The sequence below is a fragment of the Dipodomys spectabilis genome, unplaced genomic scaffold, assembly GCF_019054845.1.
Source record: "Dipodomys spectabilis isolate Male_0828 unplaced genomic scaffold, ASM1905484v1 ptg000273l, whole genome shotgun sequence".
NCBI classification, from domain to species: domain Eukaryota; kingdom Metazoa; phylum Chordata; class Mammalia; order Rodentia; family Heteromyidae; genus Dipodomys; species Dipodomys spectabilis.
The window spans coordinates 8117291-8362140 of record NW_024870950.1 but is presented as its reverse complement, the minus strand read 5'-3'; the positions used below and the strand labels follow the sequence as shown (position 1 = coordinate 8362140).

The following is a 244850-nucleotide window of genomic DNA, read 5'->3' as shown; positions in this document are numbered from 1 at the left end:
TGTCATCCTATCTACTCAGGAGGTTGAGATCTTAGGATTGCAAATTGAAGCCAGCCTAGGCAGGAAAGTCCATGAGACTCTTATCTCCAGTTAACCAGCAAAAAGCCAGAAGTGGAGCTGTGACCCAAGTGGTAGAGTGCTAGCCTTGAGCAAAAAAAAACCTCAGAAATAGTGCCTAGGCCCCAGAGTTCAAGCCTTAGGACCAACACACACACACACACACACACACACACACACGAAAGTAGGAGGAAGAGAAGGGTGGCAGGCAGGGGGGGAAGGGGACACACTTTAATACTTTATACTTCCTCTGTGTTCTGTTAGTTTTGAATCGTGCTTGCCTTACCCATCACAGAGCTAACCTTTGAAAAATGAAAAAAAGGAGGAGAGAGGGAAGGCGGGCAGGCAGAGGAAGGGAAGGAGGGAATAAGAGATGCCGAGCCTCCAGCGTTGTCTTCGTAGTCTCCATGGAGAATGGATTCAAAGAGGGAAAGGAGAAGCATCAGTCAGCTCCTGGCAAGGGAGAGGCGAGCTCTACAGACCCACTGCAGGGCTGGGGATGAAGCTCAGTGGAAGAGCATTTGCTGGGCATGCGCAAAGCCCTGGGTTCCACCCCAGCACCAACCACAAAAAACAAAAACCCCTGGAGGAGCAAATGGTGGGCGGCCACCATGCTGTGAGCCTGGCTGCCCTTCTCCAGCCTGTACCCCCAGCCCCATGGCAGGCCGATTCATTGTTATAAAAGCTACGCAGTACATTTTAGGGTGCTTAGCAACATCCTAGACGTAACACCCCCCAAAATACCCACAGGCATGATCAACTATCCCCAGAGGAAGATTGCCCTCCCCCCCCCACACACTATGGAGAACCACTTGGGGAAGGTTTGCAGTCAGGATGGCAGGTCATCAAGCAGAAAGCAGGTACCTCTTTTGCAGGTACCTGCAAAAGAGGGAAGCGGGCCTCTTCCCCTGGACGAGGCCACGTGGCTGGAGTGGTGGCTGTAGGTACTGACACAGCCAGCCACCACCATAGCCTGGCAGGGAGAATACACTGCAAGCTCGCCTCCTCCCACTGCCTCCCCGGCTTCATTGACTCAGCCAACCCAAAGCCAGAGTACAGGGAACCGGGTGCCATCCACAAAGGCCAGCGTCCTAGGGCCCCGGGCAGGGGGTGGCAGAGGAGAGGAATGGCACACTGCATGGATCCATGGGTATCTGGTGTCCATCACTGAAGGAAAGCTAAGGACAGGAGGTACTGGTTTCTGATCTAGGTAACTCAACCGCTTAAGCCACAGTCCCACCTCTGGCCTTTAAGTAGTTAATCAGAAATAAGAGCCTCATGGATTTTCCTGCTTGAGCTCAGCCTCCTGAGTAGCTAGGATTACAGGTATAATCACCGATGCCCAGTAATGGTGCTTATTATTATTTTTTTTAATTGAAGAAGAGGGAAGGAAGGAATGAAGATGGGAGAAGTTTGGTTTTAAACTTTATCTATTTAGTATGTATTCTCTCTAAATAATTCTACGAAAGGACTTCAACCTGACGACTTATGAGTACAATGCATCTTAGCCTTTCAGATTTTGTTGTTGTTGTTGTTGGTCATGGGGCTTGAACTCTGGGCCTGGGCGCTGTCCCTCAGCTCTTCAGCTCAAAGCTAGTACTCTACCACTTGAGCCACACCACCACTTCCGGTTTTCTGGGGGTTAAATGGAGAGTCTCAGGGACTTTTCTGCCCAGGCTGGCTTTGAATGGGGATCCTCAGATTTCAGCCTCCTGAGCAGCAAGGATTACAGGTGTGAGCCCCTGGCACCCAGCTAGTCTTTCAGATTTTTTCAAACAAGGTCTACCTGTATGGCCCAGGCTGGCCTTTGAACTCATGAGCTTCCTGACCTTCTGCCTCTCTAGCACCGGGATTATAGGCCTGGACTACTATGCCCAGATCCCAGCTAGTTCAGACTATTTTGAGGATCCTATGGGATGCCCATGAAAATGCTCATGCACAGGCTGGTTCTCTGCAGATGTGGGGTGCTAGAGAGAGGACTGGGCTGCATATCAGCCAGGGGACCCCGGGAGGGAGGGACACTGGTGCCAGCTTCCCACAGCCGATGCCCTGCTTCCCATTAGAGATGGAAGGGAGAAGTCGCTGGCAGCCACAGAGGAAGGAAGAGGAAGAGCGAAGGAGAAGTAGCGGCTTCACAGCACGGAGGGGCCGCGCGCTCTTCACCCGCAGCCCTCATCGCCTGCCCGGTGCTTTCCCGAGGAGAGAAGTCAAAGCTGAGAGGGAGGTGTGAGGGTAGCTGGAGACTCACAGACCAAGGAAGAGCAGCAGGCATGCTGCTTGCTTCCCCCTTGGGGAGCCAGACACTGGGAGTGGGAACAACGCTCTTCCCACCACTGCTGCTGCTGCCTGGGACCTGACAGGCCTTGAAGTGACAAAACGTGGGCTTGGGAAGATGGCAGATTGCCGGGCCAAGTCCCAGTGTCACTCTCCCCACACCCAAGAGGTGGCAATCAGAATTTGAGTGGACATGATCATCTGTAAACTCATAAGGAGCCGGGGGGCTAGTGGCTCACGCCTGTAATCCTAGCTAATCCTAGCTAATCAAAGCCAGCTGGGTCAGGAAAGTATTGAGACTCTTTTTATTTTTTTTTGGATCCGGTCGTGGGGCCTGAACTCTGGGCCTGGGCGCTGTCCCTCAGCTCTTCAGCTCAAGGCTAGCGCTCTACCACTTCCAGCTTTTTTCTTTTTGCTTATGTGGTGCTGAGGAATCGAACCCAGGGCCTCATGCATGCAAGGCAAGCGCTCTACCACTGAGCCACCTTCCCAGCCCAGTATTGAGACTCTTATCTCCAATTAACCACCAGAAAACCAGAAGTGGGGCTGTAGTTCAAGTGGTAGTAACTGAGCAGAAGAAGCTAAAGGACAGTGCCCAGTCCCTGAGTTCAAGACCCAGTAAAATAATTAAACAGCCTGGGGGGGTTGGTGTAGTTCAAGTGGTAGAGTGCTAACCAAGCAAGCAAGATGAATGAACTCAAGGCCCTGGGTTCAAATCCTAGTACTGTATGAAAAGAATAAGATGCTGCATGGACTGTTTTGGTGCTCATGGCTCACTTAGGCCCATCATCTCTCTTGGCTCCAGGCACACTGTTGGGGCCTTCCCTTCGTCCTCCCTCTCCTCCATTCGGTAACACACTGCGGTGTTTCATGCATTCTCTCACTAATGGACTTCTGCTTTTTTCAGGGTTTTGTGTTTTTTTTTGCTATTATGAATAATGCATCTCTGAACCTTGAGTGTGTTTCCTGTTGGTGTTTTCTTTCTCTCATTAAATGCTGAGCACCAGGTGTAGGATTTGTGCATGTCCGCTTTTATTAGAATCTCACTAGTTTTCCCTCAAAGCAGCACACAAGACAGTCTGTGAACACTTGGATAAATGAGTAAAATACCTTTGTCCCTTTGTCTGAAGGGACAAAGGCTAAATGTCAATTGTCATTTATCTCTAGAGAGCAAGGTGACTTCTACTTTTCATTACCTTCTCTTTGCCTCTCTCTGTATTTGATTTTCTTTTCTACCCTGAATTGTGTGTGTGTGTGTGTGTGTGTGTGTGTGTCATGGGGCTTGAATTTAGGTCAGAGGCACTACCCCTGAACTCTTTTTGCTCAAGGCTAGGACTTTACCACTTTGAGCCACAGTGCTACTTCTGGTTTTCTGGTGGTTAATTGGAGATAAGAGTCTCATGGCCTTTCCTGCCTAGGCTGGCTTCGAACCACGATCCTCAAATCTCAGCCTCCTCATTAGCTAGGATTACAGATGTGAGGCATGAGCACCCAGCTGATTTGGCAATTTTTTTATAAAAGTAAACCTGGGCCAGGTGCTGAGTCAGAGACGATCAAAGAGGAGCCTCCAACTGCCCAGGATCACACAATAGGCCTAAAATCCAGTAGTCCTGTCTCCAGGGTCAATCCATTCAATTCTCTGTTTTTTTTAATTGTGAAAATACCATACAGAGGGGTTATAATTACATGGGCAAGGTAATGAGTACATTTCTTATCATTGTTGCCTCCTCCTTTGTTTCCCCTTCCCATCTCTCCCCCCCCCCCCCCCCCAATTCTCTGTTTCTTTTTTTTGTCTGTTTGTTTGGGTTTTTTTGTTTGTGTTTTGTTCCGTCTTGGGGCTTGAAGTATGGGCCTGAGCATTGTCTCTGAGCTTTTCAGCCCAATTCAAGCTCTCTACCACTTGAGCCACAGTGGCCACTTCCAGTTTTCTGGTGGTTAATTAGAGATCACAGACTTTCCTGCTGGGGCTAGCTTTGAACCTTGATCCTCAGATCTTAACCTCCTGGGTACCTAGGATTGCAGGTATGAGCTACTGCCCCCTTCCCGCCCCCCTCCCCCCCATCCCCGGACCCATTCAATTCTTTATTAACCAGCTATTAAGCATAATCTACTCTGTTCTGTGCTGTAGTTCAGTACCAGGAGTATCTGTCCTTAGGACCTCAGTCTCCCAAGAGGGATGAAAATCTGCTGATATGGTAGACAATTGTCACCAATTTACATATGGCTGGGTCACAGTGGACTCATTCCCAGACAAGCCTAGCTAGGAGGTTCTATTTCTGATCTCCACGATCAACCCATTTCAGAGATGGGTAATTGGAGGCACAGAGTCTGCTACTTACAGGTCTCTGGTAAGCAGAGCAGGGCTGAGTCCAGGGAGCCTGGCTCTGTGCCTTCCCCCTGCCCCATGCCCATCCGCCTCTCATTGTAGATGGCTGCGGCAGCCACAGCTTGAGCTGTGGTCAGAGTACAGAGAACTTACTGCAGACTCCGCCTCAGCATCCATGTGGGGTCAAGCCATTTGGGGCTCTGTCCCTGAGTTTCTTTTGCCCAAGGCTAGCTCTCTACCCCTTGAGCTACAGTGCCGCTTCCATTTTCTTCTGTTTATGTGGTTCTGAGGAATCGAACCCAGGGCTTCATGCATGCTAGGCAAGCGCTACATTCTCAGCCCTTGGCTTTTTTTTTTTCCTTTGGTTCGTTGTGGGGCCTGAGCTTTGGGCTTGGACACTGTCCCTTAGCTCTGCAGCTCAAGGCTAGCGCTCTATCACTTGAGCTACAGCACCACCTCTGCCTTTTTCTGTTTATGTGGTGCTGAGGAATTGAACCCAGGGCTTCGTGCACGCGAGGCAAGCACTCTACCACTGAGCCACCTTCCCAGCCCTTGGCTTTTTTTTAAAGCAAATTTTCCGATGTCTTAAGTCCTGTCTACTAAGAGGAATGCCTAGGGGAAATCAGCCTGCAAGCCAGCCCCAGCAGCTCAGGCACCGAATTGGCATGGAGAAGGGCAGAGGCCTAGGGGGCTCCCCGCAGGACTGGGGTTTGTCCACCACGTGACCAGGGCTCTCACCCAGTGGCACAGACGCTAGGCTATCATTGTGGCAACCATACCCGTCTCCAGGGAAATGGCTTTCTACACACACACACACACACACACACACACACACACACACACACACCCCTATCTTCTAGGACTGATCACAGCTTCTCTTCCCTCTCCTCCAGGTAACAGCATGCTCATTTCCCCTTAGTGGGGCCGCACAGCACCTTGCTTGGTCCAAGTGCCCTCAGGAGGCTGAAGCCTTTGTCTCACTCCATCACTCCAAGGCCTAGCCCATGACCTGGTCTTAGCTAATCAGAACCTTCTAGCAATCTCCCTGGCCATAGGGAATATGGGTAAGGAACGTGTGCTTAGTCCAGCCAGCCAGGAGAGTGAAACCTGAGATTTTTGTTGGGCCTATTGTCTATTTCTTGTGCAACACACACACACACACACACACACACACACACACACACACACACACACACACAGAGTTCTCAAGGCTGGAGTGGTTAACTTGGTAGAATAAAGCCAACATGGAGGAAAGTAAAGACAGAGTAAAGCCCTTCCCTAATGGCATCCATGGAAGAAGTCCATTTCTTCTTTCACTTTTTAGTCCATGGGTTCTACATCTCCACCGTTTTTGTTTTTTTTTGTTTTTTTCTGTAGGTCATGGGGCTTGAACTCTGGGCCTGGGCGCCATCCCTCAGCTCTTCAGCTCAAGACTAGAGCTCTACTACTTGAGCCACAGAGCCATTTCCAGTTTTGTAGCAGTTTATTGGAGATAAGAGTCTCAGGGACCGGCCTGGGAAGGTGGCTCAGTGGTAGAGTGCTTGCCTTGCATGAATGAGGCCCTGGGTTGGATTCCTCAGCACCACATAAGCATAAAAGAAAAAAGCCGGAAGTGGAGCTGTGGCTCAAGTGGTAGAGCGCTAGCCTTGAGCTGAAGAGCTGAGGGACAGCACCCAGATCCAGAGTACAGGCCCTACTACCGGACCTGAAAAAAAAAAAGAATCTCAGGGACTTTCCTGTCCCTGCTGGCTTTGAACCACAATCCTCAGATCTGAGCCTCCCGAGTAGCTAGGATTATAGGCGTGAGCTACCAGCTTGTTTATTTGTTTAGGTATTTGTGTATTGTACATTTATTTCCAAGTCAAACCAACCGAAGGACCCATGCCAGGGCACAGCGTGGAGAAGGAGGAAGTGGCTGGGGATGGGAGTCAGACTAGTATTTGAAAGAACTCTAATTCCTTGCTGTCTTCTGGGAGGAATTTAGAAGGTTGATTGGTGAAGTTTAAATCCTGTGATCTGATCTGGGTCAGAGCTCTGTAGTCCAGTCAGAGCTTAGTTTGGGACTATGCCCTGGGTTCTGTCATTAGCATAAACAAACAAATAACTTCCTGCCAGGTCTCTGGCTCTGATTGCTTGCAGAAGAGAGAGGAAACTGCTGACCATAAACAGAGCCCACTTCTGCTTGTCTTTCCCTGCCTCTTGGGATCTAACCTCTGCCTTTCCCTTTACTCCTTCCTGAGCTTTAGCAAGACTTTTTCTCTTTCTTTCTCTTTCTCTCTCTTTCTTCTTTCTCTCTTCCTTCCTTCCTTCCTTTCTTTCTTTCTTTCATCTCTCTCTCTCTCTTTATTCTTTTTTTTGTTGTTGTTGGTCATGTGGCTTCAACTCTGGGCCTGGGCGCTGTCCCTCAGGTCTTTAGCTCAAGGCAAGCGCTCTACCACTTGAGCCACAGTACCACTTCCGGTTTTCTGATGGTTAATTGGAGATAAAAGGGACTTTTCTGCCCAGGCTGGCTCTGAACCATGATCCTGAGATCAGGATTACAGTTGTGAGCGACCAGTACCCGGCTTTCTTTCTCTCTCTTTCTTTCTCTCTTTCTCTCTTTCTGGTGGTACTAAGGATTGAACCCAGGCCCTTTTCATGAACACTACACTACAACTTGACCCACATCTCTAGCCCTTGTTTTGAGGTAGAGTCTCATTTTTGCCTGTGGGAGCCTTGAACTCAGAATTCTGTCTTCACCTCTTCCCAAGAAGCTGAAATTACAGGCAGGTACCACCAAACCTGGCACAATTTAGGTTAGATGTTAATCCCACTGACCAGTTTTCCCAGCATCCTCTATGCCTCCCCATTGTACTTCCCTGGTTAATCACAGCCACTGATCCCAGGGGATGGCTCCCAAGCAGAACTACAGAGCTGGCTCTCCTCCTTGCTTAACAAAAGTCCTACTGATGCCGGCCAGACACTGGTGGCTCCCGCCGCCTGTCATTCTAGCCACTCAGGAGGCTGAGATAAGAGGATTGGTGTTCAAGGCCAGCCCAGGCAGGAAAGTCTTTGAGAGTCTTCTTTTTGATCAGTCACTAGAAAACTGGAAGTAGAGATGTGGCTTAAAGTGGTAGGGCTCTAGCCTTGTGCAGAAAAACTCAAGAACAGCACTTAGGCCCTGAATTCAAGCCCAGGACTGGCACCAGAACCAAACAAAAGACGTGCTACTGAATACTGAGTAAGCACATGAGCATGGAGGAAAAAGTTGGAGAGTCAAGAATGACTCAGAAAAATTACAGGATTTATCCTGAATCTTGATGCTGGAATTTTCTAGACCTGCCTTGCAAACCTAGCCCTTTGTCCACACTTCATTGCTGTGTGTCTCTGCCCCAGGAAACTCCTACCACCTGCTCCAACCTGGCGTCAACCTGGCCCTACCTACCATCCCTTACCATAAAGCCTGAGGATACTGCCAAGTGTGCACCTCTAAATCTCAGCACTCTGGAGGCTGTGACATGAGGACCTTGAGTTTGAGGCCCACCTGGGCTATCATAGCAAGACCCTGCTTCAAAAACATGCCTGTAATCCTAGTTACTCGAAAGACTGAGAGCTGAGGATCCAGGGCTGGAGACTGATCAGCAGTCAAGCCCACAAGATTCTTATCTCCGAATAACGGCAAAAAGTAGGAAGTAGAGCCATGACTCAAGTGGTAGAGCATGAACCATAAACAGAAAAAGCTGAGTGTGAGGCTCTGTGTTCAAATTCCAGTGGCAATGGCTCATGCCTGTAATCCCAGCTACTCAGGGGGCTTGAGTTATGAGGATCCTGGTTCAAAGCCAAACTGGGCAGGAAAGTCTATGAGACTCTTATCTCCAATAAACCACCAGAAAACTGGAAGTGGTGCTGTGGCTCAAGTGGTAGAGCATTCGCCTTGTGCTGAAGTGCTGAGAAACAGCGCCCAGACCCAGAGTTCAAGCCCTATAACCAACAACAAAAAAAAGGAAGGGAGGAAGGAAGGAAGGAAGGAAGGAAGGAAAAAAAGAAAGAAAGAAAGAAAGAAAGAAGGAAAGGGATTAATAACCTCCATCCCAAATGGACCAGATCTTAGCCTGATCGCTCTTACTACCAGAACGCTGAGGTAGCTTGGAAGTGGGTACCAGGACCCCATAGATCTCTAGGCCTCCACAATTATTCTGTGGTGCCTTATCTGTAACTTGAGACACCAAGTCCAAGGACATGTGTGTGGAGAGAGGGGCCTGGCCAGCCTCAGAGCTCAGTCCCTGCAGGAGGCCCTTGGCAAGAGCTCACTGGCCTCACGCTGGAAAGAGCCAGTTGCCCATAGTCTTGGGTTCATGCGAAAGCCTGGCCCCTGAGGAATGGGGAAATAGTAATCGTTAATGTTTACTTAGGTTATCTCACATAGTTCTTGAAACCACTCAGGGGAGCCCAAAGGGAGTTTAGATTTATTACAAAGCCTAACTGGGTTTGGTAGTTTAATTGCAGTACTTGTGAGGCTGAGATAGAACAATCAAGAGTTTATGGCTTGGGCTGGGAAGGTGGCTCAGTGGTGGAGCGCTTGCCTTGCACGCTTGAGGCCCTGGGTTCGATTCCTCAGCACCACATAAGCAAAAAGAAAAAAGCCGGAAGTGGCGCTGTGGCTCAAGTGGTAGAGCGCTAGCCTTGAGCTGAAGAGCTGAGGGACAGCGCCCAGACCCAGAGTTCAGGCCCCACGACCGGACCCCCCAAAAAAAAAAAAAAAAAAAGAGTTTATGGCTACGTGTCAAAATTCTATCTCAAAACAACAAAAACAGTGTGGCTCAAGTCAGGCACTGGTGGTTGATACCTGTAATCCTAGCTGTTCAGGAAGCTGAGATCTGATGCCCCAGGTTCAAAGCCAACCTGGGGCAGAAAAGTCAATGAGACTTTCATTTCTAATGAGTCACTACGAAACCAGAAGTAGAGGTGTGGCTCAAGTGGTAGAGTGTGAGTTAGCCTTGAACACAAAAGCTGAGAGACAGTGCCCAGAGATTGAGTTTCAGCTCCAGGACTAGCACAAAACAAAACAAAAAAACAGAACTCTTAGTTCTCTGGCCTTTGGATTATGGGATTTGTACTAGTGCCTTCTTTTTTTGTCTTCAGCTTCTCAGGCTTTTGGACTTGAACTAAGCCCTGCTACCAACTATATATCTTGTTGATTTTGGGGCTGGGAAGGTGGCTCAGTGGTAGAGCACTTGCCTTGCATACATGAGGCCCTGGGTTCGATTCCTCAGCACCACATAAGTAAAAAGAAAAAAGCCGGAAGTGGTGCTGTGGCCCAAGTGGTAGAGCGCTAGCCTTGAGCTGAAGAGCTGAGGGACAGCGCCCAGGCCCAGAGTTCAGGCCCCACGACTGGACCCAAAAAAGAAAAAAAAAAAATCAGCCTTCAGTGAATATCTCATAAATAAATAGGCGAATATCTGTTTGTCTCCATCCTGGATTACCTTATGAGCCCTAAAAAGTCAAGGACTGGCTTTTATTTATTTCTGTGTCCCTTGTGTTAAGTAGTTGACTGGGAGTGCTGAAGAAATGCTTGTTGTTTGCTGTAATGAGATGACGAATCAGGAAAGCTGTCATCCCCGAGGTAACAGACCAGGAGGTACGGGAAAACTGAACGCTGGAGGAGTCAGCTGATGGCGGCTGAATCTTAGCATCTTCAAAGGGAACATTAGACAATTCCCTGCCTCCTGATGTGTGTGGGAGGTGTCCAGCCCCACTGACGAAATGTTTTTGCCTAAAAAATATTTTGCAAACCAAGCACTAAATGGCTCTTGCCTGTAACCCTAGTTACTTAGGAGGCTGAGACCTGAGGATTGGAGTTTAAAGCCAGCCCCCGCAGGAAAGGCCTTGAGACCTTTATCTCTAATTAACCACCAAAAAGCTGGAAATGGAACTGTGGTTCAAGTGGTAAAAAAATATCAACAATGGGCTGGGAAGGTGGCTCAGTGGTAGAGCACTTGCCTTGCATGCTTGAGGCCCTGGGTTCAATTTCTCAGCACCACATAAGCAAAAAGAAAAAAGCCGGAAGTGGCACTGTGGCCCAAGTGGTAGAGCGCTAGCCTTGAGCTGAAGAGCTGAGGGACAGCGCCCAGGCCCAGAGTTCAGGCCCCACGACCGGACCCCCCCCCCAAAAAAAAAAAGAATATCGACAACAACAATAATAATCAGTGATGGCTCATACCTGTTATTCCAGCAACTTGAGAGGGAGGGATCAGGAGGGTCGTAGTTCTAGACCACTCTAGGCAAAACGTTAGTGATACCATTTCTACAAACAAGCTTAGCATGGTGTGGGGTTTCTGTCATTCCATATACACAAGAATTGCAAATAGGAGGATTGAAGTCCAGGCTGGCTTAAATAAAAAGCAAGACCTTATCTGAAAAATAACTAAAAACAAAGAAAGACTGAGGGCTTGGCTTAATTTTTTTTTTTTTTTTTGTCGGTCGTGGGGCTTGAACTCTGGGCCTGAGCACTGTCCCTCAGCTCTAGAGGCTCAAGGCTAGTGCTCTACCACTTGAGCTACAGTGCCACTTCCGGTTTTCTGGGGGTTTATTGGAGATAGGAGTTTCCCGGACTTTCCTGCCCACGCTGGCTTTGAACCTCGATCCTTAGATCTCAGCCTCCTGAGTACCTAGGATTACAGGCGTGAGCCACTGGCCCTCAGCTCAGGGCTTGGCTTAAATGGGAGAGTGCCTTCCTAGCAAGTGCAAGGTTCTGATTTCAAACCCCAGTACTGTAAACTAAGTAAGTAAATAAATAAATAATTGAATCAAATCTAATCTGTATATTTAGGAGTTTATGTTACACGTGGGATAGTAAAACTCATTTAATGACATCTCAAGGATGCATTAACTAAATATAAAATGCAAAGTATCTTATAGGACGAAAGACATTTTTTTTCTTGTCTTCTTTTGTTTTGTTTTTTTCTTTTTTTGGGGGGGGGGGGTGTTCCGGTCGTGGGGCCTGAACTCTGGGCCTGGGCGCTGTCCCTCAGCTCTTCAGCTCAAGGTTAGCACTCTACCACTTGAGCTATAGCACCACTTCTGGCTTTTTTTTTTTCTGCTTATGTGGTGCTGAGGAATTGAACCAGGGCCTCATGCATGCAAGGCAAACGCTCTACCTCTGAGCCACCTTCCCAGCCCTTCTTGTCTTCTTGACTTCTTGTTTAACTTCTGCTCTAGGCTGGTGTTTTACCACTTGAGCCACAACCTCCAGTTCTGCCTGTTTACTTGTTCATTGGGAATAAGAATCTCTCTCTCTCTCTCTGTGTCTCTCTCTCTCTCTTCTCTCCTCAAATCTTAGCTGCCTGAATATTCAGGATTCCAGGTTTGAGCTGCCAGTGCCTGGCTTGTGTTTTTTGGTTTTTGTTTTGAGTTGGGGTCTTGAGATGTTGTTCAGTCTGGCTTTGAAGCTCTTCATTCAAGCAACCTCCTGACTCTGCTTCCTAAGTGCTGGGACTACAGGCATGTACCACTGAGCCTGCATGACCCATTGTCTTAAAATAAAAATGCCTATAAATCCAGAATTATGTCAAAGTAGAAACAAACAATAGTGGCTGTGAGACAGGCTAAATGAAGAACATTAAGGCCTACAGAGCAGGAGCCAGAAACCAAGAATAAACACTATTAGTAGCTAACTTGAAATCTGTCCCTTCCCACTAGGTTATGGCCAGGGGCCATCTTCTTATCCTTGAGCTAGTGGTTTGCCTGGAGCTCTGGCTTATAGACAGCTGAGTAGATTTCTCAAGAAAAACATCTGTGGAAACTCATCTTTGGTCTGAAAGAAGATCATGTTAAAGGAAACTAAGTATCTACTAGCAATGGGCTTTTCTGTCCTAAATAAATATCTTCTAAAAGAAAATAGCTGGTAGACTTTCAAGTATTTATCAATGAAGGGAACTTAGTCTCTGGGATTTCCAAATGTATCAATTCCAAGAACATAAGATACAACTGAATGATATCAGCTGATTACTCTGCCAGAGGTGGAAACAAATAAGGTTCCACACCCCAAGCTCAGTATCTCAGCATCCCAAGTTGAGGTTCAGGCCCTTTGAAACCTCCTTGGATTAGTTTGGGTCCTAGCTCAGAAGATGGATGCATTGATTATTTTCATCATATCAAGATTTCACTGTATATGCACAAGGGGGTGAGACAGAGAGATGGGGGAGAGAGAAAGTATTTATTTTAGCATTACAATTAACAGAAGAAGAAACACATGCAATTTTATGTTTTTTGGTTTGTGTGTGTGTGTCTTTGTTTATTATTTATTTATTTTGTTGGTTATGGGGCTTGAATTCAGAGCTTGGGTGCTATCCTTCAGCTTTTGGCTCAAGGCTAGCCCTCTGCCAGTTTGAGCCATAGTGCCACTTTGGATTTTTTTTTTTTTTTTTTTTTGGTTGTGGGGCTTGAACTCTGGGCTTGGGCGCTGTCCCTGCGCTCTTCAGCTCAAGGCTAGTGCTCTACCATTTTGAACCACAGAGCTACTTTTGGCTTTCTGGTGTTTATTGGAGATAAGAGTCTCATGGACTTTCCTGCCTGGGCTGGCTTTGAACCATGATCCTCAGATCTCAGCCTCCTTAGTAGCTAGGATTAGAAGCATGGGCCACCAGTGGATTTTTTTTTTGCTCAAGGCGAGCACTCTAACACTTGAGCCACAGCACCATTTCTGGTTTTCTGGTGGTTTATTGGAAATAAGAGTCTCAAGGACTTTCCTGCCCAGGTTGGCTTCGAACCATGATCCTCAAGTCTCAGCCTCCTAACTAGCTAGGATTACAGGGGTGAGCCACTGGCACCTGGCTTTCTGGGTATTTATTGGACTCTGGTCCTGGGGCTTGAACTCTGGTCCTAGATTGGTGAGCTTTTTTTGCTCAAGGCTAGCTGAGGACCGTGGTTCAAAGCCAGACCGGGCAGGAAAGACCGTGAGACTCCTATCTCCAATAAACCACAAGAAAACTAGAAGTGGCACTGTAGCTCAAGTGGTAGAGCTCTTGCCTTGACCTGAAGAGCTGAGGGACAGCGCCCAAGCCCAGAGTTCAAGCCCCATGCCCCATGACCAACAAACAAACAAAAAAAGGCTAGCACTCTATCAATTGAGCCTCAGTTGGACTCCCACCTTTTTTGGAGGTTAATTGGAGATAAGAATCTCATAGACTCAGAGACTGCTTGGCCTCAAACTATGATCCTCAGATCTTAGCCTCCTGAGTAAGACTACAGGTATAAGCTACCAATGCCTGGCAACATTATTTCTTTAATAAGAGATTACATCTAGCTGGGCGCTCCCCTGCATAATAGCAGGGATTCAGTAAGATAAGGACTGGAGCCTTGACTCACACTATGCTGGATTGGGTTGTATTCTAGTAACTCCAATTTCCCTGGGGTTTCCTCTCCCTTTGGCTGTGAAGGATAGAGGAGTGACACCCTTCCATGTCTGGACACCTTTAATTACAGCCTCCTGGCCATGTGATGAAAGGGACAAGGACACCTGTGCGGATTAATCATTAGCCTTGGGGGAGACCAGTCTCCAGATACCCAGGAATAAAAGTCGCCAGAGAGAAAGCCTGGAGTAGTGACACCTTAGAAAGCAGCTGGGTTGGCTCTGGGCAGGGGGCTCTGTTTTCCTGGAGGGGTCTCCAGGTTCTGGCAAGGCTTGGACACATTTGTTTTCTTGATGGGGGTCTAAAAAAATCCCAAGATCTTACCTCCTGGCTTTCTCATTTTCCTTTCCCTCCTTCCTCAGTTGAAAAATAAAGAAATGGATGGGCCTGGCCACCATTTGCATTGACAGGGCAGCTAATACCCTTGGGGTAGGGGTGGGGGGGTCGTAGACCTCCCCCCCACCCCACCCCCCGCCCCCAACTCCAAGTTAAACACCCAGGACTGACTTTATTGCTCCAAGGCTTTTCTTCCTTTTGAAAGAAGTAAGGTCAGCCCTAAGTGCTCTCTTTAAAATGCAAACAGCCCTGACTTCCTGGGGCCTGCCAGCCCCAGCAAAAGTCTCCAGCTTTGTGCAGTGGGGGTGGGAAAGGGGAGGGGTGGGGGAGGCTCCCGGCCCGCTCAAGATTTTGCCTGAAACCAGGAGGGAAAGACATTGGGTAAAGTGCTGCCACTGGGGAATTTTTGCAGCGTGCTTACCAGAACCTTCGGAATTGAGCACTAGCAAAGCCACTTCTACTGCCAGGGTTTGGGGGTAGGGGTGGGGAGGGGCGCAATTGGCAGGGTCCCTGCCTAGCAAGTGGAGATCTTGTGTCTAAATTCTTTTTTTTTTGTCGGTCGTGGGGCTTGAACTCTGGGCCTGGGCGCTGTCCCTCAGCTCTTCAGCTCAAGGCGAGCGCTCTACCACTTGAGCTACAGCACCACTTCCTGTTTTCTGGTGGTTTATTGGAGATAGGAGTCTCACGGTCTCTCCTGCCTGGGCTGGCTTTGAACCGCGATCCTCAGATCTCAGCCTCCTGAGTAGCTAGGATTACAGGCGTGAGCCACCAGCGCCCGGCTTGTGTCTAAATTCTAAACCAAAGAAAGGGATGGAAGGAAGAGAGGGAGGGAGGGAGGGAAGGAAGGAGGGAAAGAAATGCTGGTAGCCCATACCTGTAATCCTAGCTTCTCAGGAGGCTGAGATCTGAAGATTTTAAATGAATAAAAAGGACTGGGAACGTGGCTAAGTGGTAGAGTGCTTGCCTTGCATGTCTGAAGCCCTGGGTTCGATTCCTCAGTACTGTTAGGATCCATCACGAGCATCCCAGGGGACCACGTGGAGGCAGGCAGGCACAGGACAAAGATTATTATAAGGTTTATTAGAGGGGCCATATATCCCCTGGAGAGGGAGCAATATGGCATCTGCCCCCATCCAGGTGAGTAGCTCTGGGACAAGTGGCATGGGCAGGTAGGTCTGGGGGGAAGAGGCAGTGGCCAAGCAGGGAGGAGCTCAGGTCTGGGTGGAGCTGAGAACCAGAGGTAGGGATAATGCTAACAAGTACCAAGTATATAAAAAAATGCCAGACTTGGCTCAAGTGGTAGAGTGCTAGTCTTAAGCAAAAGAAGCCCAGGGACAGTAGCCAGGCCCTGAGTTCAAGCCCCAGAACTGGAAAGAAGAAGGAAGAAGGAAGGAGAAGGAGAAAGAGAAGGAGAAGAAGAAGAAGAAGAGGAGGAGGAGGAGGAAAGAAAGAAAGAAAGAAAGAAAGAAAGAAAGAAAGAAAGAAAGAAAGAAAGAAAGAAAGAAAGAAAGAAAGAAAGAAAGAAAGAAAGAAAGAAGGAAAGAAAGAAAGAAAGAAGAAAGGAAAGAAAGAAAGAGAAAGAATAAAATTCAGATGTTCCTGCCGAGGCAGGCTATAAACCATGATTCTCTGATTTTAGGCTACTGAGTAGCTAGCATTATAGGCATGAACCACCAGCACCTGGTTAAAAAAAAACAAAACTTTTTTATGGAGCAACAAGAACTGGGAGAGCTGAGGTGACCAGGTTCCTCAGGCAGCCAAAGCCAGTATTATAATTTGAACTCAGGGGGCTGGGAAGGTGGCTCAGTGGTAGAGCGCTTGTCTTGCATGCATGAGCCCCTGGGTTCGATTCCTCAGCACCACATAAGCAAAAAGAAAAAAGCCGGAAGTGGCGCTGTGACTCAAGTGGTAGAGCGCTAGCCCTGAGTTGAAGAGCTGAGGGACAGTGCCCAGGCCCAGAGTTCAGGCCCCAATCGGACCTCCCCCCCCCAAAAAAAATTTGAACTCAGCACCAGTCTCTAAGACCAAAGGCCCTGAGAAGAGTAGCTAGGCAGGGACAGCACAGGCCTGCCATGCTGGCTCAGTGATCCTCACACCATGTATCCTCGATTCATTGAAGAAGAAACTGAGGCAGTGCCGCACTGTGCCCAGCCCTTTTGTCTGCAGCTGAGGATGGGGCTAGAGCCCCTTCTTGATCTTCCCTGGAGATTGGAGAAAGACTTGCAGAGAAGCTTGAAGAAGGCATGAGGCCTGACCTGTCCTTGCTCCTAACTGTCATCTAAAATCCTTTTTATCGAATTATCGGAGTATAATGGGAGGAGGAGTCAGAGAGTATGCCTGGAAGTTCCAAAACCAGGGCTTTGCTGGGGCAGAAGAAAATAAAGCCCCAAAGGCTCCCTGGGACCAGTATGAAATATGTATTTTTACATAATTGAGAGAAGAAAAATAAGCGGACCAGGCTGTCCCTTGAGGAATACGCCTTGCTCTGTATTTCCATTATCTTGTTTAATGCACAGTTGGGCGGGAGCCTTAGTGGGAAAGAAAATACGGAGCCTTCTCCCTCTGAGTCTCCTGGTGGGTTAAGAGACGGAAGGAGCCAAGATGTAGAAATCCAAAAGGCTGGGTGTGTGCTCCATTAGAAATGGAGGGGTCAGCCTGCTGGGAGAGGATGACTGAGCCTCTCTCTCTCTCTCTCTTTCTCTCTCTGCTCTCTATGAACTTTGATTCACCAGTAGCTCTGGGGTAAATAGTCCAAGTATGACCAGTCCCCAGAGTTAGGAAATAGGGATGGATTTTTCTAAAGAGCTGCATCTAGACCAAACATTTATTTACTGAGTATGTCTTTAAGTATGTAGCTAGTGATGGTTTGCGCATTAGCCCACACCAGTTGTTTCTTTTCTTTTCTTTTTTGGTTGGTCATGGGGCTTGAACTCTGGGCCTGGGCACTGTCCCTGAGCTCTTCAGCTCAAGGTGAGCGCTCTACCACTTGAGCCACAGTGCCATTTCTGGTTTTCTGGTGGTTAATTGGAGATCAAAGCTCAGAGGCTTTCCTGCATGGTCTGGCTTTGAACCGCAACCCTCAGATCTCAGTCTGCTGAATAGCTAGGATTACAGGCATGAGTCACCAATGCCCAGCTGTTTCTTTTCTTTTATTCTTTATTTCATTCTTTAACTATTCTTATTCTTTTGTTTGCCAAGGTTACCCTGCTACTGAGTGGCATTTGCATTATTTTGTTGTTTACCAGGCTTGGATGAAACGAAAAGAAGGGTTTTTGTAAGCATGTAACCAAATGGCACAGACATGAAGACCACAGATAGATAGGGAAGCTTCTTTACCTTTTTTTTTTTTTTTGGTCAGTTGGTCTTGAGGCTTGAGCTCAAAGCCCGGTGCTTCCCTGAGTTTTTTGCTCAAGGCTAGAGCTCTACCACTTTGAGCCACAGCACCACTCCAGTTTCTGGTAGTTATTTGAGATAACAGTCTCACAGATGTTCCTTCCTGGTCTGGCTTTGAACCACAATCCTCAGATCTCAGCCTCCTGAGTAGCTATAATTACAGGCATGAGTCACCAGCACTCATTTTTTTTTGTTTGTTTGTTTTTGTTTTTTACTAGTCCTGGGGCTTGAACTCAGGGCTTGAACACGGTCCCTGAGCCTCTCTGTGCTCAAGGCTAACACTCTACCATTTGAACCATAGCACCACTTCTGGCTTTTTCTCTGTATGTGGTAAGGAATCAAACCCAAGTCTTCATGCATTCTGGGCAAGCACTCTACCACTAAGCCACTTTTTTTTTTTTTTTTTTTTTTGTCATGGAACTTGAACTCTGGGCCTGGGCACTGTCTTTGCTCTCTTCAGCTCAAGGCAAGTGCTCTACTGCTTGAGCCACAGCGCCACTTCCGGCTTTTTTCTTTTTGCTTATGTGGTGCTGAGGAATGGAACCCAGGGCCACTGGCATGCAAGACAAGCGCTCTACCACTGAGCCACCTTCCCAGCCCTCACTTTTTTTTTTTATCATATATTTTATTTGAGAAGATGCTAGTGACCTATAGTGCGGCTGTGGCATTAAAAATTCCAACCTGGGAGTCAGGTGATCTTGGATCCTGGTCTTGGCTATGACATTGACTTGCTATATGACATTAAAAACTTTATCTACAAGGGCTGGGAAGAAAGTGGCTCAGTGGTAGAGCGCTTGCCTTGCATGCCTGAGGCCCTTGGTTCGATTCCTCAGCACTACATAAGCAAAAAGAAAAAAGCCAGAAGTGGCGCTGTTGCTTAAGTGGTAGAGTGCTAGTAGCCTTGAGCTGAAGAGCTGAGGGACAGTGCCCAGGCCCAGAGTTCAGGCCCCACGACCGGACCCCCCAAAAAAAATAATAAAAAAAAACTTTATCTACAAGTAATTGGACCAAATATAGGAAAAGAAAGAGATCCTCTAATGTATCTCTTCCAGTTGAGCACCTGTGGCTCACACCTGTAATCCTAGGCATTCAGAAGGCTGAGAACTAAGGATCGTGGTATGAAGCCAACCAGGGCATGAAAAATCTATGAAACTTATCTCAGTTAACCATCAAAAGGCCCGAAAATGAAGCTGTGGCTCAAGCAGTAGATTGCTAGCCTTGAGCTAAAAAGCTAAGGGACAATGTCCAGGTTCTGAGTTCAAGACCACCCTAATACACACACACACACACACACACACACACATACACACTGGTTTCTTTCTTTTTCTTTTCTTTCTCTCCTCCCTCCCCCATCCCTTCCATCCTAGGGCTTGAACTAAGGGCCTGGGCACTATCCCTGAGCTTCTTTTACTCAAGGCTAGCTCTCTACCACTTGAGCCACAGTGCCACTTCTGGCTTTTTCTGTTATGTAGTACTGTTTTTATGTAGTACTGAGGAATCAAACCCAGGGCCTCATGCATGCAAGGCACACACTACCACTAAGACACATTCCCAGCCTCAGCTCTCCTTCTGGCTTTTGCTGGTTAACTGGAGGTAAGAGTCTCATAGACTTTCCTGCCAGGGAGAACTTTGAACTGAGATCCTCAGATCTTAGCCTCCTGAGAAGTTAGGATTACAGGAATGAACTGAGGGTGTCCAGCTGGTGCCTCACATTTGTCCAGCTTTTAGACCTCTGATTGTATGGGCTCCTCACAACAATGAGACATCTGTGATCATTATTTGAGGTGGAGAAACCGAGGCTTGGAGATATGGTTCTGAGTCAGTGAATGATTTTTCTGACTCACAAACCCGTGAGGAATGGCAGTTATAAAGAGCAGATATTGAACTGGAGGCGTGGCTCGGTGGACGTGTGCCTGCTTAGCAAGCACAAAGGTTAGTGTTTAAACACCAGTAGTGCCAGGAAAAAAAAATGATACATTTTGAACTCAGGTCTTCGTGACTCGTTCGCAGGGTCGGGATTCGAACGTGGAGGAGCCATAGCCCGGGAGGGAGGGGGGGGCGCGGGGGTCAATAACCCTCCCTCCTACCCAGAGCGGACCAGTGAAGTCCCTGCCGAGGCTGGGGTGGGTGGAGCCTGTCCCGGAGCCCGCCCCTATTCCGCGGCTTGCGCCAATCATTGGCTGTGGCCCGCAGGTGCACCCTCAGCCAATCAGCGGTTCCGAGGGCGTGGCTTTCGAGGCACACCTGGGCGCCGCTGCCCTGCCTAGAAGCTTACTGGCGTCGGGAGCCGCAGAGCACCTGTGAGCACACGGAAGCCCCGGCCAGGCTGCAGCCAGTCCGGACCTCACCGGACCTCACCGGACCTCCGCCGGCGCTCGGCACCCGCCCGCCCGCCCGCCATGGGCGCTCCGTGCCGCCGCCTCTTTGCGCTCCTGCTTCTGCTGCTGCAGGTACGTCGGGTTCCCTGCCTTGGAGGAACACTTTCCGACCCCGCGCTCGGTGCCCCTCGCCCGGTTTCCCTTCATCCCCGTTTCTCTTCTTCCAAGAAAGTTTTGACTCGGGAGATCGGGAGGCTGCGCGGGGTCCGCGCGCGCGCGGCTTTCCCCCCACCCCCCGCCGGCGCCCAGGTGCGGGGAGGGCGGCGTCGCGGTGCAGGCCGGGGCCGGCCGGGGGGTGGGAAGAGGGGGACCCCAGGTGCTGCTGCATGGGCTTGGGGGAGGACCGGGGCGCGTGGAGCAGGACCGGGCTCGGCGTGTGAAAAAGGGAAGCCCCGATTCAAGTAAACGGGGGGGGGGACGGGAGTTGTGGGGCCGATCGTAGAGGTTGGGGAAGTCAAGGCACCTGCCGCGTGGGGAGGGGGTGCGTGGAATTAAGGCACCTGCTGTGCTCGTAGGACTAAGGGCGCCCTGGGCTAAGAAAGAGGGCGGAAGGCGTTCGGGGAACGGGACGGGGAAGTGGGATTGAAAGCGATCTTGTTTGGAGGAAAGTGTGGAGGCCGCGAGGAAAGAGTGGGCTGGGTCGTGGGCGGCGGGCCCGCGGCCCCCTCGGTGGGAGTTCCTGGGGGAGGTGGGGGCAGGTTTCGGGGTGGGAGCGGCTGACGTCGCTGTCTGCCCCGGGATGGGGGGCGGGGGGAGCGGATTCCCATAGTCCCGACGCCCGGGGCGAGGGAGGCGCGGCCCTGTTGGTTTCGGTGTGGGTAGGAGGGAACCCCCCCCCGCAAGTCACCTGGCTCTGTACCTTTCCCCCTCTCCCCCGCTAGGTCTCTGCGAGTCTCTGCCAGGAGCCCGGGCCCTGCTACCCTGGCTTTGGTGCCGAGAGCTACACGTTCCTGGTTCCCCGCTGGCATCTGGAGAGAGGCCACGTCCTGGGCAGAGGTGAGGGCGGGGCGCCGGTGTGTCCGGGCGGGGTGAGGTGGGGTAGGGGAAGGGGCCTGGAAGTTGGTCACCCGGACGCTTGGATTGGAGTGCGCTCGCCTCCCGCTGAATCCAACGACGGCTCCTTGGAATTTACACAGATTTGTTGCTGTTGTTGTTTGGGGGGGGGGGGGGGTGTCTAAACTTTGGCGGGTGTGGTTGAGATCGCCCTGTCTGGACAGCTGAGCTGTAAAGGGGCAAAGGTGGGTGAGAACACTGCCAGGTCATCCCTACCCCTGGTAGGATCCTGGCCGCGTAGATTGCAAAACCTGTTGGGTGGAACCGTGGGACGGGAGCGTCCTGTGTTTCATCGATGATGGGAGAAACTCAAAGCAGGAGTCCACTTGTTCCAGGGTCATGTAACTGGGCGGATCAGGCTGCTGGGGCCCCTTTGTGTACTCTGGGGGTGGGGGTGGGGTGTTCGCCGAGAAACCTGCTCTTGGTTACCAGGACTGTGGCTTTTATTCATAGAGATGGAAACATTTTGATATAGGTACTATTTCACCAAAGAATAATGACAAGTTTTTTTTTTTTTTTTTTTAAGCAGAAAAGCTCTGACTCAGGTTGAAAATGCATACAAACACTCAATGTATTTCAGGCCTTATCACAGTGATAATCTAGAGTTTTCTTTGTTCCACTTCACTGTTGGGAAGTACCAGGAGCTAGGGAAGGGACTAGTATCTTGTCTGGATGCATTCATTCCCAGGTGCTTACTTTTGTATCAAAATCTTTATTTCTGATGCTGGGGTAAGTATCAGAACAATGAAAGGTACTTTAAAAAAAAAAAAAAAAAAAAAAAGGAGAGGGGCTGGGAAGGTGGCTCAGTGGTAGAGTGTTTGCTTTCCATGCATGAGGCCCTGGGTTCGATTCCTCAGCACCACATAAGCAGAAAAAGCCAGAAGTGGCGCTGTGGCTCAAGTGGTAGAGTGCTAGTCTTGAGCTGAAGAGCTGAGGGACAGCACCCAGGCCCAGAGTTCAAGCCCCACGACCGACATAAAAACAACAACAACAAAAAAAAAACAACCCTTACATTTACACACACACTCTGGGAACTTCCTGATCTGTTTCTTCTTCTAGCCTTTGGCCATATGAGAAATCAGTGTGGTCACATCTTGGTGTTGGATAAAATTTTGTTTTGAACATGGGAAGTTGTTCCAGCATTGGGGATTGTGCTTTACTGATGTTGAAGCTTGACTGATTAACTCTGAGACTAGGCTGTGCCCTGTGGGATCTGAAAGGCAGTGTTATCCTGTCTGCCCAACACTGGAATGGTCAGTGATTTCTCAGCCAGTTTCTCTCTACTCTGCTTTATATTGGCTGGCCCAGGAGTAAGCTGAGACATGGAGACAGGGACATTCCAGCCCAGCCCTTCTAATCCTATGTGCTGGCAGGTTGTCCTAGGGTCCCCTTAGGAGAGTAGGCTGTGGGACACAGGCAAGTGAGGGGAAAGGTACAGAGCCAGGTAGGGCGGTCTGGGCTATTTTGAAGGGCATCAGTGGGTAGTGACAAGCAGTCTGTAGAAAGAGGCCATGTTGGCCCAGGTGAAGGAGTAGGGTAGGGCTAGAAAGGGGAGTGTGTGTGTGAGGGTATGTTGGAAGTGTCTCTGTAAGTGATGGGTACTTTGTCTTCCAGGTGCCAGGACATTTGGTAGTATCCAAGGTGGGGTTAGCCTGTTTTTTGTTTTGTCCTGGGTGGTGCTCTAGGGATCAGAACCAGCCAGGGTGTCAAGCATGCTACCAGGTGCTCCTCTCTCTACTGCTTTGGTTTTTACTTTGCCCATCTAAGCTTTTGTGTCTGATGAATATTCACATAATATTTTATTAAGAATAACAACTAGTATTCACTTTGCTTCCCCCTTCCCCCCCACATCTGGGGTAAGCTGGGGTAAGTCATATTTTACCTGAGTCCATCTTTACACATCCTCCAGAGGATGGATACCGAGAGACATAAAGTGATTTTCTAATTTGCCAAAGGATCGGCAATTAGTCATTTACTTCCTCTTTCCTTTTAATTATCTAAAGGGGGGGAGGGAAGGAGGAAGGAAGGAAGGAAAAGGAGGGAGTTTGGGAAATTAGTGTCCATTGTGAAATAGAGGACCCAGGTGTTGATGGAAGGGGCCTCTGAGAGCAGGTGGTGGAAATGGAGCAGTTCCTGGTGGAGGCATGGCCTGAAGCTAGTGGCTTGGGCTAGAGAAGCGGCCTCCACAGGGCATCCCACAAGTCTGGGTGTCTATGTGGCTAGTTGTAGTTCCTTTAAGTCTATAGCTCGCCCCAACAAATTTCTTCCTTTTTGGGGGGGGGGGGTCCAGTAGTGGGGCCTGAACTCTGGGCCTGGGCGCTGTCCCTCAGCTCAAAGCTAGCGCTCTACCACTTGAGCCACAGTGCCACTTCTGGCTTTTTTCTTTTTGCTTATGGGGTGCTGAGGAATCGAACCTAGGGCCTCAGGCATGCAAGGCAAGCGCTCTACCACTGAGCCACCTTCCCAGGCCCTCCTCCACCCCCCCCCCCCAACAAATTTCTTGACATTGAACTTTTCTTGGTCTTTCTGCCCTGTGGGCTCTCCTTGGGCCTATTGAATGAAAACACTCTAGGACAGACGTGTTCTTCAGCCAAAATCACACATTTGATGTCAGGAATTGGCTTTGAGATTTAACTAGGCTAGATTTTAGGAAGGTGGCCGCACTCTTTGGATGGTCAGGGGAAATGTGACAGGGAGGAAGGTGACATTGGTACCAGGTTTAGCTGTAGGCTTTCATGGAAAATTTGCTGCCTGAGAGTTTGAAAACGAGGAACCTGCCTCCCAGGCCTCAAGTTCAAATCCCAGTGCATACATGCAAGCACGTGCACGTGTACACACAATAACACAGCACAGGTAGCTGAAGGGCCACAAGTAGTGTTTGGGCTGAACTAAGAGGACTCTGGGATGATTCCTTTGCTTAATGAATGACTGCAGTTTTGGTTTCTTGTTTATTCTCTTGGTTTTTCTTCAGTTTCTGGAGCAGAGACTATTTAAAAAAAAAAAAAAGCACAAGCTGTGAGTGGCTCATACCTATAATCTAGCACTTTGGAGGCTGAGGTCTCCTGATCATGAGTTCTAGGTCAGCCTGGGCTACTTAGGGAGACCTTGTCACAACAGCATAGACCAACAGCTTCACTATAAAGTGATTCTTTAGAGGTATTGATCATTTTCGTTTTTCTTTGCCCAGACAGGCTGGAGAAGGCAGGTTAATAGACAATTTGGGAACTCGGAGGTCTTAACCTAAAAACTGAGGATTTTTAAAAAATTTTTTCTTTTCCTACAATCTGATTTCAGACACACAGGACCCAGATTTTTGGCTCAGTCTTTTGACTGCTTGATGGTTGAGCTGGCTCACAGGTGTGGATTAAACCCTCTCCCCGCACCCTGCCTCCCTTCTTAAAGGCTGTGTTGAAAGCGGGTGTGAATGGCACACAGGCCCCTTAATTCAGCTGAAGTTGACAAAGTCCAACAGGGAAACCTGCCCTGGGATCACCTTACACCATCAGTCTCCACTCTGTACCCTCAGACTTCTACTCCATCTCCCCAGTCACGGGTGTCTGTGTCAGGGTTGATGCATAGTTTCTCAGGAAAGGAGACATTGGGCTATACTCCCACCCCTCACCCTGGGTTTCCTTCTACAGTGCTGGACACACACAATCCCAGGCCCTGCAAGGCCATTTAAGGAAAGGCGGCGGCTGCTTGCAGCCAGGTGGCTATGAAAATCCCTGTTTGCTATCTGGGCCTTTCATTGGTCCAACCTTTTCTTCTAAAAGACTCACCTTGGTGTCTGTTACACGCTGTCTTCCAAGCGCAGCCTCAGATAAGCCAGACGCTAAGCAATCACCTCCCACATCTTCCAGAATCTGCCAAAACCCTAAAATCCCCGAGAGGCACCTGCCACAGTCCAGACGGTTTCTACTCTGTTGTGCCCGCCCTCCCGCTCCTGTCAGAGCTTGAGGCTTTCCAAAGGAGAATGAAGTCAGTATAGTTTACGGTAGTTCAGTGAGCATATGCAGGTTTGAGGTGTAACTACTAGCCAAGTGACTTGGCATTTACCACTTCACTGCTGTGAGGCCCAGTTTCCTCATCTGTAAAATGGGTGTTGTCTTTGTGTGTGTGTGTGTGTGGGGGGGGGGGGTGTCTTGGGGCTTGAACTCAGGGCTAGGGTACTGCCCTGAGCTGTTTTGCTCAAGGCTAGTACTTTACCACTTGAGCCATAGAGCCCCACTTCCTGCTTTTTTGAGTAGATTATTGGAGATAAGAGTCTCATGGACTTTCCTGCCTGAGGCTGGCTTCATTCAAACCCCGATCCTTAGATCTCAGCCTCCTGAGCAGCTAGAATTGCAGGTGTGAGCCACCAGTGCCTGGCTTGGGTTGTCTTCATCTAGCTAAGATTTGGGGCATTTGGGGGGTGAAAGGATCCATGAAAGGATCCATCACATCCATGCCAGGGGACCATGCAGAGGAGGTAGGCAGGCACAGGAGAAAGATTATTGCAAAGTTTATTAGAGGAGCCATATTTCCCCTGGAGAGAGAGAGAGCACATGGCAGCCTCCCCTATAGGTAGCAGCAGGGTCTGGGGGGTTAGGAAGTGAGGTAGATGGGAGTTCAGGTGGGTCTGGGTGGAGAGAGGGAGGGGCCAGCTGTAAGGTGGGAATACCAGGGCAGGGAGGAGCTCAGATCTGGGTTGAGCTGAGGACCAAAAGTGGGCATCATGCTTACAGAGGGTCCACATTCATTTAAGTTGACAAAGCCAGTGCCTATTTTATATTAACAGTAGGCTTAGGTAGATCCTCGGGTTAAGAATGAATAAAGAAGCTATGGCCAAAGTGGTGCTGTAGCTCAAGTGGTAGAGTGCTAGCCTTGAGCTGAAAAGCTGAGGGAAAGCGCTCAGGCCCAGAGTTCAAGCCCCACTACTGACGACAACAACAACAACAACAACAAAAAGATATGGCCAAACATAAGTGCAGCTTAGAGTGAATTCAAAGAAAGCATAAAAAAAAATCATTAAGTAAGGCTCACCCCTGTAATGTCAGCACTCAGGAATCTGAGGTAGGAAGATCAAGTTAAAGGCTGGCATGGGCAACATCACGAGACCCTGTCTCAAAAAAATAAATAAAGGGAAGATCATTAAATGATGGCTAGTATTTATAGAGCTATAGTAAGCACCCATCTTGTTTTGAGCAAATGAGTAGCCTGGTGAATAAATATTTCCTGCTTTGTCCTTAAACTCTGCTCTGTGGTCTCAGTGTCCCTGGAGGTTAATTGGAAAAGAGCAGGAAGAGTTGGTTTGTTGGAAGGTTCTTACTTGCTTGGAGGGGCTCTGAAAAGCTCTGTGTCCTTAGGCAAACTAGTTTATGGAGGCCAGAGAAGGGAGACCTCAACCCTGAATGCCATTTGTAAGTCATGGTTGTGTGTGTGTGTGTGTGTGTGTGTGTTGTTGTTGTTGTTGTTGTTTATCTTTGATAAATTAGAAAGGAATTGATGGCTGGGCACTGGTGGCTCATGCCTGTAATCCTAGCTGCTCAGGAGGCTGAGATCTGAGGATCGAAGTTCAAAGCCAGACAGGTGAGGGAAGTACAATGAGACTCTTAACTGGAGAGTTAACTAACAGAAAACCGGAAGGGGTGCTGTGGCTCAAAGTGGTAGAGCACTAGCCTTGAGCAAAAGAGCTCAGGCCCTCAGTTCAAGCCCCATGACAGATTGAAAAAAAGAAATTGAAGGTCCCCTCCCAACAGCTGCCCCCTTGTCGGTTTCGTTTTCTTGTCTTCCTCCTCCTCCCCTTCCCCTTCCTCTTCCTCTTCCTCTTCTTCTTCCTCCTCCTCTTCCTCCTTTTTTTTTTTTTTTTTGCCAGTCCTGGGGCTTGAACTCAAGGCCTGGGCACTGTCCCTGATGAGCTTCTTTTTGCTCAAGGCTAGCACCCTACCACTTGAACTTCTGGCTTTTTCTGTTTATGTGGTTCTGAGGAATTGAACCCAGGGCTTCATGCATGCTAGGCACGCACTCTACAACTAAGCCACATTCCCAGCCCCTGCCCCTCTTTTGGTAAGTTTCCCTTTACCTTTCTTTTTTTTTTTTAAATCGGTTGTAGGTCTTGAACTCTGGGCCTGGGCACTGACCCTCAGCTCTTCAGCTCAAGGCACAGTGCCACTTCTGGTTTTCAGGTGGTTAATTAGAGATAAGAGTCTCATGGACTTTCTTCCCGGGCTGGCTTTGAACCATGATTCTCAGATCTTAGCCTCCTGAGTAGCTAGGATTACAGGCATAAACCACTGGCACCTGGCTTCCTTTTACCTTTTATATTCCCAGCTTATGTTTGCTACAGTTGGTAAGATGTTGGATGGATTTTCAGTGTGTCAGTTCCTGGAAGAATTACTGGGAAATGTCTGTATTTGAAACTCTAGGAGTGACGAGTGGTAGAGTGCTTAGTAAGTGTGAGGCTTCTGTTTTCTCTCCTGGTTGGAAAGTTCCCCATTTGCTTTCCCCTGCTCAGCAAACCAGCCAAACCAGTTTCCTCACTCTCCCAACAGCTCTTGTGTTAAGCAAACACTGCTGAGCTAACACAACCAGTACCGCCCTGCACCCTGTGCCTTTGTTGGAAAGGGAGAGTCTGTGCCTTTTCCTTGCTGGCCACCAGGCCACATACATGCACAGGGCAGCTCTGGTGTGGGTTCGCTGCGGACTGAGGTGGGGAAGTTAGATTGGCTTAGTTGGTCAGTGCTGCCTGGTTTTGAGAAGTGTTTCATCATATACAAGGATGCTGTTCTGCTTTCCTATTGCCAGAATGCTGTGGCTCACAATCTGGGTGAGGAACAAGTCACCTGGGAGGTTTCACAAGTGCATACTCACCCTCCTGTAAATTCTTTAACTTTTTTCTTTTTTTTCTTGCCAGTCCTGGGGCTTGAACTCAGGGCCTGGGCACTGTCTCTGAGCTTCTTTTTGCTCAAGGCTAGCACTCTACCACTTGAGCCATAGCAATACTTGGGCTTTTTCTGTTTCTGTGGTACTGAGGAATGGAACCCAGGGCTTCATGCGTGCCAGGCGAGCACTCTACCACTAAGCCACGTTCCTAGCCATCCTGTAAATTCTTAATCCTGATCTCTGAGGGCTTTCTGTTTTGGACTTAGCTTTTTGTTTTTAAGGAATTATCATTCATTAGTTGTTCTTTGGAGTTATTTATTGTGACATTTCCATCTATCCATATAACATACCTCATCAAATTCCTATCTCAGCCAAGTGCTGGTGGCTCATGCCTGTAATCTTAGCTATTCAGGAGGCTGAGATCTGAGAAGCTCAGTTCAAAGCCAGCCAGGGCTGGAAACTCCATGAGACTTTTTTTTTTCCCCTGGTCCTGGGGCTTAAACTCTGAGCCTGGGTACGGTCCCTGAGCTTCTTTTGCTTAAGGCTAGCACTCTACCACTTGCCACAGCACCACTTCCTGCTTTTTCTGGGATTAATTGGAGATAAGAGTCTCACATACTGTCCAGCCTAGGCTGGCTTTAAACTTCGATTCTCAGATCTCAGCCTCCTGAGTAGCTAATATTACAGGCATGAGCCACCAGCACCTGGCTGGTGGCTCTAAGTGGTAATGGGCTAGCCTTGAGCGAAGTAGCTCAGGGCCAATGCCCAGGCCTGAGTTTAAGCCTCATGACCTACAAAACAAAATCAAAAGCAAAAAACAAAAACACCTAACTCTTCTCTCCCTCCCCCTTAAACCAATTTCCACAGGTTTCACTGTTCTATTTTCATACTTCAACCATATTCACCCTCTTTCACCCCCACCCCACCCTCCAATATGGCCTAGTTTACTGATTCTCCCCCCTTCCCCTCCATTTTAAAGCACAGAATAATTTTGCAAAGGGGTTTCACCGTAATAATTTGTACATGCGCGTATTATAATTTAGTCAGATTCACCTCATCTATTGCTTTGTCTTTCCTGGTCCAGTCTCCACAATCCTGCTATTACTCAGTAGCTGTTGGTGAGTTTTCCTTATGCTATCTCTATACCTTTGTTTGAGACTGGGTCTCTCTGTCAGTCTGGAAGCAAGACTGACCTCCAGCTCTCCTCCTGCCTCTTTCCTCAGTGCCTGCCACCCATTCTTTGCCCTGGAAAACCCCAGGGTTTAGGTCACAGGTATTTGATGAGTAAATACCCGGTGCCAGCTAGGTGTGGGCCTCTGGTGGCCAGCCAAAGATCCAAGGGCGCCTTTGACCAGAAGGAATAAAGTGACCATGTCCCTCTGAGTGTTCTGAGGACACACAGTTGAATGGATGGGGTGGAGATGGGCCACCCAGAGAAGCAGGCTGTGTACCCCAGACTTAGATCCAGCCTCTGCCCCAGGTAGATTCCAGAAAAGTCTATGAACAGAGACCCTTCGTCAGATCATTTCTGTATACTGTGAAAGGCACATCTAGTGTTGTGCGTGTGAGCATGTGCGTGCTGGCCAGTAGTGGGGACTGAACTCAGGACCTCTCACTTAGCCTTTTTATCTCAAGGCTGACATTCTAGCTCTACTTCCTACTTTTTGCTGGTTAATTTGTCTGGATAGATACTGAGAGGGAAAGGGACTCCAAGGAAAGGAAATGGATTTCCAATAATTCATCCCCAAAGAAAGGATCTGGATCTGGGCCTTCCTAGACCAGGAGAGAGAGGGTCAGGTCCTCTGCTCACTTAGTAGGCAGAGTTTAATTTGAATAAAAGAGTACAAAAATATTTCTTCTCAGAAGCTGGGTGTGGTGATGGCTGCTTGTCATTCCAGCACTTGGAAGGTAGGGGCAGAAAGATCTACGTAGATAGTGAAGAAAAGTTTAAATATGGCTCAGAGTGAAAACTCTCTGTTCAGACCAGGTGAAAACCCAGCTCTTTCCCAAGGCGCAGGTAACAAGTAATTTCTGTTACCTGACTGTATTTGTTGTGTATTCCTTCCAGGGTTTCCTTGTAGAAATAACAAAGTTCGTCTTGGGGTGTGGTTCGGTGGTAGAGTGCTTGCCTACCATGCACGGTGCCCTGGGCTCCATTCCAGCACCAAAGAAAAGCAAACACAAAACCTTTATCCATCTCTCCATGGTGCCTAGACTTTGCAGGTCTCCTTCACCCCTGTCTCCTACCCCTGCCTACCTCCCAAACTGACTTTTGCATCTCCCTAATTTTAATTGTGAAATTAAAGTTCAGTCTTATTTATCTAGCTATTTTTGACCTGTTCTCCTTCCCTCCCCCTTCCCTTCCCCCCTCCCCCCTTTTTTTGTTGGTCATGGAGCTTGAACTCTGGGCTTGAGCACTGTCCCTCAACTCTTCAGCTCAAGGCTAGCGCTCTGTCGCCTGACCCACAGCCCCACTTCCGGTTTTCTGAGTGGTTTATTGGAGATAAGAGTCTCACAGACTTTCCTGCCCGGACTGGCTTTGAACCCCGATCCTCAGATCTCAGCCTCCTGAGTAACTAGGATTACAGGCCTGAGCCACTGGCACCCAGCTTCCCTCCCCCCTTTTTTTGGTGCCTATACCGAGGCTTGAACTCAGGACCTGGACATTATGCCTTAGCTTTGTTTGTTCAATGCTGGCACTCTAGTTGAGCCACACTTCTGCTTCCAGCTTTTTGGTGGCTAGTTGGAGATAAGAGTCTCATAGATTTTTCTGCTCAGACTGTCTTCGAACCTTGACCCTTAGATCTGAGCCTTTTGAGTGTCTAGGGTTGCAGGTGTGATCTACTGGCACCTGGCTCTTCTTTTTTCTTTTTCTTCTCTCTCTCTCTCTTTCTTTCTTTCCTTCTTTCTTTCTTGCTTTCTTGAGGCAGATTGTCATTGTATAGATCAAGCTGACCTGGACTTCCTCAGACTCCCACTCCTAAGAGTCCTTCTTGGAGGAGAGGCTTCCAAGGGAGAATGTGTCTGTGCCCCAGGAGCTCAGGAGCCAATGGGGCCCGCTGGAGTTTTTGAACCTGTTCCCCACAAGTAAGATTGTAAATAACAGTGGACATATAGCCTAGTGGTGTAATTTGCCATGTCCTAGATAATAATTAGTTAGGTTTGTAATTAAGAGAGCTTGTAATAAGCTGATAGCTTTTCAGATTTATTTTAACTGGGCAAGTTCAAGACTAAGAGGAATACCTGTTTTTGTGGTTTGGCGCTGGAGCATGCAAGTATATCTGATGTGTTTCCAAAGGGGATGGTGAAGCTGTGGCTGCAGCTGCTTTCTGGTCTCCCTTATTCACCCTGTCCCAACAGTCTCTTTTCCTAGTATTCCAAGTGACTTTTTCTTTTTACCAGTCCTGGGGCTTGAACTCAGAGCCTGGGTGCTATCCCTGAGCTTCTTTCACTCAAGGCTAGCCCTTTGCCACTTTGAGCCACAGCACCACTTTCAGTTTTTTGGTGATTAACTGAAGAATCTCATAGACTTTTCTGCCTTGGTTGGTTTTGAACCACGATCCTCACATATCCTCACATCTTAGCCTCCTGGCATGAGCCACTGGTGCCTGGTGACTTTTTGTTGTTGGTGGTGGTCGTGGGGCTTGAACTCTAGGCCTCGGCACTGTTCCTGAGCTGTTCAGCTCAAGGCAAGTGCTCTAGCACTTGAGCCACAGTTCCACTTCTGGTTTTCTGGTGGTTAATTAGAGATAAGAATTTCACAGTTTTTCCTGCCCGGGCTAGCTTTGAACCACAATCCTCAGATCACAGTTTCCTGAGTAGTTAGGATTACAGGCGTGAGTCTGGCTTTCTTATTATTTTTTTAACTCTTAAAAAAAATTATTATAGGACTGGGAAGCTGGCTCAGTGGTAGAGCGCTTGCCTTGCATGCATGAGGCTCTCGGTTCGATTCCTCAGCACCACATAAGCAGAAAAAAAAAGCTGGAAGTGGTGCTGTGGCTCAAGTGGTAGAGTGCTAGCCTTGAGCTGAAGAGCTGAGGGACAGCGCCCAAGCCCAGAGTTCATGCCCACGACTGGACCCCCCAAAAAATTATTATAAAGCTGATATTCAGAGGAGTTATAGTTATGTAAATTCAGGTAATGGGTATTTCTTTTTGGATAATGTCACCTCTTCCCTTGCTCCTAGTTTTTCCTTCCCATCTCCACCCACAGTTGAGTAGTTCATGTTCAACAAAAGGTCTACTTTTTTTTTTTTTTGTACTAGGTTTGAACTCAGTAGGCTTCACTATTGGTAAACCGGTGCTTTACCACTTGACCCTTTACTTCAGGGCCTGAGCTTCTTTTGCTCAAAGCTAGTATTCTACCACTTGAGCCACACCTCTACCTCTGGTATTTTGGTGATTAATTGGAGTCACATGGACTTTCCTGGGCTAGGTTCAAATCCTAAGCCTCTGATCTCAGCTTCCTGAGTAGCTAGATTACAGGTGTGAGCCACTGGTTCACAGCACCCGGCTCTAAAAGGTGCTTTTTTTTTTTTTTTGTTCAGTCCTGGGGCTTGAACTCTGGGCTTGGGTGCTGTCCCTGAGCTCTTCAGCTCAAGGCGAGCGCTCTACCACTTGAGCCACAGCACCACTTCCAGTTTTCTGTGGTTTATTGGAGATAAGAGACTCACTTTCCTGCCTGGGCTGGCTTTAAACCCGGATCCTCAGATCTCAGCCTCCTGAGTAGCTAGGATTTCAGGCGTGAGCCACCGGCTCCTGGCTAACAGGTGCTTTGATATAGCACCCTCATCCAATTTCTGTGAGCTCTGCACACTCCTGGGGTAACCTTACCTAATTGTCTTGTCACAAAGCAACTTGTGGTCCAGCATGTGAAGGTCAGGCGAGCTCCTTCTGCCCCACACCTCTGCGTGTAAGGAGGCACCAGATCAAAATCTCAACAGACACCTGAGCCAGCCAGCCAGGCCACCTGTTTGCTTTCCTCTGGTTTGTTAACACCTTCCTTGAGCAAGAATGTGTAGGAGACTGCAGATAAGCCAGCACCTCCCACCTGCTATCTCCTGCATCCCTTTCCCATCAATTGTTTAGAACCTGGCAGTCCTTCTGCTGGTCCATCTGGCAGGTCTCTGCACTTCAGAGGCGTCTAGAAGAAGCATGGTGATATAGAAAACCTGAGCACAAAAAGTTTAAAGCTAACTAAATCAGATAGCAGCAAAGGTAAAAATCTTATGTTCCCAAACCCATGGAATCAATAAGTATCGGTTAAGAGTACTGTCAGACAGTATCTTCTAGATGTTCAGATAAGGTATGGCTCCTGGCCTTCAGTAAGATGCCTGCCTCGTGAGCATGGCTGCCAGATTCAGCAAATAAAAATCCAGGATACCCAATGACATGAAGATCAAATAAACAATGGCTATATTTTTAATATGTTTGTCTCATGCAATATTTTACGTATACTTACTATTTTTTCCTTTAATTTGGTAAGATTTTATTTGGCCTATATTGCATCCTAAATACATTTCTTGTTTTTTAATTAAAATTTTTTATAATCAATTTATTAAAATAGAAAATTTTTTTTTTTTTTTTTTTTGTCGGTCATGGGGCTTGAACTCTGGGCCTGGGCGCTGTCCCTCAGCTCTTCAGCTCAAGGCGAGCGCTCTACCACTTGAGCTACAGCGCCACTTCCGGTTTTCTGGTGGTTTATTGGAGATAGGAGTCTCACGGTCTCTCCTGCCCGGGCTGGCTTTGAACCGTGATCCTCAGATCTCAGCCTCCTGAGTAGCTAGGATTACAGGCGTGAGCCACCAGCGCCCGGCCAATTTTTGTTATTTTTTGTGTGAAGACATTGCTTTTAAAAAAATTTGCTGGGCTGGGAAGGTGGCTCAGTGGTAGAGCGCTTGCCTTGCATGCCTGAGGCCCTGGGTTCGATTCCCCAGCACCACATAAGCAAAAAGAAAAAAAGCCGGAAGTGGCACTGTGGCTCAAGTGGTAGAGCGCTAGCCTTGAGCTGAAGAGCTGAGGGACAGCGCCCAGGCCCAGAGTTCAGGCCCCATGACCGGACCAAAAACAAAACAAAACAAAACAAAACAAAAAAAAATTGCTTTATTATAAAGATGATGTACAGAAGGGTTATACATAGTTACATGTGAGGTAAAGAACAATTTTTTTTTTTTTTTGCCAGTCCTGGGGCTTGAACTCTCAGGGCCTGGGCACTGTCCCTGAGCTGCCTTTGCTCAAAGCTAGCACTCTTATCACGTGAGCCACAGTGCCACTTCCAGCTTTTTCTGTTTATGTGGTACTAAGGAATCAAATCCAGGGCTTCATGCATGTTAGTCAAGCATTCTACTGCTAAGCCAGATTCCCAGCCCAAGAGTACATTTCTTTTTGGACAAGCTCACCCCTTCCCTCACTTTCTCCCAGCTTTAATTGCTATTATAAAAGTGGTGTACAGAGTGGTTACCATTTCATAAGTCAGGTAGAGAGTACATTTCTTTTTTTCTGCCCCCCCTCCCCCGTTGGTTGGGGGGGCTTGAACTCAGTTGTGGGGCATTGTCCCTGAGCTTTTGCGCTCAAGGCTAGTGTTCTAGTGTCTACCACTTTGAGCCACAGTGCCACTTCTAATTTTCTGGTGGTTCGTTGGAGATAAGAGTCTCATGGACTTTCCCATGCTCGCTTTGAACCAGGATCCTCAGATCTCAGCTTCATGAGTGTTTAGGTTTACAGGCGTGAACCACCAGCCCCCAGCTAAGGGTACATTTCTTTCTTTTTTTCTTTTTTTGGGTCGGTCGTGGGGCTTGAACTCTGGGCTTGGGCGCTGTCCCTGTACTCTTCAGCTCAAGGTGAGCGCTCTACCGCTTGAGCCACAGCGCCACTTCTGGTTTTCTAGTGCTTTATTGGAGATAAGAGTCTCATGGACTTTCCTGCCCGGGCTGGCTTGAACCTTGATTCTCAGATCTCAGCCTCCTGAGTAGTTAGGATGACAGGCGTGAGCCACCAGCGCCCGTCTAAGAGTACAGTGTCACCCCTTCTTTCACTGTCTCCCAGTTTTTCCCTCTCATCCTTGCGCACAAGTTGTATAGTTCATTTTCAACATAGTGTCTAGTGAGTATCACTAGATATACTTATTTAAAAGAGAGTATCTTGGGTCAGGTGCCAGTGGCTTATTCCTATAATCCTAGCTACTCAGGAGACAAGCTAGGGATCTCAGTTCAAAGCCAGCCAACGCAGGAAAGTCCACGAGATTCTTATCTCCAGCTAACTAATAAAGAGTCAGAAGTGGAGCTGTGGCTCAAGTGGTAGAACTTGAGCCTAGAGCAATAAAGCTAAGGGACAGCATCCAGGCCTTGAGTTCAAGCCCCAGTATCAGCACACATACACACTTAGGACTGGAGTATGTAGTTCAGTGGAGGCAGACTTGCTTAGCAAATATAAGACCCTGGGTTTGGTTACAGGTGCCAGATTTAAAAAAAGTCTTGAGAATGGGAATGTGGCTCAGTGGTAGAGTGCTTGCCTAGCATGCATGGAGCCCTAGGTTCAATTCCTCAGTGCCACATAAACAGAAAAATGGAAATGATGTTGTGGCTCAAGTGGTAGAGTGCTAACCTTGAGCAAAAGCAGCTCAGGGACAGTGCCCAGCCCTGAGTTCAAGTCTTATCTATTCTGCTGATGAATAGCAAGGTATTCAGTTGTACTTAATGCAGTTTTGTGGGGTTTATTTTGTTTTTGTTTTTTTAAATTTTAACTTTTGGTTACTCACAGGCCTCATATTATTTGTTTATCTTCTGCCTTAAACGCAGTACGGCTGGTACTCTACCACTGGAACCACACCTTCAATTCTGACATCTTTTTCTTTTTCTTTACTTTTTTTCTTTCCTTCCTAACCCCCCACCCCCACCCCGTCTCTTTTTGCTGGTCCAGGAAAATCTCACAGACTTTCCTGCTCAGGCTGGCTTTGACTAGTGATCCTCAGAGCTCAGCCTCCTGAGAAGCTAAGCTTACAAGCATGAGCCCCCAGCCCCTAGCTAGGCCTCATATTTTCTTTCTTTCTTTTTTTTTTTGGGTCCGGTCGCAGGGCCTGAACTCTGGGCCTGAGCGCTGTCCCTCAGCTCTTCAGCTCAAGGCTAGCGCTCTACCACTTGAGCCACAGCGCCACTTCCGGCTTTTTTCTTTTTGCTTATGTGGTGCTAAGGAATTGAACCCAGGGCCTCAAGCATGCAAGGCAAGCGCTCTACCACTGAGCCACCTTCCCAGCCCTAAGCCTCATATTTTCTAGCCAGGTACTCTTTCACTTGAGCCAAGCCCCTGGTTCTTTTGTTCTTAGTCTTGTTTTTGAAGCAGGGTCCAGCCACTGTGTTTGCCTGGGCAGGTCTTAAACTTGAGATCCTCCTGTGTGTGCCTCCTGAGTAGCTGAGATTATAGGTGTGCTCCCCTGTGCCCAGCATTACTCCCTGTTCACTGAGTACTTCCTTTATTCTATCTCCTTTAAGCCTCAGGATAACCCCATGAAGTGACAACCACTGTACAAAAAGCCTAATGGGAAGTGTTTCTTGTTTTTAATTATTATTTATTATATTATTATATGTATTGTATTATTGACAAATGGGGTTGCAGCTGCGTAAGTAAGATAATGAATACCTTTAAAAATGTGTCTTGAGGTAGAGAGAAGTGGCGGGAGTGATCACTAAAAAGACTGACATTTGAGTAAAGACCTGAAGAAGCAAAGGCTCCCCAGGTCTCCCGGGACCGCCCGCCCCAGGTCTGTATTAGCAGCATTTGTTAAAGAAATAATCCTCAGGGCTAATTGCTACCAGGGTATCAGCTTCAAACCAGGCTCGAATGCTCTTTCCAAGCCAGCCCGCCTCTTGGCCTGTCGCCCAAGAGGAATATGGCGCTAGCTTTGTTTCCCACGCTTCTCCTGGCAGAGGTTGAGATGGTCCACCGGACCTCTTGGGCAGAAGGTTTTTCTTGGGGATAGGGCTACCCCGGTGATGGCTTGGTTCCCCAGACCACGGGCTTCCTCCCTCCCTCCACCATTCCTGGGCACACTTGCCTGGGACTGGTTGCCGAAGGAGCCAGAGCACTCACTCCTTTGTGGGAAAAAGTTGTGACTTTCCTATCAGGGAGGAAAAAAATAAACACCAAAAAACCCTAACGTCACCTCCTGGAATTAGCAGTGGACAAATACCTGGGCAGGGTATTTGTCTGGCACGCCGGGGCTCTGAGTCACCTCTGCGGAGGCTGTTCTGTTTCAAAGGCTGAATCAACGGTGACATCAGTCTTCAAGAGTAACAGGTAGTACAGGTGCAAAGCCTTACTCACGATCGTGTCCCACACATGGCCCTCTCTCTTCTAGCATCTCGCTAAAGGGTTTTGGAGAAATGGCCAATGTCATCACCACTCCCGTTTCCAGACTTGCAGTCATGACTAAGCTTCTGAAGGAAATAGTCTGTATTATACTCCCTGGACAAGCTGCCGACTCTCAAGTCCATCTATTTAAAAAGGAATCCTTGAGCTGCTGGTGTAGCTCAGTAATAAAGAAGCAACAGGAGGGCCTCAGTCTCATCTCCTGCATGCACCCTCCCCCCGCCCCCCAAAAAAAACATACTCTCAACTGTGTGGCTGCCTGTAATCCCAGATACTGGGTGGCTGAAGCTAAGACAGGAGGATCTTTTGAGCCCAGAAATTTGGGGCTAGTTGGGGCAACATAGAAACACTTCATTCCTTAACAGAAGGAAAGAAGGCAGGGAGGGACAGAGAGAGCCATCTGGGTGCTGATGGCTCACGCCTGTAATCCTAGCTACTCAGGAGGCTGAGATCTGAGGATCAGAGTTCAAAGCCAGACTGGTCAGGAAAGTCAATGAGACTCTTATCTCCAATTAACTACCAAAAAAAAAAAAGGGTGCTGTGGCTCAGAGTGGTAGAGTGCTAGCTTTGAGTGAAAAAGCTCAGGGACAGCACTCAGGCCCTGAGTTCAAGCCCCACGACTGACAAAAAGAAAGAAAAATAACGGAAGGCCCTTTTCTATACCTGGCAGTTGGGGTGCTTGAAGACTTGTTTGGAGTAGGGAGTATGATTCTGAAATGTCTGTATAAGTTTGTGCTGATGTTTCATTGAACTTTGGAATTTAGTTATGATACTGCTTTGTTTTTTGTTTTTGATTTTTCCTAATCTATTCACCTGAATCAATGAGTATTTGAGATTTGGGCACTTAAATACTTGGCAGGCTGTTAACCCAGCAAACCCTGTTGTTGCTTGCCAGGTGTGAGATGTCTTATCATTTGTGACTTTTCAGCATTTACTCTCTTGTAAGCTTTCAAAAGGAGTTGGAGCAGCCCTCAGAGGGAGATGAATGGGGAGAGTCGGCTGGGGGGGGGTGCGGGGGCTGGATTGTCTGGATTCCAATACTTTGGGGGAGGTTCTTGCTTGTCATTTGCCCTCTGGGGCAGTCCACCCTTCTGAGCCTCTGTGCCCTCACCTGGGAAAGGGATCAGTGATTTGGTATCCCATGTTGGGTTGTAGTGATGACGCTGTGAGTTAGCCAGGCTTTCAGTGTCCATAAATAGCAAACACCTATTATTTATTTATTTTTCTTCATGTACTAGCACTTGAACTCAGGGTTTCAAGCTGTCCCTTATTTTTTTTTTTTCTGCTCATGCTGGTGCTCCGCCACTTGAACCACACCTCCATGTCCCACTTTTTGGTTAATTGGAGATAAGAATCTCATAGTTTTGTCTGCCTGGTCTGGCTTTGATTCAGAATCCTCAGATATCAGCCTTCTGAGTAGTTAGGATTATGTGTGTAAACTACTACCAGTGCCTGGTGTAAACCCTATTTAAGGGACTTTTGCTTTCCTTTAAAATTTCTTTTTTGCTAGTCCTGAGTTTTGAACTCAGGGCCTGGGCACTGTCCCTGAGCTTCTTTTTGCTCAGGGCTAGCATTCTACCACTTGAGCCACAGCACTACTTCCAGCCTTTTCTGCTTATGTGGTAGGGAGGAATCAAACCCCAGGCTTCACAGATGCTAGGCAAACACTCTACCACTAAGCCACATTCCCAGCCTATCCTTTTTTTTTTCTTTTTGGGCTAAGGATCAATCAGACCCACTTGTTCTACAGGTTATGCCTCCACCTGTATTACCCATATCTGGAGCTTTCTGCAGGATTCTGGTTGCCTCAGTTCTCTTTACAATCATTCTTAATATTTTACATTTTTTTTCCAGTGTTTTTTTTTTTTTTTTGCCTCTTGTAGTGCTCTACCATTTTGAGCCATACCTCCAGCTTTTTTTTTTTGTCAGTCAGGGGCCTGAACTCTGGGCCTGGGTGCTGTCCCTGAGCTCTTCAGCCCAAGGCTAGCACTCTACCACTTGAGCCACAGTGCCACTTCTGGCTTTTTCTGCTTATGTGGTGTTGAGGAATCGAACCCAGGGCCTCATGCATGCAAGCAAAGCACTCTACCACTGAGCCACCTTCCCAGCCTGCTCCAGCTCTTTCTGCTTTTGATATTTTAAAAATAGAGTCATTTATGTCCAGGCAGGACTATAATCATCCTATTTATGCTTCATGCATAGCTGAGATGCCAGGCATTCTTTTTATTGGTTGACATGAGGTCTTTAGAGCTTTTTTCCCCTAGTTGGTCTTGAACTGATCTTATTGATTTTCACCTCCTGAGTAGCTAGGATTACAGACTTGAGTTACTCTGATCTGATTAGATGTTTCTTTTTCCTTTTTAGACTTTTCTTCTTCTTTTGTGCTGGTGCCAGGGCTTGAACTCAGGACCTTGAGTTCTTGCACAGCTTTTTTGCTCACAGCTGATGTTCTAACCACTTGAGCCATACATACCTCCAGTCTATCATTTTTTTGGTCAGTTAGAGAAGGAGTCTTGCAGACTCTACCCCAGGCTTGCTCACTTTAAACCATGATCCTTTTAAAGAATTTTATTAGCATATATTTGTTTTGTGTGTGTGTGTATGTATGTTTGTATGTATGTATGTATATATATAAATATATGAGTGTTTCATTGTGACACTTCTGTCTGTTCATACCATGTACCTTCATCAAACTTACATCCACCATCTCCCTCCCAAATTAGTGTTTCTTGAATTAATATCATAGACCCTTAGCCTCACCTTAACTTTTTTCTTTTTGTAGTATTAGGGATTGAACCCAGGATCTCAAACATGCTGGACAAATGCTATACCACCTGAGCCATGCTCTTAGCAGTCTCTAGCTTTACACTCAAAAGAACTGGGGCTTGAACTCAGGGCCTGCGAACTGTCCCTGAGTCTCTTTGTGCTCAAGGATTGCTTTCTACCACTTTGAACCACGGTGCAACTTTTGGTTTTCAAGTGGAAAATTGGAGATAAGAGTCTCACAGACTTTGCTGGGATCTTCAGCTAGGATTTACAGGCATGAGTCACCAGTGCCCTCCTGACTGCATTATCTTGATTTCTGTGTAGTATTCTGTTGCACGCAGTCAAACTCTTTTAGGTGGATACTAGCTGTTTCTAGACAAGCAGCATGGAGTGTGTTTTAGATGTTGTGGGCAGGAGGGTCTGCAGATGTAGGGCTGTTTTACCTCCTGAATGAGTAACAATGGTGGAGGAGCAGATTTCCCTCAGGAGCAGATGTTTCTGGGGTACTGAGCCTGACAGTAGTTTCAAAGTTGACTGAAGGTGTGAAATAGGGTCAGGATTAGCATCCACCCAGCAGGCAGCTCCTCTCACCCTAAGTGGTGGAGGGATTTCCCACTGTGCCTGTCCATGGCTCAGTAGTCCCACTGTATTCCAGGGGGTCCAGGTCCCCTGAAGCCTTCCCTGGGCTAAGAGTTCTATGGATGACTGACTCCCTGCCACCTTTGCTGCTGGCCTTTTAATGAATGTGCTTTTAAACACTTGTAAAGAGTGTCCTGTGACCCCCATGGGGAATGGAAGGAAAGCAAATGGGGCAGGCTGCATGTAACAGGACGGCCTGCAGGAAGACTGATAGCTGTTTGAGGTGCTTTGAATACGAACACATATTCCTTTCTGACCCTGATGCCTCAGCCATCTGTGGTCACCTCAACCCCAAAAATGGGTTCCAAGATGTCTGCATCCCAGAGCCCCCACCCCACTCCATGGAAGATTGAGAATTGTTTCACACTAAACAGAGAGACAGAGAGAGACAGAAACAGAGAGAGAGAGAGAGAGGCAGAGACAGAGAGACAGATAGACAGACAGACAGACAGACAGACAGAGGCAGAGACAGAGAGAAGGAGAGAGGGAGGGAGGGAGAGGGAGAGAGGGAGAGAAGGGAGAAGGAGAGGAGAAGAGTGGAGAGTGTGACTTTAGGAATCTGTTCTTTGAGGGCTATTGGAAGAAGTCTGAAGAATCTAGTTTCTAGCCAACTGTGATTTGGCACATAGCTGTAATGCCAGTTTTCAAAAATGGAGACAGAAGGCCGACTTGAACTGGGCCCTTCTCTCTCTCTCTCTCTCTCTCTATGTATGTATGTATGTATGCATGTATGTATGTAGTGTGTTGGAGGGAGGGGGAGGAGGAAGAAGAGGAGGAAGGTAAAAGAGGAAGAGAAGGAAGAAGCAGAAGAGGAGGAGGAGGTGGTGATGGTGGTGGTGGTGGTAGTGGTAGTGATAGTGATGGAGGGAAGAAAGGAGGAGGAGGGAGAGAGAAAGAAGACTAGAAGAAAGAAGAGAAGGGGAAGAGGAAAGGAAGGGAAAGGGAAAGCAGAGAGGAGGATGGGGGAGAAGAGAAGAGAGAAAACCATCTGGTTTCTTTTGTTGTTGTTGTTGTTGGTCATGAGGCTTGAACTCTGGGTTTGGGCGCTGTCCCTGCGCTCTTCAGCTCAAGGCGAGAACTCTACCATGTGAGCCACAGCACCACTTCTGGTTTTCAAGTGGTTTATTGGAGATAAGTCTCACAGACTTTTCTGCCCAGTCTGGCTTTGAACCGCGATCCTCAGGTCTCAGCCTCCTGAGAGTAGGATTACAGGCATGAGCCACCAGTGCCCGGCGCATCTGGTTTCTTAATTTGTGCCAGGACAGGTTCAGTGAGCGCCCACAGCTGGTAGGAGTCAGAACTAGAACAATAATGTCACTAAACAACCATGTTGTTCCTGTACTTGTGTACTGATTGAGATTGAACCAGCGGGTCATGTGTGAGCTTGCTTTTTAAGCCTGGCATGGTAACTTTTGAGTGGGTACTATGTAGACAATTTAACAGTAGATTCTAGAAACTGTGGACTAGCCAGGGGCCCGCAGCTAGCGAGACTGTGATGGAAAAGTGTCTGTCCACCATGCACCTGTTGCCTCCTCCCCCCATGCCCAGTAGCTCCCTTTGGGAGACCACCTATATTCTGCCTGGGATCCATGGCTCGGGTGCACCCAGGCAGCCCCCACAGCCCCATCCTGGCTCTTCTCCTTTGGGAAAAGGAGGCCTTAAGCTATGACACCCCCTCTTTTGAAAGCCTAGAATGAAAGCATGCCACTGGCCCCCTTGGGCTCCATTTTAAATCTGAATGGTTGGCTGAGGACTTAAGTTTTGCAAGCAGCCATTACAGAGCTCCATTGGTTCCTTAATTATTATTTTTTTCTTTCCCAAACTACTACCTAAGGGCTTCTCATAATCACTTTGGTGGGTGTGGGAGATGGGGGAAAGGATAAACCAGTTAACTCTTTGAGTACCTCAAACAGGACTTGAAGAAAGCCAGTCCTGGGCTGGGAGGGTGGCTCGGCAGTAGTGTGCTTGCCTTGCATGCAGGAGGCCCTGGGTTCGATTCCTTAGCACCACATAAGCAGAAAAAGCCAGAAGTGGCTCTGTGGCTCAAGTGGTAGAGCACTAGCCTTGAGCTGAGGAGCTCAGGGACAGTGCCCAGGCCCAGAGTTCAGGCCCCACAACCGACAAAAAAAGAAAGAAAAGAAAGCCTGTCCTTGGGCTTGAACTCAGGGCCTAGGCTCTTTCCCTGAGCTGCTTTTGCTCAAGGCTAGCACTCTACCACTTGAGTCACAGCTCTACTTCCAGCTTTTTTGGTAGTTTATTGGAGAGAAGAGTCATGGACTTTTCTGCCTTGGCTGGCTTTGAACAGTGATCCTCAGATCTCACCCTCCTGAATAGCTAGGATGACAGGTGTGATCCACCATGCCTCACTGAGGAAAATATTTTTTTAAGCTCTCATAATAATAATAGTAGTAATGGAGTTATTCTAAACATGAAGAGGGGTCTCTATCCATTAGAAATTAAGGGGAAGGAGGTGGGGGTGGGGTATGTAGACCACCACAAGGTGCTTTGTGTGTGAAGCTCACCCATTGTCTTGTTTTTCTTTCAGTGCCTGTTGTAGGGCTTGAACTCAGGGCCTGAGCATTAGTCCCTTAACTCTTCACTCAAAGCTGGTATTCTGCCACTTGTGCCAAAGTTCTACTTCTGGCCTTTTTTTTTTTTTTTTTGGTCAGTCGTGGGGCTTGAACTCTGGGCCTGAGCGCTGTCCCTCAGCTCTTCAGCTCAAGGCTAGTGCTTTACCACTTGAGCGACGGAGACACTTCTGGTTTTCTAGTGCTTTATTGGAGATAAGAGTTTCACAGACTTTCCTGCCTGGGCTGGCTTTGAACTGCCATCCTCAGATCTCAGCCTTCTGAGTAATTAGGATTACAGGCGTGAGCCACCAGTACCTGGCACGTATGTATGCATGCAAGTATGTATGCATGTATATGTGTGTTTTAAGTGAGTTTTCCATATATGAGAATATGAGTTATACCATAAACGAGTCTCCTGTTCCTCTTTCGTAATTCTCTGAGTACCCATTCCCCTCAGCACCCCAGTGAGGGCCTGCTGTGTGCTCTGTTGGTTGGTCACAAGCCTTCCCTGTCCTGAGGGTTTGGAGGGTGATCTGGAGGGTGCGTGGATTCCCAAGCTATCAGACAATGGGTGCCTTGAGACCCAGGAGGGGTGAGGCCTGTGTGGGCCTGCTCAGACATTGCTCTGATGGCTTCCCCTGGGGAAGCCTCCTGCAAGGAGGGGGGTGGGGGCTGCAGCTGGGTAGAAGTGGGAAAGAGTCAGCTGAGAGGAGTGAAGGAATACTTTTAGCAGGGGGTGGGGAGGGACTTCCCAGGCATTTTGGGGACCAGGAAAAGTGACAAAGGTGATGTGTGTGCCAGGAAGGTAAAACTGAGCTTCCTGCTCTGGAGTCACCACAGGAGAATGCAGGGGGGCTGTGAGGAACACCCCCCCTCTCTCCCCACCCAGCCTGGCCTCTGGGGCTGACATGCCTTACAAGGCCACTGAGCACCTGGGAGGGGGTTTTAGGGAGGGGTGTGCTGGCTGGTAGAACCTGGAAAACCGGAGGAACAACTCTTTCTGCCTCTGGCCAGAGGGTGACAATCTGGGGTAGGCCATAGAGAAGGGGAGAGAAGTGTGGAACCCCCAGGGCCCTGGGAGAAGCACCTGGCCTAGGGTGGCCCCTTGTGCTAAAACCGTGACCATTCCAGATGCTTATCTCAAACACGCCCCAATCTCGGCGGGTGGCCCCACCCACTCTGTCCAAGATTCCTTTGTTCAGTGGTTATTGACAGCTGCCTTGTCCAATCATTACTCTGATAAGCAGAGCCCCAGGTGCCCCTGAGGCCCCTCTGTCCTGGTGTTTGATTGTAATGTGTTGGAGAGAGCAGGTAAATATTTAGGACATGGCTGACTGGTGTCTAGGGAAAATGGTTCTGAATGAGGAATGGCTGCTGTGCAGCCCTAGGGAGATCTCAGGAGGGCCTCCCTGAAGGGAGATATTTAGGAAAAGATCTAGGAGAGGGGTGAAGGATCAGGCCACGTGGCTTCATGGGGAAAGGGAACAGCAGAGCAATGTCTGAGCAGAGCCAAGGAACTGGCTAGCACAAATCTGCAAGGTCAATGGGCAGAAGAGGATTAGAGAAGCATACGACGATGGCACCTTGTGAGGGCTTTGTCTGCTGCCATTTCTTCTTTGGTTTTTTAGTCAGTCCTGGGCCTTGTCCCTGAACTCTGCAGCTCAAAGCTAGAGCTCTACCACTTGAGCCACAACTCCACTTCCGGTTTTCTGGTGGTTAGTTGGAGATAAGAGTCTCATGCCCAGCTGGCAGGAATCTGCAGATCACAGCCTCTTGAGTAGCTAGGATTACAGCCACGGAAGCCCAGATTCTGCCCTGTTCTTGCTAGGCCTCCATTCCATTCTGGGTCGTGGATGGCAGCCTGGACAGTTCAGATTCCCAGCTGAGTAGCGTCCGGGCCCTTTCCCCAGCTGCTGATCTATGTGGCCCAGGTTGGGGCACCTGGGCCCTGCAGGTGCTGCCAGCCTCCCTCCCCCACTGCTGCTGGTACACCGGTACAGCCTGTCCTCTCCTCCAGGAGCACTTCCCCATGCTGGTTAGCTCACCTCCTGTTGTTCCTTCTGGGAAGCCTTCTGTGATTTCCAGACCCAGGCCCTACCCCCTGCCCTTTCCTGGGTTTGGAGTTCTGCCTTGGCCCCTCTCCCTAGCATGGTGTCCAGTGGGTCATTGGTACTGTAGGAGATGTGGCTGCCAGTTCCCAGGGGTGGGGCTCATCATCTGCTGGGGCCTTCGTGGCGTTTGCTTGAGGAAGCCACCCTCCTAAACCCTGCATTTGTTCCTCCTTCTCCTCCTTCCCCTCCTCCATCCTCTTCTCTCCCTCATCACCCCTGCCATGCTCTGATGGCATCTTCCTGGATATCTTTTTAAATAGTAATGGAAGCTTTTAAAATGTTTTATTCCTAACTGGGTATAGTGAAGCACATCTGTAATCTCAGCACTGGGAAAGCAAGGCAGGAGGAGAGTCAGGGAGATGGCAAGGCCAGCTTGGGTTTGGCCTGGGAAGACCCTCTGTCTCCCTCTCCTCTTCCCCCCAGCCATCAATCATACCACCACCAAGACTATTTGCTTCCTAAAGCTTTTTATAATGGGGGACATCTCCGTGATGGCTACTCCTGTCTGAATGCTGCTGTATATTAAACACTGGGGCCCAGACTTTGACCCTTTAACATAAGGATCAGAGCACCCCAACTTACACCTGCCCCTCCACACACCCCTGTCCCCTCTGCATGGAGTCTGTGTGCAATGAAGGGGAGGAGAGGAGAATGAAGCAGGACCGAGGCGGGCTGCATCTCAGATTTCTCTATTACCAAAGTCCTTTGACTCCACTATGCTCCCATTTCCAGAGATTTAGAGAAGTGCAGAGGATGCTGGGGCAGCGGAGAGAGGGGGCTGTGGGGGGGGGCGGGGGAGGACACTGGGGAAGGGGAGGGAAGTAGAAGATGGCAGACCTGGGAGGAGGAGTAGAGCGAGGACTAGTCACTAACACCCCTTCCCTCTCGGCTTCTGAAATGGGGATTGGTTAATTAGTAGTTGTTTACCGGGCTTCAGACTGCTTAACAGCTTAACCCTGTAATTCCTGGAAGCAGGGGTCTATCTTTTTGTCTTGCCTCAGCTTCCCAAATGCTGAGATGATAGGTGTGCGCATCTATATGCTTCAAATACACCTAAGTGTATTTAGCCTTGCCCCCAACTCCCTATCCAAGATTCTGAATTTTAATGTAATTCATCTTTTTTGTTGTTGTTATGAGGACAGAATCCAAGGCCAGAATTCTTCATGCTAGGCAAGCCCTAGAGTTCTGTTTTATTTTTGTAGGGCTTGAACTCAGGGCCTGGGTGTTGTCCCTGAGCTTTTTCCTCTCAAAACTAGGGCTCTACCCCTTTGAGCCACAGTACCACTTCTGGTTTTCTGGTAGGTCGTTTGAGATTAGAATCTCATGGACTTTTCTTTTCCTGCCTGAGATGGCTTCCAACTGTGATCCTCAGATCTCATCTGTCTCCAGAGTAGCTAGGATTATAGGCATGAGCCACCAATGTTGGCTTGTATTGCCCCCCCCCCCCTTTTTTTTTGAGATAAGGTCCAGGCTGGATTCTCACTGTACTGCTTCTGCATTCTGAGGAAGGGCTCAGTATGTTTGCTTTTATTTTTGACAGTATTGGGAATTGAACTCAAGGCCTCAGGCTTGCCAGTTCCCAATCTCCTGCATTTTGAAGTCAGCCCACTTTGTGCTTGAGCTGTGACAATGACTGGATTCCAATACAAAGACCAGATGAACCAAAGCATCGATTCCCAAACCTAGGCTAGAGTATGGTAGAAAGTTTCAAAGTGCGGGTTTTAGCCAGGTGAGGTAACTCAAGGCAGGTGCAAGGCCCTAAATTCAGTCCCCAGGCTTGTCCAAAACACACAAACGAAACCAAGGAACCAACCAAAACAACAAAAAGCCCCAAATCCAAAAAGAACAAGGTTGTCCTTCAAGGCAGAAGAAAGGAAGAAAGATAAGGGCGGCAAACTGTCCTTAAGCTTTGGAGAAACAACCCATGAAAGATTGGGACAAAAGCCCAGTCTAAGCAGCCCCCTTTCCTCTGTCTGCCTGTGTCTCTCCGTGTCCTTCTGCTCTAGTAGTCATTAGATACCTGATCTTCTAGTTGTAGCCATCTAGGCTGCCAGACCTGGGCAGATGGCTTGAATGGTCTAGACCACAGGGTAACTGGCTTAACTCACTTGGCTTTGTGCTGAGGCATCCTTTAAGAGTCTACAAAGCCAGAAAGGCTGATGGGAGGCTGAGATCTGAGGATCAAGGTTTGAAGCAGCCTAGGAAAGTGCAGGAGATTCTTGTCTCTAGTTAACCACAAATGGCCAGAAGCAGAGTTATGCCTCAAGTGGTAGATTGCTAGCCTTGAGCACAAAAGCTCAGGGACAGCACCCAGGCCTAGAGTTGAAGACCTAGGACCTGGTGTGGGGGAGGAGGGGGAGCCTGCCTGCAACTGGACTCGGGTTTATAAATTGTCCAGCCTGATAATATTAAAATGCATTGCTGAGCAGAGCTGTTGTTGCCAAGAAGCCAGAGTGAAACTTGAGCTGGGCAGAGAGCAGATCCAGCATGGAGATAAGGCACTTCAGTTTCAGCCATAGGCCTGGCCAACTGAGAGTTTCCTTCGGGACTTTCCTTGCTGTGGATGGGGAGTTCAATTGCTTTTCTATTTTTTTTGGGGGGGGCGTGGAAAGGAAGGGGATGATTTGGTTTATGATTAATTGGATACAGAGCTAATGACTGTGTAAGATGTTTCACAAATAGTGATTTGATTCTAAATGAACTGCTGAAATTTTTGAGAGGGCAGTTAGTTATGAACCTGAAGATTCCTCAGCGTTTCTTTGCTAGTTATTAAATGGGTTAGGCCCAAGATAGGTGATATTGAGCCTCTGTTTCTCTCTGATATGTCATGAGTTTAAAATACTCAATTTTGCTGGGAATTGGTGACTCACACCTGTAATCCTAGCTACTCAGGAGGCTGAGATCTGAGGATCTCTTTCGAAGCCAGCTGGGGCAGAAAAGCCCATGAGACTCATCTCCAATTAAGCATTAGAAAACCAGAAATGGCGCTGTGGTTCATAATGATACAGCACTAGCCTTGAGTGAGGGAGAGTGCACAGGCCCTGAGTTCAAGCCCTATGACTATTCAGAGAAGAGAAACAAATTAGTTTCTTTTGGTGCCTGTTCTGAGGGCCTGGTCACTGACCAGGTCAGCCTGGGAAGACAAGTAGGAGAGACTTATCACCAATTAACCAGCAAAAAGCTAGGAAGGAGGCATGGCTCAAGTGGTAGAGTGCCAGCTGTCAGTAAAAAAAGCCAAGTTAGAGCATGAGAGCTTGAGTTTAAGCCCCAGTACCATCACAAAAAAGAAAGAGCCAGCACTAGTAATAAATGCTCAAATAATATCTATTATTGTTACAGTTACTATCGCTTGTACTATGTGTTGGGTGTTGTCCTAAGCATTTATATAATATCTAATTCCCACTGATGCCTCTAACATTTTTGTTAGTACTGGACATTGAACCCAGGGCCTTGAGTATATCAGACAAGCCCACTGCTACTGAGTTACTCTCCCCTATAAGCCTTCAAACTTTTTTTTTTTGGTTGGTCATGGGGCTTGAACTCTGGGCTTGGGCACTGTCCTGCAGCTCTTCAACTCAAGGCTAGCATTCTACCACTTGAGCCACAGCGCCACTTTCTGTTTATGTGGTACTGAGCAATTGAACCCAGGGCCTCACTCTACCACTGAGTCACCTTCCTAGCCCCAAACCTCATTTTTAAATGAGAAACTGAAGCTTATTTGGGTTGTGTGGACCATGCCATGGAAGTTTGAAGGCTCTTGCTTCTGTTCCAATAATGGGAAAGTTGAAGTTCCTCAGAAATGAGAATTCTCTTTGCCTTGATGCCAAGACTTTCCCACAACAACATTCCTTTCTTAAGACTTCATTAGCAACCTGCCTCTATTGTTCTGTTTCTCCACCTTGTTCATTCCTATCTTGTGCTAACAAAGAATTTTAAGGTTTGGGGCCCCCAGACCTATGATGTAATACCCACATCTATAGCCTTAGATAGGCATAAAGACATGGACAAAGGAAAAATAGAGATGAAAGGTAAATTGAGGACAGGAGCAGGATTGCGTAGCCAGTGATTGCCTCAAGGCCTGGGTAGACATTTGAGTTACGCATTCTCCAAACAAACATTATTGAAGAACTGATTGAGTAAACTGAGGCTCAGCAAGGAAGTGACTGACTGGCCCGGGGAGGTGGCAGTGGTGCGTGCGTGCGTGCGTGCGTGTGTGTGTGTGTGTGTGTGTGTGATTTGTACCAGTTCTGGGGTTTGAACTCAGGGCCTGGTCACTCTCTGTATTCAAAGCTAGCGCTCTCTATCACTTTGAGCCACGGCTCCCCATTTCCAGCTTTTTTTGGTGGTTAATTGGAGGTAGACTTTCTTGCTCAGGCTGTCTTTGAACTGTGATCCTCAGATCTCAGCTTCCTGAGTAGCTAGGATTCCAGGTGTGAGCCACTGGCACCCAGTGGCCTGTGTGGTTTTAACCTTTGTGCTATAGAGTTCTTTCTGTTTCTAGTACTGGGATTTGAACTCAGGGTCTTGTTTGGCTTTTTTTTTTTTTTTTTTGCCTGGACTAGCTTCAAACTGCAGTCCTAAATCCTGAGATTTCAGTTTCCAGTAGCTTAGATTATAGGCCTGAGCCATTTGCCCAGCTCTTCCTGGTCTTTATACCTGGGGAAAAAGTTGACAGAATTGGCCAGGAGAAGAAATCTGAACTCTGCTTTGCCAGTAGTTAAGAATGTTCAAAAGTGATGTTATATAATTTTTTTTCCCTTTTTCTTTTTGGTGGTCGTGGGGCTTGAACTCTGGGCTTGGGCGCTAGCCCTGTGTTCTTCGGCTCAAAGTGAGCGCTCTACCACTTGAGCCACAGCACCACTTCTGGTTTTCTGGTGGTTAATTGGAGATAAGAGTCTCATGGACTTTCCTGCTCAGGCTCAGATCTCAGCCTCATGAGTAGCTAGGATAATAATCCTCAGATCTCAGCCTCCTGAGTAGCTAGGATTACAGGTGTGAGCCACTGGCACCCGGCTTGAACTCTGGGCCTGTGTGCCGTCCCTCAGCTCTACTACTTGAGCCACAGCTCCACTTCCAGTTTTCTGGAGGTTAATTGGAGTTAAGAATCTCACAGACTTTTCTGCCCCGGCTGGCATTGGTTGAACCATGATCCTCAGCTCTTAGCCTCCTGAGTAGCTAGGATTACAAGCGTGCGCCACTGGCACCTGGCGATGTTACACATTTTTAATGATGTCCAGTATGGTATAGACCTTTTCCAGTCAAAGTAGATGCCTCAGGACCTAGCTGAGTCTTGGTGGCAGCTAGAGGGTGGCCTGAGCACAGGGGAGATGCCAGGGACCCTCAGCAGAGACTGCTCACCAGCAGGCAGGCGATACTTGACAGTTGTGCCAGTGTGTCCTGGCTGAATATCGGTCCTGATCATGTCTTCAGCAAACACACAGGTGGTTTGGTTAGTTCTTATTCTAGAACTTTGCTTCATCTTTCATACTTTAATTATAAAAACCTAAATTCAAGCTGAAAAGTGTAATGAACGACCTCAATTTACATTTAACAGCCTGTAACTGCGTGTCATAAGCCAGCTACACATAGTGAAGAAGTTGAGAGTAGATTGGGTGTAGTAGTTGGGGCTGAAGTATGGTTTGGAAAGGTTGGACAGCAGGCTGCTGAGTCTAGTGCTAGTGTTCTGTTGTACCTTAGTATGGCTACAGATGGTAAGAATGTACAGTTTAGGGGGCTGGGAAGGTGGCTCAGTGGTAGAGCGCTTGCCTTGCATGCCTGAGGCCCTGGGTTCGATTCCTTAGCACCACATAAGCAAAAAGGAAAAAGCCGGAAGTGGCACTGTGGCTCAAGTGGTAGAACGCTAGCCTTGAGCTGAAGAGCTGAGGGACAGCGTCCAGGCCCAGAGTTTAGGCTCCACAACCAGACCCCCCCCCCCAAAAAAAAAAAAAAAAAAAAAAAAAAGATGTACAATCTAGATCAGAAAAGAAATTGAAAGAAAAGATGGACGTTTTACCTCCCCCAAACAAGTGAAATGTTTGAGGAGCTAGATAGTCTTAGCTTCAATGGAACATTATGTAATGGAAACATAAATCAAAGCATCACATTGTTCCATTGTTTTTTTTTTGGGGGAGGGAAGGGGTGAAATTGCTGGTCTTAGCTTGAACTCAGGGCCTGGGTGCTGTCCCTGAGCTTTGTTGCTCAAGGCTAGTAGTCTACCACTTGAGCTACTATTCTGCTTCTGGCTTTTTGGGGGCTGTTGTTGATGATGATTAATTGGAGGTAAGAGTTTTTTCAAGGACTTTCTTGCCCTGGCTGGCTTTGAACCTTGATCTCAGCCTCCTGAGTAGCAAGGATTGCAGGTGTGAGCACTAGCACCTGGCAAACAGGACAAATTTTACATCAATTCAAACAAAAAATTAAGCCAATATTCAGGAATAAAATCCACAAAACATCCAGTGTTGCTGACATCTTGCTTGCTTGCTTGCTTGTTTTGTTGTTGTTTATTGTTTTTAGTTGGTTGTAGGCAACTCAAGGCCTTGAGCTTTTTAGCTCAAGTCTAGTGCTCTACCACTTTGAGCCACAGCTCAAAGTTCTTTGGTGAATAATTGAAGATAGGAGTCTCATGCATGGATTTTGCTGCCCAGGCTGACTTCACATGTCAATCCTTAGGTCTCAGCTTCCTGAGTAGCTAAGATTATAGGCTTGAGTCGCAGGGGCCCAGCCTGCTGACATATTTCCCCACTAAAATACTTCAGCTTGCATTTCCTGAGAGTAAGGATATGCCTGCCTTGTGAGCCATAATTCTATTATCACAAGTAGGAAAATTGACAGGATCATATAACATTCACTCCTTTTTCAAATATCCCCAACTATCCCAAGAATGTCTTTTATTTAGTGTAGAATCCTACAAGCAAGCCATTTCAAACATTGCCTCTTTCCTTGAACAGTGGGGTGTATGAAAGGAGGGGAGGTGTCTTGTCTTTGGTTTCCCGCCATCCCCTTTGGTCCTGCATCTTTAGGGATAGAATGAAAGCATCTCGTAGGATCTTAGGACCAGTCAGAATTTTTGTGGTTTTGTGTTTATAAGGACATGAGTTTCCTGTAAGCTATCTCCCGGCACACAAGAGTCCCCCCCATAGAATTCAAGTTTGTAATTTAAAAAGACTTCTATAATTCTCCCTTGTAATAAAGCCGAGCTGGCATTTTGAGATCTGAGGCATTTAAGAAAGACTTAAGCTGGTAGTGTCAGCATGTGGCTTTTGCCATGAATGAGAAAGGCTTTGATGTAGTAGACCCTTCAAGGTCTATGAGCTGGGTCAGATTCGAGCATTTTTTAGCTATCCTTCCTCTCCCTTCAAAGGGGGAAATTTAGGAGAGTTAATTTATTTATTTATTTATTTCAGTCTTGAAGCTGTCTACCAGCTTTTTTTTTTCTCTCAAGTCTAATGTTCTAGTACTTGAGCCACAGCTCCACTTCCTACTTTTTTTTTTTGGGGGGGGGGGGTTAATTGGAGATAAGAGTCTCAAGGACTTTCCTGCTCAGGCTGGCTTAGAACCTCCATCCTTAGATCTCAGCCTTTTGAGTAGCTAGGATGACAGGCGTGAGCCATCAGTGAGCCAGTGGTGCTCAACATAGTCTCTTTTCAAAAACACCAAGGGGAAACTAGAATCAGTAGTGTAACATTTCCTGGTGTGTTAATAGAGTGCCTTTCCTGAGCCTGTGTAAACCCCTAACCCTGGCCCCTCCCCTCTGCAGAACTCTGTTTGCAACCTTCCTATAAGCAGATGGGATTCTGGGAAACCAGCTAGCTACCTTCCTCAATAAATCCAAGATTGTATATTCAAAAGGCAGGCAGGCCAGGCAGAATTTCCAGATGAGGCTGAGCTAATGGCTTAAGAGGGGGCATTTAGAAGAGAGATCTGCAGCCCTGCAGGTCTTGAATTCTGCCCTGTCAGCAGAAGTGTCATTGAGAAAGAAGGAGAAGTGAAGGTATGCAAAGCTGGCATCAATGGCAAGTCATGGCAAGTGATGGCTACATCATCCAGGGCTTAGTTAGTGCATGGTTTTTCCATGGAAATGACTGGGGAGAGGGTTTTGTCTTTCTGATGCCCTGCCCCTACTCCTCCTGTCAGAAGGCAGGACTTCCTCTGGGAATCACAACCAAAGGTTTGGCTCTCACTGAAGCAAATCCAAGCATTTGGGAATAGCCAGGTGGCCTCTTAGGTTTAGCCAGGGCTAACAAGCCAAGCTGTTGAGCCAACATATTTCAGCTCTGAGAACCATTCCCTGTCTGTTGCAGTCCCTGCAGACCTCATCTAAATGGGCCTTGTCAGGAGCCAGTGCCAGCATTGTCTACCCTGTCAGCACTTACTTATAACACAGGGTTTCATGAGAAGCCCCAGGGGCTTCTCTTGGAACCAAGCTGCGCCCATCTGGAAGCTGCCACCCCTATTTTATGACTTTGTACAGGGGCTGAAAAGGCAGAGCGAAGTAAGGGGCACATGAGAAGAGTAAGTTAGAGGGCAGAGCAGATGAAGGTAGAGGCGATGGGCTTCAGGGTCAAGTAGGCCAGCTCTGCCTGGTGGCCCATCTGTGTGCCATTGGGTAAGTCACTCCACCTCTGTGACTCAGTTTCTTTTCCTATCAAATGGGGCTAAATGCAGTACCTCCCCAGGAGTGTGAAGATGAGTTGCATTTCTGCGTGGTGCTTCTGGGGTTAACTTGAGGAAATGGTGCACATGCAGCCATGAGGGTGTGGTACAGTTGTAGCCAGCTTGCAGCAACCCAGAAAATCTTGACAGGCACTTCAGGCTGAGCATCCTTGCCCCTCTTCTGTTGGGCTGACCCCAAGGTCACTCGTTGTAAATATATAATAAGATGGTAAGTGCTGTGGAGAGAAAGATACAGCAGAGACCAAAGATAAGAAATGGGTATTGGAGGCCCTGAGCTTTCGTTTTAAATGATCAAGGTCTGCTAGTGGGTGACCTTAGAGCAAAAAGTTGTAGCAAAACCTAATGGATGACAGGCGGCAGCCACATTGTCATCTGGGGAAGAAAGAACATTCCACACAGGGGAAGCAGGAAGGAGCAGGCTGAGGGTTTGGGAGCACAGTGAAGTGAGAGGATCATTCACAGTCACTTGGGGCTCCATTCTTGGGATTGGGATTTGTGTGTGTGTGTGTGTGTGTGTGTGTGTGTGTGTGTGTGTGTGTGTGTGTGTGTGTGAGAGAGAGAGAGAGAGAGTGAGTGAGTGAGAGAGACAGAGAAAGAGAGGGACACACAGAGAGAATGGTGAATCTTGGAAGGATGCTCCGCTGGACTTACTGCAGAGAAAGGAAAAGTTTACTGCAGAGAAAGGTGGGTGCGGGCATGGAGGCTCATGCCTGAAATCTCAGCTATGCTGTAGATGGAGGTTGGGAAATTATGGTCCGAGAGAGCCAGGCAAACAAACCACAAGGTGGATTTGGCCTATGGAAGAAGAGCTCAGCTGCTTGTCTTCTTTCATCTCCCCCATCCCCTTTGTTTCTGTTGACTGTGGGGCTTGAACTCAGGCCTGGGCACTGTCCTTCAGCTCTTTTTGCTCTATCACTTTGAGCCACAGTGTGGCTTCCGGTTTTCTGGTGGTTGGTTAATTGGAGATAAGAATTTCACAGACTTTCCTACCCAGGCTGGCTTTGAACTTTGATCCTCAGATCTCAGCTTCCTGGGTAGCTAGGATTACAGGCCTGAGCTACCAGCACCTGGCTTATCCCCCATTTTGACTGCCTTGCCCTCACTCCTTCCTTGTGTTTTGCATTTTATTATTCTTAGCTCTCAAAGCCTGGTAGCTGGGGTGCTGGAGTTGTTCATCTGCAGGTGCTCAGAGGAGTCTGGGACATCCTTGAGAAACTGTCAGAGGCCGTGGAGCGACCCATAGCTGTCTATATCCCTACCCATGATTCCAAAGGGACCCACACATCACACCTTTGATACCCATTCTCAGATCCGACAGAGCCCTCTGAGCTACTCACTACTACTAAAACCTCAGGGAGGAGTTGGGCAAAGTAGAACAGCAACCCAGGAAACTTCCTTTTTTGGCCTGAGAAGGGAGTGGTTGGCTTGGACAGACTTTGTTCCCTGTGGTATGAAAACTTTGATCCAGGAGTGGTGGGGAAGGATTGATTTTCTCAAGTTCAGAGCCTCCTTCCAGCTCCCGGTGTGCTAGGGCGGGCTGGGCAGATCCCCATGGTGTGGGCCAAGGCCCTGCTGGGTTTTGTCTCTAGGTCTCCCAGGGCCTGCCCAGCCACCTGGGCTCTGCCTGTCCTGCGTGGCCTTATTGTCACACTGCAGGTGGCACCCTGTTTCCAGTTCTGCATGCACCACCTGCAGCTCTTAGAGGGCTCCCCTCCCCTCCCCTCCCCCAGACTCTGAGACGCACAGAGAACAGCCTTCTCTTTCGGAAAGGGGAAACTGAGGTTCAGGCTAATGAGTTTTCCTGAAGCCCCACAACTAAGACACCTAGGTTTATATACTGACTGGCTGTGCCATGCAGAGGTGGCGTCTGATGGAGCCAGTATAGAAGGAAGGGACTTTAGGAGGCTGTGGCCCCATTCTGTTTGAAGAAATTTTCATCTTTTTCCTCCTTCCTTTTTCTTTCTTCTTTCCTCCTCTTCCTCCTCCACCTCTTCTTCTTCATTCCTCTGCTCTTTTTCCTCTTCCTCCTTCTCTTCTTTCTTGTTCTTTTTTTTTTGGTGTCATTACTGGGGCTTGAATTTTGGAGCCTTGTGATCCCCCTTGTTTTTTGTTTTTGTTTTACTTCAGGCTCTGTTACTCAAGTCACACCTCTATTTCTGGCCTTTTGCTGTTTATTTGGAGATAAGAGTCTCAATAAAAAAAGAAAGAAAGAAAGAAAGAAAAGAAAAAGAGTCTCTCAAACTTTTCTCTCCTAGCTGGCTTCAAACTGAGATCTTCAGAGTAAGTTAGGATTACAGGCTTGAGCCATTGGTACCTGGCTTGACCCTTATTTATTTATTATTTATTTATTTATTTTGCCGGTGGTGGGGCCTGAACTCTGGGCCTGGGTGCTGTCCCTCAGCTCTTCAGCTCAAGGCTAGCGCTCTGCCACTTGAGCCACTGAGCCACTTGCGGCTTTTTCTGCATATTTTTCTGCTGAGGAATCGAACCCAGGGCCTCATGCATGCAAGGCAAGCACTCTACCACTGAGCCGCCTTCCCAGCCCTTATTTTTTATTTTTGTAGCACGTTTGTTTCTGCCTCTGATTTTTACCCTCTGGTACCATTGTAACCCAAGCCTAAAAGGGTCACTCATAAATCTTGTTCCTTTTCCCTTTCTGTCCTTCTCTCTTCAGAGGATTCTCCCCAACCTTCTCTCTTTGCCCCTGGATCAGCTTCAGGGATCAAAGTCCCTCGTAAAGTAAGACTCTTGGAGAGCAAAACAGCATCCATCATTTATATCCTAAGAATATTCTTACCAAACCACAAGTAGGGTCAAACAACAGAACCCACAGACGCCCGAGGCCTGAGTATGTTCTTTCTATAATGTAGCCGAGCCCGCATCCTCTGGGGTTTTGGAAGTCAGCTCATCCTGGCTTTTTTGCCTGTTGAAACTATAGTCGACTAAACACTTACCCTCCTTCAGTTCAGCTCTTTTATTATCGCCAGGAAGAATGCTTGTTATGTGAATATAGGAAAGCAAACATGAATCAACAGCAATGATACAGAAAAACATAAAAGGAAGTGTTCCTCCCATCTGTTACCCCTTCCTACAGCAGCTCTTTTCCTGAAACAAGCAGTGTCGCCAGGGTCATGTCACCCTCTAAGGACATTCTAAATCTGTTCTCAATCCCAGTTTACTCATTGCTTTAAAACTTCATTGCCAGGTGCTGGTGGCTCACGCCTGTAAGCCTAGCTACTCAGGAGGCTGAGATCTGATGACTGCGTTTCAAAGCCAGCCCAGGCAAGAAAGTTCATGAAACCCTTCTTTCCAATTAATCATCCCCAAACTGGAAGTAGAGCTGTGGCTCAAAGCAGTAGAGCACCAGCCTTGAGCAAAAAAGGCTCCCAGACAGCACCCAGGCCGAGTTCAAGCCCCATGACCCACAACACAACAAAAAACAAAAACGTTTAAAAACAACTTTATTTATTGATCCATTCATTCTTGAATGCATGCATGCCAGGGATCCATTCCAGGTCCTTTTGCTGGGAGATAAGCACTATACCATTGAACAACACTGCTCAGTTCCTTAATATTTTTTTTTTTTAAAACTGGATACTGGTGCTCATGTCTGCAATTCTAACTACTTAGGAGGATGAGACCTGAGGATACTGTTTGAAGCCAGCCTAGGCAGACAAATCCCAGAGACTTATTTCCAATTAACCAGCAAGCAATAAGCCAGCAGTGGGGTGTGGCTCAAGTGGTAGAGTGCAAGCCTTGAGTAAAGGCCAAGAAAAAACACAAAGCCCTGAGTTTAAACCTCAGTACTGGTTGTATACATGTGCGCACACACACACACAATTCTTTTTATCAGCCTGTAATAATTGTACATACTCATACATACACTATGATATTTCAACCCTTGTGCACAGAGTATATTGATCAACTCAGAGTAATTAACATTTCCATTTCCTCATCATTGCTTATTACTATTATTCTTGTTATTTGTTTATCAGAATGTCTGTTTGAGAGAGGGTCTTGCTAGTAGTCCAGGCTAGAACATGGGCAGTCATTCTTCAGCCTCAACCACTGTATCAAGTCACCTGATTGTTTTTGAATAGTTACTTTTTTTTCTCTTTAATTCTACATGATTTCGTTTTCTTTCCTTTTTTGTCAGTCGTGAGTTTGAACTCAGGGCCCACTGTCCCTTAGTTTTTCTGCTCAGGGTTAGTGCTCTACCACTTGAGCCACAGTGCTACTTCCAGTTTTCTAGTGGTCAATTGGAGATAAGAGTCCCAGGGACTTCCCTGCCTAGGCGAGCTTCAAAATGCGACCCTCAGACCTCAGCCTCCTGAGTAGCTAGGATTATAGACATGAGCTGCCAGTGCCCAGCTCTACATCATTTTCTTTTGTGTGGATGCTCATTATTTATTTGGCCCTCTGTCTATACTATTTCTACATTTTGCCACTCTGAACAAACCTGTGACGAGCCCTTGCTTCTCGGCCCTTGGGTATGTGGGCTTTGAGCCGCACACCTGCCTGTGCTGGCCCAGCTCAGCCCCTGCCCATTACAAATGAGAAAACTTAAGTCAGAGGAAGGCAAGGGGCTTGTGTGACACACTGCAAGGAGAATCTGATCACCTGACCCGGCACGTGGCACGCCTCCACTACACCAGCTGACCAGTCTCAGCCTGCTGTGCTTCTTCCATTTCTGCTCATGTGCCGGTCATCTGTTCTCACTGCCTCCTAACCCCTCCTTAACCCCTCCCCACCATGGGCTTCCACATTTGTAGAGGTCTCCATCCCCTGGGGGGACACAGCGTGCCTTCTGACTGGCCCGTGGCTTGCTCCCAAGTCCTGAACATTTGCAAAAATATAAAGTCTTCTTGTGTAGAGAATAATACGTTCTCATGTGACTTCCCCTACATTAAAATTTCTTCTTTTATGAATGGGTATTATGTTCACCTTGTTAGGAAAAATAAAACAATGCATGCAGTGCAGTGGAAAGTTCTGCGGCTGCCCTGCCCCCTGCAGCTCCCACGGCAACCCTCTCCCATACTTTCATCTTATTGGTTTTAAGTTTTTTTTATGACAAATATTTCTCGTATATCCTTTTTTTGTTTTTTTTGGGTTCGGTTGTGGGGACCTGGGCACTGTCCCTCAGCTCTTCAGCTCAAGGCTAGCGCTCTACCACTTGAGCCACAGTGCCACTTCCGGCTTTTTTCTTTTTGCTTACGTGGTGCTGAGGAATCGAACCCAGGGCCTCATGCATTGCAAGGCAAGCGCTCTAGACTGACCCACCTTCCCAGCCCCTCTTGTATATTCTTTTTTTTTTTGGGTCCGGTCATGGGGCCTGAACTCTGGGCCTGGGCGCTGTCCCTCAGCTCTTCAGCTCAAGGCTAGCGCTCTACCACTTGAGCTATAGTGCCACTTCTGGCTTTTTTTCTTATGTGGTGCTGGAGAATCGAACCCAGGGCCTCATGCATGGAAGGCAAGCGCTTTACCTCTGAGCCATCTTCCCAGCCCCCCCCCTCTTGTATATTCTTATTCTCTCTCTCCCTCCTAAGTTATGGCTTTGTGCCTTGCTTTTACCACCTAAAGTTCATTCTAATTAGGGCATAAAGAGCTTTCTCATTTATTTTATAGCTGCATAGAATTTCACTGGAAGAGAATTCCATCATTTATTGAACCAACTAATCCTGCATTGATGGATTCTTGGGCTGACTCCTATTTTTGCTACCGCAAACAACGCCTTAGTGAATAACCTCTTAGGTATGTCATTTTGTATGCGTGCAAGTTTCCAATTCTTGATCACATTGTAAAATGGGAACAGGCCAGTTGGGTGGGTCACAAAGTCTCTTGAAAGAGTTGAAGCCAGGAAAGTAAGATGTTTAACGCTGAGTGTGATCATACATGCCTATAATCCCAGCAGTTAGGAGGCTGAGGACAGAAGGTGGATAGTTCAAGGCCCAGTGTGGGCTACATAAGGACATCTTGTTCCCCCCCCCCCCCCCAAATTTTTTTTTTTTTTGAAGCCAGGCACTGATGGCTCACTCAGGAGGCTGAGAGCTGAGGATCACAGTTCAAAGCAGGAAAAATCTATAAGACTTATCTCCAACTAGCCACCAAAAAGCCAGAAGTAGAGCTATGGCTCAAGCAGTATAGCATTAGCCTTGAGCACAAAAGCTCAGGGACAGTGTTCAGACCCTGAGTTCAAGCCCTAGGACTGGCAGCCCCCCTTCTTCTGCCTCCTCCCCCTTCCCCCTGCAAAATAAAAAAAGTTTGGATTTTCATGAAGAGCATTAGCAACCTTATGTGACCTGTGGCTGGACCCAGTGTATGCAAAGTCTGCATTAAGTACCCATGGTTTGGTCTGGTCTTTGTGCCATTTTCTTTTCTTATTTATTTTTTCCTTCTCTTGTTTAGAATCTGAACACCCCAGTCTGAGATCCCCCCCCCGCTGAATTGGTTGTGGGTTTTATTGTTTGGAGTTTGAGCAATTACCTTGCAGACAGTCAGAGTGGGTTTAGCGAGGCTCTGGGAAGCAGCGGCTGCTCCCATCAGTGCTTACTTGTTCTGGATAATGAAAAGCGCTACTCACGCCATTATGGCAGAAGTCACGTCTGGTAAGCTCTCATGGACAAGCAGGTGCTTGTCTCGGAGTCATCTGGGAGGGCATGTGGCATGAGAGTAAGGGGAAGACCTCCCTTTTATAGCCTGGACTTCCAGCCTGGTGGCTTCCGGCTGTTTGAGTTTTGTTCCAAAGGTCAAAAAGAGAAGGAAAAAGAAATGATGAGTGCCAGTGGCTCACACCTATGGACCTTGCTTACTTAGGAGGCTTGAGATCAGGAGGATTATGGTTTGAAGCCAGCAGGTATAGAAAAGTCCATGAGACTCCATCCTCAACATAACCACAAGAGAGAGGGAGAGAGAGGGAGAGAGAGAGAAACAGGGAAACAGGGCTGGAGGCATAGCTCAAGGTGGTAGAGCACCAGTCAGGAGCAGAAAAGCTGAACAAGTGTGATGTGCCAGGTTCTTGATTTCTAGTAGATGTTGGCGCATTTCTGTGTCACTTGCGTTTGGAGATCAGGCTCTGGATTGTGCTAATTTCTTTTTTTGTTTGTTTGTTTTTTTTTGGGTCCGGTCATGGGGCCTGAACTCTGGGCCTGGGCACTATCCCTCAGCTCTTCAGCTCAAGGCTAGCTCTCTACCACCTGAGCCACAGCGCCACTTCCGGCTTTTTTTCTTTTTGCTTATGTGGTGCTGAGGAATCGAACCCAGGGCCTCAGGCATGCAAGGCAAGTGCTCTACCACTGAGCCACCTTCCCAGCCCCTGGATTGTGCTAATTTCTATCCCCACTGTGTTCTTCCCAGGGAATGTGTGGTTTTGGCCTCTACCTCTGAGACACACCACGCTCCGACCCACCAGTGCCCCCTTCTTCCTCTTCAAGCTAGTGCAGAGCACAGCCCTGAGTAAATCCTGAACGCCCCTTCACAGGCCAACTGGCTGTGGGACTTTGAACAAATGACTTGAGCCTTTCTGGGCCTCAGTTGCTGTCATCCAGGTGATTAAAACACCCCACCTGCTTCCTAGCAGCCTTGGAGTCAAGGGGAAATGTTTACACTACAGACCTACCCACTGAGATTATGCTGACTATGATTGTGCTTAAATTTACCATTACTGTTAATTAAGGATTATTTATGCCCCCCCCCCCCTTTGGTGCTGATCCTAGGGCTTGAACTTAGATCCTGACTGTCCCTGAGCTATTTTGCTAAAGGCTAGTGTTCTACCACTTTGAGCCCCAGCTCCGCTTCCGGTTTTCTGGTGGTTAATTGGAAATGATTCTCATGGACTTTCTTGCCCAGGCTGGCTTTGAACCATGATCCCTGATCTCAGCTTCCTGAGTAGCTAGGATTCCAGGTGTGAGCCACTGGCGCCCAGCTCCTTTGTTCATTTTTTGAGACAAGAGTTTTGCTATGTAGTCCTGGCTGGTTTCAAACTCCTGCAAACCTTTTGCCTTCACCTCCTGAATGCTGGGATTGCAAGCAGGTGCCACCACACCCAGCTAATGTGTCTTTATTCATCCATGGGACTTTGACTCATGGGGTCCTCCTCAAATGAAACCCTAATAACTATAACTATATATATATATATATATATATATATATACATATTTTTTTTTGCTGGTTCATCAAGACATAATTTACCCACCATACAATTTTTCCAGTGTAGGTAGATGTGAGATAATTTTTATAAAAGTGCACAGCTGTTTGCCCCGCCCTTATCTAGTTTTAGACTTCTGTCACCTCGCAAGTTTCCTTGGGCCTGCTGGCAATCAGGCCCTGCCTTCTCCCAGCTCCAGACCTTGTGGACCTGCTTAGTGTTTCTAGTTTTCTAGGATATTCACATATGTGGAATATGTTGTCTTCTGCTAGTGTGTTTTATTTCTCAAGTGGAAATGGAAGGCCTGGAGAGGCTTCAGGGTTGCGTTAGGGCCTAAGACCCAATCACTCCTCCCTCAGGCCTCTCTGCCACCCGCTTTCTGTGAGGGGAGGGTCACAGGAGTTGAGAGACGAGACTCAGCTGTGTAAGATGCACAGTATGGGCCTCTTCTTGGCCTCTGGAGACCCACAGGTAGCACCCGTGAGACGGCGTCTGTTCTTTCTAATCAATAAGGAACAGGTCCCGATGCTGCCCAAGCCACAAGAATGTTCCTGGGTCTTGGCCCATGAAAATAACCAGTTGGCACTTCTGTAGTTAGGTGGGCAGGGCGGAGTGTCTGTGTGTTTAGCTGGCAGCCTGAACCAATTTGGCATGGAAGTCAGAGCCCCCTCCATTGTCTTTGACCCTTTTGAGGAAGCTGAACAACTCTCCCCCTTTTGGGAGGTAGGGTCCAAGTCCCCTCCCTTCTGCGGCTAGGAGGCCCAAGGGGCCCTCCTTGCTATAATGGAGTTCAACTGCTTTTCTTGGTATGCTTGGAGACAGAGTATTTTTGTTGTTGTTGTTGGTCATGGGGCTTGAACTCTGGGCCTGGGCGCTGTCCCTCAGCTCTTCAGCTCAAGGCGAGCGCTCTACCACTTGAGCCACAGCGCCACTTCCGGCTTTTTTTTGCTTATGTGGTGCTGAGGAATGGAACCCAGGGCCTCATGCATGCAAGGCAAGCACTCTATCACTGAGCCATGAGCCTAAACTGGCCTCCAATATGGGATCCTCCTGTTTCAACTTCCCTATTGCTGGGATTACTGGTTTGTACCACTACATCCATCTACTCTCTGTGATAGGTAAATCAAGCTGAGATTAATGTCTTTGGGGAAATTAAAATCCAGCAACTGATGGCCACCTCCTGAGTTGCTGGGATTACAGGCAGAAGCCACCACCTGAGATTTCTTGTCTCTTCAACATGCCCCAGATCCATATCTAAGCAAACTGGAGGCTGAGTTGTCCATACCCTCCCATCTTGTAAAACATACAATCTAATCTTTCAGTATTCAGTAAGGCTATAATGTTTACTAACTTCACAGACCCCATCCAAGACAGACAGCATCTCAGAAGATGGTCAGCCTTGGGCCCTGGCATCTATGCAGACTCGTGGGGGCTGTGGACCCATAAAAGGAAAAACATCCCACCAACGTATATAAGACTGTCTCTCTTCCTTTCATCCACAAATTAAACTCCTGGTCTTTCATTTTCCATGTTTAAGTTAGAAACTTGTAGGGCTGGGTACACAATAGCAACGGGGCCCCTGAGTCTCAAAAAGTTCTCTGATCTTTCACAGGAAACCCTTGAAATCAAGCTAAGTGCCAGAGTTCCTGGTGTCAGCTGTGGAAGTGGCTTCTGAAGGGAGAGAGAGAGACTGTCCTTCCATAATGTCCCCCTTTGTGCGCGGCGTGGGCAGCGCTCTGCTCTCAAGCTGTGGCTTCTCAGAGGCTGCATTCCTCCACTTAGAAATAACCCAGCTCCGCTTAGCTGACTCTGCGCATGCTCAGACGCCAGGGTCTTCTGGAAAGAAGGCTTTTGAGAGGGTTTGGTTGGCACCCACTTGCATTCCAGTTACAGAGTGCCCGGAGGTGGCATTGTTGGTGGCATGTGGCCTGTGGCACGCTGGCAATTTCAAGCAAGGAATGTTACTGAGGGTTCACAGCCCACCCGTCCAGGACCAAAGGCTTCTCATGAACTTGACTTTCATTGGTATTTGAATTTTCAGGCATCTCTTCCGGAGTTTTCTCTTGAAAGCCACTACTTCTGCTTTAAAGCTTCAGGCTAGTAGATGTGGTAGGATCACAACATTGTAAGAGTGAAGGTATGTTAAAGATTCTTTCAGGGGCTGGGGAGGTGGCTCAGTGGTGGAGTGCTTGCCTTACATGCATGAGGCCCTGGATTCTATTCCTCAGCACCACATAAACAGAAAAAGCCAGAAATGGTGCTGTGGCTCAAGTGGTAGAGCGCTAGCCTTGAGCTTAAGAGCTGAGGGACAGTGCCCAGGCCCAGAGTTCAGGCCCCATAACCAACACTCCCCCCCCCCCCCCCCCCCCGCAAAAAAAAACAAACACCAAACTTGGTGGTGTACATCTGTAATCTTCGCTACTCATCAGTCTGAGATCTGAGGATCACAGTTTGAAACCAGTCTTAGTACAAGTCCAAGAAACTCCATTTCCATTTAACCAGTGGAGGCCTGGCTCCAGTGGTAGAGTGTCTGCTTAGCAAGCATAAAGCCCTGCGTTCAAATATCACCAAAAGATTATTTTTAAAAAGTCCTCTAATTGTAACTGCCAATATAATAATACCAAGTTGTGTTTTTTTTTTTTAGGGGGGTGGTCTGGTTATGGGGCCTAAACTCTGGGCCTGGGCGCTGTCCCTCAGCTCTTCAGCTCAAGGCTAGTGCTCTACCACTTGAGTCACAATGCCACTTCTGGCTTTTTTCTTTTTGCTTATGTGGTGCTGAGGAATCGAACCCAGGGCCTCCTGTGTGCAAGGCAAGCGCTCTACCACTGAGCCAGTCCCAATACCAAGTTTGTTTGTTTGTTTTGTTTTGTTTTTGGGTCCGGTCGTGGGGCCTGAACTCTGGGCTGGGCGCTGTCCCTCAGCTCTTCAGCTCAAGGCTAGTGCTCTACCACTTGAGCCACAATGCCACTTCCGGCTTTTTTCTTTTTGCTTATGTGGTACTGAGGAATCGAACCCAGGGCCTCCTGCATGCAAGGCAAGCGCTCTACCACTGAGCCACCTTCCCAGCCCCAATACCAAGTTTTGTAAGGAAAACAAATGTGTATTTTTCTTAATTGCTTCCCACCCCTACCCCAATCTCTGTTCTTTCAATCCTGCTTTGACTTTTTTCTATTTTGGTTTTCTTTTCGTTTTTGTACTAGGGATTGAACCCAGCACCTCACACCTGCCAGGCAAATGTTTTACCACTTGAACTATACCCCAGCCCTTTTAGTTTTATTTTGAGATAAGGTCTTCCTAAATTGCTTAGGCTGTCTTTGAACTTGTGATTCTCTTGAGTAGCTGGGATTATAGGTATATGCCACCAGGCCCAGCAATATTTTTTTTTTGACTGCTGAAAAGCATATCTCCATATTGCATGTAAGCAGCTAGGAAGAGCCTTCATTTTGGGGTGAGGCCGTTCAGCTACTGCACTTCCCAGTGTATAATTTAGGGAAAAGAAAATGGTGCTAATGATGTCTCCCCAAGGGGTGAATGACAGAGATTAAATCAGAAAATTGGACACAAAGAATATATGGCAGACTGGGGATGAAGGTAGGTTTAGTCTGAGGCCAGCCAGCCCTGAGATTGACCTGGGCAAAAAGCATGAGACCCTGTCTGAATAGTATGTAAAAGAAAAAACAAACAAACAAACAGGATAGGGTGTGGCTCACATGGTAGTCTAGGCTAGCAAGCTCCAATGCTCTGAGTTCAATCCCTAGCACCAATGAATGAATGAATGCAGGCACAGGGCAAAAACCTGTGTGCCACAGATAGAGGCACGAAGCTTAATCAGGATTATGAAATCGGAAACTGCCTCGGTTCAAATCCAAGCCCTGCTGCTTACTAGCTGCCTAAGTTTTCCCATGTATAAGAAAAGGTCATCAATAACTCTAACCCCAGCGTCTGGAATTTAGTGTGAAACATTTTGTAAAGTGCTTAGAAAAGAACCTGGAGCCTTGGTCAACATCTGTACATGATAGAAATGTCAAGGGGTAGTTGAAGCTTTTAGAGGGGGAGATGATGATGGTAAAGTTACTGAGCTGAGAGATTGTTCCATTTAAGAGATGGCTGGGGGAGGGGGGTGTCTTAGCTCCTGTATTAGGGTTTGATTTTGGTTCCATGTGAGCCTTTTTTTTTGTTTTTATTAATTTTATTAATTTCTTTATTTGGTCATGGGGGCTTGAACTCTGGGCCTGGGCACTGTCCCTCAGTTCTTCAGGTCAAGAAAAGCATTCTACCACTTGAGCTTCAATGCCACTTCTGGTTTTCTGGTGGTTAATTGGAGATAAGAGTCTCATGGACTTTCCTGCCTGGGCTGGCTTTGAATTGCAATCCTCAGATCTCAGCCTCCTGAGTACTAGGGTTACAGGTGTGAGCCACCCACCGGCATCTGGCATTTTATTAATTTTTAAAAATTTGATTTTAAGTAGTTGAACAAAGGGGGTTTCAATTCAACAAGTGAGATCGTGAATACAATGTGTTTTGTTTGTTTATTGGTCATGGGGCTTGAACTCAGGGCCTGGGCTCAATCCCTGAGCTCTCTGTGCTCAAGGCTAGTGCTCTACTACTTTGAGCCACAGCACCACTTCTGGTTTTTGCATGGTTAATTGGAGATAAGAGTCTCAGGGATATTTCTGCCTGGTCTGGCTTCAACCCACTACCCTCAGGTCTCAGCCTCCTGAGTGGGTAGGATACAGACGTGAGCCACTGGTGCCTGGCTTACAATGTGTCTTGATCAGCGTCATCCCTTCCTGGCTGCAGCTGGAGAGTCCCTCCCTGGCTTTCCCCTCTAATTTCCATTTATCAGCCCAGGGGATCTAGTTTTACAGAAAGGTAATGAGTCTTAATGAGCACCTGGAGCCTCAGGTTGGGGCTCCGGCACCCTTACTCTGTCACTTCTCCAGGGGCGAGGCCCCGCCACCACCAGCTTGAGATCCACTAAGTCCTTTGCAAAACCATGTTCTTTCTTTTTTTTTCTTTTAGGCTGCCATCCAGGGCAAGTGTAGGCATGCAGCTCGGATCTGTGCTGCTGGGGAAGGAATCTGGGGCAGCTCTCGCTCCTCCCTTACCAAGCCTCCGAACACAGCCCAAGCACCCCCATTATGCTGGCGGGGGCGGGGGGGGGGGGAAGGGGAGGGCTCTTTGCTAGGCATCTTGTTATGCTAGTTTTTTTTTTTTTAAACATGTTTTGTTGCTTTTTTTTTTTTTTTGGTCGGTTGTGGGACTTGAACTCTGGGTCTGAGCACTGTCCTCAGATCTTCAGTTCAAGGCTACCGCTCTACCACTTGAGCCACAGCATCACTTATAGCTTTTTCCGCTTATGTGGTGCTGAGGAATCGAACCCAGAGCCTCATGCATGCAAGGCAAGCACTCTACCACTGAGCCACCTTCCCCTTGTTATGCCAGTTTTGAGAAGTTCCTAGTTTGGCTTTAAAGGATGCTGCTGTCTGTAAGGACCTGGCCCCTCTTTTTCTGAGTGTATTGTGTCCTGGTCCCGGTGTTCATTGAGCAAATTCCTGTCCTTTCTGTCTTGTGTGCCTGAAAGTATGGAAATAATCATCTCTTCTGCCCACTCCAGCTCTGCAGCTTACAAAATGTGATTGTGTCTCTATCTTGGGTCATTTGCACAAAACCCTGATAGGCAGCCTTCTTGTTACAATAGAGCCAACAGAGGCCCAGAGAGGTTAGTTAAGCTATTGGTTCAAGGCTACCCAGCAGAAAGGTGACTGAATCTGAATCCCAGTGATCCCTGGCAGTTCTTTGTTTTGTTTGTTTGTTTGTTTGTTTTTGGGTCCGGTCGTGGGGCCTGAACTCTGGGCCTGGGCACTGTCCCTCAGCTCTTCAGCTCAAGGCTAGTGCTCTACCACTTGAGCCACAGCGCCACTTCCGGCTTTTTTCTTTTTGCTTATGTGGTGCTGAGGAATCGAACCCAGGGCCTCATGCATGCAAGGCAAGCACTCTACCACTGAGCCACCTTCCCAGCCCCCTGGCAGTTCTCTTGAGACCAGCTTTTCTCTGTGCTCCCTCCTACCCACTATTTTTTTTTCAAAATTTTTATTGTGATTAAGTGATTACATAATTTCCCAAATTTCACAGTATTGTGGGATAGTGATGCTTAGTTAAAGTCACACATTCTAACTTTCCCGGAGCAAATTGTCTATCGTGGTCTATAACACTTATGAGTTCTATGAGCTTTGCGATACAGTTATTTCTTTTATGTTGGGTGGTATGTACATTTCTTTTGTTTTGCATAGCATCAGCTGTTCCCTCTTTCCCACTTGTTCCCTCCCTCCCAGCGCTGCCATTGAGTTGCTTAGTTCATTTTGGTCAATGTCCAGTGCAGCTGATGGGTTCCGCTGTTGTATGTTTTTCCCTGATTCCCTCTAGTTCTGTGTCGTCCTCCTGGTTTCCCTCCGGTGTGCACATATATACCATACATGTGATCAGCAGCATGGGGTTATTTAGTAATGATTCGACCAGATGCGTGGAAGTCCTTTGTTTCTTTTCTTTTCTTTCTTTTCTTTTCTTTTTTTTTTGGGGGGGGGGTACTGTCATGGGGCCTAAACTCTGGGCCTGGGCGCTGTCCCTCAGCTCTTCAGCTCAAGGCTAACGCTCTACCACTTGAGCCATAGAGCCACTTCCAGCTTTTTTCTTTTTGCTTATGTGGTGCTGAGGAATCGAACCCAGGGCTTCATGCATGCAAGGCAAGCGCTCTACCACGGAGCCACCTTCCCAGCCCGTCCTTTGTTTCTTAAGTCCTGTTAATTTTGTCGAATCACCTTACATTTTGGATTTAACATCCACTTATCAGGGAGACCATGTGCCGTTTGTCTCATTGCTCTTGGCTTACCTCGCTCAACATGATTTCTTCTAGCTCCATCCATTTTCCTGCAAACGCCATTATTTTGTCCTTTCTAATGGCTACATAATATTCCATTGTGTATAGATACCACAATTTTTGGAGCCATTTATCTGTGGTGGGGCATCTGGGCTGTTCCCCCTACCCACTATTGATGATCAAACCGAGGACTTTGGTTATGCTCTACCACCAGAGCCATAACCCCCCAAGCTTTTGTGTTTTCTTTTGGAGATAGCATCTCCCTAACTTTGCCCAAGAGATCCTCCTATCTAGCATCTCAGCCTCCTGAGTAGTTAGGATTACAGGTGTGAGCTGCGCCAGGCTTGGGTTGCTTTTAACAACTTGGGAGGGAAGGTAGGTGGGTGGTTATGTGAAGGTCTGCCTCCCTTCTTAGGCTCCGCCTCTTGTTGGCATGGTCTCCATTTGGTTATTTGCCTGATAGGAGACTCTTTGCACCACAGTGGCCTCAGATTTCTACTGTTCTTTAAAAAATAGTCCAGGCTTGAGGCTGGGTATAACTCAGTGGCAGAGCACGTGTTTGGCATGTGTGAAACAGAGCCAACCCTGTGAGTAAATGACCCACGTTAAAGATGCCCAGGAGATTGTAGAGCAGACTGGCTTCAAACCTGGGATTCTCTTGCCTCAACTTCCCAAGTGCTGAGATTATAGGTCTATGCTACCACACTCAACTGCCATCTTAGTTGTATGTGTGTGTATGTGCATGCCATTCCTGGGGCTTAAATTCAGGGCCTGGGCTCTATCCCTGAGCTTATATTGCTCAAGGTTTGTACTCTACCATTTGAGCTAAAGCTCCAGTTGTGGCTTTTTTGTTGCTTATTTGGAGACAAGAGTCTCACACACTTTCCTGCCTGGGTTGGCATTGAACTTCAATCCTCAGATCTCAGCCTCCTGAGTAGCTAGGATGACAGGCATGATCCACCAGCAGCTGGCTTCCAGCTTTGTTTTCACGGGGTGGGGGTGAGAGGGGTAGGGGAAGGGAGTCTTATCACAAGACAAATTAATGAGAAAAACATGTATGTTCTGTTAATTTTTGTATCACCCAGGGATCCCTACAGGAATAAAGACTTTGTGGCTAAAACAGAAAGCTTTCTAGACAAAGAATGAGGGCTGGAAATGTGGCTTAGTGGTGGAGTGCTTGCCTAGCATGCATGAAGACCTGGGTTCCATTCCCCAGTACCACATAAACAGAAAAGGCCAGACGTGGTGCTGTGGCTCAAGTGCTAGAGCACTAGCCTTGAGCAAAAGAAGTTCAAGGAGAGTGCCCAGGCTCTGAGTTCAAGCCCCAGGACTGGCAAAGAAAACCACAAAAAAACACAAAACAAAACAAAAAACAAAGATGATGAATCTTGTGAAGAAATGAGCAGACAAGGTTCTGAGCTTAGAACAGTAAATCCTAGGGGAGGCACCAGGCACTAGACAGGTGAGGGGAAGTCTTATAATTAACTTATCCAGTTCCATGCAGCAGTATCTCATAGCTGCTGGGGCAGGGCGATGTTGGTGCACTGGCTGACTATAGTTAAGAAGCAGTTCAGACAGACCTTTCTATAACTACTGCCTCTCAGTGTGTTTGGTTCAAAAATATTTCTGTTCAAGAAGTTTCTTCGGGGGGTAATTCTGGTTCCCTTCAAGAGTCCAAAGCAACTCTGCTCTTTAATATTTAAGGAGATGGTATGTCAGTTTGTTTCTTTCTCTTTCTTTTTTTCTTTCTTTCTCTTTCTTTCTTTCTTTTCTTTTCTTTCTTTCCCCTCTCTCCCTCTCTCCCTCTCTCCCTCTCTCCCTCTCTCCCTCTCTCCCTCTCTCCCTCTCTCCCTCTCTCCCTCCCTCCCTCCCTCTCTCCCTCCCTTCCTCCCTCCCTTCCTTCCTCCCTCCCTCCCTCCCTCCCTCCCTCCCTTCCTTCCTTCCTTCCTTCCTTCCTTCCTTCCTTCCTTCCTTCCTTCCTTCCTTCCTTCCTTCCTTCCTTCCTTCCTTCCTTCCTTCCTTCCTTCCTTCCTTCCTTCCTCAGTTGAACTCAAGTCCTGGGCACTGTCCCTTAACTCTTGTACTTAAGGGTAGCACTCTAGCACTTTAAGCCACAGCTCCACTTCTGGTTTTCTGCTGGTTAATTGGAGATGAGAGTTTCACAGACTTTCCTGCCTAGGCTGGCTTTGATCCATGATCCCAGATCTCAGCCTCCTGAGTAGCTAGGAATACAGGCATGAGCCACTAGTACCTGGCATTGGCATGTCAATTTCTTAATCTTGAGCCTTTCAACATGGGGCATCCACTGGCCCTCAAATATAGTCTTACTTTCTCTAATTGGACCTTTTGCTTTAGACATGTGTATGAGAGTGCCCCCTGGTGGAAGAAATGAGACCGGCCAAATAGGCATTCAGGGTGGCTTGGGGGCTTTTTGGCAGAAATTGGATCCTCCCTAATGTAAAGGTGTCTAGACTCGTAAAATAAGCATAGCAGCAGGAATTTTTTTAAAAAAAAGAACGTGTGGACTGAAATAGAAATGTCATTGGTGGGATGAGAGAGGCTATTGTTTGAAAGGGACAAAGGCTGGCTGACTTCTGAGTTTCCTTAGAATGAACTATTTTTTTTCAGCTGTTTCCTCTGCCTGAAAAATTTCTTCGTTTCATTTCAAAAAAACTTTTTTCTTCTCTCTCTCTCTCTCTCTTTCTTCCTTCCTTCCTTCCTTTCTCGTTTTCTCTCTCTCTCTCTCTCTCTCTGTCTTTCTTTCTTTCATCTTGAGACAAGGTCTTGCTATGGTGCTTAGGCCTTTGACTCTGGGACCCAGTGCCTCTCCCATCTCAGCCTCCTGAGGAGTTGGGACTACAGAGGTACCTCACACTGTGCTGGGCTTAGGAGGCTCTTAAGCAAGGTTTCTTGCAAAGCTGACTCTGTCAGGTCTTGTATGTTTCTACCTCCAGAGAGGCCTGCATTCACTGTTCAATGTAAATTATACCTTCTCCAAACTCGCCAGCTCCTCTCTGTGTCACCTTCTTTTACTCTATCTATCTATCTATCTATCTATCTATCTATCTATCTATCTATCTATCTATCTATCTATCTATCTATCTATCTATCTATCTCTGTGTCACCTTCTTTTACTCTATCTATCTATCTATCTATCTATCTATTTATTTATGCATGCATGCATGCATGCATGCTGGTCAGGGTGTTTGAACTCAGAGCCTAGGTGCTACTCCTGAGCTCTTTTTGCTTAAGGCTGGTGCTCTACCACTTTGAGCCATAGCTCCACTTCCAGCTTCCTAGTGGTTAATAGCAGGTAAGAGTCTCACGGCCTTTCCTGTCCTGGCTGGCTGGGAACTATGATCCTTAGATCTTAGCCTCCTGAGTAGCTGGGATTATAAATGCAAAGCACTGGCCCCTAGCTAGGATAATTACTTTCTAGACAAGATCATGATTTTACTTGGAAAGTATGTGAGAAAGAAATTAGCCCCCGCCCCTCCACCCTATAACTGTGAAGCATTAACTTAAGCCTGGTTTGGCCTGTAAACAAAGGTCCTTGTCCATAAAGCTGTCCATTTTCTCACCCCTGTGCTTTCTGTTCTGCAGTGAGTTTTGAAGGCTGCACCGGCCGGCCAAGGACAGTCTACTTTTCTGATGACTCCCGATTCAAAGTGGCCACAGATGGTGTGGTCTCCGTCAAAAGACCTCTACAGCTGCATAAAGTAGAGACCAGTTTTTTGGTCCACACCTGGGACTCCACCTACAAGAAGTTCTCCGTCAAGGTGACACTGAAGGCAGTGGGACGCCACCACCACCACCACCACCGTGTATGTTGGGCTGTTTCTCTCGCTCTCTCTTTTTAAATTATAATTGTGTTGTTATTATTAAGGTGTTGTACAGCGGGGTTACCATTTCATAAGTCAGGTAATGAGTGCATTCCTCCCAGTTTCCCCCTTCCACCTCTGCCCACAAGTTACATAGGTCATTTTCCACATAGTGGAAATGTCTACTGAGTAACAGGATTGCATTTGTTTACCCTTCTCCCCTGCTACGCTCTTCCCTTTGCTCCTACCCCCCACAAAAAGAAAAGCAAATACCAATACTACCAACATCAAATCTCCCCTAAAACCAACCTTTGTTTCCATTTCCTGGGAGTATTTTCAAGAAATATTATTTTGAATGTCCGGAGAAGTTATACTATTGTGTTCCTCCCCTAAGGGGATCTCCGTTAGTCTGACACTGTGTGTGTGGAGGGAGGGGGTGGCTAGAGTACCTGTAGTCCTAGGTTTTGTCAATATCTATCTATTTTTTTTTTTGCGGGGGGGTCAGTCATGGGGCCTGAACTCTGGGCCTGGGCGCTGTCCCTCAGCTCTTCAGCTCAAGGCTAGCACTCTTATCACTTGAGCCACAGCGCCACTTTTTCTGCTTATGTAGTGCTGAGGAATCGAACCCAGGGCCTTATACATTCGAGACAAGCGCTCTACCACTGAGCCAACTTCCCAGCCCTTATCATTATATTTTAAATCCACCTTCCACACAGGAGAGAAAACATCGCCATTTGCCTCTCTGAGCTCAGCTTAGCATGCTTTGTTCTAGGTCCATCCATTTCCCTGCAAATGACATAATCTTCTTTGTAATGGATGAGTAAAATTCCATTGTGTATAGGTACTACATTTTATGGAGCCGCTCATCTATTGTAGGTCATCTGGGCAGTTTTCATTACTTGGCTATTGTGAATAGTGCAGAAGTGAACGTGGCTACGCAAGTATCTTTACTGCATTCTGACTTGTACTGCTCTGGATAGATTCCTAGGCTGGGTCCTAGTGAATGGGCTGTTTCTTTTTGTTGATTGTGGGGCTTGAACTCAGGGCCTGGGCGCTGTCCCTGAGCTCTTTTGCTCAAATGTAGCACTCTACCACTTTGAGCCACAGCACCACTCCCATTTTTCTTGTGGTTAATTAGAGATAGAGTCTTACAACTTTCCAAGCTGGCTTTGAACTGTGATCCTCAGATCTCAGCCTCCTAAATCACTAGGATGACAGGTGTGAGCCACTGGCACCCAGCGTGGAATGGGCTGTTTCTCAGTTCACTGTTTCTTTCAGGCTGCTCTGCTATCCCATTCACATGGCTCTGCCTTGGCATTATGGACGTTTGGACTATGCACTATGGGATATTGAGCAGCATCCCTGGCCTTAACCTACCACACAGCAAAAGAACCAAAAATACTTCCAAAGCAGGACGTGATCGCTCACCTCTGTAACTCTAACTACTTAGGAGGCAGAGATCAGGAGGATGCTGGGTCAAGGCCAGTCTCGGCAATAAGTTCCTAAGGTCCATCTCAACTAATAATAAAAGGCTGAGTGGGGTGGTTGAAGCCTGGATCATAGTCCAGGCTGGTTCCAGCACAGTTACAATACCCTATTCAATGGAAGCAGGTAGGTACTAGTGACTCATTCTTGGAATCCTAGCTACTCAGGAGGCTAAATCTAGGAATCATGGTTTGGACTTTTATCTCCAATTAACCAGCCAAAAAAGCTGTAAGTGAAAGTAGGGCTCAAGTTGCAAAGTGTCAGCCTTGAGTGAACAAGTCAAGGCAAGAGCCCAAGACTCTGAGTTCAATCCCAGTACTAGCACAAAAGAAAGAAGGAAAGGAGGAAGGAAGGAAAGAAAAAAAGAAAGAGGCTGGGATGTAGCTCAGTGGCAAAGCGCTTGCCTAGCAAATGTAACATCCTGGGTTCGATTGCCAGTAACAAAAAAGACAAAAAAAAAAAAAAAAAGAAAGAAAGAAAGGAGAAAAAACATGGAAGCAAATAGGGTTGGGCATTTGATAAATGATAGAGAGCCTGCCTAGCCAGTGTAAGGCCCTGAGTTCAAATCCCAATTACCTGCTCCCTTCCCTCCCCCTGCCAGTAAACCTTTCTAGATACTCTGGCTTCTGTGGAGCCATTGCACATGCCTAAATCTGAGTTGTGGGGATCAGATATTGGGCAGTGGGTGAAGGCACAGGCCCTGCCTGGGACTGAGTCCATTGACCCCAGGTAACCCAAGGGGGAATTGCTTTACTGTCACTGCATGTTTCCCTGTCTATATAAAATGATAGCAAGGACGTGTGAAATGGCAGACATGCACGGTTGGTATCCATGGGGCATTGGCCCCAGAATCCTCCTTACTCTGTATCCATACAAACAGCTGGATGTTCAAGTCCCTTCTATAAAATGGCATAGTATTTACATATAAACTATTAAAAAAATCCCTATTATACTACCTCACACAGCATAGATGCTGTACCCATCCATCATTCCACTTTATTGAAGAATGACAAGGAAAAAAAACTGTATATGTTCAGTAGAGACTTTTTTTTTTTGAGATAGGTTCTTGCTAGGTAGCACAAGTTTGGCATAAAATTTGGGATCCTACTACTCTAGCTTTCTACATGCTGGGGCTTACAGCTGTCCACCATCATAATTTTTTTTTTTGGGTCCGGTCGTTGGGCCTGAACTCTGGGCCTGGGCGCTGTCCCTCAGCTCTTCAGCTCAAGGCTACCGCTCTACCACTTGAGCCACAGTGCCACTTACAGCTTTTTTCTTTTTGCTTATGTGGTGCTGAGGAATCGAACCCAGGGCCTCTGGCATACAAGGCAAGCGCTCTACCACTGAGCCACCTTCCCAGCCCCCACCATCATAATTTAAAAGAAAAAAAAAATTAATTTACAGTTAACTGAGCCCATGGATGGGGGAGGGGACATTGTAGTAGTAGGCGCTCATTTATTGTTAGCTGTTGATGTCATTTCCTTCCTCGAGACTGGATGGAGTGAGAGGTGGTTTTTCTAGTCATTTCATTCTTCATATTTCTCAGCAGAGGCCTTCTTGGCAAAGAACGGGGAAGAAGCAGTGGAGAGCCTCTGCTCCTTCCAGACTGTCACTTCCCCATTGCTTTTAAGACCTGCCCATTCAATCCATTGCTTCCCTGGAGTCTGGCTAGCTAAACTGGTTTTGAATGGAAAGATGTGTGTCATTCTAAGTTCTTGGCAAGAATGTTTCTGGAGGTTGTTCCCCAAAGACAAATGCCTTTGCCGTGTGTGTGTGTGTGTGTGTGTGTGTGTGTGTGTGTGTGTGTGTGTGTGTGTGTGTGTGTGTAAGCTAACATAACAAGTTCAAGGCCAGCATGTGTGTGTGAGTGTGTGCGTGTCAGTGTGTGTGTCAGTGTGTGTGTGTGTGTGTGTGTGTGTGTGTGTATAAGCTAACATAACAAGTTCAAGGCCAGCGTGTGTGTGTGAGTGTGTGCGTGTCAGTGTGTGTGTGTCAGTGTGTGTGTGTGTCAGAGTCTGAGCACTGTCCCTGAGCTTTTTTGCTCAAGGTTCTACCACTTGAGCTACAGTGCCAATTAGTGGATAACTGGATAATTGGAGAGAAGAGTCTCAGACTTTGCTGCCTGGGCTGGCTTTGAACTACGATCCTCAGATCTCAGCCTTCTGAGCATTTATGATTACAGGCATGAGCCACTGACTTACCACCATTACCAGTTTAAAAACTGTTCCTATGGCACTTCCTAACAAAGTGTCTCTCCCAGGAATGTTCTAATGTATTTGCTTACTGCCTCAGACACAAGGGCTGTGCTGTTAAGTGCAAAGCCTTTAAGTGGCTCCTGGCTTAAGACTCCTAATAGTCATGGAATGGAATGATCCTTCAGGTAGGGCTCAGGTTTCTCTCTAGTGTAATTAGGCCAGAGAAAGGAGGGACTTAACACCTGTCTCCAATGGGTCCATCATTCATGTAAGTTCTTCAGGGAATTCTTGCTTGGCATCTGCCTATGGCGAAGCAGGACTGAGCCTGGCTCTTCTTCCCTCCCCACCTCTGCCTACTGGGTTTCCATTTCTGCTGTATCAAGTCTGTATTGTATAAAATCCCCAATTAGAGGAGTTTATGGGGAGTATTCTCTTTGTAAGTTGAAGAAGTTCAGGGGTAACCGCTGTGCCCAGTATGAAGACTCTACAGTCCTGAGGAGCTGAGGGTTCTTTCCTTTCTGCCCATGGCATTTGTAAGATGTTGCCTATGATGCCTAAGTTGGCCTCAAACTCTGGATCTTCCTGCTTCAGCCTCCAGAGTACTGGGGGTACATTCCTCTCCCACTGTCCCTGGCTTTTCTTCCATGCTTACATCATGATCTGTGTTGTGGCTGCAACTCTAATCATCTCTTCAGAAGTCTTTTTTTGATCAGAACAGGGGAGGTGGGCGGGGAGAGAGAAACATTGCTTTGCTATTTATCTTAATTTCTTCTTCTCCAAAGTTAAGAAACGTTGATGGAATTTTCCTGCTTATATTGTAGTAGGCAGAAGTTAGCTTCATCACATTCACATCTGGCTACAAGTGTGGCGTTCTTACCAAAGTACAGTCTTAAGCAAGGTGTGGGCTTTGAATTGCTTAGCTTGCTTCATAGCTGATACCCTTTGCTATTTAAGCCATACTTCTACTTCTGGCTTTTTGCTAATTAGTTGGAGGTAAAGAGTCTCTTGATTTGTCTGCCTGAACTGGCTTTGGATTTCAATCCTCACATCTCAGTAGCTAGTATTACAAGCATGAACCACTGGCCCCAGCTTGTAATTTTTAGGCTTTGAATCTAAACTAAAGCCTGGAAGTGAGGCTCGATCAAACTTAGCACACAAAGACCAGTGCCCATGAGTAAATATCTTCATGTCTACAGTTGCAGATGAGAGAGAAGGAAATTGCTTCTAGAAGCTTTACTGTGTTACCACTAATCACCTTAAAACACTTAAACAATTTGCTGTGTCTTTTCTTTCCATCGCAACTCTCTTATTTCTCCGAGTGTGCAGAAAGTTTGTTTGGCTTTTTTTTTGCCCATGAATAGTCTCAAGCATTCTTTTGGCTCCTATCCCAATAGTCTCTGTTAGAACAAATAGAAATCCTACAGATTAAGAGGTTTGCATTGATCACAAAGTAGTTCTTAATATCAGTTTCCAAACCGTACTTGTTTGGCTGCTGATTTCACTTTGGGGAACTATATCCCTTAGGAAAAACAAAAATAGATTGAAGCTATGATTATTCAAGCTAATGAATTATGTCTAACTTTAAGTCATTTAGAGTACAAAGTTGCAATAAAGATGACAGATCTGCTAGATGCTAGTGGCTCACACCTGTAATCAGATCTCAGAAGGCTGAGATCTGAGGATCGAGGTTCAAAGCCAGCCCAGGCAGGAAAGGCCGTAAGACTTTTTTTTTTTTTTGGGTCCGGTCGTGGGGCCTGAACTCTAGGCTTGGGCGCTGTTCCTCAGCTCTTCAGCCCAAGGCTAGCACTCTACTACTTGAGCCACAGCGCCAACTTCCGGCTTTTTTCTTTTTTCTTATGTGGTGCTGAGGAATCGAACCTAGGGCCTCAGGTGTGCAAGGCAAGTGCTCTACCACTGAGCCACCTTCCCAGCCCTGCCGTAAGACTTTTACCTCCAATAAACCACTCATAAAACCAAAAGTGGCACTGTGGCTCAAGTGGTAGAGTGCTAGCCTTGAGCTGAAGAACTGAGGGACAGCGCCGAGGCCCAGAGTTCAAGCCCCATGACTGACCAAAAAAAAAAAAAGATGACAGATCTATCACACAGCCTTGAAATAACTTGCACATTTCAGTACAAAATCCTTAGACTACCAGTGCCTCGCACCTGTAATACTAGCTACTCAGGTGGCTGAGATCTGAGAATCAAGGTTCAAAGCCTGGGCAGAGAGGGTGCCTTCCTGAGCAGACAAATCTGAGAAACTCTAATTTCCAATCAACCAGAAAATAAAAAGTCAGAAGTGGAGATGAAGTGGCAGAATGTCAGCCTCGAGCGATAAAGCCAAAGGAGAGTGCACGGGGCCCTGAGTTCAAGCCCCAGTACCAGCACACAGCAACAGCAACAATAACAAACTCTCAGATTTAGAACTGTGTGTGCATAATGATTACTTGAATTCTGGGCACTAAGAAGAATCATAAGAGAATATAGTGTTTATTATATGGACATTTGGTCAGCTTTCTGCCACTGTAACTTTCAAAGGCTCTAGGCAATTAACTTATAAAGACAAAAAAGTTGATTTTTGGTCATGGGTTAGGAGATTCTAGTCCAGCATCTAGTGGGCTTACATATTGGTCCTTCAGTGAGAGAAGCCCATCACGGTGGTTGTTTGTGACAGAACAAACCACTTATCCCAAAAGCAAAGGAGAGACTAGGACTCCCATAATCCCCTTCTAGAGCATCCTCCCATTGATTCCAAAGTCCTCTCTCTAGCTTTCACCTCCTAAAGTTTCACCTTCTAGACGGACAGGGGAAACTTTAGGAAGTAAAACCTTTAAAGGACTTTAGCACTGACAATGGTTCATTGTTTTTTTATATTATTTTCATTTTGATAAACATTATTTTATATGATTAGATGCACATGGCATTGCGCCTCTGTGCTCCAATCCTGAAGGGTTCTTTTTTTTTTTTTCTTTTTTGGTGCACATTGGGCTTGAACTCTGGGCCTGGGCACTGTCCCTCTGCTCTTCAGCTCAAGGCAAGCGCTCTACCACTTGAGCCATAGCACCACTTTCCTGCCCGGGCTGGCTTTAAACCGCTATCCTCAGATCTCAGCCTCCTGAGTGGCTAGGATTACAGGTGTGAGCCACCAGCACCCGGCGGTTCATTGGTTTTTGATTTGACTTTTCATTAAGGATAGTATATATAAGTTGTCATCTAGAAGAGACTGTGTTGGTCTATTACAACCTTACATTGTCCTCCGGAGGCTGGAGACATTAAGTAGATATGTTGGACTGTATGTCTTCTGAGTGACTTCATTTTGTATCTTCTTCTCTTTTAGGACCTTGCTCCTGAAAACAAGACACAAGTGCTCACATTTCCCAGCTCCCACCATGGTCTCAGAAGACAGAAGAGGGACTGGGTTATCCCCCCCATCAGCTGTCCAGAAAATGAAAAAGGGCCATTTCCTAAAGACCTGGTTCAGGTAGAGGAAACATTGTCTATTTCTCTGTGGAGAATATGTCAGGCTGACTGAGGAAAGAGAAAGCTTCCCCTACCGCCTTTGTGAGGATCGCTCCTTACCAATTTTCTTCCTTTCTGTTTTTGTCTTCAGATCAAATCCAACAGGGACAAAGAAACAAAGGTTTTCTATAGCATCACTGGCCAAGGTGCCGACAAACCCCCTGTGGGCGTGTTTATTATTGAAAGAGAAACAGGATGGCTGAAGGTGACCGAGCCACTGGATAGAGAAGACATCGCCAAGTATATCGTGAGTGTCTCTTGGAAGCTTGTTGATCATAGGGTAACAGATTTCTCAAATTTTTGGTCAAACCATGATTGGTCAGACATTCTGGATAGGGGAGGAGCTTAACTTAGCATATCTTGATATCCTGACGAGGGGAGAAGACAAGAGAGCCTGGGAGAGGGGGCTGGGAAGGTGGCTCAGTGGTAGAGCGCTTGCCTTGCATGCATGAGCCCCTGGGTTCGATTCTTCAGCACCACATAAGCAAAAAGAAAAAAGCTGGAAGTGGCACCATGGCTCAAGTGGTAGAGCGCTAGCCTTGAGCTGAAGAGCTGAGGGACAGCGCCCAGGCCCAGAGTTCAGGCCCCACAACCGGACCTTTCCCCCCCTTAAAAAAAATAGAGAGAGCCCGGGAGAGTGGAGGGTTGCTCATTTATTTTTCCTCTTAAGAGAAAATGTCAAGGAGAATCTTTTCATATCGTGTATCAGTTTAGGGCTAAGATATCAATCTATTCTTGGGGCTGGAAGTTCCTTAATGTAAAAGAAGAGGAAGAATGATGGTATTGGGGAACAAAATCTGTTTCTGGAAGTTGATCGCAATATGAGCTCAGGAGAGAATGTTTTAGGATTCATGTTCTTCCCTAGTTTTTTTTTTTTTTTTTTCTTTTCTTTTCTTTTCTGGTACTGGGGCTTGAACTCAGGGCCTAGGTGATATTCCTTAGATTTTATGCTCAAGGGTGGTGCTCTACCACTTGAGCTACAGTTCTACTTCTAGCTGTTGGTGGTTAATGGGAGGTTAAAGTCTCCTGGATTTTTCTATCCAGGCTGGCTTTGAACGGTGATCCTCAGATCTCAGCCTCCTGAGTAGCTAGGATTACAGGTGTGAACCACCAGTGCCCACTTTTCCCCTATTCTTGACATGGCAATGAGAGGTCTGACTTGGGGGGGGAGGGGTCCTGAGTGCTCTCCAGCCCATGGGTCTCAATTTTATGATCTACTTGAAGCAGCAGCTCATGTGGGAGAAAAGTCCCCCACTGGAGCTCCTGTCAGAGTGGGAAGAGTGAAAGCCAGACAGAGCTGCTCTGGCCAGACCCCTCCCCTTCTCCCACTTCTTCTTCCTCCAGGGCCTAAGTAACCCCTGTTGGTTCTTATAGCTCTATTCTCATGCCGTGTCATCCAATGGGAATGCAGTGGAAGACCCAATGGAGATCGTGATCACAGTGACAGATCAGAATGACAACAAGCCCGAGTTCACCCAGGCAATCTTTGAGGGCTCAGTCATGGAAGGAGCTCTTCCAGGTATTTCCGGTCACAAGGAGCCACACACTTAGACTCTATGGACCCCAAAGGGTTGGCACTAGAGCTTGGGACCAAAGGTCACTGAAGTTGACCTTTCATATGGACGGATGTTCTTTGGAAACGACTGTGTGTGTACGTGGATCACTTGAGCTATAGGAATATGCACACAATAGAAACATTTTAAGAACATACTTTTTTTTTGGGTCAGTTATAGGGCTTGAACTCTAGGCCTGGGCGCTGTCCCTCAGTTCTTCAGCTCAAGGCTTAGCACTCTACCACTTGAGCCACAGCACCACTTCCAGTATTCTGGTGGTTTATTGGAGATCAGAGTCTCACAGTCTTTCCTGCCAGGGCTGGCTTTGAACCTCCATCTTTAGATCTAAGCCTCCTTAATAGCTAGGATTACAGGCTGAGCCACTGACACCCAGCAAAAACATACTTCTTCATTAAGAAACAGATCCTTGGCTAGTACCTTCAACCCCACACAACTCTTCTCTCTGTCTCTCTGTCTGTCTGTCTGTCTCTCTGTATGTCTGTCTGTCTGTCTCTCTCTCTCTCTCTGTTTTTCTTGTGTCAGTCATGGTGCTTGAACTGAGTGCTGTTCCTGAACTTTTTTTTTGCTGAAGACTAGTGCTTTGAGCCATAGCACCACTTCCAGTCTTTAGGTGGTTAATTAGAGTTAAGAGTCAGTCTCACAGCCTTTCCTGCCTGGGCTGGCTTTGAATCTCAGTCCTCTGATCTCAGCCTTCTGAGTAGCTAGGATTATAGGTGTGAGCCACCACTGCTAGCTCACCTTCAGCTTTTTGATGGTTAATTGGAGATTGGAGATCTCTTGGACTTTCCTACTTAAGCTAGTTTCAAACCATGATCCTCAGATCTCAGGCTCTTGTGTAGTTAGAATTACAAACATGAAACATCCATGCCAGGCTTTCCTGCTAAGTTTTTAAAAAATTATTATTATAAAGTTGATATATAGAGGAGTTACACAACCTGCTCATTCTTAAAAGAATTTTGGAATTGGAGGTGTGGTTCAAGTAGTGGAGCTATAGACATGATCAAAAAAGGTTTGTAAAGATGAGATTCTTCCCTGAGTTCAAGGCCCCTCGTATAATTAGAAAGCTTTGCATGGTGTTGAATGCCAGTATGTCCAGTACTATGGAAACAGAGACAGGAAGATCTTGAGTTCAAAGCTAGCCTGGATTACATAGAAGAACATGGTCTCAAAACAGAAAAGGGCTGGGAATGTGGCTTAGTGGTAGAGTGTTTGCCTAACATGCATGAAGCCCTAGGTATAAACAGAAAAAGCCTTAAGTGGTACTGTGGCTCAAATGGTAGAGTGCTAACCTTGTGCAAAAAGAAGCTCAGGGACAGTCCCAAGCCTTGAGTTCAAGCCCCAGAACTAGGGGGGTGGGGGGAAACAGAAAAGCAAAAAACCCCTCCAATCTTAGTCACTTGTTATGTTTGCTTTTTTTCCCCTTCCACCTTGAAGATTGTGATCTCAAATGACAGTAAAATGGGGCTGAGAAGCCATGGCAGAGAATTCTGGAAGTTTCCATCCCATTCAGTTATTTATCATCCCTAGTGCTCCTCCCTTCCCCCTTTGAAACGAGGCGTGTCCAGTTCTCTATCCACAGCTTATTTGGTGTGGCATGCCTTCTGCTCTCCTAGCACTTTGGTGTGGATTTGAGAAATTAGGCCACATAGCTCCCATAGCAAAAGTCTGAAGGGTTCCTGGCATGTCACTCAGGACAGGTGCAGGTCAGCGGCCCTGAGCAAATCCACGCACATGTGACACTGTGTGCTCAAGTCTCCTCTGGTGTCTCTAGGCACCTCTGTGATGCAGGTCTCCGCCACGGACGCAGATGACGATGTAAACACCTACAATGCTGCCATTGGTTACTCCATCCTCAGCCAAGAGCCGGAGGAGCCCGACAGGAATATGTTCACCATCAATAAGGAAACAGGGGTCATCAGTGTGTTCACCACAGGGCTGGACCGAGAGGTGGGTCAGGGCTCATCAGGATCCAGTGGGAGGAGAAGGCAAACATATTTAGTCTCATCCCCTTGGACCGTGCAGAACGCTGCAGAACCAGGGGTCCATATGTGGGCTGAGGTTCTGAGCCTGGATGCCCCGTAAGCCAGCCTGGGCTGCTTCTGACTCAGGCATGTTTGGTCCTGTCTGCAGAGCTACCCCACGTACACGCTGGTGGTTCAAGCTGCTGACCTTAATGGTGAAGGCTTAAGTACGACTGCCAAAGCTGTGATCAACGTCATGGACATCAATGACAACGCTCCCATCTTTAACCCCACCACGGTAATCCTGTGTCTCCTTACTGCTTTCTGAAGGAGGGTCACAACTTGCTCCTGGGCAAACCCTTGGATAGCATTTCCAGACTGGTAGAAGTTAACCTCAATCTGCAAGGATTTATCGACAGATATTTATTTGGTGGTTAATGGGAGATAGGATTAATGGACCACTTTTCTATGCTGGGCATTATGTTATATGAATGATCTAATCACAAGATTCCTGGCTTGTGGCACTTATATTCTAGTCAGAGAGATGCGTGGCAAGTTATAGGAATCAATAAACAGAAGAATTTTAAAGCGAGGTGCTGGTGGCTCATGCTTCTAATCCTAGGTACTCAGGAGGCTGAGATCTGAGGATTGGGGTTCAAAGCCAAGTCCAGGCAGGAAAAGTCCAAGAGAATTTTTATCTCCAATTAACCACACAAAGCCAGAAGAGGAGCAGTGATATGACCTTGACCACTAACCTTGAGCAAAACAGCTTAGGGACAGTGTCTAGGCCCAGAGTTCAAGCCTGAAGTACTGGCACACACAAAAAAGAATGATGATAACAAAACAACAACAACAAAAAAAAAACACTTAATTTTTTATTCAATCACCTAGACGTTGATTTAATGTTTGTAACAGTGGCTTGGCTATTGTGGCTTAAACAGGTACAGATGACAATCCTTGGTACAAAGCACCCACAATATCACCTTGTGGCCCAAAACGACTGCTGTGGCTCCAGCTAGTCACGTCTTCTTCATTCAGGAAAGGCAGGAAGGCAAAGGTCACAAAAGGCATTGCTATTGCTTTAGTTACCCTTACATTCAGCACTTTTACATTCCTAAGACATTGCATTGGCAGCTGCCATCGGTCAGGGAGATACAGCAGTGTGGTATCTGACTGGGCACATTGCTGCCACTAGAATAGGTATTTATAGGCAATTTAGGAGCATCTGCCATCCTAACCTAGTCACTGAGTATGAGGAGGCTTTACAAAGACAGTGGGCGATATTTACATTGAGACTTAAAGCAGAAGTAGAACAGGAAAAGGATTCTCAGCAGAGGCATCAGTGTGTACAAAATGATTTGAGTCTAGAAGAAGCTTGCTGGGCATGGTAGCGCACACCTATAATCCCAGGGAGGCTGAGGCAAGGGGATCATGAATGCAAGACCAGCCTGAGCTACCTAGTAAGTTTGAGTCCACCTTGAGCTACATAGTGAGACCATGTTTCAAATGAAGGAAGGAAGCGAGGAGGCAGCTGCTCTGTGCACAGAAAGTACTGAAAAACAGCCATTGAAAGACCTGAATAAGCCAGGCGCCAGTGGCTCACGCCTGTAATCCTAGCTACTCAAGAGGCTGAGATCTGAGGGTCACGGTTCAAAGCCAGCCCAGGAAAGTTCGTGAGACTCTTATTTCCAATAAACCTCCAGAAAACCAGAAGTGGTGCCATGGCTCAAGTGGTATAATGCTCACATTGAGCTGAAGAGCTCAGGGACAGTGCCCAGGCCCAGAGTTCAAGCCCCATGACCGACCAAAAAAAAAAAAAAAAGACCTGAACATAGAGGACATTGCTGAAGTCTTCTGAGCAGAGCACAGATCACTGTAATAATCACTGTGAAGACACTGCTGAGGAGCTCAGTCTCAGGGCCTTGGGAAACCACTTGTTCAGGGCTATGGGCTCCTCCATGCCGTGATATGACGCCTTGTTTCTAGTGTTTCTGGGATGGGCACGTCCTCCTAAACCTCTGCTTGTCAGCTCACCTTGCCTTGTTATAGTTCTTATGTCTCTTCCTGCCTTGGACTTAAACCAAGAATCTATCAGTCAAGATTGATCAATTGATTGATTATTGATTGCAGTACGAGGGTCAGGTGTATGAGAATGAAGTTAATGCTGTCATCACCACACTGAAAGTGACAGATGCCGACACCCCCCACACCCCAGCGTGGCAGGCCGTATACACCATATTAAATGATCAGGAGCAACAATTCGTCATCGTTACAGACCCCCAAACCAACGATGGCATTTTGAAGACAGCAAAGGTTTGTATGAATGCCCAGAAAGATGTAGCACCCCAGGGCTGGGAATGTGGCTGAGTGGTAGAGTGCTTGCCTAGCATGCATGGAGCCCTGGGTTTGATTCCTCAGTACCACATAAGCAGAAAGAGCCAGAAGTGATGCTGTGGCTCAAGTGGTAGAGTCCTAGCCTTGAGCAAAAAAGATCAGGGTCAGTGCCTAGGCCCTGAGTTCAAGTCCCAGGGCTAGCAAAAAAAAAAGATACAGCACCCCTGTAGTGTCTCTCCCTTGTCTCCTGGAGTCTTCTCAGAAGTGGGTTAGCACTGTCACGATGAAGGTGTGGCGGCTTTCCCAAGTCTGGGTGGACCGAGGATATAGGGGTTTGCTGTGACTCTACTCTGAGATCAAAGAGGACGTAAGTACCATTGGCTCTAGCAAGTTCTTTCCACAGCCATTTGCCTTCCCTAAACCCCTTCACAAATGAGAGGGAGCAGCGTAGACTAGTCTTGGCTATTTTGTTAGACTATTTTAGAAGTCAAGCTTTTTGAAGAATGTTCTAGCTGTAGGTAAACTGGGCACTAGTAGCCCATGCCTGTAAATCAACTCTTGGTGCCCAGTAGGCTGAGATCTAAGGATTCACGGTTTGAAGCCAGCCTGAGCAGACAAATCTGGGTGACTCTATCTCCAGTTAACTCTGGCAAAAATGCCGGAAGTGGGTTTTGGCTCTCACGGTAGAGTGCTAGCAGAAGTGACAAAGCTGAGCCAGGGTGCAAGACCCTGAGTTCAAGCCCTGGTGGTGCCTTGAAGTTAGTCTGCTAAGAGATGCTTAGAGTAGCATGTTTGAAAGAAATATTCAAGGGATTTTTTAAAGTGTTTTTTACCTAGCATATCTCTTGCTCTTTATTCATCATCATTGTGTGCTGTGGGAGTCAGACTCCGGGCCTGAGTATTTTATTTGCTTTTTATTTTTTATCTCTTCTGCTTCTCCAGGGCTTGGATTTTGAGACCAAGCAGCAGTACATTCTACAAGTTACTGTGCAGAACGTGGATGCCTTTGCCGTGAGTCTCCTCACCTCCACGGCCACCATCACTGTGGACGTGATAGACGTGAACGAAGCCCCCATCTTTGTGCCCCCCGAAAAGAAAGTAGAAGTGCCTGAAGATTTTGGTGTGGGTCTGGAGATAACATCCTATACTGCCCGGGAGCCAGACGTCTTTATGAAACAGACAATTACGTAAGTGTGAGGCGACTGGGTGTGGCGGGGGAGGGGAAGACTGAGGATAGATTGTTCTTCAGCTCCATTCCGCGCGCTGTTCCTAGTCTAAGCCCACGCTTGCATCTCCCCAGGTACCGAATTTGGAGGGACACTGCCAACTGGCTGAAGATTGATCCAGAAACTGGTGCCATATTCACTCTGGCTGAGATGGACAGAGAGGACCTGGAGCACGTGAAGAACAGCACATACACGGCCCTCATCATCGCCACTGACAATGGTACGAGGCCACCAGGGGCCCTGGCTGCCTGGCCCTCCTGGTGAACCTCCCTCCTCTGCCCTGCCCTCCTTGGTCTGTGAGTTCATTTCCTACCCCTCCTCTTTCGTGATGCTGGTCCTGGGGCTTGAACTCAGGACCTGGGCACACTGTTCCTGAGCTTTTGGGCTCAAGGCTAGCCTGAGTCAAAGTCCCACTTCCAGCCTGATTCTTTTAGAAGTTAATTGGAGATAAAGCATCTCCTGGATTTTCCTGTCTGGGCTGGCTTTGAACCATGATCCTCAGATCCTAGTCCCCTGAGTAGCTAGGATTATAGGCATGAGCTACTGTCTCCTGACTATTCTTTCTCTCCTAACTTTTTTGTTTTTGGTGCTGGTACTGGAGGTTGAAGAGGAGGAAGGAGTCATTGGTGTTCCTCTATGTTTCCTTGTAGGTTCTCCAGTCGCCACCGGAACGGGAACCCTTCTCCTGGTCCTCTCCGACGTGAATGACAACGCCCCCATTCCTGAACCTCGGAATTTACACTTCTGCCAGAGGAATCCTCAACCCCAAGTCATCAACATCATTGATCCAGACCTTCCCCCCAATACTTCTCCCTTCACGGCTGAGCTGACCCATGGGGCCAGTGTGAACTGGACCATCGAATACAACGATCCAGGTGGGAACTCAAGCTCTGCCCACCAAACTTCTCCCTCCGCAGTCCCCACATCTGAGTTTCCTGTGTGGTTCCACACACCAGGCTTTCTAAGAACATTCAAAGCACCATATCAAAGGCCCCCCACCTTCCCTGCCTTTGTCTCCTGTTGCGCAGACATCACCGGCCATGCAGCTCTGCTTTCTTCCCTCTGCTCTGGAATGTCTTTTTTGGTTGGTCATGGGACTTGAACTCAGGGTCTGGGTGCTGACCCTGAGCTCTTTCGCTCAAGGCCAGCACTCTACCACTTTGAGTCACAGTACCACTTCCAGTTTTCTAGTGGCTAATTGGAGATAAGAGCCTGTGCTGGGATCCTTAGATTTCAGACTCCTGAGTAGCTAGAATTACAGGCCACCAGTGCCGGCATGCCCAGTTCTGGCATGTCTTTTTTTTTTTTTTATTTTGGGTCCGGTCGTGGGGCCTGAACTCTGGGCCTGGGCGCTGTCCCTCAGCTCTTCAGCTCAAGGCTAGCGCTCTACCACTTGAGCCACAGCACCACTTCTGGCTTTTTTTTTCTTTTTGCTTATGTGGTGCTGAGGAATCGAACCCAGGGCCTCAGACATGCCAGGCAAGCGCTCTACCACTGAGCCACCTTCCCAGCCCTCTGGCATGTCTTTAGTTCCCTAGTAGTTATATTCAAGAATGAGCCAGGAGCTGGTGGCTCACACCTGTAATCCTAGTAGCTATGTAAAAGGCTGAGATCTGAGGATCAAGGTTCAAAACCAGCCCAAGCAGGAAAGTTCATGAGACTCTTATCTCTAAATAACTGCCAAAAAGGCAGAACTGTTGCTGTGCCTCAAGTGGTAGAGTACTAGTTAGTCTTGAGCAAAAAAGCTCAGGGAGAATGCCCAGGTCCTCCTGAGTTCAAGCCCCAATACTGACTGACACACTCTCTCTCTCTCTCTCTCTCTCTCTCTCTCTCTCTCTCTCTCACACACACACACACACACACACAGAGAATAAGTTCTTTGTTATTTTTCCTTCTCTTGATCTCATTATTTATTACTTTCTCCAGCCCAAGAGTCTCTCATTTTGAAACCAAAGAAGCATCTCGAGTTGGGTGACTACAAAATCAATCTGAAGCTCATGGATAACCAGAACAAAGACCAGGTGACCACGTTGGATGTCATCGTGTGTGACTGCGAAGGGGCCGTGAACAACTGCATGAGAGCCAATTATGTGGAAGCAGGACTGCAAGTGTCCGCCATTCTGGGCATCCTGGGAGGAATCCTTGCTGTTCTGCGTAAGTACTGCCAGGCTGTCCAGCCTTTCACTTCTCAGATGGGAAGCATCATCCTCTAGAAATGACTTTTTTGGGGGGCTAGGATTCAGGGTAAACAAAGGAAAAGGCTCTCAAAGATGGTGTTTTCAATAAAATAGAAGCTTGTCTCTTACTGAAAATTACAGGGACAAGCAGCCCAGGACCAGAAAGCAGCCCTGCCCTGTTCCATGAAGTCCACAGGGAAGCCAGCCTTCCTACTATTTCATCTTTTTTCATCCTTGGGTGTTTTCCAAGCTTACTCAACTGAAGCTCTGCCACCAGAGCCATGCCTCTGGTCCAACTTTTTGCTGGCTAATTGCAGATGGAGTCTTATAGACTTCCTTTTGCAGGCTAGCTTTGAACTGCAGTCCTTGAGATTTCAGCCCCTGAGTAGTTTAGGATTTATGAACCGTTGGTGACTGACTTCTAGCATCTTTCTCATTCAGAAATTGAGTACAGGGCTGGGAAGGTGGCTCAGTGGTAGAGTGCTTACCTCTCATGCATGAGGCCCTGAATTCGATTCCTCAGCACCACATAAACAGAAAAGGCCGGAAGTGACGCTGTGGCTTTAGTGGTAGAGCGCTTGCCTTGAGCTGAAGAGCTGAGGGACAGGGCCCAGGCCCAGAGTTCAGGCCCCATGACCAGCAAAAAAAAAGAAAGAAAGAAAGAAAGAAATTGACTACATTTAGAAGATGTCTTTGCTGCACACTCCCATTTCACTGAGCTGATAAAGAAGTTTTTTGCTAATGTGTAACTTTTCTCTTTTGGTGGTACTGGGATTTGAACTCAGGGGCTTGAGGCTTGCTAGGTAGGTGCTCTACCACTTAAGCCATGCCTCCAGCCCACTAGTATGTAATATATTAGTAATTGGGCACACAGAGAAAAGCACAGCCAGGCGCCGGTAGCTCATGCCTGTAATCCTAGCTACTCAGAAGGTTGAGATCTGAGGATCGTGGTTCAAAGCCAGCCCAGGCAGGGAAGTCCATGCGACTCTTACTTCAACAAACTACCAAAAAGTTGAAAGTGGTACTATGGCCAGGTAGTAAGTACTACCCTTGAGCAAAAACAATAGTTCAGGGACAGCACCCAGGCCCTGAGTTCAAGTCTCAGGACGAGCAGCAGCAGGAAAAAAAAAAAAACAAAAAACTCCTAGGGCCATGGTCTACTTTGTTGTACAAAGTGACATGACACCATGTACATTGGTGACAATTGTCTCAAAGGCAGCCACTGGCTGTCCCTGGCCACCTGCCTGCATGAGGGCTGCTTCCTGTGGACCTGCTTGCGTCTGCCTCTCCTCACTATCCCTCCTTTTTCCACTCCAGTCCTGACCCTGCTGCTCCTGCTGTTTGTGAGGAGGAAAAGGGCCGTCAAAGAGCCCTTATTGCCCCCAGAAGATGACACCCGGGACAACGTTTATTACTATGATGAAGAAGGAGGTGGTGAAGAGGACCAGGTACATTTAAGCATGTGAAAGATGTAATAGCATTCTCTTCATTTGGAAAAGAAGCAGACATTCGCCATGACTGCTTTCCACCCTTTGTTTTTGGTGGTACCAGGATTTGAACTTAGGGCTTTGTGCTTGCTAGGCAGATACTCTACAGCTTCAGCCACACACCCAGTCTCTTTTCGTTTAGTTATTTTTTGGATAGCGTCTTGAGTTTATGCCCAAGCCAGCCCAGAGTATGATGTTCCTCATGGTGATTCCTGGAAAGCTGGGAAGACAGATGATGCCAAGCTTTTTATTGGCTATGATAAAAAGTCGTGCCTGGAGCTATGATCTTTGCTGTACCTCCATTCGACTGAGTTTACAGGTGTGAGCTCCAACACCCAGCCTCAAGAGGCTTTTAAATCTATTGAAAATACCATGTAGATTGTGTCAGTGGACAGTCACTGTAGTACTGCTGTATACTACCCAACCTCAGAAACTCAGTGGCACACAAGAAGCATGGCTTTTTTATATGTTCTAGTTCTCTGGAGAGATTGCTGAACATACGCTCAAAGAATTTGTGGGTTGGCTGGGGCTCAGCTGATCCAGGCAGAGTTTTGCTGAATGTATTTAAGTGACAAGTTATATAGAAGTCTGCTTTGTTCCCAGAGTGTCATCTCTCTCTACCAGTAGGCTCTCTGACATTGTTTGTGTGTGTGTGTGTGTGTGTGTGTGTGTGTGTGTGTGTGTGTGTGTGTGTGTGTGTGTCACATGACAAAAACATCCATGGGTTCTAATCCTCTCTCAGCAGCTAGGTTGGGGAATGAGTGGATGATTACCAAATAATAGCCTACTGATCATGCCCTAGGAAAAGTAAGAGCTAGAGGCTCGTGGCTCACGCCTGTATCCTAGCTACTCAGGAGGCTGAGATCTGAGGATTGCAGTTCAAAGCCAGCCCAGGCAGGAAAGTCCATGAGACTCTTATCTCCAATAAACTGGAAGTATCACTGTAGCTTTAGTGTAGAGCGCTAGTTTTGAGCTGAAGTGCTGAGGGACAGTGCCCAGCCAAGAGTTCAAGCCCCATGACCAACAAATAAAAGGAAGGGAAGAAGGAAAAGTGAGTAAGAGGTTGTGGTCATGCCCATCTGTAATCCCAACTTCTGAGAGGTAGAGATAGGAGAATCTAAGTACAAGGCTGGCCCAGGCAGAAAAATAAATAAATAAATAAATCACAAGACCCTCTGTGAACAAACTAAAAAGTAACTGGAAGCCTGGCTCAATTGGTAGGGTACCTGCCTAGAAAACACAAGGTCTTGAGTTCAATCCCCAGTAAAAACAACAAAAAAGTGAACAAGACACAGGAATTTATATCTATGTCCATAAGTGCTACTAATTTTCAACTGCTGGCTGGAAGACTGTTAATTGGAAAATCATTTCATGCTGAGATGGGTACAGACTGTCAAATATCACATACATGGTAGTGAGGTGCCATAGTCCTCAAAGCAGACCCAGCTCTGTGTACATGAATGTGGCTCGTTTCATGGCTCGTTTCACTCTTTGTCATCTTCTGCCTTTTTCTCCTAAGGACTTTGACCTGAGCCAGCTGCACAGGGGCCTGGATGCTCGGCCGGAAGTGACTCGCAATGACGTGGCGCCAACCCTCATGAGTGTGCCCCAGTATCGCCCCCGCCCTGCCAATCCTGATGAAATTGGCAATTTTATTGATGAGGTAAGTAGACAGAGCCAATTGCACCAGGTGCAATAGATCTTTAAACTCTGCAGTAAAAAGAAGGAAAATGTTTCAAATAGAGCCTTAGGCCAGGTGCCAGTGATGCTTGTAAATCCTAGCTACTTAGGAAGCTGAGATCTGAAGATTTCAGTTCAAAGCTAGCCTGGGCAGAACAGTCCATGAGACTTTGATCTCTAGTTAATTACCAAAAAGCTGGAAGTGGAACTGTGGCTGCAGTGATGGATAGCATCCAGGCACTGAGTTGAAGCCCTAGTGCTGGCATTTATCCTTCCAGAGGTTTCAGGGATGAAAAGCAGCCTGTATGCGCACTGTATGTATGAGCGTCTCATTATTAGCTTCTGTTCATCCTAGCTGGTGCTGTGGGATCCCTTCCCTGGTTTTGGGGAATCATCTTGATTGCCTACATTTCTTTTTTTTTTTTTTTTTTTTTTTTTTTTGGGTCCGGGCGTGGGGCCTGAACTCTGGGCCTGGGCGCTGTCCCTCAGCTCTTCAGCTCAAGGCTAGCGCTCTACCACTTGAGCCACAGTGCCACTTCTGGCTTTTTTCTTTTTGCTTATGTGGTGCTGAGGAATGGAACCCAGGGCCTCAGGCATGCAAGGCAAGCGCTCTACCACTGAGCCAACTTCCCAGCCCTGCCTACATTTCTTTTTATCTTTTTTTTTTGGCCAGTCTTGGGTCTTGAACTCAGGGCCTGGACATTGTCCCTGAGCTTTTTGCTTAAGGCTATCACTCTACCACTTGAGCCACAATGCCACTTCTGGCTTTTTCTGTGTATGGGGTACTGAGGAATTGAACCCAGGGCGTCATGCATGCTAGGCAAGCACTCTACCACTAAGCCATCTTCCCAGCCCCATTGCCTACATTTCATTTGTCATTTTGGTTTAGGGGTTACCAACTCTGCCTGTTTGCCCATCACTTTCTCTCTTCACCCTCATGTCTCCCCCCCTCTACCCCCCCACCTTTCCCCATGCCAGTTCATTAAGATGACACCCTGCAAACCGCTCTGGGGTGCTTTGTCCCATAAGGGCACCTGAGGCATCTGGCCGTGCCCTTGCTGATCCTACTGCGTTCCTCTTCTTTAGAACCTGAAGGCGGCCGACAGTGACCCCACAGCCCCCCCTTACGACTCCCTGCTGGTGTTCGACTACGAAGGCAGCGGCTCTGAGGCGGCCAGTCTCAGCTCCCTGAACTCCTCCGAGTCCGACCAGGACCAGGACTACGACTACCTGAACGAGTGGGGCAACCGCTTCAAGAAGCTGGCCGACATGTACGGAGGTGGAGAGGACAACTAGGGGACCCCGGAGTCACGTTCCTGTGCCCCAACCCCAGCCCTGCGAATGTGGAATGACGTTGCTGGAGGATGGACTTTCAGAGCTGTTCCCGGAGGTTTTCCTTCCGGAAAGAGACTGATCTGTGATGCAGTTCTATTTTAGAGCTCTCCGCTGTTAGCAAACTCCTCACGTATTCCTTGAGTCTTTTTTTTTTTTTTTTGGACTCTTTCCATAGTCATCATGTCCCGAAGCTCTCTGAATTTTATTTCAAAAGAGGAACTCCAACCTCAGGGGTTCTGCTAGCAAGTTGTAGATGATCTTGAGAGCTTCCTTCATGTGTCAAAGGAAGGAACTTCTGTTTTGTTGTGTATATACATTTTTCTCCCTTTCCTCCTTCCTTCCCTTTCCTTTTAGACAGGATTTCTCTCTCTCTACTCCTCCCTCGCCCTCCTCCTCTCTATATATACACACAGTCTAGATTTGATTCATGATCCTCTTGCTTCTGCCTCTCTAGTGCTGGGATTACAGGCATGTACTGCCTGGTAAAACAATTTTCTCTTTAAATTGTATGCACTAATGTTTTATGTTCTGCTATCCATTTATACTCCTGAATTCTGTCCCTTCTCTCCCAGATGGGAGTTTCTGGACACAGAAATGACTGGGTTCTTTTAGAGTAAACGGCTCATGTTTTGTCTGGTTGTATCTCGGCTGGTGGTGTGTGTACTTAGCCCCTTCATGAATGTCGTTTTCCAGGTCCTCAGCACTCACTTGAAATGTCTTTTCTGAGGCAGTGCTAACATTGTGTCACTACAGGCTTCCTTGCTTCCGTGCAAGGAGGCTGGGCCATAAAAGGCGCTGTTTTCAGGTGCCACTGAAATTTTCATGTGTCTTTATCACTGACACAAGATTGGTGTATTCTGAGACTCAGCAACAGTGTTCATCGTGCCACTGCCAAAGGAAGACAGGAAACGCAAAAGATGGGCGGGGGGTGAGGACAGGGCCTCTGGCTGCTATCTAGTCACCTGGTGCTGAGGTTGATGGAGGCAAATGGCTTCCCTTCCTGAAAATTCTGGCACAATGTTTCTTCTCCTGGATTCTTTTGTACCTGAAGCCTAGAATCCCCAAGTGCCTGCTTTTATGGTATTTGCAGAAAACCTGGCCACTCTATACCCAGGTCACCGAATTCCAGGTGTGTGTTGGAAATACAGGACATATATATATATATATATATATACACACACACACACACACACACACACACACACATACATACATATATATATTTAACATCAGGTATAAAACACTGTCATAGAGGGTGTGAAGAAGGGGGGGAAGCACAGATTTGAATATTCTTTTCTCTTAATTGAGAATGCACATTTTCAGATTTTGACAGCGACTGCAGAATTTTGTTGAAATTGCTTTACCTGGGGAAAAAAGGAAAAATCATACCTTCAATCAGTTTTGGGACTCACATTGCTAATTCTGCCCTTACCACTTTATCTAAGGGAGTGTGGCGTAGAGAATGTCTCTGTAGTTTTTGAGTGTATATGTGTGGAGGTGTGGATAATTTTGTATTTTCTTGGGGAGTGGAAAAGAAAAGCTGTTCCAAAGGTTGCATTTTTTAAAAAAAATAAATTTTATTAAAGAATTTTCCTAAAATCACTGTCAAGCTTGTTTGATTCCGCTGGAACTGTAAGGAAGATGAAGGAGATGAGGTGTGGAGAAGGAAGCTTCAGGCAGAAATGGCTTCTGAGGAACTTTCAGTCATGCTGCTTGGGTCAGGGAGTCAGGGAGAGACTGCAAAGGCCATGTGACTCAGGCTCTATTGTGTGGCCTCCAATAAATTATAGAGAGCCGAGGGGCAGAAGTAGAATCACAATGTTCCCAGAGAACCTTCATGGTTCAGGGGATGTTTGGCAGCTTCTGCTATTGTCAAGCCAACCCCAAGGATGCCACTAAACTACCCTGCAGTACACAGTCCCTCAAGGGTGATCTAGCTTAAAATGTCACAGTGCTGGTACTGATCATTCCTCATTCAGCTCTTCTCGGCCGTGCTGCTATTTTTATTTTTTTGATCATTTTGTTTTACTATGGTAAATATAAAATTTATCATTTGAACTTTTAAAAACATGTTTATGGTTATTATAAAAAGATGATATAGCCGGGCGCTGGTGGTTCATGCCTATAATTCTAGCTACTCAGGAGGCTGAGATCTGAGGATCACGGTTCTAAGCCAGCCCAGGCAGGAAAGTCTGTGAGACTCCTATCTCCAATAAACCACTAGAAAACCGGAAGTGGCTCTGTAGCTTAAGCGGTAGAGCACTCGCTTTGAGCTGAAGAGTGCAAGGACAGCGCCCAAGCCCAGAGTTCAAGCCCCACAACTGACCAAAAAGAAAAAAAAAAGTGGTGATATAGGGGCTAGGAATGTGGCTTAGTGGTAGAGTACTTGCCTACCTAGCATGCATGAAGCCCCGGTTCGATTCCTCAGTACCACATAAATGGAAAAAGCCAGAAGTGTTGCTGTGGCTCAAGTGCTAGCCTTGAGCAAAAAAAGCTCAGAGACATGGGGCTGGAAAGGTGGCTCAGTGGTAGAGCACTTGCCTTGCATGCTCAAGGCCCTGGGTTCGATTCCCCAGCACCACATAAGAAAAAAGCCAGAAGTGGCACTGTGGCTCAAGTGGTAGAGTGCTAGCCTTAAGCTGAAGAGCTGAGGGACAGCGCACAGGCCCAGAGTTCAGGCCCCACGATCGGACCCTAAAAAAAAAAGAAGCTCAGAGACAGTGCCTAGGCCCCCTGGGTTCAAGTTCCAGGATTGGGGATAGGAGAAGGTGATATACAGAGGTGTTACTTTTTCCCCTTGCAACAAGGCTTCACTGTGTAGCCCAGGCTGGCCTCAAACTTCTGATCCTCCTGCTTCAGCCTCCCAAGGGTTAGGATAACAGGAATGTATCACCACACCAAGTTCAACTGAACTCTTTTTTTCTGCCCTTTAGCACTTCTAGGATTTGAACTTGGCCTCATGCTTACTTAGCTGGTGCTCTACCATTTGAGCCACACCTCCAGCATGGCTGTGTCCTGGTACTGGGATTTGAACTCAAGGCCTTGTACTCTTGCTTGGCTTTTTGCTCATACCTGGTACTCTACGCTTGTGCCACATCTCCAGTCTAGCATTTTACTAGTTAATTAGAGATGGATCCTCAGACTTTTCTGTTGGGCTGGATCCAAATGTTGTTCCTCTAAGTCTCAGCCTTCTGAGTTAGGATTATAGGTCTGAGCCACTTTTTTTTTTTTTTTAAACTCTGTAGCTAATGTCATAAAGTATATGCACATTGTGTTCTGTAGTCCCAACAGTTCTCCATCTTCAGAACTCTGCAACATCCAAACTTTTTTGTTTTGGTTGGGGTTTTGCAGTGCTGGGGATGGAAACATACAAGCTTCTATCTTCCAGATGATAAAGAAGTTGAAGTCCAGAAATAAATCTCATGTATGGCCAAATGGTATTTGATAATGGTGCCCATAGCATGTAGTGGTGAAAAGGTACTTGGCAAAAAAGTTCGATGATGATAACCCAAGATGACCTTCCTTCAGTTTACCACGAACAAAAAGTATTCAACATGGATCAAAGATTTAAGGAAGTAAACACTTAGAAGAAAATAGGAAAAGCAGATGGGTGTGGCTCAAACCTGTAATCCTAGCTACCTGGGAGGTGGAGATTGCAGTTTGAAGGCAGCCTGAGTATAGAAGCTTTTAAGACTCCATCTCAGCATGGGTGTGGTAGTATTCCCCTGTATTTTAGATACAGGGAAAGCACAATGGGAGTGTAGCTCAGTGGGCAGAGCACCTGGGTAGCATTTGCGAGGTCCTGGGTTCAAGCCTTAGCATGCAAAACAAAACAAAATTCCCCAAAACCCAACCCAATAAGAAACAAGTAGAAGCCAATTATGGAAAATGGAGTGCAAACACTGGTTATTACACATGGCTTTTGAAAATGTTCAAAAAAAATTAAAAAAAATTTATCTGGGTGCTGGTGGCTCACACCTGTAATCCTAGCTATTCAGGAGGCTGAAATCTGAGGACTGTGGTTCAAAGCCAGCTGGGGCAGGAAAGTCCATGAGACTCTTTTCTCCAATTAACCACCAGAAAACTGGAAGTGGCACAGTGGCTCAAGAGAAGTAGAGTGCTCACCTTGAGCTGAAGAGCTCAGGGACAGCGCCCAGGCCCAGAGTTCAAGCCCCACAACTGACAAAAAACAAAACAAAACAAAACAAAAAACCCAACAAAACACAATACAACAAAAAAACACAGTTTGGCTGGGATCTGTTCTATGACACAGCTATTGACAATCATTGAATGCTATTAGCCTTGTTAGTTCTGGGAAAAGCAAATACCCCCAGCCTGCTTTGATGACTAGCACAGCTGTTGTCCTTCCAGTCCAATAATGGGCTCCTTGTTGGACAACTTCAAATCAATTAAACCGATGCACTCCCTGAATACAGCCCCCTCTGTGTGATGGCTCTTAGCAGAAGGCCAGACCTCACCCAGATAACTCTACTGAGGTTGCATATAATGGATGCTTAATGATACTAAGTGTCTCCTAGACAACTGAGGAGGAAGCCTGCAGACTTCACTTCCGATAAACCAGAACTCCCCAAGCTTCCATACTGATTTCTAGCAAAACAGATGTATAAGAGTCCATAGAGTGGCTAGATTGGAGGAAGCCTAAGCATGTTTCCTTCTTCAGACACAAGGATATTCAGGGGACACAGCCTGAAGCGCCCAGAGAGGAAGGGAGGGACAGATGGACAGATTGACAATATGTATGTTGGATATCCAAACTTCAGTAGAAGTACATGCATCTTTACCTCGGTGGCTTTTTTTTCTTTCTTCCAGATCTGGGGCTTGAACTCAGGGCCTGGAAGCTGTCCCTGATCTTTTTTGGTTCAAGGCTAGCACTCTACCACTTGAGCCACAGCGCCACTTCCGGTTTTCTGGTGGTTTATTGGAGACAAGAGTCTCACGGTCTTTCCTGCCCGGGCTGGCTTTGAACCACGATCCTCAGATCTCAGCCTCCTGAGTAGCTAGGATGACAGGCGTGAGCCACCGGCGCCAGGCATTTTTTTTTTGGGGGGGGGTATAGTCCAGGCTGGCCTCGAACTCCTGATCCCCTGGTTCTTTCCGGGATTACAGCCCATTTGTAACCACACCTAATAATCCTTCTCCTTTACTCGGCGGATGCAGAAGAACAGAGGAAATGAGATTATGCAAAGGGGGCGGGGCGGACTAAGATTTCCCCACCCACGCCGTAGGCCCCGCCCCTCGCGCGTCGCGCGCTTCCGGCCACACTCAACATGGCGGCGGCGCGTGTGCGCTAAGACGCCTGAAGAGGTCGCCAGCGGCATGTTCCACGCCAGTCATGGCCGCTCCGGTAGACGCTGTGGTGGGCAGAGGCGCTGTGGAGGCGTGCGCTCTGGACGAGATTCTGGAAGCTTTAAAGCTGCTGCTGAGCCCGGGAGGTGAGAAGACGCATCTCGGTGCCGGGCTGGACCTGGGCCTCTCCGGGCCGCCGCCGGTCTCCCGGGGGTGGCCCCGGCTCCCTCACGGCCCTCTGCGGACGCTTCTCCCCGTGGCCGGGAGATTTGGTCCTTGTCCAGTGCTCCAGGGAAGATGGGGCCTGCTGGATGCTTACGGTAGCCCCGAGCGCTTCTCTGTGTGCTTCTCTGTCCGCTTCCTGGTGCTCGGCGCCCTGGGAGCCGGGGACCGCCCGGGACAGGCTGCAAACGGGGCGAGGCGCCGCGAAGTGTAATGCGAGCTCCCCGCCGCTTGGCGGCGCTCGGGTAACGTGGATGTCTGAGAGCAGTACCCACCGCCGAAGGTCTGGAAGAAGGAAGCAAGGGACAGTTAGCGGAGAGTCTTGAGCAGGACCTTTGATCTTTTGTGTCGAGTTGACAAGATCTTCCCAATTTGGCATCTGAAGGGACCTTGGGAGTGGTTGAAGTTAATAATAATAGTGAATGAGTGCTTAGTTTCAATCTCCATGGTACACTGTTAATATGGATAAAATTCAGCCCTCACAACAGTCCAGTTAGAGATACTGTTTATATTCCACATTACAAATGAAGGAACTAAGGCTCAGGTGGATATATATTGGAAATGGCTCAATGAAAACTAGGTAGTGGCAGAGCTAGACTACATTGCACCAATGAAGAGTCAAAATGTGCTGGTTGTCAGTGGCTCATGCCTGTCATCCTAGCTACTCAGGAGGCTGAGACTTGAGAATCATGGTTTGAAGCCAACTGGAGTAGGAAAGACTGAGACTTTATGTATTTTTTTTATTTTTTTGGGAGGGTGGGCTGCTGGGCTTGAACTCAGGACCTGGTGTTGTCCCTGAGTCTTTTTTTTTTCCAGACTAGGGCTTGAACTCAGTGCCTGGGCACTGTCCCTGAGTTTCTTTTGCTCAAGGCTAACATTCTACCACTTGAGCCACAGTGCCACTTCTGCCTTTTTTGGTCTATGTGGTACTGAGGAATCGAACTCAGGGCTTCATGCATGCTAGAAAAGCACTTTACCACTAAGCCACATTCCCAGCCCAGCTGTGGACTCTATCTCCAAATACACATACACACACACACTCACTCACTCTAAAAATAGATCTGTGGCTGAAGTAGAGTGGGAATAGCACCCAGGCCCTGAGTTCAAGTCCCAGGACTGGCATAAACAAAAACAAGTCAAAATACAAAATACACTTTTTTTTTTGTTTGTTTTGCATTGAAATAGTGTCTTGCTGTATAGCCCTGTATGACTTGATTTTACTATGTGGTCCATGTTGTTCTCAAAATCAAGATACCTCAGCCTTTCACGTGCTGGATTATAGGTATCAACATTCCTTTTTTTTTTTTTCTGCAGTGTTGAGGGTTAAATCCAGTACCTTGTACGTGCTAGGCTACATTTCAGCCATGAAGTGTGTGCGTGTGTGCGCACGCGTGCACGCGCGTATGCACTCACGCACATGCACATGTGCATACTTAGTTGAGACAGGTCTCCAGTGTTCCCCAGGATGTTCAAACTCTGGAGCTTAAGTGATCCTCCACCTCCTTTTCTCCTTCTTTCCTTCATTCCTCTCTCCTTTTTTCTTTTAAATAGTGTGTTAAGCAGAATTCAAAGGCTGGTAGTGAAGTTTTGTTTATAAAAAATGGAGGCATCTCTATATGAATGTTCTCTTAAAAAGCTATACTAAATAGAGATTCACTGATGTGTCATTACATTTTAATTATAGGGAGAAGAGGCTGAGAATGCTGACAGCTTGTAAATCATGAAGCTGTGACACACCTCTGTTGCCTAGATTGGCCTTTAGTTCCTGGGCTGAAGTAACTGTCTTGCCTCAACCTCTCCAGTAGCTAGAATTACAGATCTGAGCCACTGTTCCTGGCCCCACATTTTGAACTTAGTGAAGAGTATCACATAGCTAGGGGTTGTTGGCTCATGCTTGTACTCCTAGCTATGTAGGAGGTTGATATCTGGAAGATTGTGGTTTGAGGCCAGGATAAGTACAAAAGTTCTCTAGACTCCCATTTCCAAAATTACCAGCAAAAAGCCAGGCTGATGGAGTGGCTTGAGTGGTAGAATGCCATTCTAGTAAGCACAAGGCTCTGAGTTCAAAAGCCCTGTATATCTAAAAGAAAGAGTACGACGTAAGTCATGACACTTTAAATTTGTTAGAGCATCAACATTTATGACTTTTCCCTAAGTGTAATAGGGATGGTTTGAGGTGAGCAGAGATGAAGCTTTTGAGTGTGAGTAGTTGAATGTAATGACACAGCTGGGTTTTGGAGCTCAGTTGCCCTGGTTGAATCCAGACACTGACATGTTGCAAGCTAGAGCCTTGGAGTTAAGCTTATATCACACTTCAATGCTGTTTTAGTGCCATGCATTGTGCATGCATTCCTGTAAATCTAGCACTGGAAAGGCTGAGGCAAGAGGATCTCAAATTCCAGGCTAGTCCCAGCTATATAGTAAGACCTTGTCTCAAAAAAAAAAAGAAGAAGAAAAGAAAGGAAGAAGGAAGGAAAGAAAAGAAAGGAATAAAGAAAGAAAAAAAACGAGGATGAATGGAGAAAGACATGTTTTACAGAAATGCCATCATTTTCAAGTACCAGAGATTTTTCATCACCAGTAGAGGGAATTAAGAGCAGAAAGGCTATTAAGGAGATTGGGGAAAGCTGTGAGCTTTTGTTTTTCATCTCTTCTGTCCCATGCTTGAGTTCATTGAGTTTGCATTCACAAGATGTCATGCATAGAGATTGATTAGTGATCTTAATGGTAGAACTGCAAACTATGAGAGCATCCATGCTCTATTTAGGTGAGTTTTTGCAGCTTTTAATGCTTATAGGTCAGAATACTTGCTCTAGACAGCTGAGAAGTGTTGCACAATTCACTTTCTTCTTCCTTCCCTTTCCTTTTTTTTTTTTGGTCGGTCCTGGTGTCTGAACTCTGGGCCTGGGTGCTGTCCCTCAGCTCTTCAACTCAAGGCTAGCGTTCTACCACTTAAGCTACAGCTCTACTTCCGGCTTTTTCTGCTTATGTGGTGCTGAGGAATTGAACCCAGGGCCTCATGCATGCAAGACAAGCATTCTACCACTGAGCCACCTTCCCAGCCCTTCATTTTCTTTTGATTTTGGTTTTGTGTGTGTGTTTATGTGTGTTCCCAGGCACTCTCCCTGAGCTTTTTTGCTCAAGGTTAGTTTCTACCATTTGAGCCATAGCTTTACTTCGGGCTTTTTTTTTTTGGTAGTTAATTGGAGATAAGAGTCTCATGGACTTTCCTCCTTGGTCTGGTTTTGAACTGCAATCCTAAAATCTCAGCCTCCTGAGTAGCTGGGATTATAGATGTGAGTCAACTGCTCTTGGTTCTAATTATTTTAAAATTACAATGCTGTTTCTTTTTTCTTTGTATAGAACTTTTAATGTTCTCTATAGCAAAGATTAGAAAATTATAAAGAAACCAAAAGAACAAAATTAAAAGTACTTTAAACTTTTTATCAGAGGTCGCCATTACTAGCATCCTGGCAACATTGTTTTTCCTTTTTATTTTATGTATAATATGCAGTTTTATAACCTTAAGTAACTTTTTTTAAGTATATAAGGAATCGTATTCACTGCAGGAAAAAAAATCCTAAAGAAACAAAACAAAACAACAAAAAATATTAAAATAAGCCAGCGCCATTGGCTCATGCCTGTAATCCTAGCTACTCAGAAGGCTGAGATCTGAGGATTATAATTCAAAGCCAGCCGGGCAGGAAAGTCCATGAGACTCTTATCTCCAATAAGCCACCAGAAAACCGGAAGTGGCACTCTGGCCCAAGTGGTAGAGCATTAGCCTTGAGCTGAAGAGCTGAGGGACAGCGCCCAAGCCCAGAGTTCAAGCCCCATGACTGACAAAAAACAAAAAACCCCAAAAATCTTAATATATAATTAGGCAAAAATCCTAAAACTACCCATGATCCTAGGACCTAGGAATCACTATTTGTTATTGGTTGTTTTTTGTTTTTGTCAGTCATGGGGCTTGAACTTTGGGCCTGGGTGAGGTCCCTGAGCTCTTCAACTCAAGACTAGTGCTCTACCCCTTGAGCCACAAGTTCCATTTTTCTGGTGATTTATTGGAGATCAGAGTCTCATGGACTTTCCTGCCCAAGGCTGGCTTTGAACTGTGATCTTCAGATCTCAGCCTTCTGAGTAGCTAGGATTACAGGCCTGAGCCACTGGCACCCAGCTTGTTATTGTTCTTAAGATAGAGCATCATCATGTAGACCAGGCTAGCATTAAACTTTTAAGATTTTCCTGGGCTGGGATTGTGGTTTAGTAGTAGACTGCTTGCCTAGCATACCTGAAACCTTGGGTTTGATTCCTTAGTACCACATAAACAGAAAAAGCTGGAAGTGGTACTGTGACTCAAATGGTAGAGTGCTAGCCTTGAGCAAAAGAAGCTCAAGGACAGTGCCCAGGCCCTGAGTACAAGCCCCAGGATTGGCAAAATAAATAAAGAAAATAAAAATAAAGAAAAAAAAAGATTTAAAAAAAGATATTCTTGCCTTAGCTTTGAGATTAGAGGTATGCACTACCATGTCCAACTTGCATCTTTTGACTTATAAAAAAAAGAAAGTACAGAGTTCTCCTATATTCCCTTTTCTACCCTAATCCCATTTTCCCTATTATTAATACTTTATGTTAGTGTGACACATTATAACAATTGATGAGCCAACATTTATACATTTTATTATTATTGTGATTATCAGTAGTGAGGTTTGAACACAGGGCTTTCTGCTTGCTAGGCAGGCACTCTACCACTTGAGTCACATCTCCTGGAATACATTATTATTAACTTAAATCCATAGTTTATGTTAGAGTTCATTCTTGGTGGTAACAGTTCAGTGAGTTTAGAGAAATTCACGTAGGATCTCTATATGATACTATTATAGTATCATAAAGGTTTTGTGGGGTGTATGTGCATGTGTGCACACACACACACACTAGTACCAGGCTCGAACTCAGCGTTTTGTGATCTTACTTGACTTTTTCCCTCAAGGATGACACTCAACCACTTGAGCCACACCTCCACTTTACAGAGTTGTTTTTTTTTAAGTTTTTGGGCTAGAGATGTGGTTCAGTAGTAGAATATTTGTGTATCATTAGTGGGATCCTGAATTCAATCTCCAGTGCTATTAAAAAAAAAAGAAAGAAAGAAAAAGCTTTACCTCTCTAAAAGTCTGAAAGTCTGTATTTTTCATTCTCTTTCCTCTAGTGCCCTGGCTGGAGTGGGCCAGGAATTTCACATAGAGGGAAGTATGGCTTGTATTCCTTGTATGTGATCTCTCTCTCTCTTTCTTTCTTTCTTTTTTTTTCTAAAGGATCAGGCTCAAGTTCACTGCAGATCACAAAACACGATGTCTTGTTGGCTGCTTTCAAATCTAATCTATCTGCCTTGGACAACAAGTTTCTGATGGGCACTCAGTGGACAAAACTGAAGCTTCTAAGAGATGAGGTGGCCAGTAAGGCAGAGTGGACACAAACTTCTGAGGACATCACTTGGAGTTTTACTGCTCAGACCTTGTTGTTGCTGCTGTGCTTGAAGGAAACCATGATCCGCCTTGCAGCTGATTTCAACCCTGGTAAACCCAATCTTCGGACTGCAGAAGCTGCCCCCGCCCTGAGCCCCGATACACTTAGCATCTCCCAGCAGAAGATCGTCCAGTCTGCTTTGCAATTTGTGGTCACCTTGGGTGTCTGCCCCTATCTCTTCCCTGGTGTTGGGATGCCTTTGAGATGTAGGACTGAGTTTGGTGCAGTGGTTCAAGATGTGGTGTGTCCCGATGCTTCCCCCCACACAGCCCGGAGACTGTACACCAGCTGCAGGGTCCTCCTAGACATTGCTCAGCATGCATCCCTGGGGAGCTTGGTTTTCTGCCGCCACTTTGGGGACATAGCTGCAGGTCTGTGCCAGCTGGGATTCTGCCCAACCAAAAGAAAATCACCAACCACTGAGGAAGAGGTAAACATTCATTGAGCAGTTGAAAGAAAGGAAGGGAAGGGGAAGGGAGGAAGAAAGAGAGGGAGAAGGTGTGTGTATATATTTGTGTGTGGTTATAAATGACAGCTTTTGCTTCATGGGAAACAAGCTGATTGAAAGATCTAGAAATCCTATTGAATGCCGAGGTATAGCCAGTGGGTAAATGAATATTGTGTGTGGGGACTGGAGATTTTATGTGGGTTGCTAATCTCCTCTCTCTCTCTCTCCCTCTCTCCCTCTCTCTTTCTCTCCTTCTCTCCCTCCCTCTCCCCGTTTGTCCCCCTCTCCGTGTGTGTGTGTGTGTGTGTGTGTGTGTGTGTGTGTGTGTGTGTGTGTGTGTGTGTGTGTGTGTCCTGGGTCTTGAACTCAGGACCTGGGTGCTATCCCTGAGCTTTTTTGCTCAAGACTGGCATTCTACCACTTCAGCCATAGTTTCACTTCTGGCTTTTTTGGTGCTTTGTTGGTAGTAAGAATCTCATGGACTTTCCTGTCCAGGCTGGCTTTGAACCATGATCCTCAGAACTCAGCCTACTGAGTAGCTAGGATTACAAGGATGAGCCACTGGGCATCCTGCCTATTTTCTCATATATATAGATATAGATATAAATCATATACTTGATTTGGTAGGTGATTTTAAAAAATAAAGGAAAATGTATGGGAAGTATTTATGCCAGATCCTCTTGGGCTTATCAGAGAGTAATTGCTGCTCATATCAGTATAACTCATATTATTCCTTTCCTACCTGTGTTAGCTCTTGTCAAACACTGCATTTGGTCCCTGCTTGGTTTCTGTTCCATTAAAGCCAAATCATATTTCTTTTAGGTTTTAACAGAAGAGGAAAGAGCCTTGTCTCGGAGGGCCTTGAGAGACATGTTGGATCAAGTGTATCAACCATTAGTGGTCCGGGAATTACTTGTCCTCCAGGGAGGCCCTCTTCAGGTACTCAGGCCTTGAACTCTTGTGGGGGATTGGCAGTGACCTTTCTTCTCCTGGAAATATGATGCCTTTACTTCCCTATTTAACTATCTGATCAAATATTACTTCATCTTTTAGTTGACAGTCGTTACTTAATTAAAAAAATGTTATTAAGGTGATGTACAGGGGGGTTGCAGTTTTTTTTTATAACATAAAATATTTATTTCCTATTTACATTTTTACATAAATAACTGTACATCATATAAAAATATGGAACACTTCACGAATTTGCGTGTCATCCTTGCGCAGGGGCCATGCTAATCTTCTCTGTATCGTTCCAATTTTAGCATATGTGTTGCCGAAGTGAGCACGAGTTGCAGTTTTATAAGTCAGTTAATAAGTGCATTTCTTTTTGGACAATATTAACCCTGCCTTTATTCTCTCCAGTTTTTCCCTCCTGTCCCCACCCAGAAGTTAGATGGTATTTATAAAACAATAATTTAAAAGACTTCCACAGGTGCCAGTGGCTCAAATCTGTACTGCTAGCTGCTCAGGAGGCTGAGATCTGAAGATCGTAGTTCGAAGCCAGCCTGGGAAAGGAAGTCTATGAGACTCTTATCTCCAATTAATCACAGAAAAAGCTGGAAGTAGCCTTTCATTATGTAGCCCAGATTGGACTCCCAACTTGTGATCCTCCTTCCTCTGTCTTCAGAATGCTTGGCCCACTCACATATTCTACTACACCTGCATGAGAGATGGTTTTTATGTTTTGTTTTTTGGTAGGGGAGCATAGTACTGGAGTCAAGTCAGGGCCTCACTTGCTAGGCAGGTGCTTTACCACTTGAACAACGTACCTTATCCTATTTGATTTTTTTTTTTTTTTTTGTCGGTCATGGGGCTTAACTCTGGGCCTAGGTGCTGTCCCTCAGCTCTTCAGCTCAAGGCAAGCGCTCTACCACTTGAACCATAGTGCCACTTCTGGTTTTCTGACTCTTATTGGAGATAAGAGTCTCACGGACTTTCCTGCCCAGGCTGGCTTTGAGTCAAGATCCTCAGATCTCAGCCTCCTGAGTAGCTAGGATTATAGGTGTGAGCCACTGGTGCCTGGTGGACCCTATTTGATTTTTAAAGGAAAGATATTGCTGATACTGGGGACAGAACGTGGCCCTGCACGTGCTAAGTACATGCACTACCACTGAGCTACATCCCCAGCCCCAAAATGTTGCTTTTTTGAAGTCTATATCATACATAGCTAATCATCAGTATGATTCAGTATTTTTAAAAAGTGTTTTTAGGTCATATCTGTGTCATTGCCACTAAATTCAGTCTTCGTTTCCTTTTAGCAGCCCTGCACAGATGTGAAGATGCAGCTCAGGTGTCGGGCCCCAGCCTGGCTTCGGCGTCTGTGTGGGCAGCTGCTCTCTGAAAGGTTAATGAGACCCAATGGTGTGCAGGCAGTAGTCCGGGGCATCTTGGAAGGAGCAGGTGGTAAGAGATAACACGTTTTGTTACTCCGGTGTTTATTTCCCTTGAGTCAGAGACATAGATGAATCACTGGGCTTCAGTCTTTTGTAAATCCTGATAGATAGCTAGAGATATACCTCAGTGGTAAAATGCTTTTATAACTTGCATGAGGCCTTAGGTTCAATCCCTAGCACTGGAAAAATTCATGCTGGAAGCTAGGTGCTAGTGGCTCATACCTGTAATCCTACTACTCAGGAGGTTGAGATCTGAGGGTCATAGTTCAAAGCCAGCCCAGGCAGAAAAGTCCATGAGACTCTTATCTCCAATTAACTGCCAGAAAATCAGAAGTGAGGGGCTGGGAAGGTGGCTCAGTGGTAGAGCGCTTGCCTTGCATGCCTGAGGCCCTGGGTTCGATTCCTCAGCACCACATAAGCAAAAAGAAAAAAGCTGGAAGTGGCACTGTGGCTCAAGTGGTAGAGCACTAGCCTTGAGCTGAAGAGCTGAGGGACAGCGCCCAGGCCCAGAGTTCAGGCCCTACGACCGGGCCCAAAAAAAAAAAAAAGAAAATCAGAAGTGGTGCTATGATTCAAGTGGTAGAGCTTGAAGAGCTCATAGACTTCACCCAGGCCCAGAGTTCAAGCCCCATGATGAACCAAAAAAAAAAGAAAAAAAATTCCAGTGTCCTGGGTTCTCTGAACTCAGAACTATGTTTTGCTTATTTGTTTGTTTGTTGACTTGGCAAGATCCCAGGCTTATTTGGGGCTTCCCTTGTTGGATTGTGACCTGTAAATTAAGATACTCATCAAGCTCATCTTTCTACTTCCATTCTCTCAGTGGTTCGTGTCCTGGCTGCCTGTTGTGCAGTATTAGGGTATATTTTGTCCAGCTTTAGAATAATGTAAAATAGTTAGGTTAAAAAAATTAAGGAGGGGCTGGGAAGGTGGCTCAGTGGTAGAGCGCTTGCCTTGCATGCTCGAGGCCCTGGGTTCGATTCCTCAGCACCACATAAGCAAAAAGAAAAAAGCCGGAAGTGGCACTGTGGCTCAAGTGGTAGAGCGCTAGCCTTGAGCTGAAGAGCTGAGGGACAGCGCCCAGGCCCAGAGTTCAGGCCCCACGACCGGACCCAAAAAAAAAAAAAAAAAAAAAAAAAAAAAAAAATTAAGGAGCCAGGCCGGGTGCTGGTGGCTCACGCCTGTAATCCTATCTACTCAGGAGGCTGAGATCTGAGGATCGTGGTTCAAAGCCAGCCCGGGCAGGAGAGACCGTGAGACTCCTATCTCCAATAAACCACCAGAAAACCGGAAGTGGCTCTGTAGCTCAAGTGGTAGAGTGCTCGCCTTGAGCTGAAGAGCTGAGAGACAGCGCCCAGGCCCAGAGTTCAAACCCTACCACCACCAACAAAAAAAAAAAAAAAAATTAAGATGCCAGGTGCTGGTGGCTCATGCCTGTAATCCTAGCTACTCCAGGGGCTGAGATCTGAGGATCTCAGGCCAGCCTGAGCAAGAAAGTCCTTGAGACTCTTATCTCCAGTAAACCACCAGAAAATCAGAAGTGGCAATGTGGCTCAAATAGTAGAGCACTCACCTTGAGCTGAATTGTTGAGGGACAGAGCCCAGGCCCAGAGTGTAAGCCCCACAATTGAAAAAAAAATAATTAAGAGCTTGGAGGAGTGACTTAGTTAGTAGCACACTAGCCAGTGAGCAAAATCCACAGGTACTGAGTTTGAGTCCCAGTCTTGAACCTAAAAAGAAAAAAAAATTTACTTAAAAAAATAAAAATAGTTGGGTGCTGGTAGCTCATGCCTGTAATTCTAGCTACTTAGGAGGCTGAGATCTGGGGATCACAATTTGAAGTCAGCTTAGGCAGGAAACTTCATGAGACTCTTATCTCCAATAAACTGCTCAAAAAAGCTGGAAGTTGTGCTGTGGCTAACATGGTAGAGTGCTCGCTTTTAACAAAATAAGCTCTGAGACAGTGCCCACGGCCAGAGTTCAAGCCCTAGGACCGATAAAACAAAAAAACAAAAAACCCAAAAAAACGGGGCTGGGAAGGTGGCTCAGTGGTAGAACGCTTGCCTTGCATGCATGAGGCCCTGGGTTCGATTCCTCAGCACCATGTAAGCAGAAAAAAAAAAGCCGGAAGTGGTGCTGTGGCTCAAGTGGTAGAGTGCTATCCTTGAGCTGAGCTGAGGGACAGCGCCCAGGCCCAGAGCTCAGGCCCATGACTGGACCCAAAAAACAAAACAAAACAAAAAACCAAAAAAACAAAAGTCAAACCAGAAAGAAAAAAAGCAAAGTAAATTACCAAAAAATAAAAAAAAAAGTTAGGTAAATCTGGTCCTTGTCCTTGTTACCTTATTACTTCTTGGCTTTATACATAGAAGGAGAGAAGAAGAAGAAGATGATGATGATGATAGTAAAATGCTGAGAAGCTATAATTGAGTAATATCACATGAATAACATCATTGCTACATTTCATGTTTTTTTTTTCTCTGAACTTTCAAGAAACCAGCATCAAAAGGAAAGCACAGAAGCGTAGATTTATTTTATAAAACAAATAATCACTTTCCAGTAAAGCAAAGAAACACTCTTTATTCTACATTTTAAGTCAGATTTCTCACTTGGGACGTGATGCAGGGAGCAGTGTGAGCATTTGACGTCTCTCTCCATTGTGACAGCAGGGGCAGCTGGCGGGAGCGATGCTGAGGTGACAGCTGCTGACTGGAAGAAATGTGACTTGATTGCAAAGATTTTGTCCTCCTGTCCTCAGCAGTCTCTTTCCCCAGAGAGTTACTACAGGCTCATCTGCCCCCAGGTAAGTGATCAGATTCATATTGCCAGTCACTTATGTACAGAAAGAACACTTAGAATGTGACTCTAAAATTCAAGTAAGAGCACTAAAAAGTTCATATTTGTTCAGGTAGGAAGCTCCTTAAATAATAACTTTTGGAGAACATCAACATAATTGTTAGGTCTAAGAATACCTCACCAGTGGTTGAGACAGAGTTCAGAGGTGGAGCGCTTAACTAGTGTGCAAGAGGCTCTGGGTCTCATCCCCACCATGACAAAGTAATAATAAAGCCCCGATTAATAAGCGAACATTCCAGCTTGCTCTCAGAGCCAGAACAGAAGTTTTATCTTGTTGATTATCTCTTCTTCCTCTGTGCTTTTTGTTGCATTTTTTTTGTTTTGTTTTGCTTTTTGTTTTTGTCAGACATGGGACCTGAACTCAGGGCATGGGCACTATCCCTGAGTTTTTTTTTTGCTCAAGGCTAGTGCTCTACCACTTTGAACCAGAGTGCACTTCTGTTTTTCTGGTAGTTAATTGGAGTTAAGAGTCACATGGAGGGGCTGGGAAGGTGGCTCAGTGGTAGAGCACTTGCCTTGCATGCATGAGGCCCTGGGTTTGATTCCTCAGCACCACATAAGCAGGAAAAAAAGAGCCGGAAGTGGCGCTGTGGCTCAAGTGGTAGAGTGCTAGCCTTGAGCTGAAGAGCTGAGGGATAGCGCCCAGGCCCAGAGTTCAGACCCCACAACCGGACCCCCTCCCGGAAAAAAAAAAAAAAAAAAAAAGAGTCACATGGACTTTCCTGTCAAGGCTGGCTTTGAACCATGATCCTCAGATCTCAACCTCCTGAGTAGCTAGGAATACAGGCTTGAGCCATTGGTGTCTGGTTCATGCTTTTAGTTTTTAAAATAGATATTGAACAAATAAAGTATATTAACAATTTAAGAAGCACAAGAGTAGACTGAAAAGTGAGTCTTCCTTCCATCCCTGTTCTCCCTTCCCTCACAAACAGTCATCTTATTTGTTTTTCAGATATAATTTATGTATTATTCATGTGTAATTATATGTAGATATGTAAGCACATGTTGGGGATGGATTTCTGGATTTGAAATTACTGGCTCAAAGGATGTATACATTTAGCTTTTTAAAAAAGGGCTAATGTGTAGCAGGGCATGGTGATGCACATTTGTAATCCCAGCACACAAATAGAAACATTGGGTAGGCACCAGTGGCTCAAATCTATAATCCTAGCTACTCAGGAGGTTGAGATCTGAGGATATCAGTTGAAAGCCAGCCAAGGCATGAAAGTCACTGAGACTCTAATTAACCAGAAAAAAAGCTGGAAGTAGAGTTCTGACTCAAGTGGTAGAGCACCATCCTTAAGTGAAAAAGATAAGGGACAGTGCCCAGGTCCCAGTTCAAGCCCCAGTACCACCAAAATAAAAGAAAATAAAAAGAAAACGTAGGGGGAGGGGGAGGATGGGAAGGGGAAACAAAGGAGAAGGCTACAATGCTTGATAAGAAATGTACTCATTATTTTGCCCATGTAATTGTAACCCCTCTGTACAGTATTTTCACAATAAAAAAAATTATATTTCAAGAACTTTAAAAAAAAAAAAGAAAACCTAAAAGGCAGAGACATGAAGATTGCAAGTTCAAAGTAAGCCTGAGATACACAGTGATATTCTATTGAAAAGGAAGGAAGGAAGGAAAGAAGAATAGAGTTAATGTTTTGCTGTGTTGTCTAGGCTAACTCTGAATTCCTGGTCTCAAACTGTCTTCCTGCCGGGCGCCAGTGGCTCACACCTGTAATTCTAGGTACTCGGGAGGCTGAGATCTGAGGATCATGGTTCAAAGCCAGCTTGGGTAAGGAAAGTCTGTGAGACTCTTATTTCCAATAAACCACTAGAAAACCGGAAGTGGCGCTGTGGCTCAGTCGGTAGAGTGCTCGCCTTGAGTTGAAGAACTGAGGGACAGTGCTCAAGCCCAGAGTTCAAGCCCCACGACTGACCAAAAAAAACCAAAACAGCAACAAAAAAAACCCACAACTGTCTTCCTGCCTGAGACCTTCTGTGTAGCTAGGACTATAGGCACATGTTACTGCACACAACCTACATTAAATTTTTTTAAATAGATGTTTATCTATTTTCCATACTTTTGCCTTAATAATGTATTATAAATCTTTTGGTCTTTGCTAATCAGATAGGTAAAATGTGGGGGTTTTTCTCACTGTGTGCTCCCTATGAAAATATATGGAATACAAGCCTTTTGGAGTACAGTCCCAAGATTGTTCCATGGTTACACTGATCTCCAGGGTTCTCATGGGTGGGCATGTCTGGGAAGAATGATCACAATGCAGGTATCTTGTTTGGAAACACTAAATTTATTATTTGCAATGATAAGTAAATATTTTCCAAAGCTTGTAACTAGTTTCTGTGTTTCAGAAAAATGATACAATCAAAGCACAGGTCTCAGGCTTGCTGAGTTTTTTTTTTTTGTCGTTCGTGGGGCTTGAACTCTGGGATTGGTTACTGTCCCTACGCTCTTCAGCTCAAGGCCAGGGCTCTACCGCTTGAGCCACAGCGCCACTTCCAGTTTTCTAGTGGTTTTATTGGAGATAAGAGTCTCAAGGACTTTCTTGCCTAGGATGGCTTTGAACCACAATCCTCAGATCTCAGCCTCCTGAGTAGCTAGGATTACAGGCGTGAGCCACTGGAGCCCGGCTTGAGCCTTTCTTTAGTGATGCCAAACACTGTTATCAGGGAGAATATTCTTTTGTCTGCAAAAAGCAGACAAGTCACTTTTTCCTAACTAATGCTTCAGGAAATTTCACATCATCCTTGTGCAAGAATCACCTTTAAGTTAGCAATCAGAAGTGATAATAGAGTAATACATATCACTGAGGAGAAGAACATGAAAAAAACTATTATGGATTGGGGATGTAGTTCAAGTGTTAGAATGCTTGCCTAAGAAACTTGAAGCCCTGTGTTCAAACCCCAGTATTTTCTCCTCCCCCCCCCCGAAAAAAAAATACTCCAACAACTCTTGACTAACTCCCGCCACACAAGAGACAAAGATTTAGATCCAGCCTGAAGGGGGAAAAGTTTCAAGGCCCCTTCTCAGACAAGGGAATCTCTAGGATTACAGAGAATTGTGGTCTGAGGCCATCCCTGAGCAAAAGCTTAAGACCATATTTGAAAAATAAACTATATTGCCTAGGCTAGCCTGAAATCCTGGATTTAACCCATCTTCCTGCCTCTGCCTTCCATAAATGGGACTGTGGGTACAAGCCACTGTGTCAGCTTGAATATAATTTGTTTTTAAGAACTTAGAACTGTATGAAAAAGTTTTAGCAGTACACAAAACTGAGTGTTAGCTGGAAATGGTGGTATTCTCCTGTAATCCTAGGACTGGGCTGGCTGAGGCAGGACGATTGTGAGTTACAAACAAAATACATCCCCTTCAACTGAGTATTAAGTGTGCTCTCGAAAAGAAAACATGAAATAGACAGAAAAAAATTGTAAAAAATATATCAAAAATATTTATAGTGATTTGATTACTCTCAAAACTTGGTTTTCTCATTTTCTTACAACAAACATGCATTTTACAAATATAATTATTTGATAAAAACAATAGTCTTTTTAGCTCTTAAACTCTTTGGTCCTGAGTTGTTAAACCCATTTGTTGAGCCAGTATCATTGCTGTAATTTTATTTTTTTGGCTTGAAGAAATAGATGTCTTTTATTTGTAGTTGCAAAACACCTGATATTTGCATCATATACTTTTTCTTGTAGATTCTGGATTTGTTTCATTTTCGAGATAAACTGACAGAACGGCAGTTTCAGAGAGTTGCTACTACCACATTCATAACTCTGTCAAGAGAACGCCCAGAACTGGCAGCAAAGTATTTGCTTCCACCAGTGTTAGCTGCTTTGCACCGATGCATGGATTCAGCGGGTAAAGAGGAAGGTCAGGTGGCTGCTCCAAAGGGGCCACCATTAGTGATTTAAATTGAAATGACCCCATGGCATTTCAGGGTCTTCATCCCTCTCCCTCCTTTCCTGCCCTCACCCCCTTCCCCAATTTTCCTCTGGAAAAAGTCACTTCCAAAAAGAGCACACAAGGGGGTTTAGCCCAGCGGAAGGGTGCCCGCCTGGCACGCACAAGGCCCTGGGTTCGGTCCTCAGCACTGGAAAAAAAAAAAAAAAAGTATTCCCAAAAAGAGCACACAGAGCTAGTTATCTTCTTTGCCTATATCAACTAGCTATCAGGCACATTTGCTTCCTTTCTCTCTTCACATACAAAAAGGAACTCCGTTTTTTTGTTTGTTTGGTTTTGTTTTTTGTTGGTCATGTGTGCTGAACTCTGGGCCTGGGTGCTGTCTCTCAGCTCTTCAGCTCAAGGCTAGCACCCTGCCACTTGAGCCACAGTGCCACTTCCAGCTTTTTTCTGCTTATGTGGTGCTGAGGAATTGAACCCAGGGCCTTATGCATGCAAGGCAAGCACTCTACCACTGAGCCAACTTCCCAGCCCTGCAACTCTGTTTTTTTGCAGTAGTTGTAGACATTAGGACATTTTATACTAAGTTCTTCAGTATACATCTCCAAAGAGGAATGTCAGTCTTTTTCTTGACTCTAAGCAGGAATCACACTAGAGGAACTTAGTACTGATACAGTACTAGCACAATACTGTGCTGTCCTTCATCTTGTTTATTTATTAACTATATGCCAGCAGTCTTCGTGTGTTAGATTACCTTGGCCATGCCAGCTCCATATGTAATCTATTGGTAACAAAAGAGACTAGATGGGAATATTAGTCATCTTACATAATCGGGTCATTCCCACTGGAGAAACAGTCTAAAGAATAAACTTTTTTAATTTTACACTTATGTTGTATTGAGATAGTAAATATGTTGTGTGTGTACAGCTATTTTTGTGTATGTGTGGTAGCTTGCTGATGCTGTGAGTGTACTTGGTGGTACTTGCCTAGCATGCAAGAGCCACAGGGTATAACCTACAACACCTCAGTAAACAGATCTTTTATTTCAGACTCTTAACAATTTCATGAATTGTGCTATCAAGCTGCATCTCACCATTGTGCTGGCTGGTAGTGAGATCACAAGTGTTTGTGCCTGCAAAGAAGTACCAGAACTTTTACAGAATAGATGTTAGTGATTGGAAGAAGACTATGAGGGCAGAAGTTGAATGGAGGACTCTTAAGATATGTCACCTGACTTGGATTGTTGGTGGTGTAATGGATAATGCAAATGGAAAAAATGTGGATATCAGTAATGGTGCTGAAATGTTTCAAAAAAGTTGGACTCTAATGTAAATTTTGAGAATTCTTTTTTTCTATTTGTCCCCATTCTTAGCTTATAGAGAGAAAGCTAAATAACCAAAACCAAAGATCCTTCTATTTAAAAACTTACAAACTGGGCCACTGGTGGTTTATGCCTGTAATCCTAGCTATACAAGAGACTGAGATCAGAGGGTTGTTGTTTGAAGCCAGCGTGGGCAGGACAGTGCATGAGACTATCTCCTATTAACCATGAGAAAACCGGAGGTGGCGCTGTAGTGTATCAAAAAGAGCTCAGGGACAGCACCCAGACCCATATTCAAACTCCGTGACCGACAAAATCACTTCTGTTTTTCTTTTTGTGACAGTCTTACTGTATAGCTCAAGTTTGCCTTTTAACTTTTAATTCTCCTGCCTCAGCCTCCCCCAGTTCTGTGATTACATGTCTGTAATCATGTCTGTGCCTAGTTTATTTTAAAACATTTTTAAAGGGAAATTTTTGAACTCATAGACACTGCAGTATGCCTGTCACCCAGAAACAACCATCAACTCTGCCATTTTCATTTTGTTTCATTCACAGTTTGGGGTGTTTTTGTTTTTGTTTTTGGTTGTAGGGCTTGAACTCAGGGCCTGGGTACTATCCCTGAACCTCTTTTTGTGCTCAAGGCTAGTGCTCTACCACTGAGCCACAGAGCCACTTCTGGTTTTTGAGTAGTTAATTGGAGATAAGAATCTCATAGGGACTTTTCTGCCTGGGCTGGCTTCAAATGGAGATCCTGAGATCTTAGTCTCCTTAGTTGCTAGGATTACAGGTATGAGCCACCGCTGCCCGCCTCATTCACAGTTTTTTATTCAGTAAATTTAAATTTATAATTTTAAGTAATATAATAGATTAATTGACAATGTTTCTTCTTGCTTAATGATACATAAAATAACATTGCTCCTTTTTGTGTATGTGTGCTAGTTAAGGTACTTGAAAATAGGACCTCATTCTCTCTCAGCTTTTTGCTCACAGCTGGTACTCTACCACTTGAGCCACCTCTCCAGTCTAGTTCATTAGAGTCTCACAGAGTTTTTGTCTGGGCTGACTTTGAACTATGATGATTCTCAGATCTCACCTGAGTAACTAGGATTATAGGTATGAGCCACTGGCACTGGCACCATGTATGATTCAGTGGCATCACAGATTCCATGAAACCTTATATATGAAGGGGGAATTGGCACTGATGGCTTATGTCTGTAATCCTAGTACTCAGGAGGCTAAGATCTGAGGATTGCAGGTCAAAGCCAGCCCAGGCAGGAAAAGTCTGTAAGACTCTTATCTCCAATAAACCACTCAGAAAACCAGAAGTGGCACTGTGGCTCAAGTGGTAGAGTGTTAGCCTTGAGCTGAAGAGCTTATTGACAGTGCCCAGGTCCAGAGTTCAAGCACCATGACCAGCCAAAAAAAAAAAAAAAAAAAAAAAAGGGGAGGGGGCAATTACAGGGAACTGTATCAATTGTCTGGTCTTAGCTGGACCATCTCACTGGTAAACCTTCTGTGTGTCATTTACTCAGTGGGACCCAGGGGCTCAGTGTGAGTAATTGTGTTTATTTTTCCTAGAGATTCCAGAGAGTGACATGGTGCCAGGGACCATTTTGGTGACAGAAGAAGAACTTAATAGGTGTATTGAGGATGTGTTTAAGGTTAGTAATTTAAATGTCTAATATTTTAAGCTAATATTTGTACTTGGTCTTTGAAACTTGTTTATTTTTGTTTATCAGTGTTTAGGTTAAACCCCAGGGCCCCATGCTAGGTAAGTGCTGTACCTTAAGATAATTTTTAGCTGGGTGCCGGTGGCTCACGCCTGTAATCCTAGCTACTCAGGAGGCTGAGATCTGAGGATCTCGGTTCAAAGCCAGCCAGGACAGGAAAGACCATGAGACTCCTATCTCCAACAAACCACTAGAAAAACAGAAGTGGCGCTGTAGCTCAAGTGGTAGTGCTCACCTTGAGCTGAAGAGCTGAGGGACAGTGCCCAGGCCCAGAGGTCAAGCCCCATGACCTACAAAAAAAAAAAAAAAGATAATTTTTTCTTTTAACAGACACTTCAAGAATTGGGATGACTAATCTTAAGCTTCAAGATGCCAAAATCTTTTCACTTTAAAAACTATAAACTGAGCTTTTTTAGTTAAAAATGTGATATAGATGGTGCCTCATACCTGTAATCCTAGCAACTCAGGAGACTGAGATCTGTAGAGCAGGTAGAAAAGCCCAAGAGATTCTCTTATATTAACCAGCAAAAAGATGGACGACAGGTATGGCTCAAGGGGTAGAGTGGCACCACATCAAACGAGACCCTGAATTCAAATCCTACTACTACCAAAGGAAAAATGTAATTTGAAACCCTATTTATCACTTATTCTAAATGTTAAAATAGGGGCTGGGAAGGTGGCTCAGTGATAGAACACTTGCCTTGCATGCATGAGGCCCTGGGTTCGATTCCCCAGCACCACATAAGCAAAAAGAAAAGAAGCCAGAAGTGGCGCTGTGGCTCAAGTGGTAGAACGCTAGCCTTGAGCTGAAGAGCTGAGGGACAGAGCCCGGGCCCAGAGTTCAGGCTCCACGATCGGACCAAAAAAAAAATAATAATAATAATACTAAATGTTAAAATAATTTGTATCTCTAACTGGCAAATAACACTGATGAGAGCGTATCTTTTGAAGAAACTGACATTTTTCAGCACTGTAAGCTTCCTAAATGTGTATGACAGTATTGAACCACCTTATAACTATCCTATTATTATTATTTTTTGCCAGTTATGGGACCTGAACTCTGGGCCTGGGCACTGTCCCTCAGCTCTTCAGCTCAAGGCTAGTGCTCTACTACTTGAGCCACAGCGCCACTTCCAGCTTTTTCTGCTTATGTGATGCTGAAGAATGGAACCCAGGGCCGCATGCATGCAAAGCAAGCACTCTACCATTGAGCCACTTTCCCAGCCCCAGTAATTTTTTTTTTTTTTTTGGTTGGTTGTGGGGCTTGATCTATGGGCTTGGGCGCTGTCCCTCAGCTCTTCAGCTCGAGGCCAGTGCTCTACCACTTGAGCTACAGCGCCACTTCCAGTTTTCTGGTGGTTTATTGGAGATAGGAGTCTTACGGTCTTTCCTGCCCGGACTGGCTTTGAACCGCGATCCTCAGATCTCAGCCTCCTGAGTAGCTAGGATTACAGGCGTGAGCCACCAGTGCCTGGCCCCAGTAATTCTTAAGTGATGATGGTGAGACATGTCTGTGATCTCAGGATTCAGGAGGTTGAGGCAGAAAGATCTCAAGTTCAAGGCCACCCTGGACAACATAGCATAAGGTCAGCATAGGACACATAGCAAAATGCTGTTTTAAGGGGCTAGGAAGGTGGCTCAGTGGTAGAGCACTTGCCTTGCATGCCTGAGGCCCTGGGTTCGATTCTTCAGCACCACATAAGCAAAAAGAAAAAAGCCGGAAGTGGCGCTGTGGCTCAAGTGGTAGAGCGCTAGCCTTGAGCTGAAGAGCTGAGGGACAGCGCCCAGGCCCAGAGTTTAGGCCCCACGACCAGACCTCCCCCCGCCCCAAAAAAAAAATGCTGTTTTAAAAAGAGTTTAAATGGGTTAGTCATAGAGTGCTTGCCTGGGTTCAAATCCTCCCGAAAGTGACTCTGTGGCTCGAGTGGTACAGTGTTAACTTGAGCAAAAAGAAGCTCAGGGACAGTGCCCAGACCCTGAGTTCAAGCTCTAGAACTGGTTAAAAAAAAAAAAGTTAAATATCTGGGTGCTGGGGGCTCTAGGTACTCAGGAGTCTTGGATCTGAGGATCATAGTTCAAAGCCAGCCTGGGCAGAAATGTCTGTGAGACTCTTTATCTCCAATTAGTCACCAAAAAAGAAGCCAAAAGACCAGCGCTGGTGGCTCACGTCTGTAATACTAGCTATTCAGGAGGCTGAGATAGGAGGATCACGATTCAAAGCCAGCCTACGCAGGAAAATCCGTGAGACTTTTATCTCCAATTAACCACCAGAAAATCAGAAGTGACTCAAGTGGTAGAGCGCTAGCCTTGAGCTGAAGAGCTAAAGGACAGTGCCCAGGCCTAGAGTTCAAGCCCCATGACATACATACGTACATACATACATACATATATACATACATACATACATACATACATACATACATACCAGAAAGTAGAGCTGTGGCTCAAGTGGTACAGGGCCAGCCTTGAGTATAAATACTAAATGACATTACGTAGGACCTGAATTCAAGCCCCTCTATCAGCAGGAAACAAACCAATCCTACCAGAACTAGTTAGCTGACACTTCCAAATCTCTTTACCAACCCTCCTCTAATCCTTTACATAGCCCCTAAACCTGTTTTCTGTCTCTGTAGATTCACCTGTAAATCAGGACATTGCATATAAATCAAATCATTCAATATATGGTCTTTGTAATTACCTTCTTTTACTTCATTGTTTGTTTTTTTTTGTTTTGTTTTGTTTTTTGTCGGTTGTAGGGCCTGAACTCTGGGCCTGGGCGCTGGGCCTGGGCGCTCTTGAGCTCTTCAGCTCAAGGCTAGCGCTCTACCACTTGAGCCACAGCGCCACTTCTGGCTTTTTCTGCTTATGTGGTGCTGAGGAATTGAACCCAGGGCCTCATGCATATGAGGCAAGCACTCTACCACTGAACTACTTTCCCAGCCCCGTCTTTTTTTTTTTTTTTTGCCAGTCCTGGGCCTTGAATTGTAGGCCGGGGCCTGGGTGCTATCCCTAAGTTCCTTCAGCTCAAGACTAGCACTGTACTACTTGACCTAAACCATCACTTCTGGCTTTATCTGTGATGAAAAAGTCTCACAGACTTCCCTACCCGGCTGACTTTGAGCTATGTGATCCTCAGATCTCATACTTTCCTGAGTAGCTAGGATTATAGGTGTGAGCGACCTGCAACTAAATACTTCATTCTCTTATAGCATTCACTTTAGTGCTAGAGTGAAAATGTTTGCTACCCTTTTAATTTCACAAACTAAAAATAGTATGTTCTTTATAGAATTGACCTAGGAAACTAATATGGAATCAAATTGTTCGTTGATAAAACATGACATGGTGAGTTTGTGAGTATAATGCAGTTTTTATTTTTCTCATTTTTACACTACTAAAAAGATGGTTTTATTTCCTGTTCTAAATATTGGAGGAAGAGGACTGTTCAGATTATAGCAAGCCAAGAACTTCTTGAAGCTAGCGCTTGCTAGAGGACAAGGCTCTGTTAATTTATAGGAGGTTAGCATTCAATCTCATTCTACTCCAATCTAAGGATGGTTGTGAGGGAAGTGATTGAGTATGGATATCAGAATTGAAAAGTACTGTCACGGTGGGGTTGGGACTGATTATAAGCAGACTTTGCTACAAACCCCACTTAGTATTTCTTGGAAGTCAGTTCACCTTTAGGTGAAAAAGAGTTGTATGTGATGGTGCATACTTGTAATCCCAGCATTTGTGAAACAGACAGGAATTCAAGGTCAGGCCTGCATAGTACCTGAAAGAGGAAAATGAAAGCAAAACAGAATTTTTTCCTGGCAAGGGAATTAGCCTGTGGAAAAAGAGAGAGATAATAAGTCTGGCCATTAATCTTATTCTTGCCCTCAAAAATAAGGCAGACCCTCATAGTTCAGTGAGCAGTAGGTGAATTTAAGACCGCTTAGAGAGGGAAGCCAACCACTGGCTTCATGTGGACTGGATTTATGCACCATAGACTGGGAGTGTCGTGAAACCAAGAGGGGTATAGAGGGATAATTATTCTCTGCAGGGTTTTGGCAGCCCAGCTGCAGTTGAAAAACAGAGGAAATGTGTATGCTGGAGGAAAATGGTAATAAACACTGTGTAGAATTGAGCAACAAAGGATATGTTGTCTTTATTAACATTCTGTTAATACTAAATTATAGAGTACAGCTCAAAGGCAGGAAATAAGGAAAACATCTGGGATAGGGGAACTGATAGAGCCACTCAGTGGGTAAAAAGAGGGTGTTTAATTTTAGAGAGGCATTCAGGAACATTTCCAGCTATAGTTTCTTGTTTTTTCTATTTGTTAACACATTTATTGAAATAAAACTCAGAACATAAAATGCACCTATTTAAAGTATGAAGTTTGGTGGGGTTTTTTTGTTGTTGATTTTTTGTTTGTTTGTTTTTTGTTCAGTGGTGAGACTTGAACTCAGGGCCTGGGTGCTATCTCTGAGCCTCTTTGTGCTCAAGTCTAGCGTTCTACCAGTTGAGCCACAGTGCCACTTCTGGTGTTTGTTTTTTTTTTTAAAGTATGTTCACAGAGTTGTACTTCTACCAGTTGAGCCACAGTGCCACTTCTGGTGTTTGTTTTTTTTAAAAGTATGTTCACAGAGTTGTACAACTATCATCCCAACCTTATTTTAGAATATTTTACCCTTAAAAAATGCCCATGTGTCCCATTCTCTCTTCTCTGACTCTAGCTCTTAGCAATCACCCATCCATTTTCTGCCTCTAGAGATGTTGCTGTTCTGGACATTTTATATAAAGGGTGGTCCTCGTCTGATCCTTTTGTTTTTGTTGTTATGTTATTTTGAGACAATATCTCACTACACACACACACACACACACACACACAAACACACACACGCTGGCCTTGAACTTGTTATGTTAGCTTATGCTGGACTCGAACTCTTCATCCTCCTCCTACCAGCTTTGATTTCAAGCTTGCACCATCAGGTTCAGCTTATGATGCTGTTTAAAAGGCAAAATTATACTAAAACATTTCCTCTTAGAAGCATTAAAATATACATTTGGTATTTAAAGAATTAGAACCTCTACTCTCTTGAATGAAACTTTTTTCCTCTTGTAAGTGCTGGGGATCAAACCCAAGGCCTCATATATGCTAGGCAAATGCTCTTCCTCTGAACTATGTCCCCAATTCTTTGAATGAGAATTTTTTTTTTTTTTTAAATTGGTGAGCTTTTCTTTTTATTTATTTTTATTTTTATTTTTTTTGGGTCTGCTCGTGGGCCTGAACTCTGGGCCTGGGCGCTGTCCCTCAGCTCTTCAGCTCAAGGTTAGTGCTCTACCACTTGAGCCACAGTGCCACTTCCGGCTTTTTTTTTCTTTTTTGCTTATGTGGTGCTGAGGAATTGAACCCAGGGCCTCATGAATGCGAGGCAAGCACTCTACCACTGAGCCACCTTCCCAGCCCCTTGAATGAGAATTTTGATGTGGGAACCATCCCGCAGGAAGTTTAACACTCACATCTTTCACATAGAGGGCCAGGAAAAGAATATCTGTATATAGGTATATGTGTGTGTATGTATGGCACTAGTTAAATTGAACTGAAAATTTGGCATACCCACTTCTATTTTATCTGCATGAACACTTCTCATATCTTTGTAGTCTGTGTGTTACATCTGGTATAACTAGGTTAGCATAAATGGGCTCTGTATTACAGATAACTTAGTTCAGTGGCTCCCAGTTCTCTCTCTGGGACTTGAGGGAGTGAAAAGGAGTAATAGAGTATGTCTTTACCTCCGATATGAAGAGAGGCCTAGATTACACAGATCTGTTCTCAGTAGGATGAGGTAAGAAAATTGTACTTTTTAAAATTTGGATAATTTCTTTCTCCTCTCTTCCCTCCTCCCCCTCTCCCCGGTCCCTCTCTCCCTGTTTCTCTTTCTTCCTCCCCCCCATCTCTCTCTCTCCCTTCCTCTCCCCACTCTCTCCCTCTCTCTCTCACTTGCCCTCTCTCCCTATCCTAGGGCTTGAACTCAGGGCTTGGGCACTGACTCTGAACTTTTTTTTCTCAAGGCTAGCACTCTACCACATAAACCACAGATCCACTTCCAGCATTTTGAACCATGATTCTCAGATCTCACTCAGCCTCCTGAGTAGCTAGGATTACAGGCTTGAGCCACCCGTGTCTCTTGCTGTAAAGAGGACTGGCCACATTCGCATAGGGTGAAACTGGTTTCCTTTCAATACTTTTCATAGTAACTGCCTGAGGCTTCCTAAGAGCAGAGGAATGTTAGAGAAGACTAGAAAGTAATTAGTTTATTTTACATGTTCTTCCTCATGTTTCCATTTTATCTCTCCCTTTCCAGATTCAAGGACTTTGACTTTAATTATCCAAGTTTTTTCCTTCATCTGATCTAGCAAATTTCTAATTATAGTTACCTTGTCAGATTGATTATTTGACTACTTTTTCTGAGTTTTTAATTAAGTTAGAATAATATAATCTTAGAACTGAAAGGAATTTTAGAAGTAATTTAGTATAACTCTTTTTTTTTTTTAATTACATACACACATACACCCTATAGTTGTCCCTTACTATCCTTGAGGATTGGTTCCAGGATCCCTGAAGACATTAAAATCCTAGAATGTTCAAGTCCTTCATGCGAAATGGTGTATCTTTTCATATAACCTACACTTATCTTTTTGTGTACTATAAATTATCCTAGATTACTTACAGTATAAATGCTACCTAGTGGTTCTACTGTATTGTTTAGAAAATGGCAAGGAAAAATATGCCAGATGCTTTTTTTTTTTTGTTCTGAGGTTTTTGAACTCAGCCTTGTACTTGCTAGGCAGATACTCTACCACTTGAGCCATGCCCTCAGACCCTTTTGCTTTAGTTATTTCTCATATAGTGTCTCGTGTTTATGCCTAGGCTTGATGGGGGGGATCCCCCATATAAATTTCCTGCATAGCTAGGATGACAAATGTGCAGCACCATGTCCAGCTATTGGTTAAGTTTGGGCTTTGCTAATTATTTGCCAGGGTTGGCCTCAGACTGTGACCTTGCCAATCTCTGCCTCTTGAGTAGCTAGGATTATATGTGTGAGCCACCATACCCAGCTGTAATTCTTTGCTCAAACATTTTCTAATCATGGCTGGGTGAAACTATAGATGAGGAGCCCATGGATATGGGGGGGGGTGCTAATTGTATTTTCAAAAGTAGTTTCAAGGGGCTGGGAAGGTGGCTCAGTGGTAGAGCGCTTGCCTTGCATGCATGAGGCCCTGGGGGTTCGATTCCTCAGCACCACACTAGCAGAAAGAGCCGGAAGTGGCACTGTGGCTCAAGTGGTAGAACACTAGCCTTGAGCTGAAGAGCTGAGGGACAGTGCCAGGCTAGAGTTCAGGCTCCACAACCGACAAAAAAAAAAAAAAAAAGTAGTTTTAAATTCATAGCTGAGTAAGCAGAAACTATATAGAATTCCCATGTACCTCTTGTTTGCAGACAGTTCCCCAGTAGCAATCTCCCCGACCAGAGAAGTACATTTGTTACTATTGATGAACCTACATTGATATATCCAGGTCATTCCTGAACAATATGCACTTTTGGTATCATGTATTTTGTGAGTTTTGATAAATTAGTCCTTCATTTTATAATAAACCAAGTCCAAAAGATTATTTGAAGTAACTTGGTCCTAATTTTCCAACTGGTAAATGGAAGAACTAGTTTACAAATCAATCTTTTCTCCATCTCTCCCTCTTGCTGTCTTATTTAAGAAATTCAAATGGCTTTGTTGAAAAAAAATCATGCAAACACACACACACACACACACACACACACACACACACACACGCGCGCGTCTTTTTCTCTCCCTGGTCTCTTTCCATAAAGGCAGTTCTTTCTGGAAATTTCTACCTGTAATTGAACTGTGACCTTGAATTTCAAATAGAAGCCCCAAAAGAAATGTCCTACAAAGATACAAGGTTAGGTTTTCTAATGCTGCAGCTCAGATCCTGTGGTACAATTCAGTAAGAAGCATCAGGACCTTTGAACCAGATAGACATAGGTTCAAGTCCAATACCAACGCTGACCACCCTTATGATTTAAGGAGACTTTTAATGCTGAGTTGCAGGGATGAAATAAGGTTACTTTTGTAGGTTCATAGCATATTGTAGCACATAAGTGCTGTCAGTTCCTTTTTGGCTCAGAGCAACTCTTTAAAAAGACTGCTTTATGCATTATGTTCTGAAGGCATGCACAGAGGAAAGCACTTACTATATTAGGTAACCTGCCTGTCTTTTTCTTCTCATGTGTCTTAATTAAACTCAGCAAGTGCATTAGAAGTTCTGGAACACTACTATCAAGAGGATCACTGTAATGGGGTAGAAGGCAGTGTTTGACTAGTTTAATCTTTAATACAGGTGTAATCAAGTGCCAGCCTGTACTGAATTTTGTATTCAGCCAGCTTATTTCTGCTTGATCCTGGATAGGCCGGTGGTGTTTATATTAAGAGGAAGCCATACATTAGGAAAACAGTTTCACTTACTTTAAGATGAAAAACATTAATAAAGAATGAATGTGCTGGATGCCAGTGGCTCATGCATGTAATCCTAGCTACTTAGGAGGCTGAGATCTGAGGATGGAGGTTTCAAGCCAGCCTTCAGGAAAGTCTGTGAAACTCTCATCTCCAGTTGACTGCCAAAAAGCCAGAAATGGAGCTGTGGTTTAAGTGGCAGAGTGTTATCCTTGAACAAAAAAGCTCAGGAACAGCACCTAGGCACTGCATTCAAGCCCTAGGACCAGCATTTTAAAAAAACAAAAAATCCCTAAGTGTGAGAAGTATATATGAGAATACCTATCTATTTTGTTTGATTTTGTTTGCTCTGAAATCTAAACACATTTTTTTTAATAATTATAGTATTTTAGCAGGGCATTGGTGGCTCACTCAGGAGGCTGAGATCTGAGGATCGTGGTTCAGAGCCAGCCCGGGCAGGAAAGTATGTCAGACTCTTATCTCCAATTATCTACCAGAAAACTGGAAGTGGCGCTGTCGCTCAAGTGGTAAAGTGCTTGCCTTGACCTGAAGAGCTCAGGGACAGTGCCCAGGCCCAGAGTTCAAGCTACATGACTGACAAAAAAAATGATAATAATAATAAAATGATAGAGTATTTTGACCAATTTCTTTCCATAAATAACTTTCTTATAAATCCTTCCAAAGAATTCCAGATTCTCAGTATAGGTAAAGCAGCCAGTATAAAAGCCAGCTTCCTTTTGTTAGTTCTTCTCTCCCTCTGTGGCTGAACTTTTGTGAATCTATGTTCAGTGAGTTAGCAACAGCTTTGAAAAAAAAAAATTAAAAATACAGAGGGCGGGGGCTGGGAAGGTGGCTGAGTGGTAGAGTGCTTGCCTTGCATGCATGAGGCCCTGGGTTTGATTCCTCAGTACCACAATAAGCAGAAAAAGCCAGAAGTGGCACTGTGGCTCAAGTGATAGAGCACTAGCCTTGAGTTGAAGAGCTGAGGGACAGTGCCCAGGCCCAGTGTTCAGGTCCTACCACTGGCAAAAAAAAAAAAACAAAACAGAAGGCATTTTAACTTCCCCACAATGATAGAGCTTTGGAGAAAATCCTTGACAATTTATTTTGTTCTTTCATTCTTTTATTCAGTCCATCTCGGACCTCCTGAGAGCCAGATACTGTGCTAGGTTTCCCAGTATGGGAACAATTTAGAGTCAGCCACTGCCTTCCAGGAAGTCCCAACAGTACAGACAAAGGGACCAAGAACGGCTGGTCCACCGTCAAGAATATCCAGAATGTATCACTCAAGGTATAGCTGTCCCCTGAGCTTAGTTGAAGACTTTTCCACAGAAACTGCATCTTTTTTTTTTTTTTTTTGGTCCAGTTGTGGGGCCTGAACTCTGGGCCTGGCCGCTGTCCCTCAGCTCTTCAGCTCAAGGCTAGCGCTCTACCACTTGAGCCACAGCGCCACTTCTGGCTTTTTTCTTTTTGCTTATGTGGTGCTGAGGAATCGAACCCAGGGCCTCATGCATGCAAGGCAAGCGCTCTACCACTGAGCCACCTTCCCAGCCCCCAGAAACTGCATCTTATGGCAGATCTGTGCAGTCAAAAAGAAATGTGGAGCTGGGCGCCGTGGCTCACACCTGTAATCCTAGCTACTCAGGAGGCTGAGATCTGAGGATCCAAGGTTCAGAGCCAGCCTGGGCAGGAAAGTCTGTTAGACTCTTATCTCCAATAAACCACCAGAAAACTGGAAGTGGCGCTGTGGCTCAATTGGTAGCGCACTTGCCTTGAGCTAAAGACCTGAGGGACAGACCCCAAGCCCAAAGTTCAAGCCCCACGACTGACAAAAAAAAAAAAAGGAATGTAGAAATCCATCAAAAGAAGAAAGAAATCCTACATTGCCAGTAGGGTGGTTAGTACTAATCCTGCTTCCATTTCTGATGTGCTCTGAATCTGTTATGGCTTTCAGATATCCATACTGGCCTCTTGGGTTTTTTGTTTGTTTATTTTTGTGTTTTTTGTTTCTTGTTTTCTTTTTGGCGGCTGTGGGTCCTGACATCTGGGCCTGGGCGCTGTCCCTCAGCATTTCAACTCAAGGCTAGTACTCTACCACTTGAGCCACGGTACCATTTCTGGCTTTTTCTGCTTATGTGGTGCTGAGGAATCTAACCCAAGGCCTCATGCATGCAAAGTAAGCACTCTACCACTGAGCCACCTTCCCAGCCCTGGTTTTTTTTTTTTTTTAAATTTCTTTTTTTTTATTGTGAAAATACTGTACAGAGGGGTTACAGTTACATGGGCAAGATAATGAGTACATTTCTTTTCTTTTTTTTTTTTTTTATCTCAGCTTTTTATTTTTTTATTTTTATTTTTTTTAATTTTATTTTATTGTAAAGCTACTATACAGAGGGTTACAGTTACATGAGTGAGGTAATGAGTACACTTCCTCTTGAACATTGTTACCCCCTCCATTGTTTTCCCCCTACCATCCCCTCCCGCCCTACCTTCCCCGAGGTTCTTTTTTTTTCTTTATTGTGATTAAGTGATTACATAATTTCCGGAATTTCACAGTATTGTGGAATAATGATGCTCATTTAAAGTCACAAGTTCATTCTAACTTTCCTGGAGCAAATTGTCTACCACAGTCTGTAACATATAACGGTGTTCAAATGTTATACACCATACATGCGATCAGCAGCATGGGAATATTTAGTAGTGGTTCGACCAGATGAGTGGGAGTTCTTTGTTTTTTAAGTCCTGTTAGTTTTGTCGTATCACCTAACATTTTGGATTTAGCATCCACTTATCAGGGAGACCATGTACCATTTGTCTTTTTGCTCTTGGCTTACCTCGCTCAACATGATTCCTTCTAGCTCCATCCATTTCCCTGCAAATGCCATTATTTTGTCATTTCTAATGGCTGCATAATATTCCATTGTGTATAGATACCACAATTTTTGGATCCATTCATCTGTGGTGGGACATCTGGTTGTTTCCATATCCTAGCTATTGTGAACAGTGCTGCAATAAACATGGAGGTGCACGTGTCCTTGTATATTGGTTCCTGTTGTTCAGGGTAGATGCCTAGAAAGTGGTATGACTGGGTCGTAAGGGAGGTCAATCTTTAGCTTTCTAAGGACCCTCCAGACTGCTTTCCAAAGTGGTTGTATAAGTGTACATTCCCACCAGCAGTGTAATAGGGTTCCTCTTTCTCCACATCCCCTCCAGCATTTGTCATTGGCTGATTTGTGGATGTGGGACATTCTGACTGGGGTAAGGTGGTATCTCAGGGTTGTCTTTATTTGCATTTCCTTCACCACCAGGGATGATGAACATTTCCTCATGTGTTTCTTTGCCATTTTTATTTCTTCATTTGAGAAGTCCCTCTTTAGTTCCCTTGCCCATTTAGTAATTGGTTTGTTAGGTTTGGGAGGGATTAGTTTCTTGAGTTCCCTGTATATACAGGATGTTAACCCCTTGTCTGATATATTGCTGGTAAATGTTTTTTCCCAATTAGTTGGTTGTCTTTCTAGCTTGGTTGCGATAGATTTAGCTGTGCAGAAGCTTTTTATTTTAAGGTAGTCCCATTTGTCGAGTCTCTCTCCAACTTGTTGTGACCCTGGACTCTGTTCAGGAAGTTCCTTCCTGTGCCTATTAGTTCAAGTGTTTCTCCTACTCTGTCCTGCAGTAGTTTCAGAGATTCAGGTTTAATGTTAAGGTCTTTAATCCATTTTGAGTTGATGTTGGTGCATGGTGATAGGCTGGGGTCCACTTTTAGTTTTCTGCATGTGGCTGCCCAGTTTTCCCAGCACCAGCGGTTGAAGAGGCTGTGTTTCTTCCATTGTATGTCTTTGGCTCCTTTGTCGAATATCAGCTGGCTGTAGGCCTGTGGATTTATTTCTGGATCTTCTATTCTGTTCCATTGGTCTTCGGGTCTGTTTTTGTGCCAGTACCATGCTGTCTTTGTTATTATAGCTCTGTAGTAGAGTTTGAAGTTCCGCGTGGATAGCTCTCCCATATTGTCTTTATCCCCTAGAATTGTTTTGGCTTTTCTAGGTCTTTTGTTGTTCCATATGAATTTTTGGACTGTTTTCTGTATTTCAGTGATGTACATCATTGGGATTTTAATAGGAATTGCATTGAATTTGTATATTAATTTTGGAAGTATTACCATCTTTACTATATTAAGTCGGCCTATCCAAGAGCATGGGAGGTCTTTCCATTTCCTAGTGTCTTCTGCAATTTCTTTCTTTAACTTTTTATAGTTTTCATTAAATAGTTCTTTTACATCTTTGGTTAGGTTAATTCCTAAATATTTTATTTTTTGGGAGGTTATTGTGAATGGGGTTGCTCCCTTTATTTCCCTCTCTTCTTGTACATTGTCAGTGTACAGGAAGGCAACTGATTTTTGTGGGTTTATTTTGTATCCTGCTATTTTGCCGAAGTGATTTATGATTTCTAAGAGTTTGGGGATGGAGTTTTTGGGATCGTGAAGGTATAGTATCATGTCGTCTGCAAAAAGGGATAGTTTAACTTCTTCTTTCCCTATGCAGATCCCTTTAATGTCTTTTTCTTGCCTTATTGCCCTGGCTAAGGGTTCCAGGACTATATTGAAGAGGAGTGGAGACAGTGGGCATCCTTGTCTTGTTCCTAATTTTAGGAGAATTGGTTGTAGCTTTTCCCCATTAAGTATAATATTGGCTATTGGTCTGTCATAAATGGCTTTTATTGTTTTTAGAAATGTTCCTTCTATTCCCCTGGTTGTTTTTTTTTTTTTTTTTTTTTGGTCGGTCGTGGGGCTTGAACTCTGGGCCTGGGTGCTGTCCCTCAGCTCTTCAGCTCAAAGCTAGCTCTTTACCACTTGAGCCACAATGCCACTTTAAGCTTCTTATGTTTATGTGGTGCTGAGGAATTAAACCCAGGGCCCATGCGAGGCAAGCACTCTACCAGTGAGCCATCTTTCCAGCCTTGGTCTCTTGTTTTGACCCTAAGCCCTTCCTACATGTGTTTTTTTTTTTTTTTTTTCTAGAAAAGGCACAGGCTGATAGAGAAGTTCAACCTTCCTTTAAAGCACCTTCTACTAGCTCTCTGCAATGCTTTTTTGAACTGAACAATTGAAAAGCTACCTTCAGAGTCTGTCTCTCCCTTCCTGGCTTCAGCCTTCCCTTAATATTGTATGTGGTGATCCCTAGCTTGAACAATACCGTGTATAACTGCCTTGAGTATCCAGAAAACTTTCAACTAAACTAATTTCATCTTTAAAGTACTAATTTCAAAGCCAGTGATTTGCAACTTTAGTTCTAGCTACTCAGGAGGAATGGTCCATTTTTTTCCCCCAACTAGTCTTACCTCTTCGTACTGAAATATTAAAAGAGTAAGAGTATAAAGAATATGAGCAAATTTGCAATTGAATCAGAATGATTAGACACAGAAGAGGCATTAAAGCTTGATTGTTCCAATCCCCCTGGTTCACAGATAAGGAAATAGACTCAGAGAAGGCAGTTGATTTAAATTATACAACTCATTAGTGGAAGATTCACATTTAACTCCATGTGTGCCATGCTCAAATTTTAGCACTAAAAAAGGAAACTTTCAGTATTGAACTGTGTTTGCATCCCTGTTTGCCTCCTGATGAGTAAGGAAGACCCCATACACATAAAAAGCGATTGCTCATAACACTCTCCAGGGAGATGTCACAGGGCCCACATATTAGGGGATGGGGCAGCAAGGCCTCGCACACAAGTGGGACACCAACCTCATGTGAGGAGATTGGAAGGAGCTAGCTTCAGTGTTTTCCCTCAGGTGTAGCTTGTCTTTGTCCATGCTGGGCCCAAGAGATTTTTGGCACAGCTTTGACTGAACAGTCACTGGATAGAAGGTAGTGATCTGGGAATCCATGTTAAGTGACTGGATTCCACTAGTGGACATAGAAGGCAATGCGAGAGCCGGGCACTGGTGGCTCACACCTGTAATCCTAGCTACTCAGGAGGCTGAGATCTGAGGATCGAGGTTCAAAACCAACCCGGGCAGGAGAGACCGTGAGACTCCTATCTCCAATAAACCACCAGAAAACCGGAAGTGGTGCTGTAGCTCAAGTGGTAGAGCGCTCACCTTGAGCTAAAGAGCTGGGGGACAGTGCCCAGGCCCAGAGTTCAAGCCCCATGACCGGACCAAAAAAAGAAGAAGAAGAAGAAGAAGGCAATGCCAGATGTCAGGTACAAGCCAATTTTTTTTTTTTTTTTTTTAATGCAGTATAAGGTTTGAACTCAGGATTTTGTGTTTGCTTGTCTTGCTTACTTGGCTGGTGTTCTGCCAACTGAGCCATGTCTCTAGTCCTGTTTTTTTTTTTTGCTAGTTATTTTTTAAATAGGGTCTAGAGAACTCTTCTGCCTTGGCTGGCCTTGAACTATGATCCTTCTGCTCTCAACCTCCCCAGCAGTTAGGATTATAGATATGAGCCACTGAGGTCTCACCAGATCTAACTGGAGGGAGACAAATTCTTTGAAATAGACTTGGCTCACCATACTCCATGTGTGCCTAGCGTACTGAACCTTTATATAAAAACAAATACTTTGTTACATATAAATAGCTGCGTAGTTTTTTCTAAATGTAAGGGTAAGGCCTGTTTCTTGCTAGAAAGCGTGAAAGAGGAAAGTAAAAAAATAGGAGGAACTTATGAACAACACACACTCAAGCTCACAAGAAATGAGCTTGACTGAGTTTATGTTAAACTTGAAGATGTTTTGGACCTGTCAAGCCAATAAATAATGGAGATTCATTCCATCTGTGTTATTTTGGGGGGTAGGGGATGGTGGTTAAAAGATGCTGGGAAGGAAGGATGGCTCCACTGGGATTACCTCTGAGAACACAGGGTCCAGAGCCAAACAATAGGCCCTTACGTTATCTGGGGAATGTCTTCTTTTACCTCCTGTAATTGCTGATACCATAATTAGGCCTGCATATTTTCTTCTGAACATGGCCTTACAAGGCACTGCATTTAGCTGGGTTTATGGAGATTAGATCATGCACAGGAAGCTGGCTCTTTGGTTATCGGGCTCCACCGAAGAGTCAAAAGGATTAAGAAGTTTGAAAAATTTGGGTAGGTTTAATGAGGCAGGGTTTGTTGGAAAAGCACAGATTTTCCCAGCCTGTGCATGTAGTACCATGGCCTTTCCTTTCATATAAACAGCACTGCCTCTGACTTTAGTGATCTATCAAGAAAAATCTTTAAGCTTCCCTTTCCTATATATCTTTAAATAGGTTTGCTAAAATTGACTTTGGTGGATTGTTGCACTATCACTGAACTAACTCCCTAAAGAATCTCCCATAATACCTGGAAGATAACAAACCTCTTGTAGTTTCTTGAACCTATATTAAGAATATAATCTTGTCAGCTCCTCCTCTTTCTCCTTTTCCATTATCATCAACCATGTTACCAGATCTGAATTCATTTATTGTAAAGTTACATTTTCAAATCCTTTTGTGTTTGGTTGGAGGTTTGAATAACATTCTAGACACTTTGTATTATCTGCCTGGAATTACTATAATTGGCTTGTTTGGGTCTTCCTGTTCCATTACAACAATCTGAGGGCCAATGGCACTAACTCACTTTGACATTTTCAGAGTGCCTGAGACAGTGCTTTGAACCAAACAATGTTCAATACAAAATTTGCTGCAGTGAATGCGTTTATGCTAGACATTGAAAGATGGAATGAAGATATATAAGCTAATCATTGCTAATAAAATTCAGCATCTCACACACTCACCCATGGAAAGCCAGGGCAGATCTAGGTATACAGTATGTCTTTTCTGAACTGGAAAGAACAGGCTCTGTTTATGGGGGCAATCACATCTTGAGAGTGATAAATGTAGAATGAGCTATGCTTTGTTTCAAATGTAGGTATTTCCTCCCTTTTAAAAAATTTTTATTTACTTTATTGTTATTATAAAGGTGATGTACAGAGGGATTACAATTACATCAGTCAGGTAATGAGTACATTTCCTTTCATATTGTGTCTTCCCTTCCCTCACTCTTTCCCAGTCCCTCTCTCCCATCTCCCCCATGAGCTAAATTATAGTTCATTTTCATTAGTGTCCAGTAAACTCCACTGCTTTACTTTTTTACCCTTTTTCCCTTGAGTTCTGTGAAATCTAGATATTTTTTGTTATTAGTACTAGGGATCAAACCCAGCTAAGCACAGGCTTTACCACTGAGGTTCAATACCTAGCCCCCTTGAGACAAATTTAATTTAATTTTTTTTTTTTTTGGTCAGTTGTGGAGCTTGAACTCTGGGCCTGGGCACTGTCCCTGAGCTCTTCAGCTCAAGGCTAGCACTTTATCACTTGAGCCACAGTGTCCACTTCTGGCTTTTTCTGTGTATGTGGTGCTGAGGAATTGAACCCAGGGCCTATGTGTGCAAGGCAAACAAACACTCTACCACTGAGCCACCTTCCCAGCCCTTAAAATCTTCTATTTGGTAATAAATTGTTAGTTCCTCATAGCAGGCCTTTAGAAGTAGTACTGCTATTGTGTAGATGAATAATGGGCAGTTTAGGAGACTCTGAGGTAGCCAGAATTAGGAAGGAAGAGGTCAAAAGACAGGCTAATGTGCCCTTTTTGTTGAACAGCTCTTTTGTTTGTGCATGTATTGGCTGAGTGCTGTGTCAGCTGAGTGCTGGTTTCATCACCATGTTGGGCACCCTTAGGGTGTGCCTTAAAAAGAGAGTTTTGTTAAAACCAGACTTCAGGCCCTGCTGTATGTCTGCTTTTGGATTCCCATGGCTCTGGCTTTGCACTTGGGTAGTTCTCACTGTGTCCTTTTCCTAGGTGTGTGTGGTGGGGAATGAGCCTCTCCCTGTGTTGCTGGATTCCCTGCTGCCCGTGCTGAGGGTGCTCTTTTCACTCTTCTGTTTCACCAGACAGAGTGTTTCTCACTTAAGGTAAACAATCAACAGAACCTCATTTGCTTCTAAATAGAATCTAACTTGTTTATAAATAATGAAGTCTTGACTTAGGCTAGTTTTTATTTCCTTTCAGCGTCAAGAAAACATTTGAGAATCCTCTCTCTTATTCTGCTGATATAGACTAAGAGAGAGCCAGGCTCTGGTGGCTCATGCTTGTAATCCTTGCTACTCAGGAGGCTGAGATCTGAGGATCGAAGTTCAGTGCCATCTGGGGCAGGAAAGCTTGTGAGATCTTTATCTCCAATTAACTACTTAGAAAAAACTGGAAGTGATGCTGTGGCTCAAAGTGGTAGAGCACTAGCCTTGAGCAAAAGACCTCAGGAACAGCAGCCCAGGCCCCAAGTTTAAGCCCCACAACAACAACAACAACAAAAGAATTTTGCAGATCAAAGGGGAATGGATATAATTTTTAGACTGACTGACTTTCCTTAGTCCATTGTATACATCACTCAGGAAATTTGTGTCTGTATATAAATACTCACTGTTTGATCAGTGAGAAATCCAGCCATTACGTGACTAGGAAGGAGGAAACAGGTTGGTCATAATGATATTTTAGGAATCTGTTTGTGAATTATGAACTAACCTAGGATTTGTTGTTACTGATTCAGTGTTTAGAAAGAAAGGATTTCTCAGTTATCCAGAAAATAAATATTGTGTGTGTGTGTGTGTGTGTGTGTGTGTGTGTGAGTGTGAGAGAGAGAGAGAGAGTTTAAGTAGAACTCGATTTGTACTGGTTATATTTTCAGTATTTATGTTGTCTCTCTCTCTCGTGGTAATGTTAATATCTTTTCTAAAGTCACAGGATATAATTTTTGTCATAGACAATAACAGCACTTTTTCATTGGGATATTGCTAAATATGTGTTAGAATATTTAATTCCTAGTAATAAGTAGTATGACTCATTATCATGGTTGCTAAGCAGTGGAGGAAGATGCTCAGTCCTGCATACTATTCTAAACTTACACCCTGCCTTTGGCTCTCTGGCTTTCAGTTTGCACGTGGCAATGTCCATAGCCATATGGACAAGAAGGAATGTAGTGGATGATGTGCATTTGTGTCCATGTCATCATTATTTTGGTTTAAAAAAAACCAATACCTCTTAGTGTGGTTATGTTCTCATAGAAGATTAATAAGGACAATTAAAGCATTTATTCCATTCCTCTCTTCGCTGATTGACACAGATACAAGGAGATGAGGAATCTGCAATATTTTGTTAGTATGTGGCATCTTGGTCCCACTGAGAATGAATGGTTTTTATCAGTATATGCTTTCATTCACACTGTCTGATCCACAGGCAGTATAGTATGCTTGTAATTAAGAAAAAGAGAGAGAGATCACATGGGACTTATGTGGTATAGCAGGTCTGCTTCTAGAGCCAAGGATTAGTCACTCATTGAATTTCAGGATATTTGCATTGTGAAATTTACAAGATGTGTACTTTCCACTCCGGAGTTTAAGTAGTCCTAGTTCAGTAGTACTAGGTAATTGTGCCAGGATTTCAAATGCAGTGGAAGCTGACAGTCTTTCTTTTTTTATGTTAGCTTGTTAGAGGCAGAGAGTAAGATGACAAGCTCTTTCATAACTGCCTTTCCTGCCAGGTCACTGTGCCAAGACATCTTATTATGGATCCTGGGGAAGTTGGAAAGGATGAAGGCAATCACTAGCCTGAAAGGATTTGCAGGATTGGACAAAACTGTGCCCTCTCTCCATCCTCAGTGCCAGTTTAGAGCTGCCACCCGAGGTGGCATTATGATTACCATCAAAGAAGCCACCAAGTAAGTTCACCCCACAATTTAATTTTACTCAATAGGCCACTCTTTGGCTCAGCCACTAAGGGGCGCCGAAAGAGAAGAAACCAGAAACTCCAGCAGCTGAAGTGATTGCTATTTATATTCTGTGAACCCAATGAGAGCCTTCAACCAGCACTCCAGGTTTTCTCCTAGATGCCAGCTAATAGTAGGCACAGTGACTGAAGCCTGGCAGCTCTGCCTTTGCCTCACAGGCCCACTTAATTCTCACAGCCTTTGCCAGGGAGTCAAAGTAAAGGGCAGCACATGTTCACCTCAACACAGAATAACCCGATTCTATTTCTGACTCATGAAGGCGTGGAGTATGTTCATAGGCTTATTCCCAAGGGAAATGCCTGACAACTATTTTGGTGCAGCTTTATGATAGGCCTTGTTTTGAAAAAAATAATGAGTATTAGTAGAATGGATAATTTATATCTCTAGTATCTTACAAGTGGTTTTTTTTTTTTTCTTTTTTTTTGGTACCAGGAACTGAACCCAGGGTCTCATGTATGCTAGGCATGTGCTTTTTCTCTAAACAGTGTCCCTCCCCCACAAATATTTTCAGTTTCAAAACTCCTTTGAATGACCTCCAAAAAATATATCTTCATATGTTCTATATATACACAAGTATATGGTGAATTTTCTGCGAGAATAGAAAATGGAAACATTCTGGGAAGATGTTACTTCAGACCCAAGTTCCTGTTGGTAATGTCTGAATGTAGTTTTTCACTGATCCAGTTACCTGATTGGATTCCATGTTACATTCAAAGTCCTACTGAATATTAATTTTTCTGGAACTAAATGTAATTGTTTTTGGGGGAAAAAAATTAGGTGCTGGTTCTGGCTTTTGAATGTAGGGCCTGGGTGCTGTCTTTGAGCTTTTTCTTTTTCTTTTTAGTCATGGGGCCTGAACTCTGGGCCTGGGCGCTGTCCCTCAGCTCTTCAGCTCAAGGCTAGCGCTCTACCACTTGAGCCACAGCGCCACTTCCGGCTTTTTTCTTATGTGGTGCTGAGGAATCGAACCCAGGGCCTCAGGCATGCAAGGCAAGTGCTCTACCACTGAGCCACCTTTGCTCTACCACTGAGCCACCTTCCCAGCCCCATCTTTGAGCTTTTTCTACTCAAGGCTAGTACTCTATCTGAGCCACAGTTCCATTTCCAGCTTTTTGGTAGTTAATTGGAGATAAGAGTCTCATGGAGGGGGCTGGGAATGTGGCTTAGTAGCAGGGTGTTTGCCTAGCATGCATGAAGCCTTTGGCATGATTCCTCAGTACCACATAAACAGAAAAAGCTGGGAGTGATGCTGTGGCTCAAGTGGTTGAGCCTTGAGCAAAAGAAGCTCAGGGGCAGTGCCCAGGTTCTGAGTTCAAGCCTGAGGGCTGGCAAAAAAAAAAAAAAAAAATCTCATGGACTTTCCTTCCTGGGCTGACTTCCAGCCATGATCCTCAAATCTTAGCTTTCTGAGTAGCTAGGATTACAGGTATGAGCCACTGGCACCGGCTTAGTGCTTTTAAAATTTAAGAGTGAGCAAAACAGTGCTTTTATAGATAATTGTCGGAAGTGATGCTGTGGCTCAAGTAGTAGAGTGCGAGCCTTGAACTGAAGAGCTGAGGGACAGCGCCCAGGCCCAGAGCTCAAGCCCCACAACCAACCAAAAAAAAAAAAGATAATTGTCATATTTTGTTAATATTTGAATAGAGTACTTTGTTTTAACAATTAAGATGGTTCATAGAAGCTTAGAAGTAACACTTGTCCATATCAACATTTCTTCAAAAACAGAATATGGTGGAATGATCATAAACTATAGATTATTCATACTACGGAAGAGTACAAAGGCCATATTATACCTGACCTAGTAGATATAGATGACCTGACCAAGGAGCTGGTCTGCCAGATTTACTTTAATTATTGTACTTTTCAGTGAGACAAACCAGTATCTGTCATCTTTTTTCTCAATTTAGTCTGAAGAATGCAGAAAGAGGAAAACAAAAATCAATCATTAGTCTATTCACTGTTTGTTATTTTACTGCTTGTTTGTTTCAGTGAATTTTCCTTACCTTTATATTTATTTATATGATATAATACTGAATCTTAGTTTTTCATTTATCAAATGAATTAAAAACAAAACCCATAGCATCTTATGAAAAGTTTTTTAAATTGTGTACAGTAATCATAGCATTCTTTTTAGAAACTTAGCCAAATTTTATTAATTGACAATCACAATGAAACCTTCCTTCCCTTCCTTCCTTCCTTCCTTCCTTCCTTCCTTCCTTCCTTCCTTCCCTTTCCTTCCTTCCTTCCTTCCCTTTCCTTCCTTCCTTCCTTCCTTCCTTCCTTCCTTCCTTCCCCTCCCTCTCTCCCTCCCTCCCTCCCTCTCTCCCTTCCTCCCTTCCTTCCTTCCTTCCTTCCTTACTTCCTTCCTTCCTTCCTTCCTTTTGTCTCTCCCTCCATTCCTCCATCTCCCTAGAACTCTGAATGTAGCCCAGGCTAGTCTCAAAGTCATGATTTCCCTGCCTCCTCCCAGGTGCTAGGATTATAGACATGAACCACTGTACCTGGCTGTTATATATTTCTTTATCTCAGCTAATTGGTTAATATGGGTTGACATTAACTGCATCTCCTCCCATGGTGGTCATGTCTTTTTTCACTCTCCCTTCAGTGACTCCTCAGGAAAAAAATAAAAATAAAAATTCCTTTAAAGAATATCCAAAGCTCTCTGGGATCTTTGCAGGCTTAATTCTTCTGTCTGTCTTGGAGAACCAGCATATTTGATTGTAACTTTTATTTCTCCTTGCTTTTGCAACTTACGAGAAAATAGTAATTCTTCAACATCCATCCTTATTTTTTATTTTATTTATTTATTTTTGTCAGTTGTGGGACTTGAACTCTGGGCCTGGGCGCTGTCCCTGAACTCTTGAGCTCAAGGCTAGTAGCACTCTACCACTTGAGCCACAGCGCCACTTCCAGTTTTCTGGCAATCAGAGTCTCACAAACTTTCCTGCCCAGGCTGGTTTTGAACCATGATCCTCAGATCTCAGCCTTCTCAGTAGCTAAGATTACAGGCATGAGCCATCAGTGCTCAGCAAGTTAAATAATTTTTTTAGCGATCTCATTAGTGATTAACTTTATTGAAGTAATGGGTTACCTTATGGGATTTCAAAAAAATCACGGGGGCTGGGAAGGTAGCTCAGTGGTAGAGTGATTGCCTTGCATGCATGAAGCCCTGGGTTCGATTCCTCAACATCACATAAGCAGAAAGTGGTGCTGTGGCTCAAGTGCTAGCCTTGAGCTGAAGAGCTGAGGGATAGCACCTAGGTCCAGAGTTCAGGCCTCACAACTGACAAAAAAAAAAAAAAACTAGGTTGGTGATGTGGCTAAGACAAATCCTAACCTTTATTGAAGTCATGAGGATGAAGATGAAGCCCTGTATCAGAAGGTGTCTTCGGAGCAGAGCCAGGTGGAGCATCTTGGGGATTTGCTGTCCCATTGCCAGGAATGTGGTTTGGCAGGGGACTTCTTCATCTTCTGTTTGAAGGTAAGACTGCATGCAGTAATTGATCAACTTTAATTCTGGGCTAGTTCTGGGAGGACCTTGGATTTTCAAGGCATTCAAAATTGCAGGTCCTAAAATCTAGGTCCCAGGTTAGTGAAATGAGCGGAGGACATGGGGTCATGTAGTGTTTTGCAAAAAGAAGAAATGTACCTTCAATGTTACTGATGGGATTTAACTACTTTCCAGGGTAACCTGCACTGAAATGTTAGAGTTAAGGAAGCTGCTACCCATCTCACAAAGGGTTAACCTTTGCTCTTTGCTGGCAGCAAGAACTCTTTTGAAGTTAATAGCAGGTTTCTCAGCTATAGATAATCCCTTATCCTTTTTGCCTGTTGTTCTGTCAGGTATTTGGGAAGGGAGATTTACCAGTTCTTCCTTTCTCAGTTCACTCTGTAGCTACTTGAAACCTTTCTGGTTTGCTTCTTAGTCCAATGGTTGTGTTAACCTCAGTCCCTCAGTCTCCCAAAGTAACTTGCTCCCATGATCACTGTCTATTATCACCAGTTGGTACCTCCAGCTCTGCCTTTTCTACTCTCCCCCTGAAGCCTTTAGAATGTCTGTGGAGTTCAAAGTTGGGTGAGTAGGTGAGCATGCAAGGAGGGAATTAGGGCCAACATTTCTAGTGCTTGACTCTGGGGACACCTTTTTTGTCGGCTTTCCTGACTCCTTTGCTTACCTCTTTCTCTGTGACTAGCCACTCACATTTGTTCCAAAATGTGTGCTTAATTATATGACTTACTTTTTTTTGTTGTTGTTCGTTGTTTTTTTAAGACAAATAAGCTGAGTGTGGTTGTACATGCCTACAATTCCTGTGTATATAAACTTGTGCACACAAGAGGCAGAGGCAGGAGGATCTCAAGTTTGAAACCAATCTGGGCTATATAACGAGTTCCAGACCATTGTAAGCTACACAGCAAGACCTGTCTCAAAAATAGATGGATGGATGGATGGATAGATAGACAGATATGAAAAGGCTTTACTCTAGACCAAGATAACTACTTTGGTATGATTGACATTCTGGCCCAGATAAATTTTTTCTTGTGAGGGGTTGTCTTGTTCATTATAGGGTACTTAACAGCATCCCTGACCTCTGCTTCTTAAATGCCTGTGTTACCCACCAATTACGACAAGCAAAGATGTCCTGCAGACATTGCAAAATGTTCCCTGGGGAGGAAAATTACCCAGCACAGTGAGCACCAGTGCTCTAAGCTGTCAGTTACTGCCTTAAAGCACTAATTGTTAGGGAACTTAAGGCTTCCCTTCCCAAGTAGCAGGTAGAAATGAATTACCCATTAGGGGAAGTTTAGTTGGAAATCTTTAAAGGGAGGCTATGAATGAATGGTCTCTATAGGATTTTGGGAAAGTTGTATGGCCTGAGGGCTTCCTTCAAGGAAGGCTAACCATAGAGATCATAAAATACTGATAAGTAAGATATCTGTTAACATTTTTAAATTGATGTTATTAAGGTATTATACTGAGGGGATACCATTTCATAAGTCAGGTAATGAGTATATTTCTTTCTGAGCAATTTTATCCCTTCCTTTGTGCTCAGTTATTAGGCAAGTTTTAAAATTGATGAAGTTTTGACATGTTGAATGGTAATCCCTTTGTACAATTACTTACAGATAATAAAAATTAAAAAATAAAGTTTAGGGCTGGGAAGGTGCTCAGTGGTATTTTTCCTTATGTGCATGAGGCCCTGGGTTCAATTCCTCAACACCACATAAGCCAGAAGTGGTGCTGTGTTTCAAGTGGTAGAGCATTAGCCTTGAGCTGAAGAGCTGAGGGACATCACCCAGGCCCAGAGTTCAGGCCCCACGACCGACCCCCCCAAAAAAATAAATAAAATTTATAAAATTTTTGACGTTTTAAAGTTTATGGTATCACAATATACATATTATTCTTGTAACAGTAATTTTATTCAATAGTCAGTCAACACAGATCTGTTGATATCCTAATACCTCTAGTTCATTTTTTAATCATTTATTTTAAATGCTGTGATAGAATAATGGCACTATTTTTTTAATTTTCTTAATATTGGATACTTAGATTGCCTATGATCTTGAATTTCTTTCTTTCTTTCTTTCTTTCTTTCTCTCTTTCTTTTTTTTTGAGTGGGTCATGGGGATTAAACTCTGGGCCTGGGTGTTGTCCCTGAGCTCTTCAGCTCAAGGCATGTGCTCTACCACTTGAGTCACAGAGCCACTAATGGTTTTCTTGTGGTTTATTGGAAATAAGAGTCTCAGGGACTTTCCTGCCTAGGTTGGCTTTGAACCGTGATCCTCAGATCTCAGCCACCTGAGTAGTTAGGATTACAGACATGAGCCACTGGCACCCAGCTTTTTTTTCTTCTTCTTCTTGAGACTAATTCTCACTTTGTACCCTGGGCTGGCTCAAATTGACAATCCTCCTTTCTTCAGATTCCTGAGTGTTGGGATTATAGGTGTGTACTATATGCAGCCAGTTTTTGACTAGTATGAATAGTGTTGCAGTAAAGACTTTTTTCACGTATGCCTTTCACATGGAGTTTTCTGGATGGATTTTGAAGCCCTTGGTTCTACTGACTTTTCCATACCTTTTTCTTTCTTTCTGTTTCCAGGAATTGACTCATCTAGCTGTGGAAAATGAAGCAGAGGTAAAAGCTGAGCCCTTCTCCAGCATAAACCTCTTGGAGTTGGAGCAAAAGCACACTCTTCTTGTGGAAAGTCAAGAACAGAAGCTGTTGGTCCTACAGTTGCTGGCTGTTCTGTGTGAAAGAATGTCTGAGCAGATATTCACAAACATCACTCAGGTCAGTGATGTTTGGACATTCCCAAAGAATGTCCAAAACTGTTGCTCAAAGGTAACTTGATGATACCTACAACAGTGTTTTCTGGTTGACATGCAAATTAAATAAATGTGGCCAAGTAAATGTGAAACCTTTCTAGATGCTGAGGTAGTCCTCAGGCTCATAAAGCTGGTAGAACTGCCTTACATATTTGTATGGTATGTCACAGGGCTTTTCAACTTTGATTGCCTGACATCTTGTGTTAAATATTGATACTCAGCCACCTTTTTGAGGTTTTGACTTGGCATATCTGCATGAAAGCCAGGGCATCTTTTCTTTTCTTCTCTTCTCTTCTCTTCTCTTCTCTTTTCTTTTCTTTCCTTCCTTCCTTCCTTCTTTCTTTCTTTCTCTCTTTTTTTTTTATTTTTTTTATTTTTATTTTTTTGTCGGTCGTGGGGCTTGAACTCTGGGCCTGGGTGCTGTCCCTCAGCTCTTCAGCTCAAGGCGAGCACTCTACCACTTGAGCTACAGCGCCACTTCTCTCTTTTTTTGTTAAAGCTCCATGTGTATATAGGATCCTGAGTTCAAACCCTAGTGCCACCAAAATAAGTGTACCATGTATTTTAAATGTAGAGAATCCACTGGGCACCGGTGGCTTACACCCGTCATTCTAGCTACTAGGGAGACTGAGATCTGAGGATCCCAGTTTGAAGTCAGTCTAGGCAGAAAAGTCTGTGAGATTTTTATCTCTAATTAACCAGCAAAAAGCTAAAAGTAGAGGTGTTGATCAAGTGATAGAGCAACTGACTTGCGTGAAAAAGCCAAGTGAGAGTGTGAGGCCCTGAATTCAAGCCCCGGTATTGGCACCAAAACCCAAAAAGAATCAAACAACAGCAACAACAAAAACCCATGGAATGACTAGAAACTCAAATTTGAAAAAAACATTCTACTAAGATTTTTTTGGATTTGGTAGGACCTCTAACTTACAGCTTTCTTCCATAGTATTCTGTTAACATTTAAGTTTTTTTAGGATTGGGATGTAGCTCAGTGGCAAAACACTTGTCTCTCAAATGCAGTGTCCTGGGTTTAATCCCAGTATCATAACAAAACAAAACAAAACAAAAAAACAGTTAAACATTAAAAAAAAAAATGTTTCTAGGGCTGGGAAGGTGGCTAGTGGTAGAGTGCTTGCCTTGCATGCATGAGGCCCTGGGTTTAATTCCTCAGCAACACATAAGCAGAAAAAGATGGAAGTGGCCCTGTGGCTCAAGTGGTAGTGCTAGCTTTGAGCTGAAGAGCTCCAGGATAGTGCTCAGGCCCAGAGTTCAGGCCCCACAACTGACCAAAAAAAAAAAAAAGAAAAAGTTTCTAAAAAACATACTTTCAGGATAGTTGTCCTTTGGGATTCAATACTTTAATTTTGTTTGTACCATGTTTTTTAAGTAGGAAATAAAAGTTACAAAACATGGACAATACAGTCTCCATATTTTACCAATTTACCAGAATTAGTTGGTGCCAGGCTGGTGCCTCATCCATTGTAAGATAGTATGGTTGTCACACTTAAATCTGATTCTCTAGCTCTTTGTATGGCTGTCATTGTCATCGCCTTCGGGTGTTGCTAAGCAGCATTTCACTATAGCTCCTGCTGAGAAAATTTGCAGTTGCCTGTCAGCTCTGACTTACCTCGCCTGGTTAATGAGAATTATGTTCATGATTTCTTTCGTGGCTTCTTATTCCTTCTGTCCACTGACTCCATGTTGCTCAGTAAGTGATTGGTTTCTGTGTTGGTAGCCCTTTCCTGAAGCCCCCCTCCTTTTTTTTTGTCAGACATGTTTTTGTCTCAGGATGCGAGTTGGAAGGGGAAATGGTCTAGCAACTGATATGACTTGCTTTTACACTTATCTCCCTTTATTCATAATTAGAGAACAATGGTGTTAGTCTGGTACCAAAATAATTTGTCCCATTAAATTGTCCTTTAGCTAAGGTTAGAATGTACCAAAACAAAAAAAAAAAACCACAAGGAAATACTAAATTACATATAGTAATCTTACTGCTAGTGATAATGTTGGCATAGTACACACACATACACACATAAATAAAAAGTAAGTTATAAGAAATTTAGTTGATATTAGGAATAAAAATTTTTAGTTTGAAAGCTATAAAATCAAAGAACTAAAATAAAAAACACATAGTATTGATTTAACTGGAAATCTTAGTGTGGATTCGTGATTAATATTTCCTTTTTAGGGGCTGGAAAGGTGGCTCAGTAGTAGAGTGCTTTGCATGCATGAGGTCCAGGGTTTGATTCCTCAGCACCACATAAGCAGAAAAAGCCAGAAGTGGTGCTGTGGCTCAAGTGGTAAAGCGCTAGCCTTGAGCTGAAGAGCTGAGGGACAGCACCTAGGCCCAGAGTTCAGGCCCCACGACCAATTAAAAAAAAATTATTTAAAAAAAATAAACATGTTAGGGTGGGAATGTTGCTTAGTGGTAGAGTGCTTGCCTAGCATACATTGAGTCCTGGATTCAATTCCTCTGTACCACATACATAGGAAAAGCCAGAAGAAGCACTGTGGCTCAAGTGGTAGAATACTAGCCTTGAACAAAAGAAGCTCAGGGACTGTGCCCAGGCCGAGTTCAAGCCCCAGGACTAGCAAAATAAATAAATAAAATAAACATGTCCAGGGTATGTGACTTAGTGGGAGAGTACTTGCCTAGCATGCATGAAGCCCTGGATTTAATTCCTCAATACCATATAAGTAGAAAAAGCCAGAAATGGCACTGTGGCTCAAGTGCTAGCCTTGAGCAAAAGAAGCTCAGACAGAGATAGTTACCAGGTCCTAAGTTCAAGCCCCAAGACTGGGGAAAAAAAAGTCCAGAAGTTGAAATGAAGCTCAATTAGTAGAGCCTGTAGCGAAAAAGCCAATTAAGAGCATAGGGTTCTGAATTCAAGCACCAGTACTGGCACAATAAATAAATGAATTTAAAAAATAAATACATAATAAAACAGATATGTCCTAGTACAGTTCACTGTCAAAAAGCAGTGACAGTTCAGTAGCAGTAATTAGCCTTTGTACCAGGTTATAGTTTTTAGATTCCATTTCTTCCCAAAGAACTCAAATATATATGAAATAAAGGATGATTCAAGATCTGGAGTAGAAGTCTTACCTTATAAGCTTCATGGCAGCCTGTTGCACCCAAATGCAAGGAAGCTGTCTGAGATTAATGGAGTCATGTTAGGAACCAACCTGAAAGGGCTCCAATTAAATAGACAAGGCAATTGCAACATTAAAAAGAACAGTGCCTGCCATGGATTAAAATACATCAAAGACATAAAAGATGTCTTATGAGAAAAAAACCTCATTATCTGTATTACCTCTAATACCTATATTCCAGTGTCATCAAATAGTCAGGTGAAGAGAAAAAATTTTGTTCATTCATTCATTAGCATACATTAGTTCTACAAGAGGAGTTTCATTGTAACAATTTCATACATAAATATGATGGATCCTGATCAGCCTCACCTCCTCTGTCATCCTTATACTATTCCCCTTTCTATACATTTCATATTTCAGTTTTCATACATGCAGATAAACTACTTCACATATTCATCCTCATTCTCATCTCTGTTAACCTTCTACTCTCCTACTGTACTTATCTTCCACCTGAACCTGTTTTCTATTATTCTTTTTATGTGTGTGCCAGCATTGGGGCTTGAACTCAGGACCTTGTGTTCTTTTTTCGGTGTTGGTAATGGGTCCTGAACTCTGGGCCTGGGTGCTCTCCCTCAGCTCTACCACTTGAGCCACAGCACCCTTCCGGCTTTTTCTGCTTATGTGGTGCTGCTGAGGAATCAAACCCAGGGCCTCATACATGTAAGGCAAGCACTCTACCACTGAGCCACCTTCCCATCCCCTTATGTTCTTGCTTATCTTTTCACTCATATTTTTCTCCACTTGAGACATACTTCCAGTTCTACCTTTTTGCTAGTTCATTGGGGAAAACAATCTCATGGATTTATCTTTGTATGTTCAGGCTAGATTTAAACAGTAATTCTCAGATCTGCCTCCTGAGTAGCTGTCTATAGATAGGAGCCACTAGTGCCCAGCAGTATTTTATATTTTATTGTATTTGCTTTATCATGTATGAATCCATGTTTCCATCTTCTATCCATCTTATTTTTCCTGTACATTTTAGTGCAGATATCAGTATGTATACCCCTAAATATTTCAGGGAAATAAGAAACACTTGAGAAGGATTCTTACCTCCAAACTATAAACTTGAACCTGATTCCAATGAAAGAAATGTGAAGGATACAAAAATAAATAATACCATTTGGAAGCAATCAGTTAAATCTAGAATGTGAGAAAGTCTGCAGCACAACTGGCTCAGAAATGACATAGAAAAGGAGCTAGATCCTGAATCAAACAAGCCAATTGAATGAGCCATTTTTGCAACACTTATGGAAGGTATTAGAAGATATCTTATAGGGCATACTCATGCTGTGGCAGTTACATCAAAAACAAATCCCATCTGTTAAAAATGGATATGATTAAATGAATAATGGATAAAAGATTGTGGATCAAAGGATTTTGGATTAAGGATTATTCAATAGCATATATTGGAGGTGGCACATCATCTGTGTGAAGGTACGGGAAGGAAGGAAGCTTGCAATGTCTGCACACTTGTGAGAGGCTTGCACCAACTCAAAGTTCTTTCATTCCACAACTGCATATTGAGAACCAGCTGTATGCCACCTTGTTGTTTTCCTCCTTCTTTTTGGTGGTACAGCATTTGAATACACGGCCTCACACCTGTTAGGCATGTGCTAAGCCAATTCTATGCTATGGATGCTGTGCCCAGCCTGCCACCTACACTTTTAGGTACCAAGAACATAGCAGTGAATAAAGCAGATGTATCTCTGCACTTGTGGAGGTGGCATTCACATAGGAGAGCAACAGTACATATGCAGAGACCCAATGTGTCAGATGGCGATCATTTCTAGAAAGAAAAATGAGAGAAGGAAAAGGATCAGTACTGTGTGTGTGTGTGTGTGTGTGTGTGTGTGTGTGTGTGCATGTGCACACATGTGTGTGTGTGTGGTGTGTGTGTGTATTTGTATGGAGAGCCACACACAGGAAGTGGCTTTTGAGCAAAGACCTGAAGGTAAGGAAGGAGCATGCTATGAAGATGCTTAGTGAAGAGTGTACCAGAGAGAGGGAGCAAACCCAGAGTGCTACAGGATCAACCAAGAGGCCCGTGTTAATACAGTGGAGTGAGCAAGATCCCCTTTCTTCCACCCTTTCAGAAAGCTGCCACCCTGTGTACCCTGCTATAATTGGAGCACTAGAATCTGTAATCAGTAGACTAGAAGTAGTTTTTTGTGGTCCTTTTTTTTTTTTTTTTTGATTGTGTGTGTGTATGACATAAGGAATACATGTTCATTGTAAAAACATAACAGTGTACACAACATAAAGAGTCAGGACTTATGGTTAAAGACAATGTGTTATTAAACACTTGTATGGGTAAGCAAACTACAGAGACTAACAGAGTAGGAGGGGATGGATAGTAGATAAAAGAGAACAGCAAAATCTGTGAGCAGGAAAGTAGTTGATTAGCAACTTGAGAAATTGGAAAGCTGAATGTCTGCATGGAGAAAAGTCAAGAAGCAAACCACAGTACCTCAATAAAGCTGTTCAGTTTTTATTTTATTTTATTTTATTAAGAAAAAGGGAAGGAAAGGGGGAAAACATATCAAGCTTCTCCCAGCAGAAGCCAGGGAGGACTGCAAGCACCAGAGAAGCTCTAAAGATGAAGTCGAATGCAAAGCCTAACACATTTTGAAGAGCTGTATAGTATTCAGAGACCCTTTGATTTCTTCTCTAACTTTATACTACCTGTTGTTTCCAGTGAAGACCCAGAGGTTGATTGGTTTGGTTTTCTGTTTTTTTAGAGACCATCTAAAAGTTTAAGGCTAGCATTGAACTGGCCATCTTCCGGCCTTAACTTTTGAGTGCTGGGGATTACAGGTTCACCACAGTGTCTGACAAAGGTTCATTCTGAAGGGGAGAGGAACCCAAGAGACTCAGAAAGTGGGAGTAGCAAGCTGAAAAACAGGAGCTTACCTTGAAATCCACATACTCAACAATGAGGCCTTTCAGCCCCTTCCACTCAGTTGTCAGCATCTTGGCAGCAAGTTTATGCATCCCCATTAAGAGGATTAAGTGAGTTAATACCTGTGATGTTTTAAGAATGGTGCCTGGGGGCTGGGAAGGTGGCTCAGTGGTAGAACGCTTGCCTTGCATGCCTGAGGCCCTGGGTTCGATTCCTCAGCACCACATAAGGAAAAAGAAAAAAGCCGGAAGTGGTGCTATGGCTCAAGTGGTAGAGCACTAGCCTTGAGCTGAAGAGCTGAGGGACAGTGCCCAGGCCCAGAGTTCAGACCCCACAACCGGACCAAAAAAAAAAAAAAAAGAATGGTGCCTGGTAAAAAGTAAATACTTAATGTTATTTATTAAACAACTAAATAATTAAAAAATGATTGCATTTGTAGAGCTGGAGTTAGGTGAAGAAAAATAACTAGGACACACTGTAAACCGTGTGTGTGTGTGTGTGTGTGTGTGCGCGCGCGCGCGCGCGCGCGCTCATGCGTGTGTGAGTGTGTGTACACATGCGCGTGAATATGTGTTACTCAAGGCTGGCACTCTACTACTTGAGCCACAGCTCCACTTCTGCATTTTGTTACTCGGAGATGAGTATCTTGGACTTTTCTGCCCCAGCTGGCTTCAAACTGGGATTCTTAGATTACAGGCGTGAGCCATCAGAACCGGACTAAACACCTTTGCTCTTAACAGGCCTCTTAGAATCAGGGAGAAGAGCCACAGTCCAACTGAGTATTGGAATTATAAGGAAGAAATCTGGCTGGGCGCCAGTGGCTCACACCTGTAATCCTAGCTACTCAGGAGGCTGAGATCTGAGGATCGTGGTTCAAAGCCAGCCCAGGCAGGAAAGTCCATGAGACCCTCATCTCAAATAAAACACCAGAAAACCAGAAGTGGCATTGTGGCTCAAGTGGTAGAGTGCTTTCCTTGAGCTGAAGAGCTCAGGGACAGTGCCCAGGCCCAGAGTTCAAGCCCCACAACTGACAAAACAAAGAAAGAAAGAAATCTGGGGATCTGGCTCCAGTGGTTCACGCCTGTAATCCTAGCTACTCAGGAAGCTGAGATCTGAGGAACATGATATGAAGCTAGCCCAGGCAAGAAAGTCCATGACTCTTATCTCCAATTAGCCACAAAAAGCTGGAAATGGAGCTGTGGCTCAAGTGGTAGAATGCTAGCCTTGAGCACAAAAGCTCAGGGATAGCACCTAGGCCCAGAGTTCAGGTTCCAGGACCAGCAAAGAAAATCTGCAGAAAAGAGTATTTCAGGGCTGGGAAGGTGGCTCAGTGGTAGAGTACTTGCCTTGTATGCATGAGGCCCTGGGTTTGATTCCTCAGCACCACATAAGCAGAAAAAATAAAAAAGCCGGAAGTGGCACTGTGGCTAAAGTGGTAGAGCGCTAGCCTTGAGCTGAAGAGCTGAGGGACAGCACCCAAGCCCAGAGTTCAGGCCCCATGACTGGACCCAAGAAAAAAAAAAAAAACAAACAAAAAAAACCAAGCATTTCATAGATGACAGTACACGATAGCTGGCCATCACCTCAAAGTTCACATCTCTCAGATTTTTGAGTCCAGTCGTGGGGCCTGAACTCTGGACCTGGACACTGTCCCTCAGCTCTTCAGCTCAAGGCTAGCGCTCTACCACTTGAGCCACAGCGCCACGTCTGGCTTTTTTCTTTTTGCTTATGTGGTGCTGAGGAATCAAACCCATGCATGCAAGGCCTCATGCATGCAAGGCAAGCACTCTACCACTGAGCCACCTTCCCAGCCCCCAGATTTTCTTTTTTGAATACATGCATATATACAAAATTCCTTTCTGAAAAAGAGTCATACTAGTTGTTTCATTACTTTATTCAAAAAAATTTTTTTATACCTCTTTACATAGTTGTAAAGAGGGCTGGTTTTAATTCTACATGCTTTGTTACTTTAAAGCATTGTGAAGAGGAACTTAGTAGTAACTTAATGATACTGTTCTAACATTTAAATATATGCACATATAAATACATAAATATATGCTATAATGTATAACTATATAAATAATTTATAATATAAATTTATATAATATAAATATAAATGTAAATATTAAAAATGTGTTAGAAAACTCTTTGGAGGTGAGGCTGGTGGCCCAGGTGCTAAAAGCACCAGCTCTTTAGAAAGGGTCAGTGCTTTTCACCTAGTATCAATAAGATCTTAGGACTGCAGAGGGTAGTGAAAATTGCCATACCAAGCAATGTTCCTTTAAGTTAATGGAACATTTATATAATTCTTCCAGTTTCCTAGCTTGCTTCAGAAGACAAGTGTTAACAGGCCATTCTCCAGGCTCTAAGCTTGCAATAAAGATTCTAGCACAGCATGTGATTTGTCCAGAGAGTTAAACATGCAAGCTTGCATGGTGTTTAGAGGCTTATTATGACCTATCTCAGCTTTCCCATTTTCAAAATGATCTCTCCCTTTTGAGCCATTAATCCTAAATAGGCATTTGTGCATGTGTACGTGCGTACCTGTGTGCATGTGTGTCTGCTGTCATTTTCGAAGGTATTTCTACTTAAGATGATTAAGCCAAGCTCACTTAAATGATGCTGACCAAATTAATTCTGTTTAAAGCTTACTTGTTAGCCAAATGCTGTATAATTTTGTATATGAACAATTTCTTTGTTAGTGTTTATTAGCTATACTAGGAAATAATCCCACACCTGTATACAGTGTATTCCAATCAACCCCTCTCCCATTCTCCCTTATCCCCTTCCCCCATTCTGGTACCATTTCCACAGGTTTCATTGTTCTAGTTCCTTACTTGCCAACAATCTGTTTAAACCACATTCATCATTTCACCGTCATTAGCCCAACCCCCTCTCCGTAGTACCCACTGCTCCAACAGAGCCTGTTTCTCTTTCCCCTCCCCCAACACCCTATTGAATAACAGCTTTCATTGAGGTTCTTTATACTGTTTTAATATATAATTATAGTGTATCTCTCAAAAGTATTCTCCCTCTAGCAAATGGGAGTTAATTTTTTAGAATAGTTTTAGTAAAATTGAACAGAGGGTGCTTCTGTATACCCTGTGTTCACACATCAGGCATCTCCCCAGCATCACATCTCCTACAGAGACCCTGTTACTTTTCTTTTTTTTTTTTTTTTTTTTTAGTGTGGTCGTTTTGCTAGGCAAGCATTCCACCACTAAGTTACAGCCTTGGACCCCTTTTTGGTATCCTTATTACTCAAAGTCTATAGTTTACATTAGGAATCAATTTGGGTACAACCCATGGACAAATGTACAATTACACGTATCCACCATTATAATGCCCTACAGAATAGTTTCACTGTCCAAAAATTCTGTTTGGTTCTCCCTCTCCCTAACATTTGGTGACCATTGTCTTCGCATACTGTTTCCATACTTTTGCCTTTTCCAAAATGCCATAGAGTTGGAATCTACAGTGTGTAATCTTTTGTGTGTGTGTGTGTGTGTGTGTGCGCGCGTGCGCGCGCATGCGAGTGAACCTCAGGGCATAATACTCTTTGCTTAGCTTTTTGCTAGTGGATGACACTCTGCCATTTGAGCGACACGTCCATTTCTGCCTTTTGCTGCTAATTGGAGATAGTCTTACAGATTTGTCTGCTCAGGCTGGCTCCAAACCTTGACCCTCACTTCTCAGCCTCCTGAATAGCTAGGATTATAGGTTTGAGCTACTGGTACCTGCCATGTTTATTTGTTTGTTTTTAATTAAAAAGAAATGGGAGTGGCTGGGAATGGTAGAGTGCTTGCCTAGCATGCATAAAGCCCTGTGTTTGATTCCTCAGTACTATATAAGCAGAAAAGGCCGGAAGTGACGCTGTGGCTCACATGGTAGAGTGCTAGCCTTAAGCAAAAGAAGCTCAGGGACAGTGCCCAGGCCCTGAGTTCAATCCCTAAGACTGGCAAAACAAACAAACAAAGGGCAATAGGAGGCTGGCAGGCTTTTTTTTTTTTTTTTTTTTAATTTAAAAAATGGGGGGCCACTGGTACTGAGTTTTATATAGTTTTTTTTTTTTTTTTTGTCGGTCGTGGGGCTTGAACTCTGGGCCTGGGCTTTGTCCCTCAGCTCTTCAACTCAAGGCGAGCGCTCTACCACTTGAGCTACAGTGCCACTTGGTACTGAGTTTTAAACTCAAGAGTCTTGAGCTTACGAGGCAAGATCTTATCACTCGAACTCTTTTTGCTTTAGTTATTTTTCTGTTAAGATCTTGTGTTTTTTTGCCCAGGACCCACATTAGACCCCATCTTGATCTTGATCTTCCAATCAGTGTTTCCTTTGTAGCTAAGATCACTGATATGCCTAGCCTGTTTGTTGAGATGGGGTCTTGTTAACTTTTGTCTGGGCTGGTCTTGAATCACTATCCTTCTGATCTCTGCCTCATGAGAAAATGGGATTACATGTGTAAGCCACCACATTCTGGCCAGTATATATATTTTTAGATGGACTTCATTTGCTTAGTAATATGCATTTATATTTCCTCTATGTGTTTTCATTGCTTGATAGCTAATTTTTTTGTACTAAATAATTCTCCACTAACTCCTTTGTACCAACTTATTTATCCTCTCATCTTAGGAAGAACATCATGATTATTTTCATGTGTGTGTGTGTGTGTGTGTGTGTGTGTGTGTGTGTGTGTGTGTGTGTGTGTGTGTGATTTGTGAACATGTTTTCAATTCCTTTGGGTAAATATCAAGTGCAATTATTCACTCATGGAGGAAATACATTTAATTTTATCTATGAATCTATCTATAGATAGAGTTTTACCTAAGTTAGGTTTTTACCCAAAGCCCAGAACAGCTTCAAACTCACATTCCTTCTACTTCAGCCTTTCTAGTATGGGATTACTGCCACCATTTCTTTTAAGAGTTGGTATTTTGTTATGTTGTCCAATCTGTCTCTTAACTCTTGGGCTCAAGCAAACACCCTGCCTTAATCTCTTTAATAGCTGTGACTCTAAGTATATGCTACCAGATTAGCCTATTTAGTTCTGTAAGAAACTACCAAACTGTCTTCCAAAGTGATCATATCATTTTGCATTCACCAGCAGTGAGTGTGAGTTCCTATACTCCATATCCTTATAGAGTTTGGCTTTTTCAGTGTTTCTGATTTTGGCCACTCTAACAGATGTGTATTTGGAACCTGCAGATACTTTTATTTGCCTTTCCTTAGTGACAGTTGCTGCAGAGCATCTGTTCATATAGCTGTCTGCCATCTATGGATCTTCTTTGATCAGATTGTTTCCTTGTTGTTGAGTTTTAAGAGTCCTTTGGATATTTTGGATAACAATCCGTTGTCAGAGATATCTTTTGCATATATTTTCTCCCTGTCTGTAGCTTTATTTTGTAGTCACTTAAGTCCATACAGAATTATTACTTTATTTTGTGAAATCCAGGTAACCACTGTTTTTGGATTGTGCCTTTGGTGCAGCGCCGGTGGCTCACGCCTATAATCCTAGCTACTCAGGAGGCTGAGATCTGAGGATCGAGGTTCAAAGCCAGCCCAGGCAGGAAAGTCTGTGAGACTCTTATCTCCAATAAATCACTAGAAAACCAGAAGTGGTGCTGTGGCTCAAGTGGTAGAGCGCTCACCTTGAGTTGAAGAGCTGAAGGATAGCACCCAAGCCCAGAGTTCAAGCCCCATAACCAACAACAACAGCAACAAAAAGTCTCCATCAAACCCTGGGTTACCTAGATTTTCTCTTTGTTATCTTCTAGTAGTTTATATTGAAGTCTCTAGTCCATTGGGAGTTAAACTACACAGTTTTTATTTTATATTCAAGAAGAGTAAAAGAAGTTTGATTAGTATATTAAAATATTTTGGAAACTGTAAAGAAGCTTTCTCCTTTCCTTAGCCCTATGTCCAGATAATCTTTTTGTTGTTGTTGTTGTTGGTTGTGGGGCTTGAACTCTGGGCCTGGGTGCTATCCCTGTACTTTTCAGCTCAAGGCGAGCGCTCGACCACTTGAGCCACAGCGCCACTTCCAGTTTTCTAGTGGTTAATTGGAAATAAAAGTCTCACAGACTTTTCTGCCCAGGCTGGGCTGGCTTTGAACAGAGGTCCTCAGATCTTAGCCTCCTGAGATTACAGGTGTGAGCCACCAGCACCCAGCTAGATAATCTTTTTGAGTCATAGACTATTTTTTTTTTTTTTGAGACAAGATCTCACTATTGTAGCGCAGGTTGGCCTAAAACTAGAGATTCTCATACCATGGCCTCCTAAGGACTGAAATTACTGTGTGGAGCTCCTGGGTTGCTGAACATGGGAAGGCCCTTGGAAGGAAGCCAGCACAGAGAATATGGAAGCCTCAAGCCCCACTCTTCATGTTTTTTGGCTTGTCTATCTCTTCATCTGAATGTTACCTATATCCTTTAGAATATCCTTTAGAATTAACTTGTAAATGTAAAAACCAAAAAACATGTTATTCATGACTTGATGTATTTGTTCTCATATTGATAAAGATGAAGTTGGAACATAAGAGGTATGGAGAATTTGTTTTGCTTTGTGTTTTTCTTAACTTGTCACTGATTCTAATTTCCCTTTTGTGGTAGGTTGTGGACTTTGTTGCAGCAACACTTCAGAGGGCATGCATAATCCTGGCCCGTGAAGCAGAGAGCACTGTGCAATCACAGACCCTAAGCATGGCCATGGGACTGGTGGCTGTCATGCTAGGAGGAGCTGTTCAGGTTAGTGACAGATAAGGAGCCAAACTTGACTCCTAGAGAGAAGAAAAGCAAAATACTTGCTATTTCCCTTCCAAATCCTAGTGAAAAATGAGAGTGGCTACTGTACCTAGGAGATACAGCTTAAACAAGTTGAGGTATTAATAAGAATTGTCTGCAAAGTAGATGACAAGAAAAGTATACTACGTCCACTTAGGTATCTATAAAACTTCACCATCAGAAGGGCAGGCCCTATTACTGCTTGGTGGTATTTTGCATCTGAGATAAATTCTACACTCTCTGGCCCTCATACTCCAAAATTCAGCCCTTGTTCCTACTACTGTATTCAGGGAAAATTCCTTAGCAATTCCTTAGTAATAGATGCTGAATCTAGATGGAATCAGTAGCTCCATTTAGCCCAGAATTCATATTGTATATTATGTTAAAGCATTGCTTACAGCCACTATATGTTGTATAAGTCTTTCATATACTTAATTTGTAGTTTCAAAATTTATTCATTCAAACATTTATTACAGGAAGTGGCGCTGTAGCTCAAGTGGTAGAGCGCTTGCCTTGAGCTGAAGAGCTGCGGGACAGTGCCCAAGCCCAGAGTTCAAGCCCCAAGACCGACAAAAAAAAACAAAAACAAAAACAAAAAAAACCAAAAACATTTATTACAAACTTGCCACATGCTGCATACTGAATTCAGTGACTGGGTACATAGCATTGGACAAAGCAGAAATGACACAGTTCACTAAGGGAATCATACCTGATTGTGTAAAAAGGAGAATTGAATGAAGTACCTCTAAAGAGAATTGGAGGGTTCCAAGAGAATGAGGCATCTAACGTAGGCTGAGAAGGCTCTGTTGAGGAAGTGTAAGTTTAAGCTAAGACTTGTGGTATATTCAGTACAGATGGAGTAATTTCTTCCAAGAAACATCATTCACAAGGACTCAGAAGCAGGAAGGGCTCCGAGTACTTAAGGCACTGACAGAAGATCAGTGTGACTGAATTGTAGAGATCCAGGTGAAAGTAGTACCAACACAAGGAAAGGCTAGGCATACATTTGGGTGGGAATGAAAATATTCATGCCACCTTAGGTTGGGAGACTACAAGAAAGAGTTGCCAGGCTCCAGTGGCTCACGCCTGTAATCCTAGCTACTGAGGAGGCTGAAATCTGAGATCGTGGTTCAAAGCCAGCTCAGGCGGAATAACCACTAGAAAACTGGAAGTGGCTCTGTGGCTCAAGTGGTAGAGCACTCACCTTAAGCTGAAGAGTGCAGGGACTGTGCCCAGGCCCTGAGTTCAAGCCCCATGACCGACCAAAAAAAGAAAGGAAGGAAGGAAGGAAAGCAAGCAAGCAAGCAAGCAAGCAAGCAGAGTAGTTCTCATTTTCCTTTCTAGAAGCTCACTGTTAGGGGCTGGTTGTTTCCTGAGACTGACATGACAGATGTGAATGCATAGCCTCTGCCCATCCCTAACTTCCTATGAGCCATCCTGAATCATTAACTACATCCTGGATTCCTCTGACTCTACAGATCATTAAGTGAATAGAAACATGTTACCCCCTGTTCTTTCGCTTTAGATAATTTTTTTTCCTGTTTGATTCATAGCTTCTAAAGCAATGCAGGGTTTTATATTTGTAACTTCAAAATTCTCGTATTAATTGACCATTGTCATGCTGAAGTCTTGGCTTTACATTTCAGAACCTTATGCTCTACCTGTCTCGTTAAGAGTCATCTTTTCTTTTTTTCTTCTTTCTTTTTTTTTTTTTTTGCCAGTCCTGGGGCTTGAACTCTGGGTCCAGGCACTGTCCCTGAGCTTCTTTTGCTCAAGGCTACTGCTGTACCACTTAAGCCACAGCTCCACTGCTAACTTTTTCTGTGATTAATTGGAGGTGAGTCTCATTGACTTTCCTGCCCAGGCTGGCTTCAAACCACAATCATCAGATCTCAGCCTCCTGAGTAGCTAGGATTACAGGCATGAACCAGCAGCAACTTAACTAATGTCATCAACTTAACTAATGAAATAAAATATAACAGCATCTAAGCCATTTGTCTTTCCCTTATAGTTTCTGTAATTAAAACAGTTGTTAAAAATTCATGTCTGGAAAGAGGATTTAATTTGTAGAAAGTCAAAGCTTAAGACTTCTAATAATACAACTATAATTCCAAACTCATTTTCTGTAATTTCAGGGTTGGTCATAAGTGAAAGTATTATATTGGTAACTGTCCCCTCAGAGAGCAATTTCTGCATGATCTTACAGAGTTCATGGATCTCTAAATCACTATTGCATGAAACTTAGTAGTCCATTCTCTCTCTCTCTTTTATATATATATATATATATATACACACATACATACATACACATGTGTGTGTGCATAGATAGATGGATAGATAGATAGATAGATTATAGGGCTGGGTATTGTCCCTGAGCTTTTATGCTCAAGACTAGTGCTTGCACTATAGCTCTATAGCTCTACTGGTTTTCTAGTGGTTAATTGGAGTTAAGAATCTCAAGGATCTTCCTGCTTGGGCTGGCTTCAACTCCTGATCCTTAGATCAGGCTCAAATACTCAGCCTCCTGAGTATTTGGGATTATAGGTGTGAGCCACCAGTGCCTGGCCATTTTAGAGCTTTAGATTTTTAGGAAGAACCCAAACCATATTGTTGCAGGAAGGCAGTGGTGCCTACCAGTGAAAAGCTGGGCTTCTAATCTGTGTGTGTGTGTGTGTGTGTGTGTGTGTGTGTGTGTGTGTGTGTGCGCGCGCGCGCGCGTGCGCGTGTGCACGTGCACGTGTATGCGCATGCATGCTGGTGCTGGAGTTTGAACTCTGGGCCTGGACACTGTCCCTTAGCTTTTTTGCTCAAGGATGGTGTTCTATCACTTGAGCCACTGCTCCACTTCTAGCTTTTTGGTGACTAATTGGAAATCAGAATCTCATGGGCTTTTCTCCCTGAGCTAGCTTTCAACCATGACCCTTACATCTCAGTCTTGGAGTAGCTAGGATTATAGATATGAGCCATCCATGCTCAGTTTCAGTTGTTCAGTTAAGCTCAACTATTTTCATATTAAAGATGGGAGATTTTTCTGTCTTCCACTGTCCTTTTTATAGAGAAAACAAAAGTATTCGTAGGAGTTCCTCAACAGATTTCTCTTATTTTATTTGTCAAAATAGGGTCATCTGACCACACTAAATGGAAGGAGAGCTAGACAGAGGTTTCTGTCTTCTGTTGACATTGATGATATGGGGAAAGGAAATGAGGTACCTAATAAAGGTTGGGAACATGTTAGTCCTATTTTTCAGGTGACTACTTTGGCTTTCAGGGTAGTAGTGCTGGGACTTGGACCCAAATCTCTCTCTCTCTCTTTTTTTTTGCCAGTCCTGGGGCTTGAACTCAAGGCTTGGGTGTTGTCCCTGAGCTTCTTTTGCTTATGGCTAGCATTCTACCACTTGAGCTACAGTGTCACTTCTGTTTATATGGTACTGAGGAATGGAACCCAGGACTTCATGAATGCTAAGAAGCACTCTACCATTAAGCCACATTCCTAGTGCTGCGTCCCCCTTCCCATCCCATCCCGCAAAAAAAAATAAATAAGTAAAATTAAAAAAAAACTTGATTACAAATTTTATATTTAGTTGCCTATAGTGGCATAAATACCAGCACTCAGGAGGCTGAGGCTGGAGGATCTCAGGTTCCAGGGTGGTCTGGGATATATAACAAGGTCATGTTCTTAAAAGAAGAAAAAAAAAGCCCACGGTTGGTAGCACACATCTGTAATCCTAGCTACTCAGGAGGCTGAGATCCAAGGATAGAGATTCAAAGCTAGCCAGGCAGGAAAGTCTGTGAGACTCTTACCTTCAATTAACCACAGAAAAAGAAAAAAAAAAGTCTGAAGTGGAGCTATGGCTTAAGTGGTAGTGCTAGCCTTAAGCAAAAAAGCTCAGGTATAGTGTCTAGGCCCCTAGTTCAAATCCCAGTAGTAGCACAAAAAGCCAAACCAAAACAAAATAGAAAGCTCATTGCTTTCTATCATTACCTCACAGTATTTGAGTATTTTAGGATTAACTAATGCAGTAAATATTTATTAAATGCCTTTCTACTCTTAAGAACTTACCTGAGTCTGATAAATTCATCATTAATTTTTGGGTGTGCTAGTACTGGGGCTTGAACTCAGGGCCTTATGCTCTTAGTTGGCTTTTTCCCTTGCCACTAGTGCTCTGCTACTTGAGCCATGCATGTACTCCTAGCATTTTGTTGATTAATTAGAGATAAGAGTCTCAAGGATTTGTCAGCTTGATCTGGCTTTGAACCTCAGTCCTCAGATCTAAGTCTCCTGAGTAGCTAAGACTATAGGCATGAACCCTACCAATGCCCTACCATCATCAGCTATTTTTCAAATCAGTTTTAAAATGATTCACATTTCTGTCTTGTGTATGTAAGGTTCATTATGAAACAGAGCAGGTAGGGGCATAGTGTGCCATGTACAAGGCTTTCACTACCCAACAGATAAGACTTTAGGACCTGCTGCATACTGAATTAAGACAAAAGTAAAAATATCACTTGTGAACACATTGTATTATGTATATGAAGAAAGACTCAGCATACAAACTGATCAGCCAGGTAGCTGAGGACACCATATATACAGAACTGAAAACACAAAGTATAAATGTAAATTTCCACAATTGGGAATTTTTAGGCCGAGTTTATTTTTTTGAAGTATTGGAAATTGAACTAGAGCTTCACATATTACTAGACAAGGGCTATATATACCCTTTCTCTTTTATTTTGTTTTTGAGATAAAAATCTCATTAGTTTGCCTTGCTGCCCTTAAACTCATGATCCTTCTGCCTCCTGAGTAGCTGAGATTAAAAGCATACACTGTCATACCTGGCTTTACCTGACTACACTTAACTGCCTGGTAAAAAAGCTTTCCTTAGGAGCTTTGTACTGAGCTTTTGAAGAAGATCTTATGTGTGGCTTTTTCATTTTACATATGTCCTTCTCTGGCTGTCACCCCAAATCCAATGGGCTTTTGGATGGCATTTTCTCTCTCTCTCTCTCTCTCTCTCTCTCTCTCTCTCTCTCTCTCTCTCTCTCTCTCCATCCTTAATCCCTACTTTACCAGTCCAATTTAAAAAAAAAATTGAAAATGTGCAGGAATTTAGAACAACTCACTATCTAACTGGATGACCCTGATACCTGGTCCAACATACCTTTCTTTATTTAATCTTGAAGTATTCCAGAAACTTTGGAAGAGAAGCAGCCAAAAGAAAAGCATCTGTTATTTGTGGGATGCTCCTTTTAGCCTTGAGGCTTTACATAGTTCTAATATCTGGATATGAGAGCTGTATTGAAAAGCAGTAACAGAGCTGGGCACTGATGTCTCAAGCCTATAATCTTAGCTACTCAGGAGGCTGAGATTTGTAGGATTGTAGTTTGAGGCCAGTCCAAAAAAGTCTGTAAGGCTCTCCAAAATAACCAACAAAAAGCATACCTGGAGATGTGGCTTAAGTGGTAGAGCACCAATTTAGCAAATATAAGGCCCTGAATTCAAACCCTAGTAGCATTAAAAAAGAAAAAGTAGTGACAGGAATAGAGATGAGGGCTCTAGGGTCAATTCTCATGTTCCTTGCTTTATTTATTGTTTATATAAATATATATATTGTTTATTTTTATTTTTTTCCAAGTCCTAGGGCTTGAACTCAAGGCTTAGGTACTGTCCCTGAGCTTCTTTTGCTTAAAACCAGCACTCTATCACTTGAACCACAGCACCACTACTGGCTTTTTCTGTTTATGTGGGTACTGAGGAATCGAACCCAGGGCTTTATTCTACTACTAAACCACATTTCCAGCCCCTTTATATTATTTTTGAGACAAGGTTTTCCCATTTATTCCAGACTTAAACACTCTTTTGTAATCCAGACTGGCCTCAAATTCATGAACCTTCTACCTCAGCCTTCAGAATACTGAGATTACAAGTGTGTACCACCATGCCTCACTCAGTTCCCAAATTTTGATAGTGGCCCTTGAAAAATAACTGCTTAGTGCGTAAGCTTTCTTCTTAACTAAATAAGTGAATATTACTTTATATCTCCAAAAAATTTCAAGTATTTATGAATAGATGTTACCTGTAGGCTTGAGTTTCCCTGATTATTCCCACAGTGGGAAGTCTGTAGGCTTAGGAGCTGAAAGAGTGCATAACTTTAATACCTGATAAAACTGGCTTATTCAGAATCCACATACCTGCCCAGGTAATTAGAAAAGTTGTCCGTTTGAGTAAGTTGAGTTCCACAATGACTAACAAGTTTGAAACAGGGAGAAGAGATTCTTATTGTTGCTGTGTCTGGGTTTTGCCATGCTGGGGACTTAACCGAAGACCTCATGTGTACTTGACAAATACTAACAATACTCCCAGCCCAATTCTGTGAGAACTGACAAGTGTATAATGGCATGTATCTACCATTAGAGTATCAGGCAGAGAAGTTTCACTGTCAGTTCAACCACTGATCTTCCTGCTATATTCATAGTTTTGCCTTGTTCGGATGTCATGTACTTTGAATTATACCATATGCAGTCTCTTTAGATTGGCTTCTTTCACTTACTATTATGCACTTACGGATCTTCTCTGTATTTTCATGGCTTGTAGCGCGTGCGCTCTCTGTAAGTGCTGAGGTTATCTGTTGTCTGCATGTATTACAGTTCATTTATCTAACCTCCTTGTGAAACAACATCTTGCCAGTATGGCTAGGGTTGTCATAAGCATCAAAACAGTTTTCAATTTGTTTGGATAAAGATCAAGGTATATTGTATGGTAAATGCATTTTCAGTATCTTTGATACTGAGATTTGAACGCAAGGGTTCAGACTCAGTCTAAGCATGTTTATTTTTATTTTTTTAAAAACTGTCAAGCTAGGGCTGGGAAGGTGGTTCAGTGGTAGAGCGCTTGCCTTGCATGCCTGAGGCCCTGGGTTCGATACCTCAGCACCACATAAGCAAAAAGAAAAAAGCCAGAAGTGGTGCTGTGGCTCAAGTGGTAGAGCGCTAGCCTTGAGCTGAAGAGCTGAGGGACAGCGCCCAGGCCCAGAGTTCAGGCCCCACAACTGGACCCCCCAAAAAAAAACAAAACAAAAACTGCCAAGCTAAACTGGACACTGGCTCAAGCCTGTAATCCTAGCTACTTAGGAGACAGAGATTGAGAAATCATGGTTTACCTTTAGCTCAGGCATAAAAGTTTTCAAGATCTCATCTCAACCAATAGCTGGGCATGGTGGTGTACATCTGTTATCCCAGCCACAGGGGAAGCACAATGGCTGGGTGCAGTGGTATGTGTCTGTCATCCACAGCGACATCACAGTAGGGGAGTTGCAGCCTAGACTGGCTGGGCATAAAGCCAGATCCAGTATTGAAAATAATCAATGCAAAATCGACTGGGACCATGGCTCAAGCAAACTGGAAGCTCTGAGTTCAATCCTCAGTACTACCTCCCCATCCCCCAAAAAAAGCAACCCTGCCAAACTACTGAAGTAGATTCTTGTTTACAACCTTGCCATATTTTGCTTAATACTCCTTTTTCAGCTATGCTTTTTCCCAGACTATATAGCTCATTTCTTATTTTTTGACACTCTTTTAAAGAACAGAAGTTTTTAATTTTACCAAAGTCAAGCTTACTAATATTTCTTTCATAGACTTTACCTTTGGTGTCATATTTAAAAACATGCCATACACAAGGCTATCTAGATCTAATATTATTTTACCTTGTAGGACCTTCTGTAGTTTTATATTTTCCATTTAGGTCTGAATCAATTTTTGTGAAAGGTGTAAGGTCTCTGTGCAGATGTATTTTTGTTTATATCAGCTTGTGAAAAATTTTTTTCTATTGTAGTGCTTCTTTGCCAAAGGTTGGTTGTTTATAGGCATGAGGGTCTTTTTCTCATTGATCTATATTTCATGCAGAATTTTAAAAAAGGAGTTGTTGTGTATGATAGAAATGAATAAGAGGCCATCTAGATTGTAGGTAATAGTTCTATTTCAGTGCTTAAAAATAAAAAGTCCATAATACTCTAGAGACATTTTAAGTGAAATTTAGCATAATAATAATGCTAGCAAAATTATTCTAAAGGGTCTTATCCAATTACACATAGGTCTCAGAAAAACTTGATCTTTTTTTTTTTTTTTTTGGTCGTGGGGCTTGAACTCTGGGCCTGGGCGCTGTCCACGAGTTCTTCAGCTCAAGTCAAGCACTCTACCACTTGAGCCACAGCACCACTTCCAGTTTTCTGGTGGCTAATTGAAGTTCAGAGTCTCATGGACTTTCCTGCTTTGAACCACGGTCCTCAGCTCTCAGCCTCCTGAGTAGCTAGGATTACAGGCGTGAGCCACCGGCGCCCAGCAATCCTTTTCTTAAATATTTGCCATATTTACTTTAGACATGCATATCCTTCCCATTCAGATATAGTAACATCAGAATAGTTACTTGTTTTATACATAAAGATAAGCTAACATATGTTGTGGAGCTAGAAATTCTACCATGTGTACATTTTACACTAATTTCTAATTGTATAAACAAATCTGAGGGCAGTATAAAGTAGTATTTCCTGGTAAAAATCTGACATATACCTTAAATTGTCATTTTCTCAAGAAGGTGGTAGGAAAAGTGAAGGATAATTGTTCTGTGGTTTTACAGTATAAAATGAGATTATTCAAGTTATCAGAAAATGGTTAGTTGCTTGACTGATTTAGTTGGATAATGAAATGAATGAATAATTAAATAGTAAACACTCTTTTGGCCTTGTCTCCAAAAGTATTTAAGATCCCCTGAGGTTTTCAGTTTTTCACAGCCTCATGCAGCCTGTGGTCATTATTGGAAAAGGATTATCACCAATACTTCTTACTGGCTATATGTGTATCTTTCCTAGTAGGTAATGTGGTATTATTAGCTTTTTGTTGTTGTTGTTCACAAGGTTGAACCTGTGGACTTGTAATTGCCAGGTCGACACCCAACCACTTGAGCCACACACAACCCTTTTTTGTTTTAGTTTTTAGATAGTATCTTATGCTTTTTACATAGGCCAGCCTTTGACCATAATCCTCCTGTTCTCTACCTTCTGAGTAGCTGGGATTATAGGTGTTAGTCACCAAATCCTCCCCTCTACTCCCCCAAAAAGATTCTTACATAATTTCTACTCCTGTTTTCTAAGAGAAATACCTTTTTGCCAGTTATCAGCCTGGTCCCTTCTAAACCTAAGATGCCTTTATCTGCTGACTTGCCTCTTTAGATCACACAGTTAAAAATGGCTTGATTTATTCCAGGGAAAATGTATAAGATATTAAGCAAGAATATGGGCTTTAGGGTCTGACTTCTTCGGTTAAAATCTTAACTGTCTTCCAGTTTCTTACCTTGAGCATATCACTTAAGTATTCTATGCTTTAGTTTCCCCTGTTTAAAATGTAGGAACTAGTGGGCTGGGAAGGTAGCTCAGCGGTAGAGTGCATGCTTTGCAAGCATGAGGCCCTGGGTTCGATTCCTCAGCACCACATAAACAGAAAAAGCCGGAAGTGGCGCTGTGGCTCCAGTGGTAGAGCGCTAGCCTTGAGCTGAAGAGCTGAGGGACAGCACCTAGACCCAGAGTTCAGGCCCCATGACCGGCAAAAAAAATAAAATAAAATGTAGGAACTAAGAGAAACTTGTTTCATGGGAGATAAATGAGTGTGTGTGTTAATTTGGAAAAGTATCTGTAGCTGGCAAGTATTGCAGAAATGTTAGCTATACTTATTGAGTGTTTGACACAGGTAATATCTGATTGCCCTGTGAACAAGATGTAACCCTTACCCTTTATATTCAGAATATGTTTCCTGGGCTTAAGCTCTGTTAACATTTTTCCACATTCATTTCAACTTGGCATCTTTTATTTCATTTTGTAGTTGAAGTCAAGTGATTTTGCAGTCCTGAAGCAGTTGCTCCCTCTGTTGGAGAAGGTTTCCAACACATACCCTGACCCTGTCATCCAGGAACTCGCTACTGATCTCCATATCACCATTTCTACCCATGGAGCCTTTGCCACTGAGTCTGTCAGTGTGGCCGCCCAAAGTACCCTGAAAAGAAAAGATCCAGAAGGGAAAATAGAAAAGCAGCAACAAACCAGTCATGACAGACACACAGGGGTAACTCAGAGCCACCTGGAACAACAGCAAAACCGTGAGAAATCCTCGCAAATGGGCCAGGAGTATAACACTCCTTTCATTCCTAAAGAAGACAGCGAGCCCAGCACTATCACAAATAAGAAATCGGGAAGCATCACCACAGAACAGCTCCAAGAGGTTCTTTTGTCTGCTTATGACCCTCAGATCCCAACTCGAGCTGCTGCCCTACGAACACTTTCCCAATGGATAGAGCAAAGAGAAGCAAAAGCCCTTGAGAGGCAAGAGAGGCTTCTCCAGGTGAGTAGAATACTACAAAGACCTGGGGCACAGCAAGGGCCCTGTTCAAGAGCATGCATTCAATTCAAGTGGCTTTGGATCATTTACAGAGTATGAAGCACTGTTCTGGATTATCCTCCAGGAAGTTTTCCATTCTTTCCTTTTTTCATTTTGTGATACTGGAGTTTGAACTCAAGGCTTTATGCTTGCCTCTTTTTGTATTATTTCAAAGTAACATCTTACTTTATGCCCAGACTGGCCTGTAATCCTATTTGTGCTTCTACTGTAGCTGGGATGACAAATATGGGCCACCACACCAGCCATTAGTTGAGATAGTCTCCCAAACTTTTATGCCCGGATTGGACTTGTACTTGATTCTTCAGTCTCTGCCTCCCAAGTAGGTAGGCATGATCCATAGCATCCAGCTTCCTACAGGAACTTGTAACTGGTGTGAGGAAACAAGACTTACTCATAGCAAGCTGGGCACCAATGGCTCACACCTGTCATCCCAGCACTCAGGAGGCTGAGATCTGAGAATCACAGTTTGAAGCTAGCCAGGGCAAGAAAGTCCATGAGACTTTTTATCTAATGAACCACTCAAAAACTGGAAGTGGAGCTGTAGCTCAAAGTGGTAGAGCTCTAGGCTTGAGCAAAAGAGCTCAAGGACAGTGCTCAGTCCCTGAGTTCAAGCCATACACCCAACAACAAACAACAATAACAAAAAAAAAAAAAAAGAAAGACTTAAGCTTAGTAAAGACTTGGAAGACAGGGCTAATAGATTGAACATGAACTGAGTCCATATAGGCAAGAAATACTGCAGAGAAAGTGTCGCAATCTTCTAGGGATGTAAATCTTGGTATGGCCTTTACAAACTGGTAAAGTCTGAGCATCTGAAAGAAAGAGCAACAGGAGCAAATTCCCAGATATGGGAAGATATCAATCCTAGGGAAGTCACCTGTCATTCTTGGCCCCTTGTAGAGAAGCATTGAGCAAGACTGGATCTCCTCCATCACAGAGAAAATGCTGTAAATTCTAGAATTACACAACAGAACATGCTTAGTGAGGATCTTTTTTCTCTGCCTCAGTATGGGTTAGACATTAAGAGCAAGGATCTTGAAACAACTGATTGGGAACCAATCCCAGGTCAGCTTCTTGGACAACTCACTTAAACACTTGAGACTTCAGGACAGTGATGACCTATATGCCTTAGCCATTAGACTAAAAATTATAATTCTAATTGAAAACATGTTATTATTATTAATTGTATAGTAATAATAACAATGTCTATTGAACCAGGCCATATGCCTTACAGACCTTGTTTATAATCTTATAGACATTGTTTATAATCTTCATACAATTATAATTTTGGTTTTATCCCATTTTTTAAATGAGAAAAACAAAGACAAATATGCTGAGGATTTTCTGACTCTGAAATATTGCTGCAAACTTAAATTTTTTTTAAGTAGTAAAAATAACCTTGCTAGCTGAGCAGTAGTGGCTCACGTCAGTGATCCTAACTGCTCAGGAGGCTGAGATCTGAGGATCATGGTTCAAAGCCAGCCCAGGCAGGAAAATACATTTGAGCCACACTTCTAGTCTTGGCTTTTTGCTGGTTAAAGGAGATAAAAGTCTTGAGAGTTTGCCTAGACTGGCTTTGAACCTTGATCATTAGATCTTAGCCTTCTGACTAGCTAGGAAGGATTATAGATGTGAGCCACCAACACCTATCTTTATAGTTAATCTTTACTTTGATCAAAAGAGTTTTGGAAACCAGGTACCAGGGGCTCATGCCTGTAATCCCAGCTACTCAGGAGGGTCAGATCTGAGATCGCAGTTGGAAGCCAGCCTGAGCAAAGAAAGTCTATGAAACTTACCTTTAATTAACCTCCAGAAAACCAGAGTGCTGTGGCTCAAAGTGGTAGAGCACCAGCCTTGAGTAATAAAGATCAGGGACAGAGCCCAGGCCCTGAGTTTAAGCTCCACAGCCAATAACAACAAAAAAATCCCTGACTATACCTGAGCTGCTGAATGCTAGGAATATATTTGTAATTTTCTTTAACTTTACTTAACCTTGATCTGCTATACATAATCGGTCATTGAGTACTGTCAATTCTTTTTTCTAAGAAGTCATTCAAATATATCTTATTCTTTATTTCCCTGACTGCTATCCTAGATTAAGTTTTTCTTACTCCCTACACATTCCAGCCTGACCATCTTCCCAAATTGCCTAATCTTAGACTCTCCCTAACACACATCAGATGTAGAGACAGCAATGTTATAAAACATGGCTGTGCAAAAGAGACATGGCACTCTACATGGAGCAGATACTCTAGTCTCTCCTTAGACATCAAGGAGAAGGAACATGGCCAATCTTTCCTTGGCTCTTAGATTCAGAACCTAGCATGCCATCATAACAGCATCTTCTAGATAATCTATAACCACTGCAGTTGACACCCTGGGGAATTCCTGATTTACGAGATGTATTCTGAGTCATGTATTACCGATGTTAATTGAAAAACTATAATGTGAAAGATTTGCTTAAAAAAATAAGGTAAATGGATTCAAAGTTATTTCAATATAACGTCTCTATCTCACCTGCAATTGCCTATGCTTTGTTAGTGCAAGAGAACAGGATCAGATTGTGCTGCCAATTGCACAGAACCCCTACACCTTACCTCTTGTGTCACATTCTGTAGTTTGTCACATCATATGTGAGAATGTGGTCATTTGGATGACAGAAAAATGTTGAGAATTATTCTTCCTGATACTGATTTCCATGACTACTGCTAGTAAATACTTGACTACTCCAAGAAGTATCTCTTCCTACTTCTCCACTTTTTAACTGTTATAAAAATTAGACTTCAAAGCACATAGACTATTTTTTTTGCCAGATTCTAAGCCAGACCAGCTCTTATTACAAGTAGAAAAGCTTTTACTCTTTTGAGGCTACAAGTAAAGGGGTCCTTTGTGATTCATATTGCTCTGTGTTTGTGGTTCTAGATATTCTTGGAGAACTTGGAACATGAGGACACTTTTGTGTATCTATCTGCAATTCAGGGTAAGTTAGTCCTGGTTAAAGGACTTTGAATCTGTGGAATGTTTTGGTAATAATTTTAGTTTTGGGGGGGATTCTTTGTTATTCTAAGTCTCCATTACTTTGTGGGTTCTAAATCTAGAGAGAGTATAGAAAATTAGGTAACCTTCATAACAGGATAAGAGATAGACATAGGAGATAGGATGAACTCAGTTTCCCCAGGTGCTGTCAAGAACTAGGGCTCTAAAGGCCATCAACCAGCCTTTCATTCACCTTTCATTCTTCTCAGATGGATGGACTTAAGATTTTAATTTTGGCTGAGTGCTGGTGGCTCATACCTGTCATCCTAGCTACTCAGGAGGCAGAGATCTGAGGATTACAGTTCGAAGCCAGCTGGGGCAGGAAAGTCCATGAGACTTTTGTCTCCAATAAACTACTCAAAAAAGCTAGAATGCTAGCCTCGAGAAAAAGAAGCTCAGGGACAGTGCCCAGACCCAGAGTTCAATCCACAGGACCAGCCAAAAAAAAAGTCTCACGGTCTCAATTGCCCATGTATGTATGAAGAGGTTTCAGTTCTATAAGATAGTTACTTTTGGGGCTGGGAAGGTGGCTCAGTGGTAGAGCGCTTGCCTTGCATGCATGAGGCCCTGGGTTCAATTCCTCAGCACCACATAAGCAAAAAGAAAGCCAGAGGTGGCACTGTGGCTCAAGTGGTAGAGCGCTAGCCTTGAGCTGAAGAGCTGAGGGACAGCGCCCAGGCCCAGAGTTCAGGCCCCATGACCGGACCCAAAGAAAAAAAAAAAGATAGTTACTTTTTGTTGGATTGCTGGTGGTAATATGCATAACTTTTTAGATTTAAATCTCTTTTTTTTTTTTCTGGTATCATAGCTTGAACATAGAGCATTGTGGCTAGAGGATTACTATTTGAGCCACACCAGCAGCCATGCTTTTTACTGGTTATTTGGGAGATGGAGACTCTTGGACTTTTCTGCCTAGGCAGACTTCAAACCAAGATTCTCCTCCAGAATAACTAGGATTACAGTTGTGAGCCACTGGTGCCTGGTTTCAGATTTAAATCTTAAGTAGGCTGATGTTATCAGTTATTCCTATTTAAACTACTCAAGCATTCTATGGCTTAAAATACAGATCATTTATTATCATAACATTTTTGCATCTACAAACCAGTTGAGGTTCAGCAGATATAGGCTGGGCTTGACTGGGAAGCTTTGCTTCTCCCTGCAGGTCTTGGGGCTGGCTCTATGCATACATTCCTGATTGTGCTTGGTCAGTAACCTTCCAAGCATGTTCTCATGGAGATGATGTTGGAAGTGGTAGAGAGCAAGCAAAAAATCAAGAGGCCTCTTTAGACCTAAGCTTCAAATAACATCCTTTCATTTCTGCCTCATTCTGTTGGCCAAAGTAAGTCATGTAGTCCAGCTTGTAGGTTAAAAAATACACTCTGTTCCTGTAGTGGAATAAACTGCCAAGACCTATAGCACAGTCTGTGGATGTAGAGAGTGCAGAATTCATACTAGTAAGGCATTTGTTCACACTGTGTGTTCTGTTTACTTTCCAAAAGCAAGGCTCACAAAGAACACCGAAGTGGGGAACAGGTTCTGACAGGCTTATTATTTCTGGATGCAATTTGGGTTTGTTGTATACAGACTTACTATTTGAAGCTTAAGAGATAATGCAGAGAGGAAAACATGCAGTGATGAAGGCCTGAGCCTAGGAATTCTTTCTTTACTCAACAAACATGTTGTGTACCTATTATATACAAAACACTTTAGATTAACTGTGAGTTGTGTTGAGATTGAAAGGTAAAACAAATCCTTCAAAGGAAACAAAATGACCACCCAAGGAGGTAAAAAGACAAGTTATGTGAAATCAGGCAAGATGGGGAACTTTTTTCTGCCATTAGGATAGTTATAGCATCCTTCAAGGGCCACACAAAATTATCAGTACAGAAAATGGAGATATAGCTCATGTGTTAGACCTCCAGTCTTGAGCAGAAAAGCTCAGAGTATGAAACCCTGAGTTCAAACCCCAGTATAGACACCAACAACAAAAAACAGATTGTCAATATAGGCAGATGGTCACAGGCAACTGATAAAAAGCATAGGTATCTGATCTGACCTGCCACAGATCAAATGATTTCACAGGCTTATACCACCCTAAAGCTGGAGGTTCCTCACCCATAGTAGAGGGTTCAGGAGAGAAGGTTAATTAACCTAATGCAGAGAGGTAGAGGAGCCCTGGAGGCTCTGCCCCGTGGTGCTCAAGAGGCCACATGAGGTTATGTGATATGGAATGGTACTTACAGAAATCAGAAATGAATCTGGGTGCTGGTGGCTCATGCCTGTAATCCTAGCTAACCAGGAGACTTGAGATCTGAGGATCATGGTTCAAAGCCAGCCCAGGCAAGAAAGTCTGTGAGACTCTTATTTCCAATTAACCACCAGAATGCCGGAAGTAGCACTATGGCTCAAGTGGTAGAGTGCTGTCCTTGAGCTGAAGAGCTGAGGGACAGGGCCCAGGCTCAGAGTTAAAGCCCCACAACTAATCAAAAAAATAAAAAGAAAGAAATCATAGAAATGAATAAAGCAGGAACTGCCAGGTACCAGTGGCTCATGCTTGAAATCCTAGCTACTCTGGAGGCTGAGATCAGATGATTGCAGTTTGAAGCCAGCTGGGGCAAGAAAGTCCATAAGACTTTCTTTTCTTTTCTTTTTTTTTTTTGGACAGTCATGGGACTTGAACTCTGGGCCTGGGCGCTGTCCCTCAGCTCTTCACCTCAAGGCCAGCGCTCTACCACTTAAGTAACAGAGCCACTTCCGGTTTTCTGGTGGTTAATTGGAATAAGAGTCTCACGGACTTTCTTGCCTGTGCTGGCTTTGAACTCCGATCCTCAAATCTCAGCCTCCTGAGTAACTAGGATTACAGGTGTGAGCCACCGTCGTCCAGCAATGGCACTCTTTTCTCCAGTAAACTAATCTGCAAAAACTGGAAATGGCCCTGTGGCTCAAGTGGTAGAGTGCTAGCCTTGAGCACAGAGGCTCAGGGACAGTGCCCAGGTCCAGAGTCCATGTCCCAGGATTAGCAAAAAGATTAAAAAATAAATAAAAATAAAGCAGGAACTTAGAATGCCTCTAATAAATAACTCAGAAAACAGACCATCCTGGGCTTTCCTAAAAAAAAAAAAAACTATAATACTGTCAAGGAGATTTTTTTTTTCTTTTTTTTTTTTAAGGACTAGGATTTGGGAAATAGTGGAATGTCATTCTAATGTGGCAGCATTGCTGATTGGAATAAGTTCCTTAGCTGATTAACCCATTGAGCTCATTAGCCTTTAGGATCTACTGTCAAAATTGCAACAGTTGGTGTTGTGTTTGTTTTTAGTGATTTTAATTGGTGTGCTAATCAGTTAGAGGCTAATTTGGTGATGAAAAACATGGGAGGTGGCAGTATAATTTCTCCTCTTAGTTCCCTAAGATGGACAAGATTTAACTAATTGATGTTTTGGTGTTTGTAATGTGCACTTAAAAGCCAAGCCTTGGGTGAATTTCCCATTAAGAAAGGCAAGAGCTCAATTTTCCCACCTGCATTGCCAAGGTAGTTTCCCTAAGCCTAAACCACCGCAGCATCAAAGCCATCCAGACTCCCAGAAGTCCTAAGGACAGGGTGGCCTAGTTGTCCCACTTCATGCTGGGGTGTAAGTGTATATTTAAAGTTCGCCTCATCTAGGCTGCTTAGATAGCTCCATGTTAGAGCTATAGTGTCTGATTTTGCTTAGTTTGTTGATACATTGGATTTCTTTTATGAGTTCTGTTTGTCTGTGTTATGGTAGAGAAGAGAAAAACAAAATTCTTCTGTCAGAGAATTAAAATTAAGTAAACTCATTCATTTAAGAGATATTGACATTTATTGATGTTTGATTTAGGAACTTCTCATGTACCTATCATCTGACCATCACAGCCATCTGAGAACTAAATTCCCTATGAGTTAATCTTGAGTTTGACTAAAAGACTTATCTTCATCTTTGCTTGTTCTCACTGGGAGAGTAGGGGTGGAGTTCATTGTCCTAGAAGTTCATTGTCCCATATACTACTACTTCTGGCAGAGAATTATTTACAAAGTTGCTAAGTTCCAGTTATCATCCAGTTTACAGATAGATCAATGGCGCCATCTTTTCCTTTTTTCCCTCCTTCCTTCCCTCCTTCCTTCCCTCCTTCCTTCCTTCCTTCCTTCCTTCCTTCCTTCCTTCCTTCCTTCCTTCCCTCCCTCCCTCCCTCCCTTCCTTTTTTTTTTGGTTGTGGGGCCTGAACTCTGGGCCTGGGCTCTGTCCCTCAGCTCTTCAGCTCAAGGCTAGCACTCTACCACTTGAGCCACGGTGCCATTTCTGGCTTTTTTCTTTTTGCTTATGTGGTGCTGAGGAATCGAACCCAGGGCCTCATGCATGCAAGGCAAACACTCTACCACTGAGCCCCCTTTCCAGCCCCCTTCCTTTTTTTTTTTTTAAACCAATACTTGTGGTTCCATACTTTATAGGCAGCCACTCTACCACTGAGGTGTGACCCCAGTCCCAGATGACTTGATTTTAAACATACTAAAATTGTTTCCCCTTTCTGTAGTCATTCCTCATTGTTGTTGGGGTTTTTTGTTTGTTTGTTTGTTTATTGTTGGTTGTAGGGCTTGAACTCTGGGCCTGGGCACTATATCCCTGAGCTATTCAGTTCAAGGTGAGCACTCTACCACTTGAGCCACACAGCACCACTTCCAGTTTTTTTTTTCTGGTGGTTAATTGGAGATAAGAGTTTCATGGAGGGCTGGGAAGGTGGCTCAGTGATAGAGCGCTTGCCTTGCATGCATGAGGCCCTGGGTTCAATTCCTCAGCACCACATAAGCAAAAAGAAAAAAGCCAGAAGTGGCGCTGTGGCTCAAGTGGTAGAGTGCTAGCCTTGAGCTGAAGAGCTGAGGGACAGCGCCCAGGCCCAGAGTTCAGGCCCACGACTGGACCCAAAAAAAAAAAAAAGAGTTTCATGGACTTTTCTGCCTGGGCTAGCTTTGAACCAGGATTCTCAGATCTCAGCCTCCTGAGTAGCTAGGATTACAGGCATGAGCCCCTCTGGTGCTTGGCCCTCATTGTTTTTATTGTCCATACTGTCATACAAGTAATACATTCTCATTATCTTAAAATTTTCAATGACAAAGAAGTGTAGAGGGTAAAAAGCAGAAGTGTATGTCATTTTTCACATTTCAGTTTTGAAATACTTGTTGAGTAATGAATGTGATAAATAATTTAGTGATATTCTTCAGTAAGATAGTATAGCTAGATTATTTATAATGGTGTGAGTCTGGTCAGGTGTCTTCTCAGTCCCTTTCAAATAAAGGACATTGTGGAACCAATAGATGCATTTCAAGGGTCCAAGTGATTCCCTCTCAGTGTCAAAAGGATTTTTGTTGTTTGTGGTGAGAGTACTGGGGTCGAACCTGGATCACATGTATGCTATGTAATTGTTCTACAACTGAGCTTTATACTCAGTCCCAAAAGATCTTGGAATAAAACTCTGGGCTTATTAAAAACAAATAGAAAACCACCTATGCCCTGAGCCAACATGGGAGGTGAAGGGAGTCAGGCATCTTGACATGTCCAGACAAATTACACTCTCTCTTCCATTCTCTTCCTTTCAGAGAACAGTTTTTATTTTTTATCAAAAGAGTCAAAGGGGGTAAGGTAGAAAGCCCAGAAGGGGACTATAGATTCAGGATGGCATTATTCTTAACAGATTTCAAACTGAGCAGGATTGCAAGCCTTAACTTGTGAGGCAATGAACTCTATCTCCTTCTCAGATTTCTACCTCAAATAAAGAAAGTTGAGAAACCATTAACTGAAAATAATTTTATCCCTTGAAGGATCATCTAATTGGATCTGGCATGGAAATTTGGAATGCAGTCCTGTGAAGTTTATCATCTCCATTTATGTCCTTGAAATGGGAAGATTTCTTTTATGTTCTGTCTGGTTTCTGTAGCATCTAATTAACAATGAGCATTTATTGAAAGTCTTTCATATGTGCTCTCTCAGTAAACTCATGAAGTAATTCTGTGAAGTAGAAATTATCCTAATTTTTTAAACTTCTTATTTTATTATTTACATACTTAAAATTCACCAAATTCAAGTATGTAAGTCAGTGGTTTTTAGTATAAAGAGTTTTATGACCATCACTGCTATCTAATTTTATTTTCATCATCTCATATCCATTGTCAGTACTTCCCATTCCTCTTTCCCACAGCCCCTGCAGCCTAATATACTTTTTTTCTCTGCCACTGAGACATACACCCATCCCTCATCTACCTTTTCTCTGAATTTATACTGGACATTCATGTAAATGGAATCATAGAGTACAATGGCATCAGACAAAGATCTTTTCTATCTGGCTCCTTTCACTTTAGTATAATTTTTTGAGGGTCATTCTTGTTATAGAATGGATTGTTACAGTTCATTTTGTAACTCAATACTTTGCCATACTCATTAGCTACTGTTTAGTTATCATCAGCTAATGGATTATTTCTACCTTTTCACATATGAATAGTATTGTTCTAGACATTCATGTACAGGTTGTATGAGCAGCCTTTTTTCTGGTTAACTGGAGATGAGTCTCATCCAACATCTATTCTCAGATTGCAGCCTCCTGAATGAATAGCTAGGATTATAAGCATGAGCCACTAGCACTGGGGCCACAGTTAGGGTTTTTGTTTTTATTTTTGTTTACTTAAGGGTTTATTTGGTCATTTACCTTGAGCTCAAGGCCTGGGCACCCTCCCTGAGCTTTTTTGTTCAAAGCTAGCACTCTACCACTTTGAGTCACAACTCTGCTTCTGGTTTTTGGGTGGTTAATTAAAGGTCTCACAGACATTCCTGCCCAGGCTGGCTTAGTACTGTGATCCTCAGATCTCAGCCTCCCAAGTAGCTAGGTTTATACATGTGGGCCACTACTGCCTGGATCGCTGTTATTTTGGTCTTCAAGATTGTTCTAGATAATTACCATATGGAATAAATGGCAATAAGTAATGTAGAAATTTCCATTGTATTACATGCCAGTCATACAACCCTACAAGTTAGTAATATCACCTCCATCTTTTTTTCTTTTTTTTTGGTCATAGAGCTTTAACTCTTGGCCTGGCTGCTATCCCTGAGCTCTTCACCTCAAGGCAAGTGCTCTACTTTGAGCCACAGTGCCACTTCCAGTTTTCTGGTGGTTTATTGGAGATGAGAATCTCATGAACTTTCCTTGCCTGGGCTGGCTTTGAACTATGATCCTCAGCTCTCAATCTCCTGAGTAGCTAGGATTATAGGCATGAACCACTGGTGCTCAGCATCACCCTCATCTTACAGAAGAGGAGACTGAGGCCCAAAGAAGTTATTTACTTGGCCCAAAGTGACTCAGATAAAAGTGACAAGATCAAGGTTTGAATCCAAGTCCCTTTGACTCTGAAGACTACGCTCTAGCCAGAGTGAGAAATAAAAAATCATGAAGCCCATACTTCCTGTTAAAGGTTTTTGTTTTGTTTTGTTTTTTGTTTTATAGTGGTCTTAGTATAGGAGAACCAGGCCTGCCTATGGAAATCAGCAAATCAGTCTTTTATAATTTAATAATATGCTGATGTCTTACCTACTTGATTTTTGTTTTGAATATTTGGCAATGTGTAGAATATTCATTTTTAAGTAATCTCTATGTGTATCTTTGCAGCTCATTTTCCAAACTTATACTTCCTGCTCTGCTTCCCACTGATGGACATCATGTTTCAGCATTATAGAGTCAGGAGCATTAGGAAAGGCTTCAGAAGTTGGTTCTGGCATTAATGCAGTTTGCTTTTTGTCTTAGCCTGTTTTGAGCTGCTGTAACAGAATATTTGGGCCTGGATAATTTATCAAGGACATTTATTGGTTTTATCTCTAGGAGCTGAGAGATTTAAAGGCTAAGGGCCCAGATCTGGTGAGGGTCAGGTGTGGTGAGGACAAAGACCAAAAGATAGGTTTGGAGGTAAAAGGTTTGAACCCATCCTTTTCAGCAAGCCACTGCCCACTCCCACCATGATGGCATCAGTCCATTTATGAGGGCAGAGTCCTCATGACTAATCACTTTATAAAAGTCCCATCTCTCAACACTGTGGTAACTAAGGATTGACTTTTAGCTCATGAACTTTGAGGAACACATAACACTGAGATTGTGGAGTTAGGGAAGCCTCTAGTTTTCTGTATAGTACTCTTGAGATTTGTTGTATTTCTGATGCCAGTAAATAGCATGTTTAAATTATCTGTTTAAAATAATTACAAATTATTCATATACTGCTGGTAGAAATGCAAAATGCTGAAGTTGTTGTGAAAAAAACACCTGGCAGTTCTCAAGAAGATAAACATAGTTATCATATGACCCACATGTTGTACCCATATTCCATTTTGGGAGAAGTAACACATTCACACAAAAGTTTATATGTCAGCATTACTTGTAACAGTCCCAAAATAAGAACAACTAAGATATGGATGAATGGATAATTAAAATCTGGCACATTTATATAATGGAATATTAGTTGACAATGAAAAGGAATGATTCATACTTTGATATGAATGAACCTTAAAATGTGGTAAATGAAAGAAGGCAGAAACAAAAGGCTATATATAATATGATTCCATTTATATAAAATATACTGAATAGGCTGATCTTTTTTTTTTTTTTTTTTGGTCCGGTTGTGGGGCCTGAACTCTGGGCCTGGGCACTGTCCCTCAGCCCTTCAGCTCAAGACTAGCACTCTACCACTTGAGCAACAGCACCACTTCCGGCTTTTTTTCTTTTTGCTTATGTGGTGCTGAGGAAGCAAACCCATGCAAGGCAAACACTTTACCACTGAACTACCTTCCCAGCCCTAGGCTGATCTTATAAATATCAAAAGTAGTGGTTACTAAAGGACAGAGAATTGGAATGGGATATTACATAATGGATATCAGGTTTCTTTTTTGAGGAGATGAATATGTTTTAGAATTACATAGTTGTGATCATTGAATGACCTTATAAAATATACTTACAGTAATTGAGTTATACACTTTTAAAATTAACTTAAGATCTGGAGGCATAGCTCATATGGTAGAGTGCCTGCCTAGCAATCACAGGTATCTGAATTCAAGCTCCAGTATCAGGGAAAGAAAGAAGGGAGGAAGGAAGGAAGGAAGGAAGGAAGGAAGGAAGGAAGGAAGGAAGGAAGGAAGGAAGGAAGAAAAGATGGAGAAAGTAGAGAAGAAAAGGAAGAAAGAAGAGAGAAAAGAAAGAAAGAAAATAAGGTGGGGCATGGCCTATACTTATCCACTTTGGTGGTAGAGATTGGAAGAATCTCAACTTAAGATCTGCCCAGGTAAAAAGTTAACCAGACCCTTATTTCAACCAATAAATCTGTGTGATATGTGCCTTTCATCTCAGCTACATAAGGGCCATAAATAAGAGGAATAGGTTTCAAGACTGTTCTGGGCAAAAACTGTAGCCGTCCTTGAAAAATAACTGATGCAGAAAGGATTGGGAGCATGTCTCAAGAGGTAGAACACTTGTCCATCAAGATCTAGACTCTAGTTCAAACCCCAGTATGAACAACAACAACAAAAATACTGCCAAAAAATGTGTTTAACTTAAAAATTCAGTACAGTAGTTTTTCATAGAGCTCTTGGGCATATGAAGGATGGATGGCGGGATTTAGATGGAAATGGAGTCAGAGATTGAGGTGAAAGGGAGAATGAATGCTGGAAGATATTGAGGAGTGAGGCAGGCAAAAGGGAAGGAAAGCAGTTCAGGTTGTCAGTGGCACAATGCAGGCCCTAGGTGAGGAGCATGATCAACTGGAATATGGAGGGCTTTCCTGCATGGGCTCCAGGGGCCTTTGTACTTTCCAGTTTTCACTTCTCCAACTAATGGCTTGGTGCTAGCTTTCCTGGATTTGAAGGCATCATCCTTGCTAATAGTTACTATTTATTTGCCTTTTTTCCCTCATGATTTACTAGTATTACCTATATATCACATAAAACTTAAATTATTTTATTTGCTCCTCTGGACAACACAATCAGAGCCAGTATCTATCTCCACATTTTCTCAGACAAAGAAACCAAGACTCAGAAGTTGTTACTTAGCCAACCAGCAGGTAATGGATTCAACTCCACAACCAAGGCCCTTAGAACCTTTCTCAAATCCCCATGGCCCCTGCACTTGCAGGCAGTAAAATTAAGCTGTGGAACCAGTTGATCTTGACATTTCCAGCTAAGCAATTACAGACTTCTTAATTTCATGGTTTCCAGGGCTCATTTCAAATCCTTCACCTCTTATTCATGTAGACTAACTGTCACATAGGCAAGATTCTCAAGCAAGAAGGCAATTGTGAGCTACCTTGGGCTAAAAGAGTTGCTTTTTAAATGTCTACTTTACAGGCTATTAAGGAGCCTGTAAGTACTCTTCCTGCAGAATAGATATTTAAAATATACCCTAGAGCTACCCCTACTTTAGAATAGTTAGAATTGGAAGACAAGTTAAAGAGGATAGAGGAAGAGTGCATCTAAGTAGAATTGAGCCATCATACAATACAGTATTCTATACTCTCCAAGGTTCCTATCAGAGTCAGTGGAGGTAGCAGTAGAGGGGTACTTTGTCCTTCTGTCTCTTTCTTTCTCACACCAAAAAGCTTACATGACCCTTCAAATACAAATTAAAATTCCTAATCTCACCAGATGTGATTAAGAGGATCCTTGAAGTTGCTCACACATTTAATAAGCCCAATTATAATTTTTATTAACCCTGACATAGTTCCTTTGTTGCTGAATCATAAGTTTAACATTTTTAACTTAATGAAGCATCAATTTTACCCTCTTAGGTCATGTCAGATCTTAGACAGTGGTAGAAAACCACCCTTAAATGGTGCCTGTTCTGTTTAGCAACTTAGCTTTAGATTTGTTCATTAGACCTTGATACTTGGCTTTGCTTTCTGACCTTGTGGTACCTCTGCGCCCCCTGAGGAGGCAGGTGGGTTGGGAATGAATTGAGCCTCAGGAAACAGATCGCAGACCTAGAGCTATTGAAGAACTAATTAGATCATCTCTCCAGCCACTTGTTGGGGCATGATCGAAAGTTTTCCTTCTTGAGAAGGCTTTTTTTAGAAGTACATTTGCACATTGTATTCAACTTTTGTTTTATTACTCATAACCTGACCTTAAATAGGAACAAAAAGAGCAGGGTATCCCCTTTCCTGTGCCCTTGTAAGGTACAAGGGTATAATTTTTTAAGAAGCTGCACAGAAGAGGTAAATAAGCATCCATAAAACTCACAGAAGAGATTATCAAACTCCTATTTGGATCCTGTCTGAAGTCACAGCTGATGAGGGAGGGAAAACTGTAAAATACTACCGTTGGCCATTGTGGTTTTGTTTTTCTTATTAGTTAAAAATGTCATTTGTTTACTTAAGAGATACTTATTGAGCACGTCTATGTTTGAGGCCACCATTATAATGAGGGACACTGCTGAGAATAGTCCTGTGGAGTTTGTGTTTGGAGGAGAGCAATTATCTATCAACCATACAAACAAATGTAAAATGTGGCCTAGACAGGTACTCTGACGCAAAGGCAACAACACAGGGTCCCTATTTTAAGGACATTTTACCCATCAAAGAATGGAAGAGGAAGGTCCATTAACTGAGAGCTGCTATCCCATACTGCAGGTACAGAAAACCAGGTCTAAGGCTGACAGCAAAGACTGCTTGAACTGCATGACTGGTGAAGAAGGGGGTGGGCCGAGTGGACTCAGAGCAGTACAGTCTGATTTTTCTCTTTCGTTGACTTCTTGCAAAAACAAGATTCATGTAAAAACAAGATTCTATAGTCACAAAAAAAAAATGATTTGAAAAATCACTGTGTGAAGCCATCTATCTGCCCTAGCAGGATGCTTCCTCTCACATGTCATGTATCATGTCACTCACTCCTCTCCCCCCCACCCCCGCCCCACCAAATCTTCTTACCACTGACAGAAAATGCTGTGGCTTCAATCCCACGTTCATGAAATGCAACATGAAATTGTCCAATGCACAATCTTTAACTATTATGTAAAACATTCCAATTACAGAGACAACCAATGAAATTATTTTAGACCAGTGGTTTTCAAGTAATTTTTTTTTAAGCAATGGAATCCATTTTCAAATGAGTCTTAAATGAAGGCATAAAAACTCAGGGATTTTTTTTTTCCTTTGTGTCTTTTTACTTATGGACTTTTAACAATTTTCTTATAGGAATATGTATTTTCTAATCGAGAGAATGTTTTTAGAATTATACATCTGTTTAGGGAAACTGAATTGTTTATGATGACAAGGCTCAGGGCTAGTGCAGATTGAAACAGACGGTCGCCTCTGTTGTCGTACTCCCTAGTGACCTTTTCACAACAAGGGCTTACCAAAGCATGGTGACCGTGTCTTGTTCATTAGGAAATTACATGATGACAGCAGAAACCTTACTAACAAACAGATGTTTTTCCCCAAGTAGCGCTTTTCTTAATGAAATGGTTGCTTAGATACCAGACCATAATAATTGTCTATATTTAGTTTGTAAAGTGATTCCATTTGCGAAGTTATTAAGTCAGAGAATACTAATTAAATAGAAGGGAACATGTCCATTATTTCTTGTCTCTCAGTTCAGCAACCAAATGGTTAAATCAGTAGCACCATTTCATCCAGCTTGTGTCTCTCCAGATGCTCTTCCTCACAGGGGACCAACCAGGAAAATGACAGCTCCTAGAACATCTATAACTGCTGCAGCCTAGCTGTGTTTCATCTTCTACCACTCTGTGTTGGTAGCCATCCCATGTGACACTAGGTCACTGAGAGCATCAGTTAGGTCAGGGGGTGGACACCTGTATTTGAGAAAGGGAAAATAAATTCCTCTCAGAGCTCAGTAAAGGTGGTATAAAGGAAGAACCCTAGAATGAAGTCTCTTGTTTAGAATGACAGAATTTATAGGAAAAATAGATATGCTGGCCAACTACAGAGATCTTCACCCATACTGTATTTGTCGGGTGAATTAAAACATATACTCTTAAATGTAAACTATAAAATCTAGAAGAAAAAAATATTTTTGTAGCTGGGCGCCGGTGGCTCACGCCTATAATCCTAGCTACTCAAGAGGCTGAGATCTGAGGATAACGGTTCAAAGCCAGCCTGGGCAGGAAAGCCTGTGAGACTCTTATCTCCAAAAACCACTAGAAAACCAGAAGTGGCGCTGTGGCTCAAGCAGTAGAGCGCTCGCCTTGAGCTAAAGAGCGCAGGGACAACACCCAAGCCTAAAGTTCAAGCCCCACGACCGACCAAAAAAAAAAATTTTTTTTTGTTATCCATTGTCAGTAATGATTAGAGAACTCAGCTGATAAACAACTGTCATATAGGGTAATGCATTTAAAACACTTTGGAAAGTGTTAAAGAGCTCACAAGGAAATGGAAAATTACCAAGCCAACCTCTGAAGAGAAAACCAGAACTCTTAAAAATAAACACAGCATAAGAACCCACATTTAGGGGCTAGAGGTGGGTAACTAACAGCTAAGAAGAGTGTTTTCCCAGAATATACAAGGCTCTGAGTTTGATTCCCAGCACCCAAAAAGAAAGGAAGAGCCTAGTACTGGTGCCTATAATTCTAGCTACTCAGGAAGCTGAGATTTGGGGATCACTGTTTGAAGCCAGCCCTGACTCAAGTGGTAGAATGCTAGGCTAGAAGGAAAACATTCAGGGACAGGTCCTGAATGGAAGCCCCAGATCCGGCACAAGGGAAGTGAGGGAGAGGATGGAAGGGGAGGGGATGGTATGTTTATTATTGAGTTCTGGTTTTCTCTTCAGAGGTTGGCTCGGTAATTTCTCATTTTCTTATGAGCTCTTTGATGCTTTTCAATGTACTTTAAATACATTACCCTATATGACAGTTGTTTATCAGCTGATCTCTAATCATTACAGACTGGAGGAAAGGGGAGGGGGAGATGGGGAGAGAGGGATGGAGAGAGGAAGGGAACGAAAGAAAAATACCTTTAGGAAATAAGAAACAACAATGAAAAAATGATACAATAGATTTGGGGGGGGGGGGGTTCGGTCGTGGGCCTGAACTCTGGGCCTGGGTGCTGTCCCTCAGCTCTTCAGCTCAAAGCTAGCGCTCTACCACTTGAGCCACAGCGCCACTTCCGGCTTTTTTTCTTTTTGCTTATGTGGTGCTGAAGAATTGAACCCACAGCCTCAGGCATGCAAGGCAAGCGCTCTACCACTGAGCCACCTTCCCATCCCCGATACAATAGATTTTTAAAACAAATGGAACATCTAAAAATAAAATAGTAGAAAAACTAAAATAAAAAACAGTGGGTGAGTTTTGCAGTAGATTTAGCTAAAGAAAGCAATAGTAGAACAAAGCAGAAAGGAAGAAAGTATGGAGAATGAAGTATTAAGAGAATATATCTAGTTTCTGGATGGAGAAATCAGAAAGATTAATAGATCTTATATCCTAAAAGTTTAAACTCATGTTAAAAGAACCTTAATTAAAATGTAAAGTATAATTATGGAAAAGAGATTTGCAACAGAAATGGTAAGCACGTAACTGTTGAGACAAAGTAGATATGTGTTTGCCAAGTGCTAAGGGATCTGGTTAAAAAAAAAAGGAAAATGACTAATGTCATTAAAAGGAAGCTGACTAATGGGTGGGAGGGTTTTGGGGGGTTTGAGTGATGAAAATGTTCTGGAACTTAAGTAGTGCTGATGTTTGCACAAACGATGTGAATATCCTAAAAACCACTGCATTGTACACATCAAACTTTTTATGGTACATGAATTACATCTCAGTAAATTGTTCTCCCTTTCCCCTCCTCCTCACATTCTTATAGGGTAGCCCAGGCTGCCCTAAAATTCTACTTCCTCCTACTTCAATCTCCCACATGTGCCCACCAGACACAATTTGTTTCTTTTTTTTTTTTTTAAGGACAAGCAAATGGTGAATTATTTTATTGCGTAAAAAGCTCCTAGGGATTAATAAGAAAAATACCTAGCAGATAAATTGGTACAAATTCATTAATAGGCAAGATTTAAAATGGGAATTTCCATTAGCATTCTTGGTAAGAAATTTAATTGGAATGTTTATGGAAGACAGCAGTGAAAATGTTTGTATCCTTGGAGCCAGTTACTTCTCTTTGGAGAATGTATCCTAAGGCATCAATGGGAGGCAGTTGCCAGTAGCAATTCTGTCTAGGAAGCCTATGAAATCTTTCCACACTTAGTAACTATACAGATGGCTCTGTATGGGAGTTACCTTGCTGGTGAAGAGTGGTAGGACTTTTTGCAACACAGCTTATTTGTCCATCTTCAGGATGCCTACTCTTATTCTATTCCCTTTCTCACTCCCTTCTCTCTGTGCCCTCGTTATTCACAGAGCGTACAACATATCCTGAACTCCCTTGTAAAATTGGCATTGTCTGTCTAAATACATTTGTATCATCATACAGTACCTGACACACACAATCACCCATTGACACTTGAATGCATGAAAGAATTACTTCTTCTGCTTATATTACCAAGCTTTGAATTTTATCATAGCTTCAGATTGCTGCTATATAATCTGATACTACTGTTTTGGTATCTTTTTCAACTTGACCCTTTTTCTTCTACTTTTTAACTGAACTTTTTTTTTTTTGCTAGACCTGGGGCTTGAGCTCATGGCCTGGGCACTGTCCCTGAGCCTCTTTGTGCTTAAAGCTAGCACTCTACCACTTGAGCCACTTCCAGTTTTCTGGTGATTAATTGGAGATAAGAGTCCCATGGACTTTCCTGCCCAGACTGGCTTTGAACCGCAGTCCTCAGATCTCAGCCTTCTGAGTAGCTAGGATTACAGGCCTAAACTACTGGCTCCTGGCTCTGAACTAAATTTTTTTTTTCCTGCAGCTGAACTAAAATTTTATTTTATTTTATTTTATTTATTTATTTTTTGTCGGTCGTGGGGCTTGAACTCTGGGCCTGGGCGCTGTCCCTCAGCTCTTCAGCTCAAGGCGAGCGCTCTACCACTTGAGCTACAGCGCCACTTCCAGTTTTCTGCTGGTTTATTGGAGATAGGAGTCTCACGGTCTTTCCTGCCCGGGCTAGCTTTGAACCGCGATCCTCAGATCTCAGCCTCCTGAGTAGCTAGGATTACAGGCGTGAGCCACCAGCGCCCGGCTTTGAACTAAAATTTTAAAGAAACCTTTACAATTTCAACCTTTCTAAGAAACAATATTACTGCTAAAGTTTTAAAGCTTATTATTGGATCACTTTGAATTATGTATTAAAAGTGAGAAGAATATACTTTCCTCATCTAAGCAAAACAAGACTGTTAGAAATAAGATGATCTACAACGGAAATACTATATGTGTATATATTTACTCAGAATGGCATCTGAAAGAAAAAGATCAAGCAAGGTGCCAATGGCTCAGACCTGTAATCCTAGGTATTAGGAGGCTGAAATCTGAGGATTGAGATTCAAAGCCAGTTCAGAGGAAGCTGAGATGTAAGGACTTTGGTTTAAAGTTAGCCCAGGCAAAAAAAAAAAGTCTATGAGACTCTTAAGGAATAAAAAGTTGGAAATAGGGGCTGGGAAGGTGGCTCAGTGGTAGAGTGCTTGCCTTGCATGCCTGAGGCCCTGGGTTCGATTCCTCAGCACCACATAAGCAAAAAGAAAAAAGCCGGAAGTGGCGCTGTGGCTCAAGTGGTAAGAGCGCTAGCCTTGAGCTGAAGAGCTGAGGGACAGCACCCAGGCCCAGAGTTCAGGCCACACGACTGGACCAAAAAAAAAAAAAAAAGTTGGAAATAGAGGTAACTCAAGCAGTAGAGTGCCAGCCTTAGGTGGAAAAAGCTAAGGGATAGCATCCAGACCTCAATACTAGCATAAATAAATAAATAGCCAAGCACAAGTGGCTCTCACCTGTAATCCTAAACGGAGATCTGAGGATCACTGTTCAAAGCCAGCCCAGGCAGGAAAGTCTTGAGACTCTTATCTCCAGTTAGTCACAAAAAAAGCTGGATGTGGAGCTATGGCTCAAGTGGTAGAGCTCTAGCCTTGAGCACAAAAGCTAGGGACAGCACCTGGGCCCAGAGTTCAAGCCCCAGGACCAGCAAAAAAATATAAAATAAATAAAAGGAAGGCAGGCAGGCAAGCCTCTCCCTTCTATAGATGTCTGTTATCTATTATAGTTCACAACTTAGCTCCAGATTTGAACCTGAGTATGAAGGTGAAGTTAATTCCCTGTGTGGGTCTTGAGAGCATCCCTAACTAGGTTTGGAAACTACCTGATACTATAGGTAGTGTTTTTGTGCATGTGCTCCTTTTTCAAGAGAGAAAGGGCTCTTGGGAGGACTTTTACAGAAGCTCTCTCATGGTTGCTGATTTCACAATCATCACTTTCTCTAAGCCAGTGCTAGCCTGGGGCACCTATTACAAACACATGCCTAATCATCACATTGGGTCATCTCTAGGCTTAATTAAGAACAAAAGAGAAATTTAGGTAAAGCTTCCACTTTCCCTCTGTCACTGGCTAGTTACCCCAGGTGTAGGACAAGTCTCATCGACTACCAAGCATTCCTCAGGACCCTGGAAAGATGAGCCCTATCTGTATTATGTGTGCATGTATGTGTATGTATGTGCTGGTCCTGAGGCTTGAACTCAGGGCCTGGGCACTGTCTCTGAGCTTTTTTGCTCAAAGCTAGCTCTACCACTTGATCCACAGCTCCACTATTGGCTTTTTTTTAGTGCTTAATTGGAAATAGGAGTCTCACAGACTTTCTTACCCTGGCTGGCTTGGAACCATAATTCTATGATCTTTGCCTCCTGAGTAGCTAGGATTATAGGTGGGAGCCACTGGCACCAGACTGAGCCCTGTCTTGGCAGAGCTGTGCAGGCCAAGGGACAGTTTCCTTTGGGAGCCTGGCTTTCCCTAAATTAGTGAGAAGCTGACACATCAGCCAGCTTTGCTGATTCATCAGCTTCTCTGTGTAGGCCTGAGGTGAAATGTCAAATGGAAACTTGCAAATAAGCTGGAAGTTCAGGTGTTTCTCCTACCAGTCTACCCACTCCAGGACTACAAAATGTTTTATTTCTTACCTAAACTTCCACTGAGTGACTCAGCTAAAAGCTTTCCTGAGTATTAGAGGCCTCTCTTTTCTTTTTTCCTGTAAATGTTTTTGTTGTTGTTGTTTAAACAAAGGAATGATGTTATGCCTCTTCATTCTGAATGTTACATAAAGAAAATTTAATGGATGCCATCTTTATCTCACACATGGTCAGCTGAAATGTAAGTTGCTCTGAATGCATCCAATAGTGATTACTTTCAAATCTGTGCTAATTATTGCCTTCATTTCTTTTTTCCTTTAGCTATCTTTTAAGTTGAGGGGTCCTGGGATTTGAACTCAGGGCTAATGTACTTGCTAATACATTCCTAGGGTGGCCTCAGACTCCCAGTCCTCACAGAGTGCTGGGATTACATGCATTTGCCATCATGCCTGACTATCATAGTATTCCTGACAGGTTTTCCTGACTTCTGATCTCTTGTTCCTTCTACTCTGGAATCATTCAGAGATATTTGTTTGGCAGACACAGCCCTGAGAAGATGAACTATATATTTCCAATGCTATTTTGGATTTTATTTTTTGGGTGGAGGGGGTAGGTAGTGGAATAAGAGAATCAGAGTGGAGGCTGGGAAGGTGGCTCAGTGGTAGAGCGCTTGCCTTGCATGCCTGAGGCCCTGGGTTCGATTCCTCAGCACCATATAAGCAAAAAGAAAAAAGCCAGAAGTGGCGCTGTGGCTCAAGTGGTAGAGTGCTAGCCTTGAGCTGAAGAGCTGAGGGACAGTGCCCAGGCCCAGAGTTCAGGCCCCACGACTGGATCCCCCCCCCAAAAAAAGAGAGTGCTTGCCTATAAAAACATTACAAAATATGGGTGTATGAGACCCTAGTTAAAAACAGACTCTTAGGGCCAGGAAGGTGGCTTAGTGGTAGAGTGCTTGCTTTGCATGCATGAGGCCCTAGGTTCGATTCCTCAGTACCACATAAGCAGAAAAAGTCGGAAGTGACACTGTTACTCAAGCGGTAGAGCACTAGCCTTGAGCTGAAGAGCTGAGGGATAGTGCCCAGGCCCAGAGTTCAGGCCCCACGACCAACCAAAAAAAAAAAAAAAAAAAGACTCGTAAAAATCCTAGTTTTTAGCCAGACTCTGGTGACTCATTCCTGTAATTCTAAGCTACTCAGGAAGCTGAGATCTGAGGATCACGGTTTGAAGCCAGGATGGGCAGAAAAGTCTCTGAGACTCTTACCTCCAATGAACTACTCAGAAAAAGCAGGACGTGGCACTGTAGCTCAAGTGGTAATGTGCTAGCCTTGAACACAAAGGGGCTCAGGGACAGTGCCCAGGCCCTGAGTTCAAGCCCCAGGTCCAGCAAAATAAAAATATGAGCTAAATCTAGTTTTTCATTTCTTAAGTTTTGTTTTGTTTTGTTTTTGGCGGGCAGGGGGTGGGGGAATCTGGGGCTTGAACTCTGGGCCTTGTTGTTGTCCCTGAGCTCTTCAGCTCAAGGCTAGTGCTCTACCACTTTGAGCCACAGCGCCACTTCCAGTTTTTTGGTAGTTAATTGCAGATAATAGTCTCAAGGACTTTCCTGCCCGTGCTGGCTTTGAACTGCAATCCTCAGATCTCAGCCTCCTGAGAGGCAAGGATTACAGGCGTGAGTCACTGGTGCCCAGCTCTCCATTTCCTTTTTATATGGCTTTTCTGTCATGATTAATGTTAACAGCATCTTAAGTTTGAATCACTAATGAATTTCATTATCATTGTGACCTCCTTTTTCCATAAAGGTCTCAACAGCACACACAGGCCCTTGGTAGCCTATCTGGGTCCAGTGGAGATGCTGGTGTTCATGTGGGATGCAGAGGATCAGGTGTTCTCCTTAATGCCAACATTGGTGTCCTTTAGAGTACATTTCATGGAGTGAGACTAGTCTCTTATGCACTTGAAGGTGTGAGGTTTTCAGTTAGGATCTACTCAGTGTGTACTATGCTCTAGTGTTTTCTCCTTGGCATTGCTGGCCACCAGGTAGGCCATGTGGAGCAGAGGTATTGAGCAGAAAGGTTGGCAGTTCTGCTGGGCCAGAAGGCAGCCCTATGGTCTCGGGCCATGTCTTCCATCTCTGTATATATTAATAGTGCTACTTGGAAAGGGAACTGTGCCGCAGGTTGGTTGAGCACCAGCCAATAGATGAAGGCAAGCATTAGATACTGAGTTTGAGCCTGGGTCCCAACCCCAAAACCAACAACAACACAAAAACCTCAGAGACAGCAGTCAGGCCCTGAATTCAAGCCCCAGAATTGGCACAGAAAATAAAAAAGAATAGTGCTGCTAGTTTTTACTTACTAATAATATCTCATTATTCAAATGACTTCCAACAAGTATGGCAAACTTCAGTAGCTATAGGTTGTTCACTCATTTTTACTTTTTCCCCTCTAAAATGAGCATTAGAAAACAAAAATATTAACATCATCTGAGTGTTGGAATTTATTATGTGGATCCTGATTTAAAGATATAGACATTAAAGGGAGTTGGGGAAGAGTACTAGAGGAGGTAAGCCTGATCAAGATACATTGTATGCATATGTGGACATTCCAAAATGAAACCACCTGTATAGATCATTGGTGGTAATTTTAAAAATCTTGGAAGAGCTGGGCTCCAGTGACTTACACCTATAATCCTAGCTATTCAGGAGGCTGAAATCTGAGGATTGAGATTCAAAGCTAGCATAGGCAGGTAATTCTATGAAACTTATCTCTCTTAAAAAACTGGAAGTGGAGGCCGGGCGCTGGTGGCTCACGCCTGTAATCCTAGCTACTCAGGAGGCTGAGATCTGAGGATCACGGTTCAAAGCCAGCCCGGGCAGGAGAGACCGTGAGACTCCTATCTCCAATAAACCACCAGAAAACCGGAAGTGGCGCTGTAGCTCAAGTGGTAGAGCGCTCGCCTTGAGCTGAAGAGCTGAGGGACAGCGCCCAGGCCCAGAGTTCAAGCCCCACGACCGACAAAAAAAAAAAAAAAAACTGGAAGTGGAGGTATGGCTAAAATGGTAGAATGCCATCCTGAAGTAAAAAAGCTAAGGGATGGTGCTCAGGCCCTGAGTTTAAGTCACAGTACTCACGCACAAAAAAATGTGGAAAGAAAAAATATTAAGCAAAACTAAAAAAACAGACAATAGGTTAAGTCCTTATAGTCCTCACCTTTCAACATCAAAGCTCATTCATGGAATCCTGATTTTTCTTCAGGCCTGAGTAATACTCATCCTGAATCTATAAATTTGTTGGGACTTGTCCACAGTTAACACAGCTTTGGAGCTCTAGAAAAACTAAACATCAAATTGGCATGCTAGATGTTATCATTGACTTTAATTACAAAGACAGCCCAGCTATTCAGTTGAGTTCTCCATACTTCCTTAAGTTAATAACCAACTTCCGTGGTTTGTGCAACTTCCTGGATTCTTAGTGCTGAAATTACTGTTAGTTTTCATGTTAATGAGACCTCTCCTGCTGAAAGATAGTGTTTTTCCTTCTCTTCTAAGTTCTACTTTTCTTATCTTGATGACTTAGAACCCAAAGTTAGGACATCACAGCTGGGTGGTAATTTTTAGCTAATACATAAAAACATAAAAATTGTACAGATTTACCTGGAGAGGTCTCATTAACATGAAAACTAACCGTAATTTCAGCACTAAGAATTCATATACTTTTCTTCCCAGGCTGGCTTCAAACCACAGTCCTCCAGGTCTCAACCTTCTAAGTAGTTATGATTGCAAGTGTGAGCCACCATTGCTCAGCTCCAGCGAACGCTTTTGATCAGAATACATTTCTGACTTAATAAAAACCTCTGGGCAGAGAAACAGTTGTAGAGTTGACAATCTTTTTTATTACAGGAAATACTTTTCATTTTTTCATTTGAACTATTTGCCCGTATCCTGTGCTGTGCCCTAACACGCGGGTCAGAATGCTTTGGTACACTCCTGGTTTGGCTTTCCCTTTACCTTCTGTACATATTACCTTTTACACCACATCCTGAAGTGCAGAGTCATCTTCCTGTGATCAAAGCAGGGGGAGCTATCTCTCATAAGATCATTTGGCTCTTATTGCCAAAGGAATTGATGGGTCATGTTTCCTTAAAGCCTGTGCTGGCCCAGAAATTACCCCATTTTCAGATTACAAAGGAATTACCAAGTATGAGGAGGTTTAACCATAACCTAAGCATGTCAGACTTAGAAAACATTTCAGATAAGAAACAGAAACAACCACAAAAATATCTCATCCCTTTCACTGTCATAGTTTGTGTGTGTGTGTGTGTGAGAGAGAGAGAGAGAGATGGGTGGAGAGAGGTAGGTGGGGGGAATTGAACTCAGGTCCTTAGGCATGTTAGACAAGCATTGTACCACTTGAGCCACACCCCAGCCTGTCTTACAGTCTTGAGCATCATTTATGATTCTCCTTAGCACTGGTGAATAAGGTAGGCACTGCCCTATCTTATCCTGAGGGATTTATAGACTCATCGGTAGCAACTGTATCCTAGAAGGTAAACGTCAAACAGTCACAGGGCCACTTGGCAGCAGTTTGTGGGGCTGGCGGGCAGGAAGATAAACAATGGCTGACATACCTGGGCCTGTGGGAAGCAAGGAAATGGACTTTGCCATTGGCAGCCTCTTCATGGAAGAATGGGAGTATTTAAAGCTCCCTGGTGACTTTCAAAGTTAGTGTTATAAGAAAAGCAAAAACAAAAAAACCTTCTTGGGGTAGGATATGGAAATAAACAATTCTTTTCTACTAAAGATTGATGAGAGAAACTAAAAATAAACAATAGCAGGACAGATTTGTAAAGATGAGTTTCAGAAGAGCTTACATATAGATTGCAATTTCATAAAGTCCATTTCCCCAGTTTTTCACACAGAGGCACAACTCTGTTCCTAAGAGGAAACAACTGCAGCAGATGTCTGAGTTGGGAACTTGTGAGGAGAAGTGGCTCTGATGGCTGTGGATATGTACTATATACCCAGCCTTGTAGCGGGTCAGGGAGACACTGCCTGCTGGAACTCAGCCCCCTCCCATCCTTCACTTTCCTTTCCTCGCCCTTTTAGAACTTGGAAACTGTTGACTTTCTCCCTCTCAGTAAACAGTTCATTTACCTTTTTTCTTAAACCACAGACATTTTTCCTATGCTAGATGGAATGGTCCCTAACGCCACCTTGGACCTCCAAGGACTTCTCCATCACCTTATACAATAGAATAGAACTATGATGGCTTCCATGTGCAGGGAGATATAGCTTTAGACTACTTACAGAGGCTTTCCAGGCTCTTGGGAAACAAAAAATAGGGGTGGAAAGGGCAGAAAAGAAGATGAGCAGACTGGTGCCGACCTCAGCAGGTGCACTTCACAGCCTTCACAGCTCAGCAGATGAGAGGAGTGAAGATAGTCATGTGATTTTAAGAATGAAATCACAACCTATACCATAGGAAATGGTGTGTGAACCCTGCCCGCAACATTGCCAATTTAAATAGAATGGCAAACAGGTGAAAAATAATTACATTCTTCAGCATTTCTGTTGCTCCCTCCCCATCCTCTCTGAATTCATGCCATGTATGTGGAGACTGTATCGTTGAGACTTTTTTACTCATTCATTCATTGACTGATTTAGCAAATAGCTATTGAACCCTTGCTACATACTGGCACGCTTCAGGGCAGAGGCTACAGCAGGGAACAAAAGAAAATCCTGGGCTTTGTGGAGTTCATGTGCCAAGGAGGGAAGCAGACAATAAAGAAACATGACCTGTCAGGTGGTATGTGCTGAAGAGAAAATGAAGCAGGGTAATGGGATAGAAACAGAGAACAAGATACAGGCAGAGAGGAAGGAGGCTGCTGCTTTCTATGTGATGAATGTGATGTATGACCAGAGATATGATAGTTTGGAGCAAGTTGTCAGGCTTCCTACAAGAGAAGCAACTGAGGCAGATACCCTCCAGGAGCAGCCTGGTCTTCAAAGGAAAGCTAGGTAGGCTGAGTTGCTGAGGACAGTGAGAAAGAGAGGATGGGCACAGGATGAATCAGAGAACCAAGGCAATATGGGGATGGAGATGAGGCTGCTTCTACTCAAGGGAGAAGAGAAACCGTTGAGAGGCTTTGGCCACAAAAATGAAGGTCCCTGAAAATAAGTGAGCCCTCCTCCAGTGAGGGAAAAGAGCAGAAGCAGAGAGAACAATTACAAGAAAAGTCAGAACCACACTAGTGACCAGAGTAGTTGAGGTGATGAGCCAGTCTCATCCTGCTTCCCTATGTATTTTGTTATTTCCTTTTCCTCACTTTTTTTTTTTTTTCTTCCAAGAGGGCTATAACCTTTCTGTCCTCAGTTATATTTATGTACCAGAGATCAGGGGCTTTATTTTGGTCTGATCTGAGGAATTATGAATTATTTGCCTCACCATATTCCTGCAGAGCTTGCTCCATGTGGATTCAGATATGAGAGCACCATTGTAGTTACACACTAGAGGTTCTGTTGTGGATGAGATGATGTCCCAGGAAGGGGAATGTAAGAGTCTTAAAGATGACCTGGAAACTAACCACAAGTGTAGGTCTTGTATTGATCATACCCATGGTGCTCTGAAAGTGTTAGCTTATGGAAGTTGTTTTCCTCGTTGGCAGATTTAAGAAGGAAGTTGCACTAGAATAGAAGACTACAGCCAAGGCAGTAAGCAGTGCTGTGCTTATGTGTGGCAGGGACAAGACTCATCATTATACCTTAGAGTCTCAGAATCAGGAGGAACCGAATTGGTCTCCTGCTGAGTGAATTCCTGCCATGGCTGATCATATACAGTAATCTAGCTTGTCTCCAAATGTCCTTGAGCCACAGATCATAAAATGTTAGGGCTGAGATGGACCTTAGACATCGGGCTGGGAATAGATAAATCCAGAAGTCTGAACCCCCATCCCTTCTTCTTTCACTGCGTCATCTCTCCAAATGAAAAGCCCTTGCCATCTCTTTGGTAAACCATCACAGGTTTACCAGATAAACCTCTAGGTTTATTTGCCTTTTGGTCCTAAACAATAATGAATTCTTTGTTTTTGTTTTGAATCCCAGGGGTTGCCCTGCTTTCAGATGTATACCCTGAAAAAATCCTGGTTGACCTGTTGGCCCGATATGACAGCGGCAAAGACAAACACACACCAGAGACTAGGATGAAAGTTGGAGAAGTCCTCATGCGTATTGTCAGGACATTAGGTAAGTTTTCTGGTTCCATCCACCTGGAAAAGGCTGGAGGATATGTAGTTTTGAAGCTGAAAAGCTTATTATACTAGCAGGTGAGAATGGACAGAGACAAGGTTAGATAGGGATGAATATAGACTACATCCTGTTTAGAGATATAGCACATATCTAGCAAGTATGCCAATAGGATATAGTCAGCAATAGTGTCCATTTTCCTACAACTACTTGGCCTTCTTCCCCTGGAGCTACCATGTGAGAACCCAATTTTCAGCAGACCTGGAAAGAAAAGTTTCACACAGCAGTAGCAAGCATACAAAGAAGGATGTGGCCAGGCACTGGTGGCTCATGGCTATAATCTTAACTACTCAGGAGGCTGAGATTTAGGATTACAGTTTGAAGCCAATCCCAGGAGAAATTCTGTGAGACTCATATTTCCAATTAACCACCAGAAAACCAGATGCACTGTGGCTCAAGTGGGAGAACACTAGCCTCGAGCAAAAAAGCTCAGGGACAGAGCTCAGGCCCAGAGTTCAAGCCTCATGACCAATCAAGAAAAAAAAAAATGAATGTGAAGTAAGCAAGGAAAATAACACACAGTTCCTGAGTAGCTTCTGTGTGGCAGATTGTCAACATATATAATCTCATCCTATTTTTCCAACAAATGTTGCAAATAAAAGCTCTTGCTAAACCCATGTTATTGGTTGTGGAAACTGGTTCAGACACCTTCAGCAATTTGTTCAGCTGGTGAAAGGGATGCTAAGAATTGAACCATCAACTGGAAGGCATTGTTGTAGTTTCCTGCCCTGCTTTTGTTGTGATCGTGGGAATGCTTTCTTAACTTCCATGCCCTTATATATAAAATGAGTATATTAATAGTGCCTACTCATAGAAATCACTCTCAGAGGAGATGTGAACATTAAGTTTAGAGTATCACAGGAGCAAGTGTCACCTCTAACTTCTGTGTGTACCTATGGAGCTTGTATGACCTCAGAAGGAATATAAACCGCATAGATGACATCAGCATCCCTTTTTTTTAACCTCTGGCTGATATCTACCACTGGGGACCTCTACCATTGGGATGGTGAACCCTGAGGCACACCTTTCTCATTCTGCACCAAGCAACCCAGGTTATCTGCTGGGGCCATAGTGGTGGGGATGGAGGGCCAGGTTAGGTGGAAGAGAGGCCTTACTGCTCTATATATGCTCTTCTTTTTTTTCCCCCTCAATTGTGGGGCTTGAACTCAGGGCTTGGGCACTGTCCCTTAACTCTTTTGCTTAACGCTTGTGTTCTACCACTTTGAGCCACAATGCCACTTTGGGTTTTTGAATGGTTAATTGGAGATAAGAGTCTCATAGGGACTTTTCTGCCCAGGCTGGCTTTGAACCACAATCCTCAGATCTCAGCATCTTTAAGTAGCTAGGACTATAGGCCTGAGCAACCAGTGCCAGGCTCTACATATGCTCTTATAGACTGCTCAGTCAGGGGCTGGGAAGGCTCAGTGGTAGAGTGCTTGCCTTGCATGCATGAGGCCCGGGGTTCAGTTCCTCAGCACCATATAAGCAAAAAGGAAAAAAGCCAGAAGTGGCGCTGTGGCTCAAGTGGTAGAGCGCTAGCCTTGAGCTGAAGAGCTGAGGACAGCACCCAGGCCCAGAGTTCAGGCCCCATGACCAGACTCAAAAAAAAAAAAAAAAGACTACTCAGTCATTTGTCTTCCAAAACAGTCATTTGTCTTCTCAAACAAATTCCACCAAGTCTCAAAGTACTCATCTTTCTCTAGTCTACCTATCCAAGTATCACTTTTACTTTTTTTTTCTTCTTTTTTTGTCAGTCGTGAGGCTTGAACTTAGGGCCTAGGCATTGTCTCTGAGCTCTTTTGCTCAAGGCTAGCTCTCTACCACTTTGAGCCACAGCACCACTTCTGGTTTTTTGATGGTTAATTGGAGCTAAGAGTCTCACAGATTTTCCTGCTTAGGCTGGCTTTGAACTACAATCCTCAGATTTCAGCCTTCTGAGTAGTTAGGATTATAGGCATGAGCCACCAGCACCTGGCCCAAGTATCTACTTTATTTATTTAGTTAGTTAGTTATTGTCAGTCTTGGGGCTTGAACTGTGGGCCTAGGTTCTGTCCTTGAGCTCTATTGGAGATAAAAGTCTCCCAGACTTTCCTGCCCAGGCTGCCTTGAACTGTGATCCTCAGATCTCAGCCTACTGAGTAGCTAGGATTACAGGCATGAGACACTGGCGCCCGGCCCAAGTATGTACTTTTAAATATAGCTTTAGCTTTCACTGCTTGTTTCTGATTCATATTACCTAATCTGAAAATCTGAAATCCAAAATGCTGCAAAATCTGAATCTTTCTGTGCACTTGACAGATTGCCTTCTGTGAAACTTAGTTTCATGCAAAAAAAAAAGTTTTTTAAAATATTGCATTAAATGACTATTTGTACATTGACTATTATATTAAATGGCTATTTGTACAAGGTATACATGAAACAAATGAACTTTCTATTTCAACGTGGTCCCCATTTAAGAATATCTCATTAGATATATTTCAGTATTCTAAAATCTGAAAATAACCAGTCTGAAACTTTTTCCCAAGTTAAAAATAGTCATCCTCTACTGATTTGTTGAGGGTCCTTCTTGGAATCCTTTAAGCAAAACTAAAACTAATTTGTGTGGGTGTGGGTGTGAGTGGTTGGTGGGTTGTGGGTGTATGTGCGTGCTTGTGCACACACGTGCTGTTTCTAGGGCTTGAACTGAGGGCTTGAGTGATGACCTTGAGGGGTGCATTTTGCTCAAGACTCTACCACTTGAGCCGTAGCTCTACTGCCAGCCTTTTGTACTAGTTAAGTGGGGATATGTGTCTCATGGACTTTCCTGCCCAGGCTGACTTCGAACCACAATCTTGAAATCTCAGCCTCCTAAGTTGTGAGCATTTACAGGCATGAGCCACCAATACCCAGCTGAATTTATATATTTTTGTCTATGCTTCTCAATGTAGAAAATATTGTGGTAGGATTTTGATTTAGTCTCTCTTGCTTAAGGAATTATTTCATTTTTTTAAAGTTTTTTTAACTCAGAAATTTAATCTTAACACATTGTTAAATTACCATTCACTCCAAATGTTTTTCCATCTGTTTCCTCTTATACAGTCCAATGTCAATGCTGACAATAACCTGTGGACTGTTCTAAGCCACTGTACTGTTTAAAACTTCTTTAAAAATATAACACATTTACTCTTTAGTAATACTTCCCTGCTATTATTGTGCCTAAGATAGTGAGTTGGTAATTGGAACATTACTTGGCAAATGGAATGAAAACAAAGGGATTAGTACATCTGTGGGGTCATCTGCTCCTGAGCTTGCCTGGAGAATTAATCTGTTCTGCTTGCACTCTGCTCCTGTGTCAGGTCTTTCTGATGTGATAGGTGCTATCTCTTAGTCAGAGCTTGATAAATACTCCTCAGTCTTTGTTCTTCTAGATCAGTGGCTCTCAGATGAGTGTGGGGGATTTAACTCCCCGGAGGACATTTGGCAGTGTCTGGAGGCTTTGTTGGTTGTTACTACAGGTGTTAGGGGAAGATTATTACTGGCATCTAGTGAGTAGGTAGAGGTCTACAGTGCCGTTAAATGTTCTACAGTGCACAGAATTACCCCATAACAAAGAATGATCTGGCTTACAATGTCAATAGAGCCCCTATGTTCTAGAGCCTATGTGGACTATTTCTTCTTTATCTACTCACTCAGATATATTAATTAAATATAGGGCCACCACTCAACAGTTGTACAGATACATAAATGCCAAGGGACATCACTGGACAAATTTGGCAGGTCCTAAGTTGTCTGCTACACAGCCTACTTAGCCAGCCATCCTGACAGCCCTAATTAAGTTCTAGCCTATCTCATACCTTACTTGGTAGAATTAATGATTCAGAAAAAATTACTAAATTCTGTAATATACTTACAAATCCTTTGGGGCATAGGAGTTTCTTCACATAGCTAATTTCTTCACATAGCAAATTTCATTTTCTGCCAATCTTATTAGCATAGTTTGGTGTATGTCCGTATCTGTGTCTCTGTGTGTGTGATGCTGAGGATTGAACCTATGGCCTTGCTCTACTACTGAGTTACACTGTCAACCCTTGTAAGCATAATTTTAATGGCTAGCCTTCTACTCTGCTTATTAACACCTGTAGCTACTTTTGAAGTGATTATTACACCTCCTACCCTTTTTTGGCTTCCTTTTATCTTTACTGGACATATTGTGAACTAGAGTATATATTTAATTACCTTTCTTACAAGCATTTATTTGTCATTCTATAGCAAAAGAGAGAAAATAAATGAAGTTTTATTTGCTGTTTTATTTGTTTTTTGCTGCTAGAGTTTGAACCCAGGACCTCATACATGCTAAGTACACTGAACTAAATCCCCATTCCCTAAAGTTCCTTTTTGCTTTGGTTTTTGTTTTTGTAATGTGTGACTCTTTTTGTTGCTGTTGTTGTTGTTTGGTTATAGGGCTTGTACTCTGTAGGGCCTGGAGCACTGTTCTTGAGCTTTTTTGCTCAAGGCTAATGCTCTGCCACTTTGAGCCACAGCACCACTTTCTGTTTTCTGGTGGTTAATTTGAGATAAGAATCTCAAGGACTTTCCTGCCTGTGTGGCTTTGAACTATGATACTCAGATCTCAATCTTCTGAGGAACTAGGATTACAGGCATGAGCCACCAGTGTGTGGTAGTAGTGTGTGACTCGTACTTCAATCTTGGCCTTGGGTCAGAAGTTATTCATATAAAAGTTCTTTGTGTTTCTACATATAATGATACCCAAACACTGAATTTTAATGTAGTTTCCTGTTTTTATCAAGTTCTAAGGCAAAAATATCTGGATGATTTGTCCTTTCTCATGCTCAAAATTCTTTATCTTGAATCTTTCTCCACCCTAGTCCTGGGCCTTGAACTCTGGGCCTTAGCTTCTTTTGCTCAAGGTAAGCACTCTGCTACTTGAGCCACCGCATCACGTATGGTTTTGTTTTGTTTTTTTTAAGTAGTTTATTGAAGATAAGAGTCTCACAGAGTTTCCTGCCTGGGCTGGCTTTCAATCACCATTCTCAGATCTCAGCCTCCTGAGTAGTTAGGATTACAAGTATAAGCCACCAGCACCCAGCTTTGAAGATCTTTCGTACTTGCCATAAACTTGGGGATGAGAATATCTATGTGGTTGAGTTTGTAAACATTTCTTGAGCTCATGGTGAAAGGGCATGCCATGATCTCAGCACTCTGGATGATGAGTCGGAAGGATCTCAAGTTTGATACCACGTCTCCAAAAACAGAAGCAAAACCAAGTAGTGAGCTGCTCTATGCTGGACTGGGAGTGTGAAAAGTTACATTCTTTTCCTGCGGAGAGCTTAAGTTTAGACAGAAGTCAACTCATTCATAAATGCTTTCAGTAAGATGACCTTGGAGAGAGACTTGTATAGGATCTTATGGGAGCACAAGGAAAATGGTCCCTGTTCTATCACTTTTCCTGTTGAGACCCAGCAGTTGAATAACAGTGTGAGATACAGCCACATCATTATTATAGCCCAGCAGGTCAGTTTTGGGAAAAAAAAAAAAAAAAAAGCCTTTGTAGGATAGTTCCCAGAGATTTCTCACCTTCACATCACAGGTTTAAATTAAGGTGAAAAGGTAGGTAGAAGTGTGAATAATTGGGTACCAGTTAGCATTCAGATTTCAGTATAATAAGCCATAGGTAAAGGTTAGAATTCACATAAAAAGAGAAATTTACAACAACATTCAAAGTATGGGATAAAATGCTGGTTGTCAAGTCTCCCTATGTTTTCATCAGTGTAGTTCAACGCAACAAACTCACATCTACGTATCTTAAAAATACTAATATTGCCAGAATTAATGGTCAAGGCCCAGATGGAATAACTATTTTTTTTCTTCTTTTTTCTTTTTCTTCCTCATTCAAATTTTTGAAGGATGTAATTTAAAATTTTATGAGTACACATTTCCTCTTCACTAATTACATAGTGTTACATGGTTGTTTTGACAATTTGGAAGCTACTTAGACGTATAAAAAGGAAAGTATACCTATAATTTCATCACTTGGAAATAACCAATCTTGTTTAGATTTTATATTATTTAGTGCTAGGGATTGAACTTGGGGCCTTGTGCTTGCACGTATTCTACCACTGTGCTGTACCTCCAGTCCTCTGTTTCCATCTTGATGCTTCCTTCCAGTTGCCTTCCTTTCTCAGAATTGTAATTGTATACATATTCTGTTTTTTTTAAGTACTTTCCTTTTTTTCTTTTTTTAAATGGGGTCTCATTATGTTGCCTAGCCTGGCTTTTTTTTTTTCCCAAGAAAACAAGATTTTATTTTTAATTGTGAAAATACCATACAGAGGGGTTACAATTACATGAGCAAGGTAATGAGTACATTTCTTATCAAGCATTGTTGCCTCCTCCTTTGTTTCCCCTTACCATCCCTCCCCATCTCCCCCACCCGCCATGTTCCCCCCCCAAGTGTGACATAACGTCCTGTACATCTCATTGTTGCAATGGGTCCACCTGTATCCCTATTCAAACAATTTGTTTTTTCCCTTCCCCTCCCCAAATTATACCAACAACAAACACAGTGAAAACAGGGGTTATACCGTGGGGGAGGGTGGCCTTTTTTGTTGAGGAAGGGGCAGTACTTAGGATTAAACTGAAAGCCTTGTTCTTGTAAGCCCTCTACAACTTGAGCCACATTCCTGGTCTTCAGGCTGACCTTAAACTCCTAAAAAAAAAATCCTCCTGCCTCAGTTTCCTAAGTAGCTAGGATTACAATTTTTTATGTGCTGCTTTGCCTGATTTATGGAAACTTTGCTGTGTCATTAGTTATTGTCTATAATCAATAATCCCAATTTTACCATAATTTCATTCAGTTATCCTCTTGTAAGATATTACTGTTTAAGGCCGTTGGCAGTGTTGTCAGACTCTTACTTATTGTGAAAAGAATGCTACTTATTATTCTTTCAAGTAACCTTCCTTTGATTCTTTCCTTGGGATTAGTTTCTACCATGTAGTTACTGGGGGACTGATATAGCTCAGTGACAAAGGGCTTGCCTAGCAACTGCAACATCCTGGGTTCAATCCCCAGTACCAAAAAAGAACAGAAAAAAAATACAGTTAAAAAAAAAAAAAAAATGTCGGGCGCTGGTGGTTCACGCCTGTAATCCTACCTACTAAGGAGGCTGAGATCTGAGGATCACGGTTCAAAGCCAGCCCAGGCAGGAAAGTCCGTGAAACTCTTATCTCCAATAAACCACCAGAAAACCAGAAGTGGTGTTGTGGCTCAAGCGGTAGAGCACTCGCCTTGAGCTGAAGAGCACAGGGACAGCGCCCAAGCCCAGAGTTCAAGCCCTGCGACCACCCAAAAAAAAAAATTAAAAAAATAAGCTGGGTGCCGGTGGTTCACGCCCCATAATCCTAGCTTTTCAGGAGGCTGAGATCTGAGGATCACAGTTCAAAGCCAGCCCAGGCAGGAAAGTCTGTGAGACTCTTATCTCCAGTAAACTACCAGAAAAACAGAAGTGGCACTGTGGCTCACATGGTAGAATGCTAACCTTGAGCTGAAGAGCTGAGGGACAGCACCCAGTCCCAGAGTTCAAGCCTCACAACTGACCTAAATCAATCAATCAATCAATCAAATGAAAAATAAAAACCCAGATAGTTATTTACTGGGTCAGTGTATATGCATGCTTTTAAGTGTTTCTGTTCAGTGTTGATGTCCTACTGAAATATGCACCAGTGAGTAACACTGCTCATGTCTCCAAGAGAAAACTTATTTCTGTGTCTTCAGACTGAACTCCTAAGCCTGGCCAGCCATCTCCATAATGTGCTTGTACCTTTGCCTCCAAGGTTGAATCAAGAACCTGTCAGAGGATGTGGGTTGACAGATGGCCAGAGGGAGGGACCAAAGGATGGATGGTTACATCCATGACTCAGTGAGAACATTTTGCTGCTCTGAAAGAACAACTTAGGTCTGGTAGTATCATCATGGAGTACAAAGAACAGCATTTGTTATTTTTAGAGGCAGAATGTCATTTTCTAATCAAGCTGAAACAAGTTCCAGTTTTTTCTAGGTAAGACTTTTAATATTCAGAGCAGAAACAGAAAGCCATAGTCATGTTGCTCTTTTGGGTCAGTTTACATATGGGAAAGATCAGGAAGCAATGCTTTGTATGAAGACTGAGGGGAGAGAACTGAATCTCACATCTTTGTGGAAATGTGTCATGGCAGATCAAATTACCTCAGGGAATCCTGAGGCAAAGCAGTTTACACTTCTAGGTTGAAAAGTGTCTTTTCTTAAATTACTCCATATTCCAGGAAAAGAGTGAGTCTTAGGTTTTAGGGTGTATTTCTAACTGTTGGAACTTGCAAGACCTTGTAATCTAACCCTTTCCCTTATCTATCATCTGCCTGATTTTTATGTTTTAGGCTGTCAATCACTTTGCCTCTTTGAGTTTCTTCAAGCAATGAGTAAACCCATATGCAAGTCTCTAACTTCTAGTCTAGTTCCAAGATAAAGCCCATAATTTGATTTTAGAAAATCTATCATTTTTCCTGAGAAGAGCAAATGCCACTCCAAATCTCGGTTGGACCAGCATCACCTTTCTTTATTTTGTTAGAAAGCAAAGCAGAATTGAACACAGCCCTCATATCTATTAATTTAACCAACCACAATGGAAACTACTCTCGAAAACAATAGCATTTGGTTTGACTACTTCCTTTTTGAAACAACTCCCTCTTCAGGCCTCCTAGACAATAAATTTACCTAATTTGTCTCCTACCTCATGGTTACTCTTCAGTTTTGTTTGCTGGTCCTTCCCCTACCACTGGTATGTCAAGGTTGAAGTCCAGCACTCTTGTAGATTCTCTTCTTTTTTCACCTTCACGTTGCTACTCAGGACATTTGTTTCTTTTTTTTGGGGGGGGGGGAGGGGTCTGGTCGTGGGCCTGAACTCTGGGCCTGGGCACTGTCCCTCAGCTCTTCAGTTCAAGGCTAGCGCTCTACCACTTGAGCCACAGCACCACTTCCGGCTTTTTCTTTTTGTTTATGTGGTGCTAAGGAATCGAACCCCGGGCCTCGGGCATGCAAGGCAAGCACTCTACCTCTGAGCCACCTTCCAGCCCCAGGACATTCGTTTCTATAAAGTCCAATTTATAACGCTTGGGCAATACTGGGGTTTGACTCAGTCTGTGCTTGCTAGGCAGGCACTCTACTGCTGAGCCATTCTTCCACTGCAAACTTTTAAATATTTTAGTAGAACATGTTTTCTGTTGCCTGAGAACTTTTTATTTAACCTAAACTTGTGATAATTTCTTCCCACTTTTCCCTCTAGAACTTAAATTTTTTTTACCTTTTATATTTATGTCTATGACCCATCGCAACTTTCTTTTTTTTTTTTTTTTCAAACAACCTAGGCAGGAAAGTCTGTGAGACTCTTATCTCCAATAATCACCAGAAAACCAGAAGTGATGCTGTGGCTTAAGTGGTAGAGTGCTAGCCTTAAGCTGAAGAGCTGAGGGACAGCGCCCAGGCCCAGAGTTCAAGCCTCCTAAATAGCTAGGATTATAGATATGAACCACCAGTACCCAGCTTCAACTTAAACTTTGTATCTGGTTAGGGTTGAAATATATCTATTTTTTTTTCTTTGTGGATATACAGTTGTTCTACCACTATTTGTTGCAAAGATTACTTACCATTCCTCATTGAATTGGTTATATGCAAATGGTCTACTTGTAGATTTATTCTGTTCTATTTATTTACACGTTTGTACTTAACCACCATTACACTATTTTGATTACTGTAGCTTTATTGTTAAGTGTTAAATCACTTAAAAGTCTTTCAAAGATTTTTTTTTTTCTTTTTCTTTCTTTTTTTTTTTTGGTTGGTCATGAGTCTTAAACTCTTGGGCCTGGGCACTGTCCCTCAGCTCTTCAGCTCAAGGCTAGCACTCTGCAACTTGAATCACAGAGCCACTTCCACTTTTCTGGTGGTTTATTGAAGATAAGAGTCTCACGGGCTAGGTGTCAGTGGCTTACACCTGTAATCCTAGCTACTTAGGAGGCTGAGATCTGAGGATTGCAGTTCAAGCCTGCCTGGGCAGGAAACTCTATGAGACTCTTATCTCCAATAAACCACTCAGAAAACCAGAAGTGGCACTGTGGCTCAAGTGATAGAGCACTAGCCCTGAGCTGAAGAGCTGAGGGTCAGCTCCCAGGCCCAGAGTTCAAACCCTATGACCTATCAAAAAAACAAAAAAAAGAGTCTCACGGACTTTCCTTCCTGAGTAGCTAGGATACAAGTGTGAACCACTGGCACCCACCCGACCTCACTTCTGTCTTTTTAGTGGCTCATTAGAGATCAGAGTCTGACAGACCAGACTTTCCTGCCTAGGCTGGCTTTGCACAATAATCTTCAGATCTCAGCCTCCTGAGTAGATAGTACTACAGGCAAGCCACCAGTGCCCAGCCTCTATTAGGATTTTGATTGACATTGTTTGAATTAAAAAAAAAAATACAGTCTGGGATAATGATAGCTTAACACTATTACGGTTTCAATTTGAGAACCTAGAATATTTCTCCAGTTACATAGATTTTTCTCAGTCAGTTTGAATAGCTTTCTCAAACAAACTACTCATCTTTTAAAATAATTTGTAAGGCCTTTTCTCTTCCCAAATCAAGCTTTATATCCTGCTTTTAAAAGTAGATCTCTTTAAATAGATTTGAGTAGATGTTGCAGTTTTGTTTTTGTTTTTACTAAAAATTATAAGTTGCACAGTTTGAACTCAAGCCTTCATTTTTGTTTGGCTGGTCCTCTACCACTTGAGCCACACCTCCAGCCTTGTTCTTTGCTAGTTATTTTGGAGATGGAGTCTAGCAGACTTTTCTGCCCCCTTCTGGCTTTAAACTGTGATGCTCCAAGTCTCAACCTCCTGAATTGCTAGGATTCTGGGTATGCATCATCAGTGCCCATCTCCCTAAATGGTTTTCATACTGTAATCATTTCAGAATTGCAGAATCTTTTTCAAAATTTAAAAATACTAGATTTTTTTCTTCCATCTTTTAAAATAACTTGCTATAAGCCTGGATCCTTCCTTTCTCGTTACGTTTCTGAACTTTAATTGCATCCTTGAAGAAAGTTTCTGGAGTATGTTCCTGCCTGGCACACACTTTTTCAAAGAACTAATCTGTTTGTCTAGTTAGTACAGAGAGTTAATGAAAATTTTCTTGTAGAGTGACTGTGTAAACTAAAAGCTTATACACCAGTGAAACCCATCTTGGAGTTCAATGAACTGTTGAGATGGGATGAATAACTTTGTTAATACGTAACTACAGAAGTCTTGGCATCTCTCTTTACTTAAGTTCACTGGATTGCAAAAATCCATGGATACAAAGCATTTCCTGTACACTGTTTTACTCTAAAAGATGTTTATCTATGAGCCTTATTTACACACTACTGTGTTATCTGTGGAGATGGAAAGGAAACATCTTTTAAAAGCTCAAGTGTACAGTAGAATCTGTAACTCTACTTCATCCTTTCCCCACCCTTTTCTTCTTACCTAGATTTGAGCATCACCAGAAAGTAATCATTTCAAAAATGTCCTACCTTCAAATCTCTCATTGTTTTCTAGCTTCTGAAAAGCAGGTAACAGGTATATTAATATTTACTAAAGAATAGATGACAGGCTCTTACAGCCCTTCCTATGATAATTTTGCATTTTTAATTAATGGAGCCTGAGACAGTACAGTTTGAAACATTTGTTTGATTGTTTTTGCCAGTCCTAGGGCTTGAATCCAAGGCCTAGGCACTGTCGATGAGCTTCTTTTGCTCAAGGCTAGTACTCTACCACATGAGCCCACAGTGTTACTTCCAGCTTTTTCTGTTTCTGTGGTATTGCGGAATTGAACCCAGGGCTTCATGCATGCTGGCAAGCACTCTACCACTAAGCCACATTCCCAGCCCCAGTTTGAGACATTTGTAGGCAAGAAGTTCTCTGTGTCAGTCGGGTACTGGTGGCTCATGCCTGTAATCCTACCTACTCAGGTGGCTGATATCTGAGGATCACCGTTCAAAGCCAGCCCAGGCAGGAAAGTGTGTGAGACTCTTAACTCCAATAAATCACCAGAAAACCAAAAGTGATGCTGTAGCTCAAGTGGTAGAACACTAGCCTTAACCTGAAGAGCTGAGAGACAGCACTCAGGCCCACAGTTCAAGCCTAATGACCAACAACAACAAAAAAGAAGTTCTCTGTGTCTTCAAAACATTTTTCTGGTTATTCATATCAACAATAGTCCCACTGACAAGGGTGGTTTTGTTTTGTTTTAAAGTGTTACTATAAAAGTAACATACAGAGGATTACAGTTACATAAGCCAGGTAATTAGTACATTTCTTTTAGGACAATGTTACCCCTAAAAGGTGGTTTTAGTTTAATATCTTGTCTCATAGGAATTTTGTCAAAGTCTACATGTAATTTACACTAACTCATTCTTGTTTATGTGGTCTATGTCATAGTAATAAGGTAATGAACTAAAGTCAGGAAAGAGAAGGCTAAGAGCCCTTGAAATCTTTGCTAACTTACTGGTAATTCAGAATAACCTCTTGGAACTGTTAACTTAAAAAAAAGTGTGAATTATAAACCAAAAGCAAGCCAGGGACCAGTGGCTCATGCTCCTGGCTATTCAGGAGGCTGAGATCTGAGGATCATGGTTCAAAGCCAGCACAGGCAAGAAAGTTTGTAAGACACTTATCTCCAATTAACCACCAGAAAACCAGAAGTGGAGTTGAGTCTCAAAGTGATAGAGCACTAGCCTTGAGCAGAGATCAGAGACAGCATCTATGCCCTGAGATCAAGCCCTATGACTGACAAAAATAAAAGTAATAATAATAATAATAGGGGCTGGGAAGGTGACTCAATGGTAGAGCGCTTGCCTTGCATGCATGAGGCCCTGGGTTCGATTCCTCAGCACCACATAAGCAAAAAGAAAAAAGCCGGAAGTGGCGCTGTGGCTCAAGTGGTAGAGCGCTAGCCTTGAGCTGAAGAGCTGAGGAACAGCGCCCAGGCCCAGAGTTCAGGCTCCACAACTGGACCCAAAAAAAAAAAAAAAAAAGAAGCAAAAGCAGTAGATGAAGTTAGCCATAAGGAAAAAAGTTAAGTGCTAACATGTAGATAGATACAGTAAGGGGAACCTATCCAGGGACTCCCCAGCATTCCTGCCCAGTGACTGTCACCACCTCCCTGCCTGGCAAGCCCCATCAAGACAGGGTGGCTTTACGGGAATGCTCTATAGTTCTCTAGTGCATTTTGATGGGGTTCACCACCATTTATTACTCACCTCCTACAATTAAGTTAGGAAATCGGAAGTATTGGGTTTCTGAAAGTAAGAAGGAGGTAGATATATTCAGACTTTTGAAAATAAGATTTTTTTTTTCTTTTCTGCAGGCTAAGATGAACAGGATCCTAGTTCTTAGCACAGCTATTAAGTGACAATTGTGTTTGCCCTGGACCAGACACACTCTTTCCCATTGTGCCCTATATGAAGTCACTGGCTTCTCTTCTGTCCATGCCTTATAAACTTAAGCAAAGAAATATGAAAATTGCAAGGACCGTGAAATGTCAAGCAGTGTGTTTGTGATCACTTGGCCACATTTGCACCCTTTGTTTTAGAACGGAAGTTCCTGCTGTTCTTAATGGAGAGCCAAGTAAACGTCCTGGTGGCAGTGGGAAGAGCACTCTGCCTGGGGACAGGGGCCTAATTTGGAGATTTGGCCTTGTCATAGCTGTGTGACCTGGGATCAGCCTTGCTAAGAGATTGACTGTTGTTTTTATACGTACTGCAAATTCTGCAGTGTCTCAAGCAAGATGATGGGCACACAAATCCTTAGCAGAGAAAGAGGCTTCAAATGCACACAGAATTATTTCATTCCACGGCATCTTATGTCTGGGCTTCAGTGTACCTGCATATTTTATTTTAACTAACATTACCCTCCTGTTCATAAACAGCTGTGTGAAGGAGGGACACTGAAGTAAAAAAAAAGAAGATGTCCTGAGCTGCAGGGAGCATTCAAGGCTGAAATATAATTGTTAATAACTCGAAATTTACCTATGAACTTTTTTTGTTGTTGTTGTGGGGCCCAAACTCAGGGCCTGGACGCTGTCCCTCAGCTCTTCAGCTCAAGGCTAGCGCTCTACCCCTTGAGCCACAGTGCCACTTCTGGCTTTTTCTACTTATTTGGTGCTGAGGAATCAAACCCAGGGCCTCATGCAATGCAAGGCAAGCACTCTACCACTGAGCAGCTTCCCAGCCTCCCAGCCTTACTTATGAACTTTTTAATGATGGATTTTATTAAAAATTAATTGCATTTGGGCTGGGAAGGTGCTCAGTGGTAGAGTGCTTGCCTTGCATGCATGAGGCCCTGGGTTTGATTCCTCAGCACCAATTAAGTAGAAAAAGCCAGAAGTGGCACTGTGGTTCAAGTGGTAGAGCGCTAGCTTTGAGCTGAAGAGCTGAGGGACAGCGCCCAGGCCCAGAGTTCAGGTCCCATGATGACCAAAAAAAAAAAAAAAAGCATTTGAATTATTTAATTCTCTAAATGGCTTTTGAGGAGGAAATCCTGCCTGTCAAGATCTGCCTATCAATCTCATTTTCTTCTAACCTTGACAGAAATTATAGTCTCTGTTGACTCGGGCCCACATATGGCAGTAAATTGTATTTATAAAATGTTACAAAAAGCTATTCATTCTGCTACTGCTATTCTTTATGAACTAAAGGAGAATTCTAGGTCCTGAAATGCAGGAAAACTGAATAGACGATAGTGAGGACAAAAAAGGTACTTGCAGTCAGATCGATGTGTGTCTCCTGTTTCCTTATTGACTGGGTTGCTGGGGGCATGTGGTTCTGCCTGGTGCCATCCCTGGGATCTGCATCCTTCATTTCTCAAACACGTGGGGACCTAAAATGAGAGGGAAAATAGTTGATTTGATGCCCTTTTGTAAGTCACTGATTTAGTGAAGTGATGTATATCATGGATTCTTGACCATTTTACACCTCTGCTCCTTTTTTCCTGCCCCAAAAATATCTGAAAGTACAAGGAGTACAGTCCTGGAAAAAGGAAGAACATGCTTACTAGTTAGATTACAGAGGGGATTTAAACAGTATAGTTGAGATCCTGGAGCCCGGAATGATATGATTTAGACTCAAAGATTTAGAGAAAAATATTTTAGTTCTCTATTTCTACTTCAATCTATTGGGTTTTTTTATTTTATTTGGGGGAGGGGGTCAGTTGTGGGACCTGAATTCTGGGCCTGGGTGCTGTCCCTCAGCTTTTCAGCTCAAGACTAGTGCTCTACCGCTTGAGCCACAGCACCACTTCCAGCTTTTTCTGCTTATGTGGTGCTGAGGAATTGAACCCAGGGCCTCATGCATGCAAGGCAAGCACTCTACCACTGAGCCACCTTCCCAGCCCCTCTACTTCAGTCTGACTCATGAGAGGAAATGAAATACAGAGTGGAACAGGTTTGGGCTGAACTTTACAAAAAAAGTTTGTTTTGTTTGTTTGTTTGCCAGTCAGAGGGCTTGAACTCTGGGCTCGGCGCTGTCCCTCAGCTCTTCAGCTCAAGACTAGTGCTCTACTGCTTGAGCCACAATGCCACTTCTGGCTTTTTCTGCTTATATGGTGTTGAGGAATTGAACCCAGGGCCTCATGCATGCAAGGCAAGCACTCTACCACTGAGTCATGTTCCCAACACCTCTCTTTCTCTCTTTCTTCTATCTTCCTTCCTTCCTTTCCTTCTTTCTTTCTTTCTTTTGTTCTTTTTTTCTATCTTCCTTTCCTTTCCGTTTTCCTTTCTTTCTTCCTTTCCTTCTTTCTTTCTTTGGAAATATAATCTCCATATTTTTCTATAATGGCTTTGAACTCTCTTTGTATCCTAGACTGGCCTCAAACTCATAATCTTCCTGCCTCTACTTCCCCTGTGCTAAGATTATAGGTGTGTACCTCCATACATAGATAGAATTGACTTTCAAGTCATTTAAAATATACATACCATCAATGTTCTTTTGTATTGGCAAATCTAGGTTTTCTGGTGTTTTCCATTGTTAGACATAGAGACATAGATTGATAGAGGAGCCATTATTACAGGTATGAGCCACAGCTGACAGCTGTGTTTTCTGTTTCTTTTTTGCCTTAGCTACCAGAAATCAATCACTAAACTAAAATTTGAGTTCATTTGCAATAACCACCCTTATTAGCCTAGGGTGGCTGTTCTCTTTTCACTTATTTCTTTTCATTTATTTTAATGATCTATGCTTTCAGTAGTACTTATTAGAAGTTGTCTCAAATCTCTTATGGAAGTAAATGAGGAATGAATAGTAACTCACCTGACTAAGAGTAATGGAGAAAGGTCAGAAAGGAAACACTTTGGGAGCTTGGTGAATAAGATAATCTGGCACTGTTGTTAGTAGAATAGTAACCAGATCAGCATTACTGATAAAAGCATCTCTGTGTCACTGTTTTGGCACATTTCCCTCCATTGTCATTGTTTGGTCAGTAGGGTTTTTTGGTTGTTGTTGTTGTTGTTTTTTTGGGGGGGTTTGGTCAGTCATGTGGCCTGAACTCTGGGCCTGGGCGCTGTCCCTCAGCTCTTCAGCTCAAAACTAGAGCTCTACTACTTGAGCCACAGCTTCACTTCCGGCTTTTTTTCTTCTGCTTATGTGGTTCTGAGGAATCAAACCCAGGATCTCATGCATGCAAGGCAAGCACTCTACCACTGAGCCACCTTCCCAGCCCAGTAGGGTTTTTTTTTTTTTTTTAAATTGTTGTTGTTTTTATTGTGATTTGTTTTCAGATAGGTTTTGAGTGACATAGCATAGGAACAATGCTTTTCTCACTTCTGATTGGTCCCAGTGCCTAAACCAGTATCTGCATAAAGTACATATTTGATAAATATTTGAAAAACTAATAAATTAGGCTGGTCATGTAGATCAGTGGTAGATCATGTGCCTTGCATGCATGAGGCCCTGGGTTCAATTCCTCAGCACCACATAAGCAAAAAGAAAAAAGCCGGAAGTGGCTCTGTGGCTCAAGTGGTAGAGCGCTAGCCTTGAGCTGAAGAGCTGAGGGATAGCACCTAGGCCCAGAGTTCAGGCCTCACGACCGGACCCAAAAGTAAATAAATAAATAAATACATGTACAAGGTCCTAGGTTTTTTGGGTTTTTTTCTTTGGTCATGGGCCTTGAACTCTGGGCCTGAGCACTGTCCCTCAGCTCTTCAGCTCAAGGCTAACGCTCTACCACTTGAGCTACAGCACCACTTCCGGTTTTCTGGTGGTAACTTGGAGATAAGAGTTTCACGGACTTTCTTGCCCGGGCTGGCTTTGATTCCCGATCCTCAGATCTCAGCCTCCTGAGTAGCTAGGATTACAGGCGTGAGCCACCAGCACTCAGCAGGGTCCTAGGTTTGATCCTCAGCAGTGTGTGTGTGTGTGTGTGTGTGTGTGTGTGTGTGTGTGTGTGTGTGTGTGTGTGTGTGTGTAGTGTGTGTGTGTGTGTGTGTGTGTGTGTGTCTGCCTAGAAGTTAATATACATTTTTTATCCTCAGCAGTGTGTGTGTGTGTGTGTGTGTGTGTGTGTGTGTGTGTGTCTGCCTAGAAGTTAATATACCTTTTTTTTTTTTGCCAGTCCTGGGGCTTAAACCTCAGGGCCTGGGCACTGTCCCTGAGTTTCTTTTGCTCAAGGCTGGCATTCTACCACTAAGCTACGTTCCCAACCCAGTATGCCTTTTCTTTTTAATTTGTTTGAACTTTAAGTCCCTACATTATTAGTCATCAGCTTGGTCCTCATATGCTCTTACCCTTTTCAGTCTACAATTTTCCCCTTCTTAGGGATTTCCAAGCTGCTTTCTTTTTCTATGTCTTTCTTCCCAACAAGGAGCCTTCTTCCTTTACAACAAATCCCCCCACCCTAGGGCTTTCTTTGTTTCCTTTTTTTTTTTTTGCCAGTACTGGGCCTTGAACTCTGGGTCTGGGCACTGTCCTTGAGCTTCTTTTTGCTTAAGGCTAACACTCTACCACTTGAGCAACTTCCAGCTTTTCCTGTGTATGTGATACTGTGGAATCGAACCCAGGGCTTCATGCATGCTAGGCAAGCACTCTACCACTAAGCCACATTCCCAGCTCTGTTTCCTCTTTTTTTTGTCAGTATGTTGTTCACCTGACGGTGAAACTAAGTGTGATTCATGAACTTACAGACTTACAACTGATTACAGTAACTCAAGCATAATTTTTGTTGGTTATGTGAGTCCTCTGAAAGTATAAGGTGTCATGCAGTAAGCCATAGTGATTCCATTATTCCTTCTTTAGACAAGTGAAATTTTAATTTCTTTCTTTTTTTCTACAGGGGACATGGTCTCAAAGTACCGAGAACCTTTGATCCATACCTTCTTGAGGGGTGCAAGAGACCCAGATAGTACACACAGGGCCAGCAGCTTAGCCAACCTGGGAGAACTATGCCAACGCCTGGACTTCTTGCTTGGCCCTGTGGTTCATGAGGTACTGTATGGTAAACTCCTCCTTCTACTGCTGGTTTTTACTTAGACTTAGGATATAACTTGAGATTGAAAATCAGGAGACCTGTTTTTTTTCCAGCTCTGCTTCTGCTTACCTGGGACATAGTAAACATTGGTCACTTATCTTCTCTATGCTTTCCTATTAACTTTTAACTCCCTATTAATCAGTGTGCTTAGTATAATGTTTTAGTCTCTTTAATTTCCCTATTCTGTCTCTCTTCTTGGTGGAGGTTTAAACTCAGGGCCTCACTTGCTAGGCCTCTACTGCTTGAGCAACACCCAGCCCTTTTTTGCTTTAGTTATTTTACAATAACTCACATTCGTTAGCCCCTATTGATTCTCCTTAAGCTTCGTGTGTAGCTGGAATGACAGACATGACCACCATACCCAGTGATAAGGTCTTGCTTGCTTGTTCAGCTAGCACTCTACCACTTCAACCATACCCCTAACCCAACTTTTTGCAGGTTATTTTGGAAATGGACTCTCCAAATCATATGGATTTTGCTGCCCAGACAGGCTTTGAAGTTCAGTCTTCTAGATCTCAGACTCCTTCCTGAGTAGATAGGATCATAGATGTGAGCTACCAGCTCCTGCTGATTTTCTGTATTTAGACTTTTTTTGATGGTAATAAGATTTGAACTCAGGGGCTGGAAAGGTGGCTCAGTGCTAAAGTACTTGCCTTGCATGCATGAGGCCATGGGTTTGATTCCTTAGCACTATATAAGCAGAAAAAGCCAGAAGTGGAGCTGTGGCTCAAGTGATAGAACGCTAGTCTTGAGCTGAAGAGCTGAGGGATAGTGCCCAGGCCCAGAGTTCAAGCCACATGACCGACAAAAAAAAAAAAAGATTTGAACTCAGGATTAGAGGCATGGCTCAGTTGGCAGAGTGGTAGCCAGTGAGTGAAAGCATCAAGTACCAAGTTAAAATACTGGTCTCAGATCTTTAAAAAAAATGGTTTGAACTCAGGGTCTCATGCATAACACCACTGAGCCACACATCTCCAGCCCTGTTTTTCACTAGTTATTTTTAGGGTAGGGCCTCACTTTCATGTAACTGAATCATGATCCACCTACTTTAGGCTACCCATTGATGCTGAAATCACAAGCATTGGCCACAACCTCCAGATTCTGCCAGGCTGGCCTGGTACCATAATCCTCCCAATCTCAGTCTCCCTGATAGCTTGGGATGACAGATACATACCACTATATCCAGCTGTGATTTGTGAAGGAGGTCTTGAAAAGTTTTCTGGGCTTGCTATTCTGAACCATGTTGTTCCAAGCCTCCCAAGTAGCTACAGTTACAGGCATTAACAACTGGTGCTCAGCTCTCTTATTCAGATCTTTCTTTAAGAAATATCTTAGGAAGTGGCGCTGTAGCTCAAGTGGTAGAGCGCTCGCTTTGAGCTGAAGAGCTGAGGGACAGCGCCCAGGCCCAGAGTTCAAGCTCCACGACCGACAAAAAAAAAAAAAAAAATGTTAAAAATATAATTATTTTTGCTGGGCGCTGGTGGCTCACGCCTGTAATCCTAGCTACTCAGGAGGCTGAGATCTGAGGATCGCGGTTCAAAGCCAGCCCGGGCAGGAGAAACCGTGAGACTCCTATCTCCAATAAACCGCCAGAAAACCAGAAGTAGCGCTGTAGCTCAAGTGGTAGAGCCCTCGCCTTGAGCTGAAGAGCTGAAGGACAGCGCCCAGGCCCAGAGTTCAAGCCCCACGACTGACAAAAAAAAAAGAAATATCTTAGAAGCTGGGCGCTGGTGGCTCACGCCTGTAATTCTATCTACTCAGGAGACTGAGATCTGAGGATCATGGTTCAAAGCCAGCCCAGGCAGGAAAGTCCATGAGACTCTTAACTCCAATAAACCACTAGAAAACTGGAAGTGGCACTGTGTCTCATGCGGTAGAGTGCTCGCCTTGAGCTGAAGAGCTGAGGGATAGCGCCCAAGCCCAGAGTTCAAGCCCCATGACCAACAACAACAACAAAAAAGAAACATCTTAGTTATTGGAGGGGGCTGATGCTCCAATGATAAGGAAGAACAGCAAAACAATGACAACTAGGTAAACTGTGTCCTTTAAATGTCCCCAACATCTGCAGTATGCCAGGCCTTTGTTAGGGGCTAGAGAAACAAACCCTGTTAACCTCACTTAGACCTCTGGGCCTAAGGAATCTAGTGGTAGACCCAGACCCAAATGTCTGTGCTTACAATGAAGTTCATCAGTATAAGTGCTAGGATGCATGTGAGGAGGTGTGAGGAGATGGGTCCAGTTAGAGTGCTGACAAAGATGCCTAGGGGAAGAGATCCTTAGGTCTGAACCTGGGGAACAAGTGAAAGCTAAATAGGCAGGGAGGCAGGGTAGGAATTTCAGGAGGAACAGTGTGTGCAAATGCACCAAGGTGGGGGACAACCTGACCGATTTGAAGAACTGGAAGATCCTGAAGGCTTAAGTGGAAGAGTGGAGGGGGGGGCTAGTTGGCAGCTAAAGCTGAGGCAAGAGAGGCAAGAAGGGGATACACCTCGGAGAACTGAGGCACCAAGAAGCTAAGTCATCCCAGTTTTGCAGATAAGACAAGGCAGGACTAGACTGGAATGTGGGTAGTTAGTTCCAGAATTCATGCCCTTCACCACTCATCTACACTGTCTCTCAGGAATGTTTTCTGCTCAATTATAGGAGTGCTTTTGTGCCTTGACACTGAAGACTGTTGTCATGTCAGAAAAGACACAGGCAGGAAGGGTCATGTAGCCCTGCCTTAATAGAGCTTGTTTTTGGCAGTGAAACTTCAGGAGGCAAAGTATTCTCTCTGATTTGAAAAACCAGGTGTTTCCATCCTGTATAATTTCTGTCTCTTCTTTTCAAATGTTCCTTCTTATGTAGCATCCCACGCTTGCCTCGTCATAGTGCCAAACTAGCTACCCTGGGTGGACGACAAGTTTGGACATGCTTGGAGGCCTGCCAGGTTTACTATTGCAGCTATGCCTACTGTAGTCAGGCAGTTCGGGTCGATTCACATGGCAAGAGTGCCATTTTGGAGGGGAGAGGTAGGCAATAAACAAGTGAACAAATCTATACTACATGAGGGTGGTAAGTTGCTCAGAAAATGTATCTAGTGAAACAAGGATGTCAAAGGGACCTTGTTACAAATGTGACTTGTATGCTCAAGAAAAGCCTTACTGATGACTGACATTCGAACAAGATTTAAGGAGGCAAGGGTCTGATCCAGATAGCTGCGGGTAGAACATTGCAGACAGAGGGAGCTGCAAGCACAGAGGCCCTGAGGCAAGTGCAGATTCGATTGCAGAGAGCAAGGCCCGTATGGCTAAGAGAAGAGTATAAAGAATAGTAGGAGATGGCATGGGAAAGTGGGAGGCCAGTCTAGGTGGGACTTTGACAGATTTGGCTTGCCTATAAGCAGTCAGAGCAGAGCCATGCGATAGTCTAACTTATTCTAGATGACCACAGCTTCTTCTGTGCCAATTCTTCCAAGATCTCATTAAAGCTCTTGAAGCCTGCAGTCTCAGATATACTTAACCTCCAGTGTGTACTGGTGGAGAAGGAACTTCAGCTTTGAGGAAACTTGGCTTTGAGAATCCTGTAGAGAATCCCAAAGAAGCATTTGTGATATTCTGTGCCAGGAATGCTGGAGGACACACATAAAGGACCCCAGTTCTTCCTGTAAGGAAATCTCAGCAGGGTATGAAGTAGACTGGGGGATCAGATCAATGTTATAGCAATAGGCCAAGGGGGTATAGGAATGAGCTGAGACCCTGTTTAGACATGTCTTGGTATCAGGAAGGCTATGATGTGATGATCAAGTGATAGGTAGGCCGAGGAGAGAAGCTCAGTCTATTTTGACATAAAGTTGGATAAATTAGCCACTAAAGATTCCTCTAATGTGATCTGCTTTGGGGCATTTGCCCCTCCTCCAGCTGTTGCATATGGGCATCTGAGGAAAGCTCTCCTCACTCTTGGGTGGCCCAGATTTGGGCATTCTGTTCTTTTTTTATGGTGCTGGATGGTTGGGAAGGAACAGAAAGTATAGGCCCAACCCCTCCAAAATTTTCATACTGGGAATTCAAGTTTTTCTTCTTTGTTGATGCCAAGATTTAACCTGTTTATAGAGTTTTATTAATTTTTTCAAATTTCTCCTTGTCCTTGTCAAGAGCTATATTGCTTGAAACCAAATCTTGGTTTGTTCTTTCATCTTTATCTCTTTCTAGGAGAAGCAGGTTAGTTTAAGTGCACCATTGGGAGGAGTCTGTCCTTAGTCCTGCATACAAGGTGTACCCCAAGTGTCAAGTCCACAGAGCAGTCTACTTTCAATGTTATGACAAACTTCCATATACCTGAGCCTTTGAGGTCTCATACAATGCTGTAGCCTCTGATCTCATGCTTGATTTGAATTTATTACCAGCTTTGCAAATGTTGGTTTCATTTTCTAAGTGACAAGGCTTGTACAATTTGTGGATATGTCAGTACTTGAGATGAGGGTTTGGTGGATATTCTGGGAAACCACCTCACATCCCCAGGAAGCTTAAGCAGTCCCCGTAGTTTCTTCCTGGCAGGTAGAATGAACAAGCTGAGCTCATAGCTCATAATAATTATTGGCTAGACTACCTAACCAATTCAGTTTTCTTAGTTCACCAGGGATCCAATTTAGTAGTAGAAACAAGTTAGTAGATTGACCATAGTTAGCAAAGGAAACTTGAGGGGGAAAAAAGGGGAGAAAAAAGATGAAGTTGGAAAATTGAAGTCATGCTTCCTCCATATATACTTTTTTTTTTTTGGCCCGGTCGTGGGGCCTGAACTCTGGGCCTGGACGCTGTCCCTCAGCTCTTCAGCTCAAGGCTAGCGCTCTACCACTTGAACCACAGCGCCACTTCTGGCTTTTTTCTTATGTGGTGCTGAGGAATTGAACCCAGGGCCTCATGCATGCAAGGCAAGCGCTCTACCACTGAGCCACCTTCCGAGCCCCCCCCTTTTTTTTTTTGGCTATCATAGGGCTTGAACTCGGGGCCTGGGCGCTGTCCCTGAGCTCTTTTGTTCAAAGCTAGCATTTTACCACTTTCCACTGTGAGCCACAGTGCCACTTCCAGTTTTCTGGTGGTTATTTGGAAATGAGTCTCACAGACTTTCCTTCCCTGGCTGGTTTCAAACCACAATCATTAGATCTCAGTCTTCTGAGAAGCTAGGATTATAGGCATGAGCCACCTAGTTCCCAGCATCCTCCATACATACTTCAACACTGTACCTTCTCTCCTGGAATTTTCCAAAGTCAGTTTGGTTAATCTTGCCATTTTTATTATCTTTATTTGTATAGTTCTAATTGTACTTGGTGTGTGCCAGCTGTTTGGGGAGTGATGTTTTTCCTTATTTCTGTTGGCTCTTGCGAAGTGCTAAATTGCTTAAACTGACCTTTAATGTTGCCAGAGCAGTCGTCATCTTTCTGTCTGTATGGCTTGCAGAAGTAGATATGATTCATGTGATTTAACCAGTAAAGAGAAGGCCTTCCATAGTATTGTGTATTAGAATAGTACATTGGCCCTCAGGGCTGGTGTCATGAAGGTCAGAATAGGTTTCTGCCCTTTGGGAGGACTTAAAAACAGAGAATGGAAATGTTACACCAATTCATAAATTAGTAAAGACCTTTCATCATCTTACATCGTCCTTCACCAAAGCTTTTAGTGGTAGAAGGCAATGTTGAGTTTGTCCTTGGAGGTGAGACAGTAGCTCATGCTGACTTATTAGACTGAGTAGATGGAAGTAAGCTGCCTTGAGTCCTTCTAGATCTCATGTTAAATGAAAGGCCTGTAAGTGAACAACATACAAGCAGGGCATGGGGTTTCACCTGCACAGGAAGAGGCTGTTCTTACCTATAGAGGAGATCCACAATACCATAATAAAATTGGATACCTTAAAAACATTTTGCATGAGTAACCATCCCACAGTTTATAGAATTTGATCTCAATGGCAGAGATGTCGAAGAAGGTCACAAACTTCTTCCCTTCTTGAGCCTCTTCCTAATCGTTGAATGGCTCCTCGTGGATAGCACATAAGTCATTTAATGGCCTATAGCAAGCAGGAGACCATTCCAGCAAGGCTTACAAGAACCAGTTCTTCCCTCAATGTCACCTTCAAGGTGACACAAGGATTCAAGAATTGGCCTTAAAGGGAAAGCCCTTTTCCATCCAGTCTGCTACTTCTTGGATATCCTGATTATGGAATCAGTGCCTGATGGTCAGAGCTAGCCTGCACTAAAAGCTGAAGTAGAAGCATGGCCTGCTCAGCATAATGAGGCAGAACCAAAGGGGCAAAGGCAGACACCAGCAGGCTTCTAGGCAGAAAGCCTTCATTGGCAGATGTAAAAGGACTCCAAGGGGAACAGGCAACACTTGGGAACCTCTGATCATGACATGGCCCTGGGCTGGCTTTTGTACATTAGATATTGGATTGAATAAAGCTGAACTTCTGTGTGTCCAGAAGGATTCTGGCCTAGCTCTGACTTGTTCAACTCTTACCTTATAAATATTAAGCCTGAAAGTGGAGGTAGCTATTATATTGTTACCTGTTTGGAGGTGGCCCAAGGAGTTTCCTCCTAGGGCTGAATTCCTTCAACTGTTAATACCAAAGGCACAAAATCCATTGCTGGCATTGGAGTTAGGGGTCTCAGGCCAAGGCCAAAGCAGCTTCCTGGGACTTACTAAACAACAGCCCTCAATGAGTTGTGCTTTTCTGGATTTTCCCTTCCCTTGCAAGCTGCAAGTTTGTCTAATAGATAGAAGTTGATTAAATGCCAGTGTAGCACAGAGGCAATTATATTTAAGAACAGGCTTCTTCCTCTAATCTCTCTGCCATCACTGATTAATTAGATACTTTGAACTATGCCCAACTATTTGAAAGCTGTGAAAACTACAACCTGTGTAGTTAAGATTTCTGCACAAGTATATTTCCTCATTTGTGCCTGTATTTACCACTCTTAAAACATAATATGTATTTACACATGTTTCCAAAGACACAATCTGGATATTTTCTTATCATGGTTAAAATCTTTCTACTGATGGCTAGGAAATACAGACACATAGTAAAACCAATAACAAAAGCATATGAGACATGAATTTAGTTAATTTAGACAAACCTTCAGATTGTTAGTGCCATTGATCACATTGCAAAAGTGCATGATTGCCTCAGAGAGGTTTGTGGTCATTATCATCTTCTGTACTGAAATTTTAGGGTTTTTGTTGTTGTTGTTGTTGTTTTGTTTTGTTTTGTTTTTACTAAATAGGAGCCATGGTAGGGTGAATGGTACAGGACATAGAAACAGTTTCAGTGGCCACAGCAGTGCTATACCCCTCTGTCATGGTAACCAATAAACTTCTGTTTCTCTTTAAAAAAAAAAAGTTTCATTTTATTACATATAATAATTAGCAGTATGACTGCGAGCATGTTTTGCAAGTAATTTCTAGTTTTTCTCTTCTGTTATAAAATTGTCTTTGAATCATTTCTCTGCCTTTTGGCTAAGTTCAAGCATAGAATTGTCTTTGGAAGTAACTGAGCATGGAAAGCTCTGTCTCACCAATGAAGAAGCCCAGGCAGAAATTGCTCAAACTGGCTGCTGCTGACTTTATGAGGGTGGTTGCTAGATTTGTAGGACAAGGATATGTCAGTCATACCAATGAAGGTCAGTTTACCTGTTTCTCAATTTCTATGTTGGACATTATGCTGCCATATTCATGCCGGACCTTGAACTCTGAAGTCTCTTTAGGGAAATCTCCATGGTTCTCAGATCTCAGAAGCAGCTATGTTTTAGACTGTTTTTCCTACCTCCAATATATCCCCTCAGAAGAACACATGATAATTTTTCCTGCTTTTGAAGAGACAGTCACACTTAACCTTACCTTTTTTCTTTTTTCTTTTTTTTTTTTTGCCAGTCCTGGGGCTTGAATTCTAGGCCTGGCCACTGTCCTGAGCTGCTTCTGATTAAGGCTTGCACTCTACCACTTGAGCCACAGCACTACTTGCAGCTTTTTTTTTTTTTTTTGTCAGTCATGGGGCTTGAACTGTGGGCCTGGGTGCTGTCCCTCAGCTCTTCAGCTCTAAGCTAGTGCTCTACCACTTGAGCCATAGCACTACTTCCAGTTTTCTAGTGGTTTATTGGATATAAGAATCTCATGGACTTTCCTGTCTGGGCTGGCTTTGAACTGTGATCCTCATATCTCAGCCTTCTGAGTAGCTAGGATTACAGGTATGAGCCACCAGAGCCCAGCTACTTGCAGTTTTTTCTGTTTATGTGGTACTGAGGAATCAAACCCAGGGCTTCATGCATGCTAGACAGGTACTCTATGACTAAGCCACATTTCCAGCCTGACCTTACCTTTTTTTGAAATACATATTATATATATATATATATATATATTCCCCACTTGCTATAATCCTTTCTGAATTCCAAACCAGATTTTATCTTTGTAGACAAGCCATACTGCATCAAGAGCTCTATGCCTAGTTCTCACCTTCTAAATTGAACATGAGGAAATGGATCCACTCCGCTCTAAGCTACATTGCTCTTGATAAATGTGTAGAAAGTGGAACACAGTTGAAAGGCTAGTGATAATTGTGCAGTACTGATTTTTATTGACTTTTCTCACTCTCCTAGGTGACAGCTTGCCTGATTGCTCTGGCTAAAACAGACCATGATGTTCAAGTGCGCAGAGCTGCCATCCATGTGATTGTTGTGCTGCTTCGGGGCCTCAGCCAGAAAGCTACTGAGGTAAGTCAGTCCCTTGCCATGTGCAACTTCCTACCTCTTTGGTTTTATTCTTCAGCCTTAATTTTACTGGAGCACGCTCAAATCTTTTGCCTAGATTTATGCAAATGAATCAGTCAACAGGAACTTTTTTAGCAGGAAAATAGTATTGTTTACATCTTCAATAAGAGTCTGTTTCCTCTGTGATATGTTGGCCAAGCCACCCAGTAACTGCCACAGCAAAACCAGAGCACACTTTTACAGATGGAGGCTCTGAATTCTGGCATTCCCCTCCTGGCAGAGCAGGTTCCAAGGTGAGTTAGCTGCTGCACATTAACCCTGTCACTGCGGCCTGAACTTTAGTGACTTGTCTTCCTGACTCATTTCATTGTTCATGCTGAGTTACTAAAGGCCTTCACTTAAAAGCCTTCCTTTTCTAGTTCTAAGTTCAGGCCATGGATTTTCATTGCTGCATATATTACACTTTCTTCCTTCCTCAAATCAGTTTGGCTATATTTCTCCCCAGTGTATGACTAGAACAGGAAGAAAGTGTATATATTCATATGTGTGCTAAGAATGAGTGACCTCGAAATTAATTTTCTTCTTGATCCTAATGGAAACTTATTCCCAGAGTTTGCATTAATAATTCACTTCCTGGCATCCACAATTCTCATCTGTGACTTACATATCCGTATTTAACCAAGTGTCAAGGAAGCCATTATAAGAGTGGTTGTTTGTCTCACAGAGAGGCTTTATTCATGATAGAATTTTACTGTATCAAGTTCCTGATACCTGTTTGTACAAGCATGGGTTCATTAGTGATCTCCTTCCTTTTCTATACAGCTATATTTTCTCTCTAAATGCCTACTTGCTATTTCAGCTTAGTAGCAAGACTGTTGATCTCCAAATGGACCCTTCCTTCATCATTACCCTCAGCTGAATTTTTCTCGCTTCTTATCTGCTTTGAACAGGTTGTTTGTATTGAATGATTTCTGGTATAAACATACTCAACTATAAAAACTCTTAACTACAATGGCTAAAACAAGTAAAGATTTGTTTTTCTCATATCACAAGAAACAGGTAGGTAGATAGTGGGGGTTAGCAGACAAGTGACAACAGGGCCAATATTTCTATAATCTTCATGGCCTGGATCTCATGACTGTAGGACCATAACAACCATGCCACTGTAACTAGTTTAAATGAGTAAGAAATAAGAGAAGGCCAGCCTAGGGGCTGGGAGGGTGGCTCAGTGGCTTGCCTTGCATGCATGAGGCCCTAGGTTCGATTCCCCAGCACCACATAAGCAAAAAGAAAAAAAGTCGGAAGTGGCGCTGTGGCTCAAGTGGTAGAGTGCTAGCCTTGAGCTGAAGAGCTGAGGGATAGCGCCCAGGCCCAGAGTTCAGGCCCCACGACCGGAACCCCCCCCCCCCAAAAAAAAAAAAAAGAGGGAGAAGGCCAGCTTAGGCACTTTTATATCCTTGGGGTGGGGCGGGGGGGAATCCAGAACAGTTTTCTACAGTGATAGAGCTGATTTTATTTCACTGGCCAGAACGTCTGTCTCACACAATTACTGCTCACCTGACAATGTGTTTAGCTGGCACACTGCTGCTCTGAAAATAAATAGATAAATAAATAATTGAAGTTTAGTTAGCCAGGAAGATGACAGGAAATGGGTACTGGGGCAGTGACTGATAGTGACACAAGGGGAAATGGAAAACAATGGTCTGGTTCATAAATTCAGAAGTTCGTAAGAACTTCTGTAGAGATAGGATTGTTCAGAAGCAGGGAGCTCTCACCTAGACAGCTAGAGGTGCCAGGGTATCATCTAGAACCCTGATGGAGATAAAAGACAAGTAGATCATCACTTGATAATTCATATAATTAAATGAATTACCATAGGGTATGACCTCCTGTACAAGAGGGAGTTAGGAAAGTGTTTTTCATTTATCATTAAGACCTATGAAACTCGTAGTAAATAGATCACTGTTGTATAAGTTGTTAACTGGAGAACTAGATGAGGGGACTATAGGGACTTGTGCTAATGTCACAACTTTTCTGTAAATCTAAAATCAAATTATTTAAAAAATAAATATATAAACATGCCTATAATCCTAGCTACTTGAGAAGCTGAGATTGAAAGGACATTTAGGTAGAAAAGTTCATGAGACTCATTCTCAACTATTAACTAGGTATGGTGGTACACATTTGTTACCCAATATACAGGGGAGGCTGAGATTGGGAAGATGGAAGTTCTAGGCCAGCCTGGGCAGAAAAGTATGGGACTCAGTCCCAATGGGAGAAGTAGTACATGCCTGTCATCCCAGTCACATCCCATCACTGCAAGTCTAAAGTAGACAGGTTGTATTTTAGTCATGCCCCTGTTCAGGAATCAAGATCCTATCTCAAAAATAATTGCACAAAAAAGGAACTGCAGGTATGACTCAGTGGTAGACCTCCTGCCTAGACATGAAGCCCTAAGTTCAAGCCCTAGTACCATCACCAAAATGAAAAGGGGCGGGGAGGAAAAAATATACAAAATTACAGGGCTAGGAGTGTTATTCATTGACAGGATGCATGCTTACTAGTCAAGAAACCTGGGTTTGATCTTTGGTGCCTCACTTCCAAGTGCACATATCCTTTACTGAGACAGACAGACAGAATATATTCTTGTATAGTGGAGCAAAGTGCCTGATTAGCAAAAAAAAAAAAAAGAAGAAGAAGAAGAAGAAAACTATCCATTTTCTCACATCTGTGTTAGCCAATGAAAGCAGTACTGGCTTGTCTTACCAGTACTAAAATAAAGTGTAATTTGTTGCTATGGAAGATTTTTGTCACCTTCAGAAAGCCATATGAATGAAAAAGCCTTTCTCTTGTTCTCATATGCACACACTGAAACTTACAAATTGTGCTTACTCCATGAATAAAGAAAAGGAAATGGGATTGGATGAATGTATGAATCCTCTTCTTAGTGCATCTTTTGCGACCAGGTGTGTTAAGTCTTGTTATAGTAGGTGTGATTATAATCAGGTGCACTGTAATGAGTAGCAGAGATAACCACAAAGCTTTCAAGCTGAGAGTTCTCTTTTTAGCTCTGTTTTGCCCCCAGGAGCAACTGAAATGAAAATGCTACTTTGTTGATGAAGAAGTTTTATGGTTCTCCCTTCTCCCTCTTTTAATCACCATCTCTTAGGCTATATAATGCCAAAAGATAATACTGGGTTTTAGCAAATTCTGTTACTTGTAGATGTGCTGGCCTCTGTGGTTGTGGCAGCTGGAAAGGGAGGTGAGGAAGATTGGCTGGATCATCAGGAAAGACATTTCTGCCCCTGCCTACCTCTTGAGGTAGATTTTACCTTATTCCCATTTAAAATAACCAGATCTAATTTCATTTTAGCCCATTCTTCCTTAACCTTGTTGAAAAATACATTTACTGTACTAGGAATATGAGGAGAGAGGAGGCATGTTCAGACATGCACTTTGTGTTGGGCTCATAGAGGTAAGAATAGGCCTTCTCAACACCGGAACAATGAGCTAAGCACCCAAATGAGATGATGCTTCACCACCCTGCTCCTCACAAGCTTGCTCTTTGCCCACTGATCTATATATTATAACTGTTTAGAACATCTACATTCATAAAGTCATTCCAAAAACAGTAATAGAGGTAGTAATAGTTGAATGTTAGGCTGTCAGACTGGCCTTTCAGATGACATCCGTAAAACCTTTACCTAAAGTAATGATAACTTATTAAAACTACCCCAGGGGGGATTTGAAACAAACAAGTTTTTTAAATGAGTCCATACTCAGAGAATAAGCATTCTTTTTTTTTTTTTTTTTGGTCAGTCATGGGCTTGAACTCTGGATCTGGGCACTGTCCCTCAGCTCTTCAACTCAGGGCTAGCACTCTACCACTTGAGCCACAGTGCCACTTCCGGCTTTTTCTGCTTATGTGGTGCTGAGGAATTGAACCCAGGGCCTCATACATGCAAGGCAAGCACTCTACCACTGAGCCACCTTCCCAGCCCCAGAATTATTAGAGTATTTAAAGCAAATACTATAACTACTATCAGTGAAGTAAAGGGAAACTAACCCTTCAATTAATGGAACATCTTTGAAAAGGAATAGAAGTGATAAAATTAAGTAACCAAGTAGGAGTACCAGGACTAAGAACTATAATTTTAAATTTAAAAAAAAAAATGTATCGCTAAATGGCATTAAAAGCAGAATAGAAGCTGTGTGCCCCTAACTACTCAGAAGGTTAAGATCTGAGGATCACTACTCAAAGCCAGCCTTCTCCCCCCATTAAAACACTTCTGTCATTACTCACTTTTTTTTTTTTTTTAATTGGTCATGGGGCCTGAACTTGGGGCCTGGGCACTGTCCCTCAGCTCTTCAGCTCAAGGCTAGTGCTCTACCACTTGAGCCACAGCGCCACTTCTGGCTTTTTTTGCTTATGTGGTGCTGAGGAACTAAACCCAGGGCCTCATGCAGGCAAGGCAAGCACTCTACCACTGAGCCACCTTCACAGCCCCTCATTACTCACTTTTACACTATTGCAGGAAAAAGGAATATGATTTGGGTATGATGTTATACTGGGGTTTGAACTCAGGGCCTCTCACTTGCTAGGCTGGCTCTTTGCCACTTGAGCCACACCTCTAGTCCTGTTTTTCCTGGTTATTACAGAGATGGAGTCTAGAAAATTTTACCTGCCCAGGTTGGCTTCAAATTACAATCCTTCTGGCCTCAATATTCTACTAAGTAGCTAGGGTTACAAGCATGAGCCACTGATGCCTAGTCATGATGCTCTTCTCTTTTTTTTTGTCTTCTGTCGGTCATGGGACTTGAACTCTGGGTCTAGGTACTGTCAATGAGCTCTTCAGCTCTTGGCAAGTGCTCTACCACTTGAGCCACAGTGCCACTTCTTATTTTCTGGTGTTAATTGGAAATAAGAATCTCATGGACTTTGCTTTGCTTTGAACAGCAATCCTCAGATCTCAGCCCCCTGAGTAGCTAGGATTACAGGCGTGATCCACATGCACCCAGCCTGATGCTCTACTTCTTAATTACAGAAGGTAATACTTAAAAGTGACATTCTAGTCAGTTACATAGGGACTGCCACCATGTTCTAGTTTCTGTTGAGCTGTATATGTTTTTTCTGACAAACAACATTTTCATCACGTCTCTATGACAAGTTGTGGCTGGAAAAGTATGATGACTTTTTATACCTCTTGTGTATATTTAGAAGCTCATCCTCAATTTTCTGTCTTTGACTTCCAAAGAGCCAGTCAAACCAGAATCTTGACTTTCCAAAGTTTATTCCCATACATTTGGTTATTAATGAATGCATGTTTTTCCAAGGATTTCTACCATCTGTCAAATGCAAAATTGTTATATAGGGCAGCACCTCAGAAGTCATTCCCTGAAGTCCTTCAAGAGGGCATTTTTTTTTTTCAGGAATATTTTTGTCCCAGAATCTGAGACAGAAGCCTCATTAGGCAGGACTGGAAAAGTGTCAGGAGGGAATGGTGCCTGGCTAGGGACAGATACAACCTGAGGGATGTTGGTGAACTGGAGAAAGGCCAGGCCAGAGCCAGGCACATGGGGACAGTCTTCTGTAAGATCACTGCGGCTGACCCAGAAACAGGCAGAAGATTGTGTGCTGTTTTCTTCCTCAAAGACACAAGAACCGTCTCTTATTCACCTTATTTTTATTTCTCACACAAACTTTTAAACTGATGTGTAAATCACATACCATAAAATCCACCCTCTTAAATTATAAATCAGCATATTAAGTATATTCTTATATTATGTACAACCATCACTACTGTCTAGTTCCAGATCATTTTCACCAATCCAAAATTAAAATACCTCCCTGGGTGGAGGACATAGCTCAGTGGTAGAATGCTTACCTACAGTGTATTGCCCTGGGTTTGATCACTAGTGCTGAAAAGAAAGGAAGAAAGGGAGGGAAGGATGGAGAGAAGGATGTGAGAGGAGGCAAGGAAGGAAGGAGAAAGGAGAACTCTATTTCCATTAACAATCATTCTCCCATTCTCTTCTCCCCAAATCCCCAGGAACCAATAATTCATTTTCTATCTCTGTGGATTTGTTTTTTGTTGATGTTGTTTTTTGTTTTGTTTAGTTTTGTTGATTGTGGGGCTTGAAATCTGGGCCTGGACGCTGTCCCTTAGTTCTTCAGCTCAAGATGAGCGCTCTACCACTTGAGCCACAGTGCCACTTCTGGTTTTCTGAGTGGTTAATTGGAAATAAGAGTCTCACAGACTTTCCTGCCCAGTTTGGCTTTGAACTGTGATTCTCAGATCTCAGCCTCTTGAGTAGCTAGGATTACAGGCATGAGCCACCAGCCCCTGGCTGTGGATTTGCTTTTTCTGAACACTTGATATAGAATATGTAGCATTTCTGGTTTTCTTCACTTAGCATGATGTGGTCGAGATTCAGCCATGCAATAGCATGTATTAATGTATTAGTACTTAATCCTTTTTTTTTTTTGGGTCCTGTCGTGGGGCCTGGGGCCTGAACTCTGGGCTTGGGCGCTGAACCTCAGCTCTTCAGCTCAAGGCTAGCGCTCTACCACTTGAGCCACAGCACCACTTCTGACTTTTTTCTTTTTGCTTATGTGGTGCTAAGGAATCGAACTCAGGGCCTCAGGCATGCAAGGCAAGTGCTCTACCACTGAGCCACCTTCCCAGCCCCTTAATCCCTTTTTATGTCCAAATAATATTCTATTACACAGATATACTTCATTTGTTTATTCAAATTCACCAGTTGTTGGACATTTGTGTCTACCTTAGGGTTAGTTCATTTTATCTTGCTATAACTCAGGATGGATAAATTACAAAAAGAAGTTTATTTAGTTTGTGGTTCTAGAGATCTTTCTTTGTCAATGGACAAAGTATGTAGAATGGCAGATGTGACTGTAGTCCGAGTTTGGTTTTATTTAAAGCAAAGAGACTAAGTCTGAACTAGTTTAGCAAGGGGAAATTTTTAGCCTAATTAATTATTTAAGAAATAAATGGCTGAGTAGCCATGATATGGGAACACCAGAGATGGGTGTGGGAGTTAGAGACTGAGAACCAGAAGCTGAGATGCTGCTGCTCCTTGCCCCTGAGTCCAGCTTTCTGCCAAGGCAACAGCATGACCCCTGTTGCAAGGTCAGTGTTGCATCTTACCACCAACACTCAGATCCCCTCTGCCTCAAATGCAAAAATTCCAGGGAAGAAGCTGGGTGCCAGGGACTCATATCTGTAATCCTGGCTACTTGGGTGGCTGAGAGCAGAAAACCCCCATCTAAAAATAACCAGCAGAATAAATGGCTAAAGGAGTGGTTCAAATGATGGCACAAACAGGTGGGTGTAAAGCATGAGGCTTAAGTTCAAATCCCAGTACTGAAGAAAAAAAATCCAGGGAAGAGACTTGATGTTCCAGCTAAGATAACTTATATCTCCAGATTAATCAACTTGCTGGGCCAGGTAGGATTGCTCAGCCTGCACCATAGTCATTTATGACCAGTAGGGTAGGGGTGTGTGTGCCAGGGACTAGAGTATGGTCCCACACAGTTCCAAAGCAGTAGCTTGGCCAAACCCACATGATGATGATGATGATGATGATGATGATGATGATGATGATGATGATGATGGATCCAAGATAGATTCAAGCTGAAAAGACTAGAACTTACTACCTTTTTGTTACTACTGAACTATAAATGTTCAGCCTTTCTGGGTGAAAACATAAGTGACAGTTTGAAAGGCCTAACATTTAAAACTGCTCCCTATCTGCCTCTTCTGCATAATCATTTACATAGATCTACATACCTTAGACTCGGATTTCTCTTCCTTTTCTGCATCAGACTTAGGATATATTGTACTTTCTGTAGAGAGGCTATTCCTTCTGCTTCCAATTCTGATATAAAGGCACCAAGAAGACTTTAGACATTGAAAGTCACAGGATTTTAGGATATTAGAGGTGAAAGAAAATTTATAGACATTTAACTTATGTAACACAAAAATATCTCTTAGTATACTAACATCATGAGTTGCTCCTTTGAAATAAGGTCTTTATAGTCAATTAAGTTTGGAAAGTGCTGTATACATCTATCTGTTGCTCTCCTGGAGATTCCATACATGTCATTTTATTATTGAGTCTGAGAAGCCTTATAGCATAGAGAAGTAACAATTTCCTAAGTTCATTTACCAAGGAATACTTTGCCATCATATGCATGCCAAGTAATAATGTTTCATGAAACATTATTTGGGAAAGAATCCAGCTATCTTGTTTTATGAATGAAGAAACAAGTTCATGAAGAGACCCTGGTTAGAACTTTCCAAAGCTAATGCCAGGAAGATTTAGCATTCATTTCCAGTTGCTGCTGGTAACTCATATTGGCCATGTGCTAAGGAAAATATCGTACTGTCCCCTTTCTTCCTTGTATATCTAGAACACAGTTTGTCATGTTACCCAGGGTACCTTAACATCATTAAAGTGAGTCAGTAAACAAATTAAGCACTGGGTTTGCAAAAGACTACTGTTTCCCTTCTCTGAGTCAGATTATTATAGCAACTATTTTGCTTGATTTTACTTAAAATATATATCTTATAGCTGGGCACAGGTGTCCCTTTCTTGTAATCCTAGCTGCTCAATAGCTGAAATCCAGAGGATGATAGTTCAAAGCCAGCCCAGGAAGAAAAGACTACAAGACTCCATCTCCAAAATAACTGGGGAATAGTAGGGCTTGAGGGATGGGTTTAGTAGTAGAGCTTCAGCCAAGCAAGAAAGCTAAGTGAGTTTGAGGGCTTGAGTTCAAACCCCAGTACTTGCACAAAAAAAAAGAAGAAGAAGAAAGGAATCAAGGAATCTTTTCTCCTCCTCCTCCTCCTCCTCTTCCTCCTCCTCTTCCTCCTCCTCCTCCTCCTCCTCCTCCCCCCTCCTCCTCCTCCTCCTCGTTTTAATTTTGGATTGGTGAAAATGATCTGGAACTAGACAGTAGTGATGGTTGTACATAATATGTAAGAATATACTTAATATGCTGATTTATAATTTAAGAGGGTGGATTTTATGGTATCTGGGTTGCAGAACCCTTTTGTCTTTTAGTGCTCTGAAAACAAGAAGTTTTGACTTTATGTACATTTCTTGAAGTGATGGGAAATGAGTGCCCAGAATGATACAGTGGGGTACACCCCAGTTCATTTTCATAACCTCATGCTTTGCTTACTGATTGCAGATCTGCACCAAGTGATTTCTCATCCTCTGAGGTTAGGTACTTAATAATATGTGAAAATATATTAAGGGCTTATTGTATACCACGAAGCTCTTCAATCCATTATCCCCTGAATCCTCCTAACAACCTTGGAGGAGAAATGTGATTATTAACTCTAATTGTGGAAAAGAAAATTGAGTTCCAGCAAGTTTACAATTAGATGCTCAGCAATAGAACTGTGGCTGTCACTCTGTCCACTCAGCTGTTCTGAAGAACCTACAATAGACCTTTGCTATCTGAAGGTTATGTGTTGTTGCAGAGAGATTGCCACTGAAGTAAAGCCATGAATGCTTGGATGCAGAGTTCAACACTGTACTACAGATGCTTGATACATTTTTCCCATAACACCACCCAACTTTTCTAAAGGCATGCTGCCTTTCAATAAATCTAGAATTGTCACTTTAACACTTTGTTTAAGTTCACTAACTTTTACCTTTGCTTTATGGGCACCATTTGCTTTGGGAGGCAGATCTTTACAAGATTAAGTGCAAGAAAATTCTCAAATAACACAGTAATTTAAACACAACTAATAATAACAAAGGAGTGACTGAAATCTCTATATCTACTAGGGTTCCCAATGCATGTGTAGAAATTTAATTTTTTTCTTTTTGAAATTCATAGTTTTTAACCATGCTTGATCAAACCACACACAGAAATGTGGTGGGCTGTGATTAGAACTAGCTTGAGGTTGTACCTGAGGGGAAAATGATTTGTTGTAGGTGTCTTGGATTTTTGTCCTTCACCCCTGTACTTCTCGAATTCTGTGGATTGACTGTGGTTCAGTTACTTAAATGGCAAAAGAATTTGAACCAGAAAGATCTTTTTTAAAAAAAGCAACTTTTTTTTAATGCTCTCCAGGTGACACTAACAACCCACAAACAACCCTTATTCGAGTAAAAATGAGGATGTAGTAATGTAGGATGTTAGAACAACAACAACAAAAAAAAAAAAAACAGCAGGTAAGAGACAAGTAAAGAATATGTCAAGGGTGAATCCGCAGATGACCCATCTACATTAATACTGCTTTAGTATTTTTTGTGTGCCAAATGAAGACCAGAGTCCTTTGTAAGACCGACAATACATGTTAGCCCCACCTGTTTACTTTGGCTTGTTTACTTTCCACAATGATTTGCCTCCATATTTTGGTTCATACTGGGCTTTAAACTCAGGATCTAGTACTTGCTAGGCAGGTGCTCTACCATTTGAGCCATTTCCCTAGTCCTCATGTACTTCTTACGCTTCAAATGCCTTCTTTTACCTCACTCATTCATGTGATCGGCTTATACTCATCTTTTAGGGACTCCATTGAAGTGTTACATTGCTTGTGAAAAACCTTTCCTGACTTCTCAGGTAAAATAAAACTGGCTGTAGTACTTTCCATATGGGCTCAGGATTGGCATAGATTCTGTGGTGCTTAGCCTTCATGTCTGTGCCAGCAGGAAACCATGGGCCCCCAAACACCTCCTCACTGTGACATCCAGAGAGATGTCTCTTAAATTTCCCTATGAAAGTTCTGGGACTTATAAACTCCTCCAGTGTTCCAGTTTCCCAACAGCTGAAGTTGTCTGAACAAGTTCTCTTAAGGAGGAAATTTTTGTCTATTCTTACTTGGAAAGGTTTGGTTTTTTGTTTTTTTTTTTTTGTAGTTCCTGTTGAGTTGTACTTAGGTTGTTGTCAAACCAGCTGGGAGGAGTCATGAGGAAGAATGACAGACTGAATATTGATGGACATCCAGAGTTGGTCTACATTTCAAAATGTTAACTTCTCACTTTATATAAAAAAATCTGTCAAAATTTTAACACATGTATGTCCCTTAATTCCTCCCATCTGGACAAAGGTTTCTGCTGTAACTGGCTACCCCAGGGACTGGGACAGCCTTACCTGATCCTTACATTTTCCTACAAAATGAATGGCAGTAGTTTATGACATCCTCTTGTCTTCAAAACCAGGCTTCACACACACAGGTTTAAGAACAAATCCTTCTAATACTTTGGCAAGAAGGTACAATTTTTTTTCAGTGGGGGGGCTGTTAAATTCAGGACCCCACGTATGCTAGGCAAGTACTTCATCTTTTGATCCACACCCCTAACTAGTCCTTTTGTTTTTAGGGGTTTATTTTGTTTTTGTTTTCCCATATAGGTTTCATCCTACCATAGTTCTCCTACCTCTGCTTCCTGAGTAGCTAGGACAGTAAGAGTATACCACGATCCCTGCTTGGGTTGTTTTTGTTTTTGTTTTTTGCTTTGTTTTAAATTTATTGCTGTCTTCAAATAGTTATACAAAGGGGTTACAGTTTAACATGTCCACGTATGTATTCCTCTTCATCAGTCAGTCACCCCTTCAATCATTCCGCCCAGCACTGTCCCCTCCTCATCCGTTTCAACAAGTTATGTTGGTTACATGTTCATGTATATACATTGAGTCTGTGGCTGTATTCACCCACCATGCCTCTTTCTTTTCATCTACCCTCTCCCTTTAGCCTCCATCCATCGCAGTCAAGATGTTTCAGCTTCCTGATATTCATTTTGTTAAACTGCCTTTTAATTGGGGGGTTACATCATTAAATCTCATTCCTGCCTATACCAGACCTGAGTCAGTTTGTGCCTGCTTGGGGTTTTGTTGTTGTTGTTGTTGTGGGTTTTTTGTTTTTGTTTTTGTTTTTTTTTGTTTTGTCGGTTGTGGGGCCTGAACTCTGGGCCTGGGCGCTGTCCCTCAGCTCTTCAGCTCAAGGCTTTTTTCTTTTTGCTTATGTGGTGTTGAGGAATCAAACCCAGGGCCGCATGCATGCAAGGCAAGCATTGTATCACTGAGCCACCTTCCCAACCAAACCTGCTTGTTTTTGAGGTAGAGTCCTACTAACTTTTGCCCAGGCTGGCCTCAGATTGTAATGCCCTGACTCTGCCTCCTGATTAGCTGGAATTGCTCTCATGCACCACCATACCTGCTAGGAAGTTGAAAAGTTGAGTATCCATACTTAGAAGCTTACACTTGTAATCCTAGCTATTTGAGAAGCTGAGCTCTCAGGATCGAAGTTCAAAGCCAGCTCAAGCAGAAAAATCCATCAGTTACTTATCTCCAGTTAACCACCAGAAATAGATCTCTAACTCAAAGTGATAGAGCAGCCCTAGTACCCGCACACAAAAAAAGAAAAAGAAAATCAAAAATTGCATTGGGTTATGTCCAAATTACTTTGTCCTTGTAACTCACAGTTCTTTCGTAGGCAGAGTCATTAATAATGACATCCATTTTGAAATCAAGGCATATTCTTTACTTGTCTCTTACCTGCTGTTTTTTGTTGTTGTTGTTGTTCTAACATCCTACATTACTACATCCTCATTTTTACTCTAATAAGGGTTGTTTGTGGGTTGTTAGTGTCACCTGGAGAGCATTAAAAAAAAGTTGTTGTTTTTTTTTAAAAAACAAAGAAAACAAAAACCCCTGGGGCTGGGAAGGTTGCTCAGCAATAGAGTGCTTGCCTTGCATGCATGAGGCCCTAGGTTCGATTCCTTAGTACCACATAAGAGGGAAAGACATTCAAGGGATTTTTTTCATGTGTCGCAGAGGTGGGGAATGAGGCAGTATAGCCAACTTTTCTGGTGGGGTTGCTTTCTCCAACATGGGCTACGCTATGTGCATATTAGCATATAACACTGACCCAGCCAGACCTCTAATGGATGTAGCAGCACCTCTGACTTTCTCTGGCCTTTGGTTCAGCCTCCTAACCCTATATTCCTGAATTCTCCTTCAGGGAACATTGAGTTCTACCATGTAGATACCATGGGGAATACAGTCAGCACATCCCCTACCCACACAGGTACAGCTAACTTAAGCTACACTGAGGCAAGCCTCAAAGCAAACTGGTCTTCTGAATCTTGGAATCACCCCTAGCCTATCTGCTGCCCCGCTCCATTCCATCATTAGCCAGCCAGGTACCCTGCAAACAAGCAAGTCTGATGGTACAAAAAGATCTCACCATGTTCTCCCTGCATATCAGATTACCCAATAAGGTACACATAAAAGCAAGGTTTATGACACTGGGCCTGACATACAGGTTTGAGTTCTAGCCTCATCCTTGAGAGATAATCTCCAAATCCTTGCCCTGATTTGAAAAGTGGACAGGAATACCTGCATCGTAGCTGGTGAGATGACACTTGAGAAAGGTTTGATTAAATTGCTCATTGCCTGGAAGTAGTAAGCACTCAGTATGGGGTAGTACTGAGCCATTTACAGGTGCTGTATAGTTCCACGCTGGAGCTTTTAGGGACTGAAAGGAAACAGAACTGTGTTGCCCTCAGCAGGTACCAGCATGGAGATACTCAGGTAGGGGACAATGAAGCTTCTCTACCACCTGAGGTGACTGACTGCACTTTTAAGGCTGGGCTTGTAATCACCTGCTCAGGATGGCGCTGCCAGTCTTTCTCCCCCACGACAGCAAATAGTAGTAGCCCACCATCTCTGCATAGGCTCCAGCCATTTTCCTTGCCGCCTTTGTTCTATTTCAGTGCCTGTGGGGGAGCAGGAAAGCAGCCGCCTTCCTCGGGTTGCTATTTAAAGACATTCTAAAAGATGCCGCCACTGCCTCTCCTACCTCTGCAGCAGCGGCTGCTCCTGTCCCTGCCGCCAGCCAGCTGCACCGTCTGTGCCCTGCTAAGCCTCCAGTGGAGCTTAGCAGGAGCTCGCCTGCTAGCGGCATACACTTTAGGTGTGTGACAGCCTGTTTTTTTGTTTAGGACCCTGAGCTGTCACCCCTGCTAGGGGTTGACTGCCAGCTGCCATCTTGTTCTTTGTCCCTACTCTTCCTGGCCTGTCTGTGTCCCTGTAACACTTTTGGCAATTGACCAGTTGACCGTTTCTCTTTTACTGTTTCAATGAAAACCATGTGCCAGCCCTGCCATTCCTTTCCCGGCTCATCTCCAGTTCACACTGGGGATGCTCTCTCCATTTAACAGTCAGACATAGTCCCAAAAGGGTAAAATTGCCATTTATCTCTAGGTCTAGCAGAGAAATACTGTGAAAATGGAAGGGTTTTCAAAGGCTCAGTAACCTCTAGTTAATAATGCCTCCCTGAGCTCAGCGTATCTGTGTGTCAGGCATGGCTGAAAACCCTGTATAGACATCAGTAATCCTGCCTTTTCTCACTGACCCTCGCAGAGCTTTCAATGACATATCTCAAAAGCCTGGTGCTTTTCTTTGAATTGGCCCTAATTTCTTTTTCAGAGATCCATCAAAGTGAAGCTTTGGAGTTTAGAGTATAGGGCAGAGCTCCTGAATAGAGTGGGGACTGCTGCCTCCATCCTGCTTCTCTGATTTGTTTTCTTCCCATTACCTTGGAAGGCTACTCACCGCAGAATTCCTCCTCGTGCCCTCAATTCTGCACAGCAACACAATCAGGGTGCTCCAGTGGGCTGCACATCAATTCACGCTAGCCGACTCCTGCCTTAGACAGCTTGAGTCTGTGTGTCCTCCACAGCTCCTCATCGCTTATGCACTATGCACAGACCTGGCCATTTTGTTTATTTGTTGGCTTTTCTCTAGTATTTGATTTCAGAGATAAGCGTTTTCCCTTGTTTTTTTAGCTTCTTGGTGACATACCCACTTAATGTGGTGGTGATAATAATAATGATCTTTGGAATTTGCTTATGATAGCAAACACTTCTGTATACATCATCTCTAACCCCACAACAGACAATATGTGTGTTTCATGAGCCCCACTTCATAGTAGTGGGAATAATAATCATTTAGGGATGCAGAATAATGTGGTGATTGGTAGAGAATACCAGCTCCAGAGTCAGACTGCCAAGGTTTGACTCCTGGCTCTGCATAGTACTAGCTGTGTAACCCTGGGAAAAATGGAGATATCATAGTTCTTCTTCTGTTGTGTTGTTGTGAGGATGAAATGAGTTATTAGATAAAATGTCTAGGACCACACATTCCACATATCAAGTGCTATGCAAGGAGCAGCTATTATTCATTCCTCCCTCCTTGCTGCATACTAGGCTGAGCTCCAGACTCAGTGATAGGATACTAACAAGCTGTTAAGTCATTCAAGATATCATACTATTAATGAGGAGACTGACAAACACCACTTGCTTAACATCCATCTTATGCAGTCCTGTGCTCAGATCTTTACCAGTGTTTACTTTCACATTGATTCTCAACAAGAACCTTCAAGGAAAGGAGTGTTACTTCCAGGCTAGGAATGGGAGCTCCAGGATTACCTCAGCCTTCCCAGGTTCAACTCTGCATGTTGCCTTCATCTATGGAGTGAGTTCCAGAGACATTGTCCCTAGTCACCCAGAATATTTAGCATAGCCTCTTGCACACAATTTTGGAAACATTTGCTGAGTTCTTCTCTGTTGATGATCCTAGACTCTACCCTCTAACTCATCTGCTCACTCTCCTTCCCTCAGCCACAAAAATCACATGTAGTTCTCCCTCCCTCCCTCCTTTCCTTTCTTTCTTTTCTTTTTTTCCCTTCATCCCTTTCTGTTCCAAGATAGAGTCATCTTATATTTTAATCCACTTCCCAGGCTGTAGCCACCTTAGTCTTCCAAATAGCTGGGATTATAGGTATACACTGAGATGCTAGCTTTTATTCAGTATCTAGGAGCCCTCATTTTGATCTCTGTGCCTCCATGTCTGATGACATATGAAGACCTTTCTCAGAGGGGGCGGGGAGAGGGAGACAGCGAGACAGAGAGAAGGGAAGGGAGAGAGGGAGGGAGGGACAGAGGGAGGAGAGAGGAGAGAGAAGAAATGGTACCTGGAAGTCAGCTGGTGGCTGACACCTGTAATAATAGCACCTCAGGAGGCTGAGATCTGAGGATCATGGTTCAAAGCCAGCCCAGGTAGGAAAAGCTATGAGACTTTTATCTCCAATTAACCGTCAGAAAACCAGAAGTGGTGCTATGGCTCAAAGTGGTAGAACACTAACCTTGAGCAGAAAAGCCAGAGACAGCACCCAGGCTCTAAATTCAAGCCTCATGACCAACAACAACAAAAAAGGAATTGTACATGGAAAAGCCTCTGCCAATTCTTATCTTACTGCATCCTTGTTTCTGGAAGTGGCTCATTTGTGATCATTCTTTTGCATTTTGTTAATTACACATATTAATAACAGAAGGATAATAGTTTTGCTCATCTAAGATCTTCTAGTCAAATCATCTTGAAATAAAAATGTTAAATCTTGAGATGATTTTTTTTAATGTAACTGCTGGGCACCAACAACTCACCCCTGTAATCCTAGCTACTAAATAAGCTGAACTCTGAGAATCATAGTTGTTTGAAGCCAGCAGGGGCAGGAAAGCCCATGAGAGCTTTTTTTTTTTTTTTTTTCAATTATAGGGCTTGAACTCAGGGTGCTGTCCCCGCACTTTTGCACTCAAGGCTAATACTACCACTTTGAGCCATAGCTCCACTTCAATTCTCTGGTGGTTAATTGGAGATAAGAATCTTATATCTGTGACATTCTTGCCCGGGCTGGCTTTGAACCAAGATCCTCCGATCTCAGCCTTCTGAGTAGTTAGGATTACAGGCATGAGCCACCTGCACCTGACTCCATAAGAATCTTATTTCCTATTATCCACAAAAAAGTGGTATGAGTGCTAACCTTGAGCAAAACAAGCTCAGGGAACCTAGTCCAAGCCCCAGGACCATGTGCGCATGCACACACACACACACACACACACACACACACAGCACACACACACACAACTATCTGTTCATTACTAAATGCCCTGCTAATAGAACTTGTGTCAGAAAGATAGTTTGACGAGAGATGTGCTTTTTTTCTTCTATATTTTCCATCTACCCTGCATTGTTGTTTATGGCTTTTATAATAAAAAAATAAGTATATTTAGGAACTAAAAAGAAAGGTATCTGCCATGCATTCTTCTTTTGATCTGAACTCAAGAATAAAGCCTCTTCAGAGATGTTGGGCTGAGCTTATTGAAATTGTCAAACACTGCTTTCCTGCCTTTCTTTGCATTGAAAGTGCACCTGTGTGCCCAGGGCAGTCTTTGGCTCTCGATGGTCCCTTTGAGTAAGCCCTGCCTCTTCCTGCCTTTTCTTAGTCACTCTAGCCCCAAACACTGCCCTTATCCCCCGAGGCTTTGTGTGTTTGAGGGAAACTGGCACCAGAGAAGGTGGGGCAGAGGAGAGAGTATGCTCTGTGTGTGTGTGTGTGTGTGTGTGTGTGTACACATGTATGTGTTACACACTCTACAATTCTTTGATAAACTCCTGGACTCTTATTTCCTTCCAAAGTTTTCAGAAAAGGAATGAGAGTACTTTAAGTTGTCTCTGGCCAGGCTGGAGATATCTAACTCAGTGATAGAATGTGTATTTAGCATGTGTAATGCCTTGGGTTTGATCCATAACACCAAACAGCCAAACAAGCTTGGCCAAAGAACAGCTAAGATGGAGAGAATGCTTCTTTCAACCTGCTGCACTAAGCTGCCTCAGCTCAGCCACGCCACCTACACCTCTCCCTTCCCCCTTTCCTTTCCCTGGGAGTTCCTGGGCTCCAGGCTGCCAGAGATGAATGGCAGGTGTGTTGAAGTCTTAATGAGAGGTTTCCTCTGCTGGATTGCCTATATCCTGCCCACCTGAGAGGCCCCTGTGAGTAACTTTACCTTTGAACTCTCCTTGTATTCAGCCCCTGATCCATGGGATTTGGTGACAATCCCTGGCTGGCAGGAAGCTTTGATCCTTGGGGAGTCCAAAGGAAGTCCTGTGATGTGTGGGATCCCTGGAGTTACTGGGATTGGGGAGAAGCTGTATGAGGATGGGTTGCTAAAATAGACCCATTAATTAAGAAGGAACCTTTGCTTAACACTTAGTTACCTAAAAAAAGAGATCCGGTGCCTGATAACAGAAGTTCTGCATCCCTCAAAGTTGAACTAGTGTTTGCACAAGCTTTACTGTTAGGTTAAGGACACAGCAGTGCCAAGAGGAAATTTCCTACCCACACCCTAGATGAATAGAACACCTCAGGACTTCCCCTTTCAACTAGGTAAAGGTGTATTTCTTTGAAGTTAGGAGGATGTAGGAATTTGGGGGAAAGTCTTAGGATACTTCTGACAAATAAGAAAGGGAAAAAAGATGATCATGTAATGAACTGAGACTCCAGAAGTTCTATATGTGAGATGCTCTCTGCTAAAATACACTGGAGAAAAGATTAGAGACTGGTCTTTAAGCTGGTTTTGCTTAGAAACTACCTTTCTTGCCAGGTGCTGGTGGCTCACACCTGTAATCCTAATCTGAGGATCACAGTTCAAAGCCAGCCCGGGCAGGAAAGGCTGTGAGACTCTTATCCTCCAATAAACCACTCAGAAAACCAGAAGTGAGACTGTGGCTCAAGTGGTAGAGCACTAGCCTTGAGCTGAAGAGCTGAGGGACAGTGCCCAGGCCCAGATTTCAAGCCCCATGACTGACCTTTCTTTGAGGTGGCTTGGGAGTGAAGAGACTTACTAGAGCTTCTCAAAGCCCTTCTTTGCTGCCACTCAGTAAATGTGAAAGTGAAGGCCCAGTTCTAAAGATGAGGGAACTTCCTTTTCCTGCACAGAATCAGAAGGATTTAGAGCAGAGACCACTGTGAGAAGTGTATACCTGCCCCTCCCCCCCCCCCCCCCAGCTGGGGCTGACAAAGAGGTGGATTTGTGCATTTTCCATCTTTTATATCATAAGCCTACTGCCTGGGCACAATACAGACCTGTCCTAATGAATGAGTAATCATGAGGCAGTCACTGGGAAGTTATCCTCTTTCCAGAATAGTGTCATTTTCATACTGCCAGGAAAGATAGAACTTCTTTGAGGAGCCACAGTCTCATTTCTGGTTTTCTGAGTGGTTTATTGGAGGATAAGAGTCTCACAGCCTTTCCTGCCCAGGCTGGCTTTGAACCGTGCTCCTCAGATTAGGATTACAGGTGTGAGCCACCAGCACCTGGCAAGAAAGGTAGTTTCTAAGCAAAACCAGCTTAAAGACCAGTCTCTAATCTTTTCTCCAGTGTATTTTAGCAGAGAGCATCTCACATATAGAACTTCTGGAGTCTCAGTTCATTACATGATCATCTTTTTTCCCTTTCTTATTTGTCAGAAGTATCCTAAGACTTTCCCCCAAATTCCTACATCATGCAAAGATAAGTTGTGAGAGGGTGGGAGCATAGTGCTCCAGTTAGGTCTATGCCTACCCTGCCAACCTGACTTCTGTTGTATCTCAGCAGCAACCTGAGGAGCTGTCAGGGATGAGGTAATGTTGGATAGGAAGCACTGAAAGTCCGAAGGACTGGTGCCATCATATGTGACCCAGTATCAAATCAAAATGCAGAATTCTCTGGGTGCCAGTGGCTCATGCCTGTAATCCTAGCTACTCAGGAGGCTAAGATCTGAGGGTCGAGATTTGAAGCCAACCCAGGCAGGAAAAGCCCTCCAGACTCTTATCTCCAGTTAACTTAAAAAAAAAAACAGAAGTGGAGCTGTAGTTCAAGTGGTAAAGCTTTGTCCTTTAGGGGAAAAAAGCTCAGGGACAGTGCTCAGGCCCTGAGTTCAACCCCAGGACCAGAACACACACACACACACACACACACACACACACACACACACACACACACACACACACACACACACACACACACACACACACACACACACACACACACACACACACACACACACACACACACACACACACACACACACACACACACACACACACACACCTGCAAGATCCCTCTTTAAAAGACAAGCACTACAGCAATGTCATAAAATATATAAAGTTATTGCCTTTCTTCCAGTTTCTCTCTCTTGACTCATCATGGTACTTTAGTATTGCTGTTAATGTTGTTTTGAGTCGAGAAAAATTAAGAGATGAAATTATTAGCATGAATTTTACAGCCCATCTTTATTTTGTGCAGTGTGAATTTTAAATGCAAATATGAGAACATTTAATTCATATGCACAATCGTTAAGATTAAACAATTTGTATTCCATAGCTGGTATATGCATATGTATTTCCTCCTTTGCAGACAGTGAAAAAATGACATGAACTCAGGTCTTTATGTCACTCCTTGATACATGCACCTTGCTCCCAACATTCTCAACCTTTGAATTACTGAAAATAGGACTGGAAGGAAGAAAGAACTACAGGTTGTCCTGGTTCCATCTCTGCCATCATTTTTGGGGTGATTGGCTAAAACAGAAGTAAATGAGCAAGAAAGGATTTGACACACAGTTCTTTGTCATCTTTGTTGTAGAGCCATTGCCTTCTTTCTATTGGAAGTAGCTTCTGGCTGAGTGAGAGGTGGGTCACTCAAAGACAGGACTTTGTAAATGAAACAGACAAGTTTCATTGAACTCCCATACATTGCAAGTCTCTCAAAATTCTTTGCTCCTGGGACATAGTGACCATTACAGGCAAATACACTAGTAACCAACAGTTGACATAGACCTTTTGCATTTGCTCTTGTGCATGCTCCATGTCTCTCACTGGATTTCACTTACAGAATGTTCAGGTTGCAATAAGAGATCATTAAATCAAGCAGCATGGGGCCCTGTTAGCATAGGAGTGTGTGTGTTTGCATGTAGCTGACAGATCACGTCCCCTACAGCCTGGAATGAGAGCTCAGGAGAGGAAAGGAAAAAGTACAGGAAGCCAGAAGGAGGGCAGCTGTGGGAAAGGCAGCTTTGTTCTACATGTACCTGAACCATCACTACCATTTTTATTTCCTGCCAGTCCCAGGGTTTGAACTGAGGGCTCTCACTTGTTTGGCTTTCTTGCTTGCCTGGTACTGTACTACTTGAGCCATGCCTCCAGCCTTCAAGCATTACTTCTTCAGGAAGCCTACATGTTTTATCTCAGTAGACAGATGGTCATGACCCTATTTCTCTCCTACAGGTGCTACGGGACGTCCTCAAGGATCTCTACCATCTGCTGAAGTATGTGGTGCGATTGGAGCCTGATGATGTGGCCAAACTCCATGCCCAGTTGGCTCTAGAGGAGCTGGATGAGATCATGAGAAACTTCCTGTTCCCGCCACAGAAGCTGGAGAAGAAGATTGTGGTTTTGCCATAGACCTGGCTCTGGAGGAGGCAGAGTGGTCCCTGTAGACTGAGCAATGCTCATGCCTTCCAGTAGGTAGCCACGCTGCCTCTTTTAAGCTGGCAAGATGGCAGACCCTAAGGTGGCTTCATGGCACACTAGCCACTTGGTCTTTAGGCCACCTTTTTTAAAGCATCTGTCCAGCCCAAAGTGTGCGCAGTTAAAATAAAGCCAGGCGCCGGTGGCTCAAGCCTGTAATCCTAGCTACTCAGGAGGCTGAGATCTGAGGATCACAGTTCAAAGCCAGCCCAAGCAGGAAAGTCTGTGAGGCTCTTATCTCCAATAAACCAGTAGAAAACCGGAAGTGGCACTGTGGCTCAAGCGGTAGAGCGCTCGCCTTGAACTGAAGATTGCAGGGACAGTGCCCAAGCCTAGAGTTCAAGCCCCATGACTGACCAAAAAAAACAAAAAACACACAATCCTTAATCTGCATAGGTTTTGTTTTTTTGTTTTTTCCACTGTCCTGGTATTTACAGAACGAGGGCTCCTGGTGGAAATAAATGCTTACACAACTATTAATTGACATTTCTCTTGCAACTGGTGAAATTGGCCCCCTACGTCACATATCTTGGTGTTCTTTCATGGAGACATCATTCTTCCTGGTAATAATGAGGAGCAAATGTCTTTGGCTGCTAAAGAGTATGAGATGCAGTTCAGGGGAAAGAGAAGAACATAGTTACCAAAACACGTAAAACAGAGCAAAATTGTTTTGGCTAGAAAGAACAGCAGGTTTGAATCTGATAATCTTGGTATTAAGGTGCAAAACTGTGAAATGGAAGAAGCTTTGGTCCCCAGGAAAGAGAATCAAGCTGGTTGGGTCTTCCAGAGAAGGGTGAATCCTGTTTGTCCTCAGGGGCCATTTTCTTTCCTTTCCTCTGTTACTGCTCACAAGGAGTTGTCTTTCTTTCTTTTATTTTATTTTTTTTTATTTTTTGTCCGGTGATGGGGCCTGAACTCTGGGCCTGGGCGCTGTCCCTCAGCTCTTCAGCTCAAAGCTAGCGCTCTACCACTTGAGCCACAGCGCCACTTCCAGCTTTTTTCTTTTTGCTTATGTGGTGCTGAGGAATCGAACCCAGGGCTTCAGGCATGCAAGGCAAGCGCTCTACCACTGAGCCAACTTCCCAGCCCCCATCCACTACTTTTATTGCTCTGGTGTTCTATGACAATATTGCTATGAACCCAAGCTGAAACTCATGATCCTTCTCTCTCAGCCTTCCTAGTGC

General features: G+C 43.9%; 2 protein-coding genes and 2 non-coding genes across 6 annotated transcripts; 3 read left to right on the top strand and 1 right to left on the bottom strand.

Moving 5' to 3' along the window:
- The first annotated feature begins 20101 nt into the window (after positions 1–20101).
- On the top strand, positions 20102–94002 carry Cdh1 (cadherin 1). The gene is made up of 16 exons (XM_042700646.1): positions 20102–20225; positions 21035–21149; positions 72812–73032; positions 80044–80187; positions 80317–80472; positions 81600–81744; positions 83571–83746; positions 83930–84058; positions 85891–86073; positions 87037–87281; positions 87395–87540; positions 87971–88195; positions 89247–89474; positions 90815–90945; positions 92504–92647; positions 93751–94002. Exons 1-16 carry the CDS (start codon positions 20175–20177, stop codon positions 93958–93960), a joined length of 2649 nt encoding a protein of 882 aa, XP_042556580.1. The 5' UTR covers positions 20102–20174; the 3' UTR covers positions 93961–94002.
- Positions 94003–99296: 5294 nt separating this feature from the next.
- Positions 99297–243793, top strand: Tango6 (transport and golgi organization 6 homolog). Of its 3 annotated transcripts, none has more exons than XM_042700644.1 (18): positions 99297–99452; positions 104841–105481; positions 106322–106438; positions 107761–107902; positions 110556–110692; positions 114460–114622; positions 117564–117646; positions 135044–135156; positions 136779–136955; positions 140373–140505; positions 143123–143314; positions 156007–156141; positions 166045–166560; positions 169540–169597; positions 194780–194920; positions 213355–213506; positions 222170–222283; positions 243424–243793. In XM_042700644.1, the coding sequence occupies exons 1-18, from the start codon at positions 99353–99355 to the stop codon at positions 243598–243600; spliced, it is 3291 nt and encodes a 1096-aa protein (XP_042556578.1). In that variant the 5' UTR covers positions 99297–99352; the 3' UTR covers positions 243601–243793. The 3 variants fall into 3 exon arrangements, with proteins under 3 accessions (XP_042556578.1, XP_042556579.1, XP_042556577.1); XM_042700645.1 differs by having other exon boundaries at positions 107758–107902; positions 110559–110692; XM_042700643.1 differs by having other exon boundaries at positions 107758–107902.
- On the bottom strand, positions 106679–106785 carry LOC122126277. The gene has a single exon (XR_006150870.1). It is a non-coding gene; the product is annotated as a U6 spliceosomal RNA (small nuclear RNA).
- On the top strand, positions 180850–180974 carry LOC122126284. The gene has a single exon (XR_006150875.1). It is a non-coding gene; the product is annotated as a small nucleolar RNA SNORA26 (small nucleolar RNA).
- Positions 243794–244850: the final 1057 nt, after the last annotated feature.

Coding starts and splice junctions, on each gene's coding strand:
- Cdh1 (XM_042700646.1), top strand. CDS start 20,175: ATGGGCGCTCCGTGCCGCCGCCTCTTTGCGCTCCTGCTTCTGCTGCTG. Junction 81,745..83,570: donor CATGGAAGGAGCTCTTCCAG/GTATTTCCGGTC, acceptor TGGTGTCTCTAG/GCACCTCTGTGATGCAGGTC. Junction 90,946..92,503: donor GAGGTGGTGAAGAGGACCAG/GTACATTTAAGC, acceptor TTTTCTCCTAAG/GACTTTGACCTGAGCCAGCT.
- Tango6 (XM_042700643.1), top strand. CDS start 99,353: ATGGCCGCTCCGGTAGACGCTGTGGTGGGCAGAGGCGCTGTGGAGGCG. Junction 140,506..143,122: donor TCTTCATCTTCTGTTTGAAG/GTAAGACTGCAT, acceptor TTCTGTTTCCAG/GAATTGACTCATCTAGCTGT. Junction 222,284..243,423: donor TCAGCCAGAAAGCTACTGAG/GTAAGTCAGTCC, acceptor TCTCTCCTACAG/GTGCTACGGGACGTCCTCAA.